At 38.2% G+C, this 288358-nt stretch overlaps 7 protein-coding genes and 2 long non-coding RNA genes across 31 annotated transcripts in view; 3 read left to right on the top strand and 6 right to left on the bottom strand.

The window, feature by feature from the left end:
* LOC311075193 (uncharacterized protein) overlaps positions 1 to 63084 on the top strand; it is a 77910-nt gene extending 14826 nt beyond the window's left edge. For 2 of the 18 annotated variants that reach the window (XM_084102394.1, XM_084102404.1), the window contains exons 3-18: positions 231 to 287; positions 16010 to 16093; positions 16809 to 16895; positions 23561 to 23827; positions 25377 to 26558; positions 44926 to 45665; positions 46867 to 47109; positions 48803 to 48941; positions 49440 to 49499; positions 51082 to 51380; positions 53367 to 53432; positions 54774 to 54866; positions 55277 to 55358; positions 55451 to 55563; positions 57643 to 57793; positions 58679 to 63084. In XM_084102394.1, coding sequence (XP_083958520.1) covers positions 231 to 287; positions 16010 to 16093; positions 16809 to 16895; positions 23561 to 23827; positions 25377 to 26558; positions 44926 to 45665; positions 46867 to 47109; positions 48803 to 48941; positions 49440 to 49499; positions 51082 to 51380; positions 53367 to 53432; positions 54774 to 54866; positions 55277 to 55358; positions 55451 to 55563; positions 57643 to 57793; positions 58679 to 58686 — 3671 coding nt within the window. In that variant the 3' untranslated portion in view covers positions 58687 to 63084. Of the gene's footprint in view, positions 1 to 230; positions 288 to 15887; positions 15944 to 16009; positions 16094 to 16808; positions 16896 to 23560; positions 23828 to 25376; positions 26559 to 44925; positions 45666 to 46866; positions 47110 to 48802; positions 48942 to 49439; positions 49500 to 51081; positions 51381 to 53366; positions 53433 to 54773; positions 54867 to 55276; positions 55359 to 55450; positions 55564 to 57642; positions 57794 to 58678 lie in introns of those variants that run through there. The other 16 variants (XM_084102406.1, XM_084102407.1, XM_084102402.1 and 13 more) reach the window with 14 other exon arrangements.
* On the bottom strand, positions 38447 to 38911 carry LOC311075195. Its single transcript, XR_014604437.1, has 3 exons — positions 38813 to 38911; positions 38626 to 38729; positions 38447 to 38518 (listed from the first exon to the last, which is right to left on the bottom strand). It is a non-coding gene; the product is annotated as an uncharacterized lncRNA (long non-coding RNA).
* A 4690-nt stretch (positions 63085 to 67774) lies between the features above and the next one.
* Positions 67775 to 69084, top strand: LOC311075538. Its single transcript, XR_014604516.1, has 2 exons — positions 67775 to 67885; positions 68202 to 69084. It is a non-coding gene; the product is annotated as an uncharacterized lncRNA (long non-coding RNA).
* A 2062-nt stretch (positions 69085 to 71146) lies between these two features.
* On the top strand, positions 71147 to 72908 carry LOC311075537 (uncharacterized protein). The gene is made up of 2 exons (XM_084103034.1): positions 71147 to 71185; positions 71960 to 72908. Exon 2 carries the CDS (start codon positions 72169 to 72171, stop codon positions 72622 to 72624), a length of 456 nt encoding a protein of 151 aa, XP_083959160.1. The 5' UTR covers positions 71147 to 71185; positions 71960 to 72168; the 3' UTR covers positions 72625 to 72908.
* A 5988-nt stretch (positions 72909 to 78896) lies between these two features.
* Positions 78897 to 214543, bottom strand: LOC311075863 (myosin-7-like; the record flags this gene model as incomplete). 6 transcript variants are annotated; one of them, XM_084103516.1, is made up of 39 exons in its annotated part: positions 103384 to 103481; positions 103775 to 103912; positions 104009 to 104104; positions 104204 to 104308; positions 104403 to 104699; positions 104796 to 104999; positions 105092 to 105400; positions 105590 to 105714; positions 105795 to 105960; positions 106080 to 106263; positions 106347 to 106543; positions 106652 to 106770; positions 106857 to 106983; positions 107072 to 107461; positions 107538 to 107628; positions 108094 to 108239; positions 108332 to 108508; positions 108590 to 108832; positions 108921 to 109176; positions 109263 to 109399; positions 109482 to 109605; positions 112956 to 113161; positions 113241 to 113320; positions 113385 to 113694; positions 113781 to 113951; positions 114051 to 114200; positions 114350 to 114468; positions 114564 to 114702; positions 115116 to 115219; positions 115303 to 115401; positions 115491 to 115554; positions 115654 to 115746; positions 116131 to 116239; positions 116341 to 116368; positions 116450 to 116606; positions 116686 to 116829; positions 116909 to 117118; positions 117333 to 117365; positions 117440 to 117468. In XM_084103516.1, 37 exons carry the CDS (start codon positions 117104 to 117106, stop codon positions 103461 to 103463), a joined length of 5823 nt encoding a protein of 1940 aa, XP_083959642.1. In that variant the 3' UTR covers positions 103384 to 103460. The 6 variants fall into 6 exon arrangements, with proteins under 6 accessions (XP_083959644.1, XP_083959643.1, XP_083959645.1 ...); XM_084103514.1 differs by lacking the exons at positions 103384 to 103481; positions 103775 to 103912; positions 104009 to 104104; ... (34 more) ...; positions 117333 to 117365; positions 117440 to 117468 and adding exons at positions 180236 to 180355; positions 181737 to 181874; positions 181971 to 182066; ... (34 more) ...; positions 193945 to 193971; positions 194069 to 194097; XM_084103515.1 differs by lacking the exons at positions 103384 to 103481; positions 103775 to 103912; positions 104009 to 104104; ... (34 more) ...; positions 117333 to 117365; positions 117440 to 117468 and adding exons at positions 201652 to 202841; positions 203800 to 203934; positions 204031 to 204126; ... (34 more) ...; positions 214384 to 214415; positions 214512 to 214543.
* On the bottom strand, positions 133889 to 150575 carry LOC311075864 (myosin-7-like). Its single transcript, XM_084103520.1, has 39 exons — positions 150547 to 150575; positions 150440 to 150472; positions 150014 to 150223; positions 149791 to 149934; positions 149555 to 149711; positions 149446 to 149473; positions 149236 to 149344; positions 148794 to 148886; positions 148631 to 148694; positions 148439 to 148537; positions 147819 to 147922; positions 147267 to 147405; positions 147053 to 147171; positions 146754 to 146903; positions 146484 to 146654; positions 146088 to 146397; positions 145923 to 146002; positions 145638 to 145843; positions 144687 to 144810; positions 144469 to 144605; positions 144127 to 144382; positions 143796 to 144038; positions 143539 to 143715; positions 143300 to 143445; positions 142744 to 142834; positions 142276 to 142665; positions 142061 to 142187; positions 141856 to 141974; positions 141551 to 141747; positions 141212 to 141395; positions 140927 to 141092; positions 138944 to 139068; positions 138446 to 138754; positions 138150 to 138353; positions 137757 to 138053; positions 137558 to 137662; positions 137326 to 137421; positions 137092 to 137229; positions 133889 to 135117 (listed from the first exon to the last, which is right to left on the bottom strand). Exons 3-39 carry the CDS (start codon positions 150209 to 150211, stop codon positions 135097 to 135099), a joined length of 5823 nt encoding a protein of 1940 aa, XP_083959646.1. The 5' UTR covers positions 150212 to 150223; positions 150440 to 150472; positions 150547 to 150575; the 3' UTR covers positions 133889 to 135096.
* An 11255-nt stretch (positions 214544 to 225798) lies between the features above and the next one.
* LOC311075865 (myosin-7-like) lies at positions 225799 to 237206 on the bottom strand. The gene is made up of 37 exons (XM_084103521.1): positions 236994 to 237206; positions 236767 to 236910; positions 236531 to 236687; positions 236413 to 236440; positions 236198 to 236306; positions 235751 to 235843; positions 235586 to 235649; positions 235399 to 235497; positions 235212 to 235315; positions 234592 to 234730; positions 234378 to 234496; positions 234072 to 234221; positions 233802 to 233972; positions 233379 to 233688; positions 233214 to 233293; positions 232929 to 233134; positions 232660 to 232783; positions 232441 to 232577; positions 232099 to 232354; positions 231764 to 232006; positions 231506 to 231682; positions 231275 to 231420; positions 230745 to 230835; positions 230278 to 230667; positions 230067 to 230193; positions 229855 to 229973; positions 229559 to 229755; positions 229221 to 229404; positions 228936 to 229101; positions 228731 to 228855; positions 228233 to 228541; positions 227941 to 228144; positions 227548 to 227844; positions 227336 to 227440; positions 227106 to 227201; positions 226875 to 227009; positions 225799 to 225949 (listed from the first exon to the last, which is right to left on the bottom strand). Exons 1-37 carry the CDS (start codon positions 237192 to 237194, stop codon positions 225929 to 225931), a joined length of 5823 nt encoding a protein of 1940 aa, XP_083959647.1. The 5' UTR covers positions 237195 to 237206; the 3' UTR covers positions 225799 to 225928.
* Positions 237207 to 244379: 7173 nt separating this feature from the next.
* Positions 244380 to 261307, bottom strand: LOC311075866 (myosin-7-like). Its single transcript, XM_084103522.1, has 39 exons — positions 261276 to 261307; positions 261148 to 261180; positions 259520 to 259732; positions 259293 to 259436; positions 259057 to 259213; positions 258940 to 258967; positions 258728 to 258833; positions 258289 to 258381; positions 258124 to 258187; positions 257936 to 258034; positions 257749 to 257852; positions 257143 to 257281; positions 256936 to 257054; positions 256630 to 256779; positions 256360 to 256530; positions 255937 to 256246; positions 255772 to 255851; positions 255487 to 255692; positions 255206 to 255329; positions 254987 to 255123; positions 254645 to 254900; positions 254312 to 254554; positions 254054 to 254230; positions 253823 to 253968; positions 253401 to 253491; positions 252866 to 253255; positions 252655 to 252781; positions 252444 to 252562; positions 252146 to 252342; positions 251808 to 251991; positions 251523 to 251688; positions 251318 to 251442; positions 250820 to 251128; positions 250528 to 250731; positions 250138 to 250434; positions 249943 to 250047; positions 248380 to 248475; positions 247155 to 247289; positions 244380 to 244571 (listed from the first exon to the last, which is right to left on the bottom strand). The coding sequence occupies exons 3-39, from the start codon at positions 259718 to 259720 to the stop codon at positions 244551 to 244553; spliced, it is 5820 nt and encodes a 1939-aa protein (XP_083959648.1). The 5' UTR covers positions 259721 to 259732; positions 261148 to 261180; positions 261276 to 261307; the 3' UTR covers positions 244380 to 244550.
* A 10458-nt stretch (positions 261308 to 271765) lies between these two features.
* The window catches only part of LOC311075862 (myosin-7-like), a 17860-nt gene continuing 1267 nt past the window's right edge, over positions 271766 to 288358 (bottom strand). Inside the window, exons 3-39 of the mRNA XM_084103513.1 lie at positions 288210 to 288358; positions 287981 to 288124; positions 287745 to 287901; positions 287628 to 287655; positions 287410 to 287518; positions 287020 to 287112; positions 286855 to 286918; positions 286667 to 286765; positions 286480 to 286583; positions 283926 to 284064; positions 283711 to 283829; positions 283405 to 283554; positions 283135 to 283305; positions 282712 to 283021; positions 282547 to 282626; positions 282262 to 282467; positions 281993 to 282116; positions 281774 to 281910; positions 281432 to 281687; positions 281097 to 281339; positions 280839 to 281015; positions 280608 to 280753; positions 280078 to 280168; positions 279615 to 280004; positions 279404 to 279530; positions 279193 to 279311; positions 278900 to 279096; positions 278552 to 278735; positions 278267 to 278432; positions 278062 to 278186; positions 277564 to 277872; positions 277272 to 277475; positions 276876 to 277172; positions 276674 to 276778; positions 275378 to 275473; positions 272213 to 272347; positions 271766 to 271865 (exon numbers count right to left, since the gene is read on the bottom strand). The exon at positions 288210 to 288358 is cut by the window's right edge and continues 64 nt beyond it. Coding sequence (XP_083959639.1) covers positions 271845 to 271865; positions 272213 to 272347; positions 275378 to 275473; positions 276674 to 276778; positions 276876 to 277172; positions 277272 to 277475; positions 277564 to 277872; positions 278062 to 278186; positions 278267 to 278432; positions 278552 to 278735; positions 278900 to 279096; positions 279193 to 279311; positions 279404 to 279530; positions 279615 to 280004; positions 280078 to 280168; positions 280608 to 280753; positions 280839 to 281015; positions 281097 to 281339; positions 281432 to 281687; positions 281774 to 281910; positions 281993 to 282116; positions 282262 to 282467; positions 282547 to 282626; positions 282712 to 283021; positions 283135 to 283305; positions 283405 to 283554; positions 283711 to 283829; positions 283926 to 284064; positions 286480 to 286583; positions 286667 to 286765; positions 286855 to 286918; positions 287020 to 287112; positions 287410 to 287518; positions 287628 to 287655; positions 287745 to 287901; positions 287981 to 288124; positions 288210 to 288358 — 5771 coding nt within the window. The 3' untranslated portion in view covers positions 271766 to 271844. The remainder of the gene's footprint in view (positions 271866 to 272212; positions 272348 to 275377; positions 275474 to 276673; positions 276779 to 276875; positions 277173 to 277271; positions 277476 to 277563; positions 277873 to 278061; positions 278187 to 278266; positions 278433 to 278551; positions 278736 to 278899; positions 279097 to 279192; positions 279312 to 279403; positions 279531 to 279614; positions 280005 to 280077; positions 280169 to 280607; positions 280754 to 280838; positions 281016 to 281096; positions 281340 to 281431; positions 281688 to 281773; positions 281911 to 281992; positions 282117 to 282261; positions 282468 to 282546; positions 282627 to 282711; positions 283022 to 283134; positions 283306 to 283404; positions 283555 to 283710; positions 283830 to 283925; positions 284065 to 286479; positions 286584 to 286666; positions 286766 to 286854; positions 286919 to 287019; positions 287113 to 287409; positions 287519 to 287627; positions 287656 to 287744; positions 287902 to 287980; positions 288125 to 288209) is intronic.

Here is a 288358-nt window from a genome sequence, read left to right as displayed (position 1 = left end):
AACACCAGGCATGCGTCAGCACTGGTTCTGGCCAGTGTGTGTTTCTGTGTGAAATACGCTCTAACTCTGGATGTGATTGGCCTGTGTGAATCTTTTGTGTGCGTCTGTCTGAGTCCAGGAGTGTGTTTGCACTGAGATTGTGTGTTTGTCAGGAATCTGCCGTCGGCTTTTGAGGAGTTTCCCATTCAGACGGCTCTAATTGTTGAGTGTGTGTGTGTGTGTGTGAACAGATCCAGATACAGTTGTCAAGAACGGACAGCAGGAAGGCCAAGGGTCTCAGACCCCTGGTAAGAAACGCCTCAAACTCACTCGTCGCCCCAGTTTAGTTTCGGGTGTCGCTCCATTATTTGATTCATACCTTGGTTTGCTTGTCTTCTGTCGTGCTCATGTTCAGCTCATTTGCTTTGGCTGGACGTTGGTCGTCTCAGTGGGCGTAGAGGAGACTAAAACCTTCATTTAGAAAGGTTTTAGTTTAGTTTTTAATTGCATGTTTGTCCCGTTAGCAGTGAAGTGTATAGCATCTGTCTTTATACTTTCCCCTCAATTTTTGTTTTCAAGTTTTGTTTTTTTGACTGATCGTGACGTCATCTTAGATCATCCTGTCACATGATGCCACACCTTTATTTACAGTTATTATGGCCTGTTTTGCATGAACTGCATCTGTTGTAAGTCTATTTACTATAAGCGTGTTTCCTATTTGCTGATGCATGTTGAGGGACAAGTTATACAAATTGAGATTGTGAATTATGTCCAGTATTTGAACTCTTTATAATGCTAAAATATGTCCCTTCATGTTCATTTCAATCAATTGCTGATAATTCAGACAGTAAATGATTCTTTCTAGTTAATAAGTCTCGTTTATGATGCACAAATGCATGTAAATTGTTCATTAAATTAGAACTGTCGCTAATTATAATAACTAATCGCGATTAATCGCATCCAAAATAAAAGTTTGTTTACATGATGTGTGTGTGTACTGTGTATAATATTTTTGTATACATATAGACACATGCATGTATACATTTAAGAAATATTTGGTTGTATATACTGTGTGTGTGTGTGTGTGTGTGTGTGTGTGTGTGTAGATATAGATATATATAGATATAGATATGGATAGATGGATGGATATAATTTATATTATATATAAATATGAATATTGTATATATAAATAACACATTTTTCTTAAATTTATACATGCATGTGTGTGTATTTATGTATACAAAATAATTATACACAGTAGTACACACACACACACACACACACATATATCATGTAAGCACAAACTTCTAATTTGGATGCGATTAATCGTGATTAATTGTTTAACAGCCCTACATTAAAATATTGTGTGTATTAACATTAATTTGTAACGCAGCAACGTATTCAAGAACGGTTTCATGATCAAGATTTGTTGTTTTGTGCTGATTGTCGTCAGTCTGATTCTGGAAATACTGTTTATATGTTCCCTAAACTTATATCTGATTCACATATTCGTTTACATTTATTCTGAAGAAAATGTCAGCATATACGCAGTGCTAAAGGTGTTTTTAAATCTCATTTAGAGAGTAGTTAAGGTCTGTACTGGCCCTTTAAATTGAGGTGTTTTAATCATTAGTAATGAATTGCTTTAGTAGCCAATGACTGAAGATCTGAAGAAAGGAAAGCGTAGTTAGTCTGTTTTTAGTGATATTTCCATGCATGTCGTCTTGATTTCAGCCCGATCCGTCAGCGCTTTTTGCTCTTGTTGGTTCAGCATCGTTTTAATCACCTCTTTTCCACACACTGGTGTGACCGTAATCATTTCCACTCACACACAAGAGCAAAACGCTTCAGACGGGGCGAGTCGGACTGTCATCGAGCGCTCGTTCTCCTCGTCATTACAGCAGAGAGTCACTGCAGCTCAACTACATCACCATCAGTTCATGATGACGTCTCGCAGCTTTTCTGCTAGAAGAAAATAAGTGCAACAGTTCAGCCTCAAGTGCATCATTGATTTTATAAGAAGAATGCATACTAAACATGTTAAACCTATAAAGCCTACTGTATCATATTTGATAAATGGCTTTCTAAGGACTCTAAATTGCTGAAAACCTTTTTTACACAACCTCCTACATGCCTTCTGATAGCTTAGACTTTTTTTAGCGACTAATGTCCTCCGTCAGCTCGTGCATCATGCGTTTATCTTTGCTATGAAATCTGTACTGATTTCATAAATATCATCTTACTAAGACATTGGCTGATATTGATATTTAAATGCATTTTATGCAAGTATCTGCTATATACTGTTATAAAGATCTCACTGATTTACATTACAAGCATCAGGGTTTCATATAAATATCAAACCGCTGCAGCAAACTGCTCAGTTTGAGCCTTTGAATAATACTGAGCTGTTTTTTCCTTCATATTTTCACTATATAATGAAATCCTGATGGATCAAATATGATGCAAAAAACAAAAAATGTATTGTAAAAAATGTAAAAATAAAAAAAAATGGAACAATTATTTCACAGACACAACATTGATTGTGCATTTGCCCAGCGTTGTTTCTTGTTGTTCTGCCGAGCGTCCTGAAGATGGCGCCGCTGTGCTGAAATCCTCCACGAATCTCCCGGACTGTACGAGCTCTGGATTTCCAAACACTCATGATGACTCTGAGAGCTGTAGATGTGTGTGAGCTGCAGTGGTCCGGGAATGAGAGGCTTCATGTGCTCGTGCTGTAGATGTGCTGCATGCTGCATGATCTGACAGATTGATTGACAGGTGTGAAGTACTAACCAGCGCTGTTGTTCTCTTCCCGTCTGCTGTTTCTTTCTGCCCTGCGTCGCGTGTGTGTGTGTGTGTGTGTCGCTTCAGACGACTAGATCTCCATCTGCTTCCCGACTGCTCTCGCTTTACTCGGCTGAACCTTCTGGAAACCCGTTCCCAACTCCTCCTCCAGCTCTGCTCCCTGCCTGAGGACTCGGGATGTGTTCAGGGAATTACAGGGATCTGCTCTGCTGTTCACACAGAGTCATTTAACCACTGCAACACGCTGCCTGTCTTTAAATGCAGCGACACGTCCTTTATTTTCCCCACAATTCCGTTTAAAACATTTTCTGGATTCCATTTTAATGTTTAAATGAAATTGTAGTAATCCAAAATCATGTCTAGTTTATTGAAATCATGAGGATTATACAAATTTAATTTATTAAAAGATTAACAAAAAACACATTTTTATGGCCCTGTGAAATTAATTGTATTTTCCCCCATAATTCTGTCTGTTTTTTTTCTGGATTCTTTTTAAAGGTTTAATTTTAATAATGAAAAAGCACGTCTAATCAATTGAATTCATAGAACCTTAACTGTTTAACAATGTATTAAAAAAAAAATTATTATAAAAGGGCCCTATACAATATTATTATTATTATTATTATTATTATTATTATTATTTTTTTTTATTTATTTTTTTTTTTTTAGAAAATGCATATGATTTAATAATGTTTATTATCATAAAAAATGGTATAAAACTATCAATTTAATTTACAATTGTTTTAATTATTATTATTTGATTCTAGTATTTTTCTAATCACATGATACTAAAAAAAAAAAAACTTTTATTAATATTTTTTAAATACAATTTTGCTTAATCCACTATTTTGGATTAGGTTTGTTCGTCGCAATGCATTCTGGGATGTTTTCTCTCCACGATGTGGCTCACTAGTCTTTGAAACACGTACTTCATCTCCTCTGTGATGCATTTAATCCTGTAAAGCCTGACGTATGAAATAACAGTCAGAAAAATCAATATTATTTTTTTTATGCAACCGTTTATTGAAAATTGCAGATGTATTTTTTAAGTATCATATTTGAAACAGGCTTTTATGGCTCATAATGTCTGATATAGTCAGAATATGGATTAAAAAAACAGCAAATTCTGATGCTTGTAATGTAAATCAGTGAGATGTTTATACGCTGCTGACATATAATCATATAAATATCAGTCATCACTCTATATCTGCTATTAATATCTTAGTAAGATGATATTTAAATGCTTAGTTTTATGATATAAAACATATAATGCAATGCAATACAATGGTGAACAATTAAAACTTCCTCAAAGCCTGATGGTCATATTTGATATTCACATTAAAAAACTGATTATTTATTATCCAGTTCAACTTGAAATATTACTAGTAATATCAAAGATATCAAATATCATCATTATTTCTTATGCTTACTTTATAAAAATCAGCAAAGATTTTACACTCACTCTAAAAGGCCTTTACTCGCTGAAAGAGTGTAAACTCTCCGTCAGACGCGTGTCATGGAGTGTGTGTGACGGGTGATGCGTTAGGCTTTATAGGGTTAAAGAAACATGTTCCTCTTCCTCTTCGGCAAAGTCATCTCAGGCTCACTGTACATCAGGAACAAACAAACAAACGCCACCGCAGGACGGCCCTGTGAAGGATCATGGGAAACGGGATCGGTTGAGGGAATCGTAGCTCAGAGTGAGAGATGATATATCTGGTGATGACAGAGCGCAGTCACACACTGTGTGTTTCGGACATCAGCCTCTGGATACACTCTCTCTCACACACACGCACATACTCTCTCACACACACGCACATACTCTCACACACACACACGCACATACTCTCTCACACACGCACACACACACACACACACACACACACACATGCACACTCACTCACACACGCACACACTCACTCTCACACACACGCACACACTCTCACTCTCACACACACATGCGCTCTCTCTCTCTCTCTCACACAATCACTCACACACAGTCACTCACACGTGCACTCACTCTCACACACACGCACATACTCTCACACACACGCACACACACACGCATGCACGCTCACTCACTCACACACGCATGCACACTCACTCACACACGCACACACTCACTCTCACACACACGCACACACACTCTCACTCTCACACACACATGCGCTCTCTCTCTCTCTCTCACACACAGTCACTCACACGTGCACTCACTCTCACACACACGCACATACTCTCTCTCACACACGCACATACTCTCTCTCACACACGCGCACACACACACACGCATGCACACTCACTCTCACACACACATGCGCTCTCTCTCTCTCTCTCTCTCACACACAATCACTCACACACAGTCACTCACACGTGCACTCACTCTCACACACACGCACATACTCTCTCTCACACACGCACATACTCTCTCTCACACACGCGCACACACACACACACGCATGCACACTCACTCACACCCGCACACACTCACTCTCACAACACACGCACGGACACTCTCACTCTCACACACACATGCGCTCTCTCTCTCTCTCTCTCACACACAATCACTCACACACACAGTCACTCACACGTGCACTCACTCTCACACACACGCACATACTCTCTCTCACACGCACACACACACGCATGCACGCTCACTCACTCACACACGCACACACTCACTCTCTCTCACACACACTCACTCTCACACACACGCACATACTCTCTCACACTCGCACACACACGCATGCACGCTCACTCACTCACACGCGTGCACACACTCTCACACACACTCACTCTCACACACACACACATACTCTCTCTCACACGCACACACACACACACACATGCACGCTCACTCACTCACACGCGCACACACACACTCTCACACACACTCTCTCTCACTCTCACACACACATGCGCTCTCTCTCTCTCTCTCTCACACACACAATCACTCACACACACAGTCACTCACACGTGCACTCTCTCTCACACACTCACTCACACAGACAATCACTCTCACACACACACACATGCACTCTCTCTCTCACACTCACACGTACACGCACACGCACACTCTCACACACACAATCACACTCACACACACACAGTCACTCACACGCACATGCACTCTCTCTCACACACACGTGCACGCATACACACACATTTACGCACACACACACACACACACTTAGTTTAATGTTTGTTAGTTATAAACACGACTTCATTAGCTCATGTTTACTCGGGTCCATTATAAAATATTAACAAATACAACGAATTGAATAGTGGATCAGTAAATGTTGAAATTAACACTAACTGAGATTAATATTTTTTTTGTTGAAGAATTTGTCATTGTTAGTTCATGTTAACAAATTGAACTTTACTGTAGTACCAAAATATTAATAAAAACTTAAATATTATTTTGCTGGTACTAAAATAACACCTCAAAATGCGTCACATTGTAGAAGTGAAATGGTTTGTGAATGTAATTTCACAACATTTACTTAAAATTCACAAAAAATATGTTTGTTATAGTTAGTTTTTACAAGTTTATTGTTCACTTGTTTCAGGCCTGGCGTTGCGCTCCAGGTTGTGTTTTCTTTAGCTGGTGTGTTCCTGTGTGCAACTCTCTCTCTCTCAGCTTGTGTGTGTTTGTGAATGATTGATTGAATCGTCTGTTTTTCTGACCCGTACTAAACACTGTCTGACATGCTCTTTTATTGAATGGCCTGAGAATAACATGCTAATTTTACACATTATCCTCATATTCTGTGTCGCATCAAGAGTGATTAAAGTGGAGAAGTGTGTCATTTCTGCAACACTAGCAGTAACAAACCAAATAATAATAATTATGAATAATAATATTGCTTAAACACACAGGTAGTCTTTTCCAAAACTCACAGTATTGGTTGAGCCAATATTATTATGTGTTTGCAATATTTTTAAACTGTTTGGTCACATGATAAATCACATGCTTCAGTCCTAGAGATCGATTGAAGTTGCATGTAAATCAGATCTGATTTCAAACACACTTCTGTTAGCTTCTTCCTCCAGTGACACACACTTCTGTTTGCTTCTTCCTCCAGTGACACACACTTCTGTTAGCTTCTTCCTCCAGTAACACACACTTCTGTTTGCTTCTTCCTCCAGTGACACACACTCTGCTCTCAGACTCCTGTAGGCTTTATTACGTCTGATGTTTATGTAGGTTTTTCCAGTGTCCACACAGCGAATAAAAGTTTGTATCGACTGTATCTGGCTGTCTAAACTGATTTCAGTCTGTCCTTGTTCTTTGAAATATTTGTAACCGCTTGAATGTAGAAGGTTTGGAAACTATAAAGGTATATTGCTGCATATTAAAGGGATAGTTCACTCAAAAAAATGATTTGCGGTTCAAACAACTTTGGACCCCATTCACTTTCACTGTATGGTCAAAAGCACGTTTTACGCCATGTTTCGCAGTCAAGTCACCTTCATTTATACAGCGCTTTTAACTATATAGATTGTTTCAAAGCAGCTTTACAGTGATAATAGGAGATTACAGTAACAGAGATTGTTTAGGCTTTACAGCAGCTCTAGAATAAAGTTACTGTCCAGCTAAAGTTAGTTTTGATTGATTCACTTCCGTTGTAAAGATCATTAGTTAATTAAGCCAGGGTTCACCAATCTCGGTCCTGGAGGGCCGCTGTCCTGCAGAGTTTAGCTCCAACCCCAATTAAACACACCTGAACCAGCTAATCAAGGTCTCACTAGGCATACTAGAAACTGTCAAACAGGTGTGCTGGAGCTGGTTGGAGCTAAACTCTCCAGGACCGAGATTGGTGAACCCTGAATTAAGCAGACTTAAAGTATACCATTTTAGTTCACTAAAAGTACAATTTCAGGGTATTAATATTAAAGGGGTGGTTGAGTATGATTTCACTTTTCTAACTTTAGTTAGTGTGTAATGTTGCTGTTTGAGCATAAACAACATCTGCAAAGTTACGACACTCAAAGCTCAAAGCAAAGGGAGATATTTGCTTTTACAGAAATTGCTTTTTAAGGACTACAACAAACGGCTGGTAGAGACTACACCACATTCCTCCCGGGTTAGTGACATCACAAACCCTAAAATTTACATAAACCCCGCCCCCTGAACACGATTTATAAATTATCAAGACTTGTCTAATCAATGACTAGAAGATAACTACACATCAGCTTCATAAATTCATCAACTAACCCTTCAGAAATGTCCTGTTGCTTCTTCATGTTGTCACTTCTTGAGTCTCTCCATCATCGTCTGACTTCAGTTTGCACATAAAAGGCTGAAAGTTGTTGAAATTTTCAGTGCATGTGTGTGTGAGGTAAAAGAACACAAGCTCTTGAAGCTCCGCCCCCTGTGCCGGGAGCAGCAGCTCATTTGCATTTAAAGGGACAGACACAAACACAGTGTGTTTTTGCTCACCCTCAAAAAGTGACAACTTTAACATGCGATATAAAAATATCTGTGGGGTGTTTTGAGCTCAAACTTCTCACACACACTCTGGAGACATCAGAGACTTATTTTACATCTTGTGAAAAGGGCATTACACCACCCCTTTAAGTTTACTCACATCTGTACTTACAGAGCTGAACTTTTCTTTGAGTTCGTTTTGCTCTCCGTCATTGCGATGGCGTGACTGGAGTATCGACGTGTGTGTGTGTGCGCAGTGTGTCCTGCGGGAGCTCTATATGGGTCGGCCTGGCCTACTTGAGTGTGTTTTAGGGCAGCAGATGCGAGTCGATGTGTTCCTGATCCTCCTGAGATCCAGAGCCTCTGTTGAGTCGACTCTGGTCCAGCTGTGGCCGACACACACCCTGAAGCTCTCGCTTACAAACACACTTTAATGTTTTGTTCGTTGGATGTAATGCAGGTATTGCAGTGTTATCTGTATATCAGGAAGATTTATTCTCCCAGCATCATTACTCCAGTCTTCAGTGTCACATGATCCTTCAGAAATCATTCTAATATGATGATTTGATGCTCATTTATGATTATTATCAATGTTGAAAACAGTTTATGTTTTTGTGGAAACGGTGATGCGTTTTATTTTTCAGGATTCTTTGATGAACAGAAAGTTCATTTAATCAAAATAGAATCTTTTGTAACATTTACTGGCACTTTTGATCAAATAAATGCATGACCTTAAACTTTTTAAATGGCAGTGTCTGTATATATTATAGTATTTTATTATATTTTGTAATGTTTAGTATTACTTGTGTTTATTTAAAAATATAAATGTATGAAAAATATAATAAAAATTATATGAATAATATTTTTTGGTTACACTTTATTTGGTAAGGCTTTATTTTACAGTGTCATTGTTACACGTGTTACATGTAGTTACTTTCGTAATAACTATTAATTATGCATAATTACATGCAACTAATCCTAAACCAAATCCTAATCCTACCCTAACCCTATAGTAAGTACATGTAGATGCTTAATTTTACTCAGTACTTAAATATATAATTACAGTATAACAATGACACCTTAAAATAAAGTGTAACCCATTATTTTAAGGTGTCATATTATATATTTAAGTTCTGAGTAATAATAATTAGCTACATGTACTTACTATAGGGTTAGGGTAGGATTAGGATTTGGTTGAGGGTTAATTACATGTATTTATGCATAATTTACTGTTATTACTATGGTAAGTAAATGTAACATATGTAACAAGGACACTGTAAAATAAAGTGTTACCAATTTTTTTTTGAACAGAGAGTGATTACTGATTAAGTTTAAATAAGTGCAAACATTCATCAAAAAAAGAAAAAATGACTGACTCCAAACTTTTGAACGATAGTGTGTATATATTATAGTATTATATTATATTATATTATATTATATTATATTATATTATATTATATTATATTATATTATATTATATTATATTATATTATATTTTATTATGTTTACAATATTCAGTCATCATTTCCTCTCCCTCAAGTTGTCCAAACCTGTGTGTGTTTCTTTCTTCTGCTGAACACTAAAGAAGAGCTTTTGAAGAATGTCGTAATCAAACGGTGGATTTTGGACCCCATTGACTTACATAGTATTTTTTTCTCTCCATACTGTGAGAGTCAGTGGGTTTGAACACTGTATTCTTCACTCCAGAACTGTGGCTTTACTGTGTGTGTTCTGTCCGTCTGCTGACCCTGATGCTGTAGTTGTGCTGTAATGTGTAAAGCTCTTCATCTGTGGCGTCCTCGTCTCGTCTCGTCTCTCTGCTCTTAATTCTGCATTAGTGGGGTTTGTTGAGTCTAATCTGAACTGAGGTCAGTTTTGAGGATGTTTCTGTGCTGATGAAGGAGCGCTTCCCATAATCCCTGTCTGCAGAGGTGCTTTTCCCTGCGTTCTCATTCTTAGGATTGGTCTTTTAGAGATTTGTGATGTGTTTTGAATCATTTGTAAGCCGTTAGCATTACATAAGCGCTCTAATCCTGAGGATGAGCGTAGAACAGATCAGCAGATCTCCTGTGGTGGAGTCGTGGAGAACACACACTCCTCGTCTTCGTCTTCGTCTTCACCCTGTTTACCGGGGTCAGTCTGAGAACACACACTCCTCGTCTTCGTCTTCGTCTTCACCCTGTTTACCGGGGTCAGTCTGAGAACACACACTCCTCGTCTTCGTCTTCGTCTTCACCCTGTTTACCGGGGTCAGTCTGAGAACACACACTCCTCGTCTTCCTCTTTGTCTTCACCCTGTTTACCGGGGTCAGTCTGAGGACACACACTCCTCGTCTTCCTCTTTGTCTTCACCCTGTTTACCGGGGTCAGTCTGAGAACACACACTCCTCGTCTTCCTCTTTGTCTTCACCCTGTTTACCGGGGTCAGTCTGAGGACACACACTCCTCGTCTTCATCTTTACCCCGTTTACTCTCCTCGCTCTGTTCAAGTCAAACTGTGTTTCTTCCATATTTGACAGATCATGAAAACAGGATTTCCCTCCGTCCTTTTCCTCCTCTTACTCTTCCTCCCTCTCTTGATTTTGTTATGATTGTTGTTCTTCATCATATTCTTCATCTTCTTGTTGTTGTTGTTGTTGTTGTTGTTGTTGTTATTGTTCCTCTTTCTCCTCCTCTTCCGTATCATATTTCGTCCCTTTCCTCATTTTCTTTTTGTCCTTTTCTTCTCTTCCTCATCTTCCTCTTCCTCATCTGCTTCTGCTGCTTTGTTTTTGTTATTTTTGCTATTCTTTGTCATCTTCTTCTTCCTTGTCATATACTTCCTCATCATCAGTGGTTAAATTGGGCCGGGGCTCTCCGGGGCTCAGCCCCGGCACATAAGCCTGCTCGTTTGCAGTCAGTTGCTTACTGGAAATTATGTCACATAAAATCTGATGAAAGTGATGCTTTTGAAAACATATTTCTGATTATAAATGAAAGATTTTGAAATGGCATGTCTATTTAGTCTCGGCGGAGCTGAGATGAGAACAATCGGGACACGGCCGTACTCTTGTTCAGCTGCTTAATCTCGTTGTCAGTCGACCATGATCGCGCACCGCTCGCGCATGCCATGCGCATCTAGATAGGCTACTTCTCAGAACTCCGACACGGATAAATGTACGCAGCAATAATGAATGTTCCTGGGAGATTCGTAGTTGCGCGGGATGTGGAAGCGCGCAAAAGTTCCAGAACCTTCTACTGCCTTGGAAAAACAAACAAAAAACAAAACTCACGAGCTGCTGGCCGCCGCTGCAGCAGCAGATCAATTTTGTCAAGTTCAGCACAACGTTGGTTGTATAAACAGTGTCCTGCATTGAATGACAAGGTAAGGAAAATATATTTGGCACATTGTATGGGTCACTATATCATAACAAGGTAATACAATGTGTAATCAAGCGTTTTATATTTAATATGAGGAAAATAGGCTACACATGCCGTGGACGTGATACAAAAAATCTTTAACTTTTAGGTGGCGAAATATTTTTTTTGTAATTCTGTGAATTACACTGCAAACCAAAGTAATATTACCCTCCGGATGAAGAAGGGTTGGCTCTCCACAGAACATAACATATTCATTTTATTTTATTTTTCATGTTCGCATATGAGGAAAAAACAATGTTACGGATGTGAGCGCTCTGAAAGCGGCACTAAAAGACCGTTTAAAACTTTCACTGAGACCTCAAACAGAAAGCACAAAGCCTTCCTTTAAAAATTAATTTTGTTTTGTATTAATTGTATCTTAATTTTAATCAATGTTTCATCAACCAGTTGCCTGGATTTAATAAGTAAATATAGTAGGCTATAGATAATCACGACACGGACGCACCGGCGAGTGAATTGGACTCTCGTCTCATAAATGAACGGAAACTCAGCGTATAAGGGAGCCTACTTGCCTGACAGACCTGATAAATATATATATAGAAAGCTTGGAAGGTCTTCTTTTAAACAGAACAATTCAAAACGAGAGAAAACAGACCGCTGCTTGTGTAATCCGAAATGTGCATTTCTCTATGGCGCGTTCACTACTGCGAAGATTGCGAGGATAGCATCGTCAACTTCATCTATGCAGGCAGGGCACTGACACAGAAAACACTTGTTTATTAATAAACAATTAAAATGTCTCCTTGCTATATTTTACATATTCATAATCATTACTTTTGCCGGTTCTTTGTGACAGCTTTTATGTGCTTTATTGGCAGCGCCGCCCTTAAATGTTACATCACCACATCAGCACCGAAAACAGCATTTTTTTCAATCCCTGTTTTGGCAGGGGGAAAACTGATCAGAAAATGTAATGAAACGTTGTAGAAATGTAGTGGAGTAGAAAGTATAATAATTGCTGCAAAATGTAACGAAGTAAAAGTCAAAAGTATGCACTATTGATTCTACTTAAGTAAAGTAGGCCTACAGAAATGAAGTAGGCTATTTGTTACATTCCACCACTGCTGATTAACAGTAATGTAAATGCTAAATGTCCTAATACCTGTTGATACTACAACAATGCAAATATGCTCTTAACCTTGCAGTTTTTCACATATCATTTAAGACTCAATTTATCCATTTCTTTGCACAAAACTCTCCAGAAAATGCCATTTAATAGTTTATTTTTCAAAAAAAATTACCGGGGGGGGGGATACCCCCGGACCCCCCTAGGGAGAGCCCCCCCACATAATAAATCCCAATTTAACCCCTGCTTATCATCATCTTGTTTTTGTTATTTTTTTGTTCTTCTTCCTTTTCCTCCTCTTGTCTTTGTTGTTTTAGTTATTAATCTTCTTCCTCTTGTTTTAGTTCCCCCTCCTTCAGCTGTATGTTGTGTGTATGATTCTGGTGGCGTGAGGAGTGTGTTAGACAGAACTGCCGACAGAACCTCCATTTCAACAATAGTTTAAGACGACTCGCTCGTCCCGCTGAGAGCAATGTTCCCTTTATTATGCATAATCTGTAGCTCTTCATCTTTTTGTGAAGAATAATAGTTTCATGCAGTAAAATGTGATTGTTTAGTCTGATGTTACATTCATATATTTTTCATCGGATCTGATCCGTGTCGAGTAAACATGACCTTAAACCAGCGTAATGATGTCCTCCTTAAGACCAACTTCATATTAATTAGTTCTGGCTTATTTTGCACATCCCTGTTAAGGGTCAGAAAGAGATACAAAACAGTTTCTGGTGCAAAACACCTTGTCAGTCATGATTAATGAAGGGGGAAATAAATCAATGCTATTAAAATGAAGAACATGGACCTTTTAATGCGTCATTATCAGAGTTGTGTTTTCCTGGCCACGGTCCTACAGTATGTGTCACAATCCACAGATGCGTGAGGGGATATATTTGCAAATCTCATTTTATTTATTTGTGAATCTCTTTACATTTATTTGTGAATCTCAATCTATTTATATGGAATAATGCAGCCATTCTAACCCCATACGACAGTAACATCACAGTATTAAATGCAGACACGGATCCCTCTAGCAGCGCTTTGAGGCGTTTGGTGCATTTGTCCGCAGGTGATATGAATGATATAAATAAGATCCGGTGGAAGACACGGATGTGAGGTCACACACACACACACACACACACACACACACACACAGATGTGTGATGAGATGCGGATCGTTTGCTCCCTGCGTCCTTGTAAAAATAGACGTGGTCTGTGCGGACCAGACACAGAAACGGGAAGAGAGACAGAATCACTGTCCACTAAAATATATCAGAACGATATTGGCTCAAACTCTGGGCAAAGACATCCCCAAAAAAAAAAAAACCTTTCTACAGTTTTATTCCACAGAACTAAATCTTTTGTAACATTAAAACTGTTTCTGATTCTCTGTACAGCAGGGTTATTATAGTTAACTAAAACCATTTTGTTTTATTTGTAAAATGAAACAAGTATCTGAAATAAAATAAAATTTTAAACACAAAAATCTGCATGAGATCAGATTTTTTCACATCCCTTCTGAGCCACTTCCAAATGTGGTTTTAGATCTGATCCATATCCGATATCTGGACATCTGACCTACATCTAAACACTTAGCCTATATATAGAGGTCATGTGTGTGACGTCACCGTCGGCCGGAGTGACTGCGGTCACACACTGAGCAGGATCATTAGTTTTCAGTGTAAACGCCGAAAAAACACTTTGAGATCCTAGAAACAACTGGATCCAGACAGAGAAAGGTGTCAATATGCTGTATTTATGGGTAAAATCATACCATAAAATCAATTAAATATGTATCATCTTATATCCTGCATAATTAGATGTTTTTAAATAAACACTGACAAAAAACAACAAGTTTTAGAGCTGGACGAAACAATGATATATATAACATTTATATAAGTGATCGCCCGGATTTAGACCTATATTGTATTTATATAAAGCGTTCACAGGCAAATTTGCTTTATGTATTTCCTCGGCGTCGAAATCAGGCTCATATAAATGTCAGCAAACTGAATGTTACTGAATGAAATTTGCTTTGGGGTGTTGGACTTGATTGACTCCATCGGTGTTTAGATCATCGTTCTGAATCCCATCCAGACGTAGTCTTTGACAAAAACACGATTTTCTCAGCTTTTTGCTCAAAATGTTGCTTTTTTTAAATGAAACTTACCCATATTCAAGTGTTGATTTAAAAAAAAATAGTGCATGACGCTAGAATACAACTTTTTCTGTTTGTTTGTTTGTTTAGAAGCAGAAGCGCTGTTCTTTCTTTTGATATATTGCATGTTCAGTTATTCATACAAAAAATATTCTGGGGCCCATGTATGAAATTTTGATGTAAATGATAAAAAATGCTGGCGGTGGCTGCAAACTATTTAAAAAAACGCTGGCGAGGAAAGAGTTAAGATACAGATTCAATGCCTCATGTCATCCGTACTGATATTGTGGCTTGTGTGAGATTTGCCTCATGACTGACTTGATGTTCGCTCGAGAGCACAGACTGTGTGTGAACCGAACTGAACCCTCCTCTCCATCTGTGTTTACATCATCATTCTGAATCCCATCCAGGCACAGTCTTTGAAAAAAACACGATTTCTCAGCTTTTTGCTCAAAATGTTGCTTTTTTTAATGAAACTCGCCCATATTCAAGTGCTGATTAAAAAAAAAAGGAATGCATAAAGCTAGAATACATTTGTTGTTGTTGTTTAAAAGCAGAAGCGCTGTTCTTTCTTTTGTTATATATATTGCATGTTCAGTTATTCATACAAAAAATATTCCGGCGACCATGCATGACATTTTTGTGCAAATAATCAAAAATGACGGCAGTGGCTGCAAACTTTTTCAAAAAAACGCTGGTGGGAAAAGATTTAAGAAACAGATTCAATGCCTCATATCATCCGTACTGATATTGAGGCAAATCTCACACAAGAGACTTGATTTCCGCTGGAGAGCACAGACAGTGTGTGAGTGAACCGAACCGAACTGAACCCTCTCTAACCCCTGGACCGCATCGCACCCGGAGGTCCGGTCGGGTCCGCGTTGCCCACAGTGCCGCTGTGACTTTGCCTCGGTCCTGTCACGTCTGTTCAGCGTCACCCGCTCTGAGCCTCTGGGTTTATGGCAGGGAGTCTCGTCCAGAACCGCCACTTCGGATCATCCAGTCGGGACCATGAGCTCACAGCGTGCCGGTCAGAGACGCTAACTCTGCGTGTGTGCATGAGAGTCTGTGTTGTGTGTTTGAAATGGGGCAGGTGAGTCGAGGGCACGGATTTACAGTCTTTAATCAGCAGAAATATCATGATCCGTCTGTTTTACAGGCACCGTGAATCCGCTGACGTCGTGGAACGAGACACGGCCACATCAGACTGACCAGCAGACGTTTGGGACAGACTTACTATCAGGTGAGTTCACTTTCGGCTTTACTTAGTTACTTAATGTAAGGTTTAGTTCACAATGCAGACTTTTGGGTTTATGGAACATTTTAAGGCTGGTTTTACCTTTGTGAAATGAAGTATACAGCAATAATATGTGACCTAGTACAAATTGCATGTTACTTAAAGGGCATGTGTTTTTGCTGATGGATATCTAGTTTTCCTTGTGCTACGGGCCTCGAATAAAACCCTTTTGATGACATTAAGCTCGCAAACGTTGGTGAATCCGGTGTTCAGTTCTTCCTCAGAAGTGCTCATTATTTCAGTCTAGTAACTGACTGATACTATTTCTTACTAAAATCATATTTAGGGTGTATATTATAATATAGGGTGCTCTGGGCAAGAAAAAATGTGTTCTGGTCATTTTGTTCACCCGTTTTATGGTGCAGCAAGTGAAAATGTTGAGTCTGATCTATTAGTAAAGTCAGTCGTTCATGACTGCAGCACAGGCGCTGTTTAAGCTTGTTTATAATGTGATGTGTCATTGCAGTTGCTGTGATCTTTTGATAAACGACACATGAACATTTACATCAGCTGATTGTGACAGCTTGTTTTCTGTCCCTCTGTAAAGCCTCTTACAAAACACTCGTCACTTTTCTCCTCTCATTGAAATGCAGCTCAGCATCTGCACACTTGTACGACCCGCCCTGTTGTTTATCTTCTCTCTCTCTCTGTTGTTTTCTAGGCGCGATGTCTGGTTTTGCTGATCAGTGGGGCTCACAGTCAAGCCCTCCACAGATGATGGACAGAAGCCCGATGGGACCCTTCTCAGGTGACCACCTCCACTGACCTCACTTCATAATGAGAGACAAAAAACTAAATAATCATACAGTCATAATCATAGTTTGTAATTTTTTCCGGAATTGTTTTATAAATTCAGTGTAAAAGAAAAAAAACATCTGTAGACTTTCCTGATTTGGTTGCGCTGTGTGGATTTTTAACCATAAAGGTAATTAAATCCTAAAATTACTAATAATATTACGTTTATTTATTGGAAATGCATATTTGAGAGATAAGTGTTGAGCTTGAGTTGAGAAGCAGAAAAAAACAAACTTTTTTTATGCAAAAACCCAATTTTTGTCGGAAAAAAAATATTCCCTATAAATATTCTACTCTTATTAAATATACCATAGTATCATGCTGGACTGACTTCAGTACGAAAAAAGTGCCAAACTTTGACAAAATTTGATTTCTTGATGATTTGATATTTTATAATCGTGATTTCATAATGTCTAAATATAAATTCAAAAGCAAAACTTGTAAAAAAAAACATATTCTGGAGTGAAAATGGCTAATAAGCCAATAAGTGCACTATAAAACAACAAATAGCAAATACTTTGACTGCATCTTTACTAATTGAGTTTGGGATGTGTATATATAGTAGAGCCCGACCGATATGGATTTTTGGGCGCCGATGCCGATACCGATTAAAAAAAGCCAGATACCGATATATCGGCCGATATTATTTGTGTGTATATTATAATACAGTAGCAATATTATTTATGTGTATTATAGTACAGTAAGTTTGGACACACTTTCCAATTGGTGTGTACAAACTTTTGATGGGTACTGTATATAGAATACACAGTATAAACAAAATAAATATATAAACGTTTTGCAATGATCACTCAAATGTGGTGATCAAACACTTGTGTGACAAAGATATGCAATGGAGGCAGGGTGAATGATAGAATGAGAATTTGAGCTGTAACCAAGCTAGTTTGCATTGCATTTTATATTATATTATATTCTAAATACTCTTCTATTTTTAATCTTAATTTAGTGGAGAAAGAACTCAGATCTTTTTAGTAAAGTAAAATTAATAATATCATAATGAAAACGTTTATAATTACATATGTACAGTAGTTTTATACTATTTTAAATAAGTAGTAAGCAAAATGTACTAAACGTGAAACTAGGCTACAGGGCTGGACCCGAATATTCGTTCGGTGGGTTGGTATTCGATTTGAAAATTTGACATTCGAATATTTGTTGTTGTTTTTTTCACATCTGGGATCCCCCGCGAAACGGTTCTCATTCGCGCTTGAATAAGGCCGGCGACCCACTGACTGCGTAGCATGGCCGTTTTTATTTCGGCTCCCATGTTAACAGGTTGGAGTTTGCACACTGCCTGCGTGAGACACGCGTCTCTCAGGCGCGGCTCGAGCCACGCGGAAAACGCATGCATGCTAGAAATAGAACCGACGCACAAGTCTTCTCTGGCAAGAGCGCAGAACAGCGGAGTTTGTATGGACCGAAGTGCATGCCTGAGCTTGTGTTTTGGATTAAGCTGTGTTGCTTTGACATTGTGGAAAATAGAATAATAGAAACAAAATGTATTAGACTTTTTACCCCTTATTATCAATCTAAATTAATCTCGTTTATTAATTTAACTTAATTTCGTTTTTCTTTATTTAAATTTCGTTTAATTTCTTTATTTAAATTTCGTTTTTCTTTATTTAAATTTCGTTTAATTTCTTTATTTAAATTTCGTTTAATTTCTTTATTTAAATTTCGTTTTTCTTTATTTAAATTTCGTTTAATTTCTTTATTTAAATTTCTTTTAATTTCTTTATTTAAATTTCGTTTAATTTCTTTATTTAAATTTCATTTTTCTTTATTTAAGTTTCGTTTTTCTTTATTTAAATCTACCCTTTACTGTGTCAGTAATTTTGTTAGTCAGAAAAATATTAGACTACCTTAAAAGTATTGCTTAATTTAACAGACCTTAATTTAACTGTGTGTGCGTTTTATATCACTAACAGTGTCCGTTCTCAGACGCGTTCTCTGCCCGCATGAGGTGCGCCGCTTCCTGCTCGCGCTGTTCTGTAGTTTACTAAAAGTGTATTAATTCTGAACGTGTTGCGTCTCCATCTGGCTACTTTTAATGCAAAATGGCCCTATATAAAGTGTTATAATTACATAAATTATTGGAATATTGCTTTATGTTGTAACGTAGCAGAATGAGCTTTAACACTGTGTCTACACCGGACGCAGCTGCTATTTTTTTTTTGCCACTTTTGCCAGTTCTTTGTAACAGCTTTTAGGTGCTTTATTGGCAGCAGCATCCTTACATAAATCACTGCACGCTGCATTTTTTTAAATATTAATTTATCGGCCGTTATAAATGCCGATACCGATAGTTAGGAAAATGCCTAATATCGGCCGATAATATCGGCCTGCCGATATATCGGTCGGGCTCTAATATATAGAGCTTTGAAAATCATAATTCTAATGTGATTTAGCTGCTTTTTCAGTGCTTTCTGCTTGAGGCCGGGCCGCTCGTTAATTACACGCTTTTATTAGTTCAGTGTCATCGTGTTGAATCTTTCTCCGGCCATTAATTAGGTTTACTAAAATTATGCGTCCGGCAAAACAACACCTCTAATTACCCCTGACCTTGTTTAATAAAGATCTTCTGCTCCTGTGATTCCTGTTTTGAACGTGATACACATCTACAGTCCTACTAGTTTTATTGGTTATAGATGCTGGGAAACTTTAATAAGTTCATGGCGTCATTGTGTGGCAACATCATGTTGAAAGTCACAGACAGAAACTCTGCTGAGAAATTGAGATTTGATTCGCTATAACGTGGAGCTTTTATCCTGCACTCTAATGGGCCGCATTAGAAGTAATGGTAGTAATGATAATGAGCTTGAATTCATTAGTGGGGTAAATGAACAGCCCTGTTTTTCCCTAGAAAGACAATAGCTGATATTAGCGCTGGTTTAAAGGGGCTCTTGGGAGACACTGAGTCACGCTCGCATCAGAATTCAGCTCAGATGCGACACTGATCGTGTCTAACGGTGGATTTCACCACCTGGAACATGCCTTACTGTTTCTGTCATACCTGATGTGATACAAGAGCAAACACGTTTCTGATCTGATAAACGTGCATGTGTATACATGCATATATCATAGACAGTGTGTTACAGATGCATCCGCGTCTCAGCTGATAATGGAAACTGTTGAAATCACAGGGGAATCTTAAGAAACTGGTCTAAATGAAGCATAAAAGGTTTCATTAAATGTAGTGTTGGCAAACACTTTTTGTTATACTGGTTGAAACTCTCGCATCCTGATAGCAATCAATAATAGACGTGGTCTAAATATTAAAGTATGTACATATATCTTCTGTGGAAGACTCAAGAACAGAAAATAATCCACATGATCTCATTCCTGAATGACAGATATTCGCCTGCGTCTGTTAAACCTTTAACGAACATTCAAATCTGTGTTCACGCTGCTACTGAGCCAGAGAGAGCAGTCATAATGTTCAGTATATGGGTATGAAACAGCTTAACTAAGGGACCGTTCGGTATTTATGGAAGGGGCCACCGGAGGAAAATAGGGGAGGGTCATGTCTTTTTATTCTTTGTTGAGGGGAGGGTCATCCAACTTTTTTTAGTCTAGGGGGGAGGGTCACCCAACTTTTATATTCATTAAAACAGTAACATTTCAAAGTGGCTTGTTTGGTGCTATTTTTTTCCCCCATTTATTCCATGTTGATCTCGCGTTATCAGCCCCCCTTCGATATCAGATGGGTCTGACCCAACAAAAATCCAGTTTGGCGCTGTTTGACAGTGCGCGTGCACTTCAGTTCGCGCTTAGAAAAAGTGCATCATGTCAGAACAGAATGCCAAAGAAATGTTTACCCGGCAAAGCTTTAAAGCACAAGCAAATAATGAACTTTTGTTAAGTGCACAGTGTCCTGTGAGTAACTCTACCGCTGCATTAACATGTGATGTGAACGTACGTCGAATTTAACAGTATTGAGACTGAGGCGCCAGAACTGCAGCTGATAGAATGTGCGCTGTTGCGCGATACTACCATATTTTAGTCTCCATTCTTATTTTGTTTCCACGATGTGTAAGATGTAGGGCTACCACATCTTTAAATTACTATTAGTATTATTTAAGTTAACATAAAATACATAGACCTACACCACAAAAACTAGTTGAGGATAAATTCGTTAAAATTGGGCGATTCCAGTGTTATGGACGTGACATTTGCAGTCAAAACTTAAAATAAAAATTCTCAGAAAATGCATTTAATACCAATATTTTGAAACGTCTGAAAGGAGTCAAGACATTAGAAAAATATCAGTCTACTACACATGCGTTTTATATTTAATATGAGTGAAATACACATGTGGCAAAATATTTTTTAGTAATTCTATAAATTACACTGTGCAAACCAAAGATATATACCCACCGGATGAATAAAGATCGGCCTCCACAGAACATAAAATATTATATTATTTTTATTTTATTTTTCGTGTTCGCATTTATGTGAAAAAAAAAAAAAATGTTACGGACGTGACAGTTCTCCATTACGGGCATGACTGCTCTGAAGCGACTTTAAAAATTTCAGAGACCTCAAACAGAAAGCACAAAGCCTTTCTTTAAAGTGAATTTCGTTTTTTTTTATTAATTTTATCTTAATTTTAATCAATGTTTCATCTGGATTTAATAAATAAGAAGTAGTCTAAATATAGTAGAAAATAGATAATCATGACACGGAGGCGCGGGCGAGTGAACTGGACTCTTGTCTCATAAATGAACCGAAATTCAGCGTAAGGTAGGCTATGCTACTTGCCTCACAGACCTGAGAAATATATAGAAAGCTTGAAATGTCTACTTTTACACAGAACAATTCAAAACTAAAGAAAACAGACCGCGACGCATTGTCAACTTCATCTTTGCAGTAGACACAGAAAACACTTGTTTATTAATAAACAATTAAAATGTCTCCTAGCTATATTTGACATATTAATAATCATTACTTTTGCCGGTTCTTTGTGACAGCTTTTAGATGCTTTATTCGCAGCGCCACCCACATGTTGAACGAGTCACACCGCATCAGCACCGAAAACATGATTTTTTTTTTTCCAAATCTAAAATCAAAAATCGTGATACGAACCGAATCGTAGGTTTGGTCTATCGTTACAGCCCTATAGTAAGATGAGAACGCAAGAGTTTATGGTTTAAAAAACAAACAAACAATGGCTATCTGAACATCTTAGCCACGCGCAAACCAGTAGAATTAGGCTAATCAATAAATTATCGGGGAGGGTCATGCCTTTTTTCACAATCATTTTGGAGGGTCATAGAAAAATGTATTGCTGGCGAAGGGAGGGTCATGTCTTTTTTGACAACAGATCTCAAAACTCCTCCGGTGGCCCCTTAAATAAATAACGAACAGTCCCTAACAGTCTTTCTTTTTAACCACAGTTTCATTATTTCTATTACAAATTTTCATATTAACAGAAGTACTGGGATAATAAAGTTTATAGTTGGAATATAAACACTGATGTCTATGCTAGCGATCACCTTTTGAAAGTAACGGCGCTTCAAATAACGATTGAATCGATTACTTTGTTACACCAGTAGGTGGCGATGAATCATTCATTATGTCATCATATGTCTTTGAATCATTCATTCAAGAGATTCGTTCAAAAGAGCTGATTCATCCAGTAATGAAACAAGTAAAGTCATTGAGTCATTCATTCAAACCTTTTTTTAAATTTTTTTATAATTCATTCAGATTAATTAAACATTTTAAATAGACTGCAGCAATTAACATTTTGTCAGAACCTTTAGTAAATTACGTTATTTGATTTAGTTGTCTGTCCAGAGTTGTGGGAGAATCGTAATCTTTGTTTGAAACTAAAAAATGGTTATTCTTATTTTATCCAGAACTGCGCAGCTCTAAGTGTAATATTATTTTTAATAACAAATAAGTAAATTTTTCACGACAGCTCTCATTACTCTGATAGGGGAGAAATATATAGCTGTCAAGTATTTATTTAATAATTTATTTAATAAGTTGAATATGTTTTAATAGTGTAATCTTAATTTATTATTATTAGCAGTAGTAGTAGTATGATATGTTATTTAATAAATTAAAATCCAACTACTACAAGTAATAAAATATTATTTATTAATAATTATTATAAATACTAATACTATATTACTACTGCTAATATTAGATTATTATTATCATCATCATCATTATTATTCAAATTATATATCAAAACCTCACATTCTAGAAAATTAATGGTTTAAAACATAGCACAAGTACATAACAACAACAACAACAACAACAACATTTATTTATAAAACACATTTAAACACAATATAGATTGATCCAAAGTGCTGTACAAAGTACAAAGCAGGTCTACACTATCAAAAAGCAACAAAAAAAACACACCAACAACAATAATTACAGGTTTCCAAAAGCTAAAGAATAAAAATGCGTTTTAAGAGTAGATTTAAAAATGTGCAATGAAGGAGCAAACCTCGCATGATAAGGGAGACCATTTCAAAGCTTGGGCCCAGCCACAGAAAAGGCCCGATCACCCTTTGATTTGTGGTGTATTTAAATAAATATATCATGTATTTGACTTTTTCTATGAATTTCTGTAATTTTCCATAGGTTTCTCTCAGCCTAGCACAATGTCTGCGGTGATCACAGGTGCTGCTCCTCTCCAGACAGAAAGACCGTCTGGTGTGGCCGAACCACAGGGTTCACCAGATGCTCAGGCCCCTGAACCCCCCAAAATACCAGCTGAACCCCTCAAAATACCAGCCGAACCCCCCAAAATACCAGCCGAACCCCCCAAAATACCTTCCGAACCCCTCAAAACACCGACTGAACCCCTGGCAGCCACGACACCCAAGAGCCCACTGGACACATCTGCAGGTATGTACACAGAACTGCACAAATATCAGCATTTTTCAATGTTAGAGTATCTTTCTATGAGGCAGTACTGTATATATCTATATATAGCGTGACAAATCAGATTAATCATCTTTAAATGCTGCTCATGCCCTTAATATGTCGTCAGTTTCCCTCATGTACTTCCCATGTGTTTTGTATTAGGGATTATGGGATTCCTGCAGGAGCCCCTGTGGAGCAAATTTCTAATCCATTAGTAATTAAAACTATTGCTGCCCACTAGGGGGCACTATAACTAGAGCAAGGCGGAGTTACACTTTCAGTTGCCAAAGCTAGTCAGACCCATCGTTTCTGGTATCCCAGGGGCCTTTAAGGGTTCCTCAGCTGTATAGGGTTAGCACAGTGCAGCTGAGACCTCGATTCACCTCGCTGGTATAAATCAAGCTCCAGAATGATATTCTGCCTGGTTTGATGCTCATGGATGGTTGTTGATGTGCAAACAGTGTTACACACCTACCAGATGGAGGGTCAGACTTGTAGAGTCACGTTAACTCATGCACAAGTCAGTCATCAAGTGCTTGATCGTTAAATCACCCAGATTAAAATGCTGACTCGATTTGATGATGATATAAGCATATTTTATTATCAAATGTAATGTTTTTATCCGTCTCACACAAAACACCTTAGGTTATAGACCTTATCTTCCAAGACAAAGATATCAGGCATGTCATCTAGCGTCCAGTCATTTAGTGTACGAGTCGTCGTCTCACAAATCTCCAAATGGGATTTGCCCCACAAATCATTATTTATGCTCGTTATTTCTTATAGAGGAAACCAGACCTTGTACACAGATAAGTTATGCTTGACCTCAGTTGCTCAGTCTGCTTTGTGCACATCTTCTGCAAAAAAGGAAGAACAAAAAACATCTAAAAAAATAATAATTCAAACAATATTTTACTTGAAAATTAACATTGCATAAGATTGCTTTTTTAGATTGTGTTTTGAATAATATTTCTACCCTGGCAGATTTTTAAACTTGTCTGAAAAATGACGAAGACAAAATGCATCGATATTCAAGATACAATCTATAAAAGTAATTTCATTGTGTTGCTTCTCAAGCAGATTATTGTGGGATAAAAGTATTTTTAGATATTTTAAATAGAAAATTTGGCTTTTTTTTTACATGCTTCATCAATATATTACATCAGTTACAGTTTCTTTATCTTAAAGTGCCATGAAACCTCCTCATTTCAGCACCTTAATTTTAAAAAATGCTATGAAATTTATTTTACCTTTTCCTGCCACGTCTTTTAATGAACTGCTTTATTATAGAAGATAAATAAGGTTTCATGTACTAGTTTTGACTATATTGTGTATTTCAGACCAGCATCCAGGGCTGCAACTATCTCAAAAGATGGTTAAATTATCTGATTTAGATCTTCACAGGTTGTTGGGAATATCATCTGGGAGTTTAAGGGGTGATTGAGAAGTTAGCGAATGCCTTTGTGCATGTGTGAGAGAGCGAAAGAGGGAGTTAGTGCTTCTCTAATTTCCTTTCTTCTCTGTATATGAGGTGTCTTTGGTGATCACTGGTCCGATGAGGCCGGCGTTCCTTCTGACCTGCCCTTCACACCCAGCGTTTCCACCATTATCAGTCGCCATGCAAGTCACCTGGTAGAAAGCCCGAGTGACGTGACCGATCCTCAGTGGTCCCCGAGAGATAGAAGCGTGGGAGATGCCGAGGAGAGGGAAGGCGAAGGGTCTGACCGTAAGAAGGAAAAGAAGAAGAAAAAACGGAGACCCAGGGACGAGGTTTACGACTTCCACGCGGAAATGCAAAGCGAAAGTGCTTTATCCGAGATCGTCCATCAATCCAAAGAAGACGGAGGTTGGGAAGACGTCGGGCGCATTGGTGGGAGAGCCAAGAAGCCGAAAAGCCGAAAGAAGATACCCGAGGAATGGGCGATCCATGCCGAACCCTTCGTCCCTGCTTCGGCCTCCGTGCCGCAAGAGTTCGCAACTGGTTTTACCCAATCACCCCTTGACAGCGATCTAGTGTCGTTTTCCGAGGACTACACCGATGGGAGTCTCATTCCTCTGTCTCTTACCCAAGATCTTCTGTCTCTTACAGCTACTTCCCCACCATCCACAACTCCTGCAAAGTCTCCCGGTCGAGCCCCCGATCAACACTCCTTATCCACGTCATCTGGATTCCATGATATAATCATGGACACGGAGGATGATTTCACCCTTCCATCGCCTCTGGGAAAAGCTGATTCTCTTCTCAATGATGCTCAACCTTCTCCTGGAGGAACTTCTGAGGAGTCGATGTTCGGACAAGAACACCCCTACACCTCTTCCACGGCCACCCAAGACTCACCAGTGAAGGAACCGCAAGCCTCCACCCCTGGAAGCACTTGTTTTGTACCACCGATGGAAGCGCTAATCTCAGCGCCTCCATTTTCTCCCTCTGGACCTGCGTGGTCTCTTAATAACCACAGTCAACCTTTTGATCTGGAAGATGTTGCATTTGAGACCCAAGTCCCAGTTCCTTCACCAAAGAGCAAATCCCCAAAGGAGCCAAAACCCAAACAAGGCAAGAAGTCCAGTTCATCTTCATCAAAAAGTCCAACTTCCCCTGATGCAAAGTTGCCGTCTCCACAGATTTCTGGTTTGAATCCGGCCGCTCCGCCTTTCTTCCCTAGTTTTGCAGAACCTCGGGAGCAAGCCGGCGGACTGCCCTTCACATTGGAAGGTTTGTTGTGGACGTTTTGGGAAGTGGATCCACTTAATGCATGGCTGTGTGGATTCCAAGCCTGGGCTTGAGTGATTAAACTGCACACCCCAATAACTAACATGTCACCCCGTCAGCTGGACTCAATGGTTAGGGTTCGTTTAAAGCGGGTTGGCTTGGTTTTGCTTGGGTGTTTCTTCCACAATGAATGACCGACTTTGTGCAAACAAGAATCCCCCCCCTCCCCTCCCAATTAACCTTGTGATCCAGGGTCTATACTAATCAAAACGCTTCGGTTTGCAGTTATTCGAGGAGGTGTCGTTGTTCCCTCACAATTTTTGCATCTCCACTCTGCTGTTGTGATTGTTTCTCGCACTACCATTGGTGACACCTAACAGTGACAATCTTATCTCTCGGTTTCCACCACCCATTTCTCTTCTAGCACTTTTTTTAGTGTGAATATGTACCACCCTTGTCCATTCATGCATGTATACAAAGTGCAATACAGTCGTACAGTAAGTGATGCTCTTTTTATTTCTTTCTCCTCTATGTTCCCCGACATCATCTGTTTCAACACGCCAATTAGGTAAGTCAACATTTAGTTATTGCTTACTCATTTTTGGTCTCTTTATATGTTGTGAAAAAAGCGTGTTGTGTAACATCCTCTACTTTTCATTCATAACTTGCTCTATAATTGCTGTATCAGTCTCGTAACCAGATGTGGTTAGTGGACGTGCAACAGTGGTTTGCAGCTTTTTTCAGTTTTACTAATTTTAGTTCTTCAACTTTTTTTATTGCTATTTTTATTTCAGTTACAACTTTTTTTGTAATTTGCAACTTAAATGACTGAACTAGTTTGTGTCGTCCAAACTAAATGAATCTGTGAATCGGTATGTGGTATAAAAAGTCCTTGTATCTCCATAATCTAGCCGGTTTTCATTAAAGCATTTATGTTCTTAAATGTAAACTAGAAACGCAAGTGTTGTATTTAAATAGAATATTGTCATAATCCCAGAAGGCATCGCTGTGAGTCATGAACAGCAGGAGAAAGACTCAAGTTGTGTGCCAAATGATGCACTATACACTGTTCACTTATAAACTATGCACTTTTACACTTTGTGCTCATCCGTGTAGTGCAGTGGTTTTCAAACTGGGGTCCGGGGGCCACAAGGGAGTTCTGGGGGTCCGTGGAAAAATTAAGAGAAAAGGCATTATTAAAATAAAATGTAAAAAAATAAATAAAATAAAATAAGATTGATCCAATTAACTAAAAAAAAAAACAATTAACATTTTTTTAATGTATTTTTTTTTAAATAAATACAATTTTATTTAAGTAAAATCAATAATAAATTAATACATTTAATATACACATACATAAATTAATACATCCGTGTAAAAATTAAGAGAAAAGGCATTATTAAAATAAAATGTAAAAAATAAATAAATAAAAATAAGATTGATCCAGTTAACAAAAACAAAACTTTAATTAAAATTTACTTAAAATTTTAAGTAAAATCAATAATAAATTAATACATTTGATTAAAATAAATACAATTTCATTAAAATAATTATAAGAAAATCAGTGTAAAATGTAAATAAAAATAAGATTAAATAAAAAAAAGAAAAATAAATTTTATTTAAATAAATAAATAGGCCTATATTTTTTTTTCACAGTGATTTTTTTTTTTCACTGAAATATTTTTTTCACAGTATTAATTTGGTCTTTTTACATAAAAAAATATTCAGCTATCTTTTAAATATTAGGATGGGGGTCCCTCCCATATGAATCATCATATTTTTCATCATATTCTAAAAGATTGAAAAGCCCTGGTGTAAGTATATGAATTTTATAATTAAAGCTGCGACAGTCAAGTGCATGAAGTCTCCAACATTCCACACTTTTAATTAAGTGCATCAACTCAACTAGGTATTTAAAGTGCACTTCTTGTTTTTGGAATCTTCAATGTGAAGAATAGAATAGTGCATAATTACGCAGATTGGGACCTACAGTTTGCTTACATCTCGTCTTCTCTCTGAAATACATCACATTGCAGAAGTAAACTGGGTTGTGAATGTTATTACATGTTGACTTGATTAACTTCAGCATAGCATAAGCTACACAACTGCAGAAAATACAGTATAGTATGTCTTAAAATGGCCGATTGCTGTTTTTTTTGTTTTTTTTTACACTCTGGTTTCGAGTGTAGCGCCTTTATTAGAGTGTGTGTGTGTGTGTTTGGGCGCGTCTGACACAGCTGTCTCTTTTAGTTCTCTGTAATTTTCGGCTCTTTCTTCAGCGGGGAGGGACTGTGTCACTGAGGGAGCTACTTATACACTCCGGGAGACAGACCATCAGCGTTTGGTGTCAGACTTCCCAACATGCAAATTAATGACAGTGTCCTATTATGTGCGTGTGTGTTGTACTATGAGCTGAAAATAAGGAAATTGTGAAAGCTCCGTGTCAAATGTCACATTAGAGTGAATTCTATTATTCCATGTTATGTCGCCTGCAGTAACTCTCTGCTTGGTGTTTGTTATATACATATCGAGGACATTTCAAAGTAAAGCTTTCCTTAGCCTTGAGTATATCCTGTGAACATCTCTGAATGGCATTGATTGTTTTGGGTCGTGATGTGTTTTGTTTGTCTCTTGTGGACCCGTGAGACGCTCTTGATTGTGATGTGTGTTGTTATGAATGGTGGAGTGTTAACACACTTGCAACACAGACCCATCTCTCCTTTTGTTCTGACAGACGCTTGTTATGAAAAAAATAAACACTTCCGTTCGGTTGTTTCTCTGTGACTGGTAAATCTGATGTGCTTTGAATGCTAGTTTATGTTATATAGAGATTTATTTGGGATTCTAATCATGTATTTTGAGAAAATATGAATAGACGATTATGGAGTAATCGATAAGATTGTATGTGATACTACTTCATCGTAATCGTTCAAACCAACAAGGAAATAAGAATACTTTACAGCATTTTTTTAGCTTTTCGTTTTTGTTCCATCTGAACGATTAACCTGATTAAGGCACATTCAGTTGCTGATCACAGATACGTTCTCAGATGATCAAGCGAGTGTTTTTCATTTTCATTTACCCAGTGCATTTTAATTTCTTTCTTTTAAAGTCCCCCTGTAGTCAATCATTTGATCCCTTTTTTAATAAATTAATAAATAATTGTATCTTTTATCACCAAAATGGCATATTTTCCACGGGGGAAAAAAATGTCTTCATGCCTTAAAATAGCTTGAATGTAACTTGACACCCTTGTCTCATATGAATATGCAAATGAGCCCCGCCTCCACTCACTCACTCAGCTCAGAGATCCACTGGTTGACGATCACACGTTGATCTGATTGGTTACAAGGTAGTTTGTGACGTCAGAAACACCAGCGATTTCAAAGCGTGTTTTTGAGACTGTCTTTGGTTCACTGCAGTTTTAAGGAGAAAATACTCAGCAATGGAGTCGACTTATGAATTTACACATGGTTTGTCTTAAAACAAAAAGAGGGGCAAAACACACAGCACATTGCAAAATTTTGTCGGAATGCAATAAAAAAACATTCTGCATTGTTAAATTCGGTTGCACTCGATATACGTTTTTTGTTTTTTAAGTTTTCTTTTGTTTGTTTTTGTTATGCAAGTTTGTGTTGTTTTATACCTTCGGACAGTTTTTTCCCTCTTTCTTTCATGTTTGTGTCATACATAATATACCGCCTGCCTAGTAAAAGGGCTAAAACAGGCCAATAGATGTTTGGAAGCAGATGCGAGGAGTATTTTTGGAGGCCAGAGGTTTTGTGAGGCTGTGAGTGTCGGCACAGAGGATCTTACATAAGTAAACCCTACTGGGAAGCTTCACGGTGAAAGACAGGCGTATGGAGCCACCGGCCTCTTGGCACCGCCCGACCCGACCCAACCAAACACCCTCTGAGACGCGTTGCACGTGTTTTCAAGAGGTTTGACAGCTTCGATCTACAGCACATGCTTTTTTGTGGTGTTGTGATAGTGTTTATGTGGTGTAGGGCAGGGTTCACCAATCTCGGTCCTGGAGGGCCGCTGTCCTGCAGAGTTTAGCTCCAACCAGCTCCAACACACCTGTTTGAAAGTTTCTAGTATGCCTAGTGAAACCTTGATTAGCTGGTTCAGGTGTGTTTAATTGGGGTTGGAGCTAAACTCTGCAGGACAGCGGCCCTCCAGGACCGAGATTGGTGAACCCTGGTGTAGGGTGAAATGTAAATCACCAAATATTGCTGTTTTTCACTGCATAATGGAGCTGCACGATTAATCGTTAAAAGATTGCAATCTCGATTCAAACACCCACACGATCTCATTCATAAATTACAATGATTTGTCTCTCTCTATTAGAGCCAGAGAAAGCAGTTGGGCTATCTAGATATGAAATGGCTTCACAAACTTCACAGTCTTTTCAATATCCGTTATATCCGTGTTACAATATTCAAATTATCTCAGATGTTCTGGGATAAAAGTTTATAGTTCGAATAAAAAAATTGATGTTTATGGTAGTGATCAATATAGAGCAAATCACCTTTTGAAAGTAACTTGATGCTTCATATAACGACATTTTTATATTACATCGTTACACCAGTAGGTGGCGGCAAGTGACTGTTGTCATTGAATCATTCATTCAAGAGATTCGTTCAGAAACGCTGATTCATCAAGTAATGAATCAAGTGAAGTATTTATAAGCGAGTCATTGAATAATTTTGAATCATCAGATTAATTAAACATTTAGGCATATAGACAGCAGCAATTAATGTTTTGTCAAAACCTCTAGTAAAAAAATAAATAAAAAAATGTAATACTCAATTCATCCAGAATCGTGCAGCTCTACTACATAATTTCTGTTTTGACTTTCATGATTCAGGAAAATAATAAAGAAATATAAATAATATTTGCATATTGGTTGACCATTGCTAACTTGAATTAGCAGCTGATATTTGATTTTTAATTGATTTATGTAGTACATATAGTCTACTTTTCAAAAGTTAGGGGTCGGTAAGATTTTATGTTCTTAAATTAAGTCTCTTCTGCTCACCAACGCTGCATTTATTTGATCAAAAACACAGTAAAAATGTGAAATATTATTACAATTTAAATCAGCTGATTTCTATGTGAATATATAGTAAAGTGTAATTTATTCCTGTGATCAAAGCTGAATTTTCAGCATCATTACTCCAGTCTTCAGTGTTTCTCATTCTGATATGATGATTTGATACTCAAGAAACATTTATGATTATTATCATTGTTGAAAACAGTTCATATTTTTGTGGATACGGTGATACATTTTATTTTTCATGATTCTTTGATAAATAGAAAGTTCAAAAGAACAGCATTTATTTGAAATAGAATCTTGTAGCATCATAAATATATTGTCAGTTTTGATCAATTGGATGCTTTCTTGCAGAATAAAAGTATTAATTTCTTTATATATATATATAATATACAGTATATACAGTATATATAAAAATCATATTGACCCCAAACCTTTGAACAGTAGTTGTAAGTTGGTGTCGTTAGATTTGTGGATTTTTTTTACAGGATGTTTATAACCGCCGACGGCACAAATGTCTATTCTAACTGAAACGAATGTCTCAGTTCTTGGTACACTTACTAAGTGAACGGCATTTTACCACGAAATGAACATTTAGCCAATCGTTATTCTGCGTATGTGCGTCATTAAATTCAAATGGATTCGTACAGTCAAAGGTTATGATAACTGGAGTGTTTGAGACCAGCAGAATGATGGAGTGGTAAAGGTCATCGCATCGACTGTTGTAAACACAGACTGCCTCCAGGGAGGGCGTGGAGCCTGTCTCGTTGTTACGGCAACTGAAAAAGAAGCTGATGTTTCCATAGTAACAAGGACAGATGCTGAGAAAGTGGGCTTAAGTGTTGCATGCCATGTGACTTGTTCAATCAGAGGGTTTTTGTCATGGTGTGCTCATCGTAACATCACTGATAATATTCCTCCATATCTTCACAAATGTCTTAATTATGCAGATATGTAAATAAGGCAGCCTGGGGCCGGTTTCTGCAACAGTTGCTGTACCTCGTGCTTTGGCAGGCGGTAGGAGAGAAGCGACCGGCTGTGATCAACAGAATAATTACCCTCTGCTCACTGATGCACGAAACTGACTTTACACATAGTCAGAAATCCAGCTAATATGATATAATAGATGATAAAAATCCATATTCCCAGCTGACATGAAGCATTTCAGCAGAACTGAACCAATGACGTTCACTGAGCTGCAACATTTCACTCTCCGACATCTATGAGTAGCTATTGCAATGCATTCTGGGATTGCTGTGAAGGACATGAGTGATGCTGTTTCAGATTTGGCTCTAAAAAAAAGGTGTCTTAGAAGTAGAGCTGCACGATTCTGGATGAATTGAGAATCATGTTTTTTTTGTTTCAAACAGAATCACGATTCTGAATAGACCACTAAACAAAATAACGTAATTTACTAGTGGTTCTGACAAAACGGTAATTGCTGCAGTCTATTTAAAATGTTTAATTAATCTACATGAATTGTTTAAAAAAAAATTACTCATAAAGACTCCAACTTGTTTCATTACTGAATGAATCAGCGTTTTTGAACGAATCTCTTAAATGAATGATTCAATGAGAAATTCATTTTTTAACAGTCACTTGTCGCCACCTACTGGTGTAACAATGTAATTGATACAGTTGTTATTTGAAGCGCCAAGTTACTTTCAAAAGGTGATTTGCTTTTTGATATAAACTTTTATCCCAGAACATTTGAGATATTTGGAATATTTGGAACAGAAATTCAAAAGTTTGAGGTCAGTAAAATACATTATTTTATGAAAGAAATGTATATTTTTATTTCCACAAGGATGTTTAATTCAAAAGTGGCAGTAAACACATTTATAATGTTTAAAAAAAAGAGTAGAAAACAGGTATTTTTAAACTGTAATATTTCACATTTTCTACTGTATTTTTAAGTAAAGAAATGCAGCCTTGGTGAGCAGAAGAGACTTTTTTCAATGCCTTCACACGGTTCACACTTTTTTTTAGAAGATCTTAGCATTTGAGTTTCTCTCAGGAGTGACAATAAATAGATGGAGTTTCTTTTCAGAATATTAATGGCAGCATTGAACGATTGGATTGAGCTCGGCTCAGGTTGAGTGACGCTTGATGCCAAAAAATGTTTGAATTGATCTGTCTCCCATTCAGACGAACTATTGAACGTCACCCGCAGGTTATTTTTAACCAGAGAGCAGTGTGTGAGTTTACTTCATCATGGCTGTTGGCAGAGATAGAGCAGGATGTGTGTTTGCTTGACCGGATGAATGATGTAAAGCCTGTAGCTGAAGTCTCAGAGCCAAAAGAGCCTATTTAACTCTCAAACCTAAAGAACGGTGCTTTTGGCTCAGGGTTAGTAGATTAGGTCCCCGTTAAAGTGGCTTATCTTGGTCACGCGAACATTCCGTTTTGTCATTCTTCAAACACTATTAATTCTAATGTTCTCTGAACATTGCGAAACTAGTAACATTTAAAAACATTAAAGTCCCCCTGTGGTGAAAATCCATCTTTTAATGTAGTTTATGTGTCTATGTGTTGTTTTTAATATTCTTTAAGACAAACCATGTGTAAATTCATAAGTCGACTCCATTGCTGAGTATTTCCTCCTTAAAACTGCAGTGAACCAAAGACAGTCTCAAAAACACGCTTTGAAATCGCTGGTGTTTCTGACGTCACAAACTACCTTGTAACCAATCAGATCAACGTGTGATCGTCAACCAGTGGATCTCTGAGCTGAGTGAGTGAGTGGAGGCGGGGCTCATTTGCATATTCATAGAACCGCGAATACTAAATGAGGCAAGGGTGTCGAGTTACATTCAAGATATTTTAAGACATGAAAAACATTGAAATATGTCATTTTGGTGATCAAAGATGAGTTTTAAGGGATAAAATTATTAACTCTTACGGCAAGGTAAAGTTCTGCCGTTTTTAGTGATTGAATTTACTAGGTAGGTTAAAGCTGGTTTTGGGCTGATCGTTAACTTTCATCAAATTATTACATTATCACATAAAACATTATGAATAATAATAATAATAAAAAAAACAACAACTGAATGAATCACTGAACCTCTAGCTTTTCCCATAATTCCACTCTATTATATTATTATATTTTTGGACATGTGGTCCCTCACCTGCTCCTTCGTTGACGAGGCTCATGTTGCCATGGCAACGGGAGGCAGTTGCTTAGGAGACCTGAGGAATCAGGGCTACCAAGGAAACGATGTTGGCTCTTAGGAGGAGGAGGGGCGATGTGCTAAAAATAGCATCTGGGTAGACGGTCTCAGTCGAGTTATCTGGCTTTGTGTTCTCGCATCCTCCCGACTTCATCTCTTTTTGGCCACCTGTGTTTTTTTGTTCTTCACTGTGACATTGATGAATGTTTTAGCCGCTCCACTAAAGAGGAGAGGAATGCGGCTCGGTGTTCGTTCTTTTTATATCCCTGTTTCTGCTGCTGCTTTAAGTTTTGGATTCCTAACATCAGTTACTATGAGGAAAATCTTGTAGTGTGATTAAAGTGTGCATGCTTCAGCAAACGCGACGCGTGTGTTTATTTGCGATTCAGCTGTCCGTTTCAATCTGTGTTCAATCTGTGGCCTTTTCATCAGTATGTTGCAAAAGTCGCTTCAAGCCTTATGCGACATAACCGAACATTCAGGTCAGCCAAGAGATGCACATACATGTAGGTCAGGCTGTATGTCTGCTCTGGTTTCTCATGGACGATCCTGGCCCTCATTTCTATACATTGGCTCTGTTTAAACAGGCAGCACGTTTTTTTTTCTCTCTTTACTTATTGTTCACAGTTTACAGTAAGGTCTCATTTGTTAACGTTATTTAATGCATTAACTTAAAATGAGCATAACAATTTTACAGCATTTATTAACCTTTAATAATGTTAGTTAATAAAAATGTTCACGTTGCATTGCCTAATATTAACAGAAAACTTTTGATCGTGATAATGTATTAGTAAATGTTGAGATTTACATTAAAGTCCTCCTGTAAGTCAATAATTTTATCCTGTAAAACTCATCTTTTATCAACAAAATTAGATATTTAGACATTTTTTCCTTGAAAAAACTTCATGCCTTAAAATATCGACACCTTTGCCTCATTTAGTATGCGTGGTTCTATGAATATGCAAATGAGCCCCGCCTCCACTCACTCACTCAGCTCAGAGATCCACTGGTTGACGATCACACGTTGATCTGATTGGTTACAAGGTAGTTTGTGACGTCAGAAACACCAGCGATTTCAAAGCGTGTTTTTGAGACTGTCTTTGGTTCACTGCAGTTTTAAGGAGGAAATACTCAGCAATGGTGTCGACTTATGAATTTACACATGGTTTGTCTTAAAGTGCATTAAAAACACCACATATAAACAACTTTAAAAGCTGGATTCTCACCACAGGGGGACTTTAAGCAGCTTTAATGGCGACCTAATCTACTAACCCTGTGCCAAAAGCACCGTTCTTTAGGTTTGAGACATAAATATGGTTTAAGATATGAAACTTGTGGTAAAAAGACCCCTTAAATGTCAAAAGATCAAGGCAAATTTGAGTTCTCATGTCAGGACCCCTTTAAGAGGGAATACAAAACAGTTTTGTTTTTTTCAGACATTATTCATGGCAGATTTGCCACACTATGCCGTATCCTCCTGGTTCAGTGCGAGTACAATAACAGACAGGCGGCGTCTTTCAGCTGAGCTTATGTAACGGGGCCGGTGGGTCTGATGGGTCAGATGAGATCATCCCTACAGTGTCTCTGTCCCTGACGGCCTGGACAACCACTCGCACGGGGACACGCCATTGATTTGACGCGTTCAGTGGACGGACGGGCGCTCAGTAAACCTCACGGACAAACAGACGTGAAGCACTTCTGAACTGTGCAAGCTCTGATTCGCTAGTGAGAGAAATGCATGGCGAAAATAGTTCCAGTTTGAGAGAACCAGTTTGAGATTCTTCCATGACTAAACATTTTTATTAGGGCTGTGCAACAAGTAATCGCATCCAAAATACAATTTTGTGTTTACATAATATATGAGCGTCTGCTGTGTGTAATTATTTTTTTATAAATACACACACATGCATGTATATATTTAAGAAAAATGTGTTATTTATATATTAAATATTTATATGAATTATATATATATATATACATGCAAATATTTCAGAAATATATTTGCATGTATATACTGGGTTAGGGTTAGGGAATTTTCTGGGTTAAATATCTGTACATATTAGTTTTAATCCCAGAACATTGGGTACATTTTGTATATTACCATATATTGGTTTATTTATTTATTTAATGCTATGAATACTTATGAGTATAATACATATATAGTAATATATTATGTTAGTATTATTATTAGTAGTAGTAGTAGTGGTAGTAGTGTTAATAAAATAAAAAAATATTACTTTATATATTTATTAGAATAAATTAATACACATATAATACACATATATACAAAATAATTACACACAGTACACACACATATATTATGTAAACACAAACTTTTGTTTTGGATGCGATTAATCGTTGCACAGCCCTCATTTTTATTAGTCAAGTCACATTTATTTCTATAGCGCTTTTATACAGATTGTTTCAAGCAGCTTCACGGTATTAAACACGAAAATAACAGATGCAAAATTCATCAAATGTGACGACAGTGTTATTATTCATCTCTTTTCTCATCCGATAGTGTCATTGTAGTCAAATCAGTAATATTACAGAATAATAAGTGTCTTAAGGCAAGCCTAACACCATAGTAGCATTGCATCAACTTTAGTTTGGTTAATCAGGTAAACCACACTGATGAGGAGATAAAGGGATGGACACACAGTGAGATGTGCTGTAGGAATTAGTTTCATGAAGAGTAGCATAATTTTTCTCTGTTGAATGTGATTTGACACGTCCTTCACCCTAAATCTTCATCTGATAATGGTCATCTTCAGCGCAGCGTACTGGCGGTTCACCCGCGGGTCACGCTCTCGTGTCTGGTGGGATGTACAGTATGTTCTACTGAAGCAACAGTTGCTGATGGAGGAGGTTAGGCTCAGATGATGGTGCTTATGTAACCGCAGTGACCGCGCTGATGCCGACGGACACACTGTCTGCTCGTGGTGACGGCCTGCTTACAAAGCGTCTCAATGTTGGGAGTGTTTTAGTCTGAATTAGATAAGCATGAAATATTCACGACAAAACTAACTTTGACTTTTTTTTGAAGCATATAGGCCAGAGTGACGTCTTTGAAGAAGAGTTTCCAGCACTTCTCCACTGTACAGGAATTTTCTGGGTTAAATATCTGTACATATTAGTTTTAATCCCAGAACATTGGGTACATTTAGTGTATTACCATATGAAGAGTTCAGATGCAAAAGCCTCTAAGTGCCATCTGAAATTTTCTTCTAGAATGATCATTTTTATCAAGCTTGTATATTTAAGTTCAGTAATTTCACTTAAATGACAATTAATAGGTCATTTTAATGGCACTTAGAGGCTTTTGCATCTGAACTCTTCATATATTGGTTTTATTTATTTATTTATTTATTTAATGCTATGAATACTTATTATCTAGTAAGATTAATAAATAATACTGATATATTTTTTATTATTATTAGTAGTAGTAGTAGTAATAGTAGTAGTAGTAGTGTTAAAATAAAAATGATTACTTTATATATTTATTAGAATAAATTAATCACATAGATTTATTTTTATGTTTATTATAATAAGTTCATATTATTATTATTATTATTTTATGCGTATGATATGCAGTCGAAGGTGCATAACGGTGTGTTCTGGTCATCTGGCATTGTTCAAGTTTTGTTTCTTCATCTTCTCTGATTGGAGGAATGATGATGTCATGTTTTTCACACTCAGACATGTTTCGGCTGCAGGAAATGCATCAGATTTAGTCGCTGCAACAAAGACATTAACACTTAAATGGTGAGGTAGGGATTCAGATTCGAAGATCACATACTTGCGATCCTCCGGCCGGATGTCTAAAATACTTTATTGATTTTACCTGAGTAAAGAGAGTGATTTGACTCCATTATGTTGTCGATCATTGCAGTTACTGATCCCACATCCCACTGTATTTGCAGCCTTTGTTTAGTTATGAGCTGCAGACTACAAATAAAGATAATATGAACGAGAATGTTGTAGAAAACAATTAACAATAATAGTAGACACATCCATGCACGAATCTGTACCTCTGATAGGCTAATACTGATACAGACTGTGTGTGTGGAGATCGCGGTACCCGAGAAGACTTCCATGAAGAGATACGATAGATGCGCACTCTCTCTGAAATCTTGTGTGCAAATGATTTGCTCATTAAGCCGTTCCTCATTTCTCATGCATGAAGCCTCAGGGATGATAGTAGTGTGTCATTATCTGAGAGAGGAGGAGGGAAGAAAAGATGGACGCAGAGAGGACAACGTGGAGAAAACGAGAGAGGCAGAAAGGAGGAGGAGGGGTTGATTTTGGGCAGCGAATGAACAGCCACATTAGAAAGCATGTGATTCCTGCCATGGCAAAAGCTCACTGATGGAGAGAGAGAGAGAGAGAGAGAGGGAGTGAGAGAGATCTCAGTGCTAGTTAGTCTGTTGGTGCCTGCAGAAGCAACAGCACTGAAAGAGGTTACGTTACACATCCATCCATCTCACTGAGACACATTAAACACAATAAACAAGGACTAAGACACAAAGACAGCAGAGAAAGGGGAACAAAAGCATGTCCTCTCTCTCGAACCAGCAGCCGGCTCCTCCGTTCTCCGAGTACAGTGAGCTTTGTAAAGTCCCGTCCGCGTCTCCTCCGGGTTGGGACTGGAAACACGGAGACCTCGGGGCGCCGGCGAGTTTTGGAGGTGGTCATCGGGCCGCGGGAATGACAGATGAGGACAAGCTGTGCTTCTACGAGTCTCCTTCTGAGCTCAACGTACCCGGACGAGGAAGCGTTCCAGCGAGCATGTCATTCGGCAGCACCGGAGACAGTCCGGAAAGCCCGTCGTCCTCATCGGCTGCGTCTCCTGGAAAATTTGTGGCTTCGTTGCAATGCATGACGGACCAGAACAGCAGAACGATCCTTTTGGATTCACCTGGAGGTCGTGAAGAGTTTCCGTCGCCACTTGAGCCCTTGAAACCGGCTCTGGAGCCTCCAAACTATTGTGTCATTGGCGTGGTCAATGACAGCTACCTCGAGAGCAGAGATGAGTTGATGAAAGCTGAGGAAAGCGAGGAAGAAGGAGACCTTGAACCTTGTATAATGGGAAGAGCCGAGCAACAGAGGAAGGCGATGAGGCGAGCCATGTCTGAGTGTTCGCATCTCTCAGTGCCGGCCAGCCTCCAGCTCCCGGATAAATACCCCGGAGGAGCTGTTCTCGACGAGTTGCCGTCTCCCATCGGAGGACCTCGTCGTTCTCACGCTATGGGAATGAAACGCTCACTCACCGTATCCGATGATCAACCCCCGACTCCTCCACCGACTTTATCGGCTGGAGCCACACGCAATGACCTGCGAAACAACAGCGAACTGCATTTTCCCTCATTCCCTGTTCGCAAAGACCAAAGCAGCTTTCCCCACTCGCCTCTTGAGGACCTGTTGGAGGGATCGTTCATTGACAAGGATCAAGGAGTCGTTCTTCCCGTGCCGGTGACAACACGTGGCCTTAATGGGACTTGCAACAACGCTGGAGACAAAACCGACACGTTTGCTGTGACTTTTGAGGGTAGGTGATGGCGAACCATCAATCAGTCTTGACTTTTGTTGGTAATCTGGCCTTGATTTTGGTACATAATTAGTATGATGACAGGATTTCACGTAGCTCAAACAGTAGAGCATTGCACTAGCAACGCCAAGGTCATGGGTTTGATTCCCAGGGAAACCAATAATTAATCAAATGGAATCAAGTATACCTTGAATGCAGTGTAAATTGCTTTGGATAAAAGCGTTTAAAAAGGATAATTTATGAAAGGTTTGAGGTGCATAACATGGCATAATCATTCTTAGAAATGAAGAAACTGGGAAGCATGCAGTGTTTCAATGCAATTCTTCTGGTTATATGTGAGTAAGTTGGATTTATTGCATTCAGTATGGTTTTTGTGATTGTTAGTGGGAGCAGAAGTGCTGTAGGTGGTTCATATAGTGTCTCCGTTGTGTGTGTGTGTGTGCGGCACTATCACGCCACTACCGAACGCATGCTCATTACACGCTCCGTGTTAGTAATGTATGTCCTGATTTCCTAGAGTAAAACCTGCCTCTCAGCAAATTGGGGTCAGAAACTCTCCTCAACGTGCCTTATTTTTAATGAGATCCATCTATCTTCTGCTGCCTCATCCTACAGTGCTGAATGCTTACAATTAACATATTTTAGTTTTTTTGTTTAACTAGTAATTCACAGTGAGGAGTGCGTAAATAGTCTAGTTCGATCAATCGGTTAGTTGTCTTCTCGCTGGTTGACTGGGAGTGTAAATGCATTGTACCGAATGTCTGAATGAAACATGTTTCCTTCCTCAAGGGGAAGCAAACAATGCCAGATAAAATCACTCGCATTTGTGTTTGAGATCAGTGGAAAAGCAAGCAACTGATGTCTTAGTTTTCTGTTTGAGTTGTAATTATTAATGCAGGGTGTTTGTGGTTTCATGCACTAATTGGGGTCTGGATTGCATGGGCGCTACAGAAGGACAAATGCATGGAGTGCATCACAAAACCCACTTTATTTTATAATTTGAACATTTAATACAAAACTATGAGCTGTATGCCAGAAAGTTAATAAAAAAAAGGTCTAAATGGTGTAAATCCATAATGAAAGTGACCAGGCAGTGTACAGAGAAATGTTGCATCATTTATGCAATTCAAAAACATCCAAGTAAATCAGAAGCATTGTGAAAAACACAGTATTTATTACTATTCCAGATGTTTCTATCCAGACAATATCTGATTTATTAGAAGATAGCCGGAAACTCTGAAGGTAGTTTGCTCCATTATTTTTCCAGAGGTTGTGAAAACTGGTCCTGTCAGGCTAGAGTCTCTTTCTTTTTGTAGGCATTTCACATTCATACACTGATTTTTTCTTCATCTTGAGCAGGTGTCGTTCTGCCCTCAGGCTTTACTGCATTTCTCGCTGACACACTCTCAGCGGGTTCTCGTCTGCTTTGATGTGTCATTGTGAAACTGGTGTTATTATAAATGCACCTGAGCCGTGTGGAAATTGATCCGCTTAATGCAAGAGTTCTCAGTTTCTTACAAATATCTGAAATCCACTGCGCTGTGGTGACAGATTAACTTTAATACAAGATGCAGTATTCTGGGAAGCAGCTTACATGTGCGAAAGCAAAATGCTGCTGGAATATCAATGATGTTTATTTCACGCTCACTAGATTTTCAATGCAAAATTTGAAATAAATATGCAAACCAGGGTATTAAAGTTTCTTTATTGATTTGACTCAATGATGCTGTCGATCATTGCAGTTACTGATCCCACATCCCACTATATTTGCAGCTTTTGTTGAGTTATGAGCTGCTGAACTCTGTTCTGTCCTTCAACACAAGGACATGATGATTCTCAAAGACACAAGCAGCCTTTTTCATGGATCTGTCGTTATATGTGACGTGACCAGAGAGCCGCCTGTAAGATATATTACATGTGGACTCCAAACTCAAGCATCTCTCTGGCCTCATTACAGCTCTCCGCCTCATCCACTCATCTAGTTCTCATTTATCACATGGCTCTCCGGAATACTTGATTCTGATTGGTCAACGGCAGCATTCTGTGGTCAAATTATAACATGTTGATGTAGTTGATGTAATTATAACATGTTGATGTAGTTTCAATGTGTTGAAACTACCCTGGTCTATATATATATATATATATATATATATATATATACAGTGAGGAAAATAAGTATTTGAACACCCTGCTATTTTGCAAGTTCTCCCACTTGGAAATCATGGAGGGGTCTGAAATTGTCATCGTAGGTGCATGTCCACTGTGAGAGACATAATCTAAAAAGAAAATTCAGAAATCACAATATATGATTTTATAACTATTTATTTGTATGATACAGCTGCAAATAAGTATTTGAACACCTGTCTATCAGCTAGAATTCTGACCCTCAAAGACCTGTTAGTCTGCCTTTAAAATGTCCACCTCCACTCCATTTATTATCCTAAATTAGATGCACCTGTTTGAGGTCGTTGGCTGCATAAAGACGCCTGTCCACCCCATACAATCAGTAAGAATCCAACTACTAACATGGCCAAGACCAAAGAGCTGTCCAAAGACACTAGAGACAAAATTGTACACGGGCTACGGGGAAATTGCCAAGCAGCTTGGTGAAAAAAGGTCCACTGTTGGAGCAATCATTAGAAAATGGAAGAAGCTAAACATGACTGTCAATCTCCCTCGGACTGGGGCTCCATGCAAGATCTCACCTCGTGGGGTCTCAATGATCCTAAGAAAGGTGAGAAATCAGCCCAGAACTACACGGAAGGAGCTGGTCAATGACCTGAAAAGAGCTGGGACCACCGTTTCCAAGGTTACTGTTGGTAATACACTAAGACGTCATGGTTTGAAATCATGCATGGCACGGAAGGTTCCCCTGCTTAAACCAGCACATGTCAAGGCCCGTCTTAAGTTTGCCAATGACCATTTGGATGATCCAGAGGAGTCATGGGAGAAAGTCATGTGGTCAGATGAGACCAAAATAGAATTTTTTGGTCGTAATTCCACTAAACGTGTTTGGAGGAAGAAGAATGATGAGTACCATCCCAAGAACACCTACTGTGAAGCATGGGGGTGGTAGCATCATGTTTTGGGGGTGTTTTTCTGCACATGGGACAGGGCGACTGCACTGTATTAAGGAGAGGATGACCGGGGCCATGTATTGCGAGATTTTGGGGAACAACCTCCTTCCCTCAGTTAGAGCATTGAAGATGGGTCGAGGCTGGGTCTTCCAACATGACAATGACCCGAAGCACACAGCCAGGATAACCAAGGAGTGGCTCTGTAAGAAGCATATCAAGGTTCTGGCGTGGCCTAGCCAGTCTCCAGACCTAAACCCAATAGAGAATCTTTGGAGGGAGCTCAAACTCTGTGTTTCTCAGCGACAGCCCAGAAACCTGACTGATCTAGAGAAGATCTGTGTGGAGGAGTGGGCCAAAATCCCTCCTGCAGTGTGTGCAAACCTGGTGAAAAACTACAGGAAACGTTTGACCTCTGTAATTGCAAACAAAGGCTTCTGTACCAAATATTAACATTGATTTTCTCAGGTGTTCAAATACTTATTTGCAGCTGTATCATATAAATAAATAGTTAAAAAATCATACATTGTGATTTCTGGATTTTTTTTTTAGATTGTCTCTCACAGTGGACATGCACCTACGATGACAATTTCAGACCCCTCCATGATTTCTAAGTGGGAGAACTTGCAAAATAGCAGGGTGTTCAAATACTTATTTTCCTCACTGTGTATATATATAATTTTTTTTTTTTTCAATATATATATATATATTTTCAATCTTCATTCTGAGTCTCTGTCTGAAAAGACCCGTTTTTAAGGCGTAGTTCTTTTAGGACTTGTCAGTAAACGGCCACTGTTATGATTGGCTTGCGTCATTGCCTAGTATACTATTGCACCTTAGTGTTTACATTATCCATATAATACCATAATTTACAGACAAACATTATGGAATCATTACTCGCGGTTTGTGATGCAGCTGCTCAGATTCAATACAGTCGCTGCTTTATCTTTCTTTGAACTCTCCATTACTCTGTGCCTCGTTTACGAAACAATCACTGAACGCCAGTGGGCGGGGCCTGTGGTGCGATGATGTGTAACTATATGTTGATGTCTCACTCTTGAGGAAGCCATATGCAAATGTTTTTGCACGTGTGATGTCACAGATCCCGCAATATCAAGGTCTTTTTGGAGCTTCATTAAATGCTTTGTTTATAATGAGGAGGGCGATTTAAGCTGTGAAACTTGCAGGATGTTTTAATGGTACAAAGACCTTTTATATGTCAATTTCAAAAGATCAAAGCAAATTTTATTCCTCATGTCATGACCCATTAAATTAAATAAGCTTTCATTTTTAAGGTTTCTTGAGTTTGATCCATTTTCTGTCTAATCCAGTTCTTTCTCTACTATTTATCAATGAAAGTGGCAAAAAGGCCAGAAATGTTTCACAATGTCTTGTCTTGTCTTTGGTTTGGCTTTCGTTTTGGATTAAACAAGAACAACAAATGACTTGTTTTGCTATGAATTGCTACATGCTTTATGTTTGTAGTTGAATCTTTAAATCTTTTCTCATGTTTTTCTTCCAGGAAACTCTGATAAGAACAAGCCGGAGGTCAACAAAATGGACAATGTCCAGAAGTTAGACGACTTTGGTGTCTTCAGCAAGACAGACAAAGATCAGAAGATGGAAACTGTGGAGGAGAAAGACAAAACTGGCCTCACAGACAAACAAACAACCAAAGAAGAAAACACAGAAACTCAAGTGGACAAAAACAAAGATGTGGACAAGTTGGACAAGTCAGAGAAAAAGGGCAAAGATGAAATGGTTCCCAATGTTGAAACGCCAGTGAAAGTTGAGAGCATTGACAAGTTGGAAAAAACGACTAAAGATGAGACTGAAAAGGCTGAGAAGGTTGAGAAGACAACCGACAAAAAAGAGACGGCAGAAAAGATTGATTCTTCTCCGAAGATTGAGAAAGAGAAGGTGGATCTGGTGGAAAAGACCGAGATCAAGACGGAGGTAGTGAAAACTGACGAGAACAAATCAGACCAGAAAGTAGAGAAGGATAAAGAAGAACATGTGAAGGAGAAAGAAGAACATGTGAAGGAGAAAGAAGAACATGTGAAGGAGAAAGAAGAACATGTGAAGGAGAAAGAAGAACTGAAGACAGAAAAGGACAAAGTAGAAAAGATTGAGCCAGCTGATAAGAAACCTGCCAAAGCTGAGAAGGACGAGAAAGCCAAAAAAACAGCTGCTAAACCCTCGGCGGCCAAGCCTGCGGTCACCAACGGGCGAGACGTGACCAGTCCCGAGAAGAAGACCAAGGTTTGTGGAAACTCTCTGTTGCCTCGTCATCCTCCGCTGACATTCCTGCTGGTGCTTCTGCTAATGAGTTTATGTTCTTTAAGCTTATGAATGCCAAAACCAAACCAAAATTAATTTATCTCTCATGTAGGGTTGGAGATCATTATCTCATCCCAACATGACCAAGTGAAAGCAGTAGTTCACTTAACAATTAAAATTTCCTGATTATTTACTCTCCCCCACGTCATCCAAGATGTTCATGTCTTTCTTTCTTCAGTTGAAAAGAAATTAGTTAGAAAGTAAACATTCCAGGATGTTTCTCCATATAGTGTCTTCAATGGGGTCCAACGAGTTGAAGGTCCAAATGAGTTTCAGTGCAGCTTCAAAGTCTCGACACGATCCAGCCGAGGAATAAGAGTCTTGTCTAGACAAACCATCACTGAACATTTATATACTTTAACCACAAATGCTCGTCTTGCATTAGCTCTGTGATGGTCCACGCATTACGTAATCAGGTTGAAAGGTCAAGCGTGACGTAGGCGTAAGAACCGACCCAGTGTTTACAAAGTGAACGTGCAAAGACCAAGTCAAACGGCATTTACAAATAAAAAAAGGTAAAACAACAATTTTGAAGTTGGAGGAGAAACTGAGATGGAGTTTTTCGCCCTACTCTACTCTACGCCCCTTCTTACATTTTGAACCGGAACACGCGTGACCTTTCAACGTGATTACGTAACGCGCCGCAGAGCTAGTGCAAGATGAGCATATGTGGTTAAAAAGTATATAAATGTTTATTTTGTTATAAAATGGCGGATGGTTTGTCTAGATAAGACTCTTATTCCTCGGTTGGATCGTGTCGAGACTTTGAAGCTGCACTGAAACTCACATACACTGAAACTCATGGACCTTCAACCTGTTGGACCCCATTGAAGACACTATATGGAGGAACATCCTGGAATGTTTTCCTCAAAAACCTTAATTTATTTTCGACTGAGAAAAGAAACACTTAAACATCTTGGATGACTAGTAAATTATCCGAATTTTTTTTAATTCTGAAGTGAACTCAATGTTCCCTCTAAATATCATGATGTAAAATTTGAACGTGTGCTTTTATCAGCTTGCTCTGCCTTTATCATTATCGCTGCCATTATCATTTATCCTTATTCTATTTTTTGTTCATCATTTGCCATCCATCCGTTGGGTTTGCTGTCCATCCATGCAGCCTGTCGCTGGGTCAATCAAACCCAGTTCTACCAAGCCCAGACCGAGCTCGACCTCCACCGCCCCCAAACGCCCGACCTCGACCCCGACCTTGACCTCCAGCACACCCGCTTCCCTCAGCAAAAGAGCCCCAGTGCCCAAAGCACCCGCCCCGGCCCCAGCCCCGGCCACCAAACGACCCGCTACGGCATCCACACGACCCTCCACCGCGACCAGCACCGCGGCCAGAGAGATCAAGCCCAAGGTGAGTCTCCAACATGTGACCGAGGAGACGTCCGAACGCCCTTCCCGAGGTCAAAGCGGCTCAATCCGGCTCTCGTCTCTGCGTGGATGTTGTGTTTGTGTGGGCTGTCCATGCTTGACCACATCAACATGTTTTTTTAGTTTGCATTGTCCAGGTTTTTTTTTAAATAAGTTTCTTTTTCCTCACCAAGGGTGCATTTATTTGATCAAAAATGCAGTAAAAAATTTGAAATATTATCAGAATTTAAAATATCTGTTTTCTATGTGAATATATAGTAAAGTGTAATTTATTCCAGTGATCAAAGCTGAATTTTCAGCATCATTACTCCAGTCTTCAGTGTCACATGATCCTTCAGAAATCATTCTGATATGATGATTTGATGCTTAAGAAACATTTATGATTATTATCAATGTTGAAAACTTTTAGTAGAAACAGTGATACATATTTTTTCAGGATTCTGTGATGAAAAGAAAGTTCAAAAGAACAGCATTTAATTGAAATAGAATCTTTTGTAACATTATAAATGTCTTTACTGTCAGTTTTGATCAGTTAAATGCATCCTTGATAAATATAAATTTTTTTAAATCTTACTGACCCCAAACTTGTGAACTGTTGGGTATGTCTACAAAGTCTTTCTAGAAAATCTGCTAGAGATTCCTCAGCTATATCTATGAAATAATTTTGATCTAGTATCCATGAACCTAAAAACCTAAATATGGTGTATTATGTCTGTAGATTATGTTTTTGAGTGTGACACACTCGGCCATTGTTCTTGATAAATCTCTTTAAATATGAAGAATATTCAGTTCAAGTCTTCCCTCTAGTGGCCGTTTGTTAACAACTCTACTTCCTTCCTAAAATCAGCATTTGACTAGTGATATTAAATGAATATTAATATGTACAATCAGGGCACTAGAGTAACAATCAGCAAATGCAAAAATCATTAATCGTCATGATTAAAACACCGTGTTGCCATGATAATGTGAAAGTCCCCCTGTAGTCAATTATTTTTTCCCCTTAAAACTCATCTTTGATCACCAAAATGACATATTTAAATGTTTTTTCCTTGAAAAGTCTTAAAATATCTTTATTGTAACTTGACACCCTTGCCTCATTTAGTATGCATGGTTCATTGAATATGCAAATGAGCCCCGCCTCCACTTACTCGCTCAGCTCAGAGATCCACTGGTTGACGATCACACGTTGATCTGATTGGTTACAAGGTAGTTTGTGACGTCAGAAACACCAGCGATTTCAAAGCGTGTTTTTGAGACTGTCTTTGGTTCACTGCAGTTTTAAGGAGGAAATACTCAGCAATGGAGTCGACTTATGAATTTACACATGGATTGTCTTAAAGCATATTAAAAACACCACATAGACATAGAAACAACATTAAAAGCTGGATTCTCACCACAGGGGGACTTTTTAAGAAATATGACTGAATCCACAATAAGAAAAAAAAAAAAAAAAATTGTTGCTGTTTTAATTTGGCATTACTAGATTCTTAGAGGATGACAGCATCTGAAGCTTGCAGGCTATTTTTGGAGCAAAAATAGCTAAATATATTTGGATGAAACTTCTCTGGGTTCTTTACTACTGTACACCCACTGTGAGAAAGTATTACAGTGAAACTTGTATATAACCCTTCTGAAATTGACCTTTCCCATTATAAGATGTTTTTTCCCTCCAACAGACGGCCACAGAGAAGCGCCCACTTGTGCCAAAAGCCACTGCCGCTCCGGCTCGACCCGCGACAGACAAGCCTGCGCCCGCGACACGCACCGCGACCACGACACGCACCGTAGCCAGCGCTCCTGCAGCACGACGCCCGGGTTAGTCCAACCAGTCACATGTCGCACGGGTATATTTGTGGCAATAGCCAAAAATACATTGTATGGTTCAAAATTATCGATTTTATGCCAAAAATCATTAGGATACTAAATAAAGATCATGTTCCATGAAGATATTTTGTACATTTCCTACTGTAAATATATTTTAAATATATATTTTTGTGAGTGAATGCAGCACAATCGCCAACATAAATGCACAGCTTTAAAGGAGATTTTCTCAATGTTTCGATTTTTCTGCACCCTCAGATTCCAGATTTTCAATAGTTGTATCTCGGCCAAATACTGTCCTATCCTAACAAACCACACATCAATCATATTCATATTATGTATAAATCTCAATTTAAAAAAATTGTCCCTTGTGACTGGTTTTGTGGTCCAGGGTCATATATATGATATATTTAAAGACGAGGCATTGCATTTTGTGCTGATTTAAGAAATGCTCGGAATATTCACATGATGCATTTCTATTTTTGTAATTAGCCGCAAAGACTGAGAGCAAACCAGGAGACGAAAAGAAACCAAGCACACTGAAAACTACAGGTACGGCACACGCGTAACCACCCATAACATAATTTCTGATTATTATCAGTGTTTAAAAACGTTTTTTGCTGCCTAATATTTTTGTTGAAACTGTGATTTAACTATCATTCAAAAGTTTGGGGAAATTAAGCATTTAAGAAGAAAATAATAATACTTTTATTCATCAAGGATACATTAAATTGATCAAAAGTGACAGTAAATGCATTTATGATGCTAAAAAAGATTCTATTTCAAATAAATACTTTTCTTTTAAACTTTCTAGTTGTCAAAGAATCCTGAAAAATAGAATGTATCACCGCTTCCACAAAAACATACATATTTTCAACATTGATAATAATCATAAATGTTTCTTGAGCAGCAAATCATCATATTAGAATGATTTCTGAAGGATCATGTGACACTGAAGACTGGAGTAATGATGCTGGAAATTCAGCTTTGATCACAGGAATAAATTACACTTTACTGTATATTCACATAGAAAACAGATGATTTACATTGCAATAATATTTCAAATTTTTGCTGTATTTTCGATCAGATAAATGCAGCTGTGAGCAGAAGAGACTCTGATAGCAAGCTTTTGACTAGTAGTGTATGTATATGTATATGTGTGGGAATAATACGAATATTCAAGGTAGTGGCTTAAAGCATTAGTGTAACTAGTAACAGGTAAAAGATGCAGAGATGCTACGCTGAAAACATGATGCACGAGTGAATCGGGCAGCAGGAATGAGTTTGGGATAATCCCGCACACACACTGCTTCTCTCCCTGTTCCCAGAGATTTGAACTGAACGCAGTGCTCCAGGGAGATTATTTTAATCTGACGCTTAAAACAGGGTTTAATGCTTCAAAACTGAACATTCAGATATCGCTCAGAAACGGGATCTAGTGCTCACTTATGTGCACCCTTTATAAAGGCTTTGACAGGACAAGTACTTCTCTTAACTTTCTGTGAACCTTTATTATAAAACAAGTGTTTTAAAGTTCCACTACATCCCCAAACATGTGTTTTTAGCATAGACTGTAAAAAAAGAAATAGTGTCTGTGACGTCACCCGTAGAGTTTCTGAAGAGCATTTTTGAAGCCCAAAGTGGCCGTCGCCATCTTGGAAGCGCGCCACTCCCGGATAATCGCAAATGTGCAGCGAGGCAGATTAGCTGAGGTGACGTGACGCTAACAGACAGCAGACAAACAGCTAGCAATGACATCAGCGGCAATGCACCTGTCACTCAAGTGGCCACGCCCTTAATTATGCAGAACTTTAAGGCTTAATATAATTTAAACGGATGAGTTATAACAAAAATTCACCCCCTCACAGTCGTCATGAAGGGCAAAATTAGCTTTATAGACCAAAACCACTTTTTGCACCAGACTGTAAACATGTGTTTTTCTGCTGTAAAGTTGGGCATTTTAACATGCGTGTCTATGGGATTGAGTCTCTTCTGCAGCCGGCCTCTAGTGGCCAGTGGATGAACTGCAGTTTAAGTCACTCCAGTGTTGGATTAAAGAGAGACTGGAAGGCCGCAAATCGGGGCAAAAATCTGAGCAGTGTATTCCAGCTTTTAACTGACCTCACGTCTTTAGTTTCAGATGCTGCCCGCTCTAAATCCGCACCGCTCAAAGCCTCCAGCTCTACAAGCAGCGCCACCAGTCGTCCTCGACCCACCAAAACCCCCATTCCCAGCAGCACCACAGCCGAGAAGAAGCCGCTGGTTCCCCGCGCTGCTCGACCCAGTGCCACGACCACCAGCACCACGACTCGACCCAGTGCCGCCCCCCGACCCAGCTCCAGCTCCAGCGCCACACCAGCGCCCGACATCAAAAACATCCGCTCCAAGATCGGATCCACAGACAACATGAAACACCAGCCAGGAGGAGGGAAGGTAAGAACACACACTTCATCGTGGACGAGTTTGAGACCAGTCTGTACAGTCTGATTCGTATTCGGTCCAGTAGCCGTACAGTAGGGGTGTAACGAGACCCTCATGTCACGATACGATATTATCGTGATACTCCAAGACATACGATAAAAGGTTAACAATACATGTACTGATGATTAAAATGGTAAATTTGGTATTACATTGTGGGTGTAAATGAATAGGCTTGGCCTTTTTTTTTTTTTTTTTTGAAATAATAATAACATTAGGGGAATACAGAGTCATTCGAAACATTTCAATCTATAAATAATTAAGATTACAATTCTACATCTTGTATCAAAAATCTATCATACATCTAAAACATCAAGTATCCTCTTTAAAAGCCGAGATGTTCAGCTTTCCGGTCGTTCCGAGAGTCGTAAAAAACCTTTAAGTCAGTGGAAAACAGTCTACCATTTGGTACAGTTAACATACATTTTGCTTTATGTATATGATATTTCCCAAATAAATTTAGAATTTTAGTTATATTATCCATTTCCAGTAAACCGGTATCACAATCCATAAACAAGACCATTATATCAGTTATAGTTATAGTTATCAGTTATAGGGGACAAATTTGGTAGTAATAAGGGCATTATTCTTATTTAACGAGTCAGTTTGACATGTTTGAGTGGTTTAGAGATTGGAGATTGTACCTAGAGATTGGCATGGAGTACTTTCCATAAGATCATCTCTCAATGCAAATCAAACCAGCTATTAGGCTAACTGAAATAAAACCATGCCAATCTCTAGGTATGGTGAAGGCTATGTGATGATGTGGGGCTATTTTAGTTCCAAAGGCCAAGGGAACTTTATCAGGATGCATAGTATCCTGGATCCATGAAGTAACTGGCCTTTAAAAATAAAAATCTGCCTGCCTCTATGGGAATTTAACATAGGGGTGTCCAGACTTATGCACCCTGTATTTTAAGGAAGAACATTTATTTATTTACGATACATTATTCATTCACAAACAAAATTGGTGTCCTTAAAGGTTGGATTTTTCCTATTTTTTTTAATTAAGGCATTAAGTTCAATTTCCAAAAGATGATTTTTTATTCCTCTTTTTAGTCAACTTTAGCATGGGTGTCTAAACTTATGCATAGCACTGTGTATATATATATAAATAATTGAATACATTATATATAATAAATATTCTAGATATAGTATTTATATAGATATACACGTAATATAAAAAATATATTGAAATATTGAAATGTACTTAAATATTTACTAGATGCATCCTTCGCTGTCCACATACCTAAATGAATTTATAAATATAATTTAAAGAAAGGGTATTGCAGTCTTTAAATGTTCTCTAAATGCCCAAACGCTGCCTGTTCAGTCACTTCCTGTTAAGTTTTGGACACAGATGTTCATTTGCTGTGTGTAAACGGAGACGAGCGTGAGTCTGTATTCTCTGCTCATGTTTACTTCTAGATGACTCCCTGTATATTTAGCTCCAGTCTTCATAATCATTATTGATCACTCATGTCCTGATGTCATAGCTTCACTTTCTGGTATTGCATCTCTCCCATGTTTGTTGTTCATCCTGGTCTTTTTCCTGGCTGAGCTCTTTCTGTGACTCGCTAACACTCTGCTGTTCCTGATGTGCTTGAGAAACGTCTCCTGTCACCACAGATGCAGATGCACAAATCCAAGAGCTTCGTTTAGTACCAGAGTATCATCGCGGTTGTAAAGCCAGTTGTGTTTGCAGCATGATGATGTTTCACCCAGAATCCCGTGCATGTCTGGAGTTTGTCCATATAAACGTGAAACTCACGTGAGAAGAACGTCACTAACCCGCCCCAGTTCTGCCTGTTCCCGTCTTTTCCTCCTGATCCTGAAGTGTTTTCCCAGTTTTTACATGCGATTACCGTAGGATTTAGGCCGTAGATGAGTATGATAGAGCCGTTTCCACACATGTGAGTGACTGGAGGGGTGTATCTGCAGGTCACAGTGTCTCAGAGCAGGACGGACACACACACCTCGCTCTCCAAAGAGACCAGCCAGGGCAAAGTGAGTTCAACCCATCAGCCCTTCACACACTCATGCCTCTGACTGTCACTCTCAGTCTTTCCAAACTCTCATTCTCTGCTCAACAAGCCTACACAGATCTGTGTGTGTGTGTGTGTGTGTGTGTGTGTGTATTATTATTATTTTTTATTTTTGTGTGTGTGTGTGTGTGTGTGTGTATGTGTGTGTATGTATGTATGTATGTTTCAATATTTTTTTTTTAATAAAATATAATATTTATTATATATTCAATTAAATAATATATTTATTAATTACTAATTAATATATTATTTTATATTGAATTATCAAATTGTATGCATATTTTATAGTGTATTAATTGTTATAATATTTATTTTTATTTTTTAATTTGCAAAAAAATATATAATTAATAATTAAATAAATATATATATATATATATATATATATATATATATATATATATATATATATATATATATATAATTTTGATGTAATATTTTAATATTAAACTTTGAAAATATGTAGTATATTTTATAAAAATATTAAAATATTTTATTTGTAATTTTAAATATGTAATGGAGTAATAATTTATGTTTTTGGTTTGTAATGTTGAATTAATATATAATATCTTGTTATATGATCTTGTTATCAGCCATTAAAAACACATATTGTTCAACCACTCATCTTTCCATCTTTCCTTCTGGAGATCTTTGGAATATTCACATTGGGTTTTTATCAAAATATTATATTTTATTAGTGTTTGTCTCTTGCACCTCATTAATGAATGCTACACATCACATCATACATCACAGCAGGGATACTCAAACTGCATGTTTCAGGGACGACTTAAGAAAACGCTAAAATAATAGATAATGATAATAATATTACTTATTCAGTTTTAAAAAGTGCAGTAAACAACAATCACAACAATAACACTCGTAGTCAAGATTGTCTACAATAGATTATCAATGAGCCAATAAAACAAACGCTTCTATTGTAAGTGTTTGCAGCGGAGACACTGCTTCATTGATTATAATGAGAGTATTGTTATGCCATTCAAATTAAATGTAAAATTTTGGTGCCGGTCCACTGAGAAGCCTTGAGGACTTGAGTATCCCTGCATCACAATGTTCATTTGAACCTCAGTATTCATCAATTCCTCAGTCTAAATCAGTTCTCAGTTCACTTAAACAGGGCTAAAGTTCACAGACGAGGGAAGACGAACACTAACGTTGTCGATGCGCAGTGCATTAATGGGTGCTGGTTGCTTTTAGATGCTTCTGCTTGTGTCGTCTGTTGTCTTTCCTCTCTAACCTGCTCCTCCCTGGTGTCCCGTCCCTCCCGGCCCGCCGTGCTGTGTTATAGGTTCAGATAGTCTCCAAAAAAGTGGACTACAGTCACGTGACTTCCCGCTTGGGCTCCAAGGACAATATCAAACATATTCCTGGTGGAGGGAACGTAAGTAACGTTACTGCATGCGGTGTAGTCGTTGTTCAAACAAACACCATCATTCTGTCCATTGTGCCACATGAACGCTGACGCAAACAATGAGGCGCTTTCTTCGCTTATGAACAAATAAGAGCTGCTGATGCTCCGGGAGGAACGCTGCCAAATCCTTTTCCCAAATCCAAAACAACATTATAACCCAATCATGGTGACAGCAGAGGTTTGGATTCCTGACGTTTGTTCATAATCTTCTTCAAATCTCTCTCTGAAATCTCACTTTCCCTCACTCAAGAGTTTAGAGATCAGCTCCGATGTCATTGTTTGGTTTTCCTCGTCACCTGGTGTTCAGTCACTGCATGGCACTTTATTTCTGTCTTGAACAGCTTTCTCTGGTCGTATCAGATGATTATATTTGTTCACAGGTCCAGATTCTCACCAAGAAGGTTGACTTGAGTAAAGTGACCTCCAAGTGTGGATCCAAAAGCAACATCAAACATAAGCCAGGTATGATGAGAGCGACACCGCGTTCGTGTTTTCAGTTGCTCCTCGAGCTTGTTTTAAAGCGATCGGTTTGCGTGTGTGATGATTGTCTGTAGGTGGAGGGGAAGTCAAGATCGAGAGCCATAAGGTGAACTTTAAGGATAAAGCTCAGTCCAAGGTGGGCTCGATGGATAACGTCAATCATGAGCCCGGTGGCGGGAACGTCAAGGTGAGAGTTCATGCAGATCCGCATCACAGTCAAACATCCATCACGAGTAAACCTGGTGTAGATGTAATGAGGACCAAGTGATTAATGTGCATTAATTCAGACATTCTTAAATAAAACATCGGTAACACTTTATTGTACACTAAGATGATGTAGTTACGTTACTAAACCAAACCCTAACCGTAACTCTATAGTAAGTACATGTAGTTAATTAATGATATCAGTACGTCACCTTAAAATAAAGTGTAACCAAAACATGTTTTGGTGTTTTTAGTGTTTAAAGGAATAATTCACCCCAAAATTATTTGTTTTTTAATAATCTTTCCTCTGTCTCACCCTCATGTTTTTCCAAAACCCTCATAATTTCAATGAAATATAAAAGATGATGTTCATAAAGTATGATTACAGTAGTCCATGACTCCAGCATCATATTAGCAGTCGAGATTTGCTATATTGTGTATATATAGTTTTACACAAGGGTACAATATAGTAGATACCAAATAATCACCAAAATATTGCAAAAATGTTGACTATTATCGCATACTTTATTCTGACTTTATATACTTTATTATAGAACTTTATTTGCAAGCATAAAGTACAGTACACTCACATAAATCAATATATATATATATATATATATATATATATATATGTATATGTATAGCAAATCTCGACGGCTTGATTGCTTATATTGTAGCTATATTGTCGTTCAGCTCTAATCTGAGAAATGTGACTAAAAGGCATGAAGATATTAAGATATTATAAACATTAGCATCATGCTTTGAAACTGTGTATTGTGAAAAGCACTATATAAATAATTTGACTATTCAAAATCCACTGAAGTCATATGTAGATTTTTGAGGAACAGACTCTTAAAACTCATTCATGCATTCATCCGAATATGAATATTGCACACAAGAACAAGAGAGATTTGAATAACACTCACAGCTTTGCTTTATTATATATCAGTGGTAAGTACTGAAACATTACGCTTGCATGGAAAGTGTTAAACATGCTGAAAGAACATGTCTTTGATCAATGTTATTTTTCATGTTTTTATTTGTTTTAAGTCCATGTGTTTTTACTGTGTTCATTCCAAACCCAGAACAATCACTTAGTACATGTATATTAAAATATATGCTTATACATTATGCTTAGTTTCTCTGGTGTGTCAGGCAACAGAAAGACTAAACTGGAGATCTGAAAGCATGTTATTAACATGGGAATGATGGTTAGGGACAGCTGGAGCTTTCATTGGTTCTGGTTTGTTTCCAAACTCTTACTGGTGGCTTCAGGCGTCGGTGTGATTATGATGTCACCTGCCCCTCAGCCTATGGCCATCCATTTCAGTCACATGACCACTCGCTGCGCTCATTGTTGTTTTACCCATCATCTACATTTTTAAACTTTACCATATACGTTTACTGAGAAAACAATGTGAATTTGAGTCTTTTGACTTAATATGTAATTAATATTAAACTGTAAATATAACCTGTACATTTTATTTTGGATGAAAACTTTAGTTTTAATTCAGCACTGTAGTTTTCAGTCCTTGCTGACGTGTTTATAATGATTGAAAAATTGCACATTATATGTATTAAAAATACATGCATTTTAATGATTGACAGGCATATCCATTTGCATGGGATTCTATTCATTGCCATTCAATTCATCCTTGTAATTATAACAGTTGAAATTAAAGGTTAAGTCAGTTCCGCATGATAGTCGACCATATACATTCATGAGGTTCTTTAGTCATGATTTTATTATTACTCTGTTTTAATGTTTTGCTTTGTTCTCTGCATGGATATACAGAACCAGTCTAGTGTTTCATTTTAGAATAACCGTATAAGAAATGTATAGTGACCAAAAACATTCAGGACAAATCAACCAGTCATTTTAATTTCACTCTTTTAAGCAATGACAGATTCAGTCCAGTGCATCCAAACTGGTCCTGTATGTCAGTCATCTTGCTTCTCCATGCAAGGTTTTGATTTATATAGTGTGAAGCACACACTCCTGGCTCTGCATCATCAGCATCTCACCCGCATCTGTGCTATTGACCCCTGCTGTGTGTTTTAGGCTGAGGGTGCGCAGGAGACTGAGGCTAGCGGGGCTCCCTCTAGTGGTGTCTCGGCCCCTGCCCAGGAGAATGGGCTGAAGGAGGGCGGCCCCTGCAGGAGTGACGAGCTCCGGGACCCGCAGGGCCTGGACTCGCTCATCCCTGAAACAAGTAAGTGTGTGTGTCGCCCAGCGCCCCGGCCGAAGCCCCGTCAGACTAGAGTTCCTGTAGAAATGCCAGATTCCATCTCCTCATTTACAACTGAATATTATTTGTTTCTCCATTATTTCATACACACTATTAGTTTTTTTAGTTTTTCATCTTTAGTTCTTAATTTTAAGCACCATGTAAATTGTGTTATTTCGTTGTCTGGTTTATTACTGTACGAGAGGTCGACCGATTATGAATTCAAAACCAATAATGTCGTAGAAAGATGATTAATTGGCTAATAGTTTTTATAATCAAAAACATTGAATGTAACATTTATTTATTTTTTAGGTTAAATCATAATATTGAAGAAAGGAAAACACTGAAAAAAGTGAAAGTGAAATCTAAATATTGAAATAAAAATAAAATCAAAGCATTGAATAAAAAGCTTAAATGTATCAAGTAACATTTTTAATTTTAAAGTAAAAATTGTAAAATATTGAATTTAATGTTTGTAAGTTACTTAAATAAAATGTTACATTGAATGTTTTATTCAATATTTTGAAGTAAATTCAAAAAGATTGAATAAAACATTGAATGTAACATTTTACTTGAAGTAGAAATCTAAATATTACATAAAAACATTTAATTTAATATTTTATTCAAGTAAAGTCAAAAGATTGAGTAAAAGCATGTTCCATTTTTTTAAGTAAAATCTAAATAGTGATTAAAACATTAAAAATAACATTCAAATGTTCAAAACAAATTGAATATGTAACTAATGAAATGATTGATTGTTTCGGGTGTGGATTCATAAGCGGCTCGACCTCTGTGCTGAACTGATGTTTAACAGGACACTCCTCTGATCATGTGACACATCTCTGGTCTTGACCTCTTCTTATTTTTCAGGCATCTAACTCGACTTTTAACTATCACTCTTCCCTCTTCATTTCAACCCCCCACGCTTCCTCTCCTCCCCTTGTGTGTGTCCTGTTCCTCCTCTGTCCTGTCTTTCTCCACACTCTGATGCAGATTGAGTCTTTCAAGCTAAATTTCCGCGAGAACGCCCGCTCTCGCACGGACCACGGCGCTGACATCATCACCTGGCCCGTCTCGAGTGACAGTCCTGTTTTCCACAGCAGCGTTTCGCTCACCGACTCCCTCATCCCTCGCTCTCACACCACCCCGGCCTTCGTCTCCTCACAAGAACAACGGGGCGAAGTCGGCTCGCTCAACGACCTCCGGACATGATCTCTCTTTTCATTGGTCCGCTGCTCCCTAAACCCCGCCTCCTACCATTGCTAAGACTCATATGATTGGTGTGCTGTTTGTTGACGTTCTTGACCGTCATTCCTGATTGGTACAGTCATCAGGATGCGCTTAAAAAAAGAAGTGGATTGTGAGCGAAATACTCGCCCTTCCGGTAACGGTCTGGATGGGGTTTGCTGAGATCACGGCTAAACTCACACCTAACAGTCACAACACCTGCGACGTCACTCGTTGTAGAGCATGAATCTAGTTTAGTTGCTTTCGTTTCTTTCTTTATCAGTGTTGCAACTCTCCACTCGGTATTCATAATCATGGTGTAGCTGATCTGATCACCACATACACACACATCTGGATCCATCTGGACATCATCTCTCGCTGCCTTCAAGTCCTCCGGGGAAGATCGTACTTATGAATGCAGTTCAAAGTGCTTTACATAATCAAATATCCATTATAACATCACATCCGATATGCTGGAAGATGGAGAAAATCATGTTTTCTTCACTTTCAGAAGCTTCTTTTAGTGGCAAAGAGCAGAGAATTAGTGCAACTGGTGCGTTTCATAACTCTAATGACGCCACAGAGCATGATGGGAAATGTAGTTTGGTTGCATGAAGCTTTAAACCACAGACACTAGAATTCTATGAACACGGCATCATTTTTAAAAACAAGTAATGCATCCAAAATGTAAAAAATACGCAATATTCTCAGCTTAACTTCATTTCTGCAGATTTAAAGTTCACGCCGTCTTCTGTATCGTTCACACGTCTTTATGGGATACAGGTTCACCAAACATGACTTTTGGAAAGCAGCAAAATTGACATAAGTTTGCGTTTTCTGTCTGAATGGACGTCATTGTTGTGTTAAAGCTTCATTAATTAGCTAAATAAAGATCTTCTGGGCAGCGGTACACAAAAGAAATCATTAAAACACACACTATTCAAACGGCCAATAAAAGCTTTCCTGACATTAGTTACGAGATTGTGTGGCGTCCGTCTCGTAAGCACGATCATTCCCGCGTGATTTGAAGGCAGCATCATGTGACCCTCTCTCGCCTCACCTTTGACCTCCAGTAGAGCTGAAACTGAATCCCATAGGCTATCTGAGTCTCTCTCTAAAACTCTGTTTCGTGATGTGTGTTTGAGTGAATACTGTAGCATTGAACTGTGTTGTTAAACGGTTTACTTTAACTCTTCGTATCCTTTCGTTTTATTTCCGTGACCAGCGGATGTTTCCTTTTCCTTGTTATTGTAAAGCAATATAACGCTCTCCTGAAATGCCTATAAGACTTTAAACTCGACGTACACGCACAGTAAACGGCGCTCATCGTGTCAAACGCAGATCCAGACGGGTTCGTGAACGTGAAGAAGGTCTGAGGTGTGAAGAAAGATAAACTTGTGAAAAAGAAGCGCGCTTAATTGTATGTAATGCACTTCAAATTGTAAAAGTATATTTTAAAAAGTATAAAAATAAAATTAAAGACTTAAGTGCTTAAAAAGAGTGAGTTTCCTGACACAAGTTTGTAATAATGTCTAAGTAAAAGATGAAAGTACATCCGTTATAATAAGCTTTGCCGTTCTTTAAAGAAGTTTAATTATTTTGAAGTGTTGACTAACATACAAAAGCACATGTAAAGTACTTGATTATAATTGTAACTGTAGTGTGATATTCAATATATAATGTCTTGTCAGCTCAAGACAATACCAAGTAATTACACTTAACATATAAACCCTACTTGTGGCTCAACTAACTGCATTTAAAATCATTTATAGTACATTTTTAATTAATTTCAGTTGACGTTTAAGTGTGTGGATGCACTTACTGTAAGTATATTCTAATGTCGTTAATAAGTAGGCTACTCTTTTTAAAAGTGTACTTCTTTTTCACAAAGCTCTTGAATCTGACGAAGTGTGGAGACGAACACTGTAGACGATTTAAAGAGGGGTTTGTGTCATGAATTGTTGATGTTTCGGCATCATATACAGTAGGTACAGTGTGTTTCCCGTGGGAATGATGGACCCGGAGCCGAGTTTGTGCCTGGGACGATAGACTCTTCTAATTCCCTGCCTTTAATGGGTGCAAAGACAGAATGTCACAGCTTGAAAACCTTTTACGTACTTTTAATAGTTGCTTTATGAGAAACCAGTGAAATTGTGAGTGAGTCTGGTGGTGGTTTTAATATTATTGCGTATGTTTCTGCTGGTCTTTTTCTAAGAGTAAGAACTTTGCATCACGTGAGTCGAAAGCTTGTAGCTTATTTCTCTTGTAGCATTTTCGGTTTATCTCTTTTAAGGTTGCACATCGGTTTTCATCAGCAGTTCGTGGGCCGGACAGACGTTCTTTAAAGCGCTTTCCTTTTTATGAGTATGACAAATTATGAAGCTTCGTTGCATATATTTCTTCTTCTCGTCTGACCTCTTTAATCCCAGAACATGCAAAGCAATAAGACTGTCAGTATGACGAACCCCAGATTTTGACATTTACAAATCTACACATCATGCATGACAGCGTAACACATTAAGATCAAGACATGTTCTGTGATTGCTTGAAATAATTGGCAAATGCATGACCATGTTAGGAAATCCACAGCATTTGAGAGAGAGAGAGCTTCTGTTAAATAAGATTTGAATATTGCTTTAGATAACGAATACAAGTAGAACAATGTAACTTCATGATGTATTCTCATTTGCATTCAAAATAATTCACCTATGAATTGGGAAAATGCCAAAACAATGGTTATGTTAATTTACTAATTGATGATTTTGGGCAATAATGGATATTATTTATGCAGTCTAAAAAAATTCTTGGTTGTTTCAACCCATTGGGTCAAATATGAACCCAACTCAACGTTTGTCCATATTTGACCCAACCATGGGCTGAAACAACCCAGATTTTTTTTGTGTAGTCTTTTTTTTTTTTTTTTTCAAGAAATGAGAGGTGTGTAAATATTAGTATTTGAGCTGTGTTCAGCTTTTGAACACTATGGGTTGCTTTCTTTAAGGTCCTGTAGTCTTTCAGGACTGTAATGGTGTTTGTAGTGAAACGCGTTTGAATCGCTGAATGAAACCCCGAGAACAATCACAGGATCATTGATATTCTCTACATGCATTTACAGTTTCTCTCCGCATTGTTAGCAAATGGTTGTATTGCTATCTCTGTGAATGCATTTAATATTGGCACAAAAGTGAAGGCAATGATAAATGATCAAAGAAAGCGAGGGCTGATATTATGCACCTTTAATGGCTAATGTTTATATTAGTATTGCCGTTTTTGGCCCTGCATTTCTTCTTTCCAGTGAAAAATGCAGAGAACAAATGTCTTGAAATCTATTAAAGCACATGTATTTGGCCGCCGTGTCTTTAATGTCGTGGCTAGCTTAGCGCTTATGCCCAGATGATGCCGGGTGGGTCACGTGACGTTCAGGTGGGCATCGATATTTAGCCCATGTTCTCTTAACGTCTACTAATAATGTTTATGAATCTCACATAACCCCTTATGTTTCTATGAATCTTAGTCTTACAAGAGAAAGATGCTCTGAATAACACTGTCAGAACTAAAATGGGGGGGTTGCATTGAATGTGTTTCAATTGCACAGATTTTATTGTGCCATGAAGGACCAGGGCATCCCGTTGAATCAGGGAGAGGAGAGGTCCAATTATTGTTGTTGTTGTTATGATGATGATTTTTTTTTTTATTATTATTATCTGGGAGTAATCTGGGAGAGATGTTGCCCTGGAACAAAAAGATGTACAACCCTAAAGTAACATGGAAGCTAAAGAAACGTGACATTGATGTAGTCGATTTGGTTTCTTGTGGTGCAGTCAGAAGCGTAAGCTGATACGAGTAGAACATTCAGAAACCAGGTGAGACTGTTGCCAGACTCTCATCATTTGCAAGGTTTTTGTTGGTTTGTTTCCTTTGTTTTTGAGTTTTTCCATGAAAATTGAATTTCATTATATTTTTTTGATTTGAATGAGGTGTTTATTGTGGTTAATTGTTAACTATGATGTGATTATTAAACATTAAAATAAAATAAAGTGTTTAAAACATTCTGTTGGTGGTGTTTTTTTAAAGCAAAATACATGATCTTGAGTATTTGACACATTACATGCTTCATATCTTTGATTTAAGATATGACTTTCTTATGCAGTTTTAATTTTAGATTTCTGAACATTCATTTTGCTTTTACATTCATATTCTCAGATTAAACCTTAAAAAATATGCCTTGTTTTTCAAATGATGATTTTTCATTCATTATATTTGATCAAATCTTTTTAACAGCATTTTTTTGTGTGTCTTAATCTTTTTACATACTCGATTGCAGGTTGGATATTCCAAGCATCTTGGAAAAGTTGCCAGTGATGTCCCAAAATAAAGGATAAACATAATCACTATCTGGGTTTAATATAGTAGGCTATACATTAATATTTCAGTTTCACTTGATGTTTACAGTTTTTCGGGTAAATAATATCCTCCACTATAAACAAACATTCAGTATAAGTGTCAAGTCACCTTAATTTCTACAGTGCTTTATACAGTACAGATTGATTCAAAGCAGCTTTACAGTAATAAACAGGAAAATTACAGAATTAATTATGCAAACTTGAGGCATACTGAATGTGTAAGCCCATCTAGATCGCTCCAATTGCGGTATCCAATAGAACAGGTGAAGGTCTCTGCGCGTTACTGTCTTTCCTTTTACGCAACACAACAAGATTAAATGACATACATTTTCTCATATGTATTACCTCTGTAACGAATGGCCTTAATCAAAATGACCTAGGCATCAGAAAACCTTCCCCCTCTCCCCTGTTGTCATCGGCCCTAAGACCAGTTCTCTTCAAAGACCATTATCACCTCGGCTCCACTGAACGATCTCAGCAAGAGACTGTGTCTGCCACCCGCAAAGACAGCACAGGAGACACTGGCCATTTGGTTAAAGACTATAGAGACAAACTCCAATACACAAAGGACATTTACTCCATTCTTACCCACAAACTTTCCCAAATGTTTATAGTATTTCTCCTGTGTTTTATGCATGTCCCTATGTTTAATTAGTTTTACTAGCTATGATTCTTTAGTTATGTTAGAGTAACTTCCAATGTTGATATCCAAAGATGATCTATCATTGCTTTAATGTCTTCAAATCCCCTCTTTCTTAGTATCAAAATAATCCCCTTTTGATTTTATAATCAATGGTGTACAACATGTTTTGATAAATTGCATCATAAATATTTGTACCATACTTTTGTGGAAAGATTGCACAAATTCTCCATGCCAACATGAACAAGCAAATGGAGATTAGATGGAAAAAAAAAGACTTTCTCCAGGTCATCTTAGATTGGTCACCTCAACAAATGGGTGTGAACTGATAGGACCTTTAAGAGTATCTGATTAGGTCAGATCTTTGCTCAATCTCTTTGAGACAACATCTTCCTGTCTTCTTCTGGCATCTTCATCGTCAGGTTAACTTCTTTGGATTCGGAGGTTGATGATCGACTTTGTGGTTGTTTCATCTGACCTGCAGCCGTATGTCTTGGACACTCGGATGAAGAGAGGGGTGGAGCTGTCAACTGATCACCACCTGGTGGTGAGTTGGATCCGATGGCGGGGGAGGAAGCTGGACAGACTCGGCAGACCCAAACGTACTGTGAGGGTCTGCTGGGAACGTTTGGCCAAATCTCCTGTCAGAGAGATCTTCAACTTCCACCTCCGGCAGAGCTTCGACCGGATCCCGAGGGAGTCTGGGGATGTTGAGTCTGAGTGGACCATGTTCTCCACCTCTATTGTCAATGCGGCCGCTCGGAGCTGTGGCCGTAAGGTCTCCGGTGCCTGTCGAGGCGGCAATCCCCGAACCCGGTGGTGGACACCGGAAGTAAGGGATGCCTTCAAGCTGAAGAAGGAGTCCTATCGGGCCTGGTTGGCTTGTGGGACTCCTGAGGCAGCTGACGGGTACCGGCAGACCAAGCGGACTGTGCAGCCCGGATGGTTGTGGAGGCAAAAACTCAGGCCTGGGAGGAGTTCGGTGAGGCCATGGAGAAGGACTATCGGTCGGCCTCGAAGAGATTCTGGCAAACCGTCCGGCGCCTCAGGAGAGGGAGGCAGTGCCCTACCAATGCTGTCTACAGTGGAGGTGGGCAGCTGTTGACCTCGACTGGGGATATCATCGGACGGTGGAAGGAATACTTTGAGGATCTTTTAGGCCTGTCGCTTTAACATCACTAATTATGAAGGTATTTGAAAAAATCGTTAAAAATGTGGTGCTATCATCTATAGAGGGTAGACTTGACCCCCTGCAATTTGCCTATCGAGCAGGGAGGGGAGTAGAGGATGCAAAGCTTTTTATCTTGAATAGTGTATATAAGCATTTAGACAAACCAAAATCCCATGCTAGGCTTCTGTTTGCAGACTTTTCTTCAGCTTTTAATACAGTGCAGCCATATATTTTAATAGACAAGCTGCTGTGTGATTTTAACTTGCCTCACCAACTTGTTTTATGGATTTTAGAGTTTTTAACTGTTAGAGAGCAGAGGGTATTTGTAAATGGCCATTTATCAGATCCCTTATTGCTCTCTACAGGATTACCCCAAGGGTGTGTTCTTTCACCCCTTTTTTTATCATGTACACAAATGGCTGCAGAAGCGCACAGGAGAACAGCTATATGGTGAAATTTTCCGATGACACTGCGTTGTTATCACTACGCCAAGGTCCAGTATCTGACCATGGGAATGCTCTGACTGACTTTATCTCATGGTGTGATAAACATTGCCTTGATTTAAATGTATCTAAAACCAAATAATTAATTATTGACTTTGGGTGAAATAGAGATACTGTTTCCGAGAGCAATCATACATAACGTAAAGGTGGAAATTGTTTCATCATATAAATATTTGGGCACTGTTTTTGATGACCATCTTAAGTTTGATATAAACAGCGCTGCCATCGTGAAACAGGGGCAACAGAGAATTTACCTTCTCCGTAAACTAAATTCTTTTTCTGTCACGCCGGTCATTTTGTGTAGATTTTACCAGTCTTTTATTGAGAGTCTTTTAAGTTTTTCTTCTATCTGCTGGTTCCACAACTTGACAGTTAAAGACAGGAATAGCTTGAACAACATTGTAAAAATCTGTTCAAAAATTATCGGTGTGAAACAGAGAGACCTTAATGTCTTCTGTAACCAACAAATAGTTCGGAAGGCAGGGAGTATCCTTGCCTCTCCGGGACATGCTTTGGTAGGTGAATTTTCTCTGTTGCCTTCTGGGTGTCGTTATGCGCTTCCTGTATGTAAGACGAACCGCCATTCCAAATCTTTCATTCCTTCTGCGATCAAACTTTTAAATTCTGTGTAGGGCTCCTTGGGTTTTTTTTTTTTTTGCAAGTGCACATATTGATTGACGGTTGTATGTTGTGAACATGGTGTGTGATTCATGTTATGTATTGTATACATGCTGCTCCTAACAGATTGCCCCTTGTGGGATTAATAAAGTTGATTGAATTGAATTGAATTGAATTGAATTGAATTGAATTGAGGATCTCCTCAATCCCGCCGTCACGTCTTCCATTGAGGAAGCAGAGGCTGAGGGCTCGGAGGCGGACTCGTCCATCACCCGGGCTGAAGTCACCGAGTCAAGAAACTCCTCGGTGGCAAGGCACCGGGGGTGGATGAGATCCGCCCTGAGTACCTCAAGTCTCTGGATGTTGTGGGGCTGTCTTGGCTGACACGCCTCTGCAGCATCGCGTGGTGGTCGGGGACAGTACCTTTGGACTGGCAGACGGGGTGGTGGTCCCTCTTTTTAAGGATTATTTTTATTTTATTTTTTACATTATTTATTTGTATTTTCTATCCTATGTAAGGTGCTTGTCTGTTGTCAGTGAAGACGTTTCATTTGTTGTACCAGGCCAATTATGGTGGTTAATATTGTTCGTGTCTAAAAGTGGACTGGAACACAATTAACCCAGATGTCATGCTGACGTATGTCAAAAATCTCTCGCGAGCGCAAGGCGGATGTGTCGGATTCTGCAGGCGAGCGCAGTTGCTCTCCACCGACTGCGCTGATCAAGAGCATGATGGGAAACGACTTACTGACGACACAGCTTAATGCTCATTGATTTAAACAACTGTGATGTATTGTTCTCTTTTAAAATGTTTGATTTTAAAACTCTAATATCATGTTTTATGTGTATAATTTATGTGTGAATATTCCCAAACTATCTGACAGTGCGATCTCTATGGGTTATGCAATGTAATTTTTATTTAAAAAAAACAAAAAAACATATGTCTGTATTAAAGAAAAAATTATTGATAAACATGTATTTGGAATGGAATTAAATAAGTAGGCTACTTTGGGTGCCTTGTTCACTATATTTATTTTCATATAAAAGCAACAGAACTTAAATTCCATGCAGTTTATTAGCAACACTAATTGTGCACGAGCGTGAATCCCGCGATATCCATCTTTGATCTCGCAGGTGTCAGATCCACTGCGAGAAGAGAGATCTGTCAGTTCCTCTCAGCCGCCTACTCTCGCATACATTTCAGGCGAGGCAAGGCGCATCTCAAACAGTAGATCAGGCATAGTTAAAACTGTGGATGTGCACTGTCTACTCCTTTTTGCTGCTTTCATTATTAGGCTACTTTAGAGTTTTTCTAATACATTAACATTTTAAAAAATATTATGTCAAATTTGCGCATGCGTTTTAAAGACGCATGACGTCAAAACAAGTGCCCAGCAGCAAGGAGTACTTGTGGGCGTCGGCGAGCTCTAGATATTCTGGTTCTGCGCAGTTCTTCAACACTCCACTGAGGAGCCTTTCCTGTGTTTACCTGCTTGTGTGCCTTCCTGAGAAGATGTAAGTTAATCCACTTGGTGTATCTGACTTGGTTATTTGATGTGTTTACTGTTTATTCGACTAGTGTGTTTATTTTGCATGCGTGCCTGAATTATTTAAGCGAGACTGCACTGTTCATTGACTCTGCTTTATACCTTATATTATGTGTGCAATCAATCTCTCGAAGTGCTGATTTATTTCTTTATTGTAGTATTCTCCTTAAAATCATTTTTATGTGATAAAGTTATGATGACTCAGCACTTTCTAAGAAACACAGAGATTTCCTGAAACCCTTTATTACAAGTTTCTTATGTAATTGTTTCTGTCTTATTTCAAGACCCTAACATAAAGGAAAATGGCTATGAGTGATTTGATTTACTATGGAAATCCTGAAAGAAGGGAGAAGATCATCCGCAGAAGTCAACAGCTTATTGAGCTGATGAAAAACAACTTTCGGGCCACCAACAGTCTCACTAAGATTGTCAATGAGCACTTGGGTTCATCCTTCAGTGAAATCACCCTGAATGAGAAAGCCACTGTCAAGGAGAACTGTTATGTGATGAATGAACGTGTGCATGAGATCCAAGCAAAAGTCGAGAAGTTTGACGAGGAGCTGAAGAAGAAGCTGGAACCTTCCTTCTTTAAGAAAATACAAAATCTGCCTCTATGTTCCCAAAGATTTAAAGCACTTACAGTTGTTCTTGAAACAGTTTGTGAGGTTTCAGCTGCTGTTCTTGTGATATATCTAATTAAAACAAAAACGATTCTGGCAAACATAACATGTACATGTGCTAGAGTTGCAGGAGGGGTTTTTGCCAGCATCGTGCTTGGGGTGTTAATTGATTTGATTGTTTCACTCATTGCTGGGTATTTTGAGCGTGATAAACTGGAGAAGACCCTGGCAGAATATGATGCGGCTTTGGCAGAATTCAGGCCAGCATCTGAAAAATACCAGGATGCCATAACCGAAGTCAAGTTTATAGTTAAATACTCAAAGAAGGAGTGAATTTGATTCCCCATTTATATCAGATCTTGAATTTTAGCAAGTCATCGGTTGCTGTTCTATCTGTATAAATCTTTCCAGATACAGAATACTCATGTTTCTTTCTGTCTGACATAACATGTTAACAATAACTTAGATTTCAACATTACACATTACACAACATTACACATGCAGAAATACATGGAATTAAGATGGATGACATTATTTGATTTGCAAACTGGAGAAAAAATGCTCAAAATCAGTTCCCATGTTCCCATTGTCTTGTTTGTTAAAGAAGAACATTTTGATTGCTTGTCATAATCACATGATTCCTTATCTTTGAGAAAATATTGAATTTCAAGGAGTAATATTTAGTTTGCATTTCACATTTTTCACCAGTAAAGGTAATGCAATAGCCTATGTTTACTAGTAATTTCCTGAATTGAATGAAAATTAAACAATTTTTAATGTAAAATATTCAGTGGCCACACAAACTTTTATGCTTCACAAGAATACTCTTTAGAAACCTTGTGAGAATTTCTAGGGTGATATCAGCTAAATTGGGCCACTTTTTGGTAAATCGTTTGGGACAATAATACAATACCATATATGCCTTTTTTCCATGTGTTTTTATGATTAATAATGACTGTTTTTGATAATTTTGTGTTGAAATTATGTAATAAAATATAATTATTTAGGCCCTACAGTTCTTGAAACATCAGCTGTGCCAACTTTTTTTGCATGAGCAGTTTCAGGTAAAATGGGTCAGTCAAACTGCAAAGGGAAATAGTAATTTATCATCAATTTTAATTTTAAAACACAGTTGCTTATACAGTTACATTTAAAATGCATTAAACAAACATATTCATATGTGTCATTAATAAAAAAAAAACATTTTGGGTGCAAACCCACATATTCAAATGTGCAATTAAAAAAGTCCATTTTGGAACAGCATAGATCAGTGAACTGCTGTCAGTGGTGTGTGTGTGTGTGTAACTATATAACTATATGTAATTAAAAATATAAATTTTTGGGTTGGACTGGAGAAATATATCTATGTAATTATACACCTTAGATGCATTAAGCAGGGTAAGAAGATGTAGTAAGATGCCACTCTTGAAAACAGTGTGCATTAGCTGTTAAATTGTAATATATTTAAAGATGAGTTTAGCAGAGGATGATGATGTATCAATATGTGTGTGAGTGTGTGTGTGTATATATATATATACATACATACATACATACACACACGTATATATGTATATATAATTAGGGGACATAAATGGAAACGTGACTATTATAATAATTATTATTTAATTAAATATAGTTATTTAGTTACACACGCACACACACACACTCAAACACGTGTATGTGTGTTTGTGAGATGATGGCCCATTTTACCTCAGTGGGTTAAGGTAAATTGGGCCGCCAAGAAAAACATCACTTTTTCAAAAATATGTTCATATACCAAACTAACAACATTATTTCTGATTGATGCCATCAAGACAGATATTATGCATAGTTTTTTTATGTGCATGTTTTTTTTTTTTTTATAGATTTATCATCCTTATAATAGTTTAGTTAGATTTGGTATGCCAGGCTGCTTACCATGCAGCTTTCTGGTGCTGTCTTGATTTGAATTATTGCCCAGCCCACCATAGCAACCATAAACCAATAAAATCACCTGTTACTTGTCAAGCACAGTTATGACAACAGTTTAAAATCCTTTGCAGTCATTGGCTCTAAATTCCAGAGGGGCTGGGACCCCTAAACCTTAAATGGCCCATTTTACCTGATATCACCCTACCTGTTAAGGTGTTTTTTAAAAGAATCCTTGTGTCACTATAAAGAGTGGAATGTTTTAAGATAAGGTAAATTGTTCAATTAAATGAGTTTTTATTTTTTAAATAACCTACTTTTACAACTAAAATATAACAAGACCACAGGGACACTGTTTATACTGTATGATGTAAAAAAAAGGAAGTGGTGGCTTTTATCATAACTGTGTCGACATCAGCAGGTTTATCTAATGTAGCATATTAGCATTAGAAGTGTCTAATGTGTGTGTTGTCATTTGATACTAAATTAAAATTAAAATCAAATCATATCAACTCCTAGAAGTGTCTCTCACATAGCAAGAGGAAAGCTGCTTTCGGATCAGTTACAGACTGAATCGTGTTTGTCAAGGAGAGCTGACCAATCAGAGACGTTGCTCTTGGTGACGTTGAGAGAGTACCCTGCGTCTGCGAGCTCTAGATATTCTGATTCTGCGCAGTTCTTCAACACTCCACTGAGGAGCCTTCATGTGTTTACCTGCTTGTGTGCCTTCCTGAGAAGATGTAAGTTAATCCACTTGCTGTATCTGACTTAGTTATTTGATGTGTTTACTGTTTATTCGACTAGTGTGTTTATTTTGCATGCGTGCCTGAATTATTTAAGCGAGACTGCACTGTTCATTGACTCTGCGCTATTGTAATATTCTCCTTAAAACAATTAATATGTGATAGTTATGATGACTCAGCACTTGCGCAAAAACAGAGATTTCCTGAAACTCGTTAACATGTGCCACATGTCGCATAATTGTTCAAGTATTACATGTCCGCCACTGAGAGGTTTAGAAACCTTTACTGGCAAGTGTACATGTTGTGTTGAGATGGATTATTTATGCTTTATTACTTATCTTTTGAGATGCTTCACACACACACACACTATATATAATATGTTAAAATAAAAGTGTCTGTCACTTGAAACAGTGTTTGTGTAATTCCAGTTTTCTTATATAGGCTAATTGTTTCTGTCTTATTTCTAGACCCTAATATAAAGGAAAATGTGGAGTAATCCCTTCCTTGCAAATCTTGGAACAAGATGTTCAGAAATGTTTGCTGGCAAGTATACATACTGTGTTGAAGAGTGGGGGTGGGGGTAGTTAGTGTATAAAACTAAAGTAATACACTGCGTAATCAGTTAAAATGAGTGGTGTAATACAGTCTTGCTCTAACAAATGACAAAATTATCTAGAATAAACCTTAGAAAAAAAAAAGGTAGTTAGCACAGATTATTTATACAAATGCCAACAAAGTGTAATTGTGTTGTTCTTTCCTCTTGATCAACAGCCACCAGGATTCAGTCTTTAGTCTCTACGGACGAGAATGAACCACTGATCAGATCTACTCAGACCCTCCACCACTACATACACAGATACTTCACAATCACCAACAGACTGTTGAACATAATCAATACCCACTTTGGAATAAGCTTCTCCCCAGTCGTAGCAGATAAAAGTAAAAGTATTAAGGACAACTGTGCCATAGTAAGGGATGCAATGTGGAGGATTCTTGAAGTTTCTAAAGGGGAGGAAAAGCTTATCCGTAAGATCATTGACCCTGATATTTATGATAAGATTGCCTTCACTGGGGTGTCGCTGAAAGACAAGGCTGCAGTGATAAGGGACTTTCATGCGGACAAAATGGGAGTCTTTGGAAATATTTTTCTTCCACTAGTTGCTATTCAGCTGGCAAACAGTGAGTTAGAGAATGTAAAGCCTCCAACAGAGGAGCATAATTTGCCTTTTCTGTCGTTTAAACTGGGAGACCTAGTGTTGAGCACTGAAAGCTTTGCTAAGATTCTGTCTGAACGATTGAGCTGGCAAACAGACCTCAGTGAAGCCATACTGTTCGTGCAAGACGGCATCTCTATTCTGAAGCCACCCTGCGATGCCTACGATGATATTGCTGGAGAAGTCGAAGCCTACGTCAAAATCATATCTGAAAATATGTAGAGCAGAGGATGGGATTCATCAGGATTTGTGAATTGCAGGGTCTTCCTCATCATTAATATTTTATGCCTTCTATACATCCACAAATCCATCAGGATTCAAATATTATTGTGCACTTGTTTAGTAGTAACACATGGGATGAATTGGAATGGATTTAATCATCTTAGTAAATGCTAAGGCCTCACCTGTTGATATACGTAACTGCATACGTTATTGTAGTGCTACAAACAGCCATATGTCATCCAGTGTTTTGTGTGCTGTGCAACTGTAATAAAAAGAAAACTGTTCAGGGTATTTGATTCATGTTATAACTCTAAAATTACACCTAACTTCGTTCACTATTATTCAGTAATCAGTCCTTCATTCCAGCACTTATTATTATACAGCATTCCAGCATTATATAATATTACCAATAATAATAGTATCTGCCACTCCTCTGTGCCTAAATCATTCTCCATTTTCATTTCTATTGAAAAATCCTGTTCATGGTGACTAGAGTAGAAAGGACCAAATTATTATATCACCATATGAATAACTTTATTTCATTATGACAATGTACTGTACGTAGTTCATTAATTAATTTGCTGTAAATAAGGCCGGTACGATGCCAAGATTTTAGACACCATAGAATTACCCAATTATGATTAGTTTTACGATCTCTTTATGAACTTTTTGAAGCATCAAAGTGTCAGTTGTAGAGTGTAGTCTATGTAGTCAAAGTGTAGTCTATGGAGGGATAGAAAGCTCTTAGATTTCATCCAAAATATCTCTGTTATCAGTTGCACTGATCCAGTTAAACAAAACAGAAAATTAAAATAATTGTCAAAATAGCTGAAAGGTTTCTAGGTATAAAATGTGTATCTTGAGAGCATTTCAACAGGAGACTTAAAGTAGATGAGAAACCGGGAGGTTTAGGGGTGAGTTTATAACTACTGAAAATGTTAAATATTTCTGTTCTCATTATTATTATGCATTTTATTTATAGGCACCTTTCATGACACTCAAGGTCACCATACATAATCAAGACAATAACAATATTTAAGTAAAAACAATACAATAAAAAATAGTATGACAATAAAAAATAGAAAAAGTAGTATACTATGCTCCCCATAACAAGACGTACACGGGGAACAGTAAAATGGATAGAAGAAGAGGATAAGAGAGCGAGCGGGTATTCTTAGAGGTGCGAAGGGGCAAGATTATGAATGACTTTAAAAGTGAGGAGAAGTATTTTATAGTTGATATGATAAGTGATGGTGAGCCAATGGAGCTGTTGTAAGATGGGAGTGATGTGATGAATAGAGGGGGTACAAGTGATATATGAGGAGCTGAATTTTGGACCAGTTGAAGTTTATGGAGGGTTTTATGCGGGAGGCCAAACAAAAGGGAATTGCAGTAATCTACGAGAGGTGGCTAAACTATGAACAAGGATGACAGTGGAGTAAGGCGTGAGGAAAGGACGTAGACGGTTGATGTTTCAAAGAGGGTAGTAAACAGACCGGGTAACATTATTAACATGAGACTTAAAAGATAGGGTGCTATTGAAGATGACACCCAGACTCTTAACCTGAGGGGAGGAGGAGATGAAGGAGCTATCAATGGGAATAGAAAAATTATGGAATTTGTTTAATGTTGATGTTGTACCTATAAGAAGCAATTCTGTTTTATTGGTATTTAATTTGAGGAAATTTGATTTTATGTCAAGAAGACAATTAGTAAGGGAAGATGGTGGAAGTTTTGAATTGGGTTTGGTTGAAAGATAGAGCTGGGTGTCATCTGTGTAGCAATGGAAGTGAATCTGATATTTACGGAAGATGTAACCAAGGGGGAGAAGATAAATAATGGGAGAAAGCCCTGGGGCACTCCTGTGATCACAGGGACCGAATGAGAGGTGAATGATTTGAATGAGTGTGGCCTGAGAGATATTAATAAAACCAGTTAAGAGGTGTGTTAGTAATACCAATAGAGGAGAGTCTGTCTAGAAGGATGGTGTGTGAAATTGTATCGAAGGCCGCACTCAAATCAAGCAGAAGAAGAATGGATAGTTAACCAGAGTCAGCTAGGAGAAGGTCGTTAGTGATTTTAAGGAACGCTGTTTCTGTGTGAAGAGGACGGAAACCAGACTGGAATTGTTCATATTGATTATTGTAGGAAAGATGAGTATGGAGTTGAGCAGCAACTATTTTTTCAAGAATTTTGGAGATGAATGGAAGATTTGTTTTAAGAGAAGAAGGAACAATTCCAGTGGTAAGAGAAGAGTGAATGATGTGTGTAATGAGAGGGGACAGAAAAGGGACATGGGAAGAGTAGGAAGAGGGTCTAATCTGCAGGTTGAAGATTTGGATTTTTGAATGAGTTCGGAGATTTCATTTACTGAGGGTTAGGTAAATGCTGAGAGTAAATGGGTGGGAGCAAATTAAACTGAGACAGGTGAGTTCGGACCAGAAGTAGACATAATTTGCTGGTGGATGTGTTCAGTTTTTAAAGAGAAAAATTATAATATAGTATTACAAAAATCAGAAGAGTACAAGTGAGGAGGAAGTTGATCCCGAGTTGTTGTGAAGTTTGTGATGAGGGAAAAAAGGGCCTTCCTTCACTTCAAATTTCCTTTACTTGAACTGATTAAACCAGAATAAGTGGTTTTAGCTTTAGAAATATTTGTAAAGAAGAATGTGGTTTGAATACATTTCCTTGTGCACAATGAGACTGGTTTTACTGTAAAGTCTTTCAAGTTGTCATCCTTTTGTTTTTAATTTTCTAAGAGTGGGAGTAAACCAAAGTGCAGAGAGAGTAAATGAAATAGTCCTGGTTTTGAGTGGAGCAAGGTTATTAAGGAGGTTATGAAGGTTATTGTTGTAGTGAGAGAGAAGTCCATCCTGGGTAGAAAAACTGTTGGTACTGGGAAAGCTAGTGATGCTAAGGATAAATTGTCCAAGTTGATATCCTTAATTTGGAATGTTATAAGATTAGATTTGGAAAGTGAGAGATTAACACTGAACAAGAGCAGCATATGGTCAGAAAAAGGGAAATAATATGCTTTACAGTTAACAGGTGTGACACCTGAACAGCAGATTAAATCCAAAATATGTCCTTTAATGGTGTGTGGGAAAGTTTATATATTGCTGAAATCCAAGACTGTCCAGACAGGATGTAAAGTCTTTGGTGTAAAGCCTCATAAACATGCATTTTAATGATTGATAGGCAGATCAATTTGCATGTGTTTTTATTCACTGCCATTCAATTCATCCTCATAATTATAAGTCATGTTGAAATTGAAGGTTAAGTTCCACATGGTAGTCGACCGATTAATTGATATACAGTAGTCAACATTTGAAGTGGATCAAAACCTTTCATCAAAGTTATACATGAATTATGAACAATACCAATACCTACAATTCTTGTATAAGACAACTTTGATTAACTTTTTTGATCCACTTAAAATCTTGACTATATATTAGTGAGGTTCTTTAGTCATGATTTTATTGATTACTCTGTTTTAATGTTTTGCTTTGTTCTCTGCATGGATATACAGAACCAGTCTAGTGTTTCATTTTAGAATAACAGTATAAGAAATGTATAGTGACCAAAACATTCAGGACAAATCAACCAGTCTGATTACAATCTTAATTTTGTAAAGCAACAGAACTAATTGAAGTAATTTAAGCAGAAGAAGAACTGGTCCTTCATGTCAGCCATATTGAGTCCCCATGCAAGTTTTAGATTTATATAGTGAAGCACACACTCCTGGCTCTGCATCATCAGCATCTCACCCACATCTGTCCTATTGACCCCTGCTGTGTGTTTTGGGTAGCTGGGCTCCCTCTAGTGGTTGGAGGGCTGAATAACCTTTGTTTGTGGTTATTAATATCATGCACAAACAAACATTCAGTATTTTAAGTGTCAATTAAGTCACCTTACACTGCTTTTATGTTTCAAAACAATTTTCCAGTAGCCTAATAAACAGGAAATGTACAGAATCAATGATGCAGACTTCATCATGAGACAAAGTAAACGCAATAGAAGACAATAGTTTCAGCTCGCAAGCTATTAATTTAATTTAGTACTTGTATGAATGCTGATTTATGTCACGTGCTATCGGAAATGTCCTACTTCACACTTCTGAAGTTTTTATGAGCTCGTTGCATTCAAGTGGTTGTTGTCGGAAAGAATGGGAATCAGGGCATTAGGTTTATTATTGCCTATTTATTCATGTCCAATTTTTAACTTCTAAACTCGTATTTACGATAATTAATTTATGTAATAATAAAAAAATAAAAAAATAATGCAATAATTGTCCATCACGTGACGTCAGGCAGCTGCGTCATCCGAGAGCGGGAATTTCCAACCGTCGCTGAATTTTCTCCTCAGCTTCTTGATTTTGACGATTTAATACTTTTTATAATTCTTAAAGTACATAACTTGTGTTGATATTTAAATTCAACCTAATATTGGTGTTCATTTTTGTACAGTTTTACATTTTAACAGCTCGTTTTTATTCAGATGATGCTTGCAGACACAATTGTCAGACGTGTCCACGGTATGTATTTACACCATGTTTCATTGCTTAGAACTAAATAAGCGGTTAATAAAGTGCTTAATTAAGTTGTATAATGTTGCTAACAGTGCTACTGATGAGGTGACATATTCATGGTTATTTGATCGCCATAAAGACGTGAATTTTACTTAACGTTAGGCCTAAACTGACCCGTGATTTGGCTGTGTTTAGTATAAGTTACAAATTTAACCTGAGAATATTCTATAATTTTTTTTTTTATTGAAACAAATATATTTATCACAGGCTATTTTCACTTGAGGAAAATCCACAAGTGTCAAAGTAAATGAGGAAACGCATCTCCTGAGCTCATTTAGGACACAGATCACGATTTAAGGTAAGGTAACGTACATACGATATAAATGTTGGACAAAATTGATGTCACAAAATGGTAAAACATTGCGCGTTTATATGTTTATTCGTCTGGTGCCAGTGATCGACACTGTTGATGTCCTTAATTTGAATCACAGGCTGTGTTAGAAACGGATCACTAACTTACTGCTTACTGCCAAGTAACGTTACACAGTTCATACTGTATGCTAAAGTGTTGTCACATGGCAAACACTGAATATTAATTCAGCACAGCTGTCCAGGTCAGCTTACAAATAAATGTGCTAACCATCTTTTTTCGAAGTGAAAATGTTCTCTCTTTCGACTATCCTCACCAACGGTCTTGATCTAACCTATAAAAAAATCTGTCGGTGTAAAGCCATGATGATTCGGTGAAATTAAATCATGTTTTTCACTGAAAATCAGTAGATTAGATTTTATTTTGCTTGACAAAAAATGGTACACAAATTTTTTTTAAACGAAAATCGGCTTAATGTGGTAACATGTAAATTAACTTGTTTGACTCAAGTCAAAAATATAATTATCATGTTTGAATTAAAATGACTACATTAGGTTAGTTGATTTTAAGGGTTCAGCTAACAATATAGCTCCTTAAAAGAACACTTGCCACTTTTTACTGTGTGGAAAACTTAGGTAGACTAGCCTATACATAGGCAGAAATGAGTAATAATTTTTTTTCAGTAAAAAGTTTTCCACAAAATCACAAATAATTCTTAAGTTTTAGATAAAGCAGATACGTCGGGCGGACATTTTTGGCTCATTTTGCGCAATTTTTAACACCACTTACTAACTTAAAAGTATAACACAAATATAAATGATATTTAAAAAAATGTGTGCTTATCATAATAAATGACTGGCATACTTCTTTGTAATAATTTGTCTATCTGATACATTACTATGAAGCGCACGTTTTCCCAAAATAGATTGGATCATCATTACGAGACATGTAATCGTTGTGGAATGTAGCATTATAACTGGTTCCAAGCTAATTTCTGTGCACCATAGAACTTATGGCTATGAGCGCATTGTGCTGAAAATGATCTACTATGGATACACTTGGTGCATAGATCATAAACCATTGCTATTTTTTTTATTTTAGGACATTTTTCTCTCTGGTTAACTTGTGAAGAGAACACAAAATTAGAAAGATGCTTATTTTAATTTTGTGAACCATAAATCAGTGTTTCCATAGTGAAATTAGCTTGCTTTGTTCATCAAATATATGAAACCCAAAACTGTGTAGAGCTTACTCTCAGTACCTCAGTATTTATAACTTTTTTCACCACACCTTTAATCCCCCTTTTGCACTGCATTTACATGATGAGACTAAATGATGGAACAGAAATGAGAAGGAAAGCCACAGACACAAGAATTCATAATTGCAGTTTTTAATGCCACATCAGAACCAGTACATGAACATGGCTTCACAGCACACAGAATTATAGTGGAGGATTACTCTTCATCGTGTCCTTTCTGTAATAAAAGAGCAAAAAGAGAATGTAAGCGTCATTGCAATCTATGTTGTACTAAATTCCAATATTTAATTGACCCTTCGCTAAGCCACGCCCGAAAACCGCCAATGGCCAATCGTGGCTTAGCAACCGTAACTAGGCGCGGGAGGTCTGGCAAGCTTTGAGCGAGGGAAACATGCCGAAGCGTTGTGCGTATGGATTGTGCAAATCTGATACCCGGTTAGGGTTGCGCGATATGCTCCATTTTCATATCGTCCTATCGTCAGCCTGTGAGATCGGCGATACACGATATTATCGTGAGGGGGCGGGGCTTACTTATTTGATTATTAACTTGCTTATTTACTCATCAATTTGCTTGTTTTTATTACTTCGTTTTAAATGAGAATCTTTTTTCTATTTTGCTAGCAAAGGTGGAGTGTTTATTAATAGGCTAAATCAGGTTATTTCCTGGTATAGTGAGGTAAAAAAAAGATCCTAATCATTCTTGTATCTGACTCGGAGTATTTCAACATGTCAGCGGGAAATTTACGGACACACATTATCCTCTCATGCCGTTACAGATATGCAGCATTTTGACTGTTTGACGAGATGTGAACACGTTTTAATTTCTTGATTCAAGAAAGAGTCGGAGTCTGCGATATATGTCCTCCTACCAGTGCTCTCTCTGTCTGGATGCACTTCACATGCGCACCGCACTTCAATAACGCAGGTGTTTTAAATGCCAGGAGAAATCAGAGGCAAAAATCTAAAAGTCGATCGGTTATACGCCGACTTAAACCTATGACTTGACTCTGATAAAGGAAAACGGGTTAATGCGTTTACATGACCACATGCATTGTCAGTTTATTCAGCATAATCGAGTTAATAACGTGCATGTAAACGCGCTCAATCCCTGAAAACGAAAGCAGAAACGGACTGAGCTTTCGCTGCATTAACGGCGCGTTCTCTCAGAGTCGACGGTGGATAACGGTAGGCTACAGCAACTATCTTAATTTACTGGCTGAATATTTCTCTTGTGGACTTACATTATTGACAGCGAAAAAATTAGAAGAATATTTCTTGTTAAACAAGTTTGAAGTTGCTTGATTTTCACAGATGGCAGAGTTTCACAGATGCTTCGTGAACTAAAGACTTTTATTAGGCCTAGGCGGCCTATATCATTTTATTGATATTATTATTATAATTAATATTTTGTAATTGTATTGTTTTTAGTGTTATTCGTGTCATTAAATATTTTGTTAATGTGCTATGGAAACAAAATAGGCCTACTGACGAACAACGATGCCGCGTCTTCATCTAGGCTCTGTATAAAAATTATAAAGCACTCTTGACAATTTGTGAATGGATCACCTTGCAATGAAATTTCGTTGTGGGATGTAGTTTTTGTTTTGTCTGTTTTAAAAACATTTTCTTTGAGGAGTCCTCATACGCGCGTGATATGGCGCAAGTGTGGTTATGTGGTGATGTCGTTATGAATTTAGGCAAGGCAAATATAATTGTAGTTCCTAATTAATTTAATAACTATACTAGCTTCATAATAATAATAATGATTTAATACATTAATGGAAAAACGAGCCAATTATCGTATTGATATCGTCAAAGGCATCTGCCATCGGCGATATCTCTGTCTATCGTCGATACACGATACTATCGTCTATCGGCACAACCCTATACCCGGTATCCTAAAAGTTTGGACGGGGTGGTGGATTTTGTTCCTTTCCCGAAACCTAAAACCCAAGGGGAGAAATGCCGGGCGTCATCTTCATTTATATAGCGCTTTTAACAATGTAGATTGTTCCAAAGCAGCTTTACATTGATAATAGGAAATTAAAAGTAAAGTGTTTTGGCTTTATAGCAGCTCTAGAATAAAGTTATTGTTCAGCTCGTGGATCAAGTGTGATTAAAGGCAAGACGGAGGCTCACTGACATAACTTGCGTTACTTAAAAATATATTTCAGCATTTTGTTAATCGACGGCCGCTCTACCCCAATCCGATCGCGACTCTCCTTGTGTTAGTTCTAGTAACGTAAAAGTAAAAGGTAGTTAGTAAAAGGAGGGAACATCAGGGGGCTTGCCGGAGATCTCCAAGGAAAAGGTTGGTATGCAAACTTAATCAGTTCATAACAGTAACGTTAGTCACTTATGTGACCCACGGCGTGTGAGCACTGAGCAGTAGCCTGGCGCACTAAAAATATAAGCGGGAGAATGTTGTCATTGCAAAGTGGTCAGGCTAATGTCTTGTGTTTATTCCACAATACTTATGGATAAGCTGTTTGATTTATAAATATTAGATTTTCAAATTTCACTCACCCTGCTGTGCACGAACATAGCTGTTCCCATTTGAATGGTCAGCGTATGAGGCGGCTGCTGCTTGCGCTGGGCTGGGACCTATAACTGTTAGGCTTTATAGCTTCAATTTTGATGAAATTATTCTCTAATCGTTTGCATATTATGTCGTGGATATAGCCCTCGAATGCATACTGCAGTCCCTTTTGTCTTGCTCTCTCAGATATTTCACCTGTTCGCCAAAAATGACTAATTATCTCCTTGGGAATGTCTGAAACCGCTGCATACATACTGTAATAGACGTGCCAGGCGCAAAAGCTTGACAGGCGTAGCAACAGTAACTAAGGAGGGCGGGGCTTAGCGAAGGGTCAATTGGATAAAAATATTTTACCTTGGAACCTGAATCACGACCTTTGGCTCTAAGTTTGTTGACCTGAGATTCAGCAATATCAGCCCTCTCCTCTGCTTCATCAAGCTCATGCTGAATCTTACGGAACTTGCCCAGATTAACATTAGCCTGTTCCTCCTAAAAACACAATGACAAAACATACTGTTAGAGATAACACAGAGACAGCAATACTTCAATATCTGAGTGACATAGTTTACTTACAGCTTCCTCAGCAGATCTCTTGTAGGACTTGACCTTCAGCTGGAGTTTGTCCACCAGATCCTGCAGGCGAGCCAGATTCTTACGGTCCTCTTCAGTCTGCAAACAGGATAATAAGTAACTTCACTGTTATCTGGTATGAATTATGGCATGAATAAAAATGCAATTATGTTTGTCAAAGAATGTGACCTGGTAGGTGAGCTCCTTGATGCGTCTTTCATATTTACGGACTCCTTTCACAGACTCGCTCGCCTTTCTCTGTTCAAGCTCCACCTCATTTTCCAGATCTCTCACCTACCGAAACAGAAAATGATTATAAATTGACTCCTAAATTACAGACTCTGAACATAAATATTCATGAATAATCGTCTTTACAAAATGTATGAATAGAAAATGCATTAAGAACTGAGTTTCAGAAACTTACCCTGGCCTCCAGTTTCTGGACCTGCTTCTTTCCACCCTTCATGGCGATCTGCTCAGCCTCATCCAGACGGTGCTGCAGGTCCTTGATGGTCTGCTCCATGTTCTTCTTCATGCGCTCCAGATGAGCACTGGTGTCCTGCTCCTTCTTCAGCTCCTCTGCCATCATGGCAGCATCAGTGATGGCCTTCTTGGCTTTTTCCTCAGCATTCCTGCACTCCTGCACTGCCTCCTCAACCTCAGTCTGAAGCTGAGTATTATCTCCCTCCAGCTTCTTCTTCTGATTCAGCAGGCTGGTGTTCTGTATCAAAATAGTTTATACCATTTAAGATCAAAGTTCACTGGTGAAAGTAATGGTAATTGAGTAAACTGAACACATGAGTAAATATTTTAAACCTATTACCTGAGAATGCAGGAGCTGAACTCTCTCACTGACATCCAGCAGTTCCTGCTCAGCCAGTTTCCTTCCTCTCTCAGTTTGTTCCACCATGGATCTCAGCTCATCCAGTTCAGCCTGCAGCAGATTGTTGCGTCTCTCCACAATGGCGATGTTCTCTTTGAAATCATCATTGCCACGGAGAGCGTCATCCAGCTGCAGTTGGGCATCCTGTAAAGTACAAGTTTTACATAAAAAGACTGAAGAACTATGTTGGATTTCACCTAAGCATCATAGAATCTTGATTTGAAGATTCGTCATACTTTGAGATGTCCATGAAGACCCTTGAGTTGCTTCTGGGCTTCTGATGCCTGTCTGTTAGCCTGGCTGAGCTGAATCTCCATCTCATTGAGGTCTCCCTCCATCTTCTTCTTCAGCCTGAGAGCTTCATTCCTGCTGCGAGTCTCTGATTCCAGTGAGCTTTGCAGGGTATCCACTGTTCTCTGCTGGTTCCTCTTGGCCTGCTCCATCTCTTCATCTTTCTCTGTCAGCTTACGTTCAATATCAGCCTTTACTTGATTGAACTCCAGTTGAGCTCTCAAAATCTTTCCTTCCTCATGTTCAAGGGAACCCTTTTAATGTGAAAGAATTTTTTAAAGTCTTTTGTCAAAAATCAGCCTTATGTGAACAACAAATAAATGCTTATTTAGGGTTACCTCAGCTTCTTCCAAGGCTGTCTGGATTTCTGCTTTTTCCTGCTCCAGCTGCTTCCTAATTTTCTCCAACTCATGGATGCTTTTTCCTGACTCTCCAAGTTGCTCAGTGAGGTCAGAAATTTCCTCTTTTAAACAGAAAAATAATTGTCAAGGAAAAATATACTGAATATAACATCTGTTAACTCTTAACCAAAATCTAGTTACCTTGAAGGTTCTTGTTCTCTCTCTTCATGGTCTCAAGATGATCCAGGACTTCTTCGTAAGAGTTCTTCAGTTTGAAGAGTTCAGTGCTCAGAGATCTAGACTCCTTCTGGGCACTTTCTAGTTCAGTCTGAGACTCCTCAAACTTCTGCTTCCACTCAGCCAAAACCTGATTAGGCATTATTAAGGTGCTTAATTAAGTACTGATAAAATTACCAAAAAAGGCAAAAGTAATACATATTCAAATATTAAATCTGTGTATTACCTTGTCAAAGTTTCTTTGCTTCTTGTCCAGAGCAGCAGCAGCAGCATTGGATCTCTCCACATCCACCATGAGATCTTCAATCTCATTCTGCAGCCTGTGCTTGGTCTTCTCCAGAGAGGAGCATTTAGCATTAACAGCTTCCACAGCTTCTTCTGCATCTTGGAGACGCTGAGCCAATTTCTTTCTAATTGTGTCAGCAAGGAGATTTTAATGACGGATTAGAAATAATAAAACACAAAGAGGAATTTGTAAACAAACATCTGAAAACAAAATAGTATATTCCCTGGTTCTTACTTAGCTTCCTCCAGCTCCTCAGTCCTCTGGATGGCATCAGTTTCATACTTGGTTCTCCACTGAGCCACTTCAGTGTTTGCCTTGGACATACTACGCTGTAGCTCAGCCTTGGCTTCTTGCTCCTCCTCATATTGCTCCCTCAGCAGATCAGCATCATGACGAGCAGACTGAACTGCATGGGCCAGGGCATTCTTAGCCTGAAAGAAAAAAAAAGTCAGTTGCTTGGACGTGATTTCTGATGACCTGGTGTTTAACAAAAAAATATGCAACTTCTAAAAAAACATGGATCGCAAAACAAACCTTGATTTCTTCTTCAAGCTGTCTCTTGAGATCTTCAATTTGCTGAGTGTAGGACTGCTTGCCCCTGGTCAACTGAGACACCAGGGAGTCTTTCTCCTCAAGCTGTCTGAACAGTTCACCTGAAATGCCAGGAAAAATATGTTTGTTGAAGTTATGACAAATCTTCATTTCAAAGCTAAAACTTATTCAGTAAAAATTACTATATTTTGTGACCTTACCATTCTCAGTTTGCAGCTTGGCTTTTTGCATGGTGAAATCATTGATAGTGCGCTGACCTTCCTCAGACTTGGTTCTGTACTCACTCATCTGGTCTTCCAGAGTTCTGCACATTTTCTCCAGGTTGCTCTAATGTAAAAATATATTGAGTAAGTAAATTATATTGATTTTAAATTGTAGTTTCACATAATCCTTAGTGATATACATTTCTGTTTGGCCACAAACCTTTGACTTGACAATTTGTTCCATGTTGGAGACCACATCATCAAGCTCTAACTTCAGTTCACTCTTCTCTTTCTCCAGCTTCTGCTTCACTCTCTGGAGGTTGTCAATCTGCTCCCCCAGATCAGCCACACTGTCTGCATGTTTCTTCCTCAGTGTAGCCGCAGTGGACTCATGATGCAGAGTGGACTCTTCAAGGTCTCTGCGCAGTTTCTGGAACTCAGCTTCACGTTTCTTGTTCATCTCAATCTGGGCAGCAGTGGCTCCACCAGCCTCCTCCAACCTCTCACTGATCTCCTCCAGTTCTCTGGACAGATCAGCTCTCTGTTTCTCAACTTTAGCACGAGCAGCTCTCTCAGCCTCCAGCTCTTCCTCAAGCTCTTCAATACGAGCCTAGAAATGGAGTAAATTGTTTTTAATTGTAGTGTCTATTCTCTAACTGAACTAAAAGATTTTTGTACTCTAACATCGGTGTGCGGCTGAAACCGTGTAAAACTGGTAACATCAACAATTGCAGCAAGCCTAATATGAGTCATAGTAAATTTTAATTATTATTTTACATGATTTAACTTTGGTTTAAACATACCTGCAGTTCCTTCAGTTTCTTCTGGAGCTGGGCACCAAGAGCTTGTTCATCCTCAATTTTGCTGTTGAGCTGGCCAACTTCAAAGTCCTTCCTTTAAGGTGATATCACAAAGTTTGATTAGATTAAATCTTATTGTTTTTGTTTTATCAGAATAAAATGTTTGACATGTTCTTACTTCTTCAGCTTCTCCTCCATTTGCTGTTTATCATTTTCCAAGTCCATAATGCTCTCCTGGGTCAATTTTAAATCACCCTCCAGCTTTCTCTTCGCCCTCTCAAGGTCCATGCGCAGTTTCTTTTCTTGCTCCAATGATCCCTCAAGCTTGTTATATAAAATACAATTAATTTACATTATTTTGCAAAACATATCACACATATCTATATATAAAGTAACATTTTGCCAATATATTTATGGTGAGATTTTATTGTACTCACATCATCCACTTGTTGCTCCAGCTTGGCTTTGGCTTTAGTGAGTGTGTTGACTTTGTCTTCCTCACTCTGGAGGTCATCCAGTGTTTGCTGATGGGCCTCCTGGAGAGCTTTCTTCTCCTTAGTCAGTTTAGCGATGATTTCATCCAGTGCTGACATTTCCTCAGTGAGGTTTTTAACCTAAGCAAAAAGGCCATTAGATCAATAAACACTCCAAACACACCATATACGTATAATGCTGAAAAAGCTATAAGAGGTATTACAGCCAACCTTGTTTTCAGTGGCATGTTTCTCTTTCTCTACTTTGGCCAGAGTGAGCTCAAGATCATCAATGTCCTTCTTGAGCTCAGAGCATTCATCCTCCAGCTTTCGTTTCTTTGCAACCAACTCTGCATTCATCTCCTCTTCATCCTCCAGTCTCTCAGTCAGCTCCTTGACTTTGGCCTCAAGCTGGATCTTGCTCTTGATCAGACCCTCACATCTCTCCTCAGCATCTGTTAGATTATCTTGCTCCTATCAAAGTAAAACAATAAAATAATAATTATGAATAATTTTTTTTTTTTGTCAAAAAAGTGAAAATCATTTTTTATTTCATATGGACTTACAGACTGCACTGAAAGCTGCAGGTCGTTCTTCTCTTGGAGAAGAGAAACCATCTTTTCCTCAAGCTCCTTTCTGCGGGCTTCAGATTTGGCATAAGCCTCCTTCAACTTGGTGAATTCCTCCTTCATGTTGGCCATTTCTTTCTCAGTCTCTGCACTTTTCAACAGAGGCTTGATCTTGAAGTAGAGCTTCATCCAGGGCCAATTCTTGACACCCATGAAAGCACGTACATTCCACTGTATCACCAACAGAGCATCTCTATAGATATTAAATAAGAATTTTCAGTTTTGCATTTTAAATGTAACTTGGAGAATATGTTAAAGACTGAAGAGCTTAAATCTAACCTTCTTTCCACAATTTTCTGGAACTCAACTCTTGATAGAAAACCACGAGCCTTGGACTGAATTCCAGTTATAATAAGTGCAAGACGGTCATCTCGCATCTCTTCAAGAGTACCCAGAAGACCAGCCTTAAAAAACACCTGAATAGTAAAGAATATTGTGTCAAAAAGGGTGACAATGGAAAAGTGGCCTTGGACAAAAATAATGTTAATATAAAAATACCTTTGTATGTCCTAACTTGTACTGGGTGTGATCAATGTCCAGAGAGCCCAGAAGTTTTTCTGCACCCTTCTTGTTATCAATGAACTGTCCCTCAGGGATAGCAGCAGGATTTAGGATGCGGTATCTTCCAAAAAACACACACATTAACAGTTATTAATATGTATTTATTTTTATTTCTAGCAAATGATTACATTTGCAAACAGTTGAAATGATGCAACTTGCAATAACTTGGAGTAAGACATGAAAGCCATTTGGTTTCATACTAACCGTTGTTTGAAATCCCCATACAGGACCCTGTTGGGGAATCCCTTTCTGCAGATCCTGATGCCCTCCAGCACACCGTTACAGCGCAGCTGGTGCATGACCAGAGGATTCTCCATCGCCCCAGGAGTCTTAGTCTCATTGGGGATGAGGCAGCGCACAAAGTGAGGGTGAGTTGACCTCAAGTTGGTCATCAGCTTGTTCAAGTTCTCCTATGGTCAAAAAACAAACCATAACTTTGTAAGGTAAGCAATTTTGTATTATTTTGTAGTGAACACATTTATTTTTATTTTTTTATCATTTGTTGTAATATTCCATACCCTATGGAGGGCTGACACAGTTTGGAAAGAAGAACCCTTCTTTTTAGCACCTTTACCTCCCTTGGAGTCTTGTGCTAAAACCAATAGGAAATGTAAAATAAGCTTATATCATTCTGACACATCATAGTTCACACCCAAAACAAAATACAGTATATATACTGAATAATCTATACTGAAGATCAGTACACACTTGAGTCAGCCCCAGCATATCCAGCAAACAGAACAGACAACAGCTTCACGGTAGACTTTTGGAAAAGTCCGACCACAGTCTCATTGAGAGGGTCCTTGTTCTTCACCAGCCAGTTTGAAATATTGTAGTCAACAGTGCCAGCATAGTGACCGAGGGCAAAATGGGCCTCTGGTCTACCCTTGACAATCCTAGGCTTCTGGAAAGAAGGATTTTTCCCCAAATGGTTGTCATAAAGCTTAGCTTTAAATGTTGCATCACTGGCTTTTGGGAACATGCACTCCTCTTCAAGGATGGACATGATACCCATGGGCTGCAGAGACCAAAATATAGTGTAAATAATATGAAAAAGAGAACACACAAAACAGACACAGAACACACAAAAATGCAGCAGTATTTTAAAGGAAGTACACATAATAATGTTTATAATATTTCTGCACATAAACTTACCTTCTCAATAAGCTCAATGCATGCTGCCAAGTCCATGCCAAAGTCAATAAACTCCCACTCAATGCCCTCCTTCTTGTATTCCTCTTGCTCCAGCACAAACATGTGGTGGTTGAAGAACTGTTGCAACTTCTCATTAGTGAAGTTGATGCACAGCTGCTCAAAGGTGTTGAACTGCAGGTGGAATATATTGTATAATCACAGTGGTCAAACAGGTTGCACTTCTTCTTGGATTTGTTCTTAAATAACAATAATAAGTTGATTTCAGCTTACATCAAAAATCTCAAATCCAGCAATGTCCAGCACACCAATGAAGTACTGGCGAGGCTGTTTGGTGTCCAGGGATTGGTTGATTCTCACAACCATCCAGAGGAACATCTTCTCGTACACTGACTTTGCCAGAGCACCAATAGAGTAGTACACCTGAAAAGAGTGAACGTACATTAAAAAAGGGATTCATAATGTATTTCATAATTCTGTAACATGATTGCAAAGCTATAGATTTTTTCATGATATGAAGTTTCTTCACCTGCTGGACACTCTGTCCCTTGGTGACCCACTCATTTCCAACTTTGACTCTTGGGTGGCACAAACCCTTGATGAGATCAGCAGAGTTCAGGCCCATCAGATATGCAACTTTGTCAGCATCTTGTGAAGACAAAAAGGTTTGTTTTAAATTTAGAAGCACTTATCAAAAAGTCACCATTGGTAGTGTGGTAATAATTAATATTACTTGCCTTCAGTCCCATCAGCCTCAGCCTGTTCCTCTCTTTGCTTCTGCTTGAACTTCATGTTGCCGTAGTGCATGACAGCACCAGTCAGCTTGTAGATGCCTGACTTTTCATCTGGAGTGAAGCCCAGGACATCGAAGGCTTCCTGTAGTTTAAAAATAGCATGACAAAGCAAAAAGATCAGTCTACTTTTACATTTTGTGGTACTTTTCAGCGGTTCTAATTTCTGTATATTTTGTTTTGTATATAGGAATATGTCACTTACATCAGTGGCAAGCAGCTCTTCAGCATCATCAATAGATGCCACTTGTGTTTCTCCTTGGGAGATGTAAGAGTAGTCATAGGGGTTGTTTGTGATGAGCAGCATCTCTGTAATGAGTGGGCATCACAGTTAGATACAGTATGTAGACAGACACATTTGGTATGTATATAAAAATAACATCTAATTCCACATGAAAACTTACCCAGCAGTTCTGGTTTCTTCTGAGACAGAATCTGATAGAAGATGTGGTAGTCTCTCTCAGCCTTGAGCTGATAAGTGACACGAGACTTCTCCAGCAGATCTAAATTATGAAACATTCATAAAATGATTGCTGTGTTGAATGCATATGTATGTATTATAGTTGTTCAATCATAGTCGGAATAAAATAAAGCATACTCACAAGTCTCAATATCTGCGGAAGACAATTTTCCACTCACACCAAAGTGAATTCGGATGAATTTACCCTGTTTAGTTAGAAGATTAAAATCAGATATTGATTAATGTTAATTAAATTCAGTATACACTATTTGTTCACGATACATTCTTCTAAAGGTGGTATTATAAAGGTGGTACTTACGAATCGGGAGGAATTGTCATTCCTGATGGTCTTGGCATTGCCAAAGGCCTCCAGGGCAGGATTGGCCTGGATGATTTGATCCTCCAGGGTACCCTATAAACAACAATTCCATCACAAAATCCTCAATTAAACAATAAATGCAGGCTACCTACAATATATTTTGTTTTGTGAATTTTTTTAATACAAAAATAAATATGAAATCAATTTATATTCATATTTTAGTACAGGTAGTTACAGATATTTCAGTACGGGTATTTTTGTGGCTATGTTCACCTTTTTCTCAGAAGCTGCATCCTTTTTCCCAGATACAGCAGCAATGCTGGCAAAATACTGGATTACTCTCTTGGTGTTCACAGTCTTTCCAGCACCGGATTCTCCACTGTGGATTTAAAGGATAGACATTTTCATCACTTAAACATGTTAAGCCAATTTAATCTTACAGAAATTAGTCTGAAATGACTTACGTGATCAGGACAGACTGGTTCTCTCTGTCTGTTGGGTGAAATTCACAAAGAAAAAAGTTTTATGTATAATAATATTATTTTGTTTATTTTGTTTAGTTAATTAGATGTGAAATACAGTTCTGACCTGACAGCATGTACTGATATGCATTGTCAGAGATGGAGAAGATGTGAGGAGGAGCTTCAGTCCTTTTCTTGCCTCTGTAGGCTTTGACCACAGAGGCATCGTACACTGGCAGCCACTTGTATGGGTTGACAGTGACACAGAACAGCCCTGAATAGGTCTGTAATGTGACAGAACGATAGGTTCAGTACAGTTACACACGTATTTACTGACAGTAAATTCATTAATACTCAATGTTCATCACTCACGTAGATCATCCAGGCTGCGTAACGCTCTTTGAGGTTAAACAGCACAGCGGGCTCGTGCAGGAAGGTGAACATCGCCATGTCCTCAATTTTATCGTACTTCGGGGGGTTCTGAGGGTGAATATCAGTGTCCTTCACAGTCACTGTCTGTTGAACAGAGAAAACGAATTAATGTTTTTAATAGCTTTATATGATTGATAATATCCTAAACCTTTGGCTAACTGATAACCAAGGCACCCTTACCTTTCCAAATTCAGTATCAACAGTGACTTTGTCACCATCTCTACTGATGATGGAGGCTTTGACGTACTCAACCTCAGGATCGGGCACAAAGCATTCTTTCTTCATGTCGAAGGGGCGAGTTTGGGCCTCCAGACGCTCCTTGTCTGACTTTCGTAAGAAGGAAGCAGCTGCCCCGAACTCTGCCATTACGGCGTCACCCATTTTGAAATCTAGAAGTATACAGCCTCATAAATATAATGTCCTTCTTTGACAAAAACACTCACAACAAGTGTCACAACATGCAATTGGCATCCCAGTTACAGAAATGATAATCAAATGCATTTCAGTACTGTAGACATATTTTTCAGGTAGATGCAAAACTTCTCACCTTGTGTTTTCCAAACTCTGTACCCTAAAACTGCAGAGCTGGTGTTAGGCTAAGGACAAAACAAAAGAGTCATTAGCGTTTGAGATCACTGATGTGATTTTGCTTGCTACTGATCAGAAAAAAATCCCTACACCTAAACTAGTAATGGAATGATCTTATTGTTTCAGCTTTGGAAGAAGTGTTTGTGAGGTCCAGGAGATCTTCCTTGGTCTTTTTGTTTGGAGGTTCTTTGGTTCTTACCTTGGGATGTCCTGTGTGTTGTGTCACTCCAGAGTTGATGCTACCTTTTTAAAGGGAGTCACTGATCCCAAAATGGTGGTTTGTCGTGGATGCCCCACCCTTGTCCCGCTAAATAAACCTTCAAATGATTGGATGGCACAGGATGTCCTACGCAGTTGACATATATGGTGTGATGTAACAATAGGCTTCTGGGAGGAAGGACAAAAGAACACCCATGTTGCCTAAAAGATTCTTCAACACCATCCTAATCTGGAGCTCCTTTTACAACGTTGTCTCAGGTCAACAAGAACAACAGTTGGCTATTTTGGATCCCTTCCTCATTGAGTTCTGAGAAACGTGGATCTGTCATCGTATGATACAAGAATTCTTTTTGTCTTGCTCAGCCTCACCATTGTTTTGTTTTTTTCTCTCTCAGAAAGACAAGCTTTGCAAAGAGCTGACATGCAATGCATCCAATTAATATTAAAGCTTAATGCATTGACACAGATTTTAAAGTTTGTTCAGTTACTACTTAGGGACTTTATTCTCTTATATAAGACGTTAATCAATTCCTTTTATCTAAAGTACCTCTGTCAGCTAAAGACAAACCAACCTTTTGTCAAAGTAATGGCTGCACACTTTTTGTGAGATATCACGTTTAACTTTTGCACACATTGTAGACGTTTTAATATGTCATTGCTCTAGACAGTCATGTTAGTTGGAGGCATAAAAGAAGATGTGACAAATAATTCAGGTCTGTCTATAGATTGAGGTGATAGACAGTCAACAGCTGGTCTTCTTTGCTGGGAGGCAAGGTCGTGGGGAACCTCTTGCTCTTCTTGATGACATCCCATTGTTTTTCCTCTATCCTTGAGTACAAAGATAACCTTACTGCATTTTTCTCAGCTTCTTTACAGTCACTGCTGAGGACAGCTGTATGCGTGGGCCTCTGCTGTGTGAGAGGCTCCAGCAGCTGTTCTCAGTGCTGCAAATGTTGTGGTGTGAAGTTTTGCTAGTGCTGCATCTTTTATTAGGAACCTTGGGATCTTTTAATGTAAGGATTAAGATCAACATGTGATCCTTTCAACATCATCAGTATCTAATGATGTTAGAACATGCATACTTGTGAATTATATACACTCCTGTTATTTTAGTCAGTTGTCAGGATCCTAAAATATCACATTCATAGCACACTTCTATGGTGTTCACTTGACCCAATTGTCACGCTAGGCTTTGAAGGTCACAGCAAAGTATTGTTTTAAACCTTTTATTTTATTTTATTATCCACAAGGTTTCCTGACTTGCAAACCTACTAATTATAAATTATATAAACGTGGCAGACATAATACAAAGATTTAATCATTAACAAGTGAAACTAAAGTAAAGCAAAAAATAAATAAGATTAAATAAGGTGGTACGATTTAGGGAAAAAATCAAATTGGAAAAAAAAAAAAGGTTTGCTGTGCTTGTTTGTAGACCTGTAGGCAAAATTTTTTGCTTATATATCATTATGGCTATAAAGTAATAATAATAATAATAATTATTACTAAATAAAAATGTTAAAATTACTGAATAAAAACAAAATATCTATTGTAACATTTCTCTGTGAAATAAAAATAAAGAATATAAAAATAATAATCTTTTTTTTTTTATATTACAACTGTATAATTACAACGCTAACACAAATACAAACACTGGTGGATAATCAGCTGCTTGTGTGTGAGAACAATTAAATCACAGCATTTGTGAATAATTGCACTAAGCCATATCTCGATTTTGGTTTTATGTCATGCAGCTAAAAGTAAATGTTCTTAACCTGCTTAAACTGCTGTTTCCAACTTGTGTATATCAAAATGTGGCAAACAACTTTACGTATAAATCAGATAACGTCCTATAATCCTAATAATCAATACATATTTGTATAGTACCAATATTTAGGGATGTATAAGGTTATCCCGACTGTTTGTTTTTCTTATTAACAGGTCTTGAAGGTCTTAACATCATAAAGCCAGTTGGACCCATTCATTACAAGTGATTATTTCTGGTTAGCATCTCAGTGTTGGGTCAAGCAGATGTTTTTTCAAGGTTTTGAGTTTTGAAAAAAGGTGAAATTATTTGTGGCATGTTGCTTACAGGATTTTAATGTTTAGCACAAGTGCCTAATTAAGTCCTTTACACTGGATTAACAGGAGATCTGGAGAACCTTCACATCCTGTCTCTTTTCCTTTAGCTGCCAGGTCCATCTCTTGCTATGACGAGGTGGAACATTCCTATCCACACTCTTCCCTGAGACGGAGGCGGTTCATTCTCAGCTGTTTAGGCCCTTTGTCGTCTCAGCTCACCAAAGGGTCAATAACTTGACCCATTGTACTTCATGACCACTGAGCAGGCTATTAATGGAGACTAAGGGGGGTCTGTTTGATTTACTTAGACATGTGTCCAATGGATGTCACATGATGCTTTTGCTCCTTTGATTGAGTTGCTTGTCATTTGTTCGTTATCCCTTGTTCGAGCCAGCTGGATCATGGAGACAGAGAATCAAAGAATACAGGTATTACTATCTATCTATCTATCTATCTATCTATCTATCTATCTATCTATCTATCTATCTATCTATCTATCTATCTATCTATCTATCTATCTATCTATCTATCTATATGTTATTGTTCTTCACAATTAGGCAAATTAGCATGACTTTTGACCTCTGCTACAAATGTTTATTTTTTCCTTACTCTCTTGACCCTGGTTTTTCTATCTCAGCCACACACAAACACTGTGCTCCCTGCAGGAGAAGATCCAACTCATCTCAGAAGCACAGATGAAGGTAATGCAAAGCAATGCTTTTTCTTTTTGATTTTTAGTTGCTCAGTGTTGTAATTGACAGGAAAAATGTTTTAAGGATCATATTTCATAAATACTGAATGAAACTGTTTAATAAACTAAAAACAACCACATGTTTATAATATGTAGTAAAATGACATAAATTAATCATTACAAAATATCTGCATTCACCAAGGGTGAAATGACTGGATCATACTTCACATCAAAAAAGAATAATGTTTGCATTAAGAAATTGTAGCCTTTAAATGTTTAAATTCCTAGTTGCTTTCTGTAATGTGAAAAATATTGCTGTAATATTGGAAAAGTTATTTAAAATGTAAAGTATGTTTTTAAAGTACAATCAAAATCGTTATCATTATAGTATCTGTACTGAATTTATTTTACACTGATGTATTCGGATGTTATCCAAATTAAGTCACAATTAGTTAATGAACTAATCATTTACAAAACATGACTATTCATTCATAAATTATTAATACGTGACAATTAATATGTACAACAATTTACAAATGTGTTGTAAGTTATCTTAAAAAATTGTAAATCATGAAATAAACAGATCATTAGTATATGGTTAATTTTGAACAGACCAGCTTACAACTTCATGATACATCAATAAAGTATATACTGAGGATTTACTGATGGTTTGTTCGTCATTTGTTCATGATTAACCATTTTTATTAAGATAATGATACTAAAACAATTTGGTAAAATTTTTATAAGTATTCAGCAAAAAAGTACTTACAAATAATTTGCAAACTATTAGTTTATAGTTTATTCATACTTTATATATATATATATATATATATAATGTGTGTGTGTGTGTGTGTGTGTATATGTATATACCACATATGCCATTGTGTGTTTGTATTTAATGTATTTGTAAACATTTTAATGGCATAATGAATGCCATTAATGTTAAATAAATGCTAGTTTAAAGCACTTAATTAATGGCATTTTCCCATTTTTCATGACCTAATCCAAAGTGAGAACTATTTACTCTTAATTACCAATTAACAATTCCTTTACTACGAGCTAATTAAACAATAATAATTGTGTTAATTACAGTGACAATGAATAGAGAAGTCACTATCTGTACATAGCCTATTAATATATTAACCATGTAGAGACTAAAATATATAAACTATGAATAAACTATAGTTTGTTAATAATTTGTAAGTATGTTATTACTGTATACTTATTATAAAGTGTTACCAAATTGTTTTAGTAAAGTTATCTCAATTAACAATGGTTAATGATGAACAAACCATTAGTAAATCATTAGTGTATAATTTATTGATGTGAAGTTGTAAGCTGGTCTGTGTTCAAAAGCATGACTTATAGTCAAAAGATTCCAGTGGGTTATGTTAAATCCTTTCACTCGTCAGCACAGACTTGTGTTCTGGTTGGAGTGTGTGGGATCTAGCGATAATGTGAACGTGTTTTACCTAAGCCCACATGCAGGTGCACAGGGGTTAAAGACTCCATGTGTGTCAGAGAAGACAGCTGTCTCTATCCTCCCTAGTCAGCACTTACATTGCAGTACAAACTACAATGTGTTCAACACTTGTTATAGATTATGTGTAAATGCATGAATAAATCATAAACAAAGCTTTCTGCATGCACTAATCTGAAGTGTAACTATTCAGCACTTGTAAATGTGTTAACTATCATTTGTAGATCTTTTTTTACCTGTTACAAATTATGTGAATATGTATACAAGTCTTTTACAACACGCTCGCAAATGGCGAATTAAAAACGATGCAGAAAACCGCCATTTTAACGATATCTTTTTAAAAATGTATCACTTACCCTTATCTTGCTCACTTTTTCCCTATTTTCCTCTTCTCTGCACCAGATTGATAGTGTCGCCGCCTCCTCTTCATTTTCAAACAACGCACACGACTGGCACAAGAAACTTTATCAAAATTATTATTACCATGCATTTCTGTCTGAACGTCTGGTATGGGGCCCCCTGGTGGCCATGAGGGCCCTATGCAAACACTTATATCGCTTATTAGGTAGTGGCACTGCTTGCATCTTATATTTGTGCTTTTGAACATAGACCAGCTTACAACGTCAAGATACATCAATAAATTATATACTGATCATCTACTAATGTTTTTTCATTAAGTGATTAATAGTATACCAACTAATAACTTATTCACCATCTACTAATGATTTACAAAAAAAATTAAGAGAACTTGCATAACAAATTTTGTAAATCGTTAGCATAACACTTATTAATCATTTATGAAGATATAGTCATGTTTTGTAAATGATTACAATGTTTTCCATTCAAAAATGGTCTTCACTGGTGGCTGACAGACATGGTCATCCACACAGTAAAAAGTACATTACCCACATGATCTGTGAGCCCAAGACTGACGCTATATTTATTACCCGTCACTCTCACTGTCATTGTTTCTTGCCCTCTTTGCAAAAAAGCTGTGATTTTTCCACTGGCTTTCATAGCTTTGTAAGTTAAGATCCTTCTTTGCTAGACTTGATAATTATTTTTATATATATTATTTATAATATAATTACATAAATATAATTTATATAATTATATATATATATATATATATATATATATATTTAAAAGTAGCATTAAAAAGTTTATTTTAACTAATAGTCAAATGTTCTACCATATACAATTGAATAAAATTAGCAGCAATCTAACAACAAATTGCTTTTTACTTTGTTCTGGTTTCAACTCACTCCAGTCTAAACTAAATGATTTTTAGGTAATATTCTACTGTGGATTATTAAGGCTAAATCTTACTAACCACTCTTGCAAATAAAATTTGATGTAGGGAAAAAACACTGATCTGGCAACCCTGGCTTGAACTACGGGTGATTCATAGACATAAAGCCTTCATTAAATTTGCATTATTGTCGCGTTAACTTTCCCTAATTCAACACAAGAGAGATTTTCTTCACACACAGTATGAGTTGCATTCTGAAACATTTTTCTGCACCCTTTTGATTGACAGGATATAATTGGCACTGATCATTGGCTGTTTTTAAACAATCGGATGATGGGCGATAGTGAAATTAATTGCTTTAATCAGCCGATACTGATTATTGGGCAATAACATCGATGCATCTATACTCATGAATCACAATAACTGATCAAATAAGGCTTTGGTTGGACACAAATTCATTTTGCCAACCGGCAAAAAGTTTTCAATCCAGGAAAATACCCTGGATTAGTTTATCATTAACTAATAATTTATAAATTACTTATTAACAAAACATTCATAAAATTTTAGCATATCACTTATTAATCATTGCATAATCAACAAAACATTCATAAAATGTTGGCATATCACTTATTAATTATTAATAAACATGTTTTGTGAATGATTAGTTCATCATTAACTAAAAAATTCTAAATGACTCGTAACTGAACATAAAGTTTTACATGTTATACTCTCTCACATACACAGTCTTTTCTTATTTGTTACTGTTGGTGTAATTAGTAACACTTTACAATAAGGTTCAGTTCATTTATGTTAATATAGGTTAATGTTAATTTCCGCATATACATTTTTTCAAACATTTCATGAATTAACAATGAAAGTATATTTAAATATAGCATAAACATTTACATAAATTGATACATTGTACTTTAAATCATAATGCCTTAATTTCATTTTATTCCCTGAGGATGAGCTGTGTCAAAACCATAGACTGTAAAAAAATATGGACGTAGTGTCCGTGACGTCACCCGTAGTGTTTCTAAAGGGCATTTTTTAAGCCCAAAGTGGGTGGAGCCGGTCGTCCCCATCTTGGCAGCGCGTCACACCCGGATAAACGGAAATGGGCAAAGAGGCGGTATTAGCTGAGGTGACGTGACGCTAACAGACAGCAGACAAACGGCTAGTAGTGACAGCAGCCGGCACGTTTTGCTGGATTTTATTCACACGGTAGCAAAACAGACTTTAAATACTCTGTCATTTATGGTTATACAGATAAAATAAATGTTAAAAATGAAACTGTTAAAGGTCTTCTTTTGTATGTGTCCACTTACAATCAAAACAAAACATTGTGCTTTTGTAAAATAAAGAAATAAACAGGGTGTGCTTTCTGCCTCTCCGTTTTTTTGTCACACAGACATGAGCAATATTTTATAAACATTTAAGTGTCTACTTTTAAATTATCTAATTCAACACGAAAACAAATATTCTCTGTTTATTTATTCTGTATGAAAAGAGATGTCTATTGTTCTCTGTATATAGAATATATATATATATATATATATATATATATATAGTATATGGGGAGTGGTGTAACTTTGCTTTTCATTTATTACTTTCACTTATTACTTACTTACTTGAAGTTCTTCAATAGCTACTACATCAAAAACTACTAGCCTAACTGATAAAGTTCACACATTATTTAAAACAAGGGAACAGTCAGTAATAAAATAAGAACAAATACACAAACTACAAGCAGAGATGAATACTAAGGGCCCTTTCACACCTACCTTGTTTGGTCTGGATTTTTGGTCCGAATCAAAATTACAGGTGTGAAACCTCCCCCGGACCACGGTCCGGACCAAACAGACGAAATTTGGTCCGACGAAAAGAGGTGGTCTCGGTCCGGATCAAACTGAACAAAGGTTTGGTTCGTCTCTAGTGTGAAAGCATTTTCTGTATGGTTCGGACTTTCAGACCATTTACAGGAAGTTCCGGTGGTTCCCGCGTAGCCTAAACAACTGAAGAAGAATATTTATGTGCAGATCTGTCAGTCCTGTCCACAGCGACACACACACACACACACACACACACACATACACACATTTGTCCTGCGTCCTGCCGGCCACAATAAAATGTTCGCACAACGAGGACGTTCATTTGGCGAATTTGAACTAGTCTCGAGTATAGTTGGTGCTGCAGGGAGTAATGCCATAATAATAAAAGTATAGTGGCAACGATATGCGTCTGTTCATTCATTCTTGTCAAAGTTACCCGCCGAATTGACAACACGCTGACGCCAGACGCACATCCAATCAATGTCAAGATGCAGCCCATATAGATGACGACGACAGGACGCAAGTACGTCATGTAAAGTTCTTTAGTGCGCTCGCATAATTGCAATGTGAAACCAAACTGAAACTATCTGAATGTATACAATTTATCAAAACATGAACTTTAGTTCGGACCTTGGTGCGGACTTTCAGGTGTGAAAACTCCCTAAATAACAAAGTTACAAAGTCTAACAGTAGTATTCAGGTACGGTCATTAATAATCAAGCCTAAGTGTAAAATAATACTGTCTGTCACTGTAGAAATTAAATATAGGGCCTAGTTTCATCGCGTTTAAAATTGTTTAAATGTGTAAACTGGCAAGACAAAACACGTCCAAATTATAAACTTTCACTCTATGATGGTTAAATTTAGCAGTTAATCCGCGAATCACATGCGTGCCGAACCGTGGGGCCTGATCCGTACGGATCACGAATCAACTGCGATCCATTCCACCCCTAGAGGTGACCCATGCAAACCTGTCAACGCCCACATCAGCTCGATTAAACCCATCAAGTTTAATCAGATTCATGCACCTTACGTCGTCTTACTGTGCGTTCACACCGGACGCGAATAGCGCGTCAAATTCGCGCCTGCCGCGTCTATTTATACGCTTGACCACTTTGTGTGCATTCGCGCGTCAAGAGCGAAATTGACGCGCGTAAAATCAAAAGTTTGAAGCGAAATTTACGCGCGTCACGCGCGTCAGAGGCGAAAGTTTCGAAACCTGTTGGCGGCCATCTTTTTTTTGTTTATCGAGCATTAGCATTAATCGAGAGAAATACTGCTCGTATATGCTCTGGAGAGCAGAAACAGCTGCGTAGGGGACATCGTCGCTGTACTCGGGTCCACCAAACCCTCCGGAGGGTTTCAGGAGTTTCACAATTTGCTCCAGGAGGTAGGTTTGGTGGACCTAACGGTGAGGACGCGGCCTCGAGTGGTTGCTGCCTGACGAGCCCGCGCTGTACAGCCCGGCGCGAGGTTCACCCTCGCCCGCACCTAATCTGTGATTTATTTTTGTTTTGATAATAAATGGAGCCAGCCTTCAAAAGTGAAACCTGTCCTGTGATTTTTGTTTGTTTTTATACACTAAATTGTGTTTGTTGTCTTTACATTAGATTAATAATGTTTCATATAATCTAGAATAGATATGGAATAAATAGCATTCAATACAAAATGAGTATTGAAATCGAGTTTTATGTTTTTATTTGCTTTATTGTGCATTTTAGTCATATTACAAAATAATTTATTGAGGCCAAACATAAAATAACATTATAAACTGTCACTTCACCACGTGACAGCAGCATGCAAGCAGGCTCCTGATTGGTTAACGTGGCGCGAATTGACGCAGAAGTTCAGATTTTTCAACTCGGGCGGCAGACGCGAATCCGCGTCAAACGCGTGAATGCACAAATAGCACTAATAAAATCATTCGCGCGTAACGCGCTTATCGCGCCAGACGCTCAATTCGCGTCATTCGCGCGAACTTGACGCGCGAATGAGGCGAATTCGCGTCTACCGCGCTGCGCTAAACGCCTCATTCACGCCGCAGGAATTTTTTACGCGCGTAGCGCGTCTTTGCATTGACTTAACATTGAAATCACTCGCGCCTGACGCGCTATTCGCGTCCGGTGTGAACGCACCATTAGGACGTTCCAATGTATATTCAAACTAATGAATCCTTAACTTTGAAATCAGTATGATAAACTTTATGCCTTTTACAAAGAAAGATTACACTTGAAAAATTGTTAAAATTGTAATTGTTGTTGATTTGCCTGTGAAAACTTTTTAATAAAATAGCAAAAAATATATTAGAAATATTTAGATCTAGGTTAATATAAGCCTTCTCATTAAATTATTTATTATTGTGTTTCGTTAGTGACAAAATTGGGTGGAGAAAAATTATTCTATACAGTATATAGTATAAACACCTTGTTTCTTTGTATGGTTGACCCTACTTCAAATGACAATTTAAGAACATTTAGGGGCGGTTTCCCGGACAGGGTTTAAATTAAGCCAGGAGTAGGCCTTAATCTAGAATAGTTAATCGTGTCTTAAAAATTGTCTTTCTGTAGTACAGATTGGGTAAGGATTAGTTACACCTGGACTATGGAGTCCTGAACTAAAATAAACCAGATTAATTTAAAACCAACTGTGCTAATCTGAATTAGCATGATAGAGGTTGCCTATAAAACATGGAATGAACCAAGAAAAGCTTAAAATTGCATGGAACTGAGAAGCAAATCCAAGGAAACAATGGAATCAGAAAAAGACTGCAGTCAAAAAAAAATTACTAAACAAGAGCAAACTGCACACACCAGCTATGGAATAAAATAAAATAAACGCTGGAAGTCTGTTTGATATATATATATATACACACACACTACCGTTCAAAAGGTTTGTGGTTTTTTAATGTTTTTAAAAGAAGTATCTTCTGCTCACCAAGGCTGCATTTATTTGATAAAAAAAAACAATTAAAAAAACAGTAATATTGTGAAATATTATAACAATTTAAAATGACTGTTTTCTATTTTAATATATTTTAAACTGTAATTTATTCCTGTGATCAAAGCTGAATTTTCAGCATCATTACTCCAGCTTTCAGTGTCACATGATCCTTCAGAAATCATTCTAATATGATGATTTGATGCTCAAGAAACATTCATTATTATTATCAATGTTGAAAACAGTTGTGTACAATTTTTTTTCAAAATTCTTTGATGAATAGAAAGTTCAAAAGAACAGCATTTATTTAAAATAGAATATTTTCTAACATTATAAATGTCTTTACTGTAACTTTTGATCAGTTTAACTCATCCTTGATGAATAAAAGTATTGATTTATTTTATTTCTTTCCCCCAAAAATAAAATTAAAATTCTAACTGACCCCAAACTTTTGAACGGTAGTGTTTAATGTTACAAAAGCTTTAGATTTCAGATAAATGCTGTTCTTTTCAACTTTCTATTCATCAAAGAATTTTGAAAAAAAAAAAATGTAAAAAACAGTTTTCAACATTGATAATAAACATAAATGTTTCTTGAGCATCAAATCATCATATTAGAATGATTTCTGAAGGATCATGTGACACTGAAGACTGGAGTAATGATGCTGAAAATTCAGCTTTGATCACAGGAATAAATTACACTTGACTCTACAGGGTGGGCCATTTATATGGATACACCGTAATAACATGGGAATGGTTGGTGATATTAAAGTCCTGTTTGTGGCACATTAGTATATGTGAGGGGGCAAACTCCTCAAGATGGGTGGTGTGTACTAATATATACTAATGTGCCACAAACAGGACTTTAATATCACCAACCATTCCCATGTTATTACGGTGTATCCATATAAATGGCCCACCCTGTATATTCACATAGAAAACACAATATATATATATATATATATAAACACAAGTAATATTTCACAATATTACTGTTTTTGTTTGTATTTTTAATCAAATAAATGCAGCCTTGGTGAGCAGAACATACTTCTTTTAAAAACATTAAAAATCTTACTGACCCCAAACTTTTGAATGGTAGTGTATGTATGTGTGTGTGTGTGTGTGTATACAAGTAATACACGTGTCCTCTTTGAAACACAATGTTAATCTGAAGTTAAACCTGCCTCCTGGTAGGCAGGTTTAATTTAAGCCTCGATTTAGTCCTGGAGTAACTCTAGTCTTCCTCCAGGAAATCAGCTTATTAAACTCTGGACTAAACTAAATCTAGGACTATTTAAAGCCTTGACCGAGAAAGCAGATTTCTGTTAATCTGGTTTAAAGGGCAATTTTAGTCTAGGATTAGGCTTAATCTCTGTTCGGGAAACTGCCCCTTAGAGTTTAGTTTGAATTAGATCTTACACTAGACTAGTCTGTGGCACATAGAGTACATTCAGGCAACTGATTTACTGTTGTGTTCAGGATCACGTTGGGATATTGTCTACATTGTTAAAAAAAAGACAAACGAGGATGAGGTATTCATTTTCATGTTTGGTTTATTCTACAGAACTACAGAAGAGATTGTCACAGCAATCAATGTTTAGAGAGATCCATCTTATATTTTCACTCTTCATCAGCCCCCTTCTGTTAGGAAGAAAAAAATAAATAATTGTTAAACGTAAGCTGATCCAGTTAAAAAATTAAACTCTACACTGCTAATCAATATTTATGTTTTTTTCTTCTTCTTCAATAGCCACACTTGTTAAATATCAAAATGCATTTCATCAAGTGTAGTTGTTGAAACTACTTGCTATTCATATCCTAAAGTCACAAAAAAGTGCCGATCTACTGTGACTATTTACTTGAGTTTTTTTTTTTTTTTTTTTTTTTTTTTTTGTGAGTGACCAAAATCTCTTGTTTTAAGTGCCTACTCTTACTTTATTGGATCCTGTATCACGAGTCTTGGCTCTCAGCTTGTTGACCTGAGATTCAGCAATATCAGCCCTCTCCTCTGCCTCATCCAGCTCATGCTGTATTTTACGGAACTTGCCCAGATTGGAATTGGATTGTTCTTCCTAAAGATTACACACAACAGCATTTGTGAAAATCAAAAGATGCAATTGCTACAGAAGTCGTATCATATGATGGCACCAGTGGGGGAAAATACTCACCGCAACCTCAGCAGATCTCTTGTAGGATTTGACCTTCAGCTGGAGTTTGTCCACCAGATCCTGCAGGCGAGCCAGATTCTTTCGGTCTTCCTCAGTCTATGCACAGCAAAAAATGTGTTTATGCAATATACATTTAAATACTGTAAGACAGCACTTTATGTATGAAGGCAACGTTAGTAGGTAACATTTTCCTACCTGGAAGGTGAGCTCCTTGATGCGTCTCTCATATTTACGAATCCCCTTGACCGAGTCACTGGCCTTTCTCTGTTCCATCTCCACCTCACTTTCCAGCTCTCTCACCTAACAGATGTGTAATAATTTTAGTATAAAATTTAAAAATCTTAGAATAAGCATTTTTACAGAAAACACTGTATACTTGTTTCTAAAAACTTACTCTGACTTCCAGTTTCTGGACCTGCTTCTTGCCTCCCTTCATGGCGATCTGCTCAGCCTCATCCAGACGGTGCTGCAGGTCCTTGATGGTCTGCTCCATGTTCTTCTTCATGCGCTCCAGATGAGCACTGGTGTCCTGCTCCTTCTTCAGCTCCTCTGCCATCATGGCAGCATCAGTGATGGCCTTCTTGGCTTTTTCCTCAGCATTCCTGCACTCCTGCACTGCCTCCTCAACCTCAGTCTGAAGCTGAGTATTATCTCCCTCCAGCTTCTTCTTCTGGTTCAGCAGGCTGGTATTCTGAACATAGAAAATGTTGACATTCATATAGTCTTTTGATTATATTGTGTACTAAGAGGCTTTATTTTGCATAGTATTAGTACAGATGTGTCATACCTGAGAATGCAGGAGCTGAACTCTCTCACTGACATCCAGCAGTTCCTGCTCAGCCAGTTTCCTTCCTCTCTCAGTTTGTTCCACCATGGATCTCAGCTCATCCAGTTCAGCCTGCAGCAGATTGTTGCGTCTCTCCACAATGGCGAAGTTCTCTTTGAGATCATCATTACCACGAAGAGCATCATCTAGTTGCAGTTGGGCATCCTATAAAGTACAAATTACAAATAATAAGACTGAAGAACTATGTTGCATTTCACCTAAGCATCATAGAATCTTGATTTGAAGGTTCGTCATACTTTGAGATGTCCATGAAGACCCTTGAGTTGCTTCTGGGCTTCTGATGCCTGTCTGTTAGCCTGACTGAGCTGAATCTCCATCTCATTGAGGTCTCCCTCCATCTTCTTCTTCAGCCTGAGAGCTTCATTCCTGCTACGAGACTCTGATTCCAGTGAGCTTTGCAGGGTATCCACCATTCTCTGCTGGTTCCTCTTGGCCTGCTCCATCTCTTCATCTTTCTCTGTCAGCTTACGTTCAATATCAGCTTTGACCTGATTGAACTCCAGCTGAGCTCTAAGTATCTTGCCTTCCTCATGTTCAAGGGAACCCTATGAAGAGTAAAATGTGTGTTTGTTATAATTGAGATTTAAAGTTTTTGTTTAGCCCTGTGTTGTGGGGTGGGAAGTGACTTCCCTTAAAATAATCTGGATTGATCAATTGCTTTAAACAACAGCTTGATTTAAATCAAAGAGTTGTCAAATGAATAAGAACTTTGGGGAAAATGGTTGTTCTTTTACCTCAGCCTCTTCAAGAGCAGTTTGTATCTCTTGTTTCTCCTGCTCCAGTTGTTTTCGTAGTTTCTCCAGCTCATGAATATTCTTCCCACTCTCACCAAGTTGCTCAGTGAGGTCAGAAATTTCCTCTGTGCAATAGAAATAACATGTGAGCTCACAAATACAAGCAATTAAAGTAATGATTTGGAGTTGTAAAAACCACTCTTACCTTGGAGATTCTTGTTCTCCCTCTTCATGCTCTCCAGGTGGTCCAATGACTCCTCATACGAGTTTTTCAATTTAAAGAGTTCAGTGCTCAGAGATCTAGCTTCTTTTTGGGCACTTTCCAGTTCAGTTTGGGTCTCCTCATACTTCTGCTTCCACTCAGCCAGGACCTGGTTAAATTTAACAAGGCAAAATGGTCAATGAGAGCAGTGCAGTTTGCTGGTATTTGGTTTTGTAAATATATGGCTAATTTTTCCAGCTAATGACAAAATATACTTTCTCTCCTTACTTTATCAAAGTTTCTTTGCTTCTTGTCCAGAGCAGCAGCAGCAGCATTGGATCTCTCCACATCCACCATGAGATCTTCAATCTCATTCTGCAGCCTGTGCTTGGTCTTCTCCAGAGAGGAGCATTTAGCATTAACAGCTTCCACAGCTTCTTCTGCATCTTGCAGACGCTGAGTCAGTTTCTTCCTGTAATAATCAATTATAGAAGAAAATTTAGAAAAGTGTCTAATTACTAAAGACAAAACTTTTAAATGTTGTTTGTTTCTTACTTTGCTTCCTCCAGCTCCTCAGTCCTCTGGATGGCATCAGTTTCATACTTGGTTCTCCACTGAGCCACTTCAGAGTTTGCCTTGGACATACTACGCTGTAGCTCAGCCTTGGCTTCTTGCTCCTCCTCATATTGCTCCCTCAGCAGATCAGCATCATGACGAGCAGACTGAACTGCATGGGCCAGGGCATTCTTAGCCTGAAGACAAACAAAAAGAAACAAATATTTGCGGCCAGTTGTTTATTACAATAGTGAATTTGTATGTCTTTAGCAAACATTTTAGACATTGAAGGGGATTTTGAAAACCTTGATTTCTTCTTCGAGCTGTCTCTTGAGGTCTTCAATTTGCTGAGTGTTGGACTGCTTGCCTCTGGTTAACTGAGTCACCAGGGAGTCTTTCTCCTCAAACTGTCTGGCAAGTTCACCTAAAATATAATATCAAATAATATTGACTTTTTTCCAATTATCATTGTGGTACAGTTGGTAACGTAACAATATTTTGTGTTCTTACCATTCTCAGTTTGCAGCTTGGCTTTTTGCATGGTGAAATCATTGATAGTGCGCTGACCTTCCTCAGCCTTGGTTCTGTACTCACTCATCTGGTCTTCCAGAGTTCTGCACATTTTCTCTAGGTTTGCCTTGAGGATAAATTATATCGTAGTTGATTGCTTTCTTTGACTGACAACACATACATTATAGACTCTAAGCATAATTTCTCTCGCTCACCTTTGCCTTTGCAAGCTGCTCCATGTTGGAGACCACATCGTCCAGTTCCAGTCTGATTTCACTCTTCTCTTTCTCCAGCTTCTGCTTCACTCTCTGGAGGTTGTCAATCTGCTCTCCCAGATCAGCCACACTGTCTGCATGTTTCTTCCTCAGTGAAGCAGCAGTGGACTCATGTTGCAGAGTGGACTCTTCAAGGTCTCTGCGTAGTTTCTGGAACTCAGCTTCACGTTTCTTGTTCATCTCAATCTGGGCAGCAGTGGCTCCACCAGCCTCCTCCAACCTCTCACTAATGTCCTCCAGTTCTCTGGACAGATCAGCTCTCTGTTTCTCAACTTTAGCACGAGCAGCTCTCTCAGCCTCTAGCTCTTCCTCAAGCTCTTCAATTCGGGCCTGGTAATGTGCATAAATTCAAAATTAAGATTAAAATTCCTAACTAATCTATCTTATTAAGACATATAAAGTTTACCTGCAACTCTTTCAGTTTTTTCTGGAGTTGGGACTCCAAAGCTTGTCCGTCTTCAATCTTGCTATTGAGCTGGCTTATTTCAAAGTCTTTTCTGCCAAGTAAACAGGATGACACATGAATGATTACATGCATAATCGAATTAAAATATCAGGTAACACTTTACAATAGGATTCCATTAGTTAACGTTAGATAATGAATTGAACAACATTAACTAACAATGAACAATACATTTGTTACAGTATTTATTAAACTTTGTTAACAATAATTATTATAATAATTCTTAATAAAAAATAAACTTGTCATTGTTGGTTTGTTATTAGCTCAGGCCCATTTAATAGAATTAACAGTAATAACAATATAAACATTTATTTTAATAATGTTACTACATGTTTAAATTTACATAAACTAAGATTAATAAATGCTTAGAAATATTTTTCATTATTAGTTTGTTAAATTGTGTAGTTAACTAAAGTCAAATGGAACCTTAATGTAAAGTGTTACCAAATATCTTTTAATATTAAAATTTTATTTATTTTTTAAATATAAAATATATTACTTCTTTAGCCGCTCTTCCGCCTGCTGCTTATCATTTTCCAAATCCATCACATTCTCTTGAGTCAACTTCAAGTCACCCTCAAGCTTTCTTTTAGCTCTCTCAAGATCCATGCGAATTTTCTTTTCTTGTTCCAGAGAACCTTCAAGCTAAATTTCATCCAAAGAATATAAAAATAGTTCTGCATTTTTTAAAGAAAGCTTCTCATTTTAATTCTAGTGTTATTTTTTATGACTCTTACATCATCCACTTGTTGCTCCAGTTTGGTTTTGGCTTTGGTGAGTGTATTGACTTTGTCTTCCTCACTCTGGAGGTCATCCAGCGTTTGCTGATGGGCCTCCTGAAGAGCTTTCTTCTCCTTGGTCAGCTTAGCGATGATCTCATCCAAAGCTGCCATCTCTTCTGTCAGGTTTTTAACCTGTAGAAAGGTGTCATTGTATCAACAGACTCTTAACACACCATTCTAGCATCAATAACAGGTTTAGTGTTGAAAACTGACCTTGTTCTCAGTGGCATGTTTCTCTTTCTCCACTTTGGCCAGAGTGAGCTCAAGATCATCAATGTCCTTCTTGAGTTCAGAGCATTCATCCTCCAGCTTTCGTTTCTTTGCAGTCAGCTCAGCATTCATTTCATCTTCATCCTCCAGTCTCTCAGTCATTTCTTTGACTTTGGCCTCAAGCTGGATCTTGCTCTTGATCAGACCCTCACATCTCTCCTCAGCATCTGCAAGATTATCTTGCTCCTATGAACAAAAAAATGTAAAACTTGTTTTGTTTTTTTACTTGTTTGGAATGTGAAAAGTGCAGAGTTGTAGTCCCATGTGAACTTACAGACTGTGATAAAAGCTGCAGGTCATTCTTTTCTTGGAGAAGAGAAACCATCTTTTCCTCAAGCTCCTTTCTGCGGGCTTCAGATTTGGCATAAGCCTCTTTCAACTTGGTGAATTCCTCCTTCATGTTGGCCATTTCTTTCTCGGACTCTGCACTTTTCAGCAGAGGCTTGATCTTGAAGTAGAGCTTCATCCAGGGCCAATTCTTGACACCCATGAAAGCACGTACGTTCCACTGGATCACCAACAGAGCATCCCTGTAGATATTAAATCAGAATGTTCAGTCTTGCATTTTAAATGTAACTTGGAGAATTTGTTAAAGATTGAAGAGCTAAAATCTAACCTTCTTGCCACAATTTTCTGGAACTCATCTCTTGATAGAAAACCACGAGACATGGACTGAATTCCAGTTATAATAAGTGCAAGACGGTCATCTCTCATCTCTTCAAGACCACCCAGAAGACCAGCCTTAAAAAAGACCTGAAAAATAAAGAATTTTGGGTCAAAAATGATGACAGTGGAAAAGTGGCTTTGGAAAAAGTTAATGTTAATATAAAAATACCTTAGTATGTCCTAACTTGTACTGTTCGTGATCGATGTCCAGAGAGCCCAGAAGTTTTTCTGCACCCTTCTTGTTATCAATGAACTGTCCCTCAGGGATAGCAGCAGGATTTAGGATACGGTATCTACACAAAAAACAACACACATTAACTATTGTTTTATATGTATTTATTTTTAGCAAATACTTAATTGTGCAAACAGAGTGTTGAAACTTGCAATAACTTGTATGCAATAAAATGTATACATATTGTTATTTTGTAAGGCATTAACCCTCTGGGGACCAAGCTGTTTTTGGGGTCCTTGAGATGTTCTGACATGCCTTGACATTTGTGCTTTTTTCAGTTATTTATAAACATGTTAATGGCAAAGGTGTAAATTCACTCTATATAGCACAAACAGGGCTACCATAATATGCGAGCAACGTGTATGTATATGTTTGTATTTTTAAGAGAATAATGTTTATGCGTGGTTATTGAAAAAAATTAAAATGAAAGTTGCTGAATTAAGACCACAAAACACATATTAAATATGTGTCCACAAGACTTTTGACTAATTGATGTTGTCCCTTTGAGTTCTAGCTTCAAAATGATGTAAAAATAGTCTTGCTTTATCGTTCACAAAAAAAAATACATTGATTTAAATGGTGTAAAACAGGTTTTGCTTGGAAAGCCAATATGCGAGGGGGAGGAGTAGTTTACACCTTAGATTATGAATGTCCCACCCACTCTGCATAATGAGCCATTCACTCAGGTGTGAAACTGACTGAGCCACAATGCAAGGACAAAAGATGTATTTAGAAGAAGACTTATATTGACCATTTAAGATTTCGCTTACATCTCTCTTGTAAATATGTTTTGCTATTTTATTCAAAATGTTACAATTACAACAATAATTACAATTTCAACAATATTTCAAGTGTACTCTTTCTTTGTAAAAAAAAAAAAAAAAAAGATTATAGGCCTACATTTTATCATATGTATTCATTAGTTTGAATATAGCCAACATTGGAACATCTAACATCTTAGTCTATGAATTTATTTTTGACAAAAATAGTATTTTTTTTGCAGTTTAATACGTTGCTTATACAAATACATTTTATTTCAACATATTCCAGTCGATTTTTACTCATCTCAGTAGGCTATAGCAAAGCAGTTTATTCTTTCACACACAGACGCGCGATTCATATTTAGGCTAAACAGTCTTTACAAATATGTCCCCTTCATTCATCTCACAGAAAGGCGAGTCATATTATAGAAATGCGATTCATCTTTTTGCGGTTTACATAGGCCTACACTAACGTTATTCCATAACGTTATTCCACACGTGAGAAAAGAAAACAGCCTACCTCACTCCTCAGCGGAATCTGCTCCTCATTTCAGGAGATATTGCTCCTCATCAGCACTGTTCTGAGGAATATTTTCTCCATAAGGTAGGCTATAATGTCTCACTCGCGAGGAGTCGCGACGCGCTTTGTTTACAGCTGATGTGGGCGTTTCACAGCTCTGAAATAGTTCTCAGAATTTGCGTTTGAATAGCACGCGCTCTCCGGGGAGTGGTCACATTACTGTGAATGAGCTCCTAATGAGCTCGACAGGAGTCGCTCTCTTTTTATACAGATTACAGAAGCTGAGAATATTTGTTTTTTATATAAATGACTTCATTTAAAAGATGCGATCTCAAGCTTTATGCCCGTGGGTCTGTTTGCCTGTTTGACTGAATTTTCGCGGAGTTATAGATCATTTTCGAACGCGTTTCAAATGGGAGTTTACTGACAGAGAGAAGGCAGAAATCGCATCATGTTAATTTTTCTTTATTTGTCAAAAAGCAAAACACTTTATTTTTATTGTGAGTATACAGAAAAAAAATAGAAACTGAACAGGATCGATTGATGTATTACACGAAAATGAAAGATCAAAATTAACAGAGCATTTAGTGTTTATTTTCATTGCTAAAAAAAAAAAACGAGCAAAACGCGCGGGCACGTTTGTGGTCCCCAGAGGGTTAAAGCCATTTTGTTTCATACCAGCTTCCAGAAGAGATCAGATGTGTTCCAACAGTAGTCACATTCAAATCTGGACTCAAAACACATCTGTTTAGCTCTGCATTTACTGAATGGGCACTAGGGCTGGGAATCACTGGGTACTTCACGATACGATACGATACGCGATACATTGTTCACGATACCGATAATATCACGATATGGCGATACTGCGATAATCGATATATTATCAGTAATAACTCACAATATATCATGTTTTAAGAAAAAAAATATATTTTTTTTTAATTAGGAAAATGAATCTCCATTTCGTTTTTGGATGAAACACAATAACAAAAACAACTTGTGTCTTATCAGTTGCAACAAAACAGTCACAGACACTATTTTCGTTTTGCTGCAGATGATTTTTTTCACTCGGGAGAAATCGAGTGGAATTGGTGATGCTCGCATGGTCGCGGCTCGTAGCGTGTGAGAGGAATTACAAGCCGAGCCGAGCACGTTACAAGCACCTCCCGACCTCCCGATAATTTTTAAACATGTTTTTTCACCAGCTGTCCCCTATTGCCAAATCATACACAACCACGTCGATGGGGCTATACCTCAGTGGCAGCAACCATACAGCGTGCGCATACACTGTCACTGTCACACACACACATACACACACACACACACACACTTTTCTCTCTCTCTCTCTCTCTCTCTGCCATTCGCAACATGATGGTTTAGCGCGAAAGCCCACGTGATTGCTGCCGGCTCGGGATAAAATTCATGCAGGACAGTCGTGCCTTGTACCAGCTGCTTTGACGCGATTATCAGTTAAACTGATCTCACGACCTCCCGAGTGTCCGAACTCGCACCGTGTACACCCGCCCTAACGGCTTTTAATATCGATACTTGGCAAGAGCGCATCGAGAATCGATCGCGGGAGAAAATATTGCGAGATATCGCCATATCGATATTTTGCCGCACCCCTAATGAGCACTGTGCCACTGTACATGTACGTCCAACTGATTGTATTTTATGTTATCTATTTATCATCTTTTTATTCTTATAATTCTTTTTTATAACTGTAAACTTTTAATTATCCTTGTTTTTATTTTTGGTTAAGATTTTTATTTTTGGTTAGGGCTGTCTGGTTTGAAGTATTAAGAAAATTGGGACACCAGGTTCTTGGATGCAGGCTGGTGTATTACCGAAATCAGACGGTTGGTGATAACTCCAGTCCATTAAGGGGTCGGAGATACACCATCAGAGGCAGAATGTGTTAGAATACTCCACCCTATTGATGGGTAGGAGGGTCACTAGGAAGCAGGGAGTTGCTATTAGTGTGTCTAGCGAACCGAAGATCTCTGACTCTTCCATTTAGGAAGATTATTTTAATTCCTTTTCTATGTAAAGCACTTTGAATTACCATTGTGTATGAAATGTCCTATATAAATAAACTTGCCTTGCCTTGTCTTGCCTTGCCTTCATACTAACCGTTGTTTGAAATCTCCATACAGGATCCTGTTGGGGAATCCCTTTCTGCAGATCCTGATGCCCTCCAGCACACCGTTACAGCGCAGCTGGTGCATGACCAGAGGATTCTCCATCGCCCCAGGAGTCTTGCTCTCATTGGGGATGAGGCAGCGCACAAAGTGAGGGTGAGTTGACCTCAAGTTGGTCATCAGCTTGTTCAAGTTCTCCTGTTGGTAGATCACAGAGGATTTAGATTAATATGCAATAAAACCTTTTGAGACAATATAGTGTTATAATATTCCTTACCCTATGAAGGGCTGACACTGTCTGGAAGGAAGAACCCTTCTTTTTGCTACCTTTGGCAGCCTTTCCTCCAGAATCCGCAGCTGTGAAATATTTTTTGTATTATTAAACAGTAAAAATAGTGCTTATATGTCAGTGTGTGCTTACCTGAGTCATCAGTAGCGAAATTAGCAAATAGAACAGGCAACAACTTAAGAGTTGACTTCTGGAAAAATCCTACAACCGTCTCATTGAGAGGGTCCTTGTTCTTCACCAGCCAGTTTGAAATGTTGTAGTCCACAGTGCCAGCATAGTGAACGAGGCCAAAATGGGCCTCTGGTCTACCTTTGATTATCCTAGGCTTCTGGAAGTTTGGATTTTTCCCCATATGGTTGTCATAAAGCTTAGCTTTAAATGTTGCATCACTGGCTTTGGGGAACATGCACTCCTCTTCAAGGATGGACATGATACCCATGGGCTACAATGACAAAGTTAACAAGAGTTAAGACTTAAAAATATGATTTTTACCCTCACAGTATAATTATCAACATAGTATTCACCCACCTTTTCAATAAGCTCAATACATGCTGCCAAGTCCATGCCGAAGTCAATAAACACCCACTCAATGCCCTCCTTCTTGTATTCCTCTTGCTCCAGCACAAACATGTGGTGGTTGAAGAACTGCTGCAACTTCTCATTAGTGAAGTTGATGCACAGCTGCTCAAAGGTGTTGGACTGCAGGTGGAATATATTGTATAATCACAATGGTCAAACAGGTTGCACTTCTTGTTAAATTTGTTCTTGAATATAAGTAATCAGTTGATTTCAGCTTACATCAAAGATCTCAAATCCAGCAATGTCCAGCACACCAATGAAGTACTGGCGAGGCTGTTTGGTGGCCAGGGATTGGTTGATTCTCACAACCATCCAGAGGAACATCTTCTCGTACACTGACTTTGCCAGAGCACCAATAGAGTAGTACACCTAATAAAGAAATTATTGGATTTTGCAGAATTTGACACATTGCAAACTAGAAAGCGATTTTTCAGATAATTAAATATTTTGTTTGTATGTCTTTCGAAAGTGAACCTATGATGCTGAAAACTCCTTAGATTATTATTTTCATTCATTACCTGCTGGACACTCTGTCCCTTGGTGACCCACTCATTTCCTACTTTGACTCTTGGGTGACACAAACCCTTGATCAAGTCAGCTGAATTTAGGCCCATTAGATATGATATTTTGTCAGCATCTACATGTTAAATAAGAATACAGAGCTATGAGTCTATATACAACATGTCTTAGACTTTTTTCCTTTATGAAGCTGAGATTCCAAGTTATACTGACCCTCAGTCCCATCAGCCTCGGCCTGTTCTTCTCTTTGCTTCTGTTTGAACTTCATGTTGCCAAAGTGCATGACGGAACCAGTCAGCTTGTAGATGCTGTTCTGCTCTTCTTGGGTGAAGCCCAACACATCGAACGCTTCCTACAGAAAATGTACAGAGCATGTAAAATTTTATGGCAAATGTTTCATGTTCTTCTTTTTGGCAAGTACATTAGAAGTTTTAATTTTTAAAGAATAGACTGGCCAAGAGAATCAGTTATTCTCTTTCAAGTCATTCTCTACCTGTATGACTTAATTTCTTCTATGGAAGACAAAATGAAAAAGAAAGGTAATTTTCCTCACACAATCACATGGCTTCAGAAAAACAAGTTGTGTGGATCTTTGATGATGCTTTTTTATACTTATTGACAGCCCCTGATCATTATATGCTTTTATTGTATGGAAACTAGTCAAGACATTATCAATTGGTGTTCCACAGCAGAAACGCAGTCATACGGGTTGTCAAAAGTGTTGTTCTTGTATTGTAAGCGGCCTATGTTTTAACAAACACCCACATCAGTGGCTACCAGCTCGTCACCGTCATCAATAGATGCCACTGTTGTTTCTCCTTGGGAGATGAAAGCGTAGTCATAGGGGTTGTTGGTGATGAGCAGCATTTCTAAGGAGAAATGGGAACATAGATCAGAAAAGACTCTTCTAATTAGAGATGGCAATGTTAATAGATATGATGGGTAATTTTACCCAACAGTTCTGGTCTTCTCTGAGACAGAATCTGATAGAAGATGTGGTAGTCTCTCTCAGCCTTGAGCTGAAAAGTGACACGAGACTTCTCCAGCAGATCTAAATGAATTGATAAATAGATGAATATCAAAACAGTTACACATTTAATCAATTTGTTATTTGTTGGAATGATGTTGGGCAGTACTTACAAGTCTCAATGTCAGCAGAAGCTAACTTTCCACTGTGGCCAAAATGGATACGAATAAATTTACCCTGTAAATAAAACAATATATGATATAATACATAACATGCTCATATAATATATCATGGAAACCAATATAGAATAATAACACCAGTGTAAACCCCACTTACAAATCTGGAGGAGTTGTCATTTCTGATGGTCTTGGCGTTACCGAAAGCCTCGAGAGCAGGATTACACTGGATGATTTGATCCTCCAGAGTACCCTGAGAATCATATTTTAACAATAGGTTTGAAAAACGTTTGATGCACCTTCTTTTCAGTTAACAGCCATGCATATTTTCAGACGTTATGTAGTCTTGTAATAATAATAATAATAATCCATAGAGAAATAATAATAATCCATAATAATAATAATAATCCATAGAGAAAAGTCACTGTAGAAAACTAATTGGGAAAACAAAAATGTTTTTGTTCACGTGTTAATGCATTGCAATATGGCAAGTAAGGGAGTATCAAATTATGACAATTTGTGGCTTTAGTATCTAATAAATGAAGACCATTAATTTAGTAATTATTTTTTGTATGCTATATTATATGGAAGGTATGTTCATTCATCCATAATAACCAATTTTTTGGAAGTGAAGCACCTTTTTCTCCATTGATGGATCCTTCTTGCCAGTCGATGCTGCTGCAATGCTTGCAAAGTACTGGATTACTTTTTTAGTGTTCACAGTCTTTCCAGCACCGGATTCTCCACTTAAAATAAAAACAATTATTTAAATGGCTGATAAAATGCAGCATAGAAAATATTGGTAAAAGGAGGAGTACTTTGGTACATCATAAAATGTATTACATACGTGATCAGGACAGACTGGTTTTCTCTGTCTGTGAGAAAATAAAACATAAGAAACTTAGCATTTGAAATTGCATTAGAAATCAACAAAAAATTACAAGTCAGATCATCACCTGACAGCATGTACTGGTAGGCATTGTCTGAGATGGAGAAGATGTGTGGAGGGGCCTCATTTCGTTTCTTTCCTCTATAGGCATTGACGACGTCCTGGTTGTACACTGGCAAAAACTTGTAGGGGTTCACAGTGACACAGAAGAGCCCAGAGTAGGTCTGTAAAATATTCACAGAAGGTTTAGATTTGCTCATGAAAGATAAAGAGAATGTGTGAGTGTTTTAAGACTCGACTCACGTAGATCATCCAGGCTGCGTAACGCTCTTTGAGGTTAAACAGCACAGCGGGCTCGTGCAGGAAGGTGAACATCACCATGTCCTCAATTTTATCAAACTTTGGTGGGTTCTGGGGGTGAACATCAATCTCCTTCACAGTTACTGTCTGTGGATAACAAAAATGTTTTGACAGTCACTCTCTACTTCTGTCTACAATCTACAACAATGCAGAGATTAGATCTTACCTTCCCGAATTCAGTGTCAACAGTGACTTTGCCACCGTCTCTACTGGTGACGGAGGCCTTGACGTACTCAACCTCAGGGTCGGGCACAAAGCATTCTTTCTTCATGTCGAAGGGGCGAGTTTGGGCCTCCAGACGCTCCTTGTCTGACTTTCGTAAGAACGGGGCAGCTGCCCCGAACTCTGACATCACATCCACCATCTTTCAATCAGACTGAGGCATAGATGACAAAATTCTTAGAACTTGTAAAACTTGTTTACAATTAAATAAAATTTAATTATTTATAAATATACAATATTTTTGTTTATTGGTCTTTCAACAGAAATTATTGCATTCAAAAAGAAAATTTTGCATAAAACATACATATACTATAACATACAATATACTATATACATATTGTGTTGACCTTTATAAAAGCATGCCTTACCAGATGAAATCCAAACCCAAGAAAGTCTAAGTCCTTTCAATAAAAAAGAAACATAATTAATGAGAAGTCCTCATGAACAATTTAATCTAAATTATGTGTGCTCTTACCTTTAGATGTCACAATGATGTGAGCTTGCAATATTGTGCTGTAACTTATCTCTTTATATAGAGGCACAATGAGTGTGACGTTGACCATCTGTATATGGTCCGGCTCACTTGTGCGTGTAGCTCTTTTTGGGTGCCTGAAAAAATCTTTGTGTGAGTCACAGTAGTTTGGCATGTGGAAATGGTAATGCAACACGATCAGAAAGGATCTAAATCACAATGATGCTATTTTTGTCCCATATGTATATCTCCTTTTTGAAAGATATCAGATCTTTACTAAAGTTTTTTATACTGAAATGTACACTTCTACTTTCATATTTTATAGTTAGTTTCATAGGCCAAATTCACAACATGTTTTTTTTTTTTTTTTTTATGTACGTAAAGCATTATAGAGTTAGAGACTTTTGTAAGTATATGAACCATAGTTGAACACACAATCCTTTTTTAATAAAATTGCTTAATTGACAGTTAGATTCCAGCAATAATGCACTATGATGCTTTTCTTAAACTGTGTCATTTTCTGTCCTTAAAGAGACACAGGCATGCACTGGGAATTTCACAGGTTTATCTTTGTGCTCAAGGATCAAGACAAGGTAACAATGCTTCACGAACAAGACGGCTGTCATGGAACAATAAAATTGTCAGTAGACAGCTGTAATGGCAACAATGAATATCTGCACTTGCGACCTTATGTTCTCGCCTAATGCAAAGATAGCTGCAACCCTTGCTTGTTCTTGTTTATTCCTATGACCTTTCTTGACTTCCCAAAGCTATATCCATCATATGTGTTTTACAAGTTCATTAGCAGTAATTCAAAAAACAGCTTCATTCATGTTCATCCATGTTCAAACCCATTCTTTCTTCAAAAATAGTTTCCAGCTTTACAAAGATTTCCAAAACAAATGCATGAATAGGATTCTGTAAGATAGAAAATCTAATTTTTATGTTTACAGAAGTTAATATAATCCGAATATATTACAGCAGTGTTACTTTTTCTGTGCATCAGTTAACACGAAAATTCTTATAATTATTCCTTCTTAACAGATAGAACAAGGCAAGCAGGTCAAACTAATCGTCTTAGCCCCAGATCTGTTTCTAAACATCTCTACAGCGTTTATTTGTTGTTGAGCCGTGTGAGCCATCACTCAAGACCTTTTGTGAGGTTTCTAACCTGCCTTGACCTCTCGTCCCTCATTTATTCTGCACCCTCTCAACAAGCACCTTACTTAGTCTTAGCACTTGGGCAATCTATTCTAGCCCCCTCATCCTTTACAGAGCCTCATTCTCAGCTGTCTTTTTACCCTTGTTTATTAAAACTCAGGAGGATGAATGGAAGAAATGGGGGCAACCTTATGTCTAATAAAGTTTGTAATTGGAGCATCCTTTTGTCACTTGGTGCACTAGAGTGGTCTTGCATCTGTTGGGTTAAATAGGAATCCATTGTGTCTCTACTTCCTGTCTTCTTCTTCAGACCATGCAGCTAGTTTTGGTACTAAAAATTGGATTTAAAAGCTGGAGTAGGTGTAATTCTTAAGCATTAAGAAGAACAATGGCACACTGATTAAACACAACAGTGGCAAGGAAACATTTCTTGACAGAATGACCCAGTAGATATTTTTTATAGTTTCATTGAGATAAACAATGTGGTTAAAAACAAGCTTATTATAGTTAACTATAACTAAAACAATAAACATTTTAATTACTTGAAATGAACATTAACTGAAATATAAGTTAAAAAAACAACAGCTTTATTTCAGCTAGTTGCCAGTCAAGGCAACATGTCTTATTTTAATTTAGTTTAACTTGATTTATTAAAATAAAAATGAATAAAAACTTTTAAAAAAGACTAAAACTTTAACTAACAGGTTTTCCACGCTTCTTGAAAGTACTTGGATTCAAGGACTGGAAAGTATGTGCTATTACAAAAAAAATAATAATGTCCTTTATGCTTTGCCAAAGCCAGAACAAAACAGCTCTGCTGATTGGGGAGGGGAAAAAGCGGCGTGAGCGTATAGATATTGAAATTGCATTTTCAGCTGATTTATCATTTTTGTTCAGACCAAAGGGGCGGTCATTTCTTTGACTTCCATTTATATGAATGCAAATCGTCAGAGCTCATGCAAAAAGCTTTGCATTCCGCTGCCTTCCAAAGTTCAAGTTTGGTGAACTCTGATCTGCGAATTCACAATCACGTGAAGAGGTGTGACCAGTAGAAGATCGATACATCACAGTGTGACCTCTTGGCTTAATTACAAAAAGAACAATATTTTTGCAGTTTAATGTCTATGTTTTATATGTTGAATTCATGTTTATAAAAACGATGCTGCAGAGCTTAAAATTATATCACGACTGTTGCCTTGTCCAACAACATTTCTCATGAAATCTAGCTAGAAATCTAGAAATCTTTCAAAATCTAGCACGGTCACGCTAGATTTCGAAAGATTTCTAGATTTCTAGCTAGATTTCATGATTAACCCTCTGGGGTCTAAGGTGTTTTTGGGGTCCTTGAGATGTTTTGACATGCCCTGACATTTTTGTTTTTCTCAGTTGCTTATAAACATATTAACCCTCTGAGGTCGGCAAACGCGCGGGCGCGTTTTGCTGGATTTTCTCCACATTGTAGCACTATAAACTTAAATTACTCCGTCATTTATGGTCATACAGAAAAAAGAAATATAAAAAAAGAATCTGTGATATTTCTACTTTTGTATGTGTCCACTTACAATCAAATCAAAACATTGTGCTTTTGTAAAATAAAGAAAATAAACAGGTTGTGCGTTCTGCCTCTCCGTCGCGGTGAACTTTTTTTTCTTGAGCACGTCTATAAACTGAAACAAAACTCAGCGAATACTTGTCACACATTTATGAGCCATATACCTTTATAAACATTTAAGTGTGTACTTTTAAATGATCGGATTCAAACTGAAAACAAATATTCTCTGTTTAAGTAATTTGTATAAAACCAACAAGATGTCCAGCTTCTCAAACGCTTCCTAATTATTTTTAATTTGACCACGCCCACTCGCGCAAAAGAGATTCACATGCAAATCTCCACATGGAACGCGATCGCGCTCATTACCTCAAAAACAAAACACCAAAACACTTCACAAGTCTCTGCTTTTAGACGCGCCGTGAGCTTACATTGGATTTACCTCAGAAGAAGAAGAACGCGATTTGAAGACAAGATGTAAGGTAAGAAATTATTACATATTAGTTTGTTATTGTTGCATACATTTTACATTGCAGTTGAACTGTTGCTAGATGGTGAATATTATAATATTTAGACCCGTGTTTACTGTTACTGTGTTTGTGGATATCTGCTCAAACGTAGATATATGGTAACCATAATGTTTTATATTTGAGCGCGATCGCGTTTGAATGTATAATATTTTGGATCGTGATCGCGTTTGAATGTATCATATTTTGCAGCGCGATAGCGTTTGAATGTATCATATTTTGGATCGCGATCGCGTTTGAAAAGCAAAACGCACCAAACGGCTTCATGTTTTTACTATTATCTCATTTCATATCATCATAACGAATGGAAACATTTGAAGTAACATGATAATCAATATATTTTTCTCTAGCTTAGTTGTTACTGAAATCTTTTGGAAGATTTATACTGCTATAGGTTATTGTTATTATTATTTTATCCAGCACTGCGCATAGCCTATGCCTACAAGGCACAACAAACCTGGTGTTCATTATATTATTTATTGTTGGAAACATTTGTGTGTGTGTATTCTGTGAATTTTAAAAAGCAATTTTAACCAGAAAAATCTAAAATTTAATTTCAAAATCGTGCAGGCCTTTCTCTTGATATCAGTATGTTCACTTTTTTTTTTTTTCAGGGCCCAGATGCCACTGAGTCCTGCTGACTTCAACATTCACATGAGTCTCTGTACATGAACATGGTAAAGTGAAAATCAAACACCTTGGAAATGAAAGGTATGTACAATGTTTTTAGGAATGGCACAAAGGTCTCTGTCTTTCGATCATTGTTTTCAATAAGTGCTTTTTCGTCATTTGTTGTGTATCTTTGGATTATGTTGTGTTGTAAATAAATCCAAACAATTTAAAAGCCATTCTTTTTTAAATCTCCTCATTTTTTGTGCATGGTTGCTCAGAATGACAGGGCCTGATAGCTCCTAATAGGGCCGTTAGGGGAGGGTCTTTGTCTTTCTCAGGTGTGAAAAGCTTACATATTAATGACCTCCCGCATAAAGCTTTCTCACACAAAACACGTCGTAAAATTTTTAAATCAATATATTGTCTTATCTGAATGAGCAGTCAGGGTGATTTTCACATAGTTTTAGAGCAAATATTCTAGGCTACGTCATACAATTTTCAAAAGTCTTGTGAAGAAATAATCAGTATGGGTTTCATGGCCTTATTTCAGTGAGATTTTTTTTTTGTATTTTCACAAACCACGCATAAATGTCATTATCTCAAAACTACAAACTTTTACATACATGCTGCTGATATATTATTGTAGCAGAGTTTGTGCTGAATACAGTGTAATTAGACTTTAGCCATGAAAATGTCACAAGTAACAGAAATAACCACAAATGTCAGAGCATGTCAGAACACCTCCAGGGCCCAGAAAACAGCTCAGACCCCAGAGGGTTAATGGCAAAGGTGTAATTACACTCTATTTAGCACATACAGCGTTTCTGAAATAAGGCCACAAAACACATACTAAATATGTGTCCTCAAGACTTTTGACTAATGGATGTTGTCGCCTAGAGTTCCCTTTCGTGATCACTACGAGTTACGTTGTGACGATGAATGAGGTTTCGCTTAGAAAGCCTCTCATCTTCGAGAAATAAAATGAGCCAATGGCTGCCATGAACTGCCATGGGTCTGCAGAATTTGCATTGTGTAACTCCGCCTTACCTCATGGGTATATAAGGAAGTACGCTGGCAACATGCAGATATGTTTTTCGCTTTGGAGCCAAGTGTTTGTGGGGATCTTCACTCCCACAAGCCATTCTGAATCATCTTCGCTCTACGAGTCGAACGGCTCTTCAGTGTGTTGGCGCGACGACATGTTCCAGCGAGATCGCATTGCCTGCTGCTGATCTGTGCAGTGATCTGCCGACAGTGTGCGTGTTTACCTGGGCACTTCAGCACTCTGCTGAGCTTTCCTCTCTCTAAAAGAGCTGCACGGGGCACATCTTTTTCAAGATGGTTTGCCCGTGTATTTTCTGGATGTGGGCGCGTGATCCATCTGCCTAACGGTCACGAGCACTGTTTCGCGTGTTGGGCTTAATCACGCTCGGCAGTGCTCGTGGATGACTCATGTTTTCATTGCGTGAACATGACCATCGCGATGTTTATAGATCGAGACTCAATGATCTCCGTGTGGGTAGAGTCCCCTCTGCCACACCCCAATTTATCTCTTCCTCGAGAGGGGATATGGTGTATAACCGACGAGTCATTCCTCGGGCCACGCCCCCCACCACATCGCAAATCGTGGGGCTTCCGTGTGGCTGGTTCCTCTCGGGGACCCAGTTTTTCATTCGGGGCTCCGGCAGATGATGTCATGTCACTCACAGCATCACAAGGCGGGCTTGATTTATCTGGATTGATGATTCGACTGCGTTGCCTCCCTCGGGAGTACCAGCGTTAGTCGAGTCAGATCCAGAGCTGACGGCCATGCTTTCCCGGGCAGCTGAAAGTGTCGGTTGGAGTGGCGCCGCCCTCCCCCGAGCGCTGTAGGCTGGACGATTGGTTCCTGGGCGCAGCGCGTGCTGCACTACCAGCACTCGCCCCCAGTGCCTTTCTTCCCGGACGTGCATCAGGATGCATCCGGGTTGCGAGAGTTCCCGTGACTTATCGCAGCCCGCGGGCGTCCTCCGCCTTTACTGCACTCGTTGTCGCGGTGATCATGGTCTGTATGTTCTCTGCCACTATTGTGGCACAGGCATGCAGTGCTGTGTGTCGTCTTTGCCTTAGAGGCAGTGCTGACCGGGAGTTCTATCAAACCTGGCCGCTGTGGAACGCTGGTCCTTCCCTGGTCAACACTGACAGAACGCGGAAACTCGACCACGCCCCCACGCAGGGACGCTATGCCTCCCATGTTTAGGGCTGGTCGATCCACCACACACTACTGACCTCGCACTACGGGCGACATCGGTACCTGTGTGATCTCTGGGCCAGGTGATGTCCACAAGTGTAGTCCAGGAATGGGCTCATCCGGGTTGATGTGAGGATGTCTGGGAACTCATTTTCTCAGCTCCCCCATATCCCAGGCTGGGCTCTTCGGCGGTTTTCAACTGCCCAGAAATAGACTGAGGCCCCTCTGCACTGACGGCCATCCGTTCGTGGGGTTTCCTCAGTCTGCTTCCCGCCGAGGCCGCCTCCCTGCGGCTCCTCCCCTCCTGCTCCGCCCCGGGCAGGAGGAGGTTGCAGGAGGGCGGCACCGCCCTTCTCCGCCCCATAGCCGGCTAAAACGCCAGGCTAAGCAGCACTCCTGAGATGGGCAGCTTGGACTTAAGGCTCAGTTCTTCTATTTTCTGGTTTTTAAGAACTGATGCCCTTTCCTCCGAGCCCCCAGAGATCCCGGATGACAGTGTGCGCCGCTCACTAGCCTCGCTACTCTCGTCCCCCTCTGTCGCCAGACCCCTGTAAGAGCAGGCCCCCGTGGAACGCCAGTCCTTCCCTGGCCTCCTCTGTTAGGACGCGGCAATGACCGTGCCCCCACACCGGGTCGCTACGCCACCCACGTCCGGGCCGGTCATTCCGCTTCGCTGCCCCACCGAAGGTACGTCTATGGTTCCCATGACCCCACTGGTTCAATTTTTGGGAGCCTGGCTAGAGCTCCCAACCTGTCCCGCTGGGTCGAGAGAACCATCAGGCTTGGCTATGCGATTCGGTTCGCACAATCTCCTCCCAGCTTCTGGGGAGTCCGTTACACTATGGTGGGTACTTTACACTATCGTTACACTATCGTGGGTTACACATACGCATGACAATGCCCCTACCTTATTTTTTTTTATTTTTAATTTTTATATTACAAATTGTTTTAATCAGGGCATTTGTCCGGTTGGGCAAGTAGTAGGCCTACAATTCTCTCTCACTTTTCCCTTAAAAAAAAACAAACAAACAAAAAAATGTTTTCCTTGATGGGTTTTCCCTGAAGAGAATTACGTTGTTGAAAACGAAAGTAAAAGAGTCACGCACGTTCATTGCGTTTTACCGTGATGAGAGTTCCATGTCTTTATTAAACTCAACACATTATAACGATTTATCTGTCATCCACCCTCGATTAATTGGAATGGAATGTTTGTATTACTTGGCCCGCCCGACCCGCGGATTATCCGCGATCCGCGCAGCACTATAATACGGTTTGAGAATGGACACAAGCAGTAAAAGCAACAGAACCATCACGGTGGGAAAAGTGTATCTGACCATGTGACTGTCTGTCCAAGTTTTGTCGAGAGCCGGAGGCGGCACGAAATTTGACGGAGGTGGCCGCCTCATAATTCTCTATGCAGGAAAAACCCTGGACCTGTTTTACTCCCTGACCGAAGGAACGCTCGCACAGGCGCACATCTGGCCGTGGGGCCTTCGCAAGTATGTGTTTCCCCCAGTGAGCCTTCTTGCACAGACCCTGTGCTATATCAGGGAGGACGAGGAGCAGGTCATTTTGGTTGCCCCTCATTGGCACAACCGGACCTGGTTCTCCAAACTAGTACTCCTTGCGACAGCACCTCCCTGGCCAATCCCTATGGCACCCTCGTCCCGATCTTTGGAACCTCCACGTGTGGCTACTGGATGGGACGTGGCAGGTTTGAATACCCTACCACCAGCGGTGGTGGCTACCATCACTTCACAATTTCACTTTCACTACCATCACTTCCGCTAGACATGCCTACGCGTTGAAGTGGAACCTCTTCGTCACCTAGTCCTCTTCTCGCTGAGAAGACCCCAGAAAATGCCCGATCAGTGTCGTGTTTTCCTTCCTGCAAGAAGGGTTGGAGCGAAGGCTGTCTCCCTCCACCCTGAAAGTGTATGTTTCCACTGTTGCCACACATCACGACGCAGTTGAAGGCAAGTCTGTGGGAAAGCACGACCTGATCAACAGGTTCCTGAGAGGAGCGAGGAGACTGAATCCTCCTCGCTCTCCTCTTGTACCCTCTTGGGACCTCTCAGTGGTTTTAACTGCCCTGCAGAGTGCTCCCTTCGAGCCTCTGCAATCAGTGGAGGTTAAGTTCCTGTCAATGAAGACAGCGCTCCTGGTTGCATTGGCCTCCATCAAGAGGGTAGGGGACCTGCAGGCATTTACGTTTGACAAAGCGTGCCTGGAATTCGAGGGAACAAGGGCTACTCCACTCAGAGTGTGGCCTCCTCTTGGGCTCTAGCGCATGGCGCCTCGCTAACAGACATCTACAGAGCTGCAGGCTGGGCGACACCTAACACATTCTCCAGGTTCTATAACCTCCGAGTGGAGCCAGTGTCTTCTCACGTACTCGCTTCAACCAGCCGGTACTAGGACCCGCTCAGGTGTCTTCGCTTGCTCGCCATTCCACTCCACGGACTGGATACATGCGATTATTCTCCTCAGGTGAGCCTCCCCAAGAGGCCCTGAGTTCCTCTAGCACTGTTGACGTCAACGCCAGAGTTATGCCACCGGCAGCTTTCGCGATTGGCTAGGTGCCGCCATGTGCATGGTTCCCCATCTGGGCGACCCCCACATGTGTATTTCCACTTTAAGCCTCTCTGAACATGTGTCTTTCCCTTGGCAAGCCACCTTGCCCCCCCCCTGGGGTTGAAATATTCCACCTGCTGCTGAACACCCCAGTGATTTTCCATATGCAGCTCATTTTGTATACATATTTTGTATGCATGTAAATTGTATAATATCCAAGTTAAACATTTATAGTAACTATGCAGTTAATTCTCATACTGTATTTTATTGTATTCTATTTATTTTTACATGTAAATCATCAACAATTACAATTTTAACAATATTTCAAGTGTAATCTTTCTTTATAAAGAGCATACATTTTATCATACGTATTTCAAAGTTAAGGATTCATTCGTTTGAATATACATTGGAACAAACACTGTGATAACATCTTAGTTGATAATTTAATATACTTTTTTTTGGACAAAACATTCCATACTATAAGAGAAAATCCTAGGCACTCTTCTTCAAAATTATTTAAAAAGCCTTTATTTTACTGGCTATTTCATAATAGAAAATTAAAAGACATGGGGAGAAGCAACCCAAGCATGGCGGTGCAAACACCCTGAAAAAGGCTGTTTGCGCGGCTACACCCTGTGTTATTTTACAAAAGCACAATGTTTTGTTTCGATTGTAAGTGGTGTAAGACTGAAATAACTGTAAGACTTGAGAAATTAGATAAATGCCAGGCAGTCTACTTAAGGCCCTGACAGGACACGGGCTAATCTGAAATACAGAAAAGGCCCCCGATCTTCTCGTTGCATTTTATTATGTAGACAGTAACTTCTTTCACATGGAAACATCTGCTAACAATGGGAATTTACATTCAGAGTTGACACCTTTTGGGAGTAAGAGACCATTTGTCTAGAGACCACCTTCCTTTGTGTGCCAGTTATCTCTAAACTCTTAAAAACCTTATTACCTTTTGTTTTACTTATTTAGAAATGAGACATTTGTACCAGTCGCACTGAGACATTTCAAATGATACCAATCATGTATAATACTGGATGATAATCATTCACATTAAACCATTTAGATTCTTGGGTGAGTTTTTGGGGATCTTTGCATGGGGAGAAGGAGTGGGGGATGAGGGAATGAAATGTAGATTAGGATGCTTCGGAGGTGAGACTTTCATCTCGATAGTGCACAAGGGTGAATTCAAATGTTAATTTCCAGAGAGGTCATTTGTCCTCTCAGGGCCTCAAGTAGACTGCCTGGCATTTATCTAATTTCTCAAGTCTTACAGTTATTTCAGTCTTACAGTGGACATTTAAAAAATTAGCCATTTTACAGTTTACAGTATTTTAAGTCTATTTTGCTGCTATGTAAAAAAACCCCCCCAGCAAAACACGTCGGTGCTTTTGTCGACCCCAGAGTGTTAAAAGGAATAAGAAAGCTGCACTCATTCAAACTCACTCTCACTCATACACTTCATGCACTTCGTACACCTATTTCCTCACTGGATTATTAAAAAGTAAAATGCTCCTTAAATTTGATTTTAGTTCAGTGTGCAGTTGTCATTTTAATTACCATTTCATTACCAATTTTATAACTTAAAAAATAAAATTTTGCATGTATCAAAATGATATAAAATATTTCAAACAGTACAATTTTAAACATTGTTAAAAAATTAATAAAATAAAAAATCTATATTATATCTAAATGTTCTCTGACCAGTATGGGTTTTCTAAATACATTGTGCATCTGCTGCATCATGTGCCCAGGCTAAAAGCTTGACGTATAGCCCCGATATGCTTCGAAGCACTGAATGAGTCTGTTGAAGTGCTTGAAGTCTGTTGCTGTCCCTCAGAGAGCTGACCGAGGGGCCATACCCTTAAAGTTGTCTTGTTTACGTGGCATTGTTTCTTTTACTTTAGCCCTGAGGACAAAGATAACCTGTTAAATTCCTTTGAGTGCCTCTGTGATAGAAAAGATCAGATAGTATGTAGGACATGTCTCATCTGTAGTCGTCCATCACTTGAATGAACTCTTACTACTTAAGTTACATGACCTATTACATGACCTCTAATGCCTCCTCTCTGCCATGCTTGAGATATTGTTTAACCACCTTGAACTTTCAAAAGCTATAGCTACCTCTAATTTAACAATGTTATGAGTACAGAACCTGTTTGGCTCGAGGTCATGGTGCAAAGGACCCTAGGTTGATTTTACTCCGAACCATCCCTTTAAAATAATCAGGTTTGCTGTGCTTGTTTGTTGGGCTGTAGGTCAAATTTTGTGATTATATATCAACATGGCTATAAAATAATAATTAATATTATTACTAATAAAATTTTTAAAATGACTGAATAAAAACTAAGAAGAAATATTATACTATAATTACAATATTATAGTATAATTACAACGCGAACACAAATACAAACACTGGTGCTTAATGAGCTGGTTGTAAGAACAATTAAATCACAGCCTTTGCAATTTGATAATTGCACTAAGCCATATCTCAATTTCGGTTTTATGCCATGCAGCTAAAAGTAAATGTTCTTAACCTGCTTAAACTGTTTTGACGCACAAATAATTTGCGCAATGGTTTTATTTTTTGATCAGCTGTTTGTGTAATGAGTGCTTCCACACCAAACGCGAATGTGCTGCGGCGAAAAAACGACTTTTATTTTTTTCGTTTCTTTTTAACTTTTGCGGCGACAGAAAAGGCTTCAGCCAATCACATACTACAAGGAAACCGATTTGAAAGACAATGTGTGGCGTACCATTGCCAACCAACCCGGTTATCTCGACTGTGAGTATGTTGTGTGATAGTTTTAGTCGTTGTATAGTGAAAAGCTCGTCTTCACTCACTGGATGATGATGATGAAGTGTCCATGTTTTCTCAACTGTCGGCGGAAAAGTTTTGGCATGTTGAAGCTCTCTGAACGTCACAGACATCGCAAATTCGCGTCGCGGCTGATGTGAATGGTTTTGACGCGAACTATTCGCACACGAACTATTCGCTTTTTCTTTTCGCTTTTTCGTTACGCATCCGGTGTGAAAGGGCCTTAAATCATACAACATCCTGTCATATATTCTTATAATCAATAAATATTTGTATACTTATATTTAGGGATATATAAGTTTATTCTGCCTGTTTGTTTTTCTTATTTACAGGTCTTGTGGCATGTTGCTAACATGATTTTAATGTTTAGCACGAGTGCCTAATTAATTCCTTAACCCTCTGAGGTCGACAAACGCGCCGACGCGTTTTGCCGGATTTTCTCCACATTGTAGCACTATAAACTTAAATTACTCCATCATTTATGGTCATACAGAAAAAAGAAATATAAAAAAAGAATCTGTGATATTTCTCCTTTTGTATGTGTCCACTTACAATCAAATCAAAACATTGTGCTTTTGTAAAATAAAGAAAATAAACAGGGTGTGCTTTCTGCCTCTCCGTCGCGGTGAACTTTTTTTTCTTGAGCACGTCTATAAACTGAAACAAAACTCAGCGAATACTTGTCACACATTTATGAGCCATATACCTTTATAAACATTTAAGTGTGTACTTTTAAATGATCGGATTCAAAACGAAAACAAATATTCTCTGTTTAAGTAATTTGTATAAAACCAACAAGATGTCCAGCTTCTCAAACGCTTGCTCATTACAGTTAATTTGGCCACGCCTACTCGCGCAAAAGATATTCACATGCAAATCTCCACATGGAACGCGAACGCGCTCGTTACCTCAACAACAAAACACTTCACTTCACTTTTCGTCGAGTTTGAAAGACGTGCCTGAGCTTACATTGGATTTAGGCTACCTCAGAAGAAGAAGAACGCGATTTGAAGACAAGAAAGATAAGGTAAGAAATTCTTACATAGCCTAGTTTGTTATTGTTGCATAAATGTCACGTTGCAGCTGAACTGTTGCTAGATATATGGGGAATATTATAATATTTAGACCCGTTTTTACTGTGTTTGTGGATATCTGCTCAAACATAGATATGTTTATGGTAACCATAATGTTTTATATTTGAGAGTGATCGCGTTTGAATGTATCATATTTTGCAAGCGATCGCGTTTGAATGTATCATATTTTGCAAGCGATCGCGTTTGAATGTATCATACGTGTTTAATGTGTTTGTGGATATCTGCTCAAACATAGATATGTTTATGGTAACCATAATGTTTTATATTTGAGAGTGATCGCGTTTGAATGTATCATATTTTGCAAGCGATCGCGTTTGAATGTATCATATTTTGCAAGCGATCGCGTTTGAATGTATCATATTTTGGATGAAAGCAAAACGCACCAAACGGCTTCATGTTTTTATTATTATCTCATTTCATATCATCATAACGGATGGAAACATTTGAAGTAACATGATAATCAATATATTTTTCTCTAGCTTCCTTTGGAAGATTTATAGGCTGCTATAGGTTATTTATTGTTATTATTATTTTATCCGTACTGCGCATATACCTTATGCCTACAAGGCACAACAAACCTGGTGTTCATTATATTATATATCGTTGGAAACGTGTGTGTGTGTGTGTATTCTGTGAATTTTAAAAAGGAATTTTAAAAAGCAATTTTAACCAGAAAAATCTAATATTTATTTCCAAAATCGTGCAGGCCTTTTTTTTTTTTTTCAGGTCCCAGATGCCACTGAGGACTTCAACATTCACATGAGTCTCAGTACGTGAACATGGTAAAGTGAAAATCTTGGAAATGAAAGGTATGTACAATGTTTTTAGGAATGGCACAAAGGTCTCTGTCTTTGAAGTGCTTTTTTGGCATTTGTTGTGTATCTTTGGATTATGTTGTGTTGTAAATAAATCCAAACAATTTAAAAGCCATTATTTTTTAAATCTCCTCATTTACAGTATTGTGCAAGGTTGCTCAGAATGATAGGGGCCTGATAGCTCCTAATAGGGCCGTTAGGGGAGGTTCTTTGTCTTTCTCAGGTGAGAAAAGCTTACATATTAATGAGCTCTCGCATAAGGCTTTTTCACACAAAACACGTCGTAAAATTTTTAAATCAATATATTGTCTTATCTGAATGAGCAGTCAGGGTGATTTTCACATAGTTTTAGAGCAAATATTCTAGGCTACGTCATACAATTTTCAAAAGTCTTGTGAAGAAATAATCAGTATGGGTTTCATGGCCTTATTTCAGTGAGATTTTTTTTTTGTATTTTCAAAAACCACGCATAAATGTCATTATCTCAAAACTACAAACTTTTACATACATGCTGCTGATATATTATTGTAGCAGAGTTTGTGCTGAATACAGTGTAATTAGACTTTAGCCATGAAAATGTCACAAGTAACAGAAATAACCAGAAATGTCAGAGCATGTCAGAACACCTCCAGGGCCCAGAAAACAGCTCAGACCTCAGAGGGTTAACACTGGATTAACAGGAGATCTGGAGAACCTTCACATCCTGTCTCTTTTCCTTTAGCTGCCAGGTCCATCTCTTGCTATGATGAGGTGGAACATTCCTATCCACACTCTTCCCTGAGACGGAGGTGGTTCATTCTCAGCTGTTTAGGCCCTTTGTCGTCTCAGCTCACCAAAGGGTCAATAACTTGACCCATTGTACTTCATGACCACTGAGCAGGCTATTAATGGAGACTAAGGGGGGGTCTGTTTGATTTACTTGGACAAGTGTCCAATGGATGTCACATGATGCTTTTGCTCCTTTGTTTGAGTTGCTTGTCATTTCTTCTTTATCCATTGTTCGAGCCAGCTGGATCATGGAGACAGAGAATCAGAGAATACAGGTATTCATATTTGCATGATGTACCTCTTTCTATCTATCTATCTGAATTTGATTGTTTTCTATAAGACATTATGTGCTTCCATTAGGCAAATTAGCATGACTTTTGACCTCTGCTCTACAAATGTTTCTTTTTCCCTCACTCTCTTGTCTCTGGTTTTTCTATCTCAGCCACACACAAACACTGTGATCCCTGCAGCAGAAGATCCAACACATCTCTGAAGCACAGATGAAGGTAATGCAAAGCAATGCTTTTCTTTTTGATCTTTAGTTGCTCAGTATTATAATTGACAGGATTTTTTTTGTAAATAACATATTTCATAAATATTGAATTAAACTTGTGGTCACGTGCTCATAATATGTGAGAACCATTACAGTTTTTCTCAGTCTCTTTGACACATTTTTCAAAGTCTTAACATTTTTTAAACTGTAAGTGCAACTTCCACAACTGTTTGTCTATCAACTATCACACGTCTGCAAAATGTAGTTACTCACCCATAACATTTAAAGTCCCCCTGTGGTGAAAATAAAGTTTTTAATGTTTATGTGTTTATCTGGTGTTTTTAATTTGCTTTAAGACTAGCCATGTGTAAATTCATGAGTCAACACCATTGCTGAGTATTTTCTCCTTAAAACTGTCAGAAAATCTAAGACAGTCTCAAAATCAGATCAACGTGCAGGAGGGGCTTTAGCATATCACTAACTGCGAAGCAGGGGGTCTCAAGAGAAGCCATGTCATCTCTGTATATTTTTCTGTTGATATGAAAAATTGTGTACATTTAGCAATATAGCGGGTGAATTATGTATATCATGTATATTACGATGTTATGATGAACTATATGCCTTTCTTTACTGACATTCTAAGTTGTTCTAAGGATGTTTCTAGTGTTTCTAAGGATGTTGAGTTTTAGAAGGCAGATGGCAAATGGGAACATGGTTTGTGTTACATTAGCAACACATTATTAGCTGTTTGATAATGTAGTCAATCAAATGGCTAATCATGTTAATTACTGTTATGTGTCCGAATTTGTACGAGAATGCCAGTGCAAACTGATGAAGAGAGGAGTGACGTGGACTTTCTTCGGCTCGTTGAAGACCACCCTCGCTGCTGCATTCTGGATCAGTTGCAAAGGCTTGATAGTACATGCCGGAAGGCCTGCTAAGAGAGAATTACAATAGTCCAGTCTGGAGAGAACAAGAGCTTGGACAAGGAGTTCTGCTCTAATAAGAAGGGTCTGATCTTAAAAGTTGATAATACATTGGTTTTGAATGTACAGTTTGTAAAAGGGCATGTTACAGTCTCATGTTGCTTAAGATAGTTTGCAAGGTGGCTAGAATATGTATTTTCCTCACAGATGTCACTGAACTCACAAATCGAACAACTGAATACAAAAAAAAAACTTTTTTGGGAGTGAAATCTTGGCCGACGCTGGTCATGTGTGTGATGTGTGTGATGCTGGCCAATAGTGAGCCTACGTTCTGACGTATAACCCAGAAGCGCTGTGCTGTTACATTATGTGAGCTCACTCAGAGGCCCACACAGAAGAAAATGAATAGTGGAATAAAGTCGGTATTTTTGTTTGTTTTTGCCCACAAAAAGTATTCTCGTCACTTGATAAACTTAAGGTTGAGCCACTGTCTTTACTAACTTTTCTGGGATGGCATATCGATTACCTAGCAGCCTATGAAGAAGTGAGACAGCACTTCAGCATTTCATCAAAAATATCTTAATTTGTGTTCCGAAGATGAACGAAAGTCTTACAGGGTTGGAACAACATGAGGATGAGTAATTACTGGCAGAATTTTCATTTTTGGGTGAATTAACCCTTTAATTTTTTTTCTTTAACAAAATAATGGCTAGATTTGTGTTTATTAGTTCAGTCAACAATAGCCATCCTAAATTTTGACTGGATTTGAAAATATCCCTTCATTTAATTTTTTTCAAATAAATGTTTGCAGTCTTAATATAATATGTCTTCTTAACTAATCCCAAGCATGAATATTAGTTCAACTTAAATACTTTTGCTCTTCCAACATTTTATTAATTGCCGTTTTTTACAGTGTAACACAAACTAATTATGAACAATGGTTTTACAGCATAGGAATAGGCTAATGTTAATTTCTGCATATACATTTTTTCAAACTTTTAACAAGTTAATGAAAATTTGTGTATTTAAATATAGCATAAACATTTATGTAAATTGATACATTGTTGTACATGTTACAACAAATTGAACCTTATTGCAAAGTTGTAGCAAAGGTAGTAAAAACATTTTTCCCCTAAGCAATACCAGTGGAAATGTTAAAAGATTTTTGAAGCCTTTATATGTAAATTGTGCATTTATGAATTGATGTTCAAAAATAAACCTACACTGAAAAATTAAAGGAATAAAAAGTTGTGACAACTTGCCCCACCTTGCTTTACATGGACTCCTAGAAACAATGCATCATATGAGATTTAATGGTGGTGCTGCTCTCAAGTGGTGGTGACTGACTATTGCAGCTCTCACATTCACAGAATTGTGGAGGTTACTTTAGGTTTAGAATTAATATATTGCCAACATAATTGATCATAAAGAGATTCTGCTGAATAGAGCTGAACTGTATACATAAATTCTTAGACTATCAATGATTGCTGCTCACAACAATAATTTATATTGCCTGTAATTCGAATGATAATTCACCATAGAGATGTAATGGTCTATGTTGGCTATTATTATATGGTACTTGAATTTTTTTCTGCATTTTACTGCTCTACAAAAACTGAATAAATCTAATTTAATGGCTTTGATGGAGGCATTATAATAGATCCATGTGTACTTTAAATCATAATGCCTTCATTTTATTGTATTCCCTGAGGATGAGCTGTGTCAAAACACACAGTGTAATTGTCAGTGGCTTACAGCTTAAGCTGCATTATGTGGTTTGTATTAGTTTGGTAAAACTGGTAAACTCCCTGTATCTTTGTATGGTTGACCCTACTTCAAATGACAATTTAAGAACATTTCAAGTTTGAATTAGTACTTAGACTAGACAGCCTAGTCTGTGGCACATAGAGTACATTCAGGCAACTGATTTACTGTTGTGTTCAGGATCATGTTGGGATATTGCAATGTCTACATTGTTAAAAAAAAAGAGGATGAGGTATTCATTTTCATGTTTGGTTTATTCTACAGAACTACAGAAGAGATTGTCACAGCAATCAATGTTTAGAGAGATCCATCTAATATTTTCACTCTTCATCAGCCCCCTTCTGTTAGGAAGAAAAAGGAAAAAAATGTTAACGGTAAGCTGATCCAGTTCAAAATGGCCTAAACTCTACACCGCTAATCAATATTGATGGTACATATATTTTTTCAATAGCCACACTTGTTAAATATCAAAATGCATTTCATTAAGTGTAGTTGTCTAAACTACTTGCTATTCATATCCTAAAGTGTATGATCCTATCGTGATTGATCCTATGTATCAGTCTCTGCCCTCTTCCTTTTCTGTTGATGTTCATGCCGCGAAATCTTCATATTTCCACAACAAGATCAACAGCGCTTCTAACACACGAACACTTTTCAAGACATTCAACTCTCTCCTCTGTCTGTTTCAACACTATGAATCATCAGATCCTTCTGTCCACCCTCTCATCACTGGGCATTAGGGCTGTCACTTTACGTTCGAAAATCGATTGCACAATCGATCGGACCAACCAACGCAAGTTTCGAAAACGAAAATAGGGAATCGATTTTAACGGTCTTTTCTCGGATCGCGCCCAGCTCTTCACGATACGCCCGCAGCGAACGCGCGTCACACAGCAGCTGCAGGTTCTGACAAATACGCATAACAGCAAATTATTATTCTACATACTGTAGGCGAAATTTGTTTGACATTTCTAATCGTAAACACAGCCACGTTGAAGACTGCAGTAATGTTTTTCATTTTATGTTATGGCAGTCCACTCTGCTTATTGTTTTCGAGAATGTTGCACTCCTGTTTGTCATTGTGCACGAAACTTCACGCCAATAAATCATCAGGAATATTTGCTGACTTGTGCGCGTCTCAAGCACCCTCTTTACATTCGTCAATGCCTGTTAGTTGTCCGTGGATTTGCCCATATTTGGCGTTTAAAATGGAAACGTCTTTAGACATGGAAAATCGATTTTACAATCGATTCAATGAACACTTATGTCTCAAAAATCGAACAGGATTTTTTCACAAAAGTGACAGCCCTACTGGGCATCACAGGAACTCCTCTCCACTGGTTTAAATCCTATCTCACGGGTAGGACCTTCAGGGTCGCATGGAGAGGCGAGGTATCCAAAGCACATCAACTGACCACAAGGGTTTCTCAGGGTTCAGTTCTTGGACAAAGACAGTGCGATCATGCAGGTTTGCACTGCACAACATCAGGAAAGATCAGGCCTTTCCTAACTGAGCATGCAACACAACTTCTTGTACAGGCCCTGGTCATTTCTAGGCTTGATTGCTGCAATGCTCTTCTGGCAGGACTTCCATCATGTGCAACTAAACCTCTACAAATGATTCAGAATGCTGCAGCTCATCTTGTCTTCAAAGAGCACAAAAGGGCCCCCGTCACTCATCTCTTCATCTCTGCACTGGCTACCACTCGCTGCTCACATCAAGTTCAAGGCATTGACGCTTGCTTACAGATCTACCACAGGCTCAGCTCCCTCCTACTTTCACTAGCTCCTACGAGTCTACATCCCTACCAAAAGCCTACGATCGGTCAATGAGCGACGGCTCGTGGTACCATCACCATTCTCATTCACGGTTCCTTGCTGGTGGAATGATCTCCCCGCCTTCATCCAGAATGCAGAATCCCTGACAACATTCAAAAAACAGCTGAAAACTCATCTCTTCCGTGAGCACTTAACCTCGTAAAAAAAAATCTTTCCTTTCCTTTAATCCTCCCTTGTCTGGTTTATGCTACTCTGAGCAATGCCTGCGCTTTGTATTTTGAGAACTTCTTGTGTTGTTTTTTCCTCTTCATGATGACTCGCTTGCTTTAGTCCTCATTTGTAAGTCGCTTTGGACAAAGGCATCTGCTAAATGACTAAATGTAGTGTAAATGTAAAGTCACTGAAAAGTGCCGATCTAGAGTTGACCTGTCAAATCGACTCAACTGTGACTATTTACTTGTGGCTTTTCTGAGTTTTTTTTGTGTGTGTGTGTGTGTGTGTGACCAAAATCACTTGTTTTAAGTGCCTACTCTTACTTTATTGGATCCTGTATCACGAGTCTTGGCTCTCAGCTTGTTGACCTGAGATTCAGCAATATCAGCCCTCTCCTCTGCCTCATCCAGCTCATGCTGTATCTTACGGAACTTGCCCAGATTGGAATTGGATTGTTCTTCCTAAAGATTACACACAACAGCATTTGTGAAAATCAAAAGATGCAATTACTACAAAAGTCGTATCATATGATGGCACCAGTGGGGGAAAATGCTCACCGCAACCTCAGAAGCTCTCTTGTAGGATTTGACCTTCAGCTGGAGTTTGTCCACCAGATCCTGCAGGCGAGCCAGATTCTTTCGGTCTTCCTCAGTCTATGCACAGCAAAAAATGTTTTTAGTATATTCAATATACATTTAAATACTGTAAGACAGCACTTTATGTATTTTCAAAAAATAACATGATCAAATCAACCAGGGGCAAAATTTTTAGTAGGCAACATTTTTCTACCTGGTAGGTGAGCTCCTTGATGCGTCTCTCATATTTACGAATCCCCTTGACCGAGTCACTGGACTTTCTTTGTTCTATCTCCACCTCACTTTCCAGCTCTCTCACCTAACAGATGTGTAACAATTTTAGTATAAAATTTTCAAATCTTAGAATAAGCATTTTTACAGAAAACACTGTATACTTGTTTCTAAAAACTTACTCTGGCTTCCAGTTTTTGGACCTGCTTCTTGCCACCCTTCATGGCGATCTGCTCAGCCTCATCCAGACGGTGCTGCAGGTCCTTGATGGTCTGCTCCATGTTCTTCTTCATGCGCTCCAGATGAGCACTGGTGTCCTGCTCCTTCTTCAGCTCCTCTGCCATCATGGCAGCATCAGTGATGGCCTTCTTGGCTTTTTCCTCAGCATTCCTGCACTCCTGCACTGCCTCCTCAACCTCAGTCTGAAGCTGAGTATTATCTCCCTCCAGCTTCTTCTTCTGATTCAACAGGCTGGTGTTCTGAACATAGAAAATGTTGACATTCATATAGTCTTTTGATTATATTGTGTACTAAGAGGCTTTATTTTGCATAGTATTAGTACAGATGTGTCATACCTGAGAATGCAGGAGCTGAACTCTCTCACTGACATCCAGCAGTTCCTGCTCAGCCAGTTTCCTTACTCTGTCAGTTTGTTCCACCATGGATCTCAGCTCATCCAGTTCAGCCTGCAGCAGATTGTTGCGTCTCTCCACAATGGCGAAGTTCTCTTTGAGATCATCATTACTACGAAGAGCATCATCTAGTTGCAGTTGGGCATCCTATAAAGTAGAAATTACAAATAAAAAGACTGAAGAACTATGTTGCATTTCACCTAAGCATCATAGAATCTTGATTTGAAGATTCGTCATACTTTGATATGTCCATGAAGACCCTTGAGTTGCTTCTGGGCTTCTGATGCCTGTCTGTTAGCCTGGCTGAGCTGAATCTCCATCTCATTGAGGTCTCCCTCCATCTTCTTCTTCAGCCTGAGAGCTTCATTCCTGCTACGAGACTCTGATTCCAGTGAACTTTGCAGGGTATCCACCATTCTCTGCTGGTTCCTCTTGGTCTGCTCCATCTCTTCATCTTTCTCTGTCAGCTTACGTTCAATATCAGCTTTGACCTGATTGAACTCCAGCTGAGCTCTAAGTATCTTGCCTTCCTCATGTTCAAGGGAACCCTATGAAGTGTAAAATGGGTGTTTGTTATAATGGAGATTTAAAGTTTTTGTTTAGCCCTGTGTTGTGGGGTGGGAAGTGACCTCCCTTAAAATAATCTGAAATGATCAATTGCTTTAAACAACAGCTTGATTTAAATCAAAGAGTTGTCAAATGAATAAGAACTTTGGGGAAAATGGTTGTTCTTTTACCTCAGCCTCCTCGAGAGCAGTTTGTATCTCTTGTTTCTCCTGCTCCAGTTGTTTTCGTAGTTTCTCCAGCTCATGAATATTCTTCCCACTCTCACCAAGTTGCTCAGTGAGGTCAGAAATTTCCTCTGTGCAATAGAAATAACATGTGAGCTCACAAATACAAGCAATTAACCCTTAATCGCTGTTTGGGGTCATTATGACCCCACTGGACTTTTCTTTCATTTTTTAAAAATGTTACCTTCATATCAGAGGCATGAAACTCTGGGACTTTTCCTAAATAACCTATCTAAACATGCACAAAAAAAACTGGGCTTGATTTGGTTGTTCTAAAGGTGTGTAAAAAAAAATTTACCGTTTAAGCTGTTTGGGGTCAAAATGACCCCACATTGAAAATGAATGGGAAAATGAAAAAAATGACTTTTTTTTATTTTGTTTGTCAAAAAAATAAAATTAAATCCATTATAAATCTGAAAATTTATACATATAAACCAAGGTCTGGTCCTAGAGCATAAATAAAAAGTAGAACGAACTTTCTATCTCATACACACACACACACAGACACACACAAACACATAAACAAACACACAAATGTATGTGTTTGCAACAGAGAGCATTTTTACAGAAATTGGTAAATAAAATAAACAAAACTGGCATAAATCTAAAAAAATGTACATTTAAATCAAGGTCTGGTCCTAGAGCATAAACCCAAAGTGGAACAAACTTTCTATCTCATACACACACACACACAAACACACACAAACACACACAAACACACACATGTATGTCACTGCAACAGAGAGCATTTTTATAGAAATTGGCATATAAAATAAATAAAACTGGCATAAATCTAAAAAAAAATTACATTTAAATCAAGGTCTGGTCCTAGAGCATAAACCCAAAGTGGAACAAACTTTCTATCTCATACACACACACACACAAACACACACAAACACACACGTGTATGTCCCTGCAACAGAGAGCATTTTATAGAAATTGGCAAATAAAATAAACAAAACTGGCATAAATCTAAAAAAAAATTACATTTAAATCAAGGTCTGGTCCTAGAGCATAAACCCAAAGTGGAACGAACTTTCTATCTCATACACACACACACACAAACACACACATCTATGTCACTGCAACAGAGAGCATTTTTATAGAAATTGGCAAATAAAATCAACTAAACTGGCATAAATCTGAAAAATGTCACATATGCAACATGGAACAAGCTTGTTCACACACACACACACACACACACACACACACACACACACACACACACACACACACACACCATAGTCATGTCAGAGTGGTGACTTGTAATGGTTCTGCAAATGTATGTATAATAATTTGCAAAATCAGATAATTCAAAATATATCAGAAAACAACAACAAATTCTAACTCTGACAAAAATACAGATTTTTTATGTATTTCAAAATGTTTAAAGAAATATTCACAAAATATATATATCAAAGTTGTGAGGAGAAGTTGAAGCATCACAAACAATAAAGTGAAAATGAATGAGTCTCTATGGCCCTCTATTGGATATATGTGGTCATTGCACTTTCTTTCTTTAATTATAATTTCTAAAGTTTTTCCACAAACCAGCAGATGTCAGTATTCTATCTCTAACACATAGAGCAATGTCCAAAAACTATTTAGATTTAATTAAGATCATCATTTAAGTGATTTTTTCTTTAAAAAATCATTTTTCATGAGCCAATTTATGGCCTAGTTATGTAATTGTGCAGTAAATAGGTAAAAAACTTCAAAATTTCCACAAAAACACAGCATAAATGTATAGTTGAGAAGTAAATAAAAAAAATGATATATAGTTTTCCATATAAAAAATGTATATTTCCTTATGCAATTGCTCTTTAAAAGTTTGGGGTCAAAATGACCCCAAACAGCCTAAATGTTGTCCTTTTTTAACAGCGATTAAGGGTTAAAGTAATGATTTGGAGTTGTAAAAAACACTCTTACCTTGGAGATTCTTGTTCTCCCTCTTCATGCTCTCCAGGTGGTCCAATGACTCCTCATACGAGTTTTTCAATTTAAAGAGTTCAGTGCTCAGAGATCTAGCTTCTTTTTGGGCACTTTCCAGTTCAGTTTGGGACTCCTCATACTTCTGCTTCCACTCAGCCAGGACCTGGTTAAATTTAACAAGGCAAAATGGTCAATGAGAGCAGTGCAGTTTGCTGGTATTTCGTTTTGTAAATAAATGGCAAATTTTTCCAGCTAATGACAAAATGTACTTTCTCTCCTTACTTTATCAAAGTTTCTTTGCTTCTTGTCCAGAGCAGCAGCAGCAGCATTGGATCTCTCCACATCCACCATGAGATCTTCAATTTCATTCTGCAGCCTGTGCTTGGTCTTCTCCAGAGAGGAGCATTTAGCATTAACAGCTTCCACAGCTTCTTCTGCATCTTGCAGACGCTGAGTCAGTTTCTTCCTGTAATAATCAAAATACAAAATATAGTACACATCAGAAGCATCATTCATTAAACTGTATTTAAATGTGTTTATAGGCCACAAACTATAGCAGAAAATTTAGAAAAGTGTCTAATTACTAAAGACAAAACTTTTTAAATGTTGTTTGTTTCTTACTTTGCTTCCTCCAGCTCCTCAGTCCTCTGGATGGCATCAGTTTCATACTTGGTTCTCCACTGAGCCACTTCAGAGTTTGCCTTGGACATACTACGCTGTAGCTCAGCCTTTGCTTCTTGCTCCTCCTCATATTGCTCCCTCAGCAGATCAGCATCATGACGAGCAGACTGAACTGCATGGGCCAGGGCATTCTTAGCCTGAAGACAAACAAAAACAAACAAATATTTGCGGCCAGTTGTTTATTACAATAGTGAATTTGTATGTCTTTAGAAAACATTTTAGACATTGAAGGGGATTTTGAAAACCTTGATTTCTTCTTCGAGCTGTCTCTTGAGGTCTTCAATTTGCTGAGTGTTGGATTGTTTGCCTCTGGTTAACTGAGTCACCAGGGAGTCTTTCTCCTCAAACTGTCTGGCAAGTTCACCTAAAATACAATATAAAAAAATATTGACTTTTTTCCAATTATCATTATGGTACAGTTGGTAACGTAACAATATTTAGTGTTCTTACCATTTTCAGTTTGCAGCTTGGCTTTTTGCATGGTGAAATCATTGATAGTGCGCTGACCTTCCTCAGCCTTGGTTCTGTACTCACTCATCTGGTCTTCCAGAGTTCTGCACATTTTCTCCAGGTTTGCCTTGAGGATAAATTATATCGTAGTTGATTGCTTTATTTGACTGACAACACATACATTATAGACTCTAAGCATAATTTCTCTCGCTCACCTTTGCCTTTGCAAGCTGCTCCATGTTGGAGACCACATCGTCCAGTTCCAGTCTGACTTCACTCTTCTCTTTCTCCAGCTTCTGCTTCACTCTCTGGAGGTTGTCGATTTGCTCTCCCAGATCAGCCACACTGTCTGCATGTTTCTTCCTCAGTGAAGCAGCAGTGGCCTCATGTTGCAGAGTGGACTCTTCAAGGTCTCTGCGCAGTTTCTGGAACTCAGCTTCACGTTTCTTGTTCATCTCAATCTGGGCAGCAGTGGCTCCACCAGCCTCCTCCAACCTCTCACTGATGTCCTCCAGTTCTCTGGACAGATCAGCTCTCTGTTTCTCAACTTTAGCACGAGCAGCTCTCTCAGCCTCCAGCTCTTCCTCAAGCTCTTCAATTCGGGCCTGGTAATGTGCATAAATTCCAAATTAAGATTAAAATTCCTAACTAATCTATTTTATTAAGACATATATAAAGTTTACCTGCAACTCTTTCAGTTTTTTCTGGAGTTGGGACTCCAAAGCTTGTCCATCTTCAATCTTGCTATTGAGCTGGCTTATTTCAAAGTCTTTTCTGCCAAGTAAACAGGATGACACATGAATGATTACATGCATAATCGAATTAAACTATCAGGTAACACTTTACAATAGGATTCCATTAGTTAACGTTAGATAATGAATTGAACAACATTAACTAACAATGAACAATACATTTGTTACAGTATTTATTAAACTTTGTTAACAATAATTATTATAATAATTATTAATAAAAAATAAACTTGTCATTGTTGGTTTGTTATTAGCTCAGGCCCATTTAATAGAATTAACAGTAATAACAATATAAAAATTTATTTTAATAATGTTACTACATGTTTAAATTTACATTAACTAAGATTAATAAATGCTTAGAAATATTTTTCATTATTAATTTGTTAAATTGTGTAGTTAACTAAAGTCAAATGGAACCTTAATGTAAAGTGTTACCAAATATCTTTTAATATTAAAATTTTATTTATTTTTTAAATATAAAATATATTACTTCTTTAGCCGCTCATCCATCTGCTGCTTATCATTTTCCAAATCCATCACATTCTCTTGAGTCAACTTCAAGTCACCCTCAAGCTTTCTTTTAGCTCTCTCAAGATCCATGCGAATTTTCTTTTCTTGTTCCAGAGAACCTTCAAGCTAAATTTCATCCAAGGAATTTAAAAATAATTATGCAATTTTTTAAGAAAGCTTCTCATTTTAATTCTAGTGTTATTTTTTTATGACTCTTACATCATCCACTTGTTGCTCCAGTTTGGTTTTTGCTTTGGTGAGTGTGTTGACTTTGTCTTCCTCACTCTGGAGGTCATCCAGCGTTTGCTGATGGGCCTCTTGAAGAGCTTTCTTCTCCTTGGTCAGCTTAGCGATGATCTCATCCAAAGCTGCCATCTCTTCTGTCAGGTTTTTAACCTGTAAAAATGTGTCATTGTATCAACAGACTCTTAACACACCATTCTAGCATCAATAACAGGTTCAGTGTTGAAACTGACCTTGTTCTCAGTGGCATGTTTCTCTTTCTCCACTTTGGCCAGAGTGAGCTCAAGATCATCAATGTCCTTCTTGAGCTCAGAGCATTCATCCTCCAGCTTTCGTTTCTTTGCAGTCAGCTCAGCATTCATTTCATCTTCATCCTCCAGCCTCTCAGTCATTTCTTTGACTTTGGCCTCAAACTGGATCTTGCTCTTGATCAGACCCTCACATCTCTCCTCAGCATCTGCAAGATTATCTTGCTCCTATCAACAAAAAAATGTAAAACTTGTTTTGTTTTCTGACTTGTTTGAAATGTGAAAAGTGCAGAGTTGTAGTCCAATGTGAACTTACAGACTGTGCTAAAAGCTGCAGGTCATTCTTTTCTTGGAGAAGAGAAACCATCTTTTCCTCAAGCTCCTTTCTGCGGGCTTCAGATTTGGCATAAGCCTCTTTCAACTTGGTGAATTCCTCCTTCATGTTGGCCATTTCTTTCTCGGACTCTGCACTTTTCAGCAGAGGCTTGATCTTGAAGTAGAGCTTCATCCAGGGCCAATTCTTGACACCCATGAAAGCACGTACGTTCCACTGGATCACCAACAGAGCATCTCTGTAGATATTAAATAAGAATGTTCAGTCTTGCATTTTAAATGTAACTTGGAGAATATGTTAAAGATTGAAGAGCTAAAATCTAACCTTCTTTCCACAATTTTCTGGAACTCTTGTCTTGATAGAAAACCACGAGACATGGACTGAATTCCAGTTATAATAAGTGCAAGACGGTCATCTCGCATCTCTTCAAGACCACCCAGAAGACCAGCCTTAAAAAAGACCTGAATAGTAAAGAATTTGGGTCAAAAAGGATGACAGTGGAAAAGTGGCCTTGGAAAAAGTTGATGTTAATATAAAAATACCTTAGTATGTCCTAACTTGTACTGTTCGTGATCGATGTCCAGAGAGCCCAGAAGTTTTTCTGCACCCTTCTTGTTATCAATGAACTGTCCCTCAGGGATAGCAGCAGGATTTAGGATACGGTATCTACACAAAAAACAACACACATTAACTATTGTTTTATATGTATTTATTTTTTAGCAAATACTTAATTGTGCAAACAGAGTGTTGAAACTTGCAATAACTTGTATACAACAAAATGTATACATAATGTTATTTTGTAAGGCATTAAAGCCATTTTGTTTCATACCAGCCTCCAGAAGAGATCAGATGTGTTCCAACAGTAGTCACATTCAAATCTGGACTCAAAACACATCTGTTTAGCTCTGCATTTACTGAATGAGCACTGTGCCACTGTACGTCCGACTGATGCATTTTATGTTATCTATGTATCATCTTTTTATTCTTATAATTCTTTTTTATAACTGTAAACTTTTAATTATCCTTGTTTTTATTTTTGGTTAAGATTTTTATTTTTGGTTAGGGCTGTCTGGTTAGAAGTGTTGAGAAAATTGGGAAGAGAGACAGTGAGTTTACGCACACATTCAGACGTGAGTGTGGGAGACCAGGTTCTTGGATGCAGGCTGGTGTATTACCGAAAGCAGACGGTTGGTGATAACTCCACTCCATTAAGGGGTCGGAGGTACAAGCCATCAGAGGCAGAACGTGTTAGAATACCCCACCCTATTGATGGGTAGGAGGGTCACTAGGAAGCAGGGAGTTGCTATTAGTGTGTCTCGCGAACCGAAGATCTCTGACTCTTCAATTTAGACAGGGGAGCCCCAAATTTAGTGATTCAGGCATGATATTTTCTGATTATTTTAATTCCTTTTCTATGTAAAGCACTTTGAATTACCATTGTGTATGAAATGTCCTATATAAATAAACTTGCCTTGCCTTGCCTTCATACTAACCGTTGTTTGAAATCTCCATACAGGATCCTGTTTGGGAATCCCTTTCTACAGATCCTGATGCCCTCCAGCACACCGTTACAGCGCAGCTGGTGCATGACCAGAGGATTCTCCATCGCCCCAGGAGTCTTGCTCTCATTGGGGATGATGCAGCGCACAAAGTGAGGGTGAGTTGACCTCAAGTTGGTCATCAGCTTGTTCAAGTTCTCCTGTTGGTAGATCACAGAGGATTTAGATTAATATGCAATAAAACCTTGTGAGACAATATAGTGTTATAATATTCCTTACCCTATGAAGGGCTGACACTGTCTGGAAGGAAGAACCCTTCTTTTTGCTACCTTTGGCAGCCTTTCCTCCAGAATCCGCAGCTGTGAAATAAATTATTTTTGTTACTATTAAACAGTAAAAATAGTGCTTATTATATTTTCATATCACAAGTCAGTGTGTGCTTACCTGAGTCATCAGTAGCGAAATTAGCAAACAGAACAGGCAACAACTTAAGAGTTGACTTCTGGAAAAACCCTACAACCGTCTCATTGAGAGGGTCCTTGTTCTTCACCAGCCAGTTTGAAATGTTGTAGTCCACAGTGCCAGCATAGTGAACGAGGCCAAAATGGGCCTCTGGTCCACCTTTGATCATCCTAGGCTTCTGGAAGTTTGGATTTTTCCCCATATGGTTGTCATAAAGCTTTGCTTTAAATGTTGCATCACTGGCTTTGGGGAACATGCACTCCTCTTCAAGGATGGACATGATACCCATGGGCTACAATGACAGAGTTAACAAGAGTTAAGACTGAAAAATATGATTTTTTTCCTCACAGTATAATTATCAACATAGTATTCACCCACCTTTTCAATAAGCTCAATACATGCTGCCAAGTCCATGCCGAAGTCAATAAACACCCACTCAATGCCCTCCTTCTTGTATTCCTCTTGCTCCAGCACAAACATGTGGTGGTTGAAGAACTGTTGCAACTTCTCATTAGTGAAGTTGATGCACAGCTGCTCAAAGGTGTTGGACTGCAGTTGGAATATATTATATAATCACAGTGGTCAAACAGGTTGCACTGCTTCTTGGATTTGTTCTTAAATAACAATAATAAGTTGATTTCAGCTTACATCAAAGATCTCAAATCCAGCAATGTCCAGCACACCAATGAAGTACTGGCGAGGCTGTTTGGTGGCCAGGGATTGGTTGATTCTCACAACCATCCATAGGAACATCTTCTCGTACACTGACTTTGCCAGAGCACCAATAGAGTAGTATACCTAATAAAGAAATTATTGAATTTTGCAGAATTCGACACATTGCAAACTAGAGAGCGATTTTTCAGAGATATTAAAGATTTTGTTTGTATGTCTTCGAAAGTGAACCTATGATGCTGAAAACTCATTAGATTATTATTTTCATTCATTACCTGCTGCACATTCTGTCCCTTGGTGACCCACTCATTTCCTACTTTGACTCTTGGGTGGCACAAACCCTTGATCAAGTCAGCTGAATTTAGGCCCATCAGATATGAAATTTTGTCAGCATCTACATGTTAAATAAGAAAACAGAGCTAAGAATATATATACAACATGTCTTAGACTTTTTTCCTTAATGAAGCTGAGATTCCAAGTTATACTGACCCTCAGTCCCATCAGCCTCGGCCTGTTCCTCTCTTTGCTTCTGTTTGAACTTCATGTTGCCAAAGTGCATGACGGAACCAGTCAGCTTGTAGATGCTGTTCTGCTCTTCTTGGGTGAAGCCCAACACATCGAATGCTTCCTACAGCAAATGTACAGAGCATGTAACATTTTATGGCAAATGTTTCATATTCTTCTTTTTGGCAAGTACATTAGAAGTCTTTCTTTTTAAAGAATAGACTGGCCAAGAGAATCAGTCATTCTCTTTCAAGTCATTCTATACCTCTATGACCTAATTTCTTCTGTGGAAGGCAAAATGAAAAACAAAGGTTCTTTTCCTCACACAATCACATGGCTTCAGAAAAACAAGTTATGTGGATCTTTGGTGGTGCTTTTTCATACTTATTGACAGCCCCTGATCATTATATGCTTTTATTGTATGGAAACTAGTCAAGACATTATCAATTGGTGTTCCACAGCAGAAACGCAGTCATACGGGTTGTCAAAAGTGTTTTTCTTGTATTGTGAACTGCCTGTGTTTTAACAAACACCCACATCAGTGGCTACCAGCTCGTCACCGTCATCAATAGATGCCACTGTTGTTTCTCCTTGGGAGATGAAAGCGTAGTCATAGGGGTTGTTGGTGATGAGCAGCATTTCTAAGGAGAAATGGGAACATAGATCAGAAAAGACTCTTCTAATTAGAGATGACAATGTTAAAGGCACACTATGCAGTTTCAGTTTTTCTCAAACAGTGACCACTAGAGTTGCTGTGAAGTACTTGTATTTAACGTTACTGTCGTAAATACCACTCACGCAGAGCCGTCTCTGCACTCTTCCGACTGCGCTTTCTTCGTTTTCTTCGTCGACTCTGCCATGATTCACGTCTGAAATGTGTGCTAGTGTTTTCCATAGAGACTGCTTCATGTGTTCTTGATGTAAGTGTAGTCGTGCCGTAAAGCAAATCGTGATTCTCGTGAGATTTGGCGGGGCGCCACCTCTCAAACTTGCATTGCTGGTTTTGCCAGCGCCATCAACCCGCCTCCTCCCCCTTTGCTATCGGCATGATTCGCCCTACTACGAGTTTGTTTACTATCAAAATGATTTCGAAGCTGTTATATTAAGGTACAAATCTTGCATAGTGTGCCTTTAATAGATATGATGGGTAATTTTACCCAGCAGTTCTGGTCTTTTCTGGGACAGAATCTGATAGAAGATGTGGTAGTCTCTCTCAGCCTTGAGCTGAAAAGTGACACGAGACTTCTCCAGCAGATCTAAATGAATTGATAAATGAATAGATGAATATCAAAACAGTTACACTTTTGATCTATGTGTGATTTGTTGGAATGATGTTGGGAAGTACTTACAAGTCTCAATGTCAGCAGAAGCTAACTTTCCACTGTGGCCAAAATGGATACGGATAAATTTACCCTGTAAATAAAGCAATATATGATATAATACATAACATGCTCATATAATATATCATGGAAACCAATATAGAATAATAACACCAATGTAAGCCCCACTTACAAATCTGGAGGAGTTGTCATTTCTTATGGTTTTGGCGTTACCAAAAGCCTCGAGAGCAGGATTACACTGGATGATTTGATCCTCCAGAGTACCCTGAGAATCATATTTTAACAATAGGTTTGAAAAACGTTTGATGTACCTTCTTTTCAGTTAACAGCCATGCATATTTTCAGACGTTATGTAGTCTTGTAATAATAATAATAATGATCCATAGAGGACCTAAGTCACTGTAGAAAACTAATTGGGAAAACAAAAATGTTTTTTTGTTCACGTGTTAATGCATTGCAATATGGCAAGTAAGGGAGTATCAAATTATGACAATTTGTGGCTTTAATATCTAATAAACGAAGACCATTAATTTAGTAATTATTTTTTGTATGCTATATTATATGGAAGGTGTGTTCATTCATCCATAATAACCCATTTTTTGGAAATGAAGCACCTTTTTCTCCATTGATGGATCCTTCTTGCCAGGCGATGCTGCTGCAATGCTTGCAAAGTACTGGATTACTTTTTTAGTGTTCACAGTCTTTCCAGCACCGGATTCTCCACTTAAAATAAAAACAGTTATTTAAATGTCTGATAAAATGCAGCATAGAAAATATTGGTAAAAAGAGGATTACTTTGGTACATCATAAAATGTATTACATACGTGATCAGGACAGACTGGTTTTCTCTGTCTGTGAGAAAATAAAACATAAGAAACTTAGCATTTGAAATTGCATTATAAATCAACAAAAAATTACAAGTCAGATCATCACCTGACAGCATGTACTGGTAGGCATTGTCTGAGATGGAGAAGATGTGTGGAGGGGCCTCATTTCGTTTCTTTCCTCTATAGGCATTGACGACTTCCTGGTTGTACACTGGCAAAAACTTGTAGGGGTTCACAGTGACACAGAAGAGCCCAGAGTAGGTCTGTAAAATATTCACAGAAGGTTTAGATCCGCTCATGCAAGATAAAGAGAATGCGTGAGTGTTTTAAGACTCGACTCACGTAGATCATCCAGGCTGCGTAACGCTCTTTGAGGTTAAACAGCACAGCGGGCTCGTGCAGGAAGGTGAACATCACCATGTCCTCAATTTTATCAAACTTTGGTGGGTTCTGGGGGTGAACATCAATCTCCTTCACAGTTACTGTCTGTGGATAACAAAAATGTTTTGACAGTCACTCTCTACTTCTGTCTACAATCTACAACAATGCAGAGATTAGATCTTACCTTCCCGAATTCAGTGTCAACAGTGACTTTGCCACCGTCTCTACTGGTGATGGTGGCTTTGACGAACTCAACCGCAGGGTCGGTCACAAAGCATTCTTTCTTCATGTCGAAGGGGCGAGTTTGGGCCTCCAGGCGTTCCTTGTCTGACTTTCGTAAGAACGGGGCAGCTGCCCCGAACTCTGACATCACATCCACCATCTTTCAATCAGACTGAGGCATAGATGACAAAATTCTTAAAACTTGTAAAACTTGTTTACAATTAAATACAATTTAATTATTTATAAATATACAGTATTTTTAATTATTTATTGGTCTTCCAACAGAAATGATTGCATTCAAAAAGAAAATATTGCATAAAACATACATACAATAACATACAATATACTATATACACATTGTGTTGACCTTTATAAAAGCATGCCTTACCAGATTAAATCCAAACCCAAGAAAGTCCAAGTCCTTTCAATAAAAAAGAAACATAATTAATGAGAAGTCCTCATGAACAATTTAATCTAAATTATGTGTCCTCTTACCTTTAGATGGCACAATGATGTGAGCTTGCAATATTGTGCTGTAACTTATCTCTTTATATAGAGGCACAATGAGTGTGACGTTGACCATCTGTATATGGTCCGGCTCACTTGTGTGTGTAGCTCTTTTTGGGTGCCTGAAAAAATCTTTGTGTGAGTCACAGTAGTTTGGCATGTGGAAATGGTAATGCAACACGATCAGAAAGGATCTAAATCACAATGATGCTATTTTTGTCCCATATGTATATCTCCTTTTTAAAGATATCAGATCTTTTCTAAAGTTTTTTATACTGAAATGTACACTTCTACTTTCATATTTTATAGTTAGTTTTATAGGCCAAATTCACAATATTTTCACAACACAATTTTTTAGTTTTTTATGTACGTAAAGCATTATAGAGTTAGAGACTCTTGTATGTATCTGAACCATAGTTGAACATTCACACAATCCTTTTTTTAATAAAATTGCTTAGTTGACAGTTAGATTCCATCAATAATGCACTATGATGCTTTTCTTAAACTGTGTCATTTTCTGTCCTTAAAGAGACACAGGCATGCACTGGGAATTTCACAGGTTTATCTTTGTGCTCAAGGATCAAGACAAGGTAACAATGCTTCACGAACAAAACGGCTGTCATGGAACAATAAAATTGTCAGTAGACAGCTGTAATGGCAACATTGAATATCTGCACTTGCGACCTTTTGTTCTCGCCTAATGCAGAGATAGCTGCAACTCTTGCTTGTTCTTGTTTGTTCCTATGACCTTTCTTGATTTCCCAAAGCTATATCCATCATGTGTTTTACAAGTTCATTAGCAGTAATTCAAAAAACAGCTTCATTCATGTTCATCCATGTTCAAACCCATTCTTTCTTCAAAAATATTTTCCAGCTTTACAAGGATTTCCAAAACAAATGCATGAATAGGATTCTGTAAGATACAAAATCTAATTTGTATGTTTACAGAAGTTAATATATTTCGAATACATTACAGCAGTGTTACTTTTTCTGTACATCAGTTAACACGAAAATTCTTATAATTATTCCTTCTTAACAGATAGAACATGGCAAGCAGGTCAAACTAATCGTCTTAGCCCCAGATCTGTTTCTAAACAGCTCTACAGCGTTTATTTGTTGTTGAGCTGTGTGAGCCATCACTCAAGACCTTTTGTGAGGTTTCTGGCCTGCCTTGACCTCTCGTCCCTCATTTATTCTGCACCCTCTCAACAAGCACCTTACTTAGTCTAAGCACTTGGGCAATCTATTCTAGCCCCCTCATCCTTTACAGAGCCTCATTCTCAGCTGTCTTTTTACCCTTGTTTATTAAAACTCAGGAGGAAGAATGGAAGAAATGGGGGCAACCTTATGTCTAATAAAGTTTGTAATCGGAGCTTCCTTTTGTCACTGGGTGCACTTGAATGGTCTTGCATCTGTTGGGTTAAATAGGAATCCATTGTGTCTACTTCCTGTCTTCCACCTCAGACCATGCAGCTAGTTTTGCTACAATTTTTTTTTACTTAAAAGCTGGAGTAGGTGTAATTCTTAAGCATTAAACAATGGCACACTGATTAAACGCAACAGTGGCAAGGAAACATTTCTTGACAGAATGACCAAGCAGATATATATATATTTTTTTATAGTTTCATTGAGATAAACAGTGTGGTTAAAAACAAGCTTATTATAGTTAACTATAACTAAAACAATAAACATTTTCATTACTTGAAATGAACATTAACTAAAATAAAAGTAAAAAAATAAAAAAATAAACTTTATTTCAGCTAGTTGCCAGTCAAGGCAACATTTTATTAACTTGATTTAATAAAATAAAAATGAATAAAAACTTTTTTAAAAAGACTAAAACTTTAACTAACAGGTTTTCCACGCTTCTTGAAAGAACTTGGATTCAAGGACTGGAAAGTATGTGAAAACAAACATAGGTCCTTGAAAGTGCTTGATTTAAACATGAACTATGTTTTGTTAGAGTAGCAAGGTGCTATTACAAAAAAAATAATGTCGTTTATGCTCTGCCAAAGCCAGAACAAAACAGCTCTACTGATTGGGGAGGTGAAAATGCGGCGTGAGCGTGTAGATAGTGAAATTGCATTTTCAGCTGATTTATCATTTTTGTTCAGACCAAAGGGGCGGTCATTCCTTTGACTTCCATTTATACGCATGCAAATTGTCAGACCGCAAGCTAATGCAAAAAGCTTCGCATTCCGCTGCGTTCCAAAGTTCAAGTTTGGTGAACTCTGTTGCCTTGTCCAACAAAATTTCGCATGCTCAAAGTCTAGCGTGACCGTGGATTAACCCTCTGGGGTCTAAGGTGTTTTTGGGGTCCTTGAGATGTTTTGACATGCCCTGGCATTTGTGCTTTTTTCAGTTGCTTATAAACATATTAATGGCAAAGGTGTAATTACACTCTATTTAGCACAAACAGGGTTACCATAATATATGAGCAACATGTATGTTTGTATTTTTGAGAGAATAATGTTTATGCATGGTTATTGAAAAAACAAAAATTTTAAGTTTCTGAAATAAGGTCACAAAACACATACTAAATATGTGTCCACAAGACTTTTAACTAATGGATTTTGTCGCCTAGAGTTCCCTTTCGTGGTCATTACGAGTTACGTCGTGACGACGAATGGGGTTTCGCTTAGAAAGCCTCTCATCTTCGAGAAATAAAACGAGCCAATGGCAAAGAACTGCCATGGGTCTGCGGAATTTGCATTGCGTAACTCCGCCTTACCTCATGGGTATATAAGGAAGTACGCTGGCAACATGCAGATATGTTTTTCGCTTCGGAGCCAAGAGTTCTCTTCACTCCCACAAGCCATTCTGAATCATCTTCACTCTATGAGACGAGCGGCTCTTCAGTGTGTTGGTGCGACGGTGTGTTCCAGCGAGATCGCATTGCCTGCTGCTGATCTGTGCAGTGATCTGCCGACAGTGTGCGTGTTTCTCCCTGGGCGCTTTAGCACTCTGCTGAGCTTTTCTCTCTCTAAAAGAGCTGCACGCGGCACGTCTTTTTCAAGACGGTTTGCCCGTGTATTTTCTGGATGTGGGCGCGTAATCCATCTGCCTAACGGTCACGAGCACGGTTTCGCGTGTTGGGCTTAATCACGCTCGGCAGGGCTCCAGGATGACTCATGTTTCCATTGTGTGAACATGACGAGACGGGCAGCTTGGAGTTAGGGCTCAGTTTTTCTCAGGAGCTGGTAGCAGGGCCACTCCTCCTTTTTTTAATTTTTTGTTTTTAAGAACTGATGCCCTTTCCTCCGAGCCCCCAGAGGTCCCGGATGACAGTGTGCGCTGCTCACAAACCTCGCCACTCTCGTCCCCCTCTGTCGCCAGACCCTTGTCAGAGCAGTCCCCGTGGAACGTTGGTCCTTCCCTGGCCTCCTCTGTCAGGACGTGGCAATGACCGTGCCCCCACGTCCGGGACGGTCATTCCGCTTTGCTGCCCCACCGAGGGTACATCTGTGGTTCCCATGACCCCGCTGGTTCAGTTCTTGGGAGCCTGGCTAGAGCTCCCAACCTGTCCCGCTGGGTTGAGAGAACCATCAGGCTCGGCTATGCGATTCAGTTAACACAATCTCCTCCCCGTTTCCGAGGAGTCCGTTACACTATGGTGGGTACGTTACACTATGGTGGGTTACACATACGCATGACAATGCCCCTGTCATGCGTACGGAGGACGCTACCTTACTGGCGAAAGGTGCGGTCGAGATTGTCCCTCCAGCCGAAATGAAGTCCGGGTTTTACAGCCCCTACTTCATTGTACCGAAGAAATCCGGTGGGTTACGGCCAATCCTGGACCTGCGCGTCTTGAACTGATCCCTCCACAGGCTTCCGTTCAAGATGCTCACGGCCAAACGCATTCTCGAATGTGTACGGCCACAGGATTGGTTTGTAGCGATCGACCTGAAGGACGCCTACTTTCATATCTCCTTTCTCTTCGAAACAGACCGTTCCTACGATTTGCTTTCGAGGGGCGGGCATATCAGTACGTGGTTCTCCCATTCGGTCTAGCCCTGTCTCCTCGCGTCTTCACGAAGGTCGTTGAGGCAGCCCTTGTTCCGCTACAGCAACACAGGGTTCGCATCCTGAATTATTTTGACGACTGGCTGATCCTAGCTCACTCTCGAGACCAGATTTTACGTGCCCCCACGTCCGGGACGGTCATTCCGCTTTGCTGCCCCACCGAGGGTACATCTGTGGTTCCCATGACCCCGCTGGTTCAGTTCTTGGGAGCCTGGCTAGAGCTCCCAACCTGTCCCGCTGGGTTGAGAGAACCATCAGGCTCGGCTATGCGATTCAGTTAACACAATCTCCTCCCCGTTTCCGAGGAGTCCGTTACACTATGGTGGGTACGTTACACTATGGTGGGTTACACATACGCATGACAATGCCCCTGTCATGCGTACGGAGGACGCTACCTTACTGGCGAAAGGTGCGGTCGAGATTGTCCCTCCAGCCGAAATGAAGTCCGGGTTTTACAGCCCCTACTTCATTGTACCGAAGAAATCCGGTGGGTTACGGCCAATCCTGGACCTGCGCGTCTTGAACTGATCCCTCCACAGGCTTCCGTTCAAGATGCTCACGGCCAAACGCATTCTCGAATGTGTACGGCCACAGGATTGGTTTGTAGCGATCGACCTGAAGGACGCCTACTTTCATATCTCCTTTCTCTTCGAAACAGACCGTTCCTACGATTTGCTTTCGAGGGGCGGGCATATCAGTACGTGGTTCTCCCATTCGGTCTAGCCCTGTCTCCTCGCGTCTTCACGAAGGTCGTTGAGGCAGCCCTTGTTCCGCTACAGCAACACAGGGTTCGCATCCTGAATTATTTTGACGACTGGCTGATCCTAGCTCACTCTCGAGACCAGATTTGCGAACACAGGGACCTAGTGCTCCGGCACCTAGCCCGTCTGGGCCTTCGTGTCAACCGGGAGAAGAGCAAACTTTGCCCCATGCAGAGGATCTCTTTTCTCGGTATAGAAATCGACTCGGTCGCCAGTGCGCGCAGCTTACGAGCGAGCACGCGGAGTCACTGCTGACTTGCCTGAGACAGTTCAAGGGCAAGTTATTTCAGAGGCTTCTGGGGCATATGGCATCCGCAGCCGCAGTAACGCCACTCGGACTGCTTCATATGAGACCGCTTCAGCTCTGGCTTCGTGATCGAGTCCCGAGGTGGGCATGGCAACACTGCACACACCGAGTACCAGTTTTTCCATACATTCACCCCGTGGACGAACCTCAGCTTTCTACGGGCCGGAATGCCCTAAGAACAAGTTTCCAGGCATGTTCTTGTCTCAACAGATGCCTCCACCACGGTCTGGGGTGCCATGTGCAATGGACATGCTGCCGCGGGCTCCTGGACAGGACCCCAGCGCTTTTGGCATGTCAATTGCCTCGAGTTGCTGGCAGCATGTCTCGCCCTGCACCGCTTCCATGCGTTGCTCAAGGGTCAGCACATACTAGTCAGATCAGACAATACCGCGACAGTAGCGAAAAATACACCGACAAGGTGGTCTGCACTCCCGCCGTATGTCACCTGAAATGTGCAGCCGATGAGCTCTCATGGCTTCAGCCTCTCCCTGGAGAATGGAGACTCCATCCCCAGTTGGTTCAGCTGATTTGGGATCAGTTCAGGGACGCACAGGTAGACCTGTTTGCCTCCCACGACTCCCATTGCAACATGTTTTACTCCCTGACCGAGGCCACGCTCGGCACGGACAATCAGTGGAGCTTAAGTTCCTGTCAATGAAGACAGCGCTCCTGGTTGCATTGGCCTCCATCAAGAGGGTAGGGGACCTGCAGGCATTTTCGGTTGACGAAACGTGCCTGGAATTCGGGCTGGCCTACTCTCACGTGGTCCTGAGACCCTGGCCTGGATACGTGCCCAAGGTTCCCACCACTCCCTTTTGAGACCAGGTGGTGAACCTGCAAGTGCTGCCCTTGGAGGAGGCAGACCCAGCCTTGGCACTGCTCTGTCCAGTATGCACCGTGCCTCTGTGCTTACATAGACAGAACGTAGTGTTTCAGGACCTCAGACCAGCTCTTTATCTGTTATGGTGGGAAGCTGAAGGGAAAGGCTCTCTCCAAGCAAAGGTTGTCTCACTGGTCGACCGTGCCCCCTTGGGGTGAAGGCCTACTCCACCCGGAGTGTGGTCTCCTCTTGGGCTCTAGTGCATGGCGCCTCGCTAACAGACATCTACAGAGCTGCAGGCTGGGCGACACCTAACACAATCGCCAGGTTCTATAACCTCCGAGTGGAGCCAGTGTCTTCTCACGTACTCGTTTCAATCAGCCGGTACTCGCTCAGGTGTCTTCGCTTGCTCGCCGGTGGATGACAGCCGGTGGATGAATGCGTTCAGGTTTTCATCCTGTGATCCTGTGAGCAAAGTTCATAGAGTCAAACTGGACCTTTGTGACTGTTCAGTTGACATGTCATTCCTTCATGGAGAAACTTCTGCTTCTCTGGCACCTTCCCCATGATGATAATCTGACCCTTCTTGACCAATCCTGTCACCTTCAACGGTGCGGTTGTCTGGGCAGACCTCAATGGATGAAGGGGTTCTCCTTGGTTCCACACTGCTTTGTGTGAGACACCTGAAAAGCATCTTAAATGTCCACTTCATGATTGAGCACTAATGAACTTAAAGTCGTAGGGAAATGCATAGGAACACATAATGCAACAAAACAAAATCATGTCGTGTTCAATATAAAATATCATGTTCATGTCAGCAAGTGCGAATGGTACATTTGGTCTCAAGTGTTTCTCAAGGTCATGTATGATAGGGTGGTCCCATTTTAAATGTCCAATTCTTCACTACCACTGTGTTGATGTTAAATGGTAGTGGAATTTAAATATTCTTGGTCTGAATTACTCAAAGGAAATGCAGCAAGAGGTCGGTGTAATCTAAATAATCAAATCAATGGTATATATATCAACATATATATATATATATATATATATATATATATATATATATTAGGCTTGGGCGATATGCTCCATTTTCATATCGTCTTATCGTCAGCCTGTGAGATCGGCGATACACGATATTATCGTGAGGGGGGCGGGTCTTACTTATTTGATTATTAACTTGCTTATTTACTCATCAATTTGCTTGTTTTATTACTTCGTTTTAAATATGAGATTTCTTTTTCTATTTTGCTAGCAAAGGTGGAGTGTTTATTAATAGGCTAAATCAGGTTATTTCCCGGTATAGTGAGGTAAAAAAAGATCCTAATCATTCTTGTATCTGACTGTAGGCTACTTCTGCACGAGATGAGAACACGTTTTAATTTCTTGGGTCTGTTGAAGTCTGCGATATATGTCCTCCTACCAGTGCTCTCTCTGTCTGGATGCACTTCACTTATGCGCACCGCACTTCAATAAGCCCAAATAACGCGGGTTTTAAATCAGAGGCAAAAATCTAAAAGTCGATCGGTTATACTTAAACCTATGACTTGACTCTGATAAAGGAAAACGGGTTAATGCGTTTACATGACCACACACATTGTCTGTTTATTCAGCATAATCGAGTTAATAACGTGCATGTAAACGCGCTCATTCCCTGAAAATGAAAGCAGAAACGGACTGAGCTTTCACTGCATTAACGGCGCGTTCTCTCAGAGACGACGGTGGATATAACGGTACAGCAACTATCAATTTACTGGCTTAATATTTCTCTTGTGGACTTACATTATTGACAGTGAAAACATTTGAAGAATATTTCTTGTTAAACAAGTTTGAAGTTGCTTGTGATTTTCACAGATGGCAGAGTTTCACAGATAGGCCTATGCTTCGTGAACTAAAGACTTTTATTAGGCCTAGGCGGCCTGTTTAATTTTATTGATATTATTAGGCTATAATTAATATTTTGTAATTGTATTGTTTTTAGTGTTATTAGTGTCATTAAATATTTTGTTAATGTGCTATGGAAACAAAATACTGACGAACAACGATGCCGCGTCTTCATCTTGGCTCTGTATAAGAATGTGCGTCTGTTAAAACAAGCACTCTTGACAATTTGTGAATGGATCACCTTGCAATTAAATTTCGTTGTGGGATGTAGTTTTTTTAGTCTGTTTTAAAAACATTTTCTTTGAGGAGTCCTCATACGCGCGCGTCGGTGATGTCGCAAGTGCGGTTATGTGGTGATGTCGCAAGTGTGGTTATGTGGTGATGTCGTTTTGAATTTAGGCAAGGCAAATATAATTGTAGTTCCTAATTAATTTAATAATTATACTAGCTTCATAATAATAATGATAATAATAATAATAATGATTTAATACATTAATGGGAAAACGAGCCAATTATCGTATTGATATCGTCAAAGGCATCTGCCATCGGCGATATCTCTGTCTATCGTCGATACACGATACTATCGTCTATCGGCACAACCCTAATATATATACATATATATATAATCACTTTGTTTGTTCAGTTCAATCTTCCAATGTAAGCAACCTATGCAGATCTAAGAAGTGAATTGGAACATGCTTAGTCACACAAGAATGGAGATTGTTCATTCCTTGCAACAATTTTGTGTTTGTGTGTGTGTGTGTGTGTGTGTGTGTGAGAGAGTGTGTTTTGTGCTGGCTAAGTCAAAGTAGATGACAGGGTTAAATTGTACATTTTGTAATTGATTGAAGCGCTCACTTCAGATCTCTATCCATTTTTATTATGTTTCTGTTTTTATGTTTCTGTTATTAGTGGTATGTTGAGAAATTAGGGGCCCTCTGATTTTCCAACCACCCTCATAACAATCAGAAAGTTTGAACATTTTGAAATTTAATAGCAGGTCTGTCTCTGCTTTATAATTTGCATCATTGATTTGTGACTATAGCCATTCATATGTATATTACAGTGTTTTCCCATGAGTTGGCAGTGTGTTGTGAATAGCGTATGCTATGTGTGTCTCTGTTAGACTGTCATCATGGGATCAGCTTTACCATCCTATGTGTGTGAAGCTATCTGGATCTGTAAGTGTGAAGATGGACAATAGATCTTTAGTGAAGTGACACTTTTGGACTCTGTCACCTTTATCTTCTTATGATGTGTAGTGTTCAGCCTGGATAGACTTGATCTATTCCAGGTGATGATGCTGTGAGGGTATAGTGATGGAGGTGTGTGTTCAGTGTTCATGTGTTCATCAGGAGATGGGTGGAATATAATCTATAACAATTGTGTTGCAAATTTAGTTCCAGTTCTATACTGAGAGGCCATATTTATGCAGTGATGTACTACTGTGAGGTGTGAACGGCCTCTTGAAGTGTCTTTTCACCCATCTCCCGAGTCTCAGGTTATGTTCTAACAATTCTGCTGTCCTGGCTTTGATCCAGGTGGGGTCCGGCCCGGATCAAAGAAAATTAATCCAATTTTCTGGATTAATCAGAGTTTTTATCACTCGTAGTGTTATGAGTTCCAGTGGGTCAATGCTCATGGCTTTACGTCAAGTTGCTCTCATTACAGTCAGTGCAGATCTCTTGTGACCTGCAAAAGGCTGTGGTACTTCTGTCTGATGTTTATCATTTCACACACTCATTGTAAATTTACTTCTCTGATCAGATTCAGTTTTAGTTGGTGCACCCCAGTCAAGGATGATTTGGTTTGCTATTACCTGTGCCACACTTCTAGACACTCCTAGTCGTGTTTTTTAAAGGCAAAAAATAAAAATAAAAGCACACCCCCTCCCCTTTTGGCACTGTAGCACACCATGAAATTGAATTTTAAGGATTAATGTCACACTTCTCCAATTAATGCCCTGCTTGGTGATTATACTATAATGTATATTATAATTCGAGTTATAATACAATTATGCTATATTTAAGAATATAAATTAAATAATATTGTTTCTGGTCTTTGAAGAGTCTCTGCTCGTTCTCATGTCAATACATTTGAATATAAAAAATTTTTTGGGCTCAGGGCTGATGAGATGCACATTTGCTGTTTCTCTTTTTCTTTTTAGATTTCAAATATCTTTTCGTTTCATCTAGTCTTTTTGAAGACTATATGAAGGCAAAGTGGCAATTTTAACGTTTGATTATTCTATTTACTCTTAACTTATATATACCCGCTCAGATCAGGAAACTATATCACTCTCAGGTCCTTGAGCCTCTCGCAAGTTCTCACGGCACAATTACACCAGTTCCAGTCATCAAAACAGAGGTAATTGGTTACATACCTGAGATTTGCCGTATTCACACGTACAGAATCAAAGATACTTTAATAACCCCCTTAGAATACACCTTCTGGAATTTAATTCAATCGTTTTACTTCAGTAGACGTTTTGGCCACTATTATAGATGTAAGTCGATCAACTTTACTTCTCTTAAAAATAGCTTTGGATTTGCCAACCCCGTGATCGCTCACGTACACTTATCTAAAGTAACATTAAACTAAAAACAGAAGTATAGACGCACCCAGATTTAGGTTGATCAAACAGGATTCGCTGATTCTAAACGGAAATAACTCGTCTCTACATCCAAGTACACTTGAGTTGATGCCAGATATTAGCCGTCGCTAATCTGAGGCAAAACTTGTGGAAATATACAAATCCGATAATCTACTTGGGAAAAATAATTGTAAAGTCATTCAGAATGAATTCAAACATAACAATTTATAAATTTTGTTACTGCGTTCTCTGAAGAGTCTCTGGAACGTTGAATATGAAAAGGTTTTTGTTTCAGGATTGATGAGATGCACGTTCGCTGTTTCTCTTTTTAGATTTCAAATGTCTTGTGAATCACATTGTAGCCACATGGCAATCCTATGCTCCTGTTATGGTTTTACTGCAGCTATATCAAAAATAGCAGAGTTTTCCACCAAGGAGACAAACAAATTCAACATAAACACACGTGATATTTAATCCAGTTTACACAAGACACGTGGCCTAGAATGCATGGCATCTACAACCTTTAACCTAAGTGTTTCATACAACACTTACAGTAAAGCAATCATGTGTCAAATCAAATCAAATCAAGTATATTTGTATAGCGCTTTTCACAATACAGATTGTATCAAAGCAGCTTCACAGTATTAAATTAAAATAAAATAATACAACAAGGTTTGTTTCTAGTGGAATTTATTGATTGATAGAATAAAAATTAAATATCCCCAAAATATCCCCAACTGAGCAAGCCAAAGGCAACAGTGGCAAGGAACCGAAAAAACTCCATCAAGTGACCTAATGGTGTCCTAAAACTCCATCAGGTGACCTAATGGAGAAAAAAAAAAAACCTTGGGAGAACCCAGGCTCAGTCGGGGGCCAGTTCTCCTCTGGCATTTATGAACTAGAGGCCGGATTGTAGTTTGAACTGTAAGATTAACAATATTATATGAATGCCTGGCCGAAAAGATGCGTCTTTAATCTAGTTTTAAAGTGGGAGAGCGAGTCCGAGCAACGAACAGTATCAGGAAGACTATTCCAGAGTTTCGGAGCCAAATGTGAAAATGCTCTCCCTCCTTTGGTTGATCTGGATATCCTAGGTATGACCAAAAGCCTCGAATTTATTGATCTTAAAGAGCGCGATGGATTATAGGGCGATAGAAGATCCGTTAAATAGACTGGAGCTAAGCCGTTTAGGGCTTTATAAGTCAGTAGCAATACCTTATAATTAATACGGAACTTTATAGGTAGCCAATGTAGTGATGATAAAATCGGTGTTATATGATCATATTTTCTTGATCTAGTAAGAACTCTAGCAGCTGCATTTTGAACTAACTGTAGCTTGTTTATTGAGGATGCAGGACAACCGGCTAATAAAGCATTACAGTAATCTAGTCTCGAGGTCATGAATGCATGAACTAACTTTTCTGCATCAGAAACTGATAGCATATTACGTAGCTTAGCAATGTTTCTAAGGTGGAAAAAGGCTGTTTTTGTAACATACGAAATATGATTTTCAAAAGACAGGCTACAATCGAGTATAACACCCAGGCAGGGCTCCAGACTGCGACCAAAATTTGAGAGTGTGCGACTGAATTTTACATCCAGTCGCACATGTGCGACCAGTAATTTTTTACGTTAAACGTGGAAGGGGCGCATCAATGAATCCGGAATGTGTGATGACGAGTGTGAGAAGAATAGGGAATGGCCACTGTAACTGGCTAATGTGTGGAGGGGGAGGGTCCTAGAGATAATCGAGCGCGCGACCGCGCATAAACGTCTGTGGGAAGGAAACAGACTAACGGAGACAAATATCAATGTCACAGACACAGTCGGATGATGATTCAGAGTCAGAGGTTTGTGAGGTGATAAAGTCCCGAACCCACCATTTTCAGGAAGACTGGCTGAGAGAATTCAACTGGTTGAGGTACTGTAATGAAACGAACTTAATGAACTGCGAATGTTGCAGTCGCTTCCCCAGAACTGCGGGGAACACAAAGTTTGCAGACAGTGCAGGCACTTCGCAGTTTAAACACAATACGCTAGTTAGACACAATCTCAGCCTCAAGCATAGAGTGACATGTTAATAAATGAAAACAAAATGAAAGCGGAAAAAAACTACGCTACTCATTTCTGCTTCACAGACCGTTTAATAGTTCGAACCAATAATAGACAGCGCAGAGCTTCTCTCGCCAGTCGCGGGCGGATCTTGATCACGCAACACCGTTACATCGTTGAGATCCAGTGAAGAAATCCATTGAGTTTGCGACAGAATTAATAACATTGCTGCGAGATCCAGTGAGAAACATTCAGATTCGACGCAGAATTCTGTTATAAACCATATCAGATCAAACAGCACTGACGTGGAAACCAGGAGAAACATGTGCCATGAACGAACAAGTTATAGAAGGCTTTAGGTCCACAGATCAGCAACATTCACCATGGATTTAATGTAGTAACACTAACTGTAACTATGGTTATAACAGTAGCCTACACATATCTTTTTCCAGCACTTGAAAACTATAATATCATATTTAAATGTTATTTTTAATGTGTTGACCAAATCATTTTATGTTCATTCTTTAAAGATTGTCCCTATTTATAAAACTAAAAGTTTCAAGAAGTAGGAAAACTCAAAATAAAAAAAATAAAAAAATATTAAATTACCATTGTAAACATAGACGAGGCTTATTGGCTATTTTCACTCCCTAATAGCTATTTTGTCACTCATTTTGCTTTTGAATTAATATTAAGACATTATGAATGATAATAATTAAAGTTAACTTTATCTATACACCTCAAATTAAGCTCAGTGCTTTGTCATCCCACAGTGCTACCAAATACTTTCTGTAGAACTTAGTGCTTCTGCCCTCAAATGTTAGTCTGGAGCCCTGCTAACTTAAAATAAAACTGCACATTGTAATTTCTGTACGTTAAATCTATTTATTATCAAAGCATTTGTCAGTAAGTAATACAGTTATGTGGGGGGAAAATATGAATAATTGCATTGCAAGGTGATTTAAGGTGTGCCCCTAAATTTTCTGCTTGCGCTCCTAAAATTTTAAGTCAGGGGCTACAGCGCTACTAATAAAAAAAGTTAGTCTGGAGCCCTGCCAGGTCTTTTACTGTAGAGGATAAAGTAACAGGACATCCTACGATGTCAAAGTTGTATTGTGAGAGGTTCTGTGGGCGGTTTTTTGAACCGATAAGTATTACCTCTGTCTTGTCTGGATTTAATAAAAGAAAATTACGCGTCATCCAATCTTTTATATCTTTAACACACTCTGTCAATTTGGATAATTTAGCGTTTTCATCCGGCCGTGATGAAATATATATTTGAGTGTCATCAGCATAACAATGGAAACTAATTCCATGTTTCCTTATAATATTTCCAAGTGGCATCATATATATTGAGAATAATAGAGGGCCTAACACAGATCCCTGCGGCACTCCATAGTTTACTGGAGTTATGATCGATTTTTCTCCATTTAAATAGACAAAATGGTAGCGGTCAGATAAGTATGATCTAAACCAGCTTAATGCTTGTCCTTGAACACCAGTATAATTTTGTAGTCGATCTAAGAGTATTGTGTGATCTATAGTATCGAACGCAGCACTTAGATCAAGTAAAACTAGTATTGAGATACAGCCTTGGTCAGAAGCTAAAAGTAAATCATTTGTGATTTTAACGAGCGCAGTTTCAGTGCTATGATGCGGCCTGAATCCTGACTGAAACTTTTCATAGATATCATTTTCTTGCAAGAAAGAGCCCAGTTGAGCGGACACAACTTTTTCTAGTATTTTAGACATAAATGGAAGATTTGAAATGGGTCTATAATTTGCTAGATTATTATGATCTAATTGTGGTTTCTTAATGAGAGGTTTTATAACTGCCAGTTTAAATGTTCTTGGAACATGACCTAAAGATAAAGATGAGTTAATAATATTGAGGAGAGGCTCTTCCACTATAGGTAACACTTCTTTCAGTAGTTTAGTTGGTATAGGATCTAAAAAACATGTTGTTGTTTTAGATGAAGTGATAAGTTTATTTAACTCTTTTTGTTCTATAGTTGTAAAGCACTGTAATTGTTCTTGAGGGGGGAAAATTGAGGCTGAATTATAAGGTGCGATTGAGGATTGAACGTTTACAATTGTGGTTCTGATGTTTTCTATTTTCTCAGTGAAGAAGTTGCAAGGCAAGGCAAGGCAAGGCAAGGCAAGTTTATTTATATAGCACATTTCATACACAATGGTAATTCAAAGTGCTTTACATACTATTAAAAATAATCAGAAGAAATAAGAATATACAAAACAGTTTAAAATAAAGAAACAAGAAAGAACTAAAAATAATTAAAACAGTTTAGAATAAAGAACAGTTTAAAATAAAGAAACGAGAAAGAACTAAAAATAATTAAAACAGTTTAGAATAAAGACTAAAATAAGACACAGTATAAACAGTCGGACAAACAGTGACACAGTGCTCATTCATTAAATGCAAAGTTAAACAGATGTGTTTTGAGTCTGGATTTGAATGTGACTAATGTAGGAGCACATCTGATCTCCTCTGGAAGCTGGTTCCAGCTGCGGCTGGCATAATAGCTAAAAGCAGACTCTCCTTGCTTAGAGTAAACTCTTGGAACTTCTAGCTGATGTGATCCTAATGATCTGAGTAATCTGTTGGGTTTGTATTCCGTGAGCATATCTGCAATGTATTGAGGTCCTAGGCCATTGAATGATTTATATACTAGTAATAATACTTTAAAATCAATCCTATAAGTAACTGGCAGCCAGTGTAATGACCTGAGGACTGGTGTGATATGATCATATTTTCTGGTTCTGCTAAGAATCCTGGCTGCAGCGTTCTGTATGAGCTGCAAATGTCTTATGGTCTTTTTGGGAAGGCCAGTGAGGAGTCCATTACAATAATCCACCCTGCTGGTGATGAAAGCATGCACTAGTTTTTCTAAGTCTTGATTGGAAACAAAGCATCTAATTCTTGCAATATTTTTCAGATGATAGTATGCTGATTTAGTTATTGCTTTGACATGACTATTGAAACTAAGGTCTGACTCTAAAGACACACCAAGATTCTTGACCTGATTTTTAGTTGTTTGACCTTTAGAGTGAAGGTATGCGTTCACCTTGAGAACTTCATCTTTGTTTCCAAACACAATGATTTCAGTTTTGTCTTTGTTTAACTGTAGAAAGTTTTGGCACATCCAGCTGTTGACTTCATCAATGCATTGAAGCAGAGAGTCAATGGGGCTGTAATCATTAGGCGATAGGGCTAAGTAGATCTGTGTGTCGTCTGCATAGCTGTGGTAAGAGATTTGGTTCTTTCTCATTATTTGGCTCATTGGGAGCATGTACAGGTTGAACAGGAGTGGCGCAAGAATTGAGCCTTGAGGGACTCCGCATGTCATGGGCGTCCACTCAGACTTATGGTCACCTATACTCACATAATAACCTCTCCCATCTAAGTATGACCTGAACCATTTTAGAACTGTCCCAGAAAACCCCACCCAGTTTTCCAGCCTGTCCAGAAGTATTTTGTGATCGACAGTGTCAAATGCAGCACTGAGGTCGAGTAGAACCAGCACTGATAATTTGCCTGAATCTGTATTTAAGCGAATATCGTTTATTATCTTAATGAGCGCTGTCTCTGTGCTGTGATGCGATCGGAAGCCAGATTGAAAATTATCAAAGTATCCATTTGAGTTTAAGAATTTGTTCAGCTGGTTGAAGACAACTTTTTCAATGATTTTGCCTGTGAAAGGAAGATTTGAGATCGGTCTATAGTTGCTTAATATATTCTTATCCAGATTGCTCTTTTTCAGGAGGGGTTTGACAACAGCAGTTTTAAGGGAGTTTGGAAAACTTCCATAGAAAAGTGAGGCATTTACCACTTCTATGAGATCTGCTTCTAAACAGTCTAACACACTTTTAAAAAAAGATGTGGGAAGTGTGTCAAGGGCGCAGGTTGATGTTTTAAGGTGCTGAACGGTTTCTTTCAGAATTTTGCCATCAATTTCTTCAAAATCAGACATAGTAACTACTTTCTCAGGTTGAAGTCTGATCTGACTGACCCCAGCGCAACTCAAGGATGTGCTGATCACCTTTCTAATATTATTGATTTTCTCAGAGAAAAAGGTAGCAAACTCACTACACTTGCTGTCGGAGAGCATTTCACTGGGAATCTCGCTTGGGGGATTTGTTAGTCTGTCGACAGTAGCGAAGAGATTTCGAGTATTATTTAGGTTTCTGTTTATGATATTGGAGAAGAAAGTCTGTCTAGCTTTGCCTAGTTCCATATTGAAAGCACGAATGGTGTCTCTATAGATGTTATAGTGGATTATAAGTTTTGTCTTTCGCCACATGCGCTCTGATTTTCTGCATTGTCTTTTCATAATTTGCACTGCTGTTGAGTTTCTCCAAGGTGCTTTTTGTTTACCATTCTTCCTGACTTTCACAGGAGCAATATCATCAATTACATTTTTAACCTTTGAGTTAAAAGAATCAAGGAGAGAATCAACCGAGTCAGCAGATATGCTCGGTCTTAGGGATATGGCCTTCATAAATAGTACACTAGTGTTCTCATTTAGGCATCTCTTCTTGACAGACACAGATCTAACTTCAATGGCAGGAGAGATCAATAAATCAAAGAAAATACAGTAATGATCAGAGAGTGCGACATCATGAAATGTCGTTACTACTAGTTCATGAAATCATTACTACTAAACTGTAACGGGATATTTTGTTCGGGTGACGTCTGTTTATTTGTTAGTCTAGCCACGGTGTTAAATTGTTTTGGTTATTTTCTATTAGTTTGGAGGTGCTCAGCCCTGGCCGCTTTTAGGGCCTTTTTATAACGTGACATACTGTCTTTCCACGCGATTCTAAAGACCTCTAAATTAGTTTGTTTCCATTTACGCTCTAAATTACGGGTTTCTCTCTTTAGAACATGCGTAGTATTATTGTACCATGGTGCTTTAATTTTCTCTCTGACCTTTTTTAATTTAATGGGTGCAACAACATCCAATGTTCTAGAGAGAATGGTGCTCATAGTGCTAGTTAGTTCTTCTAGTTCATCTGTTTGTTTGGGTTCAGGCAGCAGCTGAGACAGATTAGATAAGCAATTTGAGAAATTATCTATGGTGGATGGAAGGATTGTTCTGCCTGGTCGATAACGCGGCGCAGCATGACATATTACAGCAGTATGTAATATGCAAGTTACCAAGTAATGGTCAGTGACATCATCACTTTGTGGAATGATATCTATATCGGTTGGATTGGTTCCATATGATATAATTAAATCGAGTGTGTGATTAAGACGATGAGTTGGTCCGGTGACGTTTTGCTTGACCCCAAAGGAATTTAATAAATCTATAAACGCAGCCCCTAACGCATCATTTGAATTATCTACGTGTATGTTAAAATCTCCAACAATTAATGCTTTATCTACATTGACCAATAGATCTGAGAGAAAATCTGCAAACTCTTTTAGGAAATTAGCGTAAGGCCCAGGCGGTCTATATACGGTAGCCAAGGCTAAAGATAATATGGATTTTTTTCTAACATCTAAGAGCGTAACATTTAGTACAAGTACTTCAAACGAAATAAACTTAAAACCCGTTTTCTGAGTAACATTGAGAATATCTCTATAGATTGTTGCAACACCGCCGCCACGACCAATCAGACGGGGTTCATGTTTATAGGAGTAACCAGATGGAGTAGACTCATTTAGACCGAAATAATCATTTGGTTTAAGCCAGGTTTCAGTAAGGCAAAGTACATCGAAGCTATTATCTGTGACTATTTCATTTACAATAACTGCCTTAGGTGTGAGTGATCTAATGTTTAGAAGACCTAGCTTTAAAAATTGTTTTTGTTTACTAATAGCAACATTTTCTGTTTTAATAACAATTAGATTTTTCCTAGATCCTGCAGTAGAATTATTATTTGATCTCACTAAACGAGGAATAGACACAGTTTCTATGCAATGTTCTACACTAGTATTTATATCATTTAAATTGGTGCAGGAGAGACTATGATTTGGACTTTTAAAGAATAAATAAATGAATAAATGTGTTTTAAAGAATAAACTTAACTAGCCTATGTGCACATTTTAGTAGCACAAACAACTATAAAGTGTGCTCTATGAGCACAATGTGTTAAGCACAACTACAAATTTGAAAATACAAACAGGATCATTGCAAACATGCTTTTTAGTCCCATTGCTGTTAAGCGTTTTGGGAGACATGGACTTAGTATTTAGCTCAGCCTTAAGATCTGCAATGGTTTCTTTGTGATTTTTAACCTGTGCATCACATCATCCTGTTTTTCCCAACCTTGCTTTTCATAAACAAATGCATCGACTTGCCTTTTCGTTTATAAAATCACATGCTTTCCAATTGTTTACAAACTTAGAATTTTCATTCTGTCCTTTGTTCATTCTCACTACTTGTTGCTAGTTTGTTGCAACAAAGCCAATACAACAGTGTAGAAAACATGCTGATTTTAAAACTTTAGTCTCTAATTTACAGCTCTTCATCGAGAACCAGAAAATAATTTGGAAGATGTTATTCCAATTTAGGTTTCATTTCTTGTTGCGTAGGCAAACAAGGGGATCTTCAAAAATAACAAGGGTTTTTCATTCATCATCTGCCCTGCTGCTATCATGTCCCTGCCGTGTGTTTGTGTCTAATTCTCAAGTTTTATCGGACTTTTTCGGTGTCCGTCTGACTGGGTATTCTGACCCATTCTATAAATGTGTTTATATAGGATGTGTCTGATTTTTCCCTCAACACTTCTAAAAAGGCAAAAAGAATTGACTTACCACAACGGCGGAATAAAGAGAAGATGTTCAAACCTCTTGTTGATTTTAAAATCCCAATACTTTGCTGGAAAGGACGTTGCTCACCTGTGTTGCGAGATCATGGAGCCTAGGTCACCACCTGTAAACTCGCACTCGATTGGCCCAAAGTCCGGCATCCGACCAGTGCGGAGGGTCTTTACGTGTTACTGTCTTTTTCTCGAGGCAAAGTATTTTTTGATTAAATGCAATACATTTGAATATGTATTCTCTCGTTATTTCATCTGACTCCATAAATGAAAAGGTTTTAATGATATCTGTGCATCATTAAATGTGAGCGAATGTTTGACCATTCCTTTTAAATCTCTAATGAAAATAATGTCAAAGTCAGTTAGAATAATCAAATGTAACAATTTATTATGTCAGGTAAATGTATCATGCCAATTTCATAATCAAAAATTTTAAAATTTAAAATTTTTCCTAGGTCGCACCGGTGCACCTAACGTCCTCGCATCCGCTGCCTCTCCACGAACTAAGCGTTTGTTCTCCTTTGATGGAACTCACACTCATGGGAACTCACACTCTTCTCTCACGCGGTGCCACAGCTCGCACAACACTACAGCCCTGCTTAATGAGTGACGACGGAGGACAGAATTAAACATTCAAACGTAGCCTGGTTACATTTAAGGTCTGTGATATTAGTCTGATTTTATTTTAGATTTCGCCTTCCAAAGATTATAAAAAATAATATATTGAGGTAAAACCATTAAAAACTATAGCCGCATTCTGTCTAGCACAACTTCTTCCCTTCGCAGCATTACGCTGTCATTTCTCCCTAAAACTCAAACTTAACGACAGAATCAGCTTGATTGGTGATTGTTGTAAAATGCAGTCTAGCTACTGTTGCTAAATTGCGTGACGCGTTAATTAATTAAAAGAGCTATTAAAAGCACAAAAATTGCCCAAGAGATGCTGTTCGCAAGGTGGCGCGTGCTCCGAAACAGACCGAGACAAGCAAATTATACTTTGAGTTTCATGTGCGCGTCTAAATGATCAAATGTACACAAAAGTATGTCAAAATGACTGGCTTGGAGATTCACTAAAAACAGTTTATGTCTTAAATGGACGTAGTTATGGAAATAGTTGGGAGAATATGGTGCATCAGTAGCCTATTAGATCTGCACTCGGTCTTAAAGGGGCCGGAGTCTAATAAACATGCTGACGATTGCGCCATTACTGCGAATCAAACAACAAGAGAAAAATCACTCACAACTCTTGAAAGAATAACTTCAGCTTTAATAAGCATTAATCTATTTATGATAAATTATGAAGTGTTATTTTACATTTGATTACTTCATTAGATTTCTTTTTAGACCATACCTGAACAGTAATGTTAGTAGACCTTCCTGAAATTAAAGCACTGTGTAGGCCTATATAATGTGTATCTTTGTTTAATTGTTTATCTTTTGTTTATCTAATGTTTATCTTTCTTTAATATATATATATATAAAAAAAAGAACCGATACGAATACAGTTAAAGTACCGGACAGATAAGCCCTACTCCCCGGTCAATGCTCCGACAACAGCCCAGACATGGAGCTACTTCAGCCACCAGTCTCCCCAGTCCCTGGTAAGATGCCAAGCCCTGGTCCTTCGTCAGAGATGGCATCCGACTCAGAGACGGAGGTAGAGCCTACCACGCCTGAGCTAGAGACTCAAAATAGTTTGGCAGCTCAGTGAAGCACTTTAAACATTTTTTATTTTTAAAAAAAGATTTTTATTTTTATATACAGTAATATTAATAATAATAATAAAAAAAAATTCTAATGCACTTTTCTTAGACTCAAAGCGCTACAATATACAAAGAGAATAACAACAATAAAATACAATAAAATAGTCACATTCAGTTACAGTAAGCAGCTCTAAAAAGGTGTGTCTTTAAAGAGTTCTTAAAAGAAGCCATTGTTGGAGAGTCTCTAATTTCCGGTGGTAGAGCATTCCATAGACGTAGTGCTGAGACCGAGAATGCTCGACCACCCATAGACTTTAGTTTATATCGAGGCTGCTGGAGGATGCATGACCTGGAAGAGCGCAGAGAGCGAGCTGGAGTATAAGCGGTGACTAAACTGCAGAGATAAGCCGGGGCCGTCCCATGAATAGCTTTATACGTTAAAATCAATGTTTTGAATTCGATACGTGCTTGTATCGGCAGCCAATGCAAATCAAAGAGTACCGGGGAAATATGTTGACGAGTAGTTGTATGTGTCAATAACCGGACGGCTGAATTTTGTATATATTGTAATTTTTTGATGGATTTATTTGGGAGACCAGAATAGAGCGCATTGCAGTAATCAAGCCTCGACGTAATAAAGGCATGAATAAGCCTTTCTGCATCTGGCAGCGATAGAAATGGTCGTAGTCTAGCGATATTTCTAAGATGGAAAAATGCAGTATAATTGTGCTTCAAATAAAAAAAAGTATTTACCTACACCTTATTCTTGTTTAAAATCATTTACATAATATATATGATATATGTATATGATACATAATAAGTGAGACAAGCAGAAGAAATAATGACTTTAAACAACCTTTTGCTGGAAATACCCTCAAACAAATGTGTGTTTCAGTTTCTGGTGTGAAAAGATGGAATTTTCTAGAAAATGATCTAAAATGTCTTCAATTTAAATATAAGTATAAACAGAAGATACTTAACTTGTACAAAGATGAATGTGAAAATTGTTATAACTATAACAACAATGATGGTCTCGTCGTTGTTTTCGTTGCCAGAGTTGTCATCATTGCATCATTGTTGTTTTTGTTTGTTTAGTGTTGTGTAAGCAGAATTAATAATAAAAAATAAAAATAAAAAAATAAAATTGTTAAAATTGAAAGTAGATTACATCTGGTCTGGGCTATTTTGTTATTTTTTGGCGTTGTTATTTTTTGACATGTCGGTGAGGCCATCTAATTTGTAACTTTCTTAATATAAGAATGGGGTAGGAGTTTATAAGATTTTTTTTTTCTTTTTCTTCATCCTACTCCTGTTCTTCTTGTCATGGAATGTATTTTTGTTGTGTTTGTTGGATTGTTGTTGTGGCATTTCGTGTTGCATTACCATGAAAAGAGAATATATAAATAAATGAAAAATATCTGAATGTATATAGAGCGTGATAAAAAGGTGACCTTGAAATTGTGGTGTTAAAGGTGATGCGAGCCGAGGAAAAATTTGGGTGCACCCAAATTTTGTGCTGGTGCACCTAAATAAAAAAATTAGGCGCACCAGTGCAACCAAGGCAAAGAGTTAGTCTGGAGCCCTGATTTAGAAATACATAAAGCTGAGAGTCTCACTCTCAGCCTCACGGGCTAATCTGAAATACAGAAAAGGCCCCAATCTTCTCGTTGCATTTCATTATATAGACAGTAACTTCTTTCACATGGAAACATCTGCTAACAATGTGAATTTACATTCAGAGTTGACACCTTTTGGGAGTAAGAGACCATTTGTCTAGAGACCACCTTCCTTTGTGTGCCAGTTATCTCTAAACTCTTAAAAACCTTATTACCTATTGTTTTACTTATTTGGAAATGAGACATTTGTACCAGTCGCACTGAGACATTTCAAATGATACCAAAGATGTATAATACTTGATGATAATCATTCACATTAAACCATTTAAATTCTTGGGTGAGTTTTTGGTGATCTTCGCATGGGGGAGAAGGAGTGGGGGATGAGGGAATGAAATGTAGATTAGGATGCTTCGGAGGTGAGACTTTCATCTCGATAGTGCACAAGGGTGAATTCAAATGTTAATTTCCAGAGAGGTCCTTTGTCCTCTCAGGGCCTCAAGTAGACTGCCTGGCATTTATCTAATTTCTCAAGTCTTAGAGTTATTTCAGTCTTACAGCGGATACATAAAAAATTTGACATTTTACAGTTTACAGTATTTTAAGTCTATTTTGCTGCTATGTAAACACCCCCCCCCCCCCCCCCCCCCCCCCCCCCCCCAGCAAAACACGCCGCGGTACGTTTGTCGACCCCAGAGGGTTAAAAGGAATAAGAAAGCTGCAAACTGCATCTCTCATTCAAACTCACTCTCACTCGTACACTCTACCAGCCTCTTTCCTCACTGGATTATTAAAAAGTAAAATGCTCCTTAAATCTGATTTTAGTTCAGTGTGCAGTTGACATTTTAATTACCAACATTTTATAACTTAAAAAATAACATTTTGCATGTATCAAAATGATATAAAATATTTCAAACAGTACAATTTTAAACATTGTTAAAAAATTAATAAAATAAAAAATCTATATTATATCTAAATGTTCTCTGACCAGTATGGGTTTTCTAAATACATTGTGCATCTGCTGCATCATGTGCCCAGGCTAAAAGCTTGACGTATAGCCCCGATATGCTTCGAAGCACTGAATGAGTCTGTTGAAGTGCTTGAAGTCTGTTGCTGTCCCTCAGAGAGCTGACCGAGGGGCCATACCCTTCAAGTTGTCTTGTTTACGTGGCATTGTTTCTTTTACTTTAGCCCTGAGGACAAAGATAACCTGTTAAATTCCTTTGAGTGCCTCTGTGACAGAAGAGATCAGATAGTATGTAGGACATATCTCATCTGTAGACGTCCATCACAACTCTTACTACTTAAGTTACATGACCTATTACATGACCTCTAATGCCTCCTCTCTGCCATGCTTGAGATATTGTTTAACCACCTTGAACTTTCAAAAGCTATAGCTACCTCTAATTTAACAATGTTATGAGTACAGAACCTATTTGTACTACTGTAGAAGTTTGGTATCATTCTGGACATTATTAGTGGGGTAATTTACGAGATACAACCTAGGTTCCATTAGCGTCTGCACTAAGCCATTCGGCTGATATCTCTAAATAAGCTCTAACTTTAATAATGTTCAACCAAGGGAAAAAAGGCTTCTGGGGGGGGTGTTTGGCTCGAGGTCATGGTGCAAAGGACCATAGGTTGATTTTACTCCAATCCATCCCTTTAAAATAATCAGGTTTGCTGTGCCTGATTGTAGGGCTGTAGGTAAAATTTTGTGATTATATATCAACATGGCTATAAAATAATAATTAATATTATTACTAATTACATTTTTTAATTGAATGAATAAAAGCTAAGAAGAAATATTACTATTTTAATATTTCACTGTGAAATTAAAAAATATTAAAAAAATATATACTGTGTATATATATATATATATATATATATATATATATATATATATATATATAGTTGTCTTTTACATTACAACTGTATAATTACAACACTAACACAAATACAAACACTGGTGCATAATGAGCTTGTTGTGTGTAAGAACAATTAAATCACAGCCTTTGCAATTTGATAATTGCACTAAGCCATATCTCAATTTCGGTTTTATGCCATGCAGCTAAAAGTAAATGTTCTTAACCTGCTTAAACTGTTGCAAGCAACTTTGTGTATAAATCATACAACATCCTGTCATATATTCTTATAATCAATAAATATTTGTATACTTATATTTAGGGATATATATACGTTTATTCTGCCTGTTTGTTTTTCTTATTAACAGGTCTTGAAGGTTAAAAAAAGTAACTTGACCCATTGTACTTCATGACCATTGAGCAGGCTATTAATGGAGACTAAGGGGGGGGGGGGTCTGTTTGATTTACTTGGACAAATGTACAATGGATGTCACATGATGCTTTTGCTCCTTTGATTGAGTTGCTTGTCATTTCTTCTTTATCCCTTGTTCGAGCCAGCTGGATCATGGAGACAGAGAATCAGAGAATACAGGTATTCATATTTGCATGATGTACCTCTTTCTATCTATCTATCTGAATTTGATTGTTCTCCATAAGAAGACATTATGTTCTTCCATTAGGCAAATTAGCATGACTTTTGACCTCTGCTCTACAAATGTTTCTTTTTCCCTCACTCTCTTGTCTCTGGTTTTTCTATCTCAGCCACACACAAACACTGTGCTCCCTGCAGCAGAAGATCCAACACATCTCTGAAGCACAGATGAAGGTAATGCAAAGCAATGCTTTTTCTTAGTTGCTCAGTGTTGTAATTGACAGGATTTTTTTTTTTTTTAAATAACATATTTCATAAATATTGAATTAAACTTATGGTCACATGGTCATAATATGTGAGAACCAAGTGCAACTTCCACAACTGTTTGTCTATCAACTATCACACGTCTGCAAAATGTAGTTACTCACCTAAAACGTTTAAAGTCCCCCTGTGGTGAAAATAAAGTTTTTAATGTTTATGTGTTTATCTGGTGTTTTTAATTTGCTTTAAGACTAGCCATGTGTAAATTCATGAGTCAACACCATTGTTGAGTATTTTCTCCTTAAAACTGTCAAAAAATCTAAGACAGTCTCAAAATCAGATCAACGTGCAGGGTGGGCTTCAGCATATCACTAACTGCGAAGCAGGGGGTCTCAAGAGAAGCCATGTCATCTCGGTATATTTTTCTGTTGATATGAAAAATTGTGTACATTTAGCAATATAGCAGGTGAATTACGTATTATCATGTATATTACGCTGTTATGATGAACTATATGCCTTTCTTTACTGACATTCTAAGTTGTTCAAAGTGTTTCTAAGGATGCTGAGTTTTAGAAGGCAGATGGCAAACGGGAACATGGTTTGTGTTACATTAGCAACACATTATTAGCTGTTTGATAATGTAGTCAATCAAAAGGCTAATCATGTTAATTACCATTACGTGTCCGACTTTGTCCGAAAATGCTGGTAATATATGGTAACTACTAGGGGTGGGAATCTTTTACCATCTCACGATTCGATTCGATTCCGATTCTTGGGGCCACGATTCGATTCAAAATCGATTTTCGATTCAAAAAGATTTTCGATTCAAAACAATTCGATTTTATTCATAATGATTTCTAATCAGGTTTCTGATCATGATCTACTCTCATCTGCTTTGCAATACAGAATGACAAACGGAGACATTAAAGTGTCTTTTTCACATTTATTAAGTTCAATTCTCAGGGAAGTGCCTTTTATCAAAAACATTGAAAAAATATTTTTACTTGGTACTTTTAAAGCAAAGTATTTATGATGACCCATAACGAACTTACTTCCAATACTTCCTATATTAATTGTATTAATAAAACAAATGGAAGTGATTTGGCAAGTCAACTGTAAGGTTACATTTGCCAGCATATGTCCCAACATTGCTGAGAACCAACAGGAAAATAAATGTGTGCCTGTACTAGCAGCATACTTGTAGTAAATTAATACAAACTTCAGCATATTCTGAATCTCTAGCATTTAATAATAGACTTCTAACCAACATCCTCTTGTTATTTCCAATGAGCAATATAATCCTTCAGACAAAAAAAAACATTTTGCTGTAGCAAATTCACAAACAGTTTTCGTTCAAAAATATAGAATTATGTACCAGAAGCTATCATAACGTATAATGCTTGTGGACTTATGCATATTCTGAATAATTAGTAACATACAAAGTCGCTCTTGACTTATACACAACTAAATAATAAAGAGTTATGACTTGAAATGTTTGCTGTATACCACAATCAAAAATAGCAAAGAAAGTGAATGAACATTCTGCAGAGAGTAACTTACAGTCAAAATGTAACTTTTTGTGACTGGCATTGCACATATTGCATACAGATCAGATCGGTTTACACAGCATATTGATGTGAAAACTAAACAATACAGAAATTAGCTCTCATACAAAAAAATACTAAATAGATCACAATGAAATTGCCAATGTTCCATACGTTAGCTTTTAACAAAGACATTCTCTGGTGCCGTTCGGATTTGGCGCTCAGCCATCATGCGTCTGTTATGTGCGCGTCTCTGTTATGTGCACGCCACAGACTGTCCGCGCACTGCACGTCCGCTTCAGAGTTCCGCCTTTTGCGTTCCTTCAATGTTACGTTATTAGATTTTTTTTTTTTTTTTTTAGAAAATCGATTTTTGACATTTGTGAATCGATTCAGAATCGTCCACGTCCCGAATCGCGATTCATCTAAGAATCGTTTTTTTTCCCCACCCTTAGTAACTACATAGGTTAAGGTTAGGTTAAGGCATAGGTTCAAGGTTAGTACCTAGTTATAACCCAGTTATTGTAATTGCTATAATAAGTACATAGTATGTACATGCAGAAAAGGACTGTAAAATTAAGTGCTACCCAAAACACTTTTGCTGTTATTGAGGTGGATACGGGTAAAGTTAGGGACAGATTTGGTGGTATGGGTATTTTTAAGGGTGGTTTAAGGTGTAAAGGAAGGGTCAATAGTGTAATTATAAGTGAATATAATAGACACTGACATACATACATTAAGATCAAAGTCATTTGTATAATGGAAAGTCTAATTTGACAATGGTTTCTAAGATTTTCAGTTTATTAGTGAAATAAGCTCTGTGGTAAACACAATTTGACCATACTTGAGTGCTTTTCTTAGTCATAGCAAGTCATTTCTTTTCTTCACATAGCAAGGTATTTTTTTTTTTATCAGAAAAACAAAACAAATAGAAGAGTAAAGAATAGAAAAGGTAAGTGCTATTAATTGGTCAGGTGCTGACGAAAAAGTTTTTTGAAAATGGCTAAAGACTCAGCTGCTCGAATTGAGATAGGCATTCCACCAGCTGGGAACAGTCCAGGAAAAGGTCTGTGAGAGTGATTTCGTGCCTCTTTGGGATGATGGCACCACAAGGCGTCATTCACTTACAGAACGCAAGCTTCTGGAGGGTGCATAAGTCTGAATTTGATTTCTATTGGCAGCCAGTGCAAACTGATGAAGAGAGGAGTGACGTGGGCTTTCTTTGGCTCGTTGAAGTCCACCCTCGCTGCTGCATTCTGGATCAGTTGCAAAGGCTTGATAGTACATGCCGGAAGGCCCGCTAAGAGAGCATTACAATAGTCCAGTCTGGAGAGAACAAGAGCTTGGACAAGGAGTTGTGTGGCCTGCTCTGATAAGAAGGGTCTGATCTTAAAAGTTGATAATACATTGTTTTTGAATGTACAGTTTGTAAAAGGGCATGTTACAGTCTCATGTTGCTTATGATAGTTTGCAAGGTGGCTAGAATATGTCTTTTCCTCACAGATGTCACTGAACTCACAAATTGAACAACTGAATAAAAAAAAAACAACTTTTTTGCGAGTGAAATCTTGGCCGACGCTGGTCATGTGTGTGATGTGTGTGATGCTGGCCAACAGTGAGCCTACGTTCTGTTCAGTCAACGTTAGCCATCCTAAATGTTCACTGGATTTGAAAATATCCCTTCATTTAATTTTTTTTCAAATAGATTTTTGCAGTCTTAATATAATATGTCTTCTTAAAACTAATCCCAAGCATGAATATTAGTTCAACTTAACTATTTTGCTCTTCCAACATTTTATTAATTGCCGTTATTACAGTGTAACACAAACTAATTATGAACAGTGGTTTTACAGCAGAGGAATATAGGCTAAATGTTAATTTCTGCATATACATTTTTTCAAACTTTTAATGAGTTAATGAAAATTTGTGTATTTAAATATAGCATAAACATTTACGTAAATTGATACATTGTTGTGCAACAAATTGAACCTTATTGCAAAGTTGTAGCAAAGGTAGTAAAAACATTTCCAATACCAGTGGAAATGTTAAAATATTTTCAAAGCCTTTATATGTAAATTGTGCATTCATGAATTGATGTTTAAAAATAAACCTACACTGAAAAATTAAAGGAATAAAAAGTTGTGACAACTTGCCCCACCTTGCTTTACATGGACTCCTAGAAACAATGCATCATATGAGATTTAATGGTGGTGCTGCTCTCAAGTGGTGGTGACTGACTATTGCAGCTCTCACATTCACAGAATTGTGGAGGTTACTTTAGGTTTAGAATTAATATATAGCCAACATAATTGATCATAAAGAGATACAGCTGAATAGAGCTGAACTGTATACCTAAATTCTTAGACTATCAATGATTGCTGCTCACAACAATAATTTATATTGCCTATAATTCGAATGATAATTCACCATAGAGATGTAATGGTCTATATTGGCTATTATTATATGGTACTTGAATTTTTTTCTACATTTTACTACTCTACAAAAACTGAATAAATCTAATTTAATGGCTTTGATGGAGGCATTATAATAGATCCATGTGTACTTTAAATCATAATGCCTTCATTTTATTGTATTCCCTGAGGATGAGCTGTGTCAAAACACACAGTGTAATTGTCAGTGGCTTACAGCTTAAGCTGCATTATGTGGTTTGTATTAGTTTGGTAAAACTGGTAAACTCCCTGTATCTTTGTATGGTTGACCCTACTTCAAATGACAATTTAAGAACATTTCAAGTTTGAATTAGTACTTAGACTAGACATCCTAGTCTGTGGCACATAGAGTACATTCAGGCAACTGATTTACTGTTGTGTTCAGGATCATGTTGGGATATTGCAATGTCTACATTGTTAAAAAAAAAGAGGATGAGGTATTCATTTTCATGTCTGGTTTATTCTACAGAACTACAGAAGAGATTGTCACAGCAATCAATGTTTAGAGAGATCCATCTAATATTTTCACTCTTCATCAGCCCCCTTCTGTTAGGAAGAAAAAGGAAAAAAATGTTAACGGTAAGCTGATCCAGTTCAAAATGGCCTAAACTCTACACTGCTAATATTGATGGTATATATTTTTTTCAATAGCCACACTTGTTAAATATCAAAATGCATTTCATAAAGTGTAGTTGTCTAAACTACTTGCTATTCATATCCTAAAGTGTATGATCCTATCCTGATTGATCCTATGTATCAGTCTCTGCTCTCTTCCTTTTCTGTTGATGTTCATGCCGCAAAATCTTCATATTTCCACAACAAGATCAACAGCGCTTCTAACACACAAACACTTTTCAAGACATTCAACTCTCTCCTCTGTCTGTTTCAACACTATGAATCATCAGATCCTTCTGTCCACCCTCTCATCACTGGGCATCACAGGAACTCCTCTCCACTGGTTTAAATCCTATCTCACGGGTAGGTCCTTCAGGGTCGCATGGAGAGGCGAGGTATCCAAAGCACATCAACTGACCACAAGGGTTTCTCAGGGTTCAGTTCTTGGACAAAGACATCATGCAGGTTTGCACTGCACAACATCAGGAAGATCAGGCCTTTCCTAACTGATCATGCAACACAACTTCTCGTATAGGCCCTGGTCATTTCTAGGCTTGATTGCTGCAATGCTCTTCTGGCAGGACTTCCATCATGTGCAACTAAACCTCTACAAATGATTCAGAATGCTGCAGCTCATCTTGTCTTCAAAGAGCACAAAAGGGCCCACGTCACTCATCTCTTCATCTCTGCACTGGCTACCACTCGCTGCTCACATCAAGTTCAAGGCATTGACGCTTGCTTACAGATCTACCACAGGCTCAGCTCCCTCCTACTTTCACTAGCTCCTACGAGTCTACATCCCTACCAAAAGCCTACGATCGGTCAATGAGCGACGGCTCGTGGTACCATCACCATTCTCATTCACGGTTCCTTGCTGGTGGAATGATCTCCCTGCCTTCATCCAGAATGCAAAATCCCTGACAACATTCAAAAAACAGCTGAAAAATCTCTTCCATGAGCACTTAACCTCGTAAAAAAAAATCTTTCCTTTCCTTTAATCCTCCCTTGTCTGGTTTATGCTACTCTGAGCAATGCCTGCGCTTTGTATTTTGAGAACTTCTTGTGTTGTTTTTTCCTCTTCATGATGACTCGCTTGCTTTAGTCCTCATTTGTAAGTCGCTTTGGACAAAGGCATCTGCTAAATGACTAAATGTAGTGTAAATGTAAAGTCACTAAAAAGTGCCGATCTAGAGTTGACCTGTCAAATCGACTCAACTGTGACTATTTACTTGTGGCTTTTCTGAGTTTTTTTTGTGTGTGTGTGTGTGTGTGTGTGTGACCAAAATCACTTGTTTTAAGTGCCTACTCTTACTTTATTGGATCCTATATCACGAGTCTTGGCTCTCAGCTTGTTGACCTGAGATTCAGCAATATCAGCCCTCTCCTCTGCCTCATCCAGCTCATGCTGTATCTTACGGAACTTGCCCAGATTGGAATTGGATTGTTCTTCCTAAACATTACACACAACAGCATTTGTGAAAATCAAAAGATGCAATTACTACAAAAGTCGTATCATATGATGGCACCAGTGGGGGAAAATACTCACCGCCTCCTCAGCAGATCTCTTGTAGGATTTGACCTTCAACTGGAGTTTGTCCACCAGATCCTGCAGGCGAGCCAGATTCTTTCGGTCTTCCTCAGTCTATGCATAGCAAAAAATGTTTTTAGTATATGCAATATACATTTAAATACTGTAAGACAGCACTATATGCATTTTCAAAAAATAACATGATCAAATTATTTCTTTATTTTGTAAGTGTTTGTGAAGCTGAATGAATTTTTAAGTCTTATGTGAATATTGTATATAGGACTTTTGATAATTTATTGATAAATGATGTACTTGCTGTAGATGTAAATTTTATTCTGCAATGTTTTATGACCTGTGTGATCTTAGTCCGTGGGACTACGGATGGAAATTAGCCTTTGGCTACAATCCGGCATGTTTACATGCATGTATTCCATGTTTGTTCATTAACATGCACTGTCCCAATCAAATAAATAAAATAAAAAATCAACCAGGGGCAACATTTTTAGTAGGCAACATTTTTCTACCTGGTAGGTGAGCTCCTTGATGCGTCTCTCATATTTACGAATCCCCTTGACCGAGTCACTGGACTTTCTCTGTTCTATCTCCACCTCACTTTCCAGCTCTCTCACCTAACAGATGTGTAACAATTTTAGTATAAAATTTTCAAATCTTAGAACAAATATTTTTACAGAAAACACCGTATACGTGTTTCTAAAAACTTACTCTGGCTTCCAGTTTCTGGACCTGCTTCTTGCCTCCCTTCATGGCGATCTGCTCAGCCTCATCCAGACGGTGCTGCAGGTCCTTGATGGTCTGGTCCATGTTCTTCTTCATGCGCTCCAGATGAGCACTGGTGTCCTGCTCCTTCTTCAGCTCCTCTGCCATCATGGCAGCATCAGTGATGGCCTTCTTGGCTTTTTCCTCAGCATTCCTGCACTCCTGCACTGCCTCCTCAACCTCAGTCTGAAGCTGAGTATTATCTCCCTCCAGCTTCTTCTTCTGATTCAGCAGGCTGGTGTTCTGAACATAGACAATGTTGACAACCATATAGTCTTTTGATTATATTGTTTACTAAGAGGCTTTATTTTGCATAGTATTAGTACAGATGTGTCATACCTGAGAATGCAGGAGCTGAACTCTCTCACTGACATCCAGCAGTTCCTGCTCAGCCAGTTTCCTTCCTCTCTCAGTTTGTTCCACCATGGATCTCAGCTCATCCAGTTCAGCCTGCAGCAGATTGTTGCGTCTCTCCACAATGGCGATATTCTCTTTGAGATCATCATTACTACGAAGAGCATCATCTAGTTGCAGTTGGGCATCCTTTAAAGCACAAATTTTACAAATAAAAAGACTGAAGAACTATGTTGGATTTCACCAAAGCATCATAAAATCTTGATTTGAAGATTCGTCATACTTTGAGATGTCCATGAAGACCCTTGAGTTGCTTCTGGGCTTCTGATGCCTGTCTGTTAGCTTGGCTGAGCTGAATCTCCATCTCATTGAGGTCTCCCTCCATCTTCTTCTTCAGCCTGAGAGCTTCATTCCTGCTGCGAGACTCTGATTCCAGTGAGCTTTGCAGAGTATCCACCATTCTCTGCTGGTTCCTCTTGGTCTGCTCCATCTCTTCATCTTTCTCTGTCAGCTTACGTTCAATATCAGCTTTGACCTGATTGAACTCCAGCTGAGCTCTAAGTATCTTGCCTTCCTCATGTTCAAGCGAACCCTATGAAGAGTAAAATGGGTGTTTGTTATAATGGAGATTTAAAGTTTTTGTTTAGCCCTGTGTTGTGGGGTGGGAAGTGACCTCCCTTAAAATAATCTGGATTGATCAATTGCTTTAAACAACAGCTTGATTTAAATCAAAGAGTTGTCCAATGAATAAGAACTTTGGGGAAAATAGTTGTTCTTTTACCTCAGCCTCCTCGAGAGCAGTTTGTATCTCTTGTTTCTCCTGCTCCAGTTGTTTTCGTAGTTTCTCCAGCTCATGAATATTCTTCCCACTCTCACCAAGTTGCTCAGTGAGGTCAGAAATTTCCTCTGTGCAATAGAAATAACATGAGCTCACAAATACAAGCAATTAAAGTAATGGTTTGGAGTTGTGAAAACCACTCTTACCTTGGAGATTCTTGTTCTCCCTCTTCATGCTCTCCAGGTGGTCCAATGACTCCTCATACGAGTTTTTCAATTTAAAGAGTTCAGTGCTCAGAGATCTAGCTTCTTTTTGGGCACTTTCCAGTTCAGTTTGGGACTCCTCATACTTCTGCTTCCACTCAGCCAGGACCTGGTTAAATTGAATAAGACCAAATGGCCATTGAGAGCAGTGCAGTTTTTGTAGTAAAGAATTGACCCTAAAGTACTAGACCCTATCCATAATTAGAAACTTACATTTACTATCATTTTAACATTGAACATTTTCGATGCTACTTGATATTTTATATAGTAAAAATTTGCATGGCTGATTTTTCCAGCTAATGACAAAATGTACTTTCTCTCCTTACTTTATCAAAGTTTCTTTGCTTCTTGTCCAGAGCAGCAGCAGCAGCATTGGATCTCTCCACATCCACCATGAGATCTTCAATCTCATTCTGCAGCCTGTGCTTGGTCTTCTCCAGAGAGGAGCATTTAGCATTAACAGCTTCCACAGCTTCTTCTGCATCTTGCAGACGCTGAGTCAGTTTCTTCCTGTAATAATCAATTATAGAAGAAAATGTAGAAAAGTGTCTAATTACTAAAGACAAAACTTTTAAATGTTGTTTGTTTCTTACTTTGCTTCCTCCAACTCCTCAGTCCTCTGGATGGCATCAGTTTCATACTTGGTTCTCCACTGAGCCACTTCAGAGTTTGCCTTGGACATACTACGCTGTAGCTCAGCCTTGGCTTCTTGCTCCTCCTCATATTGCTCCCTCAGCAGATCAGCATCATGACGAGCAGACTGAACTGCATGGGCCAGGGCATTCTTAGCCTGAAGACAAACAAATATTTGCGGCCAGTTGTTTATTACAATAGTGTATTTTAGCAAAAATTTTAGATATAGAAGGAGATTTTGAAAACCTTGATTTCTTCTTCGAGCTGTCTCTTGAGGTCTTCAATTTGCTGAGTGTTGGATTGTTTGCCTCTGGTTAACTGAGTCACCAGGGAGTCTTTCTCCTCAAACTGTCTAGTCAGTTCACCTAAAATACAATATTAAAAAATATTGACTTTTTTCCAATTATCATTATGGTACAGTTGGCAACATAACAATATTTTGTGTTCTTACCATTTTCAGTTTGCAGCTTGGCTTTTTGCATGGTGAAATCATTGATAGTGCGCTGACCTTCCTCAGCCTTGGTTCTATACTCACTCATCTGGTCTTCCAGTGTTCTGCACATTTTCTCCAGGTTTGTCTTGAAGATAAATTGTATCATAGTTGATTGCTTTCTTTGACTGACAACACATACGTTATAGACTCTCACCATAATTTCTCTCGCTCACCTTTGCCTTTGCAAGCTGCTCCATGTTGGAGACCACATCGTCCAGTTCCAGTCTGAGTTCACTCTTCTCTTTCTCCAGCTTCTGCTTCACTCTCTGGAGGTTGTCAATCTGCTCTCCCAGATCAGCCACACTGTCTGCATGTTTCTTCCTCAGTGTAGCAGCAGTGGACTCATGTTGCAGAGTGGACTCTTCAAGGTCTCTGCGCAGTTTCTGGAACTCAGCTTCACGTTTCTTGTTCATCTCAATCTGGGAAGCAGTGGCTCCACCAGCCTCCTCCAACCTCTCACTGATGTCCTCCAGTTCTCTGGACAGATCAGCTCTCTGTTTCTCAACTTTAGCACGAGCAGCTCTCTCAGCCTCCAGCTCTTCCTCAAGCTCTTCAATTCGGGCCTGGTAATGTGCATAAATTCAAAATTAAGAAAAATTTAAGATTAAAATTCCTAACTAATCTATTTTATTAAGACATATATAAAGTTTACCTGCAACTCTTTCAGTTTCTTCTGGAGTTGGGACTCCAAAGCTTGTGCATCTTCAATCTTGCTATTGAGCTGGCTTATTTCAAAGTCTTTTCTGCCAAGTAAACAGGATGACACATGAATGGTTACATGCATAATCGAATTAAAATATCAGGTAACACTTTACAATAGGATTCCATTAGTTAACGTTAGATAATGAATGAACAACATTAACTAACAATGAACTATACATGTGTTACAGTATTTATTACATTTTGTTAACAATAATTGATAAAAAATTTACTTTTCATTGTTAATTTGTTATTAGCTCAGGCATATTTAATCAAATTAACAGTATTAACAATATTACGTTTGATTTTAATACATGTTTACATGTTTAAATTTACATTAACTAAAATTAATAAATGCTTTTTATAAATAAATAAATAAAAAAGTGTTTTTTATTATTAGTTTGTTAAATTTTGTAGTTAACTAAAGTCAAATGGATCCTTATTGTAAAGTGTTACCAAATATCTTTTAATATTAATATTATTTTTTAAATATAAAATATATTACTTCTTTAGCCGCTCATCCATCTGCTGCTTATCATTTTCCAAATCCATCACATTCTCTTGAGTCAATTTCAAGTCACCCTCAAGCTTTCTTTTAGCTCTCTCAAGATCCATGCGAATTTTCTTTTCTTGTTCCAGAGAACCTTCAAGCTAAATTTCATCCAAAGAATATAAAAATAATTGCGTAATTACTTTAAGTGTTTCTCATTTTAATTATAGTGTTGTGTTTTCTGACTCTTACATCATCCACTTGTTGCTCCAACTTGGCTTTGGCTTTGGTGAGTGTGTTGACTTTGTCTTCCTCACTCTGGAGGTCATCCAGCGTTTGCTGATGGGCCTCCTGAAGAGCTTTCTTCTCCTTGGTCAGCTTAGCGATGATCTCATCCAAAGCTGCCATCTCTTCTATCATGTTTTTAACCTGTAGAAAGGTGTCATTGTATTAAGGGACTCTTAACTCGCCAGTCTAACATCAATAACAGGTTCAGTGTTGAAAACTGACCTTGTTCTCAGTGGCATGTTTCTCTTTCTCCACTTTGGCCAGAGTGAGCTCAAGATCATCAATGTCCTTCTTGAGCTCAGAGCATTCATCCTCCAGCTTTCGTTTCTTTGCAGTCAGCTCAGCATTCATTTCATCTTCATCCTCCAGTCTCTCAGTCATTTCTTTGACTTTGGCCTCAAGCTGGATCTTGCTCTTGATCAGACCCTCACATCTCTCCTCAGCATCTGCAAGATTATCTTGCTCCTATCAACATGAAACATTTTTTTTTTTTTGAAAACTTGTTTTTTTTTCTGACTTGTTTGAAATGTGAAAAGTGCAGAGTTGTAGTCCCATGTGAACTTACAGACTGCGCTAAAAGCTGCAGGTCGTTCTTCTCTTGGAGAAGAGAAACCATCTTTTCCTCAAGCTCCTTTCTGCGGGCTTCAGATTTGGCATAAGCCTCCTTCAACTTGGTGAATTCCTCCTTCATGTTGGCCATTTCTTTCTCGGACTCTGCACTTTTCAGCAGAGGCTTGATCTTGAAGTAGAGCTTCATCCAGGGCCAATTCTTGACACCCATGAAAGCACGTACGTTCCACTGGATCACCAACAGAGCATCTCTGTAGATATTAAATAAGAATGTTCAGTTTTGCATTTTAAATGTAACTTGGAGAATATGTTAAAGATCGAAGAGCTAAAATCTAACCTTCTTTCCACAATTTTCTGGAACTCTTGTCTTGATAGAAAACCACGAGACATGGACTGAATTCCAGTTATAATAAGTGCAAGACGGTCATCTCGCATCTCTTCAAGACCACCCAGAAGACCAGCCTTAAAAAAGACCTGAATAGTAAAGAATTTTGGGTCAAAAAGGATGACAGTGGAAAAGTGGCCTTGGAAAAAGGTAATGTTAATATTAAAATACCTTAGTATGTCCTAACTTGTACTGTTGGTGATCGATGTCCAGAGAGCCCAGAAGTTTTTCTGCACCCTTCTTGTTATCAATGAACTGTCCCTCAGGGATAGCAGCAGGATTTAGGATACGGTATCTACACAAAAAACAACACACATTAACTATTGTTTTATATGTATTTATTTTTAGCAAATACTTAATTGTGCAAACACAGTGTTGAAACTTGCAATAACTTGTATGCAATAAAATGTATACATAATGTTATTTTGTAAGGCATTAAAGCCATTTTGTTTCATACCAGCCTCCAGAAGAGATCAGATGTGTTCCAACAGTAGTCACATTCAAATCTGGACTCAAAACACATCTGTTTAGCTCTGCATTTACTGAATGAGCACTGTGCCACTGTCCGTCCGACTGATTACATTTTATGTTATCTGTGTATCATCTTTTTATTCTTATAATTCCTTTTTATAACTGTAAACTTTAAATTATCCTTGTTTTTATTTTTGGTTAAGATTTTTATTTTTGGTTAGGGCTGTCTGGTTTGAAGTGTTGAGAAAATTGGGAAGAGAGATATAGTGAGTTTACGCACACATTCAGACGTGAGTGTGGGAGACCAGGTTCTTGGATGCAGGCTGGTGTATTACCGAAAGCAGACGGTTGGTGATAACTCCACTCCATTAAGGGGTCGGAGGTACAAGCCATCAGAGGCAGAACGTGTTAGAATACTCCACCCTATTGATGGGTAGGAGGGTCACTAGGAAGCAGGGAGTTGCTATTAGTGTGTCTCGCGAACCGAAGATCTCTGACTCTTCCATTTAGACAGGGGAGCCCCAAATTTAGTGATTCAGGCATGATATTTTCTGATTATTTTAATTTCTTTTCCATGTAAAGCACTTTGAATTACCATTGTGTATGAAATGTCCTATATAAATAAACTTGCCTTGCCTTGTCTTCATACTAACCGTTGTTTGAAATCTCCATACAGGATCCTGTTGGGGAATCCCTTTCTACAGATCCTGATGCCCTCCAGCACACCGTTACAGCGCAGCTGGTGCATGACCAGAGGATTCTCCATCGCCCCAGGAGTCTTGCTCTCATTGGGGATGATGCAGCGCACAAAGTGAGGGTGAGTTGACCTCAAGTTGGTCATCAGCTTGTTCAAGTTCTCCTGTTGGTAGATCACAGAGGATTTAGATTAATATGCAATAAAACCTTGTGAAACAATATAGTGTTATAATATTCCTTACCCTATGAAGGGCTGACACCGTCTGGAAGGAAGAACCCTTCTTTTTGCTACCTTTGGCAGCCTTTCCTCCAGAATCTGTAGCTGTGAAATAAATTATTTTTGTTACTTTTAAACAGTAAAAATAGTGCTTATTATATTTTCATGTCACACGTCAGTGTGTGCTTACCTGAGTCATCAGTTGAGAAATTAGCAAACAGAACAGACAACAACTTAAGAGTTGACTTCTGGAAATACCCTACAACCGTCTCATTGAGAGGGTCTTTGTTCTTCACCAGCCAGTTTGAAATGTTGTAGTCCACAGTACCAGCATAGTGAACGAGGGCAAAATGGGCCTCTGGTTTACCCTTCACAATCCTAGGCTTCTGGAAGTTTGGATTTTTCCCCAAATGGTTGTCATAAAGTTTAGCTTTAAATGTTGCATCACTGGCTTTGGGGAACATGCACTCCTCTTCAAGGATGGACATGATACCCATGGGCTACAATGACAGTGACACAGTTAACAAGAGTTAAGACTGAAAAATATGATTTTTACCCTCACAGTACAATTATCAACATAGTATTCACCCACCTTCTCAATAAGCTCAATACAAGCCTGCAAGTCCATGCCGAAGTCAATAAACACCCACTCAATGCCCTCCTTCTTGTATTCCTCTTGCTCCAGCACAAACATGTGGTGGTTGAAGAACTGCTGCAACTTCTCATTGGTGAAGTTGATGCACAGCTGCTCAAAGGTGTTGGACTGCAGGTGGAATATATTGTATAATCACAATGGTCAAACAGGTTGCACTGCTTCTTGGATTTGTTCTATGAATAAAAATAACCAGTTGATTTCAGCTTACTTCAAAGATCTCAAATCCAGCAATGTCCAGCACACCAATGAAGTACTGGCGAGGCTGTTTGGTTTCCAGGGATTGGTTGATTCTCACAACCATCCAGAGGAACATCTTCTCATACACTGACTTTCCCAGAGCACCAATAGAGTAGTACACCTAATAAAGAAAAGATTGAATTTTGCAGAATTTGACACATTGCAAACTAGAAAGCGATTTTTCAGATACTTGAAAGATTTTGTTTGTATGTCTTGGAAAGTGAACCTATCATGCTGAAAACTCTAATGCCCATTAGATTATTATTTTCATTCGTTACCTGCTGGACATTCTGTCCCTTGGTGACCCACTCATTTCCTACTTTGACTCTTGGGTGGAGCAAACCCTTGATCAAGTCAGCTGAATTTAGGCCCATCAGATATGAGATTTTGTCAGCTTCTACATGTCAAAAAAGAATACAGAGATATGAGTCTATATACAACATGACTTTTTTCCTTTATGAAACTGAAATTCCAAGTTATTCTGACCCTCAGTCCCATCAGCCTCGGCCTGTTCCTCTCTTTGCTTCTGTTTGAACTTCATGTTGCCAAAGTGCATGACGGAACCAGTCAGCTTGTAGATGCTGTTCTGCTCTTCTTGGGTGAAGCCCAACACATCGAACGCTTCCTACAGCAAATGTACAGAGCATGTAAAATTTTATGGCAAATGTTTCATATTCTTCTTTTTTGGCAAGTACATTAGAAGTCTTTCTTTTTAAAGAATAGACTGGCCAAGAGAATCAGTCATTCTCTTTCAAGTCATTCTATACCTGTATGACTTAATTTCTTCTTTGGAACACAAAATGAAAAACAAAGGTTCTTTTCCTCACACAATCACATGGCTTCAGAAAAACAAGTTATGTGGATCTTTGATGGTGCTTTTTCATACTTATTGATAGCACCTGATCATTATATGCTTTTATTGAATGGAAACCAGTCAAGACATTATCAATTGGTGTTCCACAGCAGAAACGCAGTCATACGGGTTGTCAGAAGTGTTGTTCTTGTATTGTGAAGTATTGTATTGTATTGTCTATGTTTTAACAAACACCCACATCAGTGGCTAACAGCTCGTCACCGTCATCAATAGATGCCACTGTTGTTTCTCCTTGGGAGATGAAAGCGTAGTCATAGGGGTTGTTGGTGATGAGCAGCATTTCTAAGGAGAAATGGGAACATAGATCAGAAAAGACTCTTCTAATTAGAGATGACAATGTTAATAGATATGATGGGTAATTTTACCCAACAGTTCTGGTCTTCTCTGGGACAGAATCTGATAGAAGATGTGGTAGTCTCTCTCAGCCTTGAGCTGAAAAGTGACGCGAGACTTCTCCAGCAGATCTAAATGAATTGATAAATAGATGAATATCAAAACAGTTGCACATTTAATCAATGTGTGATTTGTTGGAATGATGTTGGGCAATACTTACAAGTCTCAATGTCAGCAGAAGCTAACTTTCCACTGTGGCCAAAATGGATTCGGATAAATTTACCCTGTAAATAAAGCAATACATAATATGATACATACAGTTGGTAGTCAAGCAGAATGCCTATCACCGCCTTGTAGCGTTGACCACAGAGCTATCGTCTGAACGCTGTCTTATGAGCTTGAGCTTAACGTCTTATGCTTTATGCAAAACCTCATTGATGTGACATTTTTCTATTGCAATGTTTTTGTTGAAATGTTTTCATTATTTATTAAAGAAAATTATGCTAATCATAACAACCTACTGTAAGCCTATTTAATTCTTAATTAATCCTAAAACACAAATGCTGCCGACTAACATCAGCTAGAAAGTCCTGACAATGTTTTAATTTTACGATCATTTAGTTTAATTTATTTCACTGTTTTGTTTCAGTTTATAAATCTAGGCCTACTAATAAATTAAAATAACACGAAGTATAAGACACATAACCTTTACATGCCTTGACTTTCTAGCTATAGAAAAACTGGGCACACAATGTTAACATTTAGCCTACTTTGCTTAAATTGGATGCAATAATAGAAGCCTACATTTGTTTCAGTTCTAAATTTGTAGTGTCATTTCAGTATTGGGATTATGAATTTGTTTAACTGCAATGTTTCACTTGAATTTATCTGATGGCCAGTTCTCAAAGAGCTGCGTCAGATTACGCAATAGAGAGAATAAACTGACACACTTCAAAGTCTGTGATTGTAGCACCTCTTAGCGGTAAAAGGCAGCAACTACACATCCCCAAATTTACAGCCACGGTAACGGGGCGGCAACAGTATTATTCTGGTTGAGTACCAACTGTAACATGCTCATTTAATATATAATGCAAACCATAATCAAAAAGAATAATCACACCAATGTAAACCCCACTTACAAATCTGGAGGAGTTGTCATTTCTGATGGTCTTGGCGTTACCAAAAGCCTCGAGAGCAGGATTACACTGGATGATTTGATCCTCCAGAGTACCCTAAGAATCATATTTTATCAATAGGTGTGTAAAACGTTTGATGTACCTTCTTTTCAGTTAACAGCCATGCATATTTGCATATTTTCCGACGCTATGTAGTCTTGTAATGATAATAATAATCCATAGAGAACCTAAGTCACAGTAGAAAACTAATTGGGAAAACAAAAAGGTTTTTTGTTGACGTGTTAATGCATTGCAATATGGTAAGTAAGTATCAAATTATGACAATTTGTGACTTCAATGTTTAAGAAACGAAGACCATTCATTATATGGTCGGTTATATAGTAGGCATATTCATTCATCCATCCATCCATATTAAGCCATTTTTTGGAAATTAAGCACCTTTTTCTCCATTGATGGATCCTTCTTGCCAGGCGATGCTGCTGCAATGCTCGCAAAGTACTGGATTACTTTTTTAGTGTTCACAGTCTTTCCAGCACCGGATTCTCCACTTAAAATAAAAACAGTTATTTAAATGGCTGATAAAATGCAGCATAGAAAATATTGGTAAAAGGAGGAGTACTTTGGTATGTCATAATATCTATTACATACGTGATCAGAACAGACTGGTTTTCTCTGTCTGTGAGAAAATAAAACATAAGTAACTTAACTTTTGAAACTGCATTAGAACTCAACAAAAAAATGACAAGTCAGATCATCACCTGACAGCATGTACTGGTAGGCATTGTCTGAGATGGAGAAGATGTGTGGAGGGGCCTCATTTCGTTTCTTTCCTCTATAGGCATTAACGACTTCCTGGTTGTACACTGGCAAAAACTTGTAGGGGTTCACAGTGACACAGAAGAGCCCAGAGTAGGTCTGTAATATATTCACAGAAGGTTTAGATCTGCTCATGCAAGATAAAGAGAATGTGTGAGTGTTTTAAGACTCGACTCACGTAGATCATCCAGGCTGCGTAACGCTCTTTGAGGTTAAACAGCACAGCGGGCTCGTGCAGGAAGGTGAACATCACCATGTCCTCAATTTTATCAAACTTTGGCGGGTTCTGGGGGTGAACATCAGCCTCCTTCACAGTTACTGTCTGTGGATAACAAAAATGTTTTGACAGTCACTCTCTACTTCTGTCTACATTCTACAACAATGCAGAGATTAGATCTTACCTTCCCGAATTCAGTGTCAACAGTGACTTTGTCACCGTCTCTACTGGTGATGGAGGCTTTGACGAACTCAACCACAGGGTCGGTCACAAAGCATTCTTTCTTCATGTCGAAGGGGCGAGTTTGGGCCTCCAGACGCTCCCTGTCTGACTTTCGTAAGAACGGGGCAGCTGCCCCGAACTCTGACATCACATCCACCATCTTTCAATCAGACTGAAAAATAGATGACAAAATTCTCAGATCTTGTAAAACTTCTATTGTAAAAATAAAATTTAATTATTTATAAATATACAATATTTCTAATTATTTATTAGTCTTTCAGCAGAAATGATTGCATTCAAAAAGAAAATATTGCATAAACACACATATACTATAATATACAACATACTATATACACATTCTGTTGACCTTTATAAAAGCATGTCTTACCAGATGAAATCCAAACCCAAGAAAGTCCTTTCAATAAAACAAGAAACGTCATTAATGAGAAGTCATCTTATTCTATTGTTCAGTCCTCATGAACAATTTTTATCTAAATTATGTGTGCTCTTACCTTTAGATGACACAATGATGTGAGCTTGCAATATTGTGCTGTAACTTATCTCTTTATATAGAGGCACAATGAGTGTGACGTTGACCATCTGTATATGGTCTGGCTCACTTGTGTGTGTAGCTCTTTTTGGGTGCCTGAAAAAATCTTTGTGTGAGTCACAGTAGTTTGGCATGTGGAAATGGTAATGCAACACAATCAGAAAGGATCTAAATCACAATGATGCTATTTTTGTCCCATATGTATATCTCCTTTTTAAAGATTTCAGATCTTTACTAAAGTTTTTTATACTGAAATGTACACTTCTACTTTCATATTTTATAGTTAGTTTTATAGTACATATATATATGTAAAGCATTATAGAGGTAGAGACTCTTGTATATATAAAGTATATGAACCATAGTTGAACACACAATCCTTTTTTAATAAAATTGCTTAATTGAAAGTTAGATTCCAGCAATAATGCACTATGATGCTTTTCTTAAACTATGCCAAGAGAGACAGGCATGCACTGTGAATTTCACAGGTTTATCTTTGTGCTCAAGGATCAAGACAAGGTAACAATGCTTCACGAGCAAGACGGCTGTCACAGAACAGAAAAAAATGTCAGTAGGCAGCTGTAATGGCAACAATGAATATCTGCACTTGCGACCTTTTGTTCTCGCCTAATGCAGAGACAGCTGCAACTCTTGCTTGTTCTTGTTTGTTCCTATGACCTTTCTTGATTTCCCAAAGCTATATCCATCATGTGTTTTACAAGTTCATTAGCAGTCATTCAAATGGAGAACAGCTTCATTCATGTTCATCCATGTTCAAACCCATTCTTTCTTCAAAAAGATATATTCTTATACAGAATAGGATTCTGTAAGATACAAAATCTAATTTGTATGTTTACAGAAATTAATATATTCCGAATACATTACAGCAGTGTTACTTTTTCTGTGCATCAGTTAACACGAAGATGCTTATAATTATTCCTTCTTAACAGATAGAACATGGCAAGCAGGTCAAACTAATCGTCTTAGCCCCAGATCTGTTTCTAAACAGCTCTACAGCGTTGATTTGTTGTTGAGCCGTGTGAGCCATCACTCAAGACCTTTTGTGAGGTTTCTAACCTGCCATGACCTCTCGTCCCTCAGTTATTCTGCACCCTCTCAACAAGCACCTTACTTAGTCTAAGCACTTGGGCAATCTATTCTTGGCCCCTCATCCTTTACAGAGCCTCATTCTGACCTGTCTATTTACCCTTGTTTATTAAAACTCAGGAGCAAGAATGGAAGAAATGGGGTCAACCTTATGTCTAATAAAGTTTGTAATCGGAGCTTCCTTTTGTCACTGGGTGCACTAGAATGGTCTTGCATCTGTTGGGTTAAATAGGAATCCATTGTGTCTATTTCTTGTCTTCTGCTTCAGACCATGCAGCTAGTTTTGCTACTAAAAATTGGATTTAAAAGCTGGAGTCGGTGTAATTCTTAAGCATTAAACAATCGTACATTGATTAAACACAACAGTGGCAAGGAAATAAGATAAACATTGGGGTTAAAAACAAGCTTATTATAGTTAACTATAACTAAAACCATAAACATTTTCATTACTTGAAATGAACAATAACTGAAATAAAAGTAAAAAAAAAAGCTTTTCAGCTAGTTGCCAGCCAAGGCAACATGTCTTATTTTAATTTAGTTTAACTTGATGTATTAAAATAAAAATGAATAATTTTTTTTTAAAAAGACTAAAACTTTAACTAACAGGTTTTCCAAGCTTCTTGAAAATACTTGGGATTCAAGGACTGGAAAGTACGTGAAAACAAACATAGGTCCTTGAGAGTGGCTTTTAAAGCCCGGACCCGATGTAACCCGACACATCAACATGAATTATCTGCCCGAACCCGGCCCGCGGCCCGATGTTGCGTCGGATTTTTTTTTTCATACACGTATTATCATGACCAGCAGACGGGAATTCAAATCAACCTTTAATGTTCACGCCTTTTAACAATACAAACAACTGAAACAATAAACTTTAAATATATAAATAGGCTGTAGTAGCGACGGTGAATTCACCTGCGGCAAGTTTACTTTTTACCAACTCCATCTTCTTCTCTCCAGGCTAAAGGTGTGCACGCTGCGGCGTCAGGTCTGCCCCCGCCCCTCTCCATGATGCACGTTGCACGCAGCAGCCAGACTTTCTTTACAGTGAACAGCAGCGATGATTAATAAATGTTTTTTTGTTTGTTTTTTCACTGAGCGGAAAAGATTAAGCCCGAGGTCCGACCCGAGTCATTCGCAGGTCCCGTCGGGTTTGTCGGGCCGACCCGACCCGACCCGTTGAGAACTCTACTTGAGAGTGCTTGATTTAAACATGAACTATGTTTTGTTAGAGTAGCAAGGTGCTATTACAAACAAAAAAGGCCTTTATTCTCTGCCAAAACCAAAACAAAACAGCTCTACTGATTGGGGAGGGGAAAAAGCGGCGTGAGCGTATAGATAGTGAAACTGCATTTTCAGCGAATCTGTCATTTTTGTTCAGACTAAAGGGGCGGTCATTCCTTTGACTTCCATTTATACTCATGCAAATCGTCAGACCGCAAGCTCATGCAAAAAGCCTTGCATTCCGCTGCGTTCCAAAGTTCAAGTTTGGTGAACTCTGATCTGCGAATTCGCATAAAGAGGTGTCACCAGTAGAAGATCAGTACGTCACAATGAAATTGGCTAGTGGAATTCACATGCCTAGCCACTCCCCGTACATACGGGTTTATAAGATGGCGGCATGCATCCACTCATAAGGTTTGTGCTGAGGAGCCCAGACATTGTCCTGGCCATTTAACGGGGTAGTTCAAGGTTGTTGCAGGAGGGCCATAACGTCTCTGTTTCCTCCATCAGGGAACGAGGGTACATCAGTAGCCTAGACATTCCCTTTCTGTCAGTCACGTTCGACATTATGTCGACTTACATTAGGGTTCCCTATGGAAAGCGCCACAACCACTGAACTGTGGTACGAGTGTTGGGGATGCAGATGATAGCAAGCTGTAGCATGCCTGTTGGCAACTGCTCTCGCTCAGTTGTAACCTACCGAACGCCCCATGCAAGCCAAAAAATCCTCCATACCTGACGGAATGGAATGGACAGGGTTTACCATGGAGATTGCCATTAGCATTCAAAGAACTGCACGAGAGTTGGTGCAGGAACTGCGCTTGGCGACTGACTTTGTCCTCCAGGCGACCCAGGTCACAACTCGGGTCCTCGGCCAGACGATGTCCACCTTGGTGGCCCAGGAATGACATCTCTGGTTGAAACTTGCAGAGATGCGGGAGACAGACAAAGTGCACTTTCTCAACACCCCATCTCGCAAGGCACCCTCTTCTGCGACACTGTCCAGGACTTTGCCCAGCAGTTCTCGGCAGTCCAAAAGTAGACGGAGGCCATCAAACACATCTTGCCCTGGCGGGATACCACCGCCACCAGGTCGCAGAGGGCTCCCCAGTCGGCTTGTCGATAACCATATGCAACACCTCGGTCTAAACGTCGAGCCCTCCACAGGAAGGTGACACAGCCCGTCCCTCAGGCGTCCATTGAAGCGGCCCTGAGACATGCGACCCAGAGATGAAGGGAGCTGCTCTGAACAAGGAGGTAGGGATCACACCACTCCTTCCCTTGGAGGAGGTCCGGGTGGAAAATCTTTTGTTGGATTTGAAAGACTTTGTTTCTGTTTCACCCAAATTCTCTATAAAAGAGCAGTTTCTTCATTATCTGTACCATACTGGGCACGGTCTGGCAGTGAGCGATGCTGCACTTCCTCACTCCCAGCCTAGACCCCCTTAGATATTTTTATCTCATCATTTTTGTTCAGGTCTTAAAAAATGGTCTTAAAAGCCTTAAAATGTACCATGTACAAGTTATTAACAAATTATTTTGAATACTTTACATTGTGTCACAGGTTGTTTTGGGTTTTGGTTCATGTTTCATGTCAGTCATGTTTCCTGTCTTGTCATGTGATTCCCTGGCCCTCATGTGATTCTGCCATGGATTCTGTGTTGTCATTGTTTCATTGTGAACAGGTGTGTCTTGTTCAGTCATTGGTCTCTTGTGTATTTAAGCCCTCATGTTTGCCATGTGTCTTTGTCAAGTATTGTTTGTGTAACCACTGTCGGGTGAGTTCCATTCCACGCCATGAAATGATTACACCTTGTCCATATCTTTTCATTTAATTGCAAAATATATGTATATAATATTATCTCTATGTTTTAATGTTTTAATTAAGTAATGATTCATAAAAAAATAAAAATAAAACCAGTGTGAAATAAATGTTAAAAGGAATAAGAAAGCTGTAAACTGCATCTCTCATTCAAACTCACTCTCTCTATCATTGTATTATTTAAAAGTCAAATGACCCTTAAATTTGATTTTAGTTCAGTGTGCAGTTGACATTTTAATTATCAACATTTTATAACAAAAAAATATAATATTTTGGATGTATTCAAATTATATAAAATATTTCAAACAGTACAATTCTATACATTGTTAAAAAAAATTAAATAAAAAAAAAATCTATAAAAATGTACTCTGACCAGTATGGGTTTTCTAAATACATTGTGCATCTGCTGCATCATGTGCCCAGGCTAAAAGCTTGACGTATAGCCCCAATATGCTTCGAAGCACTGAATGAGTCTGTTGAAGTGCTTGAAGTCTGTTGCTGTCCCTCAGAGAGCTGACCAAGGGGCCATACCCTTCAAGTTGTCTTGTTTACGTGGCATTGTTTCTTTTACTTTAGCCCTGAGGACAAAGATAACCTGATACATCCATTTGAGTGCCTCTGTGATAGAAGAGATCAGATAGTAAGTTGGCCATGTCTCATCTGTAGACATCCATCAGTTACATGACCTATTACATGACCATTACATGACCTAATGCCTCCTCTATGCCATTGTTGAACCACCTTGAACTTTCAAAAGCTATGGCTACCTCTCATTGAACTATGTTAATGCACAAATTGGCTCAAATGTATCACATTACCTGTATGTCTAAGGAAAATGGTCATTGTCAAATTTCTAACCATTTTTAAGCTTTTTATGTGTCAGAGGCTCCTCTCACCTATATTACTGTATGTACCAAGCTTTATGAAGGTCTTAGTATAGCACAAGTGACAAGTGTTAAAGATGCTACACTTTCTTCATCATGTGTTAATTCCCCTCCTTTATTTAACATCTCTGTTGAAGCCACTGCATCTTGAGCAACACTTATCACATCTCTCCTACCTATTAAGTAGTTCTGTAACGGATAAATCAAGATGACAAATAAAAGAGCTGCACAATGTAGGGAAAAAAATCCAATTGCACTTTTTCTGACAAAAATTGTAATTGTGATTTAAAGTATGATAAAAATAATCAGGTTTGCTGTGCTTGTTTGTAGGGCTGCAGGTAAAATGTTGTGATTATATATCAGTATGGCTATAAAATAATAATTAATATTATTATTAGTAAATAAAAGTTTAAAAATTACTGAATAAAAACTAAGAAGAAATATTACTATTGTAATATTTCACTGAAAAAAAAATTGAGTATATAAAAATATAATTATTTGTTTGTTTTTTTTACATTACAACTGTATAATACAACACTAACACAAATGCATAACGAGCTGGTTGTGTGTGAGAACAATTCAGTCACAGCCTTTGCAATTTGATAATTGCACTAAGCCATATCTCGATTTCGGTTTTATGTCATGCATCTGAAAGTAAATGTTCTTAACCTGCTTAAACTGTGGCAAACATTTTTGTGTATAAATCAGACAACATCCTATCATATATTCTTATAATCAATAAATATTTGTATACCTATATTTAGGTATATATAAGTTAATTCTGCCTGTTTGTTTTTCTTATTAACAGGTCTTGAAGGTTAAAAAAGTGAAATTATTTGTGGCTTGTTGCTTACATGATTTTAGTGGTTTGCACGATTGCCTTATTAAGTCTTAACAGGAGATCTGGAGAACCTTCACATCCTGTCTCTTTTCCTTTAGCTGCCAGGTCCATCTCTTGCTATGACGAGGTGGAACATTCCCATCCACACTCTTCCCTGAGACGGATGCGGTTCATTCTCAACTGTTTAGGCCCTTTGTCGTCTCACTTCACCAGAAGGTCAATGACTTGACCCATTGTGCAGGCTATTAATGGAGACTGAGGGTGTCTGTTTGATTTACTTGGACAAGTGTCCAATGGACGTCATATGATGCTTTTGCTCCTTTGAGTTGCTTGTCATTTCTTCTTTGTCCCTTGTTCGAGCCAGCTGGAATCAGAGAATACAGGTATTAATATTTGCATGCTGTACCTCTATCTATCTATCTGAATTTGATTGTTCTCCACAAGAACACATTATGTGCTTCCATTGGGCAAATTAGCATGACTTTGACCTCTGCTCTACAAATGTTTCTTTTTCCCTCACTCTTTTGTCTCTGGTTTTTCTATCTCAGCCACACACAATTAATGCTCCCTGCAGGAGAAGATCCAACACATCTCTGAAGCACAGATGAAGGTAATGCAAAGCAATGCTTTTTCTTTTTGATTTTTAGTTGCTCAGTGTTGTAATTGACAGGAAAAATGTTTTAAATGCCATATTTCATAAATATTGAATTAAACTCATGGTCGCATGGTCATAATATGTGAGAACCATTACAGTTTTTCTTCGCTTTGGCACATTTTTCAAAGTCTATCAACTATCACGTCTGCGAAATGTAGTTACTCACCTAAAACGTTTAAAGTCCCCCTGTGGTGAAAATCAAGTTTTTAATGTTTATGTGTTTATCTGGTGTTTTTAATTTGCTTTAAGACTAGCCATGTGTAAATTCATGAGTCAACACCATTGCTGAGTATTTTCTCCTTAAAACTGTCAAAAAAATAAAAAAATCGAAGACAGTCTCAAAAACAGATCAACATGCAGGGCGGGCTTTAGCATATCACTAACTGCGAAGCAGGGGGTCTCAAGAGAAGCCATGCCATCTCGGTATATTTTTCTGTTGATATGAAAAATTATGTACATTTAGCAATATAGCGGGTGAATTATGTATATCATATATATTATGATGTTATGATGAACTATATGCCTTTCTTTACTGATATTCTAAGTTGTTCAAAGTGTTTCTAAGGATGCTGAGTTGTAGAAGGCAGATGGCAAATGGGAACATGGTTTGTGTTACATTAGCAACACATTATTAGCTGTTTGATAATGTAGTCAATCAAAAGGCTAATCATGTTAATTACCATTACGTGTCCGACTTTGTCCGAAAATGCTGGTAATATATGGTAACTACATGGGTTAAGGTTAGGTTAAGGTGTATGTTCAAGGTTAGTACCTAGTTATAACCCAGTTATTGTAATTGCTATAATAAGTACATAGTATGTACATGCAGAAAAGGACTGTAAAATTAAGTGCTACCCAAAACACTTTAAAGCTGTACCGTGTTCTCAGGAGTATTTTCATAAACATCAGGATATTGAGAGAGTTATTGCATGTTATACTCTCTCACATACACAGTCTTTTCTCATTTGTTACTGTTAGTGTAATTACTAACACTTTACAATAAGGTTTAGTTCATTTATGCATTTGTTTATGCATTCGGTAACATTAACTAACAATGAACAATGGTTTTACAGCATAGGAATATAGGTTAATGTTAACTTCTGCATATACATTTTTTCAAACTTTTAATGAGTTAATAAAAATTTGTGTATTTAAATATAGCATAAACATTTACGTAAATTGATACATTGTTGTACATGGTACATAATGCATTAACAACAACAAATTGAACCTTATTGCAAAGTTGTAGCAAAGGTAGTAAAAACATTTTTCCCCTAAGCAATACCAGTGGAAATGTTAAAAGATTTTTGAAGCCTTTATATGTTAATTGTGCATTCATGAATTGATGTTCAAAAATAAACCTACAATGAAAAATTAAAAAAATTAAAGGAATAAAAAGTTGTGACAACTTGCCCCACCCTGCTTTACATGGACTCCTAGAAACAATGCATCATATGAGATTTAATGGTGGTGCTGCTCTCAAGTGGTGGTGACTGACTATTGCAGCTCTCACATTCACAGAATTGTGGAGGTTACTTTAGGTTTAGAATTAATATACTTCCAACATAATTGATGATAAAGAGATTCTGCTGAATAGAGCTGAACTGTATACCTAAATTCTTAGACTATCAATGATTGCTGCTCACAACAATAATTTATATTGCCTGTAATTCGAATGATAATTCACATTCACCATAGATATGTAATGGTCTTTGTTTTTTTTTTGTGCATTTTACTGCTCTGCCAAAACTGAATAAATCTAATTTAATGGCTTTGATGGAGGCATTATACTAGATTCATGTGTACTTTAAATCATAATGCCTTCATTTTATTTTATTCCCTGAGGATAAGCTGTGTCAAAACACACAGTGTAATGGTCAGTGACTTACAGCTTAAGCTGCATTATGTGGTTTGTATTAGTTTGGTAAAACTGGTAAACTCCCTGTATCTTTGTATGGTTGACCCTACTTCAAATGACAATTTAAGAACATTTCGAGTTTGAATTAGAACTTAGACTAGACATCCTAGTCTGTGGCACATAGAGTACATTCAGGCAAATGATTTACCTTTTTACATTTTTAAAAAAAGAGGATGAGGTATTCATTTTCATGTTTGGTTTATTCTACAGAACTACAGAAGAGATTGTCACAGCAATCAATGTTTAGAGAGATCCATCTAATATTTTCACTCTTCATCAGTCCCCTTCTGTTAGGAAGAAAAAAGAAAAAATGTTAAAGGTAAGCTGATCCAGTTCAAAATGGCTTAAACTCTGCAGTGCTAATCAATATTGATGTTTGTTTGCTTTTTTAATAGCCACGCTTGTTAAATAGCAAAATTAATTTAATCAAGTGTAGTTCTTGAAACTAATTGCTATTCATATCTTAAAGTCACTAAGAGTGTGTTCACACTTGTAGTTCGGTTCGCTTGGTTCGTTTGGTCCAGCCATTAAAAACCTAAAAAAAAACATTTACTTCTGGTCTGCTTAGCATTCAGATTGGCATTTTTAACACCAAACCTAAAGATACAGAACCTAAAGGCATAGGGATACGTTCACAACCTGACCGGAACGTACCGAACTTTCAAAACAATGATGTGTGCTGGGCTAAATGCGCACGTTGTATATGCATATCCTATATATGATGGTATTTTGACCAGCTGACAACTCATGAGGAGCTTATAAAATGTGTGTCAAAAGGAGTCAAAACAGCGGAAGATCTGCTACACAAACGAACTGTGATGGCAGCATCAGATTATAATGAGAAAAAACAGGTATGCGTCAGTATTCTGTCCTTTTTAGGGTATCATCTTCCTGTTTTTGGTTTGTTTACATGTCTTTGGTCTGTGTTGCATTCATATTTGTTCGAACCCTACCAGAGTTTGTTTGGAATTTGACTAAGACCCATCTTTTCAACAGTCTCGGTCCACTTGTTTGGTGCACACCAGGGTTCGGAAGGCAGCGTTCACACTTATTCAAATTAACCGCACTAACAGAGCAATTGCACCAGGGATCGTTTTAATCAAACCAAACATGCCAAATGTGAACACAACCTAAAAAGTGCAGATATAGAGTTGAACTATCAAGTCGAATTAACTGTGACTATTTATTTGTGGCTTTTCTGAGATTTTTATTTTTGTGACCAAAATCACTTGTGCCTACTCTTACCTTGGATCCTGTATCGCGGCTCTTGGCTCTCAGCTTGTTGACCTGAGATTCAGCAATATCAGCCCTCTCCTCTGCCTCATCCAGCTCATGCTGTATCTTACGAAACTTGCCCAGATTGGAATTGGCTTGTTCTTCCTAAAGATTACACACAACATCATTTGTAAAAATCAAAAGATACAATTGCTACAGAAGTCGTATAATATGATGGCACCAGTGGGGGAAAATACTCACCGCATCCTCAACAGATCTCTTGTAGGATTTGACCTTCAGCTGGAGTTTGTCCACCAGATCCTGCAGACGAGCCAGATTCTTTCGGTCTTCCTCAGTCTATGCAAAGCAAAAATGTTTTTAGTATATACAATATACATTTAAATATTGTAAGGTGTTTTTTTTTTTTTTTTTTTTTTTTTTCAAAAAATAACATGATCAAATCAACCAGGGGCAAAATTGTTAGTAGGCAACATTTTTCCTACCTGGTAGGTGAGCTCCTTGATGCGTCTCTCATATTTACGAATCCCCTTGACCGAGTCACTGACCTTTCTCTGTTCTATCTCCACCTCACTTTCCAGCTCTCTCACCTAACAGATGTGTAACAATTTTAGTATAAAAATTTCAAATCTTAGAACAAATATTTTTTACAGAAAACACTGTATGCTTGTTTCTAAAAACTTACTCTGGCTTCCAATTTCTGGACCTGCTTCTTGCCACCCTTCATGGCGATCTGCTCAGCCTCATCCAGACGGTGCTGCAGGTCCTTGATGGTCTGGTCCATGTTCTTCTTCATGCGCTCCAGATGAGCACTGGTGTCCTGCTCCTTCTTCAGCTCCTCTGCCATCATGGCAGCATCAGTGATGGCCTTCTTGGCTTTTTCCTCAGCATTCCTGCACTCCTGCACTGCCTCCTCAACCTCAGTCTGAAGCTGAGTATTATCTCCCTCCAGCTTCTTCTTCTGATTCAACAGGCTGGTGTTCTGAACATAGACAATGTTGACAACCATGTAGTCTAGTTTATATTGTGTACTAAGAGGGGATTTAGGCATTGTTTTTTCATAGTATAATTACAGAGTCCTAATTAGTGATACCTGAGAATGCAGGAGCTGAACTCTTTCACTGACATCCAGCAGTTCCTGCTCAGCCAGTTTCCTTCCTCTCTCAGTTTGTTCCAGCATGGATCTCAGCTCATCCAGTTCAGCCTGCAGCAGATTGTTGCGTCTTTCCACAATGGCGAAGTTCTCTTTGAGATCATCATTACAACGAAGAGCATCATCTAGTTGCAGTTGGGCATCCTTTAAAGTACAAATTTTACAAATAAAAAGACTGAAGAACTATGTTGGATTTCACCTAAGCATCATAGAATCTTGATTTGAAGATTCTTCATACTTTGAGATGTCCATGAAGACCCTTGAGTTGCTTCTGGGCTTCTGATGCCTGTCTGTTAGCCTGGCTGAGCTGAATCTCCATCTCATTGAGGTCTCCCTCCATCTTCTTCTTCAGTCTGAGAGCTTCATTCCTGCTGCGAGTCTCTGATTCCAGTGAGCTTTGCAGGGTATCCACCATTCTCTGCAAGTTCCTCTTGGTCTGCTCCATCTCTTCATCTTTCTCTGTCAGCTTACGTTCAATATCAGCTTTGACCTGATTGAACTCCAGCTGAGCTCTAAGTATCTTGCCTTCCTCGTGTTCAAGGGAACCCTAAGAAGAGTTAAACAATAGCTTGATTTAAAACAAAGAGTTGATTCCACTCAGCCAGGACCAAATTTAACAAGGGCAAAATGGCCAATGAGACAGTGCCGTTTTGGTCAAATGGTTTAGTAGTAAAGAATAGACCCTAAAGTAGAAGACCCTATCCAAAGTTAGAAACTTACTTTTACTATCAATTTAACATAAAACATTTTCGATGCCATTTGATATTTGGTATTTGACCTCCCTTAAAATAATCTTGAATGATCAATTGCTTTAAACAACAGCTTGATTTAAATCAAAGAGTTGACAAATGAATAAGATCTTTGGGGAAAATGGTTGTTCTTTTACCTCAGCCTCTTCAAGAGCAGTTTGTATCTCTTGTTTCTCCTGCTCCAGGTTTTTTCGTAGTTTCTCCAGCTCATGAATATTCTTCCCACTCTCACCAAGTTGCTCAGTGAGGTCAGAAATTTCCTCTGTGCAAAAGAAATAACATCTAAGCTCACAAATACAAGCAATTAAAGTATGGAGTTGTAAAAAGGTTTGGAGTTGTAAAAAACACTCTTACCTTGGAGATTCTTGTTCTCCCTCTTCATGCACTCCAGGTGGTCCAATGACTCCTCATACGAGTTTTTCAATTTAAAGAGTTCAGTGCTCAGAGATCTAGCTTCTTTTTGGGCACTTTCCAGTTCAGTTTGGGTCTCCTCATACTTCTGCTTCCACTCAGCCAGGACCTGGTTAAATTTTACAAGGCCAAATGGTCAATGAGAGCAGTGCAGTTTGCTGGTATTTTGTTTTGTAAATATATGGCTAATTTTTCCAGCTAATGACAAAATATACTTTCTCTCCTTACTTTATCAAAGTTTCTTTGCTTCTTGTCCAGAGCAGCAGCAGCAGCATTGGATCTCTCCACATCCACCATGAGATCTTCAATCTCATTCTGCAGCCTGTGCTTGGTCTTCTCCAGAGAGGAGCATTTAGCATTAACAGCTTCCACAGCTTCTTCTGCATCTTGCAGACGCTGAGTCAGTTTCTTCCTGTAATAATCAAAATACAAAATATATTGAACATCTGAGTCATCATTCATTAAACGATATTTAAATGTATTTAAAAGGCCACAAACTATAGCAGAAAACTTAGTAAAGTGTCTAATCACTAAATACGAAACTTTTAAATGTTGTTTGTTTCTTACTTTGCTTCCTCCAGCTCCTCAGTCCTCTGGATGGCATCAGTTTCATACTTGGTTCTCCACTGAGCCACTTCAGAGTTTGCCTTGGACATACTACGCTGTAGCTCAGCCTTGGCTTCTTGCTCCTCCTCATATTGCTCCCTCAGCAGATCAGCATCATGACGAGCAGACTGAACTGCATGGGCCAGGGCATTCTTAGCCTAAAGACAAACAAATATTTGGGGCCAGTTGTTTATTACAATAGTGTATTTTAGCAAAAAAAAATTGATATAGAAGGAGATTTTGAAAACCTTGATTTCTTCTTCGAGCTGTCTCTTGAGGTCTTCAATTTGCTGAGTGTTGGACTGCTTGCCTCTGGTTAACTGAGACACCAGGGAGTTTTTCTCCTCAAGCTGTCTGGCAAGTTCACCTAACATGCAATATAAAAAAATATAGATTTTTTTTCCAAGTATCATCATGGTACAGTTGGTGTAACATAAGACAATATTTTGTGTTCTTACCATTTTCAGTTTGCAGCTTGGATTTTTGCATGGTGAAATCATTGATAGTGCGCTGACCTTCCTCAGCCTTGGTTCTGTACTCACTCATCTGGTCTTCCAGAGTTCTGCACATTTTCTCCAGGTTTGTCTTGAGGATAAATTGTATCAGGTGATTGCTTTCTTTGACAACACATAAGTTATAGACTCTAAGCATCATTTCCCTTACTCACCTTTGCCTTTGCAAGCTGCTCCATGTTGGAGACCACATCGTCCAGTTCCAGTCTGAGTTCACTCTTCTCTTTCTCCAGCTTCTGCTTCACTCTCTGGAGGTTGTCGATTTGCTCTCCCAGATCAGCCACACTGTCTGCATGTTTCTTCCTCAGTGTAGCAGCAGTGGACTCATGTTGCAGAGTGGACTCTTCAAGGTCTCTGCGCAGTTTTTGGAACTCAGCTTCACGTTTCTTGTTCATCTCAATCTGGGAAACAGTGGCTCCACCAGCCTCCTCCAACCTCTCACTGATGTCCTCCAGTTCTCTGGACAGATCAGCTCTCTGTTTCTCAACTTTAGCACGGGCTGCTCTCTCAGCCTCCAGCTCTTCCTCAAGCTCTTCAATTCTGGCCTAGTAATGTGCATAAATTCAAAATTAAGGTTACAATTTCTAACGATCCAAATATCTATCTTATTAAAACATATAAAGTTTACCTGCAACTCTTTCAGTTTTTTCTGGAGTTGGGACTCCAAAGCTTGTCCGTCTTCAATCTTGCTATTGAGCTGGCTTATTTCAAAGTCTTTTCTGCCAAGTAAACAGGATGAATGATTACATACAATTTCACATTAAAAATAACTGGTATCACTTTACATTAAGGTTCCATTAGTTAACATTAGATAACTAAACAACATTAACTTAACAATTAAAAAAACATTTGTTACAGTATTTATTAAACTTTGTTGACATTAATTGATAGAAAGAAAACTTTTCATTGTTAGCTTGTGTCAGTATTAGTTCATGTTAAATATAGTTAACTAAAGTAAACTGGAACCTTATTGTAAGGTGTTACCAAATATTGTTAAATATTAAAATTGGAAATTAAAATTTTATAAAATATATTACTTCTTTAGCCGCTCCTCCGTCTGCTGCTTATCATTTTCCAAATCCATCACATTCTCTTGAGTCAACTTCAAGTCACCCTCAAGCTTTCTTTTAGCTCTCTCAAGATCCATGCGAATTTTCTTTTCTTGTTCCAAAGAACCTTCAAGCTAAATTTCATGCAAAAATAAAATAAAAATAATTGCGTAATTACTTTAAATGTTTCTTATTTTAATTATAGTGTTGTGTTTTCTGACTCTTACATCATCCACTTGTTGCTCCAACTTGGCTTTGGCTTTGGTGAGTGTGTTGACTTTGTCTTCCTCACTCTGGAGGTCATCCAGCGTTTGCTGATGGGCCTCCTGAAGAGCTTTCTTCTCCTTGGTCAGCCTAGCGATGATCTCATCCAATGCTGCCATCTCTTCTATCATGTTTTTAACCTGTAGAAATGTGTCATTGTATCAAGGGACTGTTAACTCACCATTCTAGCATCAATAACAGGTTCAGTGTTGAAAACTGACCTTGTTCTCAGTGGCATGTTTCTCTTTCTCCACTTTGGCCAGAGTGAGCTCAAGATCATCAATGTCCTTCTTGAGTTCAGAGCATTCATCCTCCAGCTTTCGTTTCTTTGCAGTCAGCTCAGCATTCATTTCATCTTCATCCTCCAGTCTCTCAGTCATTTCTTTGACTTTGGCCTCAAGCTGGATCTTGCTCTTGATCAGACCCTCACATCTCTCCTCAGCATCTGCAAGATTATCTTGCTCCTATCAACATAAAAAATAATAATAATTGAAAACTTGTTTTGTTTTCTGACTTTTGAAAATGTGAAAAGTGCAGAGTTGAAGTCCCATGTTAACTTACAGTCTGTGCTAAAAGCTGCAGGTCGTTCTTCTCTTGGAGAAGAGAAACCATCTTTTCCTCAAGCTCCTTTCTGCGGGCTTCAGATTTGGCATAAGCCTCTTTCAACTTGGTGAATTCCTCCTTCATGTTGGCCATTTCTTTCTCAGTCTCTGCACTTTTCAGCAGAGGCTTGATCTTGAAGTAGAGCTTCATCCAGGGCCAATTCTTGACAATCATGAAAGCACGTACATTCCACTGGATCACCAACAGAGCATCTCTGTAGATATTAAATTAAGAAATTTAAGTCTTAAATTAAAAAATGTAACTTGGAGAATATGTTAAAGATCGAAGAGCTAAAATCTAACCTTCTTTCTACAATTTTCTGGAACTCATCTCTTGATAGAAAACCACGAGACATGGACTGAATTCCAGTTATAATAAGTGCAAGACGGTCATCTCTCATCTCTTCAAGAAGTCCCAGAAGACCAGCCTTAAAAAATACCTGAATAGCAAAGAATTTTGTGTCAAAAAGGATAGGACAATGGAAACGTGGCTTTGGAAAAAGTTAATGTTAATAAAATCATACCTTAGTATGTCCTAATTTGTACTGGTTGTGATCGATGTCCAGAGAGCCCAGAAGTTTTTCTGAACCCTTCTTGTTATCAATGAACTGTCCCTCAGGGATAGCAGCAGGATTTAGAATGCGGTATCTACCAAAAAAACACACACATTAACAGGAATTGAAGAATTAAGAACCGAAATTTGGAGTCAAATAATTTTGTAAGACATGAAAGCCATTTGGTTTCATACTAACCGTTGTTTGAAATCTCCATATAGGACCCTGTTGGGGAATCCCTTTCTGCAGATCCTGATGCCCTCCAGCACACCGTTACAGCGCAGCTGGTGCATGACCAGAGGATTCTCCATTGCCCCAGGAGTCTTAGTCTCATTGGGGATGATGCAGCGCACAAAGTGAGGGTGAGTTGACCTTAAGTTGGTCATCAGCTTGTTCAAGTTCTCCTGTTGGTAGAGCACAGAGGATTCAGATTTATGTTCAATAAAACCATATGAGATAAAGTAGTGTTTTAATATTTCGTACCCTATGAAGGGCTGAAACCGTCTGGAAGGAAGAACCCTTCTTTTTGCTACCTTTGGCAGCTTTTCCTCCAGAATCTGTAGCTGTGAAATAAATTATTTTTGTTATTATTAAACCATAAGAGCAGTGCTTATTATATTTTCATGTCACACTTCAGTATGTACTTACCTGAGTCATCAGTAGCGTAATTAGCAAACAGAATGGACAACAGCTTAAGAGTTGACTTCTGGAAAAACCCTACAACCGTCTCATTGAGAGGGTCCTTGTTCTTCACCAGCCAGTTTGAAATGTTGTAGTCCACAGTGCCAGCATAGTGAACGAGGGCAAAATGGGCCTCTGGTTTTCCCTTCACTATCCTAGGCTTCTGGAAGTTTGGAGTTTTCCCCAAATGGTTGTCATAAAGCTTAGCTTTAAATGTTGCATCACTGGCTTTGGGGAACATGCACTCCTCTTCAAGGATGGACATGATACCCATGGGCTACAATGAATTGTAGATTGTGGCAGTCAATATATCAGTTTGCCACAAGAGTTAAGATTGAAAAATATGATTTTTACCCTCACAGTATAATCATCAACATGATATTCACCCACCTTCTCAATAAGCTCAATACAAGCCTGCAAGTCCATGCCGAAGTCAATAAACACCCACTCAATGCCCTCCTTCTTGTATTCCTCTTGCTCCAGCACAAACATGTGGTGGTTGAAGAACTGCTGCAACTTCTCATTGGTGAAGTTGATGCACAGCTGCTCAAAGGTGTTGGACTGCAGGTGGAATATATTGTATAATCACAATGGTCAAACAGGTTGCACTTCTTGTTGAATTTGTTCTATGAATAAAAAAAATCAGTTGATTTCAGCTTACTTCAAAGATCTCAAATCCAGCAATGTCCAGCACACCAATGAAGTACTGACGAGGCTGTTTTGTGGCCAGGGATTGGTTGATTCTCACAACCATCCAAAGAAACATTTTCTCGTACACTGATTTTCCCAGAGCACCAATAGAGTAGTACACCTAATAAAGAAAACAGTTTGACACATTGCAAACTAGAGAGCAATTTTTCAGTGACATGAAATATTTTGTTTGTATGTCTTTGAAAGTGAACTTATGATGCTGAAAATTCTAAATGTCCATTAGATTATTATTTTCATTCGTTACCTGCTGGACATTCTGTCCCTTGGTGACCCACTCATTTCCTACTTTGACTCTTGGGTGGAGCAAACCCTTGATCAAGTCAGCTGAATTTAGGCCCATCAGATATGAGATTTTGTCAGCATCTACATGTCAAAAAGAATACAGAGCTATGACTCTATATACGACATGTTTCCAAGTTCTACTGATTCCAATTTTCCGAGTTATACTGACCCTCAGTCCCATCAGCCTCGGCTTGCTCCTCTCTTTGCTTCTGTTTGAACTTCATGTTGCCAAAGTGCATGACGGAACCAGTCAGCTTGTAGATGCTGTTCTTCTCCTCATGGGTGAAGCCCAACACATCGAACGCTTCCTACAGCAAATGTACAGAGCATGTAAAATTTCATGGCAAATGTTTCATATTCTACTTTCTTGACAAGTACATTAAAAGTATTTCTTTTTAAAGACTAGACTGGCCAAGATAATCAATTATCTTTCAAGTCGTTCTATACCTGTATGACTTAATTTCTTCTGTGGAACACAAAAGAAGAGCATGTTCATGATCTTTTCCTCACACAAATCAGATGGCTTCCGAAAAACAAGTTGTGTGGGTCTTTTATGGTGCTTTTTAATACTTATTGACAGCCCCTGATCATTATATGCTTTTATTGTATGGAAATCAGCCAATACATTATCAATTTATGTTCTCCACCAAAAATGCATTCGTATAGGTTGTCAAAAGTGCTAATGGTAACCAAATTGCAAATGCTGGGTGGCAGACTATTTCTTATAATATTTTATAATGTGGTATGTTGTATTGTTAGTGGCCTATGTTTTAACAAACACCCACATCAGTGGCCATCAGCTCGTCACCGTCATTAATAGAAGCCACTTGTGTTTCTCCTTGGGAGATAAAGGCGTAGTCATAGGGGTTGTTGGTGATGAGCAGCATCTCTAAGGAGAAATGGGAACATTTCAGAAAAGACTCTTCTAATTAGAGATGGCAGTGTTACTTGATACAGTATGATGGGTAAGTTTACCAAGCAGTTCTGGTCTTCTCTGGGACAGAATCTGATAGAAGATGTGGTAGTCTCTCTCAGCCTTGAGCTGAAAAGTGACACGAGACTTCTCCAGCAGATCTAAATTAATTGATGAATAGATAAATATCAAAACAGTTACACATTTCATCAATGTGTGATTTGTTGGAATGATGTTGGGCAGTACTTACAAGTCTCAATGTCAGCAGAAGATAACTTTCCACTGTGGCCAAAATGGATACGGATAAATTTACCCTGTAAATAAAGCAATACATAACATGTATAATACATAATACAACATCATATAACATAACATGAAAACCAATATAGAATAACAACACCAATGTAAAAACCCAACTTACAAATCTGGAGGAGTTGTCATTTCTGATGGTCTTGGCGTTACCGAAAGCCTCCAGAGCAGGATTACACTGGATGATTTGATCCTCCAGAGTACCCTGAGAATCATGTTTTAACAATAAGTGTGTAAATTTGATGTACCTACTTTTCGGTTAACAGACATGCATATTTTCGGACACTATGTAGCCTTAGTAATAATAATAATAATCCTTAGAGAATCTAAGTCATCTATATCAAATTATATAGAAATATAATTAGGAAAACAAAAATGTTGTTTGTTATGTGTAAATGCATTGCAATATGGTACAAGTAAGGAAATATCAAATTATGACAATTTGTGACTCCAATATTTAATAATATTTAACTGCAATTTTGAAGCAATCTCTGCAATCTTGAATTTAGTAAATATTTTTTGTATGCTATGCTATATAGTAGGTATATTCATTCTTCCATAATGAGCCTTTTTTGGGAATTAAGCACCTTTTTCTCCATTGATGGATCCTTCTTGCCGGTTGTTGCTGCTGCAATGCTCGCAAAGTACTGGATTACTCTTTTAGTGTTCACAGTCTTTCCAGCTCCGGATTCTCCACTTAGAATAAAAATGGATAATTAAAAGACTGATAAAATGCAGCATGGAAAAAAAAAAATATTGGTGGAAGTAGGAATATTATGCTATGTCATCATATGTATTACGTACGTGATCAGGACAGACTGGTTTTCTCTGTCTGTGAGAGAACAAAATATAAGAAACTTAGCATTTGAAATTGCATTCGAAATTAATCTCTAAAAAATTACTACAAGTCACCTGACAGCATGTACTGGTAGGCATTGTCTGAGATGGAGAAGATGTGTGGAGGGGCCTCAGTTCGTTTCTTTCCTCTATAGGCATTGACGACTTCCTGGTTGTACACTGGCAGCCACTTGTATGGGTTCACAGTGACACAGAAGAGCCCAGAATAGGTCTGAAAGAGATTCACAGAAGGTTTAGATCTGCTCATGCAAGATAAAGAGAATGTGTGAGTGTTTTAAGACTCGACTCACGTAGATCATCCAGGCTGCGTAACGCTCTTTGAGGTTAAACAGCACAGCGGGCTCGTGCAGGAAGGTGAACATCGCCATGTCCTCAATTTTATCAAACTTTGGCGGGTTCTGGGGGTGAACATCATCCTCCTTCACAGTCACTGTCTGTGGATAACACACAAAAATGTTTTGACAGTCACACTGTATTTCTGTCAACAATCTACAACAATGCAGAGATTAGATCTTACCTTCCCGAATTCAGTGTCAACGGTGACTTTGTCACCGTCTCTACTGGTGATGGTGGCTTTGACGAACTCAACCGCAGGGTCGGTCACAAAGCATTCTTTCTTCATGTCGAAGGGGCGAGTTTGGGCCTCCAGACGCTCCCTGTCTGACTTTCGTAAGAACGGAGCAGCTGGCCCGAACTCTGCCATCACAGCATCCCCCATCTTTCAATCAGACTGAGAAATAGATGACAAAATTATCTTAACTTTTAAAACTAGTTTACAGTTACAAAATCATTTGTAAAAAAATATAAATTAAATATAAATATTTATGATTGTAAAAATATAAAATATTTCTAATTATTGCATTCAAAAAGAAAATATTGCATAAACCTATATGCACACACACACACACACAATGTGTTGACCTTTATAAAAGTATGTCTTACCAGATGAAATCCAAACCCAAAATGTCCAAGTCCTTTCAATAAAAAAAGAAACGTCATTAATGAGAAGTCATCTTATTCTATTGTTCAGTCCTCATAAACAATTTTATCTAAATGATGTATGCTCTTACCTTTAGATGGCACAATGATGTGAGCTTGCAATATTGTGCTGTAACGTATCTCTTTATATAGAGGCACAATGACTGTGACGTTGACCATCTGTATTTGGTCCGGCTCTGTGTTTGGGTCACTTGTGTGTGTGTAGCTCTTTTTGGGTGCCTGAAAATGTTTTTGTGTGAGTCATAGTAGTTTAGCATGTGGTGTGTGATGGTAGCGCTAAAGATTAGATGAGTTACAATAGTTAAGCATGTGGTGTGTGGCGGTAGCGCAAAAGATCAGAAAGGATTTAAGAATACAATGGTGCTATTTTTGTCCCATATTTATATCTTCTTTTTTAAAGATATGAGAGAAATTTTTCATACTGAAATTTACATCTTAACTTTTGTATTTTGTAGTTAGTTTCATAGGCCAGATTCACAACATGTCTGTTTTTTATGTATGTAAAGCATCATAGAGACTCTATATATAATGTATCTCAACCATAGTTGAACATTCACACAATCCTTTTTAAAAATTGCTTAATTAACAGTTAGATTCTAAAACTCTGTGTCATTTTCTGTCCTCAAAGAGAGACAGGCATGCACTGGATATTCCACAGGTTTATCTTTGTGTTAAAGGATGAAAACAAGGTAACAATGCCTCACAAGCAAGACGGCTGTCACGGAAGATTAAAATTGTCAGTAGACAGCTGTAATGGCAACAATGAATATCTGCAATTGTGACCTTTTGTTCTCGCCTAATGCAGAGACAGCTGCAACTCTTGCTTGTTATTGTTTGTTACTATGACCTTTCTTGATTTCCCAATGCTATATCCTTCATCTGTGTTGTACAGGTTGTGTTAAGTTCATTTGCAGTCATTAAATGTTCATCAAATGTACAGCTTCATTCATGTTCATCCATGTTCATCCCATTTTTCTTGAAAAAGATTTTCCAGGTTTACAAAGATTCCCAAAACAAATGTGTGAAAAGTATTCTGTAGGATACATCATTTTTATGTTTAGAAAAGTTAATATATTCTGAATACATTACATCAGTGTTACTTTTTCTGTGCATCAGTTAACAGGATGGTGCTTATAATTATTACTTCAAATAGAACATGGCAAGCAGGTCAAACTAACCGTCTTAGCCCCAGATCTAAACAACTCTACAGCGTTGATTTGTTGTTGAGCCGTGTTAGCCATCACTCAAGACCTTTTGTGAGGTTTCTAACCTGCCATGACCTCTCGTCCCTCAGTTATTCTGCACCCTCTCAACAAGCACCTTACTTAGTCTTAGCAATTGGGCAATCTATTCTAGGCCCCTCATCCTTTACAGAGCCTCATTCTCAGCTGTCTTTTTACCCTTGTTTATCAAACCTCAGGAGCAAGAATGGAAGAAATGGGGGCAACCTTACTTCTAATAAAGTTTGTAATCCTTTTGTAATCCTTGAGCTTTTTTTTTGTCACTGGGTGCACTAGAATGGTCTTGCATCTGTTGGGCTAAATAGGATTCCATTGTGTCTCTTCTTTCTACTCTTCTGCTTCAGACTATTTATCTAGTTTTGCTACTAAATTTTTTATTTAAAAGCTGGAGTAGGTGTTATTCTTAAGCATTAAACAATATCACATTGATTAAACGCAACAGTGACATTCTTGTTGTAATTTAATTGAGATATACAGTGGGGTTAAACACAAGCTATTATAGTTAATTATGACTAAAACCTTAATAAAAGATTTTAATTACTTGAAATGAACATTAACTGAAAAAAATTTAAACTTTATTTCAGCTAGTTGACAGCCAAGGCAACATGTCTCATTTTAATTTAGTTGTTAATTTATTTAATTTAGTTTAGTGATGTACTAAAATAAAAATGAATAATTTTTTATTTATTTAAAACTTTAATTAACAGGCTTCCTACGCTTCTTGAATGTACTTTAAGTTCTTGAATTTCAAACACATGGATTCAAGGACTGGAAAGTATGTGAAAACAAACATAGGTCCTTGAAAGTGCTTGATTTAAACATGAACTACATTTTGTTAGAGTAGCATGGTGCTATTACAAAAAATGGCCTTTATGCGATGCCAAACCCAGAACAAAACAGCACTACTGATTGGGGAGGAAGCGGGAAAAACCTGAAAAAAGGCAGCGTGAGCATATATGTGACGATGCAGGGTTGAATCAACGGAGGAAGCAGGATCCAAAAGCAACGGATTTATTAAATAAACTAGAAACAAGACAGACTTAGATAAGGGAACAAGACACGGGAACAGAACAACCAAACTAAAACAACATCACAAATGACAAGAACCCACAAACACTGAACCAAGACACAGGGTATAAATACAGTGACTAACCAGCTAAACAAGATAACAAGGGGGGCGTGACTAAGAGAAAACACCTGGGGATACTAATAAACTAGAAAAACTACAAAGGACTACAAAACCTGACACAGAACAGGAAATAACTAAAGTTCACACAAGACGAGGGAAACACAAGACAGGAATCAAGTGGATTCCAGACACTCCTCAAAAAACAATAGTCCAGGAGGGTGGTGGATCGGAGGCGGAACTGGGGGCTGGATGGAGGGCCAGGCCCATGGAACGGAAGAGGGCCTGGAGACTGCGACAGGACGAGAGACCAGGGCGGAGCAAGCTGTGCAGGCGACCAGGGCGGAGCAGGCTGTGCAGGCAACCAGGGCGGAGCAGGCTGTGCAGGCGACCCGGGCGGAGACGACCCTTCGGGCGGCCAGGGCGGAGACGACCCTTCGGGCGGCCACGGCGGAGACGACCCTTCGGGCGGCCAGGGCGGAGACGACCCTTCGGGCGGCCACGGCGGAGACGACCCTTCTGGCGGCCACGGCGGAGACGACCCTTCGGGCGGCCACGGCGGAGACGACCCTTCGGGCGGCCACGGCGGAGACGACCCTTCGGGCGGCCAGGGCGGAGACGACCCTTCGGGCGGCCAGGGCGGAAACGACCCTTCGGGCGGCCAGGGCGGAACAGGAGACCACCCCTCTGGCGGTCCTGGTGGATCGGGCTGGTCCGGAGGTGTATTGCCCCCCCCCAAAATTTTCTTGGGGAGGCTCCCCGGTAAAGAGTCCTGGACCAGCGATGAAGAGGGCTTTGAGCTGGGCAGGACCAGCGGCGAAGAGGGCTCTGAGCTGGGCAGGACCAGCGGCGAAGAGGGCTTTGAGCTGGGCAGGACCAGCGGCGAAGAGGGCTCTGAGCTGGGCAGGACCAGCGGCGAAGAGGGCTCTGAGCTGGGCAGGACCAGCGGCGAAGAGAGCTCTGAACTGGACGGAACCAGCGGCGAAGGAGACTCTGAACTGGGCGGGACCAGCGGTGAAGGAGACTCTGAGCTGGGCGGGACCAGCGGTGAAGAGGACTCTGAGCTGGATGGGACCAGCGGCGAAGGAGACTCTAAGCAGGGCGGGACCAGCGGTGAAGAGGACTCTGAGCTGGGCGGGACCAGCGGTGAAGGAGACTCTGAGCTGGGCGGGACCAGCGGTGAAGGAGACTCTGAGCTGGGCTGGACCAGCGGTGAAGAGGACTCAGAGCTGGGCGGGACCAGCGGCGAAGGAGACTCTGGGCTGGCGTGAAGTGCAGGCTTGGCTGGACTGGCGTGAAGCTCTGGATCATCGGAAGTGACGTGAACAGTCTCTGGATCAGCAAAAGTGACGTGTTTAGTCTCTGGATCAGCAGAAGCGACGTGAACAGTCTCTGGATCAGCAGAAGCGACGTGAACAGTCTCTGGATCAGCAGAAGCGACGTGAACAGTCTCTGGATCAGCAGAAGCGACGTGAACAGTCTCTGGATCAGCAGAAGCGACGTGAACAGTCTCTGGATCAGCAGAAGCGACGTGAACAGTCTCTGGATCAGCAGAAGCGACGTGAACAGTCTCTGAATCAGCAGAAGCGACGTGAACAGTCTCTGGAATGAGAGCTAATGTGGGAGTACCATGTTTCTCTTCCGTGATCCCCACAGCATATCCCGAATCACTCAGCTGCAGGGCCAAGTTAATATAAAGTTCTAAAGTGCCGTGGGGAGAGTGCAGTGGCATGGTTGACCCAAGTGGCTCTGATAGTCCCCCTCTAAAAAAGATCATGAGGCACATAGGGTCAATAGGGGTAACATTTGCCAGATTGATAAACTCCTGTACGTATTCCTCAATGATCCGGTCTCCCTGACGGAGACACATAATCCGTCCTACAGGATTCCTGGAGATCATTGTTGCTGGATCCTCGTTGTTTGGTGGGTTCTTCTGTGACGATGCAGGGTTGAATCAATGGAGGAAGCAGGATCCAAAAGCAACAGATTTATTAATTAAACTAGGAACAAGACAGACTCAGATAAAGGAACAAAACTAGGGAACAGAACAACCAGACTAAAACAACATCACAAATAACAAGAACCCACAAACACTGAACCAAGACACAGGGTATAAATACAGTGACTAACCAGCTAAACAAGATAACAAGGGGGGCGTGACTAAGAGAAAACACCTGGGGATACTAATAAACTAGAAAAACTACAAAGGACTACAAAACCTGACACAGAACAGGAAATAACTAAAGTTCACACAAGACGAGGGAAACACAAGACAGGAATCATTACAATATAGATCGTGATCACATGCAGTCAGCCCTGCATGATGAACCCTTGATTAGCATGGAGCTGTTTAACTAGCTCAGTGACAGGTAAGTGCACATTCAGTGATGCTTGTCTCAGTATTAAGCCATATAAAAATTGGTTTATCAAAGTTCCAATGAATAGCACTTAGTAAACCAGTGTTTAAAAGCACAGCGCTGCTTTGTTTACAGAGGTTTATGGGGAAACCAATATATTTCTGCTGTTCCATTAGGTTTTTGCTAATGTTGAAAAATGCATTTTCAGAGCATCTCATTTTTGTTCAGACTAAAGGGACTGTCACACTAAACTTTTCGTTCCATTGACTTTCATTCATACACATGGGAATGCGTCAGACCGCAAGTGCAAGCTCGTCTGAAAAGTTTTGCATTTCACTGCATTCCGAAGTTCAAGTTTGGTGAACTCTGACCTGCAAATTCGCAATCAAGTGTCGAAACTCTAATTCCCTGAAGGAGAGAATGGAGACGTTATGTCGACTGACATTAGGGGTCTCGTTTTATAATAATTTGTTACATTTTATATAGCGCTTTTCTCTGCACTCAAATCACTTTACATAGAAGATACTGGGGCGTTAGGACCCCCCTGGTTGCCTCACTTACACCTCTTCCAGCAGCAACCTAGTTTTTCTAGGAGGTTTCCCATCCAGGTACAAACCATGCTCAACCCTGCTTAGCTTCAGTGGGCAACCAGTCTTGGGCTACAGGGTGATATGGTTACCCCAATCACCTCTGAGTTTTAGGAAAATGGCCTATGAAATTGGCTAGTGGAACTTGCATGCCTGTACATATGGGTATAAAAGATGGTGGCATGCATCCTCTCATTAGGTTTGTGCTGAAGAGCCAAGACGCTGTCCTGGTCATTTAGCGGGGTAGTTCAAGTTTGTGGCAGGAGGGACATAACGAGGGATACGATAGTAACTAAGACGTTCCCTTTCTGTCAGTCACGTTCAATGTTATGTCGACTGACATTAGGGGTCCCTATGGAAAGCGCCACAACCACTGAACTGTGTTACGAGTGTTGGCAATGCAGATGCTGGCAAGCTGTAGCGTGCCTGTTGGCAACTGCACTCGCTAAGTCGTAACCTACCGAGCGCCCCATGTAAGCCAAAAAGTCCTCCATGCCTGACGGGATGGAATGGTCGGGCCTTATCATGGAGACAGTTGTTAGCACTCAAAGAACTGCACAAGGGTAGTTCCGAGCCGGAGTTGATACATTAACTGCGCACAGCTACCGACTTCGCTCTCCGGACAACCAGGGTCATGGCGCGGGCCCTTGGCTAGATGATGTCAACCTTGGTAGCCCAGGAATGGCACCTCTGGCTGAACCTTGCAGAGATGCGGGATGCCGACAAAGTGCACTTTCTCGATGCCCCCATCTCGCAAGGCAGCATCTTAGACGACACTTACAGGACTTTGCCCGGCAGTTCTCGGCAGTCCAAAAGCAGACGGAGGCCATCAAACATCTTGCCCTGGTGTGATACCAAAGGAATTCCCCCATGGCTTCTACACCTGCTCCAACGGCCCCACGGAGGACATCACCAGTCACACTCCCAACCGTGGACATGATTGCCTGGCCCACCTCTGACAGAGAGCCAATGCCTGCCACGATGGAAGAGCCAATGCTAGAAGGAGCAAAATGAGCCATCCATCACCCCAGAGCCTGGATTTCAAGAGATGTCTGACCAGGTATGTGAGGGGGTCAGTGATAATTTCTGGTTAGCATCTCAAGAGTGTTGGGTCAAGCGGATGCTCTTTCAAGGTTTTGAGTTAAAAAAAATAATAATAATTTACAAAAATTATTTACAGGATTTTAGTGTTTAGCATGAATATCTCATTAATTCCTTCACTCTGGATTAACATCCTGTCTCTTTTCCTTTAGATGCCAGGTCCATCTCTTGCTATGACGAGGTGGAACATTCCGATCCACACTCTTCCCTGAGACGGAGGCAGTTAATTCTCAGCCCTTTGTTGCCTCAGCTCACCAAAAGGTCAATGACTTGACCCATTGTACATCATGACCATTGAGCAGGCTATTATTGTAGAATGAGGGGGTCTGTTTGTTTGATTTGTCCACTAGAGGTCCCATGATGATTTTGACCGAATTGCTTAGTCATTTCTTCATTTTCCCTTGTTCGAGCCAGCTGTATGATGTAGACAGAGAATACAGGTATTAATATTTTCACAATGTACTCCTATCTTTGTCTATCTATTTATATCTATCTATATATCTATCTGAATTTGATTGTTCTCCACTAGAATACATTATGCTTCCTTTAGGGAAATTGGCATGACTTTTGACCTCTGCTCTACAAATGTTTATTTTTCCCTCACTCTCTTTACCTGGTTTTTCTATTCCCCCTCAGCCACACACAAACACTGTGCTCCCTGCAGGAGAACATCCAACACATCTCTAAAGCACAGATGAAGGTAATTCAAAGCAATGATTTTATTTTTTATTTTTAGTTGCTCAGTGTTGTGATTGACAGGATTTTTTTTAAATATCATATTTAATAAATACTGAATTTATATTGTTTAATATACTAAAAACAATCACATAATCATAATATGTGAGAACCATTACAGTTTGTCTCAGTTGCTTAGGCACATTTTTCAATGTTTTTCTTGTTTAATGTTTTCTAAACATCATAACTGTTTGCTTGAGCATCAGATAAACTATCACATGTCTGCAAAATGTAGTTACTCACCTAAAACATTTAATTCATGCTTTAAACCCCAGTTAATGTGTCAGTAATTTGGCCAATGCCACCTAAATAAATAAAAAGTGTTTTTGCCATTGTGTGAGCCACACTTGTCAAAATGTTTAAATGTATTTTTTCCATGGAAAATATTTGTTATAGACAAATTGTATGTGTTTTCTACTTTTTAGTTGACACCATCTGTTTTCTACACTATATAAGAATGTCAGTTTTGTCTAGCTGAATGCTCTTGTGTATCACACTGAGTTTTCTAGATACAGATTTCATCAGTGTGTAAAATTGTACTAGGGAGTCAATACTGTAGTATAGAAAAAGAAAATGGACATTAGGTGTCCTTTTATACTATGTACTTACATCAAAAATAAGTACAGTGTACTTATTGTGTTCATTTTGTATCACAAATTGCTGTTATTGAGGTGGATATGGGTAAGGTTAGATTTAGTGTTATGGGTAGGTTTAAGGGGTAAGGGAAGGGTCAACAGTGTAATTATAGATTTAAATATAGCTGCAAGCTGCAATTAGTGGGGTTCAAGCGTTTATGTCGACCTGTAGGACTGACACCATTAAATATGCATGACAAAAAATACTCTAAAACACACAGAAAAGAAAGGCTTAAACAATAATACTTGATATACAATAAGCATGCTTACACACACATGCACACACATTTTGTTGTAGATATAGATATTTGAAATAAATGATTGGTAACAAAATGTTTACTGCAAGTCTCCTCTGTATAACACCATTTTAAGGTTTCACATTACTCTTAAGGTGGCACAATTGTCAAAACTGAGAGCTCAGTACAAATGAAGTGATAAATTTTACAAAATGTGATTGTTAAAATAGTGATTTAATAATGTCTACATATGAATGCAAACGCAAAACATGTGAAAAGAACTATATTAAAATAACAAAATTACGATTACAATCGGCAGATGGCAGCAGAGGCAGCTCACTTTCATTTTAAAAATGTTTGTTTCCAACAATATTCTCCACAAAAGGAAGGCACATTTTCCATGTTAACTTTAAGCATACTTACACACACAAAGACAAATATGTTTGCAATGTTATTGGGAAATTTTGTGAAAATATATTTTAATGGTCATTAAGCATTTAACATATTTCTTTGAAAACTAATTATGTAAAACTGTGTTACCAGTGCATAGTAATACAAATGGTTGTAAGTATTTATTTATCAGCCAATGCTGGAAACTGAGAAAGATTAAATTAAAAAAAGATTTCTTGTACTAGTATTACAGTAGTATTATAGTATTACAACCTTAATTTTCAGTTGAAATGGCTGATGGTTTAGAATTTACATACATTTATTTTGCAATTTCATGTGCTTCAGTAATTTATTTGCTTTGAATAATTTTAACTCATTATGGATTTTGAATTAATCGCATGCGTTATCGCTTTAACATTGACAGTAGTGGTGGAACGGATCACAAAATTCACGGTTCAGATCATTTGTGACCCTGGACCACAAAACCAGTCACTTGTGTCAATTTGTTTTAATTGAGATTTATACATCATCTGAAAGCTAGGATAGGACAATATTTGGCCGAGATACAATACAGTATATACAGTGCTGTGCTGTCACTTTAAGACCGACTACACAGACCGAAAAAACTGACAAACATCCGGTTTCTTTCTCAACTGTTCACTTATGACATAACCGAGAGAATACTTGCAGAGACGGGTATTTAGACATAATTTTGTGTTTATGTGTCCGTTTAAGGGCAAGGAACCGCAAAAGAGGAATCAATTTTCCTAACCCTAACCCTAGCCTAACTTAAACACTTTTACATTTTAAGCTGGACTACAACATACCCTAGATATCAACTACAAATGTTTTGATTCTTTATTATTGTTCTGTAACACTTTAAAATAAGGTTGTATTAGTTAACATTACTTAACTATAGCAGTTTACAGTAACATTTAACAATGAAAACACTTGTAATACATTTATTCATCTTAGTTCATGTCATTTGTAACATTCACTAATACATAATTAAAATCAAAAGTTGTAGGCATATCTTATATTATGTAATGGACTAACATGAACTAACTGAATAGTTGTATTTTTATTAATTAATATGAACAAAGAATAACTACTGTATCAAATTTAGCTATTGCTCATTGTTAGTTAATGTTAGCCTACTTATTGCATTAACATATGCTAATTACTCATACCTTATTGTAAAGTGTTACCTATTGTTCTTTTGCACTTTAATCTGTTTGAAACATTTGGTTGCTTTATACATTTTTGTGTGTTGTTTTATTGTATTTAAATGTTTAGAGTTGTTTTTGTTGCAAGAAAAAAGTAATTAAACCTGTGAGGAGGACAACACTTTATTCTAACCTATTCTAATTAAAAATGTGCTAATACTATATAACATGATAAAAGCTTCAGCAATTACTGTGATAAAGAAAAATAATCCTAAAAATATGATTATTTTTCTATGTACATTTTATTTTCTTTATTTTGTTTTTGGGGTTAAATATGACTTTTGTCTGTGAGTCTGATTCATTTATTTTGGTTAATAACTGAGAATGTATTTTGATAATATAATTAAGTAGGGGAGAGTGGGGCAAGTTGTCACAAGGGATTTATCTCAGTAGCTTTTGGGTCACCCATGTTAGTAGTGCTATCTGTTTTGGTCTCAAAATACAAATTAAGACAAAACAATGTGTTAATTGTGTCCTCCAAACTACATTTCTAATATCATTCTTTGTAATGGCTTTTGGGTAAATAAGTTAATATAATAGACACTGGCTTACATTGAGATCAAAGTCAGTTGCATAATGGAAAGTTGTACTGTGTTCACAACATAAACATATTGAGAGAGTTATACTCTCTCACATACAGTCTTTTCTCATTTGTTACTGTTAGTGTAATTACTAACACTTTACAATAAGGTTTAGTTTATTTATGCATTTGTTTATGCATTAGGTAACATGAACTAACAACGAACAATGGTTTTACAGCATAGGTTAAAGTTAATTTCTGCATATACATTTTTTTTTCAAACATTTCACAAGTTAACAATGAAAGTAGTGTATTTAAACAAAGCATACATCAACATTTACATAAATTGATCACTTTTTTGTTCATGGTACTTAATGCATTAACAAATTGTAATAGGTTAACTAGTTAATGTTTTTCCTGAGCAATACCAGTGGAAATGTTAAATAGATTTTTGAAGACTTTATGTGAAAATTGTGAATAAAACCTACACTGAATTAAAGGAATAAAATGTTGTGACATCTTGCCCCATCCTGCTTTACATGGACACCTAGCAAGTATGCTTTATATGATATTTAATGGTGGTGCTGCTCTCAAGTGGTGGTGACTGACTATTGCAGCTCTCACATTCGCAGAATTGTGGAGGTTACTTTAGGTTTAGAATGAAAATATTGCCAACATAATTGATGAGAAAGAGATTCTGCTGAATTGAGCTGAACTGTAAGCTCTTAGACTAACGATGATTGCTGTTCACAACAATAATTTATATTGACTGTAATTCAAATCATAATTCACCATAGAGATGTTATAGTCTGTGTAGACTATTATATGGTACTTTAATTTTTCCCTGCATTTTACTGCTCTGTCAAAAATGTAATGGCTTTGATGGAGGCATTATAATAGATTCATGTGCACTTTAAATCATAATGTCTTAATTTCATTTTATTCCCTGGGGATGAGCTGTGTTAAAACACACAGTGTAATTGTCAGTGACTTGCATCTTAATTTGCATTATGTGGTTTGGATTAGTTTGGTAAAACTGGTAAACTCCCTGTATCTTTGTATGGTTGACCCTACTTCAAATGACAATTTAAGAACATTTCAAGTTTGAATTAGAACTTAGACTAGACAGCCTAGTCTGTGGCACGTAGAGTACATTCAGGCAACTGATTTATTGTTTTGTTCAGGATCATATTGGGATATTGCAATGTCTAAACTGTAAAAAAAAAAAAAGACAAAAGAAGGTGAGGTATTCGTTTTCATGTCTGCTTTATTCTACGGAACTACAGTAGAGATCGTCACAGCAATCCATGTTTAGAGAGATCCATCTAATATTTTCACTCCTCATCAGCCCCCTTCTGTTAGAAAGGAAAAGGTCAAAAGAATGTTAAAGTTTACCTGATCAAGTTCAAAATGGCTTAAACTCTACACAGCTAATTGACATGGATGGTATTTTTTTAGGGCTGTCATGAATCCTTGATTCCATTTGAGTACTCGATTTTAAAAGAAATCCTCGAGTGCAATTTACCCGTGTCGATTAACCAGCGAAATATACTGTAAGTGGTGCCTTTCCAAGGATGAGAATCCATGATCCGCATTATTAGACCGTTTTCTAAGGCTGCATGATGTATTAAAACCCTTTAAAACCTATACTACAGCATAGTTGTTTTGTGAATTTACCATGGCTGTCATTCAGTTAAATAAATAAATATTTAAATATTTTCCCTGCAGGCTTAATATATATGCGCTTTCAATATTTCTAAATATGCAACCGGTTCATCGCAATTTCAAAATAAAAGTTGAATCCCTTGCTCTGAGTTTGGATGTTTTGATGTCCACATATTCGTGTTCAAGAAATTACAGTATAGCATTTCTATCAAAGTGCCCAAATATTAAATATTAAGTAAACATTTAAACCAAATATTTTTGCCTCATTATTATTATTATTATTATTACTATTAGTGTTATTATTATTATATGTATTTTAAGTCATTTTAAAGGCGTAGGTCCTTGCTTAGGTCTATTTTTATTACCACAAAAAAAAGCAGATTAATCGTCAAAATAATCTACCGTAATCTAGTAATCTACCGATTACTCGATTTCCAAAATAATCGTTAGTGACAGCCCTAATTTTTTTTTTAATTTTTTTTTACAGTAGCCACACTTTTTAAATAGCAAAATGCATTTTATCAAGTGTAGTTCTTGAAACTACTTGCTATTAATATCTTAGGGAGGTTTTTATTTTTGTGACCAAAATCTCTTGTTTTAAGTGCCTACTCTTACCTTGGATCCTGAATCACGGCTCTTGGCTCTCAGCTTGTTGACCTGAGATTCAGCAATATCAGCCCTCTCCTCTGCCTCATCCAGCTCATGCTGCAGCTTACGGAACTTGCCCAGATTGGAATTGGCTTGTTCTTCCTAAAGATTACACAGAATAGGATTTGTGAAAATTAAAAGATACAATTAGTACAGAAGTCATATAATATGATGGCACCAGTGGGGGAAAATACTCACCGCCTCCTCAGCAGATCTCTTGTAGGATTTGACCTTTAGCTGGAGTTTGTCCACCAGATCCTGCAGGCGAGCCAGATTCTTTCGGTCTTCCTCAGTCTATGCACAGCAAAAAATATTAGTATATGTAAGATACACTTAAATACTGTAAGACAGCACTTTATGTATTTTCAACAAATAACATGATCAAATCAACCAGGGGCAAAATTGTTAGTAGGCAACATTTTTCCTACCTGGTAGGTGAGCTCCTTGATGCGTCTCTCATATTTACGAATCCCCTTGACCGAGTCACTGGCCTTTCTCTGTTCCATCTCCACCTCACTTTCCAGCTCTCTCACCTAACAGTTGTGTAACAATTTTGTAAAGTTAAAAAAAATGTAAAGTTAAAAGAAGGCATTTAGCAGAAAACACTGTGTATTTGTTCCTAAAAACATCAGCAACTTACCCTGACTTCCAGTTTCTGGACCTGCTTCTTGCCTCCCTTCATGGCGATCTGCTCAGCCTCATCCAGACGGTGCTGCAGGTCCTTGATGGTCTGCTCCATGTTCTTCTTCATGCGCTCCAGATGAGCACTGGTGTCCTGCTCCTTCTTCAGCTCCTCTGCCATCATGGCAGCATCAGTGATGGCCTTCTTGGCTTTTTCCTCAGCATTCCTGCACTCCTGCACTGCCTCCTCAACCTCAGTCTGAAGCTGAGTATTATCTCCCTCCAGCTTCTTCTTCTGATTCAACAGGCTGGTGTTCTGAACATAGAAAATGTTGACATTCATATAGTCTTTTGATTATATTGTGTACTAAGAGGCTTTATTTTGCATAGTATTAGTACAGATGTGTCATACCTGAGAATGCAGGAGCTGAACTCTCTCACTGACATCCAGCAGTTCCTGCTCAGCCAGTTTCCTTCCTCTCTCAGTTTGTTCCACCATGGATCTCAGCTCATCCAGTTCAGCCTGCAGCAGATTGTTGCGTCTCTCCACAATGGCGATGTTCTCTTTGAGATCATCATTACCACGAAGAGCATCATCTAGTTGCAGTTGGGCATCCTGTAAAGTACAAGTTTTACAAATGAAAAGACTGAAGAACTATGTTCACCTAATCATTATAAAATCTTGATTTGACGATTCTTCATACTTTGAGATGTCCATGAAGACCCTTGAGTTGCTTCTGGGCTTCTGATGCCTGTCTGTTAGCTTGGCTGAGCTGAATCTCCATCTCATTGAGGTCTCCCTCCATCTTCTTCTTCAGTCTGAGAGCTTCATTCCTGCTGCGAGTCTCTGATTCCAGTGAGCTTTGCAGGGTATCCACTACTCTCTGCTGGTTCCTCTTGGTCTGCTCCATCTCTTCATCTTTCTCTGTCAGCTTACGCTCAATATCAGCTTTGACCTGATTGAACTCCAGCTGAGCTCTAAGTATCTTGCCTTCCTCATGTTCAAGGGAGCCCTATGAAGAGTAAAATGGTTGTTTGTTATAATGGAGATTTAAAGTTGTTGTTTAGCCCTGTGTTGTGGGGTGGGAAGTGACTTCCCTTAAAATAATCTGGATTGATCAATTGCTTTAAACAACAGCTTGATTTAAATCAAAGAGTTGTCAAATGAATAAGAACTTTGGGGAAAATGGTTGTTCTTTTACCTCAGCCTCTTCAAGAGCAGTTTGTATCTCTTGTTTCTCCTGCTCCAGTTGTTTTCGTAGTTTCTCCAGCTCATGAATATTCTTCCCACTCTCACCAAGTTGCTCAGTGAGGTCAGAAATTTCCTCTGTGCAATAGAAATAACATGTGAGCTCACAAATAAAAGCAATTAAAGTAATGATTTGGAGTTGTAAAAACCACTCTTACCTTGGAGATTCTTGTTCTCCCTCTTCATGCTCTCCAGGTGGTCCAATGACTCCTCATAAGAGTTTTTCAATTTAAAGAGTTCAGTGCTCAGAGATCTAGCTTCTTTTTGGGCACTTTCCAGTTCAGTTTGGGACTCCTCATACTTCTGCTTCCACTCAGCCAGGACCTGGTTAAATTTTACAAGGCCAAATTGCCAATGAGAGCAGTGCAGTTTGCTGGTATTTGGTTTTGTAAATATATGGCTAATTTTTCCAGCTAATGACAAAATGTACTTTCTCTCCTTACTTTATCAAAGTTTCTTTGCTTCTTGTCCAGAGCAGCAGCAGCAGCATTGGATCTCTCCACATCCACCATGAGATCTTCAATCTCATTCTGCAGCCTGTGCTTGGTCTTCTCCAAAGAGGAGCATTTAGCATTAACAGCTTCCACAGCTTCTTCTGCATCTTGCAGACGCTGAGCCAGTTTCTTCCTGTAATAATTAAAATACAAAGGATAGTAAACATCAGAAGTAGCATTCATTAAACTGTATTTAAACGTGTTTAAAAGGCCACAAAGTATAGCAGAAAATTCAGAAAAGTGTAAGACCAAACTCTTTTAACATTTAAATATTGTTTGTTTCTTACTTTGCTTCCTCCAGCTCCTCAGTCCTCTGGATGGCATCAGTTTCATACTTGGTTCTCCACTGAGCCACTTCAGAGTTTGCCTTGGACAGACTACGCTGTAGCTCAGCCTTGGCTTCTTGCTCCTCCTCATATTGCTCCCTCAGCAGATCAGCATCATGACGAGCAGACTGAACTGCATGGGCCAGGGCATTCTTAGCCTAAAGACAAACAAATATTTGGGGCCAGTTGTTTATTATTACAATAGTGAATTTATGTCTTTAGCAAAAATTTTAGACTTAGAAGGAAATTTTGAAAACCTTGATTTCTTCTTCGAGCTGTCTCTTGAGGTCTTCAATTTGCTGAGTGTAGGACTGCTTGCCTCTGGTTAACTGAGACACCAGGGAGTCTTTCTCCTCAAGCTGTCTGGCAAGTTCACCTAAAATGCAATATTTAAAAACAAAAATTGACTTTTTTTCCAAGTATCACTATGGTACAGTTGGTAACATAAGACAATATTTTGTGTTCTTACCATTTTCAGTTTGCAGCTTGGCTTTTTGCATGGTGAAATCATTGATAGTGCGCTGACCTTCCTCAGCCTTGGTTCTGTACTCACTCATCTGGTCTTCCAGAGTTCTGCACATTTTCTCCAGGTTTGTCTTGAGGATAAATTATATCGTAGTTGATTGCTTTATTTGACAACACATAATTTATAGACTCTAAGCATCATTTCTCTCACTCACCTTTGCCTTTGCAAGCTGCTCCATGTTGGAGACCACATCGTCCAGTTCCAGTTTAAGTTCACTCTTCTCTTTCTCCAGCTTCTGCTTCACTCTCTGGAGGTTGTCAATCTGCTCTCCCAGATCAGCCACACTGTCTGCATGTTTCTTCCTCAGTGTAGCAGCAGTGGCCTCATGTTGCAGAGTGGACTCTTCAAGGTCTCTGCGCAGTTTTTGGAACTCAGCTTCACGTTTCTTGTTCATCTCAATCTGGGAAGCAGTGGCTCCACCAGCCTCCTCCAACCTCTCACTGATCTCCTCCAGTTCTCTGGACAGATCAGCTCTCTGTTTCTCAACTTTAGCACGGGCAGCTCTCTCAGCCTCCAGCTCTTCCTCAAGCTCTTCAATTCTGGCCTAGTAATGTGCATAAATTAAAAAATGTAGGTTATATATCCAAATGTCTTATTAAGACTTATTAAGACAAAGTTTACCTGCAACTCTTTCAGTTTTTTCTGGAGTTGGGACTCCAAAGCTTGTCCATCTTCAATCTTGCTATTGAGCTGGCTTATTTCAAAGTCCTTTCTGCCAAGTAAACAGGATGACACATGAATGATTACATGAAATTTCAAATTACAATATCAGGTAACACTTTACAATAAGATCCCATTAGTTAACGTTAGATAATGTGTTAAACAACATTAACTAACAATAAACAATACATTTGTTACAGTATTTTTTTAAAACTTTGTTAAAATTAATTCATAAAAATAAAACTTTTCACTGTTAGCTTGTGAGCTCAGGCCCATTTAATAATATTAACAGTATTAACAATATTACATTTTTATTATGTTAGTAAATGTTTAAATTTACATTAAGTAAGATTAATAAATGCAAGTATTTTTCAATATTATTTCATGTTAAATAATATAGTTAACTGAAGTCAAATGGAAATGTATTAACCAAATATTTTTTTTAATATTAAAATTGGATTTTATATTTTATAGTATATAATATATATTACTTCTTTATCCGCTCCTCCATCTGCTGCTTATCATTTTCCAAATCCATCACATTCTCTTGAGTCAACTTCAAGTCCCCCTCAAGTTTTCTTTTAGCTCTCTCAAGATCCATGCGAATTTTCTTTTCTTGTTCCAGAGAACCTTCAAGCTAAATTTCATCCAAAAAAATTATTACGCAATTACTTTATAAAGCTTCTCAGTTTAATTCTAGTGTTGTGTTTTCTGGCTCTTACATCATCCACTTGTTGCTCCAGTTTGGCTTTGGCTTTGGTGAGTGTGTTGACTTTGTCTTCCTCACTCTGGAGGTCATCCAGCGTTTGCTGATGGGCCTCCTGAAGAGCTTTCTTCTCCTTGGTCAGCTTAGCGATGATCTCATCCAAAGCTGCCATCTCTTCTGTCAGGTTTTTAACCTGTAGAAAGGTGTCATTGTATCAAGGGACTCTTAACACACAATCCTAACATCACTAACAGGTTCAGTGTTGAAAACTAACCTTGTTCTCAGTGGCATGTTTCTCTTTCTCTACTTTGGCCAGAGTGAGCTCAAGATCATCAATGTCTTTCTTGAGTTCAGAGCATTCATCCTCCAGCTTTCGTTTCTTTGCAGTCAGCTCAGAATTCATTTCCTCTTCATCCTCCAGTCTCTCAGTCAGCTCTTTGAGTTTGGCCTCAAGCTGGATCTTGCTCTTGATCAGACCCTCACATCTCTCCTCAGCATCTGTTAGATTATCTTGCTCCTATCAACATGAGAAAAAAAAGGAAAACTTATTTTATTTTCTGACCTGTGAAAATGTGAAAAGTGCAAGGTTGTATTCCCATGTGAACTTACAGACTGCACTGCAAGCTGCAGGTCGTTCTTCTCTTGGAGAAGAGAAACCATCTTTTCCTCAAGCTCCTTTCTGCGGGCTTCAGATTTGGCATAAGCCTCCTTCAACTTGGTGAATTCCTCCTTCATGTTGGCCATTTCTTTCTCAGTCTCTGCACTTTTCAGCAGAGGCTTGATCTTGAAGTAGAGCTTCATCCAGGGCCAATTCTTGACACCCATGAAAGCACGTACATTCCACTGGATCACCAACAAAGAATCTCTGTAGATATTAAAAAAGAATATTCAGTCTTGCATTATAAATGTAACTTGGAGAATATGTTAAAGATTGAAAAGCTAAAATCTGACCTTCTTTCCACAATTTTCTGGAACTCAACTCTTGATAGAAAACCACGAGCCCTGGCCTGAATTCCAGTTATAATAAGTGCAAGACGGTCATCTCGCATCTCTTCAAGAGTGCCCAGAAGACCAGCCTTAAAAAATACCTAAACAGTAAAGCATTTTGCGTCAAAAAGGATGACAATGGAAAAGTGGTTTTGGCAAAAGTTCATGTTAATATAATAATACCTTTGTATGTCCTAACTTGTACTGGTTGTGATCGATGTCCAGAGAGCCCAGAAGTTTTTCTGCACCCTTCTTGTTATCAATAAACTGTCCCTCAGGGATAGCAGCAGGATTTAGGATGCGGTATCTACCAAAAAAACAACACACATTAACAATTATATTATATGTATTTATTTTGTTTCTAGCAAATGATTAAATTTGCAACTTGCAATAACTTGGAGTCGTACATAATTATTTTGTAAGACATAAAAGTCATTTGGTTTCATACTAACCGTTGTTTGAAATCTCCATACAGGATCCTGTTGGGGAATCCCTTTCTGCAGATCCTGATGCCCTCCAGCACACCGTTACAGCGCAGCTGGTGCATGACCAGAGGATTCTCCATCGCCCCAGGAGTCTTAGTCTCATTGGGGATGAGGCAGCGCACAAAGTGAGGGTGAGTTGACCTCAAGTTGGTCATCAGCTTGTTCAAGTTCTCCTGTTGGTAGACCATAGAGGATTTAGATTTATATGTGATAAAACCTTGTGAGACAAAACAGTGTTACAATATTTCGTACCCTATGAAGGGCTGACACTGTCTGGAAGGAAGAACCCTTCTTTTTGCTACCTTTGGCAGCCTTTCCTCCAGAATCCGCAGCTGTGAAATAAATGATTTTTGTTATTATTAAACAGTAAAAGTAGTGCTTATTATATTTTCATGTCACACTTCAGTGCATACTAACTTGATTCAGCACCAGCGTAATTAGCAAACAAAATGGACAACAGCTTAAGAGTTGACTTCTGGAACAACCCTACAACCGTCTCATTGAGAGGGTCCTTGTTCTTCACCAGCCAGTTTGAAATGTTGTAGTCCACAGTGCCAGCATAGTGAACAAGGGCAAAATGGGCCTCTGGTCTACCCTTGACAATCCTAGGCTTCTGGAAGTTTGGATTTTTCCCCATATGGTTGTCATAAAGCTTAGCTTTAAATGTTGCATCACTGGCTTTGGGGAACATGCACTCCTCTTCAAGGATGGACATGATACCCATGGGCTACAATGAATTGTAGATCGTGGAAGTCAATATGTTATTTTGCCACAAGAGTTAATACTGAAAATAATTATTTTTCCCCTCACAGTATAATCAGCAACATTATATTCACCCACCTTCTCAATAAGCTCAATACATGCTGCCAAGTCCATGCCAAAGTCAATAAACTCCCACTCAATGCCCTCCTTCTTGTATTCCTCTTGCTCCAGCACAAACATGTGGTGGTTGAAGAACTGCTGCAACTTCTCATTAGTGAAGTTGATGCACAGCTGCTCAAAGGTGTTGAACTGCAGGTGGAATATATTGTATAATCACAGTGGTCAAACAGGTTGCACTGCTTCTTGGATTTGTTCTTAAATAACAATAATAAGTTGATTTCAGCTTACATCAAAAATCTCAAATCCAGCAATGTCCAGCACACCAATGAAGTACTGACGAGGCTGTTTGGTGTCCAGGGATTGGTTGATTCTCACAACCATCCAGAGGAACATCTTCTCGTACACTGACTTTGCCAGAGCACCAATAGAGTAGTACACCTAATAAAGAAAAGATTGAATTTTGCAGAATTTGATGCATTGCAAACTATAGAGCGATTTTTCAGATACTTGAAAGATTTTGTTTGTATGTCTTGGAAAGCAAACTATGATGTTGAAAACTGTAATGCCCATTAGATTATTATTTTCATTCGTTACCTGCTGGACATTCTGTCCCTTGGTGACCCACTCATTTCCTACTTTGACTCTTGGGTGACACAAACCCTTGATCAAGTCAGCTGAATTTAGGCCCATTAGGTATGAGACTTTGTCAGCATCTACATGTTAAAAAAAATACAGAACTAAGAATATATATACAACATGTCTGAGACTTTTTTTCCCTTATGAAACTGAGATTCCAAGTTATACTGACCCTCAGTCCCATCAGCCTCTGCCTGTTCCTCTCTTTGCTTCTGCTTGAACTTCATGTTGCCGTAGTGCATGACAGCACCAGTCAGCTTGTAGATGCTGTTCTTCTCTTCATGGGTGAAGCCCAACACATCGAACGCTTCCTACAGCAAATGTATGGAGCATGTTAAATTTCATGGCAATTGTTTCATATTCTTCTTTTTGGCAAGTACATTAAATGTCTTTCTTTATACTTTTTAAAGAATAGACTGGCCAAGAGAATAAATTATTCTCTTTCAAGTCGTTCTAAATCTGTACGACTTTTTCTGTGGAACACAAAAGTAGAGCATGTTTATGCTGTTGTTTTCCTCACACAATCACATGGCTTCAGAAAAACAAGTTTTATGGACCTTTTATGATGCTTTTTAATACTTATTGACAGCCCCTGATCATTATATGCTATTATTGTATGGAAACCAGCCAAGACATTTATCAATTCATATTCCACAGCAGAAACGCAGTCATACGAGTTGTCAAATGTGCTAATGATCACTAAATTGCAAATGCTGGGTGGACTATTACTTATAATATTTTATAATGTGGTATCTTGTATTGTAAGCGGCCTATGTTTTAACAAACACCCACATCAGTGGCCATCAGCTCGTCACCGTCATCAATAGAAGCCACTTGTGTTTCTCCTTGGGAGATGAAAGCGTAGTCATAGGGGTTGTTGGTGATGAGCAGCATCTCTAAGTAGAAATGGCAACATGGATCAGAAAAGATTCTTCTAAATAGAGATGGCAATATTAATAGATATGATAGGTAAGTTTACCAAGCAGTTCTGGTCTTCTTTGGGACAGAATCTGATAGAAGATGTGGTAGTCTCTCTCAGCCTTGAGCTGATAAGTGACACGAGACTTCTCCAGCAGATCTAAATGATTTGATGAATAGATGAATATCAAAACAGTTACACATTTCATCAATATGTGATTTGTGGAATGATGTTGGGCAGTACTTACAAGTCTCAATGTCAGCAGAAGATAACTTTCCACTGACGCCAAAATGGATACGGATAAATTTACCCTGTAAATAAAGCAATAAATTATATAATACATAACATGCTCACATAACATATCATGAAAACCAATATAGAATAACAACACCAATGTAAAAACCCCACTTACAAATCTGGAGGAGTTGTCATTTCTGATGGTCTTGGCGTTACCGAAAGCCTCCAGAGCAGGATTACACTGGATGATTTGATCCTCCAGAGTACCCTGAGAATAATATTTTAATAACTAAGTGTATAAAAAAATTTATGTATCTACTTTTCAGTTAACAGCCATGCATATTTTCTGACATTTATGTTGTCTTGTAATGATAATAATAATCCATAGAGAACCTAAGTCACAGTAGAAAAAAATAATGTAAACAAACAAAAAAATTTTTGTTTTCTTCATGTAAATGCATTGCAATATGGTACAAGTAAGGGAGTATCAAATTATGACAATTTTAGACTCCAATATTTAATATATGAAAGACATCATTAATTAAGTCATTATTTTTTGTGTGCTATGCTATATGGAAGGTATATTCATCCATAATGAGCCATTTTTGAGGAAATTATGCACCTTTTTCTCCATTGATGGATCCTTCTTGCCAGGCGCTGCTGCTGCAATGCTCGCAAAATACTGGATTACTCTTTTAGTGTTCACAGTCTTTCCAGCACCGGATTCTCCACTTAGAATAAAAATGGATAATTAAAAGACTGATACAATGCAGCATGAAAAAAAAAATATTGGTGAAAGTAGGAATATTATGCTATGTTATCATATGTATTACGTACGTGATCAGGACAGACTGGTTTTCTCTGTCTGTGAGGGAACAAAATATAAGAAACTTAGCATTTGAAATTGCATTAGAAATTAGATGTCTAAAAAATGTCAGAAAAGTAAGATCATCACCTGACAGCATGTACTGGTAGGCATTGTCTGAGATGGAGAAGATGTGTGGAGGGGCCTCAGTTCGTTTCTTTCCTCTATAGGCAACAACGACTTCCTGGTTGTACACTGGCAGCCACTTGTAGGGGTTCACAGTGACACAGAAGAGCCCAGAGTAGGTCTGAAAGAGATTCATAGAAGGTTTAGATCTACTCATCCACGATAAAGAGAACGTGTGAGTGTTTTAAGACTCGACTCACGTAGATCATCCAGGCTGCGTAACGCTCTTTGAGGTTAAACAGCACAGCGGGCTCGTGCAGGAAGGTGAACATCGCCATGTCCTCAATTTTATCAAACTTTGGCGGGTTCTGGGGGTGAACATCATCCACCTTCACAGTTACTGTCTGTGGATAACACACAAAAATGTTTTGACAGTCACACTGTATTTCTGTCAACAATCTACAACAATGCAGAGATTAGATCTTACCTTCCCGAATTCAGTGTCAACAGTGACTTTGTCACCATCTCTACTGGTGATGGAGGCTTTGACGTACTCAACCTCAGGGTCGGGCACAAAGCATTCTTTCTTCATGTCGAAGGGGCGAGTTTGGGCCTCCAGACGCTCCTTGTCTGACTTTCGTAAGAACGGGGCAGCTGGCCCGAACTCTGCCATCAGAGAATCCCCCATCTTTCAATCAGTCTGAGAAATATGACAAAATTCTCCTCAATTAAAACTTGTTTATAATTAAAAACTATATTGTAAAAATAATAATAAATTAAATATAATTATTTATAAAAAATAATAATATTTCTAATTATTTCAGGGTGTCCGCGGGGGTCTTAAAAGTATTAAAAGTTGATAAATCAGTTTAGAGAAAATGTAGGCCCTTAAAAAGTATTAAAAAGTCTTAAATGCCATTTTCCAAGGTATTAAATTGTGTATCATGTTGTCATTATGTATATTATTTTCCAAAGAGGTTGTATGCTAAAGTTTGCCTGAATTTAATCATTGCGTCGGCGAATAGTGGGATTCTGTGTAGTTTTTTTATGGAATCCCGCTAGATGTGACGTCATCTGTTAACGCGCTCTTTGCCTGACTACACTGCTGCGTGATCGCACATAGAGTTCGCGCTCTCTACCCCCGGTTGTAAACATCGTTGTTAAACCACTTATCGTACAGAATGTACGTATACACTCAAGCATATGGTTATCGGTATATGGTTATATTGTTTCACGTTCAAGAAAAAAATAATACCCACATGCTCGAGGAGTGAGAAAACGCGCTGCGCTGACAGACGTTGCAGAGACAAAGATAACGGTGTGCTAAGCAAAGTTTCTAACAGCACTTTATGGTTTCTGTTCTTAAACCTGTCTCCCTTAACGAAACTTAAAGGAAGCGTATGTCTCAAAATCCTTTTGTTATCTTAAAAGTTATCATCTCGGCTCTCTCAGGGTACAGCTGCTCTTACCTGTCGTGAATGCAGTGATGGACAGCTGTCATCTCATTCGATTGGTGTTTGGATTTCATGTGATTTCTCATTGTGATGGTGATATTATGATAACTCGGTATCATTAATTAATTTGATTAAAAGTAATTCAATTTTGTAATATCATTTAGTAAGATCATTTTCATCCAAGTAATTCCAAACTTTGCGAGGCATACGACGGCATTATGTGATCAAATACAATCAACACGCTCCACAGCGCCACCCAGTGCATCTAATTATAACTTTGAGCTAGTGCTTGGATTTATCATGGATTCACAGCATTTACGGCCAGCAAAGCAAAGTAGTAAAATTCAAATAGTATTTTATTTTTCTAATAATAATTACAGATTGAATATTCATGCACACCCCTAGTACTGACACTGTGTGTTTGAAGGACTTGCTCTGGTGCATCAAATGAAGCACTCCATAATCACAGGTAAACTGTCTGACCAGTCAGGTGTTTGTCATGAGAAGTGTACCACAAAAGAGCTATGCTTTGCAGACAGTTCTAAGAGTTGATTTTACAAATACATCTTTTGAATATACTGTGTGAACTCAAGGTTTATTTTCTCACTTCCATACGTTTTTTTCAATTGTTTTGTTTATTGGTCTAATCTGGTTTCTCGTTTCTCTTTCTAATAAACCTTGCATTGGGTTAGTCACTCAGTGAATTATCTTGTGCTTCATTTCCACCTTTCTGAATTATGTTGCATTGATAAGGAGTTATCTCAAACTAAGACTGTTTAGTTGTGCTATCTTACAATCAATATATAGTAAATGTAAGGTTTCGCCGATGTAACGGTTAAAACTGTGGCGATGAGGTCTTAAAATGTATGGAAGGGGTCTCAAAAAAGGTCTTAAAAGGTAATAAATTTAACTTTATGATTCCTGTATATACCCTGTATTTATTGGTCTTTAAACGGACAAAAAAATTGCATACGCATACACACACATATATACACATGTTAACCTTTATAAAAGCATGCCTTACCAGATGAAATCCAAACCCAAGAAAGTCCAAGTCCTTTCAATAAAAAGAAATATCATTAATGAGAAGTCATCTTATTATATTGTTCAGTCCACATGAACAATTTAATCTAAATTATGTGCGCTCTTACCTTTTAGATTGCACAATGATGTGAGCTTGCAACGTTGTGCTGTAAAGTATCTCTTTATATAAAGGCACAATGAGTGTGACGTTGACCATCTGTATTTGGTTCGGGTCACTTGTGTGTGTGTAGCTCTTTTTGGAGTCACAGTAGTTTGGCATGTGGTGTATGGCCGTAGTGCGAAAGTATCAGAAAGGATTTAAATCACGATGCTATTTTTGTCCCATATGTATATCTTCTTTTTTAAAGATATCAGATATTAATATAATTTTTTATACTGAAATTTACACCTTCACTTTCATATTTTGTGGTTAGTTTCATAGTGCAATTATTTTTTTTATTTTTTTTATGTACGTAAAGCATTATAGAGGTGGAGGCTCTTGTATTGTATCTTAACCATAGTTAAACATTCACACAAACTTTTTTTTAATAAAATTGTACAAAGCTTAATTTTACAGTTAGATTCCAGCAATAATGTGCTAGGATGCTTTTCTAGAACTGTGTGTCATTTTCTGTCCTCAAAGAGACAGGCATGCACTGGGAATTTCACAGGTTTATCTTTGTGCTCAAGGATAAAGACAAGGTAACAATGCCTCACGAGCAAGACGGCTGTCACGGAACAGTAAAATTGTCAGTAGACAGCTGTAACGGGAACAATGAATGTCTGCACTTGCGACCTTTTGTTCTCGCCTAATGCAGAGACAACTGCAACTCTTGCTTGTTCTTGCTTGTTCCTATGACCTTTCTTGATTTCCCAAAGCTATATCCATCATATGCGTTTAACGGGTTTATCGAGTTCATTTACATTCATTAAAATGAACAACAGCTTCATTTTATGTTCCCCCCATTCTTCAAAAAGATTTTTCAGCTTTACAAAGATTCCCAAAACAAATGCGTGAAAAGTATTCTGTAGGATACAAAATGCATTTTGTATGTTTACTAGGGGTGTAACGATACATTGTTATATTGAGATATCACAATATAAAAATGTGACTGTGTATCATTGATGTAAACAACATGATTTGCAATATAGTTAGTTTTATCCAATGCTCAGCTTACTATATTTATAAGATTTAATTAACCCAATAATTTTAATTCTGCCATCATGTGCTCACCCTCATGTTTTTTCAAACCTATAAGATTTTCTTTCAACTTCCAAACACAAATGAAGATTTTTTTTCTGATTATTTTTCTGAAGATTATTTCTGTCCCTCCATTTAAAGTCAATTCCTCTAAAACTTAAAAGACCCAAAAAATGTCATAAAGGCATAAAAATACTCGAAGAAGTGGTCTGATCCAAGTCCAAGTCTTCTGAAGATGCACGATGGCTTTATGATAAACAGATTTACAACGTGCATATACTGAATTAAACACAGATGTTCAAATGATTGCGCAAAAACAACATGAGAGCGAGTAAATGCAGAATACAATTTTTTGGATTACTAACCATTTAGTTTAAGTCATTTTGACACTTTTTCTTGTGATTAGAACTGTGATTGATTGCATTGATCATCTGAAGTGCGCACGCGCTGCCGGCACTCCTCAAAGTGAAAGCACAAACATTATTTAAATCACCATATCATATTAAGTTTGAGTAGTATGATTATTCAAAGCGTCAGTGTTACCGTTTCTGTGCATCAGTTAACATGAAGGTGCTTATAATTATTTCTTCTTAATAGAAAGAACAGGTCAAACTAACCGTCTTAGCCCCAGATCTGTTTCTAAACAGCTCTACAGCGTTGATTTGTTGTTGAGCTGTGTGAGCCATCACTCAAGACCTTTTGTGAGGTTTCTGGCCTGCCTTGACCTCTCATCCCTCAGTTATTCTGCACCCTCTCAACAAGCACCTTACTTAGTCTTAGCACTTGGGCAATCTATTCTTGGCCCCCTTATCCTTTACAGAGCCTCATTCTCAGCTGTCTTTTTACTCTGGTTTATCAACACTTAGGAGCAAGAATGGAAGAAATGAGAGCAACCTTTTGTCTAATAACGTTTGTAATCGGAGCTTCCTTTTGTCACTGGGTGCACTAGAATGGTCTTGCATCTGTTGGGTTAAATAGGAATCCATTGTGTCTACTTCCTGTCTTCTTCTTCAGACCATGCAGCTAGTTTTGGTACTAAAAATTTGACTTAAAAGCTGGAGTTGAAACTGAAATAAAAAATTAAAAAAACATTTTTTTTCTTTGTTAAAATGAAAGTGTAAAATATAAAAATGAAAGCTAATTAAATGTTTTAATAAATTTTAATGATACTAAAATAACACTGGATCAAAAGTCTGAAACCATATTCAATAATATGTGATTGAAATTATAATTTTAAGTTTCTTGAAGTCTACCAGGGGTGGGATGGTTTGGGGTGGGTTCCAGATTTGTATAGTTGTATTTTTGGATTTCTTGTCCTTAAAAAGAAAAAATGAAAACTCAATAACCAGTTGTTAACAAAAAAAAAAAGAAAAAGAAAATATAATTTAAGTGTGGACAAAACTGAAAGTTTTAGAATTTGGAAAATTTTAATGTAAATGAGTTCAAATGAGTATACGTGTCTGACTATTTCTAGATCACTAAAGTAAATCTGACATTGATCATGTGACTCCTTTGCATAGATGGTCAAAGTTTCAGTGTAAGCACATGATGCTCTTTGGAATGATCAGGTTTTGTTTGTCACTTCAAGTGCTGCTGCAAAACAAATTCTAAAAAAATAAATGTCTATAAAACCACTTTTATTTAAAAATATGTATTTTGAAAAATATAAAATATGCATTTAATTATTGGTCTCAGACTTTTTGAAACAATTGAATATTGCTTAACATTTTGGTATAGTTGATCACCAAGTGACACCCTCTGGTGGTGGTAGCTGTACACTGCAATTGTCAAGATCATCCGCACATAATCATGACAGCTAAGAGTAGGGTTGCAAAGGGGCTGAATATTTCTGGTAAATTTCCAGAAACTTTCTAAAAGTTCCTGAAAATTTCCAAATAATCCTGAAAAGTTTCCAAAAGTTTCCAAATAATCCTGAAAAGTTTCCAAAAATTCTGGAAACTTTGCAAACCTAGCTAAGAGCAGGGATAGGCAATGTTGGTCCTGGAGTGCCACTGCCCCGCAGAGTTTTGCTCCACCCATAATCAAACACTCCTGAACAAGCTAATCAATGTCTTCAGGATTACTACGGCTACAGGCCGGCAAGTTTTTTGTGTTTTTCTTCTTTTTCTGGATTGGTACTAAACTCTGCAGGACAGTGGCACTCCAGGACCGACGTTGCCTATCCCTGTCTTAGGGCCCTTTCACACCTGAAAGTCCGCACCAAGGCCCGAACCAGAGTTCATGTTTTGATACTTTGTATACATTTGGTTAGTTTTGGTTTGGTTTCACATTGCAATTATGCGAGCGCACTAAAGAACTTTTCATGACGTACTTGCGTCCTGTCGTCATCATCTACATGGCTGCATATTGACATTGATTGGTTTGTAAACGGACGTGCGTCTGACGTCAGCGTGTTGTCAATTCGGCGGGTAACTTTGACAAGAATGAATGAACAGACGCATATCGTTGCCAATATACTGTTATTATTACGGCATTACTCCCTCCAGCACCAACTATACTCGACGCTAGTTCAAATTCGCCAAATGAACGTCCTCGTTGTGCGAACATTTTATCATCGCCGGCAGGACGCTGGCCAAATGTGTGTGTGTGTGTGTGTGTGTGTGTGTGCGCGCGCGCGCACGCACGCGAATCAGCTGGAAGAAACGCTGTGGGCAGGACTGACAGATCTGCACATAAATATTCTTCTTAAGTTGTTTATGCTACGCGGGAATCACCGGGACTTCCTGTAAATAGTCCGAAAGTCCGAACCATACAGAAAATGCTTTCACACTAGAAACGAACCAAACCTTTGAACAGTTTGATCCGGACCGAGACCACCTCTTTTCGTCGGACCAAATTTCGTCTGTTTGGTCCGGACCGTGGTCCGGGGGAGGTTTCACACCTGTAATTTTGATTCGGACCAAACTGAAAAGTCCGAAAGTCCGGACCAAACAAGGTAGGTGTGAAAGGGCCCTTAGAGCATCTAATGAGCCAGGCTCTTAACTTCAGCGTGCAGTTGACATTTTGAAATTATATAAATAACATTTTATAACTTTATTTTATTTATTTATTATTTCACATGTATCCAAATTAAAAATATATATTTCATATTATATATCATATTCTAAATATTGTATAAAAAAAGTTAAAATAAAAAAATAAATAAAAATGCACTCTGACCAGTATGGGTTTTCTGAATACACTGCATCATGTGTCCAGGCTAAAAGCTTGATGGATAGCCCCAGTGTGCTTCAAAGCAGTGAATCATATAGTGTTTGAAGTCTGTTGCTGTCCCTCAGAGATCATACCCTTCAAGTTGTCTTGTTTACATTGCATTGCATTGTTTCCTTTACTTTAGCCCTGAGGACAAAGATAACCTGTTAAATTTCTTTGAGTGATAGTATGTAGGACATGTCTCATCTGTAGACGTCCATCACTTGCATGAACTCTTACTACTTAAGTTACATTACCTAATGCCTCCTCTATGCTATGCTTATGATATTGTTTAACCACCTTGAACTTTCCTAAGCTATGGCTACGTCTTATTAAACAATGTTAATGCACAAATTAGCCCCATTTTTTACATTGCCTATATGTCTAAGAAAAATGGTCATTGTAAAGTTTATAAGCTTTTTTAAGCTTTTTATGTGCGTCAGAGGCTCCTTTCACATATAGTAATGTATGTGCCAAGCTTTATGAAGCTCTTAAAATAGCTCAAGTGACAAATGTTAAAGATGCCACACTTTCCTTATCCAGTGTTAATCAACCCCCTCCTTCCTGACTCCTCCTTTATTTAACACGTCTGTTGGAGCCACTGCATCATCTTGAGAAACAACAGGTACTTGTCACATCTCTCCTACCCTTTGAGTAGTTCTGTAATGGACAGTTCCCTTGTCTGAAACGTGTTTGCTAGTTTTATTTCTATTAGAAACCATTATGAAAGGTAAGTCAACATCATGTTATCTACAGATTTTATTTGATTGTATTTTTTTTACATGTATGTTAAGGGCCTGTTCTGACCTGTTTTAATAATTTCTGCTAGAAGTTATTGTTGAAGTTTTGAGAGAATGACCTGCATTACATTTTATTTAGCTAATGTTCATAACTACATTAACCAGCACACCTAATCTTAACAAATGACAATTTATGTAGTGGTCTGCTAATGCCTGAAAAAATGGTTTTAGCAAGTTTTTTTACTCTTTAATTTGACTTTGTAAAGCACACACAGTTTACACCCCAATGACAATGACAATATAGTTTTAAAATAACACAATGTGGCAGATGTTTAATTTGCACATTTTCTTTATTCTATTTCGAGACTAATGGATTCAAAGCGACACACAAGATTTTGAGAGATGGGAGAGCTTCATTCCTCATCATGTCCTTTCTGTTCAAAGGAGAAAAAAAGACAAAGATGTAAGAATAATTTATCTTATTAGAAAATATAATACATTTTGCCCATAAATGTAATTGTTTAAAATTATTTTCCATATTTCCTTGCAAAATTTGATTGCACAGTAGGAAAATGGAGTTGCCATTAGCTCTGCTTATCAAGGGTTTTCGAAGCAACATCATGTTATTTTCAGGGGTGTGAAGTAACGAATTACAAATACTCACGTTGCTATAATTAAGTTGTTTTTTTCCCCCAGAAATTGTACTTTTCTGAGTAGTTTAAAAATTGTGTAATTTTACTTTTACTTGAGTACTTTTTAAGTGATGTATCGGTACTTTTACTCCGCTATTTTCCTTCTGTTTGTGGTTGTTACTCGTTACATGCTTATTTTAATTTTATTTTTATACATCAACGTGATTGGATCGAGTAATCGGTCTCGTGACTGTCATCAAATCAAATTAAGCATAGAAAACTTTAACCGCCTATACCTGCTGTTACTCGTGACTGCTGTGTGGAAGTGCATTCTTCAAGCATCAATTCAATCCAGATATCAGCATCTTCCTCTAATATGCTAAGGTACATTTCACATTTCTGCTTACTATAATATTTATATAGGCTGGCCTGTCTACAGGGCCTAACATTTGGTGTGAGGTTGGGGGTATTGCGTGTTGAGTTCATAATGCGGTGAATTCCCGTTCCCATTTACTTCACAATCACATTATAGAGAGACGCGCGTCACGATCTGTGCACTGCCGCATCTCGTGCTCGTCATGCAGCCAGATTCAGTATCAGTGAACTATCACCTTAGTTACCATGGCTTTAACCTGAACTGCGTTTCTGTCAGTGCGTGACTACAGCTCGTTAATAAACAAAGTTTTTTTAATTGATCCATTTCATACAATCCGCCTTCATTTGGCAAGTGCACTTGCGCAAAAACATTTTTCATGTTCAACTTTTGTTTTTTTGTGTGTGGATGCTGCTGATTAAACAGCTTCGCTGAGACTACAAGGAATCATGCATTTGTTTGTGTGTGTGTTTGTTTCTTATGTAAAAGTTTCCCGGATATAACTTACCAATTTAATGCACAATTTTCCTTACAAATTATATTATCAGCATTACAATGTGAGTAAATGTAGCCATGTAAAATGTAAGGGATGATGCCACCCTTCTAGATCAATGTGCATTTACGTTTAAATTGTAACATATTTAATGGCATGGAATTACAGTGTAATTAGTGTTAGCTCACTATCTTAGCTTTTTCAGTGCATTAGGTGAGGTACCGTTTTGGAGAGAAACTGGGTATTTTTTAATCTCTATTTAACCCATCTCATGGTGTGTGATGCTGATCTATCATGAGTTTCTAAAGATTTTTTAATTCTTTGCACAGTTATGAACATTGATATTTTATGTGCAACAAGCATGCTCAGGCTCAGTGGCCTTTCGCCTAATTTTAAATGCATTTTTTTTTTCAAACAATATGATTTAAATGGTGATGAATGTACTGATTTGATGCATTTTAAAAAGATGGATGATAGATATTCTTCAATCTTTCTGACAAAGAACAAAATATAATGTGAATTACAGTATGTACAATGTTTTTTTATTTATTAATTGTAGTGCACATTGTTTATTATAAGGGGGTAGAATCCGCAGCTCAGTACTCACTACTCAAGAGTACTTTTAAATTAGCTACTTTTTTACTCTTACTCAAGTAGTTTTTTGGACAGGTACTTTTTACTCTACTCACACTACATTTTTTGGAATGTAATGGTACTTTTACTTGAGTATGTTTTTTCAGTACTCTTTCCACCACTGGTTATTTTCCACTTGAAAGTTATGAAATATTATGTGGGTAGGTTTCCAGAGTCAAATAGTTACTTTAAATTTTAAAATTTTAAAGTTTGCTTTCGATTTAATGTTAATGACAGTATGCACCACACCTGCCAAGTCATTTAAAGGGTTAGTTCACCCAAAAATGAAAATTCTGTCAGTAATTTCTCACCCTCATGTTGTTCCAAACCCGCAAGACCTTCGTTCATCTTCGGAACACAAATTAAGATATTTTTGATTAAATCTGAGATCATAGTATAGATCGTAGTATAACTGCGCAGCACATCTGTGTTGTACGTCACACGTAGGCTCACTATTGGCCGACGCTGGTCATGTGTGTGATGCGTGTGACGTACAACACAGAAGCGCTGCGCAGTTATACTACGTGAAAAAACTCGAGGCCCAGAGAGAAGGAAATGAATAGTGGAATAAAGTCGTTATTTTTGGGGTTTTTTGCACACAAAAAGTATTCTCGTCGCTTTATAAACTTAAGATTGAGCCACTGTAGTCACTTGGACTATATTAACGATGTCTTTAATACATTTTCTGGGCCAGCAAGTTATAATGCCTTAGAAGCCTATGGAGGAGTGATCCAGCTCTCAGATTTAATCAAAAATATCTTCATTTGTGTTACGAAGATGAACGAAGGTCTTACGGGGTTGGAACAACATGAGGGTGAGTAATTACTGACAGAATTTTCATTTTTGGGTGAACTAAAACATTTGTTTGAAAACAACCAATACTTGCCTTGGATCCTGTATCACGGCTCTTGGCTCTCAGCTTGTTGACCTGAGATTCAGCAATATCAGCCCTCTCCTCTGCCTCATCCAGCTCATGCTGTATCTTACGGAACTTGCCCAGATTTGCATTAGCCTGTTCCTCCTGTAAAAACATGAAGATATTTTCTCAAGCAATCCCATGGCAAGAAAATAAGTCACAATATTTGGTCACGCTTCTTATTAGGGTCTAATTCTCACTATTACTAACTATTAACTATGACTTTTGCCTCAATACACCTCCTAATTACTGCTTGTTATTAGTTAGCCATTAGTTAGAAAAATATTAGCTAATGTTATCGCCTTGGACTAAAACTAACTGAATTCGTTCACACGGGGTATAACTACTTCCCAATTTATTTATTTTGCATAATTTTTGTACTTTGTTGGGATTTTTTCCCCACATTGTTACACTTGTGTTCCCGGTCAAATATGACCGGCCTACAAAAAAAAAGCGTATAAATCTCTTGTTATGCTTTATTATCACCAAATATTGGATTCAATCTTTTTGTCAACTTGTTTTCTTTCAATTAGGACAGGTTTTGTAATCCTTGTTGGAACTGATTGATTGTAGGCCTCATTGATCTGACCTTATGCACCTCAGTTTTGAAGTGAAAAGGGCAATATTTGTGGATAATTTTGTCAATATAAAAAAAATTATGAAATTGCACTGTTTATCACACTAGTGTGCTCTAATGTTTAACCCGGAAGTTTGTTTTGAAATTCTTTTATCTTGTACAAAATGGCACAAGTCAAACTTGTGTAGTTCCCGGTCAAATATGAAATATGATGTTCATCATGTTCACATATGATCATGTGTGCAGGCCTCATTGATCTGAGGATAAAGTTCATCTCTGTTAAAAAGAAAGATTATAATACGTAAAATTGTTTGTTTGTGTGTGTGGTGTGTGTGTGTGTGTGGTAGCTTGAGTGTTGGTCCGAGGCCTTTACCTTTGCAAGTGATCAATCAGTTTAAAAAATAAATACAAAACCTGTACTAATTGAAAGAAAACAAGTTGACAAAAAGATTGAACCCAATATTTGGTGATAATATTACATAATGGGTGATTTACAAGCAATTTTTAAAAGGCCGGCCATTTTTGGCCAACACCAAAACACCAAAGGTGTTTCAATACAGCTTAAGGGTAAAGCATGATTAGATGCATACTTTTTTACTGAATTTATCTTAAACATACCGCCTCCTCAGCAGTTCTTTTGTAGGATTTGACCTTCAGCTGGAGTTTGTCCACCAGATCCTGAAGACGTGCCAGATTCTTACGGTCCTCCTCAGTCTGCATATAAAGTCAGTGTTGGGGATGTAACGGAATACATGTAACGGCGTTATGTAATCAGGTAACTGTAATTCGTTACAGTTATGTCAAAAAAACAAAGTAATCAGATTACAGTTTTACATTTTGTAAAAAACGGGAATGCTATCAGGATTACAATGGTTTCACTTAAAACTAAATAAATTAGTATTTTGACATTATAATGCTATATTGACAACGTGGATCCCGGTTATATCCATGGAGATATCCGTCAGGCTGGCCAAATAATAAAAAAAAAACATTCTAATTAATAGCTTATGGGTCGCAGGTCGATGAGAAATAAATAATTAATGTGTTGATTTTTATAAAGACACGGAACTCTCATTTCACAGTAAAACACAACGAACGTGCGTTTTCAGTAAAGGAAAAAATATGCCTAGAGCATCTCCTAGTGGTCATTATATAAAACACAGAAAAAAAGGAATAATTGCTTAACTTAATAGCTTTCTAAAAATATACACACGCTTAACAAAAATTATTCTGATAAGAATGACTTACAACATAATGATTGAAATCCTAACGTGTAATCTTTTTAATCAGGCACTAATTTGCATATTCTCATTAAGCTACACAGTGGCGGGGTCCACTTGTTTAAGCAGCAATGGAGGCAAAACAGATCCAAAATAAATTTCCAAAAGGAGAATTAAAAACAAAAAAAGAAGGAAAGAAAAGTACCGTGTGGGAGCGTTTTACTGAAATAGTTAACCAGGACGAATCAAGTGATATGTAACGGCTTGTGCAGCGCTGTATGTATTTGACAATAAACTCATGAAGCCTATATCCAGCCTTTGCTTGGGATGAATGTATTTAATTTCTTGTGTGTGTTTGTTCGGGAAAGTTGCAATGACGGAAACAGTGACAATTTATGTTTGAAGGGAGTAAAGCCTGTGTTTAGGCTATTAAGGAAATGGAATTTTTCCAAAGAAGAACTTTTACTTTAAATAGCTAAATGTCAATTTAAAAACAGCCTTCTTCAGTGTAATATGTTACCATATCAACACACTTAACACTGAGAATTAGAATAATTGTAATGTGACGATTCGGTTGATGTTAGAACTGATCCGCGCATCTCTAATTGACAGCTGGTTCTGTTGCCAGTCATGACTCATGTGAGCCACCTGCTGGTGCATGGCAATCATTGTCATAAATATTGCTTTTTTCTTTACGTTATTTACATATGTGACCTTGAAGGAATCCAAAAGTAATCAGATTACATTACATTATTTACTTTCACTTTGTGGTGCTTGGATTACGTTACTAAAAACCTTTTTTTAATGAAGTTATTTTTTTAACTGTAATGGAATACATTTTTAAAGTAACCCTCCCAACTCTGTATATAGTCAGAGCATAAATTGACTTGACCACAATTTATGTTGTTTTATAAAATCTTTGCATGAATAAAAAGACATTTTTTGTGCCAAAAAAAGTGACCTGGTAGGTGAGCTCCTTGATGCGTCTCTCATATTTACGGACTCCTTTCACAGACTCGCTCGCCTTTCTCTGTTCAAGCTCCACCTCAGTTTCCAGCTCTCTGACCTGAGAGATGTGTAAAAGGGTTAGCTAATCAAACAAAAGTATTTTAATAACAGAAAAAAACAATAGACTTCAAAAACTTGAGCAACTTACTCTGGATTCCAGTTTCTGGACCTGCTTCTTGCCTCCCTTCATGGCGATCTGCTCAGCCTCATCCAGACGGTGCTGCAGGTCCTTGATGGTCTGCTCCATGTTCTTCTTCATGCGCTCCAGATGAGCACTGGTGTCCTGCTCCTTCTTCAGCTCCTCTGCCATCATGGCAGCATCAGTGATGGCCTTCTTGGCTTTTTCCTCAGCATTCCTGCACTCCTGCACTGCCTCCTCAACCTCAGTCTGAAGCTGAGTATTATCTCCCTCCAGCTTCTTCTTCTGATTCAGCAGGCTGGTGTTCTGAACATGGACAATATTGACATTCATGTAGTCTCTAGTGGTTACTAAGAATGGGTTTAAAGGTTTCATTTGTCTAATGCAGATGTGTCATACCTGAGAATGCAGGAGCTGAACTCTCTCACTGACATCCAGCAGTTCCTGCTCAGCCAGTTTCCTTCCTCTCTCAGTTTGTTCCACCATGGATCTCAGCTCATCCAGTTCAGCCTGCAGCAGATTGTTGCGTCTCTCCACAATGGCGATGTTCTCTTTGAGATCATCATTACCACGAAGAGCATCATCTAGTTGCAGTTGGGCATCCTGTAAAGTACAAGTTTTACAAATGAAAAGACTGAAGAACTATGTTCACCTAATCATTATGAAATCTTGATTTGAAGATTCTTCATACTTTGAGATGTCCATGAAGACCCTTGAGTTGCTTCTGGGCTTCTGATGCCTGTCTGTTAGCCTGGCTGAGCTGAATCTCCATCTCATTGAGGTCTCCCTCCATCTTCTTCTTCAGCCTGAGAGCTTCATTCCTGCTGCGAGACTCTGATTCCAGTGAGCTTTGCAGGGTATCCACCATTCTCTGCTGGTTCCTCTTGGCCTGCTCCATCTCTTCATCTTTCTCTGTCAGCTTACGTTCAATATCAGCTTTGACCTGATTGAACTCCAGCTGAGCTCTAAGTATCTTGCCTTCCTCATGTTCAAGGGAACCCTATGAAGAGTAAAATCGGTGTTTGTTATAATGGAGATTTAAAGTTTTTGTTTAGCCCTGTGTTGTGGGGTGGGAAGTGACCTCCCTTAAAATAATCTGGAATGATCAACTGCTTTAAACAACAGCTTGATTTAAATCAAAGAGTTGTCAAATGAAAAAGAACTTTGGGGAAAATGGTTGTTCTTTTACCTCAGCCTCTTCAAGAGCAGTTTGTATCTCTTGTTTCTCCTGCTCCAGTTGTTTTCGTAGTTTCTCCAGCTCATGAATATTCTTCCCACTCTCACCAAGTTGCTCAGTGAGGTCAGAAATTTCCTCTGTGCAATAGAAATAACATGTGAGCTAACAAATACAAGCAATTAAAGTAATGATTTGGAGTTGTAAAAACCACTCTTACCTTGGAGATTCTTGTTCTCCCTCTTCATGCTCTCCAGGTGGTCCAATGACTCCTCATATGAGTTTTTCAATTTAAAGAGTTCAGTGCTCAGAGATCTAGCTTCTTTTTGGGCACTTTCCAATTCAGTTTGGGACTCCTCATACTTCTGCTTCCACTCAGCCAGGACCTGGTTAAATTTTACAAGGCCAAATGGTCAATGAGAGCAGTGCAGTTTGCTAGTATTTTGTTTTGTAAATAAATGGCTAATTTTTCCAGCTAATGACAAAATGTACTTTCTCTCCTTACTTTATCAAAGTTTCTTTGCTTCTTGTCCAGAGCAGCAGCAGCAGCATTGGATCTCTCCACATCCACCATGAGATCTTCAATCTCATTCTGCAGCCTGTGCTTGGTCTTCTCCAAAGAGGAGCATTTAGCATTAACAGCTTCCACAGCTTCTTCTGCATCTTGCAGACGCTGAGCCAGTTTCTTCCTGTAATAATTAAAATACAAAGGATAGTAAACATCAGAAGTAGCATTCATTAAACTGTATTTAAACGTGTTTAAAAGGCCACAAAGTATAGCAGAAAATTCAGAAAAGTGTAAGACCAAACTCTTTTAACATTTAAATATTGTTTGTTTCTTACTTTGCTTCCTCCAGCTCCTCAGTCCTCTGGATGGCATCAGTTTCATACTTGGTTCTCCACTGAGCCACTTCAGAGTTTGCCTTGGACATACTACGCTGTAGCTCAGCCTTGGCTTCTTGCTCCTCCTCATATTGCTCCCTCAGCATATCAGCATCATGACGAGCAGACTGAACTGCATGGGCCAGGGCATTCTTAGCCTGAAGACAAACAAATATTTGCGACCAGTTGTTTATTGTTACAATAGTGAATTTTGATGTCTTTAGCAACAATTTTAGACTTAGCAGGAGATTTTGAAAACCTTGATTTCTTCTTCAAGCTGTCTCTTGAGGTCTTCAATTTGCTGAGTGTAGGACTGCTTGCCTCTGGTTAACTGAGACACCAGGGAGTCTTTCTCCTCAAGCTGTCTGGCAAGTTCACCTAAAATGCAATATTTAAAAACAAAAATTGACTTTTTTCCAGGCATCACTATGGTACAGTTGGTAACATAAGACAATATTTTGTGTTCTTACCATTTTCAGTTTGCAGCTTGGCTTTTTGCATGGTGAAATCATTGATAGTGCGCTGCCCTTCCTCAGCCTTGGTTCTATACTCACTCATCTGATCTTCCAGAGTTCTGCACATTTTCTCCAGGTTTGTCTTGAGGATAAATTATATCGTAGTTGATTGCTTTCTTTGACAACACATAATTTATAGACTCTAAGCATAATTTCTCTCACTCACCTTTGCCTTTGCAAGCTGCTCCATGTTGGAGACCACATCGTCCAGTTCCAGTTTAAGTTCACTCTTCTCTTTCTCCAGCTTCTGCTTCACTCTCTGGAGGTTGTCAATCTGCTCCCCCAGATCAGCCACACTGTCTGCATGTTTCTTCCTCAGTGAAGCAGCAGTGGCCTCATGTTGCAGAGTGGACTCTTCAAGGTCTCTGCGCAGTTTCTGGAACTCAGCTTCACGTTTCTTGTTCATCTCAATCTGGGAAGCAGTGGCTCCACCAGCCTCCTCCAACCTCTCACTGATCTCCTCCAGTTCTCTGGACAGATCAGCTCTCTGTTTCTCAACTTTAGCACGGGCAGCTCTCTCAGCCTCCAGCTCTTCCTCAAGCTCTTCAATTCTGGCCTAGTAATGTGCATAAATTAAAAATGTAGGTTATATATCCAAATGTCTTATTAAGACTTAAGACAAAGTTATGTAATGTGAAGGAACATCAAAGTTAAAGCTAGAATCCCTAATTGTCTACATTTTTAAGAATCATAAATTTTACCTGCAGCTCCTTCAGTTTCTTCTGGAGTTGGGACTCCAAAGCTTGTCCATCTTCAATCTTGCTATTGAGCTGGCTTATTTCAAAGTCCTTTCTGCCAAGTAAACAGGATGACACATGAATGATTACATGAAATTTCAAATTACAATATCAGGTAACACTTTACAATAAGATCCCATTAGTTAACGTTAGATAATGTATTAAACAACATTAACTAACAATAAACAATTTTTTTAAAACTTTGTCAACATTAATTCATAAAAATAAAACTTTTCACTGTTAGCTTGTTAGCTCAGGCCCATTTAATAATATTAACAGTATTAACAATATTACATTTTTATTATGTAAAATGGAAATGTATTAACCAAATATTTTTTTTATATTAAAATTGGATTTTATATTTTATAGTATATAATATATATTACTTCTTTATCCGCTCCTCCATCTGCTGCTTATCATTTTCCAAATCCATCACATTCTCTTGAGTCAACTTCAAGTCCCCCTCAAGTTTTCTTTTAGCTCTCTCAAGATCCATGCGAATTTTCTTTTCTTGTTCCAGAGAACCTTCAAGCTAAATTTCATCCAAAAAAATTATTACGCAATTACTTTATAAAGCTTCTCATTTTAATTCTAGTGTTGTGTTTTCTGGCTCTTACATCATCCACTTGTTGCTCCAGTTTGGTTTTGGCTTTGGTGAGTGTGTTGACTTTGTCTTCCTCACTCTGGAGGTCATCCAGCGTTTGCTGATGGGCCTCCTGAAGAGCTTTCTTTTCCTTGGTCAGCTTAGCGATGATCTCATCCAAAGCTGCCATCTCTTCTGTCAGGTTTTTAACCTGTAGAAAGGTGTCATTGTATCAAGGGACTCTTAACACACAATTCTAACGTCACTAACAGGTTCAGTCTTGAAAACTAACCTTGTTCTCAGTGGCATGTTTCTCTTTCTCTACTTTGGCCAGAGTGAGCTCAAGATCATCAATGTCTTTCTTGAGTTCAGAGCATTCATCCTCCAGCTTTCGTTTCTTTGCAGTCAGCTCAGAATTCATCTCCTCTTCATCCTCCAGTCTCTCAGTCAGCTCTTTGAGTTTGGCCTCAAGCTGGATCTTGCTCTTGATCAGACCCTCACATCTCTCCTCAGCATCTGTTAGATTATCTTGCTCCTATCAACATGAGAATAAAAAGGAAAACTTGTTATTTTCTGACCTGTGAAAATGTGAAAAGTGCAAGGTTGTATTCCCATGTGAACTTACAGTCTGCACTGTAAGCTGCAGGTCGTTCTTCTCTTGGAGAAGAGAAACCATCTTTTCCTCAAGCTCCTTTCTGCGGGCTTCAGATTTGGCATAAGCCTCCTTCAACTTCAGGAATTCCTCCTTCATGTTGGCCATTTCTTTCTCAGTCTCTGCACTTTTCAACAGAGGCTTGATCTTGAAGTAGAGCTTCATCCAGGGCCAATTCTTGACACCCATGAAAGCACGTACATTCCACTGGATCACCAACAGAGCATCTCTGTAGATATTAAAAAAGAATATTCAGTCTTGCATTATAAATGTAACTTGGAGAATATGTTAAAGATTGAAAAGCTAAAATCTAACCTTCTTTCCACAATTTTCTGGAACTCAACTCTTGATAGAAAACCACGAGCCCTGGCCTGAATTCCAGTTATAATAAGTGCAAGACGGTCATCTCGCATCTCTTCAAGAGTGCCCAGAAGACCAGCCTTAAAAAATACCTAAACAGTAAAGAATTTTGCGTCAAAAAGGATGACAGTGGAAAAGTGGTATTGGCAGAAGTTAATGTTAATATAATAATACCTTTGTATGTCCTAACTTGTACTGGTTGTGATCGATGTCCAGAGAGCCCAGAAGTTTTTCTGCACCCTTCTTGTTATCAATGAACTGTCCCTCAGGGATAGCAGCAGGATTTAGGATACGGTATCTACCAAAAAAACAACACACATTAACAATTATATTATATGTATTTATTCTGTTTCTAGCAAATGATTAAATTTGCAACTTGCAATAACTTGGAGTCGTACATAATTATTTTGTAAGTCTTTTTTATTATCATAAAAGTCATTTGGTTTCATACTAACCGTTGTTTGAAATCTCCATACAGGATCCTGTTGGGGAATCCCTTTCTGCAGATCCTGATGCCCTCCAGCACACCGTTACAGCGCAGCTGGTGCATGACCAGAGGATTCTCCATTGCCCCAGGAGTCTTGCTCTCATTGGGGATGATGCAGCGCACAAAGTGAGGGTGAGTTGACCTCAAGTTGGTCATCAGCTTGTTCAAGTTCTCCTGTTGGTAGACCATAGAGGATTTAGATTTATATGTGATAAAACCTTGCGAGACATAACAGTGTTACAATATTTCGTACCCTATGAAGGGCTGACACTGTCTGGAAGGAAGAACCCTTCTTTTTGCTACCTTTGGCAGCCTTTCCTCCAGAATCCGCAGCTGTGAAATAAATGATTTTTGTTATTATTAAACAGTAAAAGTAGTGCTTATTATATTTTCATGTCACATTTCAGTGCGTACTAACCTGATTCAGCACCAGCGTAATTAGCAAACAGAATAGACAACAGCTTAAGAGTTGACTTCTGGAACAACCCTACAACCGTCTCATTGAGAGGGTCCTTGTTCTTTACCAGCCAGTTTGAAATGTTGTAGTCCACAGTGCCAGCATAGTGAACAAGGGCAAAATGGGCCTCTGGTCTACCCTTGACAATCCTAGGCTTCTGGAAGTTTGGATTTTTCCCCAAATGGTTGTCATAAAGCTTAGCTTTAAATGTTGCATCACTGGCTTTGGGGAACATGCACTCCTCTTCAAGGATGGACATGATACCCATGGGCTACAATGAATTGTAGATCGTGGAAGTCAATATATTAGTTTGCCACAAGAGTTAATACTGAAAATAATAATTTTTCCCCTCACAGTATAATCAGCAACATTATATTCACCCACCTTCTCAATAAGCTCAATACAAGCCTGCAAGTCCATGCCAAAGTCAATAAACTCCCACTCAATGCCCTCCTTCTTGTATTCCTCTTGCTCCAGCACAAACATGTGGTGGTTGAAGAACTGCTGCAACTTCTCATTAGTGAAGTTGATGCACAGCTGCTCAAAGGTGTTGAACTGCAGGTGGAATATATTGTATAATCACAGTGGTCAAACAGGTTGCACTGCTTCTTGGATTTGTTCTTAAAGAACAATAATAAGTTGATTTCAACTTACATCAAAAATCTCAAATCCAGCAATGTCCAGCACACCAATGAAGTACTGGCGAGGCTGTTTGGTGGCCAGGGATTGGTTGATTCTCACAACCATCCAGAGGAACATCTTCTCGTACACTGACTTTGCCAGAGCACCAATAGAGTAGTACACCTAATAAAGAACAGATTGAATTTTGCAGAATTTGACACATTGCAAACTAGAGAGCGATTTTTCAGAGATATTAAAGTTTTTGTTGGTATGTCTTGGAAAGCAAACTATGATGCTGAAAACTGTAATGACCATTAGATTATTATTTTCATTCTTTACCTGCTGGACATTCTGTCCCTTGGTGACCCACTCATTTCCTACTTTGACTCTTGGATGACACAAACCCTTGATCAAGTCAGCTGAATTTAGGCCCATCAGATATGAGACTTTGTCAGCATCTACATGTTAAAAAAGAAAACAGCTAAGAATATATATACAACATGTCTTAGACTTTTTTTCCCTTATGAAACTGTGATTCATACTGACCCTCAGTCCCATCAGCCTCTGCCTGTTCCTCTCTTTGCTTCTGTTTGAACTTCATGTTGCCGTAGTGCATGACGGCGCCAATCAGCTTGTAGATGCTGTTCTTCTCCTCATGGGTGAAGCCCAACACATCGAACGCTTCCTACAGCAAATGTATGGAGCATGTTAAATTTCATGACAATTGTTTCATATTCTTCGTTTTGGCAAGTACATTAAATGTCTTTCTTTATACTTTTTAAAGAATAGACTGGCCAAGAGAATAAATTATTCTCTTTCAAGTCGTTCTAAACCTGTATGACTTCAAAAGTAGAGCATGTTTACGCTGTTCTTTTCCTCACACAATCACATGGCTTCAGAAAAACAAGCTTAATGGACCTTAATGGATTCTTTTTTATACTTATTGACAGCCCCTGATCATTATATGCTATTATTGTACGGAAACCAACCAAGACATTATCAATTCATATTCCACAGCAGAAACGCAGTCATACGAGTTGTCAAATGTGCTAATGATCACTAAATTGCAAATGCTGGGTGGACTATTACTTATAATATTTTATAATGTGGTATCTTGTATTGTAAGCGGCCTATGTTTTAACAAACACCCACATCAGTGGCCATCAGCTCGTCACCGTCATCAATAGAAGCCACTTGTGTTTCTCCTTGGGAGATAAAGGCGTAGTCATAGGGGTTGTTGGTGATGAGCAGCATCTCTAAGTAGAAATGGCAACATAGATCAGGAAAGATTCTTCTAAATAGAGATGACAATGTTAATAGATATGATGGGTAAGTTTACCAAGAAGTTCTGGTCTTCTTTGGGACAGAATCTGATAGAAGATGTGGTAGTCTCTCTCAGCCTTGAGCTGAAAAGTGACACGAGACTTCTCCAGCAGATCTAAATGATTTGATGAATATATGAATATCAAAACAGTTACACATTTCATCAATGTGTTATTTGTTGGAATGATGTTGGGCAATACTTACAAGTCTCAATGTCAGCAGAAGATAACTTTCCACTGACGCCAAAATGGATACGGATAAATTTACCCTGTAAATAAAGCAATAAATTATATAATACATAACATGCTCATATAACATATCTTGAAAACCAATATAGAATAATAACACCAATGTAAAAACCCCACTTACAAATCTGGAGGAGTTGTCATTTCTGATGGTCTTGGCGTTACCGAAAGCCTCGAGAGCAGGATTACACTGGATGATTTGATCCTCCAGAGTACCCTGAGAATCATATTTTAATAACTAAGTGTAAAAAATTTGATGTATCTACTTTTCAGTTAACAGCCATGCATATTTTCTGACATTATGTCGTCTTGTAATGATAATAATAATCCATAGAGAACCTAAGTCACATTAGTAAAAAATAATGAAGAAAACAAATATGTTTTTGTTTGTTTACATGTAAATGCATTGCAATATGGTACAAGTAAGGGAGTATCAAATTATGACAATTTTTTACTCCAATATTTAGTATATGAAGACATCATTAATTAATTATTTTTTGTGTGCTATGCTATATGGAAGGTATATTCATCCATAATGAGCCATTTTTGTGGAAATTAAGCACCTTTTTCTCCATTGATGGATCCTTCTTGCCAGGCGCTGCGGCAATGCTCGCAAAGTACTGGATTACTCTTTTAGTGTTCACAGTCTTTCCAGCACCGGATTCTCCACTTAGAATAAAAATGGATAATTAAAAGACTGATAAAATGCAGCATGGAAAAAAAAATAGTGGTGAAAGTAGGAATATTATGCTATGTTATCATATGTATTACGTACGTGATCAGGACAGACTGGTTTTCTCTGTCTGTGAGAGAGCAAAATATAAGAAACTTAGCATTTGAAATTGCATTAGAAATTAGATGCCTAAAAAATTACTACAAGTAAGATCATCACCTGACAGCATGTACTGGTAGGCATTGTCTGAGATGGAGAAGATGTGTGGAGGGGCCTCAGTTCGTTTCTTTCCTCTATAGGCAACAACGACTTCCTGGTTGTACACTGGCAGCCACTTGTAGGGGTTCACAGTGACACAGAAGAGCCCAGAGTAGGTCTGTAAGAGATTCATAGAAGGTTTAGATCTACTCATCCACGATAAAGAGAACGTGTGAGTGTTTTAAGACTTGACTCACGTAGATCATCCAGGCTGCGTAACGCTCTTTGAGGTTAAACAGCACAGCGGGCTCGTGCAGGAAGGTGAACATCGCCATGTCCTCAATTTTATCAAACTTTGGCGGGTTCTGGGGGTGAACATCAACCTCCTTCACAGTTACTGTCTGTGGATAACACACAAAAATGTTTTGACAGTCACACTGTATTTCTGTCAACAATTTACAACAATGCAGAGATTAGATCTTACCTTCCCGAATTCAGTGTTAACAGTGACTTTGTCACCATCTCTACTGGTGATGGAGGCTTTGACGTACTCAACCTCAGGGTCGGGCACAAAGCATTCTTTCTTCATGTCGAAGGGGCGAGTTTGGGCCTCCAGACGCTCCTTGTCTGACTTTCGTAAGAACGGGGCAGCTGGCCCGAACTCTGCCATCACAGCATCCCCCATCTTTCAATCAGACTGAGAAAATTCTCTTCAATTAAAACTTGTTTTTAATTAAAAATATACTATATAACTATATATAACTATATTGTAAAAATAATAATAAATTAAATATAATTATTTATAAAAAATAAAATATTTCTAATTATTTCAGGGTGTCCGCGGGGGTCTTAAAAGTATTAAAAGTTGATAAATCAGTTTAGAGAAAATGTAGGCCCTTAAAAAGTATTAAAAAGTCTTAAATGCCATTTTACAAGGTATTAAATTGTGTATCATCTTTTCATTATGTATATTTGTCCAAAGAGGTTGTATGCTAATGTTTGTCTGAATTTAATCATTGCGTCGGCGAATAGTGGGATTCTGTGTAGTTTATTTATGGAATCCCGCTAGATGTGACGTCATCTGTTACCGCGCTCACTGCCTGACTACACTGCTGCGTGATCGCGCATATGTCTCTGTACGCCCGGTTGTTAAAGGGATGGTTCGGATTAAAATCAACCTAGGGTCCTTTTCACCATGACCTTGAGCCAAACACCCCCCAGAAGCTTTTTTCCCCTTTGGTTGAACATTATTAGAGCTTATTTAGAGAAATCAGCTGGATGGCTTAGTGCAGGCGCTAATAGATCCAAGGATGCATCTTGTAAATTACCCCACTAATACGTTCTTTTCCCAAGCCACTGAAGTGACCTCTACGTCCGGGTTAGCAGTAGCATGAGTCGTCAGGCAAGTGTTATTTAAATAAACTCCTGATGTACTTACAAACTTTCCAATGCCTTGTTTTATGAGTACAGAACCTATTTGTACTACTGTAGAAGTTTGGTACCATTCTGGGCTTATTATTAATTGGGGTAATTTACAAGGGGGTAATCCATCAGTCAGAAACTGAAACTTCCCCGGGGGCCGCCATTGATTAGCAGACCATCACCTGCTGTTAGCATTCCATTGACTCCCATTCATTTTGGCGTCACTTTGACAGCTAATAACTTTACATCTGAGGCGTTTAAAGACTAACTTCCATAAGTTTTTTTCAATTGTTTTGTTTATTGGTCTAATCTGGTTTCTGGTTTCTCTTTCTAATAAACCTCGCATTGGGTTAGTCACTCAGTGAATTATCTTGTACTTCATTCCCACCTTTCTGAATTATGTTGCATTGATAAGGAGTTATCTCAAACTAAGAATGTTTAGTTGTGCTATCTTACAATCAATATATAGTAAATGTAAGGTTTCGCCGATGTAACGGTTAAAACTTGAAGTGGCGATGAGGGCTTAAAATGTATGGAAGGGGTCTCAAAAAAGGTCTTAAAAGGTAATAAATTTAACTTCATGATTCGTGTATATACCCTGTATTTATTGGTCTTTAAACTGACAAAAATATTGCATACGCATACACACACATATATACACATGTTAACCTTTATAAAAGCATGCCTTACCAGATGAAATCCAAACCCAAGAAAGTCCAAGTCCTTTCAATAAAAAAGAAACATCATTATTGAGAAGTCATCTTATTCTATTGTTCAGTCCACATGAACAATTTAATCTAAATTATGTGTGCTCTTACCTTTAGATTTCACAATGATGTGAGCTTGCAACGTTGTGCTGTAATTTATCTCTTTATATAAAGGCACAATGACTGTGACGTTGACCATCTGTATTTGGTTCGGGTCACTTGTGTGTGTGTGGCTCTTTTTGGAGTCACAGTAGTTTGGCATGTGGTGTATGGCGGTAGTGCGAAAGTATCAGAAAGGATTTGAATCACAATGATGCTATTTTTGTCCCATATGTATATCTTCTTTTTTAAAGATATCAGATATTCATATAATTTTATACTGAAATTTACACCTCCACTTTAATATTTTGTGGTTAGTTTCATAGTGCAAATTTTTTTTTTATGTACGTAAAGCATTATAGAGGTAGAGACTCTTGTATATAATGTATCTTAACCATAGTTAAACATTCACACAAACTTTTTTTTAATAAAATTGTACAAAGCTTATCAATAATTTGCTAGGATGCTTTTCTAGAACTGTGTGTCATTTTCTGTCCTCAAAGATAGACAGGCATGCACTGGGAATTTCACAGGTTTATCTTTGTGCTCAAGGATAAAGACAAGGTAACAATGCCTCACGAGCAAGACGGCTGTCACGGAACAGTAAAATTGTCAGTAGACAGCTGTAACGGGAACAATGAATATCTGCACTTGCGACCTTTTGTTCTCGCCTAATGCAGAGACAGCTGCAACTCTTGCTTGTTTGCCGCTATGACCTTTCTTGATTTCCCACAGCTATATCCATCATATGTGTTTAACGGGTTTATCAAGTTCATTTACATTCATTCATCCATGTTCACCCCATTCTTTCTTCAAAAAGATTTTTCAGCTTTACAAAGATTCCCAAAACAAATGCGTGAAAAGTATTCTGTAGGATACAAAATGCATTTTGTATGTTTACTAGGGGTGTAACGATACATTGTTATATTGAGATATCACAATATAAAAATGTGACTTTGTGTATCATTGATGTAAACGATATGATTTGCAATATAGTTAGTTTTATCTAATGCTCAGCTTACTATATTTATAAGATTAAATTCACCCAAAAATGTAAATTCTGCCATCATGTGCTCACCCTCATGTTGTTTCAAACCTATAAGATTTTCTTTCAACTTCCAAACACAAATGAAGATTTTTTTTCTGATTTTTTTTCTGAAGATTATTTCTGTCCCTCCATTTAAAGTCGATTCCTCTAAAACTTAAAAGACCCCAAAAATGTCATAAAGGCATAAAAATACTCAAACAAGTGGTCTGATCCAAGTCTTCTGAAGATGCACGATGGCTTTATGATAAACAGATTTACAATGTGCATATACTGAATTAAACACAGATGTTCAAATGATTGTGCGAAAACAACATTAGAGCGAGTAAATGCAGAATACAATTTTTTGGATGACTAACCATTTAGTCTGTGAAGTCATTTTGACACGTTTTCTTGTGATTAGAACTGTGATTGATTGCATTGATCATCTGAAGCGTGTACGCGCTGCCGGCACTCCTCAAAGGGAAAGCACAAACATAATTTAAATCACCATATCACATTAAGTTTGAGTAGTATGATTATTCAAAGCGTTTTAGATGGTTTATTCTTAAATGTATAGTGCATTAATAGCGAGAGAGGCGGGACATAGCTAGCACCGGGAGTGTCTGTGCGTGCGCGGTTTGTCTGTGTAAGAGATCCAACGAATGCCTGCATTGAAAGCTTGAGTACTGCGTAAGGGAATTTTTTTTTTAAAAAGGGGTTTTTTTGTCAGTTTTCAGTGACATTTTAACATTAAACTACTATATTTAATGTTGAATAAAATGTATAATAATGTAATGGGGGAATATTTGTGTGTCCTGATAATAATATAATATAATATAATCGATAATATAAAAATAATAAATATATAAATATAATATAAAATTGCGATAAGTATCGTATATTGAGTTCAGTATCGCAATTTGTCATAGTTACACCCCTAATGTTTACAGAAGTTAATATATTCTAAATACATGACATCACTGTTACTGTTTCTGTGCATCAGTTAACATGAAGGTGCTTATAATTATTTCTTCGTAATAGAAAGAACAGGTCAAACTAATCGTCTTAGCCCCAGATCTGTTTCTAAACAGCTCTACAGCGTTGATTTGTTGTTGAGCCGTGTTAGCCATCACTCAAGACCTTTTGTGAGGTTTCTAACCTGCCATGACCTCTCGTCCCTCAGTTATTCTGCACCCTCTCAACAAGCACCTTACTTAGTCTTAGCACTTGGGCAATCTATTCTAGCCCCCTCATCCTTTACAGAGCCTCATTCTCAGCTGTCTTTTTACTCTGGTTTATCAGCACTCAGGAGCAAGAATGGAAGAAATGAGAGCAACCTTTTGTCTAATAACGTTTGTAATCGGAGCTTCCTTTTGTCACTGGGTGCACAAGAATGGTCTTGCATCTGTTGGGTTAAATAGGAATCCATTGTGTCTCTACTTCCTGTCTTCTTATTCAGACCATGCAGCTAGTTTTGCTACAAAAAATTTAACTTAAAAGCTGGAGTAGGTGTAATTATTAAGCATTAAACAATGGTACATTGATTAAATGCAACAGTGAAACTGAAAATAAAATTAAAAACCTTTTTTTTTTCTTTGTTAAAATTAAAGTGTAAAATGTAAAAATGAAAGCTAATTAATTTTTTTAAATAAAATTCAATGATACTAAAATAACACTGCATCAAAAGTCTGAAACCATATTCAATAATATGTGATTGAAGTCTACCAGGGGTGGGATGGTTTGGGGTGGGTTCCAGATTTGTATAGTTGTATTTTTGGATTTCTTGTCCTTAAAAAAAAAAAAAAACAGTTGTTAACAAAAAAAAAGAAAATATAATTTAAGTATGGACAAAGGTCCGTGTACTTTTTCGTTCATTCATTATTCTATTTCGGAATGAAAGATGAAATTTAAAAAAGGGTGCAGCTTTGTTTTTTGTTTAAAAGAAAAAAAGCAGAAATGGCTGTATTTTGTTTTCCAAATGTATTGTTGTCATCAAATAATAGTATTAGAAAATTGGACGACATTTCCGGTCGTTTTTTAATTTGTAATATTTATTTGTACGTTTATTGTATTTCATTTGACTGATCCTATCTTTACCCAGAAGTAAATTACACCGTCGTGCGAAGTCATAGATATATACACTAGATGTCGGACATGTAACCTATTTATGTCCGACACGGTCAGACATGTATTTATCATTGAGTCCAGAGAAAATTTAAGGTTTTGATATTAAGATAATCTACTTCTTTTTCACAATATAATGCATAGTGTTAGTAGGCCTAAGTTTATTAGTCACATTCTTCCACTTGAGTATACTTAGCGTGGGATTTCCCCCTTTCTGGTCAATGTATCCCTGCCTCTGCTTAATAATTTGTATCCCCGGTGGGGATAAATTTATCCCCCCCTCAAAGTGATCAGTGCTACTACACTAGTGGCGAGACGGATCACAAAACTTATCACGGATCCGTGGTTTGATTAAAGTCAATTTTATTTTAAAATGCGCTACTTTGGCTGGCTCTGATATAAATGCCCCAGCCTCTCTGTAATCACCACTCTGCAGACTTGCTCAATGTCCCGCCCACGGCGCTATCTGATTGGTTACACCTCACGAGTAATAGCCTATCAACACTTGCGAGACGCCACCCACTTTTCAACAGGCCCACCCAAAACTAAAAAAAAAAAAAACCTTTTAATATATTCTAATTTTGTCAAGAATTATAAAAAATCGTCAATAAGCTCATAATGTGTACTAAAATAGTCTAAATGTTTAGTTTTAAAAACAATTTTAAAAAGCTGGCTATGTCTATTTTGATGTTTCTGCGCAAGTTCAGCAGACAGTGAGGTTCGGGTTTGTTCCGATCAGAGCTCGTGAGCGGAGAGCGCATTTCTGAATATATTCCGCTCCGCTCGGTCATTACGCAGGGTCGCTCGCTCAACCCAGAATGGCCTGAGACTGGTTCGAAAATATGTGGAATAAGGGCTGCCTCCGACTAAATTGTTTTTTTCTAGTCGACTAGTAGTTGTTCATTTAAGCCATTCGTTGACAAATCGCCTCTTTATATTAATTTAATTAGCCTACTTAAATATGCTATATAGCCTACAGGATAATGAGCGTTATGACCGCACGCATAAAGCTTTCCACAAAGAACCGGTTAACGTAATGATTATGAATGTGTCTAAATTAGCAAGGAGACATTTAATTGTTTATTAAACATTTAAGTGTTTTCTGTGTCGCTGCAAAGATGAAGTTATTTTGAAGTCGACTCGCCATGAACGCCAGAGAGAAATGCACATTTCATATGGATTACATAATCAGAGAGTAGCCTATTTCTTTTGGTTTTGAATATTTTCGTTTAAAAGTAGACATTTCAAGCTTTCTGTAATAGATAGCCCATATTTCTCAAATCTGTGAGGCACAAGCTGAGTTTCGGCGCCCTCCAGTTCACGTGCAATGCAAGTGATTGTGCCGGCGCCTTATTACATTGTCTGCTATATATTTGCTTCTTATTTATTAAATACGGGCAATTGGTTGATAAAACAAAACTTAATGAAGTGGTCAAAATCATGTTTACCAAAAACAGCGCCGTTGCTTGGAGGGCGCCAGCGCCTCTGCCTTTCAGCGCCTCTGCCTCGCGAGTTGATGATAGCCCTGAAGACGCCTAGCAATGGTATACCTTTAGTGGTAGTATACCTTTAGTTAAGTTATACCTTAAGAGTCTTAGTAGCGCGCTAAGAGACAACGTCAATGGAAAATGCAGCCCAGGTATGATGCGTATGATGCGTAATGGAGATTCCAAAGCGCTCTTCTTTGGTCAGAACCACGGAGAGCGATCGCGGATAGGTCCGTCCTATGCACTGAAACTTTTAACTATGCAACAAAATATTTAAAGAGCGTCAAGCTATTAAAATCTAGATTATGTATACGCACAGATAATATAACAGTAGGCTATATTAGTCAATATTTTTTTATTAGGTTAAACAGTGATTGGATAACGTTTTTAATTTAACGTTTTTAATTTAAGGCCCACCCACAATTGGTCTGGCCCATCCAAAACTGGAATCCTGGTGCCGTGCCTGGGCTAAAGCAAAGGTTTTTTGATTGCTCACTCACTCTTGAGCGTCTGGCGCGAGAGATTTCAATGTCAATGTAAAGACGCGTTTACACGCGTCTAGAGGTCCTGAATGAGGTGTTGAATGAGGCGTTTAGCACGGAGCGGTAGACGCGAATGAGGCGAATTGACTAATACAGATTTATAATGCATCTGTCTTTTCTATCATTTCACTGTATCTCAGCATCGCGATGTAAAGTTAACGTTATTACTTTAACAGCAGCAGTAAAACTGTTTCTACTGTGATGGTTTAACTTTGCAATCAATCCGTGGTTAAGCAGAGGCTGATATATGACAATAGATGACATTGCGGCTATCTGATCCTGTCCATTAGCTTTGATCCATGTACGGCTTTTCAGAATGTCACCAAGTACAAATATTTATGTAATATTTCAGCGCGAAAACCCTAGCTAGCTAGCTGGGAACAATGAAAAGGGTCCAGAGCAGCATATCATCATATTTTACAGGACCGTCACAAAAAAAAAAAAAAAAACTAAAACTGCAAATGAGAATGTTACTACAGGTACGATGGACGGCAACTCCCAGCTTCAGCAGAACTCACAGCCCCAGGTTGACTCAAATGAACAAGGACCACAGTGTTGGGAAAGATAAGCTATTAGAGTAAAAATATTGCGTTAGGCTACTTCATGAGTTAATAAGAAAAAAGATTTTACAATTCCTGCAAATAATGCAGTGATGAAGTTCATGTTCTCATGATTTATTTTTATGAATAAAAATGTTTCAAAACATCCCCCCCTCTGTTTTTTTCTCAAATCGCACCTTGTATATATATATATATATATATATAGGCTAGCCTATATATTTAAGTAGCGATAGTTCATTCTAAGTTTACTCAAGTGGAAAAATGTGACTAATAAACTTAGGCCTACTAACACTATGCATTATATTTTGAAAAAGAAGTAGATTATCTTAATATCAAAACCTTAAATTTTCTCTGGACTCAATGATAAATACATGTCTGACCGTGTTGGACATAAATAGGTTACATGTCCGACATCTAGTGTATATATCTATGACTTCGCACGACGGTGTAATTTACTTCCGGGTAAAGATAGGATCAGTCAAATGAAATACAATAAACGTACAAATAAATATTACAAATTAAAAAACGATCGGAAATGTCGTCCAATTTTCTAATACTATTATTTGATGACAACAATACATTTGGAAAACAAAATACAGCCATTTCTGCTTTTTTTCTTTTAAACAAAAAACAAAGCTGCACCCTTTTTTAAATTTCATCTTTCATTCCGAAATAGAATAATGAATGAACGAAAAAGTACACGGACCGACAAAACAAAGTTTTAGAATTTGGAAAATTTTCATGTAAATGAGTTCAAATGAGTATATGTGTCAGACTATTTCTAGATCACTAAATTAAATCTGACATTGATCATGTGACTCCTTTGCATAGATGGTCAAAGTTTCAGTGTAAGCACATGATGCTCTTTGGAATGATCAGGTTTTGTTTGTCACTTCAAGTGCTGCTGCAAAAGAAACTCTAAAAAATAAATATGTCGATAAAACCACTTTTATTTAAAAATATGTATTTTGAAAAATATAAAATATGCATTTAACTACTGGTCTCAGACTTTTTGAAACAATTGAATATTGCTTAACATTTTGGTATGGTTGATCACCAAGTGACACCCTCTGGTGGTGGTAGCTGTACACTGCAATTGTCAAGATCATCCACACATAATCATGACAGCTAAGAACAGGGATAGGCAACGTTGGTCCTGGAGTGCCACTGCCCCGCAGAGTTTTGCTCCACCCACAATCAAACACTCCTGAACAAGCTAATCAATGTCTTCAGGATTACTACGGCTACAGGCCGGCAAGTTTTTTGTGTTTTTCTTCTTTTTCTGGATTGGTACTAAACTCTGCAGGACAGTGGCACTCCAGGACCGACGTTGCCTATCCCTGTCTTAGAGCATCCAATGAGCCAGGCTCTTAACTTCAGCGTGCAGTTGACATTTTGAAATATATAAATAACATTTTATAACTTTATTTTATTTATTTATTATTTTACATGTATCCAAATTAAAAAATATATTTCATATTATTTCAAACAGTACAGTTTTAAATATTGTATAAAAAAAGTAAAAAAAAAAAATTCTCTAAAAATGCACTCTGACCAGTATGGGTTTTCTGAATGCATTGCATCATGTGTCCAGGCTAAAAGCTTGACGGATAGCCCCAGTGTGCTTCAAAGCAGTGAATCACGTGCTTGAAGTCTGTTGCTGTCCCTCAGAGAGCTGACCGAGGGGCCATACCCTTCAAGTTGTCTTGTTTACGTGGCATTGTTTCCTTTACTTTAGCCCTGAGGACAAAGATAACCTGTTAAATTCCTTTGAGTGATAGTATGTAGGACATGTCTCATCTGTAGATGTCCATCACTTGCATGAACTCTTACTACTTAAGTTACATTACCTAATGCCTCCTCTATGCTATGCTTATGATATTGTTTAACCACCTTGAACTTTCCTAAGCTATGGCTACGTCTTATTAAACAATGTTAATGCACAAATTAGCCCCATTTTTTACATTGCCTATATGTCTTAGAAAAATGGTCATTGTAAAGTTTATAAGCTTTTTTAAGCTTTTTACAGTATGTGCGTCAGAGGCTCCTCTCACATATAGTACTGTATGTGCCAAGCTTTATGAAGCTCTTAAAATAGCACAAGTGACAAATGTTAAAGTGCCACACTTTCTTCATCCAGTGTTAATCAACCCCCTCCTTCCTGACTCCTCCTTTATTTAACACGTCTGTTGGAGCCACTGCATCATCTTGAGAAACAACAGGCACTTGTCACATCTCTCCTACCCTTTGAGTAGTTCTGTAATGGACAGTTCCCTTGTCTGAAACGTGTTTGCTAGCTTTATTTCTATTTGCAACCATTAGAAAAGGTAAGTCAACATCATGTTATCTACAGATTTTATTTGATTGTATTTTTTTTTACATGTATGTTAACCCTCTGGGGTCGGCTTTGCTGGATTTTCTTCACATAGTAGCACAATAGACTTAAATTACTCCGTCATTTATGGTCATACAGAAAAAAGAAATATGAAAAAAGAATCTGTGATATGTCTACTTCTGTATGTGTCCACTTACAATCAAATCAAAACATTGTGCTTTTGTAAAATAAAGAAAATAAACAGGGTGTGCTTTCTGCCTCTCCGTCTCGCTGAACTTTTTTTTCTTGAGCACGTCTATAAACTGAAACAAAACTCAGCGAATACTTGTCACACATTTATGAGCCATATATCTTTATAAACATTTAAGTGTGTACTTTTAAATGATCGGATTCAAACTGAAAACAAATATTCTCTGTTTAAGTAATTTGTATAAAACCAACAAGATGTCCAGTTTCTCAAACGCTTGCTCATTAGTTTTAATTTGACCACGCCCACGCGCGCAAAAGAGATTGACATGCAAATCATCCACATGGAACGCAAACGCGCTCATTACCTCAAACACAAAGCACCAAACTTCAGCAGTCTCTGCTTTTCGTCGAGTTTGGAAGACATGCCGTGAGCTTACATTGGATTTACCTCAGAAGAAGAAGAACGCGATTTGAAGACAAGAAAGATGTAAGGTAAGAAATGTATTCTGACTTATATTAGTTAATGTTATTGTTGCATAAACTTCACATTGCAGTTGAACTGTTGCTAGATATATGGTGAATATTATAATATTTAGACCCGTGTTTACTGTTAAATACTGTGTTTGTGGATATCTGCTCAAACGTAGATATGTATAATATGGTAACCATAATGTTTCATATTTTAGAGCGCGCTGTGCGTTTGAATGTTTCATATTCAAAACGCGCTGTGCGTTTGAAAAGCAAAACTCACCAAACATTAAGCTTCATGTTTTTACTCCAATCTCATTTCATAATAACGAATGGAAACATTTGAAGTCACATATGATAATCAATATATTTTTCTATAGCGTATATTGTTCTCTAGTGTTACTGAAGTGTTCCTTTTTAACGATTTATAGGCTACTATAGGCTATTGTTATTATTATTTTATGCAGCACTGTGCGTAGCCTATGCCTACAAGGCACAACAAACCTGGTGTTCATTATATAATGTTGGAAACATTTGTGTGTGTGTGTGTATTCTGTGAATTTTAAAAAGCAATTTTAACCAGAAAAATCTAAAATCTATTCCCAAAATCGTGCAGCCCTGTAGTTTCTCTTGATATCAGCATGTTCACAGTGTTTTTTTTTGTTTTGTTTTTTATACAGGGACCAGATGAGTCCTGCTGACTTCAACATTCACATGAGTCTCTGTACATGAACATGGTAAAGTGTAAAATCAAACACCTTGGAAATGAAAGGTATGTACAGTGTTTTTAGGAATGGCACAAAGGTCTCTGTCTTTGGATCATTGTTTTTCAAAAGTGTGCTTTTAGTCATTTGTTGTGTATCTTTGGATTATGTTGTGTTGTAAATAAATCCAAACAATCAAAAAGCCATTATTTTTTAAATCTCCTCATTCTTTGTGCAAGGTTGCTCAGAATGATAGGGCCTGATAGCTCCTAATAGGGCCATTAGGGGAGGGTCTTTGTCTTTCTCAGGTGTGAAAGCCATAAATATTCAGGATGTGTTTACGCCTACTCGCATAAAGCTTTCTTACACAAAACATGTCTTACAAATTTTAAATCAATATATTGTCTTATCTGAATGAGCAGTCAGGATGATTTTCACATAGTTTTGAAGCAAATATTCTAGGCTACGTGATACAATTTTCAAATGTTGTGTGAAGAAATAATCAGTATGGGTTTCATGACCTTATTTCAGTGACAATTTTTTTTTGTTTTTTTCACAAACCACGCATAAATGTCATTATCTCAAAACTACAAACTTTTACATACATGCTGCTGACATATTATTGTAGCAGAGTTTGTGCTAAATACAGTGTAACCAGACTTTAGCAATGAAAATGTCACAAGTAACAGAAATAAGCACAAATGTCAGAGCATGTCAGAACACCTCCAGGGCCAGAAAACACCTCGGACCCCAGAGGGTTAAGGGCCTGTTCTGACCTGTTTTAATAATTTCTGCTAGAAGTTATTGTTGAAGTTTTGGGAGAATGACCTGGATAATTGTGGATTTCATTGCAGACATTTTATTTAGCTATTAATGTTCATAACTACATTAACCAGCACACCTAATCTTAACAAATGACAATTTATGTAGTGGTTTGCTAATGCCTGTAAAAATGGTTTTAGCAAGTTTTTTTACTCTTGAATTTGACTTTGTAAAGCACACACAGTTTACACCACTAGTGACAATGACAATTTAGTTTTAAAATAACACAATGTGGCAGATGTTTAATTTGCACATTTTCTTTATTCTATTTCGAGACTAATGGATTCAAAGCGACACACAAGATTTTGAGAGATGGGAGAGCTTCATTCCTCATCATGTCCTTTCTGTTCAAAGGAGAAAAAAAGACAAAGATGTAAGATTAATTTATCTTATTAGAAAATATAATGCATTTTGCCCATAAATGTAATTGTTTAAAATTATTTTCCATATTTCCTTGCAAAATTTGATTGCACAGTAGGAAAATGGAGTTGCCATTAGCTCTGCTTATCAAGGGTTTTCGAAGCAACTTCATGTTATTTTCCACTTGAAAGTTATGAAATATTATGTGGGTATGTTTCCAGAGTCAAATAGTTACTTTAAATTTTAGTTTGCTTTTGAGTTAATGTTAATGACAGTATGCACCACACCTGCCAAGTCATTTAACATTTGTTTGAAAACAACCAATACTTGCCTTGGATCCTGTATCACGGCTCTTGGCTCTCAGCTTGTTGACCTGAGATTCAGCAATATCAGCCCTCTCCTCTGCCTCATCCAGCTCATGCTGTATCTTACGGAACTTGCCCAGATTTGCATTAGCCTGTTCCTCCTGTAAAAACATGAAGATATTTTCTCAAGCAATCCCATGCCAAGAAAATAAGTCACAATATTTGGTCACGCTTCTGATTAGGGTCTAATTCTCACTATTACTAACTATTAACTATGACTTCTGCCTCAATACACCTCCTAATTACTGCTTGTTATTAGTTAGCCATTAGTTAGAAAAATAGTAGTTAATGATATCGCCTTGGACTTAGGGCTGGGCGATAAAACGATAACGATAATTATCGCGATATAATTTTTCTCGATAAACCGATATCAAGAGATCGATAAATGTTCGATAATGTTTATGCGCAAAAAGCGGAACGAAACTCATTTGAACCGCGCGCCACACGGACCATTTATCCGCTCGGCTCAAAGTCCAAACGGCAGCGCGAGCGAGCTCACTAGAGCAGATGCGTTTACTCTGATCGCTCTCGGTCTCGAAATCCAGTGAGAAGCGCTTGAATTCAGCGAAGAACACAATGTCTCAGTGATTTAAACCAGTTTAAAGGCAGATGAAACAGCGCTGACAAACAGGAGAAACACTGTGTGCGCAACGATACAGTCAGAAGGCTTTTCCTTCTACAAATTCCCATCAGTTACCATGGATTTACTGTAACGTTAGCCTAGTAATATTAACTGCACCATGAAATGTGGGATATACATATTGAATTGTATTATATTATTAATGTAGACAATGTATTAAAGGACTAATGGAATATAATTACAGTATTTAATAATGTATTTAGGCTGCTGTTTTTCATACAAATACCATAGAAACCATAAAGTTACATTTTGCCATGATAGTGAGGTGCTACAGGGTATGCCTGGTTTCATCTGTGGTTGTCATGATCTAAATGCATGATACTGGATGACCAATGGTTAAGTTTAATAAAACTCAAACAGTCAGAAAATTACATTTTACCACAAAAAAAAATTAGCACATGCAGAAACTAAGAAATTGTCCAATAAATATATTTATTTTTTTAAGGAAAAATGACAAATGTTTGAATGTTCTACCTCAGATTTGTGAAATGTTCACCTGTTTGGCAAGTGTTTGCCATGATATGTTCTGACAATAAAGAGTAGTTTAAAACCACAGTTAACGCTCTGGTTTCTACAACTTTCACTTAGGAGCAAAAATCTGCCTTCAAACTTGAAAGAAATAAAGATTTGACTTTTATCGTGATAATTATCAATATCGACTGATATAAAAAAAATTATCGTGATATTTTTTTTTGGCCATATCGCCCAGCCCTACTTGGACTAAAACTAACTGAATTCGCTCACACGGGGTATAACTACTTCCCAATTTATTTATTTTGCATAATTTTTGTACTTTGTTGGGATTTTTTTCCCACATTGTTACACTTGTTTTCCCAGTCATATATGACCGGGCTACAAAAAAAGCGTATAAACCTCTTGTTATGCTATATTATCACCAAGTATTGGATTCAATCTATTTGTCAACTTGTTTTCTTTCAATTAGGACAGGTTTTGTAATCCTTTTTGGAACTGATTGATTGTAGGCCTCATTGATCTGACCTTATGCACCTCAGTTTTGAAGTGAAAAAGGCAATATTTGTGGATAATTTTGTCAATATAAAAAAAATTATGAAATTGCACTGTTTATCACACTAGTGTGCTCTAATGTTTAACCCGGAAGTTTGTTTTGAAATTCTTTTATCTTGTACAAAATGGCACAAGTCAAACTTGTGTAGTTCCCGGTCAAATATGAAATATGATGTTCGTCATGTTCACATATGATCATGTGTGCAGGCCTCATTGATCTGAGGATAAAGTTCATCTCTGTTAAAAAGAAAGATTATAATACGTAAAATTGTGTGTGTGTGTGTGTGTGTTGGTCCGAGGCCTTTATCTTTGCAAGTTATCAATCAGTTTAAAAAATAAATACAAAACCTGTACTAATTGAAAGAAAACAAGTTGACAAAAAGATTGAACCCAATATTTGGTGATAATATTACATAACGGGTGATTTACAAGCAATTTTTAAAAGGCCGGCCATTTTTGACCGGAAACACCAAGGGCCCTATCTTGCACCCAGCGCAATTGACTTTGTACACCGACGCATGTATCATTCCTATTTTGCAACCGTGCAAAGCGCGCTTTTCCCTCCACAAAAGCACGTCGCTAAACTAGGGAATGAACTTGCGCTCCCTGGGCGGTTCAGCGCAAAAAAGGAGGCGTGTTCCGGCGCAAACGTTCCTTCATGCTATTTTGCAGGTTTAGAAAACAATTGCGCCACTAACCAGGAAAAAATAGTTTAAAGTCAGTGGCGGGTTGCGCATGTTATTCATATGCTATTTTAAGGGCGCATGCTTGGCCATAATCAATGTAGCGTGTGCACAACGCGCATACACTTTGATTCTCTCATCTACACAGAAGCAGCAGTTTTCATTTTTGCAAATCATATATTATTACGATAGATAGATAGATATATAGATAGATAGATAGATAGATAGATAGATAGATAGATAGATAGATAGATAGATAGAAATATAGATAGACAATTTGTTATAAAAGCATACATCTAGCTTACACATTTACCCAAATTATCATACGCCTTTTTAACCGAAGTTAATTTGGGTGGGTTTCTCCATCCCCAACGTCCCTGACGAGAGCGTTGCTCTCCTCGGCTGTGAACCGCTCCTGGCGCGCGCCTGGCAAATCCGCCGTTATAATAGGAATCCGCTTTAGAACAAAGCGCGCCTGCTCTTAAAGGGAATGTGAGATGTCGCTCTGATTGGTTTATTTCACGATACGCCCAAACCACACCTATGAATAATGAAGCTACTTCAGACCAACCCATTTTAGATTTGCGCCTGGCGCAAGAGTCATTTATCCCGCTGGGAAAATAGCAACAGCGCCAAGACCCGCCCACAAAGTTACTTGCGCTTTGCGCTTTGACACTTGCGTTTCAGATCGTTAAAATAGGGCCCCAAAGGTGTTTCAACACAGCTTAAGGGTAAAGCATGATTAGATGCATACTTTTTTACTGAAATTATCTTAAACATACCGCCTCCTCAGCAGTTCTTTTGTAGGATTTGACCTTCAGCTGGAGTTTGTCCACCAGATCCTGAAGACGTGCCAGATTCTTACGGTCCTCCTCAGTCTGCATATAAAGTCAGGATTGGGGAGTAACGGAAGACATGTAACGGCGTTACGTAATCAGATAACTGTAATTCGTTACAGTTATGTCAAAAAAAAAAAAGTAATCAGATTACAGTTACATTTTTTTACATTTTGTAAAAAACGGGAATGCTATCAGGATTACAATGGTTTCACTTAAAACTAAATAAATTAGTATTTTGACATTATAATGCTATATTGACAGCATAGATCCCGGTTATATACATGGAGATATCCGTCAGGCTGGCCAAATAAAAAAAAAAATCTAATTAATAGCTTATGGGTCGCAGGTCGATGAGAAATAAATAATTAATGTATTGATTTTTATAAAGACACGGAACTCTCATTTCACAGTAAAACACAATGAACGTGCGTTTTCAGTAAATGAAAAAATATGCCTTGAGCATCTCCTAGTGGTCATTATATAAAACACAGGAAAAAAGGAATAATTGCTTAATAACTTAATAGCTTTCTAAAAATATACACAAGCTTAACAAAAAAACTAATCTTTTTAATCAGGCACTAATTTGCATACTCTCATTAAGCTACACAGTGGCGGGGTCCACTTGTTTAAGCAGCAATGGAGGCAAAACAGATCCAAAAGAAATTTCCAAAAGGAGAATTAAAAACAAAAAAGAAGGAAAGAAAAGTACCGTGTGGGAGTGTTTTACTGAAATAGTTAACCAGGACGAATCAAGTGATATGTAACGGCTTGTGCAGCGCTGTATGTATTTGACAATAAACTCATAAAGCCTATATCCAGCCTTTGCTTGGGATGAATGTATTTAATTTCTTGTGTGTGTGTGTGTGTGTGTGTGTTTGTTCGGGAAAGTTGCAATGACAGAAACAGTGACAATTTATGTTTGAAGGGAGTAAAGCCTGTGTTTAGGCTATTAAGGAAATGGAATTTTTCCAAAGAAGAACTTTTACTTTAAATAGCTAAATGTCAATTTAAAAACAGCCTTCTTCAGTGTAATATGTTACCATATCAACACGCTTAACACTGAGAATTAGAATAATTGTAATGTGACGATTCGGTTGATGTTAGAACTGATCCACGCATCTCTGGCGTGGATCAGTGCTCTGCTCTCTCGCATCTCATCAGCAGGTGGCTCACATGAGTCATGTGTTTTATAAAATCTTTGCATGAATAAAAATATTTTTTTTGTGCCAAAAAAGTGACCTGGTAGGTGAGCTCCTTGATGCGTCTCTCATATTTACGGACTCCTTTCACAGACTCGCTCGCCTTTCTCTGTTCAAGCTCCACCTCATTTTCCAGCTCTCTGACCTAAGAGATGTGTAAAAGGGTTAGCTAATCAAACAAAAGTATTTTAATAACAGAAAAAAAAACAATAGACTTGTTTTCAAAAACTTGAGCAACTTACTCTGGATTCCAGTTTCTGGACCTGCTTCTTGCCACCCTTCATGGCGATCTGCTCAGCCTCATCCAGACGGTGCTGCAGGTCCTTGATGGTCTGCTCCATGTTCTTCTTCATGCGCTCCAGATGAGCACTGGTGTCCTGCTCCTTCTTCAGCTCCTCTGCCATCATGGCAGCATCAGTGATGGCCTTCTTGGCTTTTTCCTCAGCATTCCTGCACTCCTGCACTGCCTCGTCAACCTCAGTCTGAAGCTGAGTATTATCTCCCTCCAGCTTCTTCTTCTGATTCAGCAGGCTGGTGTTCTGAACATGGACAGTATTGACATTCATGTAGTCTCTAGTTGATATTGATACTAAGAATGGGTTTAAAGGTTTCATTTGTCTAATGCAGATGTGTCATACCTGAGAATGCAGGAGCTGAACTCTCTCACTGACATCCAGCAGTTCCTGCTCAGCCAGTTTCCTTCCTCTCTCAGTTTGTTCCACCATGGATCTCAGCTCATCCAGTTCAGCCTGCAGCAGATTGTTGCGTCTCTCCACAATGGCGATGTTCTCTTTGAGATCATCATTACCACGAAGAGCGTCATCTAGTTGCAGTTGGGCATCCTGTAAAGTACAAGTTTTACAAATGAAAATACTGAAGAACTATGTTCACCTAATCATTATAACATCTTGATTTGAAGATTCTTCATACTTTGAGATGTCCATGAAGACCCTTGAGTTGCTTCTGGGCTTCTGATGCCTGTCTGTTAGCTTGGCTGAGCTGAATCTCCATCTCATTGAGGTCTCCCTCCATCTTCTTCTTCAGTCTGAGAGCTTCATTCCTGCTGCGAGTCTCTGATTCCAGTGAGCTTTGCAGGGTATCCACCGTTCTCTGCTGGTTCCTCTTGGCCTGCTCCATCTCTTCATCTTTCTCTGTCAGCTTACGTTCAATATCAGCTTTGACCTGATTGAACTCCAGTTGAGCTCTAAGTATCTTGCCTTCCTCATGTTCAAGGGAACCCTATGAAGAGTAAAATGGGTGTTTATTATAATGGAGATTTAAAGTTGTTGTTTAGCCCTGTGTTGTGGGGTGGGAAGTGACCTCCCTTAAAATAATCTGGATTGATCAATTGCTTTAAACAACAGCTTGATTTAAATCAAAGAGTTGTCCAATGAATAAGAACTTTGGGGAAAATGGTTGTTCTTTTACCTCAGCCTCTTCAAGAGCAGTTTGTATCTCTTGTTTCTCCTGCTCCAGTTGTTTTCGTAGTTTCTCCAGCTCATGAATATTCTTCCCACTCTCACCAAGTTGCTCAGTGAGGTCAGAAATTTCCTCTGTGCAATAGAAATAACATGTGAGCTCACAAATACAAGCAATTAAAGTAATGATTTGGAGTTGTAAAAACCACTCTTACCTTGGAGATTCTTGTTCTCCCTCTTCATGCTCTCCAGGTGGTCCAATGACTCCTCATATGAGTTTTTCAATTTAAAGAGTTCAGTGCTCAGAGATCTAGCTTCTTTTTGGGCACTTTCCAGTTCAGTTTGGGACTCCTCATACTTCTGCTTCCACTCAGCCAGGACCTGGTTAAATTTTACAAGGCCAAATGGTCAATGAGAGCAGTGCAGTTTGCTGGTATTTGGTTTTGTAAATATATGGCTAATTTTTCCAGCTAATGACAAAATGTACTTTCTCTCCTTACTTTATCAAAGTTTCTTTGCTTCTTGTCCAGAGCAGCAGCAGCAGCATTGGATCTCTCCACATCCACCATGAGATCTTCAATCTCATTCTGCAGCCTGTGCTTGGTCTTCTCCAAAGAGGAGCATTTAGCATTAACAGCTTCCACAGCTTCTTCTGCATCTTGCAGACGCTGAGCCAGTTTCTTCCTGTAATAATTAAAATACAAAGGATAGTAAACATCAGAAGTAGCATTCATTAAACTGTATTTAAACGTGTTTAAAAGGCCACAAAGTATAGCAGAAAATTCAGAAAAGTGTCTCATCACTAAAGACCAAACTCTTTTAACATTTAAATATTGTTTGTTTCTTACTTTGCTTCCTCCAGCTCCTCAGTCCTCTGGATGGCATCAGTTTCATACTTGGTTCTCCACTGAGCCACTTCAGAGTTTGCCTTGGACAGACTACGCTGTAGCTCAGCCTTGGCTTCTTGCTCCTCCTCATATTGCTCCCTCAGCAGATCAGCATCATGACGAGCAGACTGAACTGCATGGGCCAGGGCATTCTTAGCCTGAAGACAAACAAATATTTGCGACCAGTTGTTTATTATTACAATAGTGAATTCTTATGTCTTTAGCAAAAAGACTTAGAAGGAGATTTTGAAAACCTTGATTTCTTCTTCGAGCTGTCTCTTGAGGTCTTCAATTTGCTGAGTGTAGGACTGCTTGCCTCTGGTTAACTGAGACACCAGGGAGTCTTTCTCCTCAAGCTGTCTGGCAAGTTCACCTAAAATGCAATATTTAAAAACAAAAATTAACTTTTTTCCAAGCATCACTATGGTACAGTTGGTAACATAAGACAATATTTTGTGTTCTTACCATTTTCAGTTTGCAGCTTGGCTTTTTGCATGGTGAAATCATTGATAGTGCGCTGCCCTTCCTCAGCCTTGGTTCTATACTCACTCATCTGATCTTCCAGAGTTCTGCACATTTTCTCCAGGTTTGTCTTGAGGATAAATTATATCGTAGTTGATTGCTTTCTTTGACAACACATAATTTATAGACTCTAAGCATAATTTCTCTCACTCACCTTTGCCTTTGCAAGCTGCTCCATGTTGGAGACCACATCGTCCAGTTCCAGTTTAAGTTCACTCTTCTCTTTCTCCAGCTTCTGCTTCACTCTCTGGAGGTTGTCAATCTGCTCCCCCAGATCAGCCACACTGTCTGCATGTTTCTTCCTCAGTGAAGCAGCAGTGGCCTCATGTTGCAGAGTGGACTCTTCAAGGTCTCTGCGCAGTTTCTGGAACTCAGCTTCACGTTTCTTGTTCATCTCAATCTGGGAAGCAGTGGCTCCACCAGCCTCCTCCAACCTCTCACTGATCTCCTCCAGTTCTCTGGACAGATCAGCTCTCTGTTTCTCAACTTTAGCACGGGCAGCTCTCTCAGCCTCCAGCTCTTCCTCAAGCTCTTCAATTCTGGCCTAGTAATGCGCATACATTAAAAATGTAGGTTATATATCCAAATGTCTTATTAAGACTTAAGACAAAGTTTACCTGCAACTCTTTCAGTTTTTTCTGGAGTTGGGACTCCAAAGCTTGTCCATCTTCAATCTTGCTATTGAGCTGGCTTATTTCAAAGTCCTTTCTGCCAAGTAAACAGGATGACACATTAATGATTACATGAAATTTCAAATTACAATATCAGGTAACACTTTACAATAAGATCCCATTAGTTAACGTTAGATAATGTATTAAACAACATTAACTAACAATAAACAATACATTTGTTACAGTATTTTTTTAAAACTCTGTTAACATTAATTCATAAAAATACAACTTTTCACTGTTAGCTTGTGAGCTCAGGCCCATTTAATAATATTAACAGTATTAACAATATTATATTTTAATTATGTTATTAAATGTTTAAATTTACATTAAGTAAGATTAATAAATGCAAGTATTTTTCAATATTATTTCATGTTAAAAAATATAGTTAACTGAAGTCAAATGGAAATGTATTAACCAAATATTTTTTTTTATATTAAAATTGGATTTTATATTTTATAGTATATAATATATATTACTTCTTTATCCGCTCCTCCATCTGCTGCTTATCATTTTCCAAATCCATCACATTCTCTTGAGTCAACTTCAAGTCCCCCTCAAGTTTTCTTTTAGCTCTCTCAAGATCCATGCGAATTTTCTTTTCTTGTTCCAGAGAACCTTCAAGCTAAATTTCATCCAAAAAAATTATCACACAATTACTTTATAAAGCTTCTCATTTTAATTCTAGTGTTGTGTTTTCTGGCTCTTACATCATCCACTTGTTGCTCCAGTTTGGTTTTTGCTTTGGTGAGTGTGTTGACTTTGTCTTCCTCACTCTGGAGGTCATCCAGCGTTTGCTGATGGGCCTCCTGAAGAGCTTTCTTTTCCTTGGTCAGCTTAGCGATGATCTCATCCAAAGCTGCCATCTCTTCTGTCAGGTTTTTAACCTGTAGAAAGATGTCATTGTATCAAGGGACTCTCAACACACAATTCTAACATCACTAACAGGTTCAGTGTTGAAAACTAACCTTGTTCTCAGTGGCATGTTTCTCTTTCTCTACTTTGGCCAGAGTGAGCTCAAGATCATCAATGTCTTTCTTGAGTTCAGAGCATTCATCCTCCAGCTTTCGTTTCTTTGCAGTCAGCTCAGAATTCATTTCCTCTTCATCCTCCAGTCTCTCAGTCAGCTCTTTGAGTTTGGCCTCAAGCTGGATCTTGCTCTTGATCAGACCCTCACATCTCTCCTCAGCATCTGTTAGATTATCTTGCTCCTATCAACATGAGAAAAAAAAGGAAAACTTGTTTTATTTTCTGACCTGTGAAAATGTGAAAAGTGCAAGGTTGTATTCCCATGTGAACTTACAGTCTGCACTGCAAGCTGCAGGTCGTTCTTCTCTTGGAGAAGAGAAACCATCTTTTCCTCAAGCTCCTTTCTGCGGGCTTCAGATTTGGCATAAGCCTCCTTCAACTTCAGGAATTCCTCCTTCATGTTGGCCATTTCTTTCTCAGTCTCTGCACTTTTCAGCAGAGGCTTGATCTTGAAGTAGAGCTTCATCCAGGGCCAATTCTTGACACCCATGAAAGCACGTACGTTCCACTGGATCACCAACAGAGCATCTCTGTAGATATTAAAAAAGAATATTCAGTCTTGCATTATAAATGTAACTTGGAGAATATGTTAAAGATTGAAAAGCTAAAATCTAACCTTCTTTCCACAATTTTCTGGAACTCAACTCTTGATAGAAAACCACGAGCCCTGGCCTGAATTCCAGTTATAATAAGTGCAAGACGGTCATCTCGCATCTCTTCAAGAGTGCCCAGAAGACCAGCCTTAAAAAATACCTAAACAGTAAAGCATTTTGCGTCAAAAAGGATGACAATGGAAAAGTGGTTTTGGCAAAAGTTCATGTTAATATAATAATACCTTTGTATGTCCTAACTTGTACTGGTTGTGATCGATGTCCAGAGAGCCCAGAAGTTTTTCTGCACCCTTCTTGTTATCAATAAACTGTCCCTCAGGGATAGCAGCAGGATTTAGGATGCGGTATCTACCAAAAAAACAACACACATTAACAATTATATTATATGTATTTATTTTGTTTCTAGCAAATGATTAAATTTGCAACTTGCAATAACTTGGAGTCGTACATAATTATTTTGTAAGACATAAAAGTCATTTGGTTTCATACTAACCGTTGTTTGAAATCTCCATACAGGATCCTGTTGGGGAATCCCTTTCTGCAGATCCTGATGCCCTCCAGCACACCGTTACAGCGCAGCTGGTGCATGACCAGAGGATTCTCCATCGCCCCAGGAGTCTTGCTCTCATTGGGGATGATGCAGCGCACAAAGTGAGGGTGAGTCGACCTCAAGTTGGTCATCAGCTTGTTCAAGTTCTCCTGTTGGTAGACCATAGAGGATTTAGATTTATATGTGATAAAACCTTGCGAGACAAAACAGTGTTACAATATTTCGTACCCTATGAAGGGCTGACACCGTCTGGAAGGAAGAACCCTTCTTTTTGCTACCTTTGGCAGCCTTTCCTCCAGAATCCGCAGCTGTGAAATAAATGATTTTTGTTATTATTAAACAGTAAAAGTAGTGCTTATTATATTTTCATGTCACATTTCAGTGCGTACTAACCTGATTCAGCACCAGCGTAATTAGCAAACAAAATAGACAACAGCTTAAGAGTTGACTTCTGGAACAACCCTACAACCGTCTCATTGAGAGGGTCCTTGTTCTTTACCAGCCAGTTTGAAATGTTGTAGTCCACAGTGCCAGCATAGTGAACGAGGGCAAAATGGGCTTCTGGTTTACCCTTGACAATCCTAGGCTTCTGGAAGTTTGGATTTTTCCCCATATGGTTGTCATAAAGCTTAGCTTTAAATGTTGCATCACTGGCTTTGGGGAACATGCACTCCTCTTCAAGGATGGACATGATACCCATGGGCTACAATGAATTGTAGATTGTGGAAGTCAATATATTAGTTTGCCACAAGAGTTAATACTGAAAATAATTATTTTTCCCCTCACAGTATAATCAGAAACATTATATTCACCCACCTTTTCAATAAGCTCAATACAAGCCTGCAAGTCCATGCCAAAGTCAATAAACTCCCACTCAATGCCCTCCTTCTTGTATTCCTCTTGCTCCAGCACAAACATGTGGTGGTTGAAGAACTGCTGCAACTTCTCATTAGTGAAGTTGATGCACAGCTGCTCAAAGGTGTTGAACTGCAGGTGGAATATATTGTATAATCACAGTGGTCAAACAGGTTGCACTGCTTCTTGGATTTGTTCTTAAATAACAATAATAAGTTGATTTCAACTTACATCAAAAATCTCAAATCCAGCAATGTCCAGCACACCAATGAAGTACTGGCGAGGCTGTTTGGTGTCCAGGGATTGGTTGATTCTCACAACCATCCAGAGGAACATCTTCTCGTACACTGACTTTGCCAGAGCACCAATAGAGTAGTACACCTAATAAAGAGAAGATAGAATTTTGCAGAATTTGACACATTGCAAACTAGAGAGCGATTTTTCAGATACTTGAAAGATTTTGTTTGTATGTCTTGGAAAGCAAACTATGATGTTGAAAACTGTGATGCCCATTAGATTATTATTTTCATTCGTTACCTGCTGGACATTCTGTCCCTTGGTGACCCACTCATTTCCTACTTTGACTCTTGGGTGACACAAACCCTTGATCAAGTCAGCTGAATTTAGGCCCATTAGGTATGAGACTTTGTCAGCATCTACATGTTAAAAAAGAATACAGAACTAAGAATATATATACAACATGTCTTAGACTTTTTTTCCCTTTTGAAACTGAGATTCCAAGTTATACTGACCCTCAGTCCCATCAGCCTCTGCCTGTTCCTCTCTTTGCTTCTGTTTGAACTTCATGTTGCCGTAGTGCATGACGGCGCCAGTCAGCTTGTAGATGCTGTTTTTCTCCTCATGGGTGAAGCCCAACACATCGAACGCTTCCTACAGCAAATGTATGGAGCATGTTAACCCTCTGAGGTCGGCAAACGCGCCGACGCGTTTTGCCGGATTTTCTCCACATTGTAGCACTATAAACTTAAATTACTCCATCATTTATGGTCATACAGAAAAAAGAAATATAAAAAAAGAATCTGTGATATTTCTCCTTTTGTATGTGTCCACTTACAATCAAATCAAAACATTGTGCTTTTGTAAAATAAAGAAAATAAACAGGGTGTGCTTTCTGCCTCTCCGTCGCGGTGAACTTTTTTTTCTTGAGCACGTCTATAAACTGAAACAAAACTCAGCGAATACTTGTCACACATTTATGAGCCATATACCTTTATAAACATTTAAGTGTGTACTTTTAAATGATCGGATTCAAAACGAAAACAAATATTCTCCGTTTAAGTAATTTGTATAAAACCAACAAGATGTCCAGCTTCTCAAACGCTTGCTCATTACAGTTAATTTGGCCACGCCTACTCGCGCAAAAGATATTCACATGCAAATCTCCACATGGAACGCGAACGCGCTCGTTACCTCAACAACAAAACACTTCACTTCACTTTTCGTCGAGTTTGAAAGACGTGCCTGAGCTTACATTGGATTTAGGCTACCTCAGAAGAAGAAGAACGCGATTTGAAGACAAGAAAGATAAGGTAAGAAATTCTTACATAGCCTAGTTTGTTATTGTTGCATAAATGTCACGTTGCAGCTGAACTGTTGCTAGATATATGGGGAATATTATAATATTTAGACCCGTGTTTACTGTGTTTGTGGATATCTGCTCAAACATAGATATGTTTATGGTAACCATAATGTTTTATATTTGAGAGTGATCGCGTTTGAATGTATCATATTTTGCAAGCGATCGCGTTTGAATGTATCATATTTTGCAAGCGATCGCGTTTGAATGCATCATATTTTGGATGAAAGCAAAACGCACCAAACGGCTTCATGTTTTTATTATTATCTCATTTCATATCATCATAACGGATGGAAACATTTGAAGTAACATGATAATAAATATATTTTTCTTTAGCTTCTTTTGGAAGATTTATAGGCTGCTATAGGTTATTTATTGTTATTATTATTTTATCCGCACTGCGCATATACCTTATGCCTACAAGGCACAACAAACCTGGTGTTCATTATATTATATATCGTTGGAAACGTGTGTGTGTGTGTGTATTCTGTGAATTTTAAAAAGGAATTTTAAAAAGCAATTTTAACCAGAAAAATCTAATATTTATTTCCAAAATCGTGCAGGCCTTTCTCTTGATATCAGTATGTTCACTTTTTTTTTTTTCAGGTCCCAGATGCCACTGAGGACTTCAACATTCACATGAGTCTCAGTACGTGAACATGGTAAAGTGAAAATCTTGGAAATGAAAGGTATGTACAATGTTTTTAGGAATGGCACAAAGGTCTCTGTCTTTGAAGTGCTTTTTTGGCATTTGTTGTGTATCTTTGGATTATGTTGTGTTGTAAATAAATCCAAACAATTTAAAAGCCATTATTTTTTAAATCTCCTCATTTACAGTATTGTGCAAGGTTGCTCAGAATGATAGGGGCCTGATAGCTCCTAATAGGGCCGTTAGGGGAGGTTCTTTGTCTTTCTCAGGTGAGAAAAGCTTACATATTAATGAGCTCTCGCATAAGGCTTTTTCACACAAAACACGTCGTAAAATTTTTAAATCAATATATTGTCTTATCTGAATGAGCAGTCAGGGTGATTTTCACATAGTTTTGCAGCAAATATTCTAGGCTACGTCATACAATTTTCAAAAGTCTTGTGAAGAAATAATCAGTATGGGTTTCATGGCCTTATTTCAGTGAGAATTTTTTTTTGTATTTTCAAAAACCACGCATAAATGTCATTATCTCAAAACTACAAACTTTTACATACATGCTGCTGATATATTATTGTAGCAGAGTTTGTGCTGAATACAGTGTAATTAGACTTTAGCCATGAAAATGTCACAAGTAACAGAAATAACCAGAAATGTCAGAGCATGTCAGAACACCTCCAGGGCCCAGAAAACAGCTCAGACCTCAGAGGGTTAAATTTCATGGCAATTGTTTCATATTCTTCTTTTTGGCAAGTACATTAAATGTCTTTCTTTATACTTTTTAAAGAATAGACTGGCCAAGAGAATAAAGTATTCTCTTTCAAGTCGTTCTAAACCTGTATGACGACTTCTGTGGAACACAAAAGTAGAGCATGTTCACGCTGTTCTTTTCCTCACACAATCACATTTATCAATTCATGTTCCACAGCAGAAACGCAGTCATACGAGTTGTCAAATGTGCTAATGATCACTAAATTGCAAATGCTGGGTGGACTATTACTTATAATATTTTATAATGTGGTATCTTGTATTGTAAGCGGCCTATGTTTTAACAAACACCCACATCAGTGGCCATCAGCTCGTCACCGTCATCAATAGAAGCCACTTGTGTTTCTCCTTGGGAGATGAAAGCGTAGTCATAGGGGTTGTTGGTGATGAGCAGCATCTCTAAGTAGAAATGGCAACATAGATCAGAAAAGATTCTTCTAAATAGAGATGGCAATATTAATAGATATGATGGGTAAGTTTACCCAACAGTTCTGGTCTTCTTTGGGACAGAATCTGATAGAAGATGTGGTAGTCTCTCTCAGCCTTGAGCTGAAAAGTGACACGAGACTTCTCCAGCAGATCTAAATTAATTGATGAATAGATGAATATCAAAACAGTTACACATTTCATCAATGTGTTATTTGTTGGAATGATGTTGGGCAGTACTTACAAGTCTCAATGTCAGCAGAAGATAACTTTCCACTGACGCCAAAATGGATACGGATAAATTTACCCTGTAAATAAAGCAATAAATTATATAATACATAACATGCTCATATAACATATCATGAAAACCAATATAGAATAACAACACCAATGTAAAAACCCCACTTACAAATCTGGAGGAGTTGTCATTTCTGATGGTCTTGGCGTTACCGAAAGCCTCGAGAGCAGGATTACACTGGATGATTTGATCCTCCAGAGTACCCTGAGAATAATATTTTAATAAGTGTGTAAAAAATTTTATGTATCTACTTTTCAGTTAACAGCCATGCATATTTTCTGACATTATGTTGTCTTGTAATGATAATAATAATCCATAGAGAACCTAAGTCACAGTAGTAAAAAATAATGAAGAAAACAAAAATGTTTTTGTTTGTTTACATGTAAATGCATTGCAATATGGTACAAGTAAGGGAGTATCAAATTATGACAATTTTTGTATGCTATGCTATATGGAAGGTATATTCATCTATAATGAGCCATTTTTGAGGAAATTAAGCACCTTTTTCTCCATTGATGGATCCTTCTTGCCAGGCGATGCTGCTGCAATGCTCGCAAAGTACTGGATTACTCTTTTAGTGTTCACAGTCTTTCCAGCACCGGATTCTCCACTTAGAATAAAAATGGATAATTAAAAGACTGATAAAATGCTGCATGGAAAAAAAAAAAATAGTGGTGAAAGTAGGAATATTATGCTATGTCATAATATGTATTACGTACGTGATCAGGACAGACTGGTTTTCTCTGTCTGTGAGGGAACAAAATATAAGAAACTTAGCATTTGAAATTGCATTAGAAATTAGATCTCTATAAAATGACTGCAAGTCAGATCATCACCTGACAGCATGTACTGGTAGGCATTGTCTGAGATGGAGAAGATGTGTGGAGGGGCCTCAGTTCGTTTCTTTCCTCTATAGGCAACAACGACTTCCTGGTTGTACACTGGCAGCCACTTGTAGGGATTCACAGTGACACAAAAGAGCCCAGAGTAGGTCTGTAAGAGATTCACAGAAGGTTTAGATCTACTCATCCACGATAAAGAGAACGTGTGAGTGTTTTAAGACTCGACTCACGTAGATCATCCAGGCTGCGTAACGCTCTTTGAGGTTAAACAGCACAGCGGGCTCGTGCAGGAAGGTGAACATCGCCATGTCCTCAATTTTATCAAACTTTGGCGGGTTCTGGGGGTGAACATCAGCCTCCTTCACAGTTACTGTCTGTGGATAACACACAAAAAAATGTTTTGACAGTCACTCTGTATTTCTGTCAACAATTTACAACAATGCAGAGATTAGATCTTACCTTCCCGAATTCAGTGTCAACAGTGACTTTGTCACCATCTCTACTGGTGATGGAGGCTTTGACATACTCAACCGCAGGGTCGGGCACAAAGCATTCTTTCTTCATGTCGAAGGGGCGAGTTTGGGCCTCCAGACGCTCCTTGTCTGACT

This window comes from Abramis brama, assembly GCF_963993115.1.
Source record: "Abramis brama genome assembly, chromosome: 24".
Classification (NCBI taxonomy): domain Eukaryota; kingdom Metazoa; phylum Chordata; class Actinopteri; order Cypriniformes; family Leuciscidae; genus Abramis; species Abramis brama.
This window is presented reverse-complemented; position numbering and strand designations above follow the sequence as displayed.

Excerpts from the sequence above, each read along its gene's own strand:
- LOC311075864 (XM_084103520.1), bottom strand. The coding sequence starts at position 150,211 with ATGGTGGATGTGATGTCAGAGTTCGGGGCAGCTGCCCCGTTCTTACGA. Across the intron at positions 138,354-138,445 it reads GTCTTCATGGACATATCAAA|GATGCCCAACTGCAACTAGA; the intron begins GTATGACGAATC and ends TCTACTTTATAG. Across the intron at positions 137,422-137,557 it reads TCAAGGAGCTCACCTACCAG|ACTGAGGAAGACCGAAAGAA; the intron begins GTAGAAAAATGT and ends TGCTGTGCATAG.
- LOC311075537 (XM_084103034.1), top strand. The coding sequence starts at position 72,169 with ATGTGGAGGATTCTTGAAGTTTCTAAAGGGGAGGAAAAGCTTATCCGT.
- LOC311075865 (XM_084103521.1), bottom strand. The coding sequence starts at position 237,194 with ATGGGGGATTCTCTGATGGCAGAGTTCGGGCCAGCTGCCCCGTTCTTA. Across the intron at positions 232,784-232,928 it reads TATGGAGATTTCAAACAACG|ATACCGCATCCTAAATCCTG; the intron begins GTTAGTATGAAA and ends TTTTTTTGGTAG. Across the intron at positions 229,974-230,066 it reads CAAGCTGCAAACTGAAAATG|GTGAACTTGCCAGACAGCTT; the intron begins GTAAGAACACAA and ends ATTGCATTTTAG.
- LOC311075866 (XM_084103522.1), bottom strand. The coding sequence starts at position 259,720 with ATGGGGGATGCTGTGATGGCAGAGTTCGGGCCAGCTGCCCCGTTCTTA. Across the intron at positions 259,214-259,292 it reads ACGCAGCCTGGATGATCTAC|ACCTACTCTGGGCTCTTCTG; the intron begins GTGAGTCAAGTC and ends AATCTCTTACAG. Across the intron at positions 251,443-251,522 it reads GGAGAACAAGAATCTCCAAG|AGGAAATTTCTGACCTCACT; the intron begins GTAAGAGTGGTT and ends TCTATTGCACAG.